The sequence below is a fragment of the Metarhizium acridum genome, assembly GCF_019434415.1.
Source record: "Metarhizium acridum strain ARSEF 324 chromosome Unknown scaffold_31, whole genome shotgun sequence".
NCBI lineage: Eukaryota > Fungi > Ascomycota > Sordariomycetes > Hypocreales > Clavicipitaceae > Metarhizium > Metarhizium acridum.
The window spans coordinates 69,456-320,479 of record NW_027094018.1 but is presented as its reverse complement, the minus strand read 5'-3'; the positions used below and the strand labels follow the sequence as shown (position 1 = coordinate 320,479).

General features: G+C 45.4%; 67 protein-coding genes and 1 non-coding gene across 71 annotated transcripts; 29 read left to right on the top strand and 39 right to left on the bottom strand.

Moving 5' to 3' along the window:
• Nucleotides 1-936: 936 nt before the first annotated feature.
• On the top strand, nt 937-5,314 carry J3458_004946 (uncharacterized protein; the record flags this gene model as incomplete). Its single annotated transcript, XM_066118513.1, has 12 exons — nt 937-1,353; nt 1,423-1,632; nt 1,684-1,781; nt 1,843-2,005; nt 2,061-2,128; nt 2,190-2,349; nt 2,416-3,178; nt 3,231-3,395; nt 3,452-3,505; nt 3,575-4,444; nt 4,496-4,654; nt 4,713-5,314. The coding sequence occupies 12 exons, from the start codon at nt 937-939 to the stop codon at nt 5,312-5,314; spliced, it is 3,729 nt and encodes a 1,242-aa protein (XP_065976033.1).
• A 12,939-nt stretch (nt 5,315-18,253) lies between these two features.
• On the top strand, nt 18,254-19,538 carry J3458_004945 (uncharacterized protein; the record flags this gene model as incomplete). The annotated part of the gene is made up of 2 exons (XM_007810444.2): nt 18,254-19,316; nt 19,371-19,538. The coding sequence occupies 2 exons, from the start codon at nt 18,254-18,256 to the stop codon at nt 19,505-19,507; spliced, it is 1,200 nt and encodes a 399-aa protein (XP_007808635.2). The 3' UTR covers nt 19,508-19,538.
• A 5,709-nt stretch (nt 19,539-25,247) lies between these two features.
• On the bottom strand, nt 25,248-25,577 carry J3458_004944 (uncharacterized protein; the record flags this gene model as incomplete). Its single annotated transcript, XM_066118512.1, has 1 exon — nt 25,248-25,577. One exon carries the CDS (start codon nt 25,575-25,577, stop codon nt 25,248-25,250), a length of 330 nt encoding a protein of 109 aa, XP_065976032.1.
• Nucleotides 25,578-26,006: 429 nt separating this feature from the next.
• Nucleotides 26,007-26,668, bottom strand: RTS1_2 (serine/threonine-protein phosphatase 2A 56 kDa regulatory subunit delta isoform; the record flags this gene model as incomplete). Its single annotated transcript, XM_066118511.1, has 2 exons — nt 26,007-26,044; nt 26,140-26,668. 2 exons carry the CDS (start codon nt 26,666-26,668, stop codon nt 26,007-26,009), a joined length of 567 nt encoding a protein of 188 aa, XP_065976031.1.
• Nucleotides 26,669-27,154: 486 nt separating this feature from the next.
• On the top strand, nt 27,155-28,348 carry SKS1_3 (Serine/threonine protein kinase). The gene is made up of 2 exons (XM_066118510.1): nt 27,155-27,930; nt 28,002-28,348. The coding sequence occupies exons 1-2, from the start codon at nt 27,378-27,380 to the stop codon at nt 28,337-28,339; spliced, it is 891 nt and encodes a 296-aa protein (XP_065976030.1). The 5' UTR covers nt 27,155-27,377; the 3' UTR covers nt 28,340-28,348.
• Nucleotides 28,349-29,133: 785 nt separating this feature from the next.
• J3458_004941 (uncharacterized protein) lies at nt 29,134-31,427 on the top strand. 2 transcript variants are annotated; one of them, XM_007810441.2, is made up of 2 exons: nt 29,134-29,916; nt 30,008-31,427. In XM_007810441.2, the coding sequence occupies exons 1-2, from the start codon at nt 29,781-29,783 to the stop codon at nt 31,369-31,371; spliced, it is 1,500 nt and encodes a 499-aa protein (XP_007808632.2). In that variant the 5' UTR covers nt 29,134-29,780; the 3' UTR covers nt 31,372-31,427. The 2 variants fall into 2 exon arrangements, with proteins under 2 accessions (XP_007808632.2, XP_065976029.1); XM_066118509.1 differs by having other exon boundaries at nt 29,454-31,425.
• A 53-nt stretch (nt 31,428-31,480) lies between these two features.
• J3458_004940 (uncharacterized protein) lies at nt 31,481-32,662 on the bottom strand. Its single transcript, XM_066118508.1, has 2 exons — nt 32,464-32,662; nt 31,481-32,364 (listed from the first exon to the last, which is right to left on the bottom strand). Exons 1-2 carry the CDS (start codon nt 32,567-32,569, stop codon nt 31,892-31,894), a joined length of 579 nt encoding a protein of 192 aa, XP_065976028.1. The 5' UTR covers nt 32,570-32,662; the 3' UTR covers nt 31,481-31,891.
• Nucleotides 32,663-34,859: 2,197 nt separating this feature from the next.
• J3458_004939 (uncharacterized protein) lies at nt 34,860-35,631 on the top strand. The gene is made up of 3 exons (XM_007810439.2): nt 34,860-35,081; nt 35,153-35,216; nt 35,271-35,631. The coding sequence occupies exons 1-3, from the start codon at nt 34,940-34,942 to the stop codon at nt 35,362-35,364; spliced, it is 300 nt and encodes a 99-aa protein (XP_007808630.1). The 5' UTR covers nt 34,860-34,939; the 3' UTR covers nt 35,365-35,631.
• A 38,661-nt stretch (nt 35,632-74,292) lies between these two features.
• J3458_004938 (uncharacterized protein) lies at nt 74,293-75,846 on the bottom strand (the record flags this gene model as incomplete). Its single annotated transcript, XM_066118507.1, has 2 exons — nt 75,025-75,846; nt 74,293-74,778 (listed from the first exon to the last, which is right to left on the bottom strand). The coding sequence occupies exons 1-2, from the start codon at nt 75,784-75,786 to the stop codon at nt 74,293-74,295; spliced, it is 1,248 nt and encodes a 415-aa protein (XP_065976027.1). The 5' UTR covers nt 75,787-75,846.
• Nucleotides 75,847-76,188: 342 nt separating this feature from the next.
• On the bottom strand, nt 76,189-76,728 carry J3458_004937 (uncharacterized protein; the record flags this gene model as incomplete). The annotated part of the gene is made up of 1 exon (XM_066118506.1): nt 76,189-76,728. The coding sequence occupies one exon, from the start codon at nt 76,726-76,728 to the stop codon at nt 76,189-76,191; it is 540 nt and encodes a 179-aa protein (XP_065976026.1).
• Nucleotides 76,729-77,703: 975 nt separating this feature from the next.
• On the bottom strand, nt 77,704-80,873 carry J3458_004936 (uncharacterized protein). Its single transcript, XM_007810438.2, has 2 exons — nt 80,500-80,873; nt 77,704-80,418 (listed from the first exon to the last, which is right to left on the bottom strand). Exon 2 carries the CDS (start codon nt 80,367-80,369, stop codon nt 78,822-78,824), a length of 1,548 nt encoding a protein of 515 aa, XP_007808629.1. The 5' UTR covers nt 80,370-80,418; nt 80,500-80,873; the 3' UTR covers nt 77,704-78,821.
• Nucleotides 80,874-82,903: 2,030 nt separating this feature from the next.
• Nucleotides 82,904-84,139, bottom strand: J3458_004935 (uncharacterized protein; the record flags this gene model as incomplete). The annotated part of the gene is made up of 4 exons (XM_066118505.1): nt 82,904-83,412; nt 83,480-83,548; nt 83,606-83,943; nt 83,982-84,139. The coding sequence occupies 4 exons, from the start codon at nt 84,137-84,139 to the stop codon at nt 82,904-82,906; spliced, it is 1,074 nt and encodes a 357-aa protein (XP_065976025.1).
• Nucleotides 84,140-85,653: 1,514 nt separating this feature from the next.
• Nucleotides 85,654-86,250, bottom strand: J3458_004934 (uncharacterized protein; the record flags this gene model as incomplete). The annotated part of the gene is made up of 2 exons (XM_066118504.1): nt 85,654-85,923; nt 85,990-86,250. 2 exons carry the CDS (start codon nt 86,248-86,250, stop codon nt 85,654-85,656), a joined length of 531 nt encoding a protein of 176 aa, XP_065976024.1.
• A 1,090-nt stretch (nt 86,251-87,340) lies between these two features.
• On the bottom strand, nt 87,341-88,552 carry J3458_004933 (uncharacterized protein; the record flags this gene model as incomplete). The annotated part of the gene is made up of 1 exon (XM_007810435.2): nt 87,341-88,552. The coding sequence occupies one exon, from the start codon at nt 88,550-88,552 to the stop codon at nt 87,341-87,343; it is 1,212 nt and encodes a 403-aa protein (XP_007808626.2).
• Nucleotides 88,553-89,853: 1,301 nt separating this feature from the next.
• On the bottom strand, nt 89,854-90,754 carry J3458_004932 (uncharacterized protein; the record flags this gene model as incomplete). The annotated part of the gene is made up of 3 exons (XM_007810434.2): nt 89,854-90,068; nt 90,135-90,232; nt 90,291-90,754. The coding sequence occupies 3 exons, from the start codon at nt 90,752-90,754 to the stop codon at nt 89,854-89,856; spliced, it is 777 nt and encodes a 258-aa protein (XP_007808625.2).
• A 2,579-nt stretch (nt 90,755-93,333) lies between these two features.
• Nucleotides 93,334-95,279, top strand: J3458_004931 (uncharacterized protein; the record flags this gene model as incomplete). Its single annotated transcript, XM_007810433.2, has 3 exons — nt 93,334-93,804; nt 93,867-94,991; nt 95,052-95,279. 3 exons carry the CDS (start codon nt 93,334-93,336, stop codon nt 95,277-95,279), a joined length of 1,824 nt encoding a protein of 607 aa, XP_007808624.2.
• A 1,778-nt stretch (nt 95,280-97,057) lies between these two features.
• Nucleotides 97,058-98,367, top strand: J3458_004930 (uncharacterized protein; the record flags this gene model as incomplete). The annotated part of the gene is made up of 2 exons (XM_007810432.2): nt 97,058-97,547; nt 97,601-98,367. The coding sequence occupies exons 1-2, from the start codon at nt 97,409-97,411 to the stop codon at nt 98,365-98,367; spliced, it is 906 nt and encodes a 301-aa protein (XP_007808623.2). The 5' UTR covers nt 97,058-97,408.
• A 700-nt stretch (nt 98,368-99,067) lies between these two features.
• PGI1_1 (glucose-6-phosphate isomerase) lies at nt 99,068-99,383 on the top strand (the record flags this gene model as incomplete). Its single annotated transcript, XM_066118503.1, has 2 exons — nt 99,068-99,094; nt 99,180-99,383. The coding sequence occupies 2 exons, from the start codon at nt 99,068-99,070 to the stop codon at nt 99,381-99,383; spliced, it is 231 nt and encodes a 76-aa protein (XP_065976023.1).
• A 1,644-nt stretch (nt 99,384-101,027) lies between these two features.
• Nucleotides 101,028-102,423, bottom strand: GIT2_1 (glycerophosphoinositol permease). Its single transcript, XM_066118502.1, has 2 exons — nt 101,892-102,423; nt 101,028-101,806 (listed from the first exon to the last, which is right to left on the bottom strand). Exons 1-2 carry the CDS (start codon nt 102,203-102,205, stop codon nt 101,704-101,706), a joined length of 417 nt encoding a protein of 138 aa, XP_065976022.1. The 5' UTR covers nt 102,206-102,423; the 3' UTR covers nt 101,028-101,703.
• A 14,179-nt stretch (nt 102,424-116,602) lies between these two features.
• J3458_004927 (uncharacterized protein) lies at nt 116,603-116,935 on the top strand (the record flags this gene model as incomplete). The annotated part of the gene is made up of 1 exon (XM_066118501.1): nt 116,603-116,935. The coding sequence occupies one exon, from the start codon at nt 116,603-116,605 to the stop codon at nt 116,933-116,935; it is 333 nt and encodes a 110-aa protein (XP_065976021.1).
• Nucleotides 116,880-120,484, bottom strand: SKS1_2 (Serine/threonine protein kinase). Its single transcript, XM_066118500.1, has 2 exons — nt 119,224-120,484; nt 116,880-119,161 (listed from the first exon to the last, which is right to left on the bottom strand). Exons 1-2 carry the CDS (start codon nt 119,906-119,908, stop codon nt 118,338-118,340), a joined length of 1,509 nt encoding a protein of 502 aa, XP_065976020.1. The 5' UTR covers nt 119,909-120,484; the 3' UTR covers nt 116,880-118,337.
• A 368-nt stretch (nt 120,485-120,852) lies between these two features.
• SKS1_1 (Serine/threonine protein kinase) lies at nt 120,853-122,337 on the bottom strand (the record flags this gene model as incomplete). Its single annotated transcript, XM_066118499.1, has 1 exon — nt 120,853-122,337. Exon 1 carries the CDS (start codon nt 121,180-121,182, stop codon nt 120,853-120,855), a length of 330 nt encoding a protein of 109 aa, XP_065976019.1. The 5' UTR covers nt 121,183-122,337.
• A 3,242-nt stretch (nt 122,338-125,579) lies between these two features.
• Nucleotides 125,580-125,885, bottom strand: J3458_004924 (uncharacterized protein; the record flags this gene model as incomplete). Its single annotated transcript, XM_066118498.1, has 1 exon — nt 125,580-125,885. The coding sequence occupies one exon, from the start codon at nt 125,883-125,885 to the stop codon at nt 125,580-125,582; it is 306 nt and encodes a 101-aa protein (XP_065976018.1).
• Nucleotides 125,886-130,310: 4,425 nt separating this feature from the next.
• On the bottom strand, nt 130,311-135,229 carry PRP4_1 (U4/U6 small nuclear ribonucleoprotein prp4). Of its 2 annotated transcripts, none has more exons than XM_066118496.1 (2): nt 132,706-135,229; nt 130,311-132,202 (listed from the first exon to the last, which is right to left on the bottom strand). In XM_066118496.1, the coding sequence occupies exons 1-2, from the start codon at nt 134,935-134,937 to the stop codon at nt 131,975-131,977; spliced, it is 2,460 nt and encodes an 819-aa protein (XP_065976016.1). In that variant the 5' UTR covers nt 134,938-135,229; the 3' UTR covers nt 130,311-131,974. The 2 variants fall into 2 exon arrangements, with proteins under 2 accessions (XP_065976016.1, XP_065976017.1); XM_066118497.1 differs by having other exon boundaries at nt 130,311-133,955; nt 134,007-135,229.
• Nucleotides 135,230-136,919: 1,690 nt separating this feature from the next.
• On the bottom strand, nt 136,920-137,276 carry TMA7_1 (Translation machinery-associated protein 7; the record flags this gene model as incomplete). The annotated part of the gene is made up of 3 exons (XM_007810429.1): nt 136,920-137,014; nt 137,083-137,172; nt 137,255-137,276. 3 exons carry the CDS (start codon nt 137,274-137,276, stop codon nt 136,920-136,922), a joined length of 207 nt encoding a protein of 68 aa, XP_007808620.1.
• Nucleotides 137,277-138,328: 1,052 nt separating this feature from the next.
• Nucleotides 138,329-139,176, bottom strand: J3458_004921 (uncharacterized protein; the record flags this gene model as incomplete). Its single annotated transcript, XM_066118495.1, has 3 exons — nt 138,329-138,715; nt 138,768-138,865; nt 138,915-139,176. The coding sequence occupies 3 exons, from the start codon at nt 139,174-139,176 to the stop codon at nt 138,329-138,331; spliced, it is 747 nt and encodes a 248-aa protein (XP_065976015.1).
• Nucleotides 139,177-139,373: 197 nt separating this feature from the next.
• Nucleotides 139,374-139,670, bottom strand: J3458_004920 (uncharacterized protein; the record flags this gene model as incomplete). The annotated part of the gene is made up of 2 exons (XM_066118494.1): nt 139,374-139,456; nt 139,505-139,670. The coding sequence occupies 2 exons, from the start codon at nt 139,668-139,670 to the stop codon at nt 139,374-139,376; spliced, it is 249 nt and encodes an 82-aa protein (XP_065976014.1).
• Nucleotides 139,671-139,726: 56 nt separating this feature from the next.
• On the bottom strand, nt 139,727-140,467 carry J3458_004919 (uncharacterized protein; the record flags this gene model as incomplete). Its single annotated transcript, XM_066118493.1, has 2 exons — nt 139,727-140,254; nt 140,339-140,467. 2 exons carry the CDS (start codon nt 140,465-140,467, stop codon nt 139,727-139,729), a joined length of 657 nt encoding a protein of 218 aa, XP_065976013.1.
• Nucleotides 140,468-140,599: 132 nt separating this feature from the next.
• Nucleotides 140,600-141,078, top strand: J3458_004918 (uncharacterized protein; the record flags this gene model as incomplete). The annotated part of the gene is made up of 2 exons (XM_066118492.1): nt 140,600-140,740; nt 140,842-141,078. The coding sequence occupies 2 exons, from the start codon at nt 140,600-140,602 to the stop codon at nt 141,076-141,078; spliced, it is 378 nt and encodes a 125-aa protein (XP_065976012.1).
• Nucleotides 141,079-141,218: 140 nt separating this feature from the next.
• Nucleotides 141,219-141,818, top strand: J3458_004917 (uncharacterized protein; the record flags this gene model as incomplete). Its single annotated transcript, XM_066118491.1, has 1 exon — nt 141,219-141,818. One exon carries the CDS (start codon nt 141,219-141,221, stop codon nt 141,816-141,818), a length of 600 nt encoding a protein of 199 aa, XP_065976011.1.
• A 563-nt stretch (nt 141,819-142,381) lies between these two features.
• J3458_004916 (uncharacterized protein) lies at nt 142,382-142,729 on the top strand (the record flags this gene model as incomplete). Its single annotated transcript, XM_066118490.1, has 1 exon — nt 142,382-142,729. The coding sequence occupies one exon, from the start codon at nt 142,382-142,384 to the stop codon at nt 142,727-142,729; it is 348 nt and encodes a 115-aa protein (XP_065976010.1).
• A 1,048-nt stretch (nt 142,730-143,777) lies between these two features.
• Nucleotides 143,778-144,835, top strand: J3458_004915 (uncharacterized protein; the record flags this gene model as incomplete). Its single annotated transcript, XM_007810426.2, has 3 exons — nt 143,778-144,314; nt 144,380-144,610; nt 144,671-144,835. The coding sequence occupies 3 exons, from the start codon at nt 143,778-143,780 to the stop codon at nt 144,833-144,835; spliced, it is 933 nt and encodes a 310-aa protein (XP_007808617.1).
• A 28-nt stretch (nt 144,836-144,863) lies between these two features.
• Nucleotides 144,864-147,074, bottom strand: J3458_004914 (uncharacterized protein; the record flags this gene model as incomplete). Its single annotated transcript, XM_066118489.1, has 2 exons — nt 144,864-145,783; nt 145,874-147,074. 2 exons carry the CDS (start codon nt 147,072-147,074, stop codon nt 144,864-144,866), a joined length of 2,121 nt encoding a protein of 706 aa, XP_065976009.1.
• A 295-nt stretch (nt 147,075-147,369) lies between these two features.
• J3458_004913 (uncharacterized protein) lies at nt 147,370-148,447 on the bottom strand (the record flags this gene model as incomplete). The annotated part of the gene is made up of 3 exons (XM_066118488.1): nt 147,370-148,096; nt 148,161-148,289; nt 148,373-148,447. 3 exons carry the CDS (start codon nt 148,445-148,447, stop codon nt 147,482-147,484), a joined length of 819 nt encoding a protein of 272 aa, XP_065976008.1. The 3' UTR covers nt 147,370-147,481.
• A 606-nt stretch (nt 148,448-149,053) lies between these two features.
• On the bottom strand, nt 149,054-151,626 carry J3458_004912 (uncharacterized protein; the record flags this gene model as incomplete). Its single annotated transcript, XM_007810423.2, has 1 exon — nt 149,054-151,626. Exon 1 carries the CDS (start codon nt 151,340-151,342, stop codon nt 149,054-149,056), a length of 2,289 nt encoding a protein of 762 aa, XP_007808614.2. The 5' UTR covers nt 151,343-151,626.
• Nucleotides 151,627-153,132: 1,506 nt separating this feature from the next.
• Nucleotides 153,133-154,716, top strand: J3458_004911 (uncharacterized protein; the record flags this gene model as incomplete). Its single annotated transcript, XM_007810422.2, has 1 exon — nt 153,133-154,716. One exon carries the CDS (start codon nt 153,133-153,135, stop codon nt 154,714-154,716), a length of 1,584 nt encoding a protein of 527 aa, XP_007808613.2.
• A 995-nt stretch (nt 154,717-155,711) lies between these two features.
• Nucleotides 155,712-159,220, bottom strand: J3458_004910 (uncharacterized protein). The gene has a single exon (XM_066118487.1). The coding sequence runs from the start codon at nt 157,528-157,530 to the stop codon at nt 155,914-155,916; it is 1,617 nt and encodes a 538-aa protein (XP_065976007.1). The 5' UTR covers nt 157,531-159,220; the 3' UTR covers nt 155,712-155,913.
• A 541-nt stretch (nt 159,221-159,761) lies between these two features.
• J3458_004909 (uncharacterized protein) lies at nt 159,762-161,041 on the bottom strand. Its single transcript, XM_007810420.2, has 2 exons — nt 160,954-161,041; nt 159,762-160,896 (listed from the first exon to the last, which is right to left on the bottom strand). Exon 2 carries the CDS (start codon nt 160,722-160,724, stop codon nt 160,116-160,118), a length of 609 nt encoding a protein of 202 aa, XP_007808611.2. The 5' UTR covers nt 160,725-160,896; nt 160,954-161,041; the 3' UTR covers nt 159,762-160,115.
• Nucleotides 161,042-164,258, top strand: J3458_004908 (uncharacterized protein). The gene is made up of 5 exons (XM_066118486.1): nt 161,042-161,393; nt 161,450-161,588; nt 161,735-161,780; nt 161,834-162,842; nt 162,896-164,258. Exons 2-5 carry the CDS (start codon nt 161,459-161,461, stop codon nt 163,085-163,087), a joined length of 1,377 nt encoding a protein of 458 aa, XP_065976006.1. The 5' UTR covers nt 161,042-161,393; nt 161,450-161,458; the 3' UTR covers nt 163,088-164,258.
• Nucleotides 164,259-164,556: 298 nt separating this feature from the next.
• J3458_004907 lies at nt 164,557-164,637 on the bottom strand. Its single transcript has one exon. It is a non-coding gene; the product is annotated as a tRNA-Ser (tRNA).
• Nucleotides 164,638-166,887: 2,250 nt separating this feature from the next.
• J3458_004906 (uncharacterized protein) lies at nt 166,888-168,265 on the top strand. Its single transcript, XM_007810418.2, has 2 exons — nt 166,888-167,274; nt 167,342-168,265. Exon 2 carries the CDS (start codon nt 167,413-167,415, stop codon nt 168,055-168,057), a length of 645 nt encoding a protein of 214 aa, XP_007808609.2. The 5' UTR covers nt 166,888-167,274; nt 167,342-167,412; the 3' UTR covers nt 168,058-168,265.
• On the bottom strand, nt 168,249-169,372 carry DPM1 (dolichol-P-mannose synthesis). The gene is made up of 2 exons (XM_066118485.1): nt 169,098-169,372; nt 168,249-169,034 (listed from the first exon to the last, which is right to left on the bottom strand). Exons 1-2 carry the CDS (start codon nt 169,208-169,210, stop codon nt 168,416-168,418), a joined length of 732 nt encoding a protein of 243 aa, XP_065976005.1. The 5' UTR covers nt 169,211-169,372; the 3' UTR covers nt 168,249-168,415.
• Nucleotides 169,373-171,287: 1,915 nt separating this feature from the next.
• Nucleotides 171,288-172,236, top strand: J3458_004904 (uncharacterized protein; the record flags this gene model as incomplete). The annotated part of the gene is made up of 2 exons (XM_007810416.2): nt 171,288-171,321; nt 171,539-172,236. 2 exons carry the CDS (start codon nt 171,288-171,290, stop codon nt 172,234-172,236), a joined length of 732 nt encoding a protein of 243 aa, XP_007808607.2.
• A 1,108-nt stretch (nt 172,237-173,344) lies between these two features.
• J3458_004903 (uncharacterized protein) lies at nt 173,345-174,116 on the bottom strand. The gene is made up of 2 exons (XM_007810415.2): nt 173,881-174,116; nt 173,345-173,812 (listed from the first exon to the last, which is right to left on the bottom strand). Exons 1-2 carry the CDS (start codon nt 174,007-174,009, stop codon nt 173,621-173,623), a joined length of 321 nt encoding a protein of 106 aa, XP_007808606.1. The 5' UTR covers nt 174,010-174,116; the 3' UTR covers nt 173,345-173,620.
• Nucleotides 174,117-176,740: 2,624 nt separating this feature from the next.
• J3458_004902 (uncharacterized protein) lies at nt 176,741-181,126 on the top strand. The gene is made up of 2 exons (XM_007810414.2): nt 176,741-177,630; nt 177,691-181,126. Exon 2 carries the CDS (start codon nt 177,902-177,904, stop codon nt 180,659-180,661), a length of 2,760 nt encoding a protein of 919 aa, XP_007808605.2. The 5' UTR covers nt 176,741-177,630; nt 177,691-177,901; the 3' UTR covers nt 180,662-181,126.
• Nucleotides 180,839-183,106, bottom strand: ATF1_2 (Alcohol acetyltransferase). Of its 2 annotated transcripts, XM_066118484.1 has the most exons (2): nt 182,659-183,106; nt 180,839-182,571 (listed from the first exon to the last, which is right to left on the bottom strand). In XM_066118484.1, exons 1-2 carry the CDS (start codon nt 182,706-182,708, stop codon nt 181,140-181,142), a joined length of 1,482 nt encoding a protein of 493 aa, XP_065976004.1. In that variant the 5' UTR covers nt 182,709-183,106; the 3' UTR covers nt 180,839-181,139. The 2 variants fall into 2 exon arrangements, with proteins under 2 accessions (XP_065976004.1, XP_007808604.2); XM_007810413.2 differs by having other exon boundaries at nt 181,087-183,100.
• Nucleotides 183,107-183,390: 284 nt separating this feature from the next.
• J3458_004900 (uncharacterized protein) lies at nt 183,391-187,493 on the top strand. The gene has a single exon (XM_066118483.1). The coding sequence runs from the start codon at nt 183,906-183,908 to the stop codon at nt 187,260-187,262; it is 3,357 nt and encodes a 1,118-aa protein (XP_065976003.1). The 5' UTR covers nt 183,391-183,905; the 3' UTR covers nt 187,263-187,493.
• An 84-nt stretch (nt 187,494-187,577) lies between these two features.
• J3458_004899 (uncharacterized protein) lies at nt 187,578-188,419 on the bottom strand (the record flags this gene model as incomplete). Its single annotated transcript, XM_007810411.2, has 2 exons — nt 187,578-188,290; nt 188,368-188,419. 2 exons carry the CDS (start codon nt 188,417-188,419, stop codon nt 187,578-187,580), a joined length of 765 nt encoding a protein of 254 aa, XP_007808602.2.
• Nucleotides 188,420-188,576: 157 nt separating this feature from the next.
• On the top strand, nt 188,577-189,679 carry J3458_004898 (uncharacterized protein; the record flags this gene model as incomplete). The annotated part of the gene is made up of 4 exons (XM_066118482.1): nt 188,577-188,855; nt 188,995-189,355; nt 189,443-189,538; nt 189,609-189,679. Exons 1-4 carry the CDS (start codon nt 188,850-188,852, stop codon nt 189,677-189,679), a joined length of 534 nt encoding a protein of 177 aa, XP_065976002.1. The 5' UTR covers nt 188,577-188,849.
• J3458_004897 (uncharacterized protein) lies at nt 189,365-191,127 on the top strand. The gene is made up of 3 exons (XM_066118481.1): nt 189,365-189,538; nt 189,609-190,188; nt 190,272-191,127. Exons 2-3 carry the CDS (start codon nt 189,827-189,829, stop codon nt 190,732-190,734), a joined length of 825 nt encoding a protein of 274 aa, XP_065976001.1. The 5' UTR covers nt 189,365-189,538; nt 189,609-189,826; the 3' UTR covers nt 190,735-191,127.
• On the bottom strand, nt 191,120-196,257 carry J3458_004896 (uncharacterized protein). The gene has a single exon (XM_007810409.2). The coding sequence runs from the start codon at nt 194,618-194,620 to the stop codon at nt 191,813-191,815; it is 2,808 nt and encodes a 935-aa protein (XP_007808600.2). The 5' UTR covers nt 194,621-196,257; the 3' UTR covers nt 191,120-191,812.
• A 1,106-nt stretch (nt 196,258-197,363) lies between these two features.
• J3458_004895 (uncharacterized protein) lies at nt 197,364-197,681 on the top strand (the record flags this gene model as incomplete). The annotated part of the gene is made up of 1 exon (XM_066118480.1): nt 197,364-197,681. One exon carries the CDS (start codon nt 197,364-197,366, stop codon nt 197,679-197,681), a length of 318 nt encoding a protein of 105 aa, XP_065976000.1.
• Nucleotides 197,682-201,125: 3,444 nt separating this feature from the next.
• J3458_004894 (uncharacterized protein) lies at nt 201,126-201,964 on the bottom strand (the record flags this gene model as incomplete). Its single annotated transcript, XM_066118479.1, has 3 exons — nt 201,126-201,355; nt 201,433-201,617; nt 201,879-201,964. The coding sequence occupies 3 exons, from the start codon at nt 201,962-201,964 to the stop codon at nt 201,126-201,128; spliced, it is 501 nt and encodes a 166-aa protein (XP_065975999.1).
• Nucleotides 201,965-204,190: 2,226 nt separating this feature from the next.
• On the top strand, nt 204,191-204,739 carry J3458_004893 (uncharacterized protein; the record flags this gene model as incomplete). The annotated part of the gene is made up of 1 exon (XM_007810407.2): nt 204,191-204,739. One exon carries the CDS (start codon nt 204,191-204,193, stop codon nt 204,737-204,739), a length of 549 nt encoding a protein of 182 aa, XP_007808598.2.
• Nucleotides 204,740-205,000: 261 nt separating this feature from the next.
• Nucleotides 205,001-205,900, top strand: J3458_004892 (uncharacterized protein; the record flags this gene model as incomplete). Its single annotated transcript, XM_066118478.1, has 1 exon — nt 205,001-205,900. The coding sequence occupies one exon, from the start codon at nt 205,001-205,003 to the stop codon at nt 205,898-205,900; it is 900 nt and encodes a 299-aa protein (XP_065975998.1).
• Nucleotides 205,901-206,531: 631 nt separating this feature from the next.
• J3458_004891 (uncharacterized protein) lies at nt 206,532-208,621 on the bottom strand. The gene is made up of 3 exons (XM_066118477.1): nt 208,082-208,621; nt 207,531-208,014; nt 206,532-207,421 (listed from the first exon to the last, which is right to left on the bottom strand). Exons 1-3 carry the CDS (start codon nt 208,096-208,098, stop codon nt 207,032-207,034), a joined length of 891 nt encoding a protein of 296 aa, XP_065975997.1. The 5' UTR covers nt 208,099-208,621; the 3' UTR covers nt 206,532-207,031.
• Nucleotides 208,622-209,159: 538 nt separating this feature from the next.
• Nucleotides 209,160-209,546, bottom strand: J3458_004890 (uncharacterized protein; the record flags this gene model as incomplete). Its single annotated transcript, XM_066118476.1, has 1 exon — nt 209,160-209,546. One exon carries the CDS (start codon nt 209,544-209,546, stop codon nt 209,160-209,162), a length of 387 nt encoding a protein of 128 aa, XP_065975996.1.
• Nucleotides 209,547-209,648: 102 nt separating this feature from the next.
• On the bottom strand, nt 209,649-210,604 carry J3458_004889 (uncharacterized protein; the record flags this gene model as incomplete). Its single annotated transcript, XM_066118475.1, has 2 exons — nt 209,649-210,438; nt 210,504-210,604. The coding sequence occupies 2 exons, from the start codon at nt 210,602-210,604 to the stop codon at nt 209,649-209,651; spliced, it is 891 nt and encodes a 296-aa protein (XP_065975995.1).
• Nucleotides 210,605-210,649: 45 nt separating this feature from the next.
• On the bottom strand, nt 210,650-211,247 carry J3458_004888 (uncharacterized protein; the record flags this gene model as incomplete). Its single annotated transcript, XM_066118474.1, has 2 exons — nt 210,650-211,135; nt 211,236-211,247. 2 exons carry the CDS (start codon nt 211,245-211,247, stop codon nt 210,650-210,652), a joined length of 498 nt encoding a protein of 165 aa, XP_065975994.1.
• Nucleotides 211,248-213,295: 2,048 nt separating this feature from the next.
• Nucleotides 213,296-213,619, bottom strand: J3458_004887 (uncharacterized protein; the record flags this gene model as incomplete). Its single annotated transcript, XM_066118473.1, has 1 exon — nt 213,296-213,619. The coding sequence occupies one exon, from the start codon at nt 213,617-213,619 to the stop codon at nt 213,296-213,298; it is 324 nt and encodes a 107-aa protein (XP_065975993.1).
• A 381-nt stretch (nt 213,620-214,000) lies between these two features.
• On the bottom strand, nt 214,001-214,579 carry J3458_004886 (uncharacterized protein; the record flags this gene model as incomplete). Its single annotated transcript, XM_066118472.1, has 1 exon — nt 214,001-214,579. One exon carries the CDS (start codon nt 214,577-214,579, stop codon nt 214,001-214,003), a length of 579 nt encoding a protein of 192 aa, XP_065975992.1.
• A 118-nt stretch (nt 214,580-214,697) lies between these two features.
• J3458_004885 (uncharacterized protein) lies at nt 214,698-215,977 on the bottom strand (the record flags this gene model as incomplete). The annotated part of the gene is made up of 3 exons (XM_066118471.1): nt 215,630-215,977; nt 215,199-215,577; nt 214,698-215,148 (listed from the first exon to the last, which is right to left on the bottom strand). The coding sequence occupies exons 1-3, from the start codon at nt 215,718-215,720 to the stop codon at nt 214,698-214,700; spliced, it is 921 nt and encodes a 306-aa protein (XP_065975991.1). The 5' UTR covers nt 215,721-215,977.
• Nucleotides 215,978-218,131: 2,154 nt separating this feature from the next.
• J3458_004884 (uncharacterized protein) lies at nt 218,132-219,551 on the top strand. Its single transcript, XM_066118470.1, has 3 exons — nt 218,132-218,842; nt 218,905-218,950; nt 219,039-219,551. The coding sequence occupies exons 1-3, from the start codon at nt 218,761-218,763 to the stop codon at nt 219,310-219,312; spliced, it is 402 nt and encodes a 133-aa protein (XP_065975990.1). The 5' UTR covers nt 218,132-218,760; the 3' UTR covers nt 219,313-219,551.
• A 9,921-nt stretch (nt 219,552-229,472) lies between these two features.
• J3458_004883 (uncharacterized protein) lies at nt 229,473-231,778 on the bottom strand (the record flags this gene model as incomplete). The annotated part of the gene is made up of 16 exons (XM_066118469.1): nt 229,473-229,668; nt 229,728-229,754; nt 229,806-229,908; nt 229,966-230,127; nt 230,189-230,204; nt 230,257-230,368; nt 230,423-230,575; nt 230,627-230,666; nt 230,726-230,791; nt 230,848-230,959; nt 231,009-231,090; nt 231,145-231,164; nt 231,224-231,392; nt 231,440-231,455; nt 231,526-231,538; nt 231,596-231,778. 16 exons carry the CDS (start codon nt 231,776-231,778, stop codon nt 229,473-229,475), a joined length of 1,470 nt encoding a protein of 489 aa, XP_065975989.1.
• Nucleotides 231,779-232,194: 416 nt separating this feature from the next.
• Nucleotides 232,195-235,132, top strand: J3458_004882 (uncharacterized protein; the record flags this gene model as incomplete). The annotated part of the gene is made up of 11 exons (XM_066118468.1): nt 232,195-232,336; nt 232,405-232,459; nt 232,511-232,576; nt 232,637-232,875; nt 232,933-233,186; nt 233,237-233,920; nt 233,978-234,222; nt 234,271-234,369; nt 234,424-234,717; nt 234,768-234,883; nt 234,942-235,132. 11 exons carry the CDS (start codon nt 232,195-232,197, stop codon nt 235,130-235,132), a joined length of 2,385 nt encoding a protein of 794 aa, XP_065975988.1.
• Nucleotides 235,133-235,728: 596 nt separating this feature from the next.
• Nucleotides 235,729-237,042, top strand: J3458_004881 (uncharacterized protein; the record flags this gene model as incomplete). The annotated part of the gene is made up of 8 exons (XM_066118467.1): nt 235,729-235,789; nt 235,842-235,940; nt 235,997-236,066; nt 236,131-236,229; nt 236,281-236,494; nt 236,545-236,641; nt 236,698-236,948; nt 237,007-237,042. The coding sequence occupies 8 exons, from the start codon at nt 235,729-235,731 to the stop codon at nt 237,040-237,042; spliced, it is 927 nt and encodes a 308-aa protein (XP_065975987.1).
• Nucleotides 237,043-238,134: 1,092 nt separating this feature from the next.
• Nucleotides 238,135-238,290, top strand: J3458_004880 (uncharacterized protein; the record flags this gene model as incomplete). The annotated part of the gene is made up of 1 exon (XM_066118466.1): nt 238,135-238,290. One exon carries the CDS (start codon nt 238,135-238,137, stop codon nt 238,288-238,290), a length of 156 nt encoding a protein of 51 aa, XP_065975986.1.
• Nucleotides 238,291-241,310: 3,020 nt separating this feature from the next.
• Nucleotides 241,311-242,084, top strand: J3458_004879 (uncharacterized protein; the record flags this gene model as incomplete). The annotated part of the gene is made up of 1 exon (XM_066118465.1): nt 241,311-242,084. One exon carries the CDS (start codon nt 241,311-241,313, stop codon nt 242,082-242,084), a length of 774 nt encoding a protein of 257 aa, XP_065975985.1.
• Nucleotides 242,085-251,024: the final 8,940 nt, after the last annotated feature.

Sequence of the window (251,024 nt, the reverse complement as noted above, 5' to 3'; positions counted from 1 at the left end):
TACTCCGAGGCTTCTGTAGGAAGAAATTTCCGCAGCAGTCAATGCCGGGCAATGCTTCCTAAAACATACCGTCCAAATGACTCGATACCGTGCGCGATATAATTTACCGCCGCTATGTATGGGGCTTTGGCGTCTTGAAGGATTTCACGACTGACACTCGTTGCGAAGCCCGTGTTCTCGTGCTACACCAGCCGTGGTCTGGGCTGGTCGATAATGCATATAAGTGGCTCCCAAATGGATATATGGACGCGGAAATTGTACAGCGTATCCACTGAATGGAAAGTTGCGTGTGTCTCATCATTCCTCATTATATAAACCTTGCCGCTGTTAGCCTTGGCATGAGTTTCGGTTAGAAAAATTAGAGATTTTGGCTTGGCTGTATGGAGTTTTCATAGCATTCCTCCGTACATACGTAGGATTCAAGCGTTGTATCCACTGCTACTACTCAATTTTTGCATGAACGGAATTCGGCTATTTCCAAAATTGAGCTACTTACCGTAGCTGCAGTCATGGAGCATCCCAAGTTTCGCCGCACCGAGTCTCTCCGAGTATGAGGACTGAATAACTAGTCTAATGTACTTCCCATTGTATATAGATTATGTCGCCTTCTTCGTTTCGTTACAAAACATAACTAGTCTCGCACTACCCTAGTGCCTTTCGTGGCATTATTGCTTTGTGTGAGTTCACGTCACTTTGCCAGTCGAAATGGCTACCAGTTCCTCGTTTACGCGTTTTTTTCTTCCACTCATACTTTTCTTTTCTGTGTTTCACATCCAACTTACTCGGGCCGTGAGTCATAATGACCATGCGTCGTCCAATCTGCATCTCCATGGAGGCCTGAGAGATTTGAGCAAGAGCTCAGGACCCGATATTAACACAGCAAAAAATACTACCAAGGGAGACGCCGCATCACTCGTTGAACAAGGCTTGGAGGCTATGCGAACAGCCAACAAGCATCGCCTGGACAATCCACGCTTCAACAAGTGGGAATTTCCTCCAGCCGCGGTTGGAAATACAACTAACCGAGTTTCGATTCTTGACGCCAAACATTCCAAGCGTGACGGAAATTCCACGGTGGAAGATTATTTTGTGTCCCCTGAGCTTGTCAAGGCTGCGGAGACTGTTGCTCAGACCACGAAACATGAGGTGGCTAGTACAGAGCAGGAGAAAACAAGAGTTCAGTCACTCAAGGCCAAGTATTGGGCAACATCCAATGATACCAATACTCCCGAGCCATCTCCTCTTCCTGGCGTTGTCTCGGACACGAACATTGAGAAGAGATCCGGAAGCGGATTTTGGATGGAATCGATGCTAATGAATGGCAAAGCAAATCTCGCAGAAGAGAATTACATGGTATGGCCTAGGAACCTTTGGACATTTTTGTCCGAGTTTATGTGATGGCAAACTAAACCTTTGCCGTAGGTCTATCGTAATGTTCGCGACTACGGTGCGAAGGGTGATGGGGTAACTGATGACACCGCCGCCATAAATCGTGCTATTAGTGATGGGAACCGATGCGGTTATGGGTGCGGCTCAAGCACAGAGAAGCCGGCTATCATCTACTTCCCGAGTGGCACCTACCTAGTGAGCTCGTCGATCATTCAGTACTACAATACGCAATTTCTAGGAAATGTGAGGGCCCGAGAGCTCCCCATGCGATCAAGATGTACTAATTGCGAATAGCCAATAGACCGACCTGTCATTCTCGCAGCTAAGAGTTTTATTGGCTTAGGAGTCTTGTCGTCTAATGTCTATCTCGAGGGTGGGAACGGTGCCGAATGGTGAGCTTATGCAAAGAAAGGCGATGGTATTGATCATGTCATGACTCTAACATCGCCCCAGGTATATACCGCAGAATAATTTCCAAAGATCTATCCGCAATTTTATCATTGATATTACCAACACGAACCCCGATGCCTACGTATGCGGCATACATTGGCAAGTGGCGCAAGCTACTGACCTTACCAGGGTCGACTTTTACATGAAGCCGGGGACTACTCAACAAGTACGTGGAAATGATTGTAAGATGTATAGTGAGCTACTACTAACAAGTGAAATAGGGCATCTTCATGGAAAATGGAAGTGGCGGCTCAATGTCTGAACTCTACTTCCAAGGAGGCAATTTTGGGTAAGACCTCAAGTTGGAGACAGACCCCCCGGGCCAATGTTAACGCACCTCCCTTTTACAGCGCATACTTTGGCAATCAACAGTTTACCAGCCGAAACCTGATATTCTTCAATTGCAAGACAGCATTCCAAATCCACTGGGATTGGGCATGGGCAATGCACAATATTGTAATTATTGGATCAAGGGACCAATCACAAACCGGAATTGTGATTGTTGGTGGTGTAAGTTGCGATGAGGGCTTATAATCTCATCATGAAAGATACTAATCGTCTAATTTTTCTTCCTAGGCTGGTGGTCCGGGCAGCACTGGTCAGGGAGTCGGTTCCTTCGTCTTGTTTGATTCCATGTTGGTTGACTTGGATGTTGGCATTTCCACAAGTCTTTTACACGAAAATTCGACATCCATGCTGGTCCAGAATTGCAGGTTTCAAAGAACAAAAACTGTCCTGAGGGATGTTGCCAAGAATGTCGACCTGCTGCCTGGTGGGAGCGATGAAGTAGTAGAGTCATGGGGATTCGGTAAAATGGTTCAGGGGGATGCAGGGCTATCGGAATTTCAGAACGGAAATAACATCCCTGCCGCAAGTCGAACGGCAGGACTAACTGTGTCACCGTTCGGAAACATATTTTCAAGGAGTGCCCCGACCTATCAAGATGTTCCTGGCTCTAATTTCATCAATATAAAAGCCATGGGTGCCAAAGGCGATCGCAAGTCTGATGACACAGCAATTATCAATCAGATATTAGAGTACGCGGCAAACACCAGTTCCGTCGTCTTCTTCCCATACGGCGAATATCTCGTTTCCGACACTGTCAACATCCCGGTAGGCTCGAGAATCGTAGGTCAAGTCTGGCCTCAGATTATTGGAGCCGGCAAGGCGTTCCAAGACGAGCGGCTTCCGAGACCAGTCGTTCGCGTAGGTCAACCAGGTGATGCGGGAATCATTGAAATCTCCGACATGCTCTTCACTACATACGCTGGCTCAGCTGGAGCTGTCGTGGTGGAATGGAACGTTCAGCAAAGCACTCAAGGCTCAGCTTGCATGTGGAGTATGTAGAAAGGTCTTTGCTTGAGTTCTTTACAGCTAACCTGGGCTTTTAGACTCCCCGATCAGGGTTGGTGGTGCCTCTCAGAGCGGTTTACAAGCACGAGAATGCCCCAAGAAGACGGGAAACGTGAATAAGAGCTGTATTGGAGCAGCACTTCTCCTACATCTCACGCCTTCTTCCAGCGCATACTTGGAGAATATTTGGGCTTGGACCGCTGGTAAGTCCTGAAGAGTGATTTCGAGTGAAGAGTAAAAGGCACTTACAAGGTTATAGATCACGACCTCGATACTCCTGATCAAACTCAAATTGACATCTACGTTGGGCGAGGTAAGAAGCCCGCCAATTTTTCAGCTTTCCGTTACAGCGCTCGTATAATAACTGACTGAAAAACACTAGGTATTCTGATCGAGAGCCAAAAGCCAACCTGGCTATGGGGTACTGCTTCAGAGCATAATGTCTTGTACCAATACCAACTTTCAGACGCGAAGGAGGTGTTTCTAAGCATGATACAGACAGAAACGCCATATTATCAGCCCTCCCCCCATGCGCCAGCTCCATTTACTCCTGGTATTTTCCCCAACGATCCTACATTTAAGGACTGTTCGGCATCCTCCACAAAATGCGCTATGGCATGGGCCCTCCGCCTCATTCACTCAACCGATGTATTTATATACTGTGCTGGGCTTTACAGTTTCTTCTCAGACTACTCGCAAACATGTCTTGCTACCGAGGACTGTCAAGCTGCCAGCGTTCAAATTGAGCAGAGTTTCGGCGTATGGATATACTCACTTGCCACCAAGGCTACGGTCGAAATGGTTAGTCCAATGAACTATCCAGCCACTCTGGCTGCTGAAAATCAAAATGGATTCCTTTCTTCTATTCTGGCTTGGCTAGCAGGAGCCGAGAAAACAATAGGCGTCACTTTTGTCGGGTGGCCTATTTTCGAACAAGGCTCGCTGCGGCAAACCACTGTTAGCCCTGCGTGCGAGGCGGCTCTGTATCAATCAATCAAATGCCACGATGCGACTAAAAGACTTATGGATTCCCCTTACATCAGTCCAATCAACAACCCGACACTTCTACAGTCCATGTGTGAAAGCAGTTGCAATGCTTCCATCAACTATGTTCACGACAGCGTCAGTGCCGCTTGTGAATACACTCCGGATCTGGCCGAAGGCATTCCTGCCATTGGAATGTTTGATTTGTTCCGGGACAGATGGGAAGAATTGTGCTTCAAGGATCCATCAACTGGAGATTACTGCAATGGTATGAAGTCAACCGCACAACTTTCGTCATAAGCTAAACATGGACATGTAGAAGTCATCGCGAATTTCGCACCCGTTAAAGACCTGGACTCCATGAAGGAATCAGAACTTTGCTCGCACTGCAACATTGAGAGACTAGCTATGATGCAAAAGTCTCCTTATTCAGCTTACGATGCTCTCGTGCGGGAGCAGTATGAGTTTGTAGCAAAGAGTGTGTTTCCCCCACTTCCCGTCTCTGGAAAGAAATGTCAAATTCTAATTGAGAGCAGCTTGTGGCAAGAAGGATGCGGTATTTGATCCGGCAACCGGCGGAATGCACGTAAACATCGACGAACCCGGCAGCATCTGTGCTTCTAACACAACATATACTGCAAAAGACGGCGACACTTGTGATTCCATTTCTGTGGCTTCTAACGTGTCGTCTGTTTCCCTATATTGGATCAACTCCGAGATTCAAGATTGCCAAAAAATTCCCGTAGACACCGAGTTGTGCCTGCCCATGCCATGTGAATCACTTTGGCATGTCAAACAGGAAGATACCTGTTTCGACATCTCTGTCGCCAGCTCGATCTCGGAAAGGCAGCTCCGTGATTGGAATCAAGGATTGGAGACGGATTGCATGAACCTGCACGATGTGAAATGGGGCAGCAGTCTTTGTGTGAAGCCACAAACTCCAGTCTTCAATATCACAAATGACAATTCGTTGGACCCTTGGGGCCATGCAACCGAACGACGAGATGCTTCAGACCCGGGTAGCAACCCTCGATGCATCTCTTTTGCGACGTTTAGCAAGGGCGATACTTGCCAGAGCTTTGCCGAGGCTTGGAATATTGGCACTGCAGACTTGATTAAATTGGTGAGCGTCGGTTAGACATAGCGGTATCCCCCACCCCTACTGACGGGCAAATTTAGAATCCTTTCCTAAGACAAGACTGTAGCAACATCAAGGCGGGTCGCTCGTACTGCGTCGCTGTAAATGAAGGTGAGATCCGGAATACAATTAGTATCCCGTAACAGTTACATTGCTTATTAACAACTCTAGCTTGGCCATCTCCTACTCAAAATGGCATCATCGAATCTTGCGAGAGCTTTTACCAAGCTAAGCCCGGCGACACATGCCAACGAATTGTGGACAAACATGCAGGATTAAGTCTAGGCGACTTGTAAGTCCACAACCAATCTTCGAGACATATACACGCCCCCTAACTTCGAGCAAAGCTACAAGTGGAATCCCCCCGCGAAGAATGGTCAGTTTTCCCCTTATCTGAACATGACGTCCTTGATCATGTAGGATAGTACTAATGAGTGACCAAGTTAGACTGCAGTGGGCTCTTGGGTGGTTACTACTACTGCGTGGGCACTCCTGCAAAGTTCCAGGTCGAGGCCTTTTACCACGCTGATTGCACCGGTGCGCTCCATAATAACTTCACTTTATCCAATGACAGCGTTAATGAAGGCGTATGTATCGACACCAACTGTCAAGTAGCTTCTCTCAACATAGCTGCTGCAGGTAGCTGCCCAGACGGTCAGGTGCAAGTAAGCTACTGGGAGCAGCCCCGATGCCAAGGCAAATGGTTTGGCTATGGCTACACTAGTCGAGGTGTGTGTCGTACGCTTTGGACAGAAGGCTGGAAGTTTAAATCTCTTCATTTTCGCTGCGCGCCTGAACATGATGACTGTGTCAGCCAAAACACTTGCAATTATGACCCCGAGCCTTCTTGGGGTGTTTGCTTCTAGACATAGTATTTCGGCCTCTAATAGATATTGGAGTACAGAATAGCTTCCCAGCTATCAGTGCTGCTGAAAGAGTGTTTCGATAGTGTGGGCATATGAAAATACACTTTAGACAGAACTGATTATGAGATTCGGCGGCGTGGTTTAGCTTATGCGGGAAGGAGAGTCGCAGCTTTATGGTATTCTTCAGAATTACATTCATACATGTCGGCTAGTGTGTCTGACGCATCGCGATTCGTGTACTTATGATGTATTGCGTGGTCAGTTACGGTTCCTCGGCCTAGGTACGGCCAAAATTCTCAGATGCCGTGCATCCAGCCCCCCTTTTCTTTTTTTTAATCACCAGATGTGCAGTTTAAGATTCTGTCTATGCTGCTATTAAGAATATAAAATCAGCCGCATAACTCTTAAAAAGATATGAGAACGATTGATAGTCTTAACTTGAAGTCTGCCAAATAAAATTAGATGGATGTCTTTGTACACGTAGAGACACCTAGGGTGAAGAACGCGAACAGTGCTGAAAAGAAGGCTACCAGTCGGGGAAATAAGCGACAGCTAGGCCCGCGAGCCGATTACAACCCGAATTATATATTCAATTGAGCTAATATTTAGTATATGGAGCCTTGAATTCTTCCTAGAGTTTAATAATTTTCTTGTCATAAGCGGGCTCATAGGTAACCAGGCCCACGCTGTGACAAGGGCTTGATATCAAGAGCTTGGAGTGGAATGACTCTGTTCAATAATAATCTTGTAGGATGTTAGAGGTCCTTGATTTTCTAAAAGGAAGGAAGGGATTAGTGACTACTATATATACATGAAAGAAACAGCTATGCCTAAGGCTCCCAGCGGGTCATGTGTTCAGTATGTGTAACCTCTAGGTCCTGTATCGGCGATGCCCCTTTGTTGGGCGGTGAGGATGTTGAGCTTTGACCATGTGACACACGCCCTAACGATATGGTCGACGCCTCAGGTTTCCACGACGCAAAGGCACTCTCAAACGAAGAGAGCCTCGCAGATATGCTTCGAGGTCACAGAATTATCAATGAGGATGGAACTTCTTGGTACTGGTTAGAATGTCGTAGATAGCTTGGTGAGCGTGGGCATTCGAAGACGGATATAGCCAAGGTGTACCTTGAATATAGACGCTGGAGGTTTGCGCGTATTACATCTTCCATGCTGTATGCGGATGGAGAAGAGTATAGGGTAACATCGAGACAGTCGCTACCGAAACGACAGAAAAGGAGTATAGGGCCGACCTAATTAGTTCGCCATGTGTTGGTGTGTAAGTTTGCAATATGCCCTGCCCCAGCCCACTCATCCCATCTGCTCTGTCCGATACTTAATCCCCCCAATCCGGCGAGTCTGGCCTGTTCCCAAGAAAACGAGTTGTCTTACAGAGTACATTCAGGTACAGTTTCGTTTTGTTCCTTTACCTCTTTGGGCCAAGAAGTCTTTGCAGCTTGTGCAGTGGGCAGGATAACGCCTCTCTGCATGTTGTGGACCCCTTTGGCATCGCGTGGACTTCCATCCCGCAAGAGTCGACCAGCTGCTCAGCCTTCCTGAGTGAGTATGTCGAGATATTTGAGAGAGGCGTCGGTGGCATCACGGAGCCCCGCCATCCCCTTGAATCTGCTGTCGTAGGGGCTGCCGTACCGGATGAACATGCCAGCCATTCTTGCGACCGCATGAACTTCATGTCAAAATCGGATAGTCCTCCAACTAGGTAAGGGAATATCGGCTAGAATTCGCGCCTCAGGACTCAGAGTTATTAAATATTTCCATCAGCTGGCATTCATGCTGCCATGAGTATCATCAAGCGCAAGAAGAGTGAAAACCGAAGGGTAGTATGCTCGCCTCCGCCCCTTCCATGATTCCTGTGATATTGAAATAGTGTTGTCCTAGTTCCTGGCATTGGAAATAACTTACCGGAGAACTGGCCGTTTGCTAGTCGAGAGTGGCTCGCCACCCTACCAGCGCACGCGTCCTAGCGTTCGAATAGTCCTCGTCCTTTGCCGGCTGCAAGCCCTTGTAGAAGTGAATTCTGACCCTAGGTTATTACTTTCTGGAGGTTTTAATTGATTAAGATCCAGTGAGTGAAGTAGCGAATCTTTGTCCTGACGCTGCTCATGTCTTTGCTGATATTGTTTCCCCAGTCTACGAAGCCAATTCTGAAAGTCTGCCACAGCTTGGGTGGAATTATTCTTAAACGAGATCTTTGCGTTGCCAACCGAAAGTTTACTCACTATGGACCGGTTGTCAACGTTATAGCTGGCGTCGTCTTCGTAAGTAATCCACATCGATACCACGATGCAACAACGAGCTTCACGCGATTTCGAGATATCTTGGAAGCAACAACGGGAAAAATACATCAAGTTTCCAAGCGACCACCTAGAGCAGGAAGGTAATATCCTACCAAGCCTCGCAAATATATTCGAGGGGATCTCGTTCCGTACCCCCGTACTATCAGTCTATGAGCTGAGAGAATGGGAGAAAGCATTAAAACTATTGCGCCCAAAACACCAGCTCTTCTTTGGAGTAATTCAAACTAACTTGGTTTCAAGTTGGTCAGCCGTGGAGCTTGTTCAACACATGCTCCAATGGAAACAGTTATTGGACTCAATCTCAGTCACCATGACACATGTCTTTTCACCAGGAGCATTGGCGGCGAAAGCTTACCCGAGTTGAACAAGTTTATTTTCGAAAACTTCCATGACTCTTTGCAATTGGTTGCACTTCACCTTGATGATGGTAAGATGCAAAGGCATCCTACTGCTGTGAAAAGGTGCTAATGGCGGCAGAGGAGTATCAATACACAACGATAGCGGTTATTCGCCGACCATGACTGAGCTACCATATAAAGGCCTCTCATACTTCGTTAGCAATTCGTTGATTGACAGAGTGATCATGTCTTCGGAGTCGATGAGCAACCCGTCCATATCGAAAATGCACGCACGTATAGGGCCCAAGCCGGAGGAGCTAGTGGCAGACTGTGTCAGAATCGGAGTATGTACTGGACTGTTCCATTCGAATGAAGCCATTGTGCCATTTGACAGCTAAAAACCATCGGCATATGTTTGCTCGGAAGGCACTTACTCTGTTCCAAGGGAAGCCATGTGAATAATGTGCAAGTCAGCTTTGATTGGACAGTAGTGGACGAGAATTTGGAGAGGAGGACTGAGTAAACATCGAGTTGCCTCGTTCAATCCTGGTACAGTTTGTTTCTAGAGATTCACAATAACGACATTAAGACATATTCATCAATCCTTGACTTGAACGCATTTTGGAGAAGTGGGGGATCCGACCAATAGGAGGCTACCAGACGTGTCGACGATGGATCACCGTGTAGTCCGTGCCTGTCTGAAGCGCAACTAACCTGCATTGCCCGTCGTGAACTGAAAATCGGGCTTTGTTCTGGCAAGGCAGTTTAAGTCAGCAAGTTATTCTCTGATTCATGCCGTATTGGAATAATGGTGTGATCCATTTGTCGTTGAGAGAGTCGCTCAATGGCAACCTTGCATCAAATTTGCGCAGATTCGATGACATACACCTTGTGAGAGAGACGAATCATACTTCCCGCTTCCGATCTTTGTGCCCATGCCGCGATATCCTTTCCAAATATTACCCAATACCGCCTTAAAGCTTGAATGTCCCATAGATAGACCATGTAAGCAAATAGAGAGATTGGAAAATATACGATAAAATACTACGCCACCCCTTGCACGTTAGAGCTGTGGGTGCAAGGGGTACGATCATCCGAAGGCTGGGAGTCCTTGGGCCAAGCAACTATTAAGCCATTACATTTAGCTAGCTATCTAGTTATGCAGAGCCGTGGTCTGACCTATATGGATTCCGTGTAAGGACCTGTCGTCTTCTATGCCGCTCATCCCTCATCTTCATCTTCATACCCTCTGGTGGAGACTCGTAAAACAGGTGACCACGATCAAAGGGCGCATCCAGCATCAAGCCCTGGAGCGTTTTTACGCGAGAGACAGCTACGTAGCTTAAACCAGTCTGAAAGTCCCGACAGGAGAGATCTGTCACGATGACATCTTCAGTGATGCTCTGCGACTTGTGAACCGTAATGGCGTAGCATACGATCAGGGGAAACTGCGTGCGAGTGCAGAGAGTGCTTCCGATGAGGAAGTCCCTGTCTACTGGGAGAATCGGGACAATCTTTCTGCCATCAGCGGTGGTCAGGAACACAGGTCCACTGTACTTGTCAAACTCCATCATGATAACACAGGGAGGGTCTTGGACTGGGTCAGCCCCCGGTGCCCAGCCGATATCGTAAACGGTACCGCGAGCGCCGTTGCAGAGACCAACTGGCTGCCAAAGGTTAGATGTCAGCATCAGACGGGCGCCAATGCATATAGGGATCTGCTTCGCAAGGTTGCCCGCCTTGTCATCAGGCGCCGCAGCCGCGCCAAGGCCGACATTCTTAGCCTTGACCTGAATGACTGGCCGGCCGAGGCGGTCGAGGTGGTAGTGGTTATATTCGTTCACCCTATCTTTCGTGGCGTATACTCGCAAGGCGTTGGCGAACCTGGCGACCTCCAGATCATCTAGCTTCGCCTGTACTCGACCGGAAAGGAGTTTCCAGGACTCGACTGACAGTTGGAGGAGCCGCAATTCCTCGAGAGCTGTGCGAAACGCCTTCTGATCGTCGCCCCGTTGCCGTTGGACAACCTTCAAGAAGACTGATTTATCGAAGCGTCTATATGCGTTCCTGCCTTTGATCTCCACTCCCTGCACCTCTTTATCGTAATAGAGCGGCTTCTGTAGCACGGGTGGAAGCTGGAAGAAGTCGCCAACCAGAAGGATGTTAAGACTACCAAAGAACTCCTCATTCCTACTCGGGAACGCCTCGCGCAGGCGGTCATCGATCCAAGAAAGCTGTCGCAGTCCCAGCATGCTCTTCTCATCGATGATCAGGTAGTTGATGTCCTTCAGCTTCTTCTGGAGCTGGGCCATGTCAGTGGGCGAGAGGGGCTTGAAGTCCTTGTTGATTGGAAGGTGTAACAGGGAGTGCAAAGTAGTGCCCGATATCTGATTTCCCGCGACGCCAGTGGGCGCGGCACGCCAAACAGGTGTCCCTCTCCCGGCAGCAGCGGCTTGGAGGTGCGCGGAGAGCAAATTAATGAGGTATGACTTCCCGGTACCACCTCCACCATCCACATGGAGCAGCAACTGAGAGGGTTCCTGATTCAGGAAGTGGTCCATCACGGTATCGTATACTAAGCGCTGATCCCGGTTTAGGGAATCTCGAGCTTCCAAGGGCTGATGATCCACATCAAGGTCAAGGCGGTTTGCCGCCTTGCGTTGCTTCCAGTAGTCGCCCTTGAGAATACCGTCATCAGTATACCGTCCAACGTGAGGGGTCCAATCATAATTGATGTCGATGTCTCGGCGGCCGAGCATGTCGATATCCTCTTCCTCCAGCGGGCGGTCGGGAAGCATGCGGGCGAGTTCATGCCAGTCTTCATCCACAATGGGCTCTTCATGGACCTCAAGCTCAAATTCGTCGTCCTCAGCCCTCAATTCATTTGTATCTGGCTCCCCATAATGATCGTCCGCATGGGTGTCACGGTGCTGCTCTCTGCAAAACCTGTACGCAGCCGCGAAGGAATCGAACCGCTGCCCGCCCACGGTGAGCAACTCCTCTGGAGAGCGATGCGGATGAGCCATCATCAATTTAACACGGCAGAAGTCACCAAACTGGGGAGATGCCTCCACGGACCTGTATCGAGGAAAGTAAGACAGGACTCTCTTCTTCGCGTTGGCAGCGAGTCTCCTCCACGTCTTGAGATTATACGATTGCAGGTACTCGAGGTAAGTTGCATCCTCGTGCTGGTCATTTCTCTCGAGATACCTCCTGTAGCTGCCGACGGTCTCGTTGACATCTTCATCCACGCGATACGAACGTGCATGTTGCTCCAAAGGACGGCAGTCGACAGAGACCACCATCCGCGTGCCTTCCTGCAGAGGAATGTTAAGGAGAAGATGGGAAATCTCCTGCGCCGAGTAATCTCTCTCGGCAATCAGCTTATTCATCAGGCGAGAGGAGAAGGATAATAGCGGCTGAAGGTGTGCCGTGTGCGGCAAAACCTGGTCTGCAAGCTTACAGTAAGGCTCAGTCTTCTTCTCAGATTTGCTGCAATACTTGGCAGCGTACGTAATAACCGCCTGTAGGCTGGTGCAAGGAGATATGTCGATATTGGCTAGCCAGCCTAGTATAATGGCGGGATTGAAGTGATTCATGAGGTTGTCATTCCGCGCCGCCTCGAAGACATAGTACGACTTGCCTTCCTTCCTGATCACTGCGGCCAGCTCCCGCAAGGCACGAGGAAAGTCAAAACGACACTCCCGCTCTGGATTGGCCGCATTGGCCGCCTCGATATCTGCAGCAGCGCCTTCCATATCCCTCGCCAGATCAACGGTTCTCTTCCTTACGCGTAAGCAGTATGTGGTATTGCATCTGTGGCGCTGGCAGCGGTTGACGATTTGTGAGAGACGCAGGAATGTCAGTTCTGTACTCAGTGGATCTACGCTCAGGGGGTTACCCTCACCCTGGGGCATAGTCCTAGTCGGCTCAGGATTAATGGCAGTGATGTGGAATCCCCACGTGCGTGCAAAAACATCACGAGCGGCTTCATCCACCATGTCGACTCTTGGGCAATTCTCCATCCAGTACAGGCCATGGTTGTGCGGACTGCCACGCCCTTGCCATTCATACCGATCCCAGTAATCCGTAATGTTGAACTTCTTGCTTAACACGATATCTCGAAAGAAACAGTATCGGCGGTAGAAATGGAAAGCAGCAATGTGAGGATTCTGACGCAAAAGTTGGCGCGAGAGACCCATCCTCTCGGACTCGGACGCAGCCAGCCATTCATCATATCGGGGCATGTGCTGGTAGAGACTCCGCCAGTGTAAATCTGCCGGGCTGAATGTGATGAATGCACCAGGACATCCAAGGTTGTAGGCATAGGCCTCGAGGTCCTGCCTCTTCCTGTTCCAGAAGGGGCGCGTGCCGCGAATAGGTACCGCATGTCTTGTGATTGAGTTGATTAGCACCTGCGCCTCAGGGTCCTCGCTGTGCTCCAGTGCCTGAACAAGCTGCTCCCGTGTGAGCGGTTCATGACTACCATCGTGTTGCTTCACGAAGAATTTGGACCGTGCACGGGCCTGTGACCGCATCAGAGTATTGAAGGCGACGAAGCGGAAGGTCGGGTGGCGTGCAAAACGCCCGTCATGCCAGCGCATCGCGTGCTCGATGTAGTCCTTGTAGTCGATTGACCGTAGCCGAGGCTCAACAAAGTCGGCTCTCCCGTCAGGAAAGAGGCAGGGAAAAGCTAAGGAGAGTAGGGCATGAGAGCGATTGAACTCATTAATGGGTGTGCGCCGTATATTCGGAAGCTGCAGCTCGTGCTGCACCTGCTCCTGGAAGCTTGTGGAAAGCCTTGGTTCAGCTTCTGGTTCTCCGGCAAGAATAGACCGCAGAGCATCGAGCTCCGTGTCCTTGGCCAAAAGGTCCGGCACCGCAGCCTCGTCCTCCAGGTCCGGTTCTGCCTCCTCATCTTCCTCGGGTCCAACTTCGGCAGCCTCCACCTGGCTCTGGGGGATGTCGTCCAGGACATTGCCATCTTGAGGCAATTGACTCAGCCGCTCTTCGTCGATGACGATGCATCGATAGCCAGGATGATGGCGCCGGAGGTAGTTAAGCCATATGGCAACTGGCTGGCGGCGTACACGGAACTGGCGGGTGAATTGCCGGCTAAGGTTTGCATGGGACGACGTATTGGAAGGACGGAGTAATACAGTGTTCAACTCCCGCGGCAAAAGCGGGAGTTGGTTGTACACCAAGCCAACCTCGCGGAGAAAGTGAACAACATGTCCCCGATATTTGTACTGCTGGCCCCGCACAAGCATAATATTCACGTGGACGTGAACACGGCCTATTAAAGACTCTTCAGTAGGTGTAAGCTGAGGCAATTGAGTCGGTACGGAGCCAAAATCCAACTGGTTGTCCACAGAGAAGAAGTACGGCTCTTCAGGGCCGCGTTTATCATCCTTTCGACAGCAACGCGCACAAATGCCATCAGAATCGATCTTCATCTGGAACCAACGCTCTTGACATCGACCACAAAATTGCATTTGGTCATTGTCCAGCTTTGTCCAGAACTCACGGAGGATTGCTTTATCACGACAGGTCAAGGCGCAAGCGTCCAGGTCCCCATTCCACACCGGATCTTGTGCGTGAAATACGGCCGATTCTTCAGGTGGAATCATCACTGGACTCCGGTACCGTCGTGGCGGCCCCGACGATCGAGTTTGCCTTTGAGATTTTTTTGGCCGCCCTCCTGTACCAGGGGCAGGACCACGGCGAGCACGGCGACGAGGCCCTGACTTTCTGGAAGGCTGCCGCGAGCAATAGCGAAGAGGGCTTTCGTCCAAGGCATTGCTATTATCGTTCCCGTCTTCGTCCCCTAGATCGGAATCAGACTCTACCCCTAGGTGTTCGAGGTACTTCCGTGGTCGAGCAGGTGAAAGCAGCAAGTTGAAATAGTCCTCGACGTCAACATCAGATTCAGAGAACTGTCCCCTGTCATCCGCTTCCTTGGTCATTCCATCCCCATCTGGGAGCTCATTTGCCTGTAGTCGATCTTGACTCCCAGCTACGTTCCGTGGTTAGCTTGAACAAACTGCCGGGACCACAGCACAAGGATACCTTCTCCAGGACCATCAGAACCTTCAAAGACGCCGAGTTGAGAGATTGTGGGAGTTAGTGACACAGCCTCCCCTGCACGGCGTCGTGAACGATGGTCGCGCCGAATAGTGGCCTGCTTGGCCCTGGCGCCGGCCTTGGAGGCATCATCTTGCGAGTCCTTCCCGCCCTTGTGGAACCTAACAGCCAGGTAAGAGTAGTCCACACCAGTCGTGCTGCTTCGGACAGTAGATGGATCAGAATGTGAGGCGACAGGATCGGTCGAGGGCGGCACAGGCGGTGAGGGAGCTAGAGCCCGGAAGAGCCGCGAGCTCGCTTGGGTTGGTGGGATCGGCGTCCCCAGCACTATCTGCGGCTGGCTGCCTGGCTCTCCGAACAAACTCCTAGCTGTATGTTGTTGCCGTAGCTTCTCTGGCGATGTAGGTTGGGTTCCAGATCTCTGGTTAGGAGGCGATAGGCCAGCGTCTCTGTCGGTTCTTTTCGGGGCAGATCTCTCAGCTGAGGTAGGACGGACAGCCAGCTTTCTCAATGCAAGGACGGCACCTTTGGACCTGGCACGCTTGATCAGGTTAGGGAGGCATATATAGTATATCAATGGTGTCAGTTACCTCGGAATTGCGGTGGTCCCGGCATTCCAGACAGGTTGTAGTTGGATTGGCAGATTTCCTCCTGCTAACGAAATTACTTGGTGATTTTGTTCGGTCGCAAGACGGGCAATGGACTGCCAATTCAGATCTAGGACTAATATTACCCCTAGAATCATAATCCATACCCAACCATGCGGTACATCTGTTTCAATAATGGAAGAAAGGCTGCTGGCCAAGCAAACGAACAGATCGCTGGGCAAATTTAGCGATTGTAAACGATTGTAAACGATTGTAAACGATTGTAAACAGAGAAGTAAACAAAGAAGCACCGACAGACGGTGGCTGTCCTTTACCCACTTTTCTAGAGCCACCAACCAATCCAGCCTTCTTTCGCGATTTCCCATACAAAATTTGGACCAATAGAAACTTATTTGTCAAGCCTGCACCAAACCCTCATTATTCGGAAAACTTATGGATTAATGTAGAGTCAGCCTTCGGCTGAAAAAAAATCACCTAACCACTACCTTTTTTGCCTAAGAAGATCAATATATGCCGCTCAATGGCTTTAATGGCTTTCCGGGATTGCCCAATCGCGGACTTATTCATCGGCAGAGTGATCCCATGGGTGCATATCTTTAACACATCGATGCAACGAACATGGCGTTGCTGATAGTCTTCTAATAGGGCATCTTGTGTAAACGTATTATTGAGGGAACTATAACCAACATTTCTGGCCATTACACTTCAGAGCAAGCGACATGCGAAGACAATAGCATACACATGCACAGCGGATCTTCAGTTACACGAAGGGCCAAATTGACATAGGCAAGTAACGGGTCGTACTGCAGCGGCAAAAGGGCCGTGCTAATCACCGTTCTGGAGGAGAGAAAGATGAAGGGTCACATAACAGAAAATCGACTTATAGCAGCCAGTTCATAGGTTTTTGAAATGCAGGATACGAATATGAGAGCCCAGGTAGAAGTAGTCAAAGTTCAAGAATCGGACGGAGGTGCAATTCAAAAGTGCTGCCTAGCCGGCTACACAATTCACTAGGGGTCACACAAAGCCCTTGTGCTCTCACTCAAAGTGGCGTTCTAACCTCAAGGTAACCGTTACACTAAATTACACTGCAAATTAACCGATTGCATGGCTAATCTCCTTTTCAAGCCTTCCTCTCCAAAAGGTCTCGCTTTTTTGCAACCCTCTCTAAAGCCCGATTTCCAAACACGAGGTTCATGGACCAACAACAAGCGTCTGTCTGGCGCCGATCAAATGCGTTGCCCTTGCTCAGACAGGGCCCTGTGCAAAGGAGATTGACAATGAGAAAAAAATGAGGCCATGACCAACGGCTATGTGATGCAGCTCAAGTTAGTGGAGCGTGTCACCCCCCCCCCCCCCCTTTCTCTTCTTGTTCACGTTAACCTCTTTGGTGGCCACAAATCCCGTATTTTTGCATCCTTCGTCTGTCGGATTGCAGACGCACAATCCATAATGGACTCTTCTCTAGCTGTCTTTGGTGTAGAATTAAAGAAACCGTACCCCCTTTTTCGCTTATTGCTTCCCGCTATACCTTTTTCTATCCTCGCCGTCCGCGGAGGAGGCGATGAGCAGGTGTGGCGAGAGGGTAGTTTAGCAATGAGCGTCAAGGGTTTAACATCAGCTTAGCAATGGCGAAGGCCGTTTCAGACCTTCAGCTCTAGACTTTCTGTATTACTAGCATCGTATTAGCCGTTAAAACTAGGTAGAGTATCGGTGAACTCGGGGGCATCATACCGACGCCGTTCCGTGACGTAGTCTAGTACAATACTACCATAATATAATGCCCGGTCTCAAACAACATCATTCTCCTCCAGATAGAGATAGAGTTGTGACAGAAACTACTATACGGCTAAAATACAGTGTTACTAGATGTCCTGCATTTAGCCCTCTTTTTTTTTTTTTTTTTTTTAATTTAGAGAAAATAGCACTGCTGTTATTGTATGTAGCTTATTCAGGTACTCAAACCCGGTCTTATCAGATCAACTTCTGAACCAGTAGAGTACTGATATTCTACTTAAATATAGTAACCTCTTGCCGTGAGTGTCAAACTCTAGCAATGCAAGGAGGCCCACCACGGCCAATCTAGGCATAGGCCCGAATACCGCAGCGAAACTGGCTTTGACTCTCACGATTGAAACATGGCTTGCGGGGTCAGCCATCGGCGATAGATGGGTGATATGCCGCACCACACCCCGACCTTCACCGAGTTAAATATCCCGTAGTGACCATCCATTATTATCACTATTGGACTCAGAGCGTGGGATTGAAAAAGAACAGCCTGGTACTTACTCTTGAAGCATGCAGACCGAGACACTCGTACTGTTGGCTGCCGCCATAGTCCTTTTCATACTTTACACGCTTGTGTTGCAGCCGGCACTCTTCAGCCCGCTTGCAAGGATCCCTACCGCACACTGGTCCTGTTCTTTGTCCAACTACTGGATACTGCGTGCCAGAAAGCAAGCGAAAGAAAATGAGACGCTCCTCAAAGCTCACTTGAGGCATGGGCCAATTGTTCGAGTCGCGCCCAACACGTTGAGCGTAGACGGGGTAGATGCCATGCGGGCGATATATCAGGGAGGTTATGAGAAGTCCGACTGGTACAGAGTCTTTGATAACTATGGGTGCGTCAATTACCGAGCCTTAGGAGTGCCATTTATTAACACGACCCAGCGTTCCACACGTGTTCTCAACTTTGGGGTCCAAGGAACACTCGCGCAGAAAACGGATGATATCCAACGTCTACTCCAAGTCCTATATCCACGCGTCAGCCCCGGCTAGAGCTCAGAGCAGAGCCATTTTGCTGGGGAGGCTCGTCCCGCTGCTCAGACGAGAAGCTGCAAAGCCCGACGCCAAAGGCACAGAAGTACAGTCTATATTCATGGCGACAACGATGGACCTTATTTCATCGTATATTTTCGGAATGCGAAACAGCACCAATTTTATCGAGGACACGTCGTATCGAGACCGCTGGCTGCAACTGTATCTCTCGCGGCACCGTCATCACTTCTGGCCCCAAGAACTTCCCGGCCTGACAAGGTTATGTAGAAAGCTAGGCATTCGACTGTACCCATCATTTGTCGATGACGCCAATGAAGAAATACGGGTGTGGAACAAAAACATGTGTGACAGGACTGAACAAACGATGGACAATGATGTCGAGGGGCTACATCTACCTGCTGATGAAGCGGTTGTCTTCAAGGCGATGCACGCAGGCATTGACAAGGAAGAGAAGACGGAGGGGCAGGCCTCGTTGCTTTATAGCACTTCTATTCAGCAGAAGAGTTTGGCAGTGGCCAGTGAGGTTCTGGATCAACTGCTGGCTGGTCATGAGACTGCCGGTATTGTGCTGACTTACATCGCTTGGCGACTGTCTCGGTCGCCCGACGTCCAGGAACAGCTTCGAACAGAGCTTGTGTCAATGGAACCACCTGTACATGAAGGCAGTGAGTTACCGGACCCAAAACAGCTGGATACCTTGCCGGTCTTGAATGCGATTGTGATGGAGACGCTTCGTCTGCATGCGCCTATTCCGGGGCCACAACCACGGTCTACCCCGTATCCAGGTTGTCGAATTGGGGGATATGATATCCCGGGCGGTGTCCGGATTGCGTCTCTAGCGCACACGCTTCATCTAGACGAGAGGGTATACCCGGATGCGCGAACATGGGACCATACACGATGGCTTGCGCAAGAGGTGGACGACGACAACAGGACGCAGATGAATCGGCAATTTTGGGCGTTTGGCAGTGGTGGACGCATGTGTATTGGCTCGAATTTCGCACTGACAGGTACGTGCATTAGTGTTATGGTGGAAAGTTCGCAATTAACTTTTTTAATTTTAGGTATTAAAAACATTATTGCGGCAATTTACACCAATTTCACGACATCCGTTGTCGACGATGACGGTATGGAACAGACGGATGGGTATTCATCCAGACCGGCGGGGGACAAGCTGTACCTGAGGTTCACCGCTGTGTGAATAGCATAATTTTCGCAAAAGCTTTTCCACTTATTAGTAGGGCTTGGCTCTTCTGTCTGTTCATCTGTAGTCTTTTCGTAGTGTAATGGTGCACCGGATGTGGCGGGGTCCGCGGATCGGGCCAACCAACACTGCCTCGGTGAATGCTTCGCCTCAACAACGCATCATCGTGTTCTCTTTTTTTCAACTTACCTTGACTTGAACGTCGGTCCGATGAGCCTGCGCACCTATGGCATATTTTCAAGGTTGTGAAATTACGCAGCACCCCACGCGTTTTGACGAGGGCAGTGAATGTACTTGGCTGACTGGTATTCATCCAACAACCACCCGCGAAATGCAAAGCAGAGACCAGTATTCTCAACCATGTCATTTGACGGGGCGGCAATGTCCTTACGGCAAGTGCACTGCATCTATTAAAACGTTAGGAAACAAGCTAATCAACAGCAGGCTGCTGCAGTTGCCACATTTGACGTGATGATTCATCCGATGGACACCATCATCACCAGAGTTCAGTCACCAACCTACAAGACACAGCATCGGCAGCTCAATGGCTTGTTCCACCGCAATCTTTTACTCGGACTATATCAAGGCTTTGGGCCTACCTTGCTAACTGGAATACCGGCGTCCGCAGCGTTCTTCTCAGTCTACGAGGGCCCCAAGGCGCTGTTTGACAGAGCCCAGAGGTCCCTTGGTATCTATTCCTCTCCAGATTGTGCACGCGATAAGCGGTGCGACCGCTGATCTCGTGGAGTGTGCCATCATCTATCCCGCAGAGGTGCTTAAGCAAAACGCCCAAGTTTCCACGACAGAGGGTCTGCTACCCTACCAACAGTCGCATGTTTTGAAGATTCTACGGCAACTCATGAGGCACCCAACGCGTCTGTGGACGGGGTATACCATGTTAGTGGCGAGTTCCTTGCCTGGGACGAGCTTGACATTTAGCCTGTACGAATGGTTCAAGCAAAGTATGGCTCGAGATAACGAGGAGCTGGCGCGTAGTATTCCGTACCAGATGAAAGTCAGCGCCGTGAGCGCCGCTGTTGCCGCCGGTTGCGCGTCATGTATATTGGTTCCGGTGGACGTTTTGAAGCCAAGAATGAGATTGGCCGCCCCGACTAGCAAGGCGCAGGCCACCAGACCGGGCCCGATGGCTGTCGCAAGAGACGTTTTGCGGGTGGAAGGGGTAAGAGGTCTATTCAGAGGATCGTCCTTGACATTCCTTGCGAATAGGGTTGGCGCTGGCTTATATTTGGGCAGTTATGAAGGTTGTAAGTTATATTTGAGACATGAGGAGGACGGCAATGTTGGGGTTTGACGCGGTAAGAGCACACTGGTTTGGGACATATATCAACGCGTATCACGGGTACGCTCCAACGGGGACGGCACAGAATCGACGGTGGAATACCACGCCGGTCCGATTCCTCGGTACCTGCGGAATAGACACTATTCCACCCATTCCATCTCCAGTTCCGCTGTCGGGGCGTGGAACCAAGCTACGTGCTCCGATATTAACCGTCGAGAAAGCACCTATAGTAGCAGCTGCGGTAACAAACGTTGTGTCAGAACTAAAACTTGCGACTCTGTTGACTTGGCGAGACACTCGTGCGGGAGAGGCTGTTACCAGGGTGCTGAGTGATGAGGAGCGGCACAGAATGTCATATAATCTGGGCGATAACGAAGATAGATAATGGGGCCTGGAAACGAGTTGTCTTTTCTATTCGCTTCTATAGGAGATCATACTAGCTGACTTGACTTCTTGAGCTGCAATCTAGATACGCTTTCTCCAGAATGAAATCAACCGGCTTTGGAAGGATATAAACCAGCGCGGCAATACCCAGCTAATTAATCCCATAGCTAATGATTCCAGTATTTTAGTCAAAGTAAGCAGTAACACTTTATCCCATATGATAAAGGGCTTATATTTGCGGCGTTGACCTTGAGGTACGTTACGGCAAGGAGACGAAGGGAGAATATTAGGCTGTTTAAAAGACTGCGGCGTTGTTCCATCTTCGATCAACGAGAGATCTGGCATACTCGGGCCATCCGATTATATTTGCAACTTGACGAAAAAGATAAAATACCATTAGCAGGGTCTTTAAGGGAGATGTAGCTTCCTACAATGGCTGAAAGACAATCCAGGCTTTTTAAGCGAGCACCCTCTCTTTGGACCAGACCCTGGTTACTCACTTTGATTGGTTTCTCGAAATACGAGAATCCGATGGCTATCTAAAAATCTAGAAAGCTGGCAAAGTGGAATATGATCCGTCAATCAAGTACCTTTGCTTGCTAGGCCAGGCATTGCCTGTTGAGATGGACGTTTGCGCTCGCTTAACACGACGACCTAGGCTCCGCGGCCGAGGTTACCATCGCCCTGTATGAGAGCATTTTCCGGAGAGTGCTAAGTTAGGGCTTCCATATTATACCCCGAATATTCAACCTCCGTTCTGAAAGAGGCACAATGACTGATTCTGGGTGGCGCAACACTTGCACTCGTCTTCGTGACATAGACTTGATCAAACTTGGCGCATTCCTTAGTGACGGCTGCAGTTATGTCAACCACAGGTGCAGAACCTAGGCCATAGGATGATGGTTTGATGTCAATGATGAGAAGAAGATGGAGACGAAGCAAATAAAAAGGTTCAAGCTCTAGACGGTGGTGGAAGCTTGAGCAAAAAAACCAATTAAATGGTAACAAGGTTGTGATCCTAGTAAGCCGGCTGTGACAAGGGCTCAAGGAGGGCTTGGAGCTAATAGCTCAATTCATCTAATAACAGTCTTTGGTATCAAAGGTCCTTGGTTTTCCTCAAGGCCTTGAGGGACCAAAGGTGTCTATAAATACAAGAAGTCGGTGTGCCCTAGGTCTCGTGACCGTAGCCCTTGTGTAACCAGCCATTTCCGTGTAACACCGGCATTGTATATTAGTGTTCCCTGAGGGCGACGAGAAGAATGTAGTTCAGGAGCGTGCCGTCATGCTACGACTCTCCGTACAGCAACCTATCCAGCCCGTACCACAGTGGCAGTTTATGGTCTGCTCACGTTGGAACTGCCGGCAGGTGCCTCGCCAGCTCTGAAGTTGACTAATAACAACATCGAGTAGAAAGGACAAGCCAATCGCTCCCTAACATTTGCGAGGAAGCAGCGGGTCAATGTATTTCAGTCAACAGCCAAGATGACAGAGCAAAAATATTACATGTTCCCAAATCCACTTATAAAGCGCAGGGGGACTTGGTCACAGCAGAGAAAGCACAGCGGAAGATGCCTAATACGTCACATTGGTCAAGGTTGACGCCTACCCCTGTACGCAGGCAACTCTCAAGCTGGCAGTGAGAACATTGAGTTGCAGAGGGAAATTTATTGGGGCGGGCCGCGGGGCATGTTCATCCATGTCTACCTGGTTTTCCGTCCAGACCCTGGTCCCCATAGTTTGCGGGTCGTCTTCCATCCACCTCATCGATTATGTGGCCTGATATGTACATACCTCGCACGCAGTGCCACGCACATGATTGGATAGGTCAAGACATTCGAGGTGCAGCCAACACAGATGGAGTTGACAGTAGAGTGTAAAAACGGGTACCCGTGGGCACCCGTGGGTATCCAAGTTTTTCTTGGGTTATTCGTGGGCTACCCATTTTATCATGTAGGTGGTTTGGGTATACCACGGGTAACCTAATATAAAGATGGGTATCCCATAGATACCTATAAACGTATAATAATATAATATAATAATGTAAATTAAACAAATAAATTAATTATAGTATTTATTATAATAATTAACGTTAACCCTTTAATATTTAATCGTATTTATAATAAGTCTTAAGTTTTTAAAGCATAAAGTAAGTTATATTAACTTATATAGGTCTTATCTAGGTACCCAAAAATACCTAATATTTCTAATAGATAGTCATGGGTACCCCATTTTCCCCCATGGATCCATTTGGGTCTTTTTTTCCTACCCATACCTACCCAACGCCCACGGGTAAGCAACCCACACGGGTACCCGTGGACCTTTTACACCCTAGTTGACAGCATCCATCATCGGAAAACACCTCCTTTTAATACCAGCGTCTTCCCATGTCGAATGGCCCCGAGGTCTCGCATTGGTAAGCCGGGCCAGATAGATGCCGGACTCCGACAGAGACTAAGCAAGTTTAGGACCAGCAGCGCATCGACCGCCATAGAGAGTTGCTGGATACCTCTCTTGATTAAACAAGAAGACTTGACATGATTTCTACAAGTCATAAGATCATGATTATATTGGAAGACTTGGAGACTTTTGCCAACTAAAGTAGATGACATGAACTTGTCTGTCAGGTCAGATGGAGGGCTTGTGCACCACAAAACAAGATTCACTCGTGACTCGTAACGTTACAAGAACACTACCTCATAATGCTTGAACTTGTGTTTGAGACAAGAGAATACGTACCCCAATTCAGGTCATTTTCTCTCTCCAAAGAGTATAGAGCATCCAAGGGTGGTTGGAGTAAACAGTATTGTTGTGTTATGAGACTCATTATTCACTTATCTTGTCAAGAACATGCAGAGCTCACGGATCGTTTCAACAACGCCAAGTTCTGGACCCTTCTGCCATCTGACGCAATATCTCCCACCTCTTTTCCCGCTTCGCCTCCTGGGCAACTACTTTGCCGCATTCTTCTGCGTAGCTATACCGGCAGTCGTCAAACAGCTGCGGACTCGTACTTATAAAGAACTCCATCAGGTCATTAATCTTGCTCCGTAGAGGCCTGTATCGAAAATTAGCAACGGAGCAACTGGGTATGCAGGGAGAGATTGGTACTTATTCTAGTGACAATTGAAGCTCTCGTAGACGGATGGGAACATGATTGGAAGAATAGTAGCAATATTGGCCCTTGCACGGCTACAGAATCTTTCATCGCTCCAAAAATGAAATGCACGTGTTGCAACTAGCGAGTATGAGCTAGCTATAGACTTGGCCAATTTATGGTAAACTTTATCCTGTATCTGAGAAAATGCCTCATCATCAATAAGGTCTAGTTTTTCTTGCATCTCATCGAGAAATGGTCCCTCTTTTGCGCTATTCGCTTTTGGCCAGGACCGCAATATCCTAGGCACCACCTGGTTTCTTTATTAGCACTACCGTTGTAAAAAAAAAAAAACCCCCGAGACTGTACATGACATACCGTTTGTGCAAGAGAATGATTCTTTGCTAGTAACTGGGTAATGCAGTATACGAGCCAAGCATGGTATTTGCCCAAAGGGGACTTGTACAAAGGTATCAAGACCCGCATCATGGTATCTTTGTATTCGTCTTCAAAGGACGGCATAGACCACTGAAGATGGAGCCGAGAACTTCAAGGACTTCGGCTATGCCGAATGGTGTTTCTGGTTTAAAAAGCAAACAGGAGAAGAACGCCGTTGATAGACTGGCGGATGAAGGTGCGGAGGTTGCGGAATTCGCGGTCTATGCCGTGTAGTTGTCGTCTTGAGGAGCCCTCGTTCTCGAGCATCTTGACATCTAAATCGGACTAGAAGTCACAGCACGAATCTACCAATGTAGGATTCAGCCATGCTTGTGACCAAGAAGAATTTGTTCTGCATGACGACATTAACGAGCTCATAAACAGGCTCAACGTGAGCTCAGGCCACTTCCAAAAAAAATGTCGCCCTCGTTATCTTTAAAGTTAAACACCTCTAGTTGGCTGTTCTCGCTTTGCAACACGGGTCGGAAGACATTCTTGGCAAACATGTCGGCCACCAGCTGCTACATGGGCTCTTGCATAAAGAAGCCATTAATCGTGACATGGTCTTGTAGTTCTTTGAGCGCAAGGGTCTTGACGGATTTTGAAGATGGATTGCTGGCGCTCTCAAAGTCAAATATGACATTACACTGCTCGACCCTCCCCAAGAATAGGTCTTGCCGTCGTGTTGCAGAGACATCGCTAGAACAAGGCAGCCTTGCCAACTCGAGCTGTTTGGCGTATTGAAAGGGCTCCAAGTCTAACTCGTCGGCATCAGATGCGCTCGGACACACCTCAACCTTGGTTGTAGTTGGAAAGGGGACAATGGCATGAGCTACCAATGCACTGAGCATGACGATATTTGTTCTCGTGGTCCCACGAATTTGAATGTATACTGGGGAATTTACTTGAATGGCCCTTGTCTTTATGCGACTGACGTGCAAAGATGTGTATGCCTTGGCCGATACAAATTGATCGAAGTGGTAGCCAGAGAGTAGCGTCCAAGGCGTGCGTCATGCTGGATAAAATCCTCGCCCACCAGACCAGTTTCTCTTTTTTTTTTTCAAGTTCCATTTCTGTGGGCCTGTGAGCTACAGGGCGCGTGAATAGCTATCCGTTGAATGAATCTGATGAATATCGGGGACAAGACATCAAGTGTGGCCGAGGGTTACCTGCCACGGTACAGTACCAAGAAGCGGTAAGCAGGCATCTCGACATCTGGAGGTAAACTTGACAACTGCCCGTTTACCTGCGGAGCTGTTCATAGCATGGAACATCTCTGGTCAACTGTAACTGGCTCTTTCATCATTGTGCTTATAGCCTATAAGTGTTCCGAGTCTTGGGTTCGTGTATGGTCCCAGAAAGTAGCACATCATTTCGCGTGCGTATAACCCAAGGTAGGAACCAACTACTTACACCGCTTCAAACAGGCTCCAAACAGATGACAAAGCCACCCATCTTGATGCTCGTCTGTCGCTGCAGCCTGCAATTGTGGTTGCTGGTCGGGCGGCGACCGAGTCTCCTCTGAGTCCTGCATCGGCTCCGACGTCCTGAAAAACGCGGTCAATGAGTCATTCAGGAGATCATATGCGCATCGACAAGCTTCGTGAAGCTCGGATGGACTGGGTGGAGGTTCGGGTGGGAGATGCAGTAGATGCTCTCGCTCCTTTTCAGCTATGTTGAGTTGTCGCTGGCCAGTGGGAAGGATGTAGAGCTTTATTAGATTTTGCCACAGCTTAGCGACCGAGTTACTACTGCTGGATGACGCAGAGTTGATTCTGACAAGGCCTTCGTAGCATGCAGCATAATGCTGGGTGTCGAGAATGAACTGAAGAGCCTCGAGACAGCAGTGCCGGTTGAGATGAGCCGTGAAGGCGTGCAAAGTCCATGGCGGTGAGGCAGTGTTCAATAGGATATCACCAAGCGTAGGTAGTTCAGTTTCCATCGATACAGTGAAGTAGGCAGGATAGGCAGATTATCATGGCGACGAATTGCCAAAGTCCAAAGTCAGTCGAGGCAAGATTGAAGCCGGGCTGGCTATCGATTGATAGGATTCAATCTTGATGTAAGCCGGCTGGGGTTCAAATAATGGTGAGTGTTGAAGTGGCTGGCGTGAAATAGAGTTGGGAATCTTGGGATGCGGCGCCGTGCTGTCCGACTCTGGTCTGGTGTCTCAGTGCTGGTAGATTGACTCCCGGTATGTACACGCCTAGTATGTAGGCAGTTGTCAACGTTACAAGAAAAGGGACATGAATCTTGTCAGCCACTTCTCGTGCTTGCTCCCTACAGCCTTCTTGTCCTGCGCTGCTGAAAGGGTTGCATTATGGTCCAATGGGGTCTGGTCATGCCCATATCACACCACATGGGCTGGCTATGTCGGGCAGGCATTCGTCAAGTGTCAACGACTCGTACTACGCTCGCCTTTTTTTCCATTAAGCTTTCAATAGGGGCCTGAGTCATGTCTGCTTGTGGCTGCCGCCGATTCTCTTGTCGATGGGTGTTGCGCGCAAAGCGCTGATCACGTCCCCGTGTCGCATGCCCGCTATACCCGACCTACATATTACTAGCTTCTCTTTCCTCGAGCTTTTTGCTCTATTTTTCATGATCCTCGGCGTCTGAATACAACTCCCTGTTCCTTGACTCGATTTGGTTTCATGGAGAGGCTAGGACAAATGCTCGCAGGGTCCCTTGAATTGAAAAGTATATTAGGGACCGGCTCCTACGGCGTGGTGTACTTGGCTACCGATGTTAATACTGGTACGCGTTATGCTGTCAAGTGTCTCAATAAATTCTATGCCGATGGGTCTCGTCTAGATGCTTCGCAGCTCTTAAACTATCACCGGGAGATTCAACTTCACCGCCAAGCCTCCGCACATCCCAACGTGGTGGATATACACAAGTTTCTTGACAGAACCGAGGGCATTTATGTTGTCATCGAATATTGTGAAGAGGGAGATCTTTTCCTAAATATAACCCAACGCGGCCTGTACGTTGGCAACGATGTGCTATCTAAAAGTATTTTCCTTCAAATCATTGATGCTCTAGAATACTGTCATAAATGCAACATCTACCATCACGACCTTAAGCCGGAAAACATCCTAGTTTTCAACAACGGACAAACAGTCAAATTGGCAGACTTTGGCTTCGCTACAACTAATGCAACATCTGACAACGGTACCCGTGGGTCTATGGCCTACATGAGCCCTGGTGCGTGCCCTAAAGCTCTTTTCTTTACACTACGTTTGCTTGCCTCTTACTGACTCATATTTCGTTGGCAGAGTGTCTGGATTGTGGAACAAGGGAGGTACACCATCACATGTCGGCCCCCAGCGACATCTGGAGCTTGGGAATCATCCTGGTCAACCTGACGTGCGGACTCAGCCCGTGGGGACAGGCATCCATTGAAGACCTTACCTATCGGGCATACACCGCAAATTACCACCTTCTTACGTCGATCCTCCCATTGTCCGATGACCTTAACAATATCTTGAGGCGGATCTTCAACCCTAACCCGAGATATAGGATAACCTTGCCTGAGCTCCGAGACAGGATTGTGGCTTGTCCCAGCTTCACCAAGCCAAAAGAAAAGTATGATAGAGCTCTGCTAGCTGCATAACACAAGAGATATTAAGTTAGACCCTCTAGAGTAGTGACTGCTAGACGTCTGATCTCCGTGTTGCTGGTAGCAGGCGCGACAATGGCAAAAAAGCCGGAAAACGATGCACCTTGTCCGCGAAAAAAAAGAGGAAACCGATTCCCGGCAAAGGATTTCAAAAGCCGAAACGATGCTGCTGCAACTGTAAGCGCCGCTGGGTCAAGTGTTCAGAAGTCAAGCCAGAATGCTTCGGATGGGATGAATCTGCGTGTACCCCGAGAACCCTCCGCCCACGGCAGATTCATCCCATGATTCCCCATTGACGCGTACACATACAAAGGCAAGCGTAAACCTTGATCATTTGCCCTTCTTCCGCCACTTCCTACAAGAGTGTCAAAGGATTTGGTCCAAACGCTGCCAGAACGGCTATTACATTTCACAATGAGATGTGCAAGCTTGAGGGTGAGCTTCAGCTTTTACTCCCGTCTCTAATATAGCGCCATACGATTGAAGGGCAGCTCCAAAGTCCATGACACGCTACGGGTCTGCAAGATCTGCTTCTCGAATCGATCCTTGGTCCGCTTTCCGAGCACGGACATGACAGACTCCCCAGCCTGTTCCTGTCAATATCCGTCCCTTGTCATCAGACGACGGGGTCCTGTGGATCCAATCTGACCACACTCGAAGTTTAGGTTCCACGGTTTGTTTAGGAAGTGGCGATAAATGGCTCGTCCATGGCAGGATTTGTGCAAACGGCGAGGCGATGTTTAATGTCGCTGCTGCGGTTGGTCAATGCAACAATAGCATTGTTCCCTGTCAATACTACCACGCAGTACAACGCAACTTATATCCGTACCTTACCCCAGCGGCATAGCGTCCCAAGCCATCAATCGATTACTTCTCTTCAAATTCCGTCGGGAACTAGTGTCTGCCCGGCTCCACTCCATCAAGGAACGAGAGCCGGGGAGGATCATGCGCTCTCACGTCCAAGCTCGTCCTCATGCCGACTCTTCCAGGATCTCTCCTGCCATTTTCATACATGAGAATGATGAGATGATTCTCCGGGACCTAACTTGAACTGCTGACCGAAAAGGGCGGGTAGCAGCCATTGTTGGGCGCGAACCGAAGCCAAGGGAGGGGGGCTTACGACTTGACGAGACGGTCTACTACAGCCGAAGATGCAGATCTCGCCAATCACGGTTCATGGACACGCCACGAGAGAACACGCTAACCATGACAATTGGGTAGCTTCCAACTCAGTCTAATGGCGAACAAGACAATCACGTCCGTCGAAGCTTCGACAGCTAAGTCGGAAGGGCCTAGTGTAGACACCGACGCACCTATATATACACACACCAGACACTTCCCGGAGAGACAACAAATGGCTTCCAGAAAACTGAATCAAGCGTGTTGTTGAGTCTCATTGCGCCGGCAAAGCTCCGTTAGCTGCCACAGACACAGAATGATGTCTTTACTTACTTGCGCCCAGAGCGCTGTGATTCTCGCCATCGGTGTTGCCGCCAAGGCTCATCTGCCTCCGATTCCATCTGATTTCACAACTCCAGTTCAACAGCGAATTGCCGTCAACGGACCAAACAGTTAGTCTCAACACTCACCATGTAGAGACAATCGCGTGCCACAGACCACAGGCCAAAGACACCAGCTAATCCACCACCGTCATTGAAATAGGCATCACTGTGAGTTGGAATACATACAAACAGCTGGACAAGGCATGTGTCAAGTACGGCGCATCTGAAGGCTCCTTGACGGAGCAAGTCTGTTCCATCACGTCTGCTGCCACGTACCCATCCTCGCGCACTTGGTTCAACACAGTCACCGTCACTGGTTTGAGCCCAGCCACCAAATACTACTACCAAATTGTGTCGACCAACTCGACCACGGCATCCTTCCTCAGTCCCCGATTGGCTGGTGACAAGACCCCATTCTCAATCAATGCCATCATCGATCTCGGCGTCTATGGCGAGGACGGCTACACCATCAAGATGGACCAGACAAAGAGAGACGGTATCCCCAATGTCCCTCCTTCGCTCAACCACACCACCATTAAGCGTCTCGCCGACACCATCAACGATTACGAATTTGTCATTCACCCCGGTGACCTTGCATACGCCGACGACTGGATACTCCGAGGCCACAATGCTTTCGATAGCAAGGACGCCTTCCAGGCCATCCTGGAGCAGTTTTACGACCAACTTGCTCCCATTTCCTCGCGCAAGCCCTACATGGCCAGTCCCGGCAACCACGAAGCTGCCTGCGAGGAGATCCCTCACACCACGGGCCTTTGCCCCAGCGGCCAGAAGAACTTTACCGACTTCATGACCAGGTTTGGCAGCAGCATGCCCACCTCGTTTGCGTCAACGTCACGGGATGCCACGGCAAAGGTGAATGCCAACAAGGCCAAACAACTAGCCAAGCCTCCATTCTGGTTCTCCTTCGAGTACGGCATGGCCCACATCGTCATGATTGACACCGAGACCGACTTCGCAGGCGCCCCCGACGGCCCAGACGGCTCTGCAGGCCTCAACAGCGGACCATTCGGCAGCCCCAACCAGCAGCTCCAGTTCCTCGAAGCGGACCTCGCCTCGGTCGACCGCACAGTCACTCCCTGGGTCATCGTTGCCGGCCACCGGCCATGGTACACGACCGGCGGCGAGGCTTGCAAGCCCTGCCAGGCTGCTTTCGAGGGACTCTTGTACAAGTACGGCGTCGACCTCGGTGTCTTTGGGCACGTACACAACTCGCAGCGATTCGTGCCCGTGGTCAATGGGACCGCTGACCCTGCGGGCCTGAACAACCCCAAGGCGCCCGTGTATATCGTCGCGGGTGGCGCGGGCAACATCGAGGGTCTGAGTGCTGTCGGGACGAAGCCTGCCTATACTGCTTTTGCCTACGCCGACGACTTTAGCTATGCTGCTATTAGCTTTGTGGATGCCCAGAACTTGAAGATTGACTTTTATAGATCGTCTACTGGGGAGCTGCTGGATACATCTACCCTGCACAAGTTGCACGACAAGCAGTTTGTAGAGCAGTAGAAGACTTTTAAATGAGGGGAAATGGTAATACTTGTGTGCATAATGGTATAAAGGAACAGAATATAACATTCTTGTCTATCTGCAGTGTGAATTTGATTGCGAAGTGGCAATTTATTACAGAAACCGACTGGCTCTGCGCTGCCCTGATACTAATTGCCCGACCGATGTGTGCTGGCCATGGGATTATCACAATTTTGAAACCCACAAATCGGTTCACAAAACATTGCGGCCGGACCGACCCCCGGAACCTGACGATAGCTGCACAAGAGCTCGGGACCTAGTTGGGCTTAGGCTTACGGGCCCGTAGGCTAATCGCTGCTTTTGTGGTAAATTCGAAAACGGAGGATTAGGCATTATACGCCTTGCTTCTGCATAGATACGCCAAACGATAGTCCTCTTCTCTACATTCACAAATCCACACGCAACACTATATTTTGGTTCACGTTTGCGTCCGTTTGGTTAGCCCAGAATGCTACATCAGTCCTGTTTCTATACTCTACTATGAAATTAGTTGAATTGCCTATGTCGAGCGAGCCGTCCAGAGAAACAGCCGCAGTGCATCATCTCCGTCAACACCACCCAGGGCTTGAAACCCAGCCCTCTCGTACAGGATTCTGGCAGCGGTATTATTCTTCTTCACTAGCGCCGTGATGAGGCAAGGTTTGCCTTCGGAATCAGCAGCGCCTCGCGCCTCTTTGACCGCTGCCTCTATCACTTTTCTTCCCAGGCCCCTTCGTCGAGCTGCTGGGGCGGTGTACACTGCGTTCACCTCCCAATGCAACACTTGCTCGCTAGCCTTGTGTTCTGCCTCAAGGCCAAGTTGGGCCTGCACTTTTGATGGTGCAGATACGTGGCGGACAATCGTTACAGAGGATAGAATGTCGCCGACTTGCTTCTGCATGGCTACAAAGGTTTTGGCATTCGGGTTTAATACCCGACCACGCCAAAAATCATCTGCCATAGACGCTTCGCGAGTGTAGGTTGATCCGAAGACTGTTTGCGCACATATCACCAGTCAGGTGTCTGTTGTCTTGGAAATTATCCATAAGACTCCTTACGTGCTTGGGAGGTGAGCATGGTTCGGTTGCTTACAGGACGGGTCATTTTGTAAAGCTCCAAGGCGGAATGGCTTGTAGCGGGTCAGGAACAGGTCAACTCCGGCCTCATCTGGTTGAATGAGTTGCACCGAGTACTCCATCGACGTTTGCGGTCGGATGATGCTGTTGGAAATGGCGTCTCATCGAGTGTTCACCGCAGCCAGGCGGCTATGACAGATATTCGGTTCTCTGAGGTGTCGCGGTATGACTCAGAGTGAATGGGGACGTTATGTCCCAAATGCCACCAGACTCCAAGGCTAATTATAGTGGCTGTGTCCCATGAGCCAATACCCAGCACCTGGGAGGAGATGCGCTTAGGGTTAGGGTAGTGGCGTCTGCTTTAGCCTTTGTTCGAACTTCGCAGTTCCCCGCATCATCCTTGTCCCCGTCTGTTCGTCCTCAGTCCCTCGCTGATTCTGGTGGCGATGACGGAATGATTGTTGAAAACAATGCCAACACCTGTACCGCCATCTGCACCGGCAATGGGCCGGAATAGAGACGACTCGGGTGCAGCGTCAGGAGGATATTTGGCTATATGTACATGGAAGGAACTGGCTAAATTTGCCACACAATCACATCAACTCTGGGTCGTAAAGGATTCGATGCACAAGTTGGCAGGTCCAGCTCATGCATAGTAGCAAGTGGCATCGCCGAAGCCGAACAGGGAGCATGACTGCACATGTGGGATTATGCGAGAGGAACCACAACTAAGCTTCACCATACCAGCCTGTCGTTCAACTATGTGGAGTCGCCCTGAGACCACGTTGGGATATAAGCAGTGGGTAGAGAATAGTTGGACACACTTTCACTTTATGTAAAGTGAGTGTACTCAAGCCGTCGCCGGAGCGAGGGCGATTCTACCACGGGACTGTGCAAGTCCATATTAGTATTACTCTTATTGTTTACATACGCTCCCGCTTCCTACAATGGCTGCTTGAGCTCAAGGCCTTGACACTATCTCCCGCACCCACATATGATCCTTCTTGCTCATGTTCGAGAAAGGTCCATTGGAGTCAATGTACATAGTTGGTAGAGACTGCTTCAACGACCAAATTCCAGACAGTTAAACGACAAGAGGGCGATTTACTTGAAAATCTCACGCTACGCATATATGACTTCAGGCTTGGCTTGTCGTATCCCGGAAGCCAGAAAGACATAATGGGATGTCGTCTGATTTATGGCATGCTAAGCTCTGCTAAGCTCAAAGTTCCGTGCCTCAAGTCAAGGATCGAAAGGGAAGGGTAAATACTGAATATTATTATCTGGCATCCATTATGTATGACCTATTTTGGTCTCGGGTTAGGTTAGTATTGTTGCTGGTATGCCCTACCTCGGCTCATCCACCACATGAAACATCGCCCAACCCTCACGAGACGCACCAACTTACCATCGTAATGGAGATACGCCGGGTCTAGGGTCGATACCAAGCTGATATATTGCATTTGCCTGCGTTTTACTCTCGTATTAATGTTGAGAGTGTGAGCCAATCGGGTTTTCAAAGTCATCACTGAAATCAAAGACGGAAAGAATTGGCCAAACTAATATCCTGGCCCAGGAGCGAATGGAGTTCGCTTAACTGAGTTGCTACGCCGTTCCACTTTTCATGTCGGCCATCTAGCTGAAGGGGGGGACATATGCAACGCTGCAGTCTTTCGCAAAAGGGAAGAACAGCTCCGGCTTGTCCAGTTCAAACAACAGCCCTGACCGTCGGTGGCCGAGAGCAGAGCGACGGTGGCATTGGCGGCGACGGTCGAATCAACCTGTCCCGAGACGTGAGCGCATTGTACATCTACGAGGTTTCCTTTAGCTTCCGGAAGTTTCGGACGAGGCTATTTATAGACTCCAGCATAAGTAACCCCGTGTTCGACTAGCTCTCAATCCATAGTTTGGGCAATTGCACAGAACCATCAGCATAGCCTGTCTCATCGTAATGAAATTCGTCTCTCTGATCAGTTCACCATGCATCAGAGATGGTGGCGTCCTTCCATCTGCGATGCCAATGTCTCAGTTAAGACTACGGAAACGAGACGCTAAGTGCGGAGCGTGCATATCGGTTATGCATGATGAGCCCGAGTGAATAGACGGCTCTCCACAAAATGACGGGTTGGGTATGAACAAAAGAAACACCAAGTCGGAACTCGGGCGATCCTTGCGGTGGGGTTTTGATGCGAGGTCGCGGACTTCTCGGCAACTGTACACAGCGTGAATGTATAGTTGCGAGAGCGAATGTAACATTTTATGATGAGACGGTCAACGGTTGAGGGAGTAAATATCTGTGTTGAGGGCATGAAATTCTCTATCCCCATATAAAAAGAAAAAAAATGAAAGGGATATTCAGGTATAAATACGGTCACGTCTACATACCAACGACTCTCATCTCATTACGCTACAGTAATTTCAAGACTACAACATCCCTCCATCTTGACCAGCCCTTATATATCATTGAAACTCAATCTTTGAAGCTCTCCAAAATGAAGTTTTCCGCCTCCATCATTGCCATCGTTTCTCTTGCTGCCTCTTCTATGGCTACCCCAATTACCACCAAACTCACACTATGCCGGCAGCCTAACCTCCAGGACTGCGACGACCACTTTGTGCCTATTGACAGTTGCTGTAAGACTATTTAATATTCGCTAAATACGCTCAGATCACCGATGAAGACACTGACAATGAATCAAATATAGACAAGGTCCCAGAATGCAAGGTTCAGTCTTTGAACGCTGAAGGTCATGTTTGTGACTTCTACTCGTGAGATTTCTGCTCCTTGTCGCGCAATTAAACGTATGGCTAATAAGTTTCTAGTCATGATGGATGTTCTGGAAACAAGTATCAGCATGCTGGCATTCAGGAGAACATGCCCCCGGGAACCACCATCCGATCAGTGTTCTGCTGGTAATTCTAGCAAGACCACTGAAGATAGTGGAAGACAGCAATTCACCCCGGATTGGCAGTATTTCACTCGTCGTTACATTTCATCTCTTCATACACTGTCATAATGAACACATCTGATCGAAGTTGTCCATGGTTTCGTACCGTTTTCTGTTTCGTTGTCACAGTGACATTTGGGTCTAGAAGGCAATCATTATGGTGTGATGCGATTTCAATAATCAGAATGCAGTGTACATTTTTATATAGAGATATTATGTTGATTTCACGCTTTTTCTGAGTCAATGTGACGTGAACCGATTTGCTGTATTTGGCCTACCCTACTACGCGGTCCTCAGCATCATAAAACTTGGGTCTACATGTTAGTTCGCAGCTCTTATCAAGTCAGATTGAAGTAGATAAATCCACTGGAGAATCAGCTATCTAGGTACTTACGAACTTAGCTGCGTTGTACTCCCAATGTGAGCTCTCATTCAAGACTCCAGTCATAAATAATTACGACATAGTTTTACATGCTGGTTTCTTAAATAGTAGAAACACTTTTTATCCCATTCCAAAACTCGATTGTGAATGAGATTTGTGGAAATAGCCATTATATGAATAGACCTTTCACACATACCCGCACACGGCTCTAGGATATGAAAGACAAGAAAGCACATCATCTTGGCGACATCCTGCCGTGTGTTGCCGCATTCTCCTTCGCCTAGTAACCTGAGAATTTTTGATCAGAGAGGGAGGAATATCTTGAATCCTCCATTCGTATTTGTGGCCAGAGAATACGGAAAAATACATGGATATTTACAATTATCATCTCCTGGGTATGCCTTGATCACCAGGCACAACTAGCACTTTCTGTTGGTACCACGAATACTGACATACCTCATCCTGGTAGGTAAGTAAGAGCTTTCTGCTTGCGAGGCAAAATTAGTATTCCAAATGACCAGAGATCTATGCCCCGTGTGCGGGTTCAGGGAATCTGTGATGCACGCGATTGGAAAATACACCATCTTCTCCTGCCGGTATCTTACTTTGCATTCTGATTATTAAGTCTCTTGCCTCGATTTCAATACCATATGAATTCATGTTTCGCCTTGAACTACCACACTTCCCCCCCCCATTGTCTGAAACCCCCAAAAAATTATCATCCTTACATACATAACAAGGATGAGCCATCGTTTCCCTCTTCACTCCCAAGCCGGTCTTAGAAGCACGTATGGGACTGTCGGGTACCCCGCACTTATATCAAAAAGCTATTCATCACATTTCCGAGTTGCTTCAGTTGATTTATATCTTCCATCATGGTGAAGTGATCAGCCAAATCTATGCCGACCCTTTCGGACCGAGTCCATCTATTCGCCGCTGTATGTATGAGCGCTGTATGCATACGACTAACCCGATTTAATTAGGGACCCTATATCTTATACCTCTTAGTGTGTTTTACACATAAAAAAATAACTATATAATATATTATTTAAAATGCGCTTAATAATAGGTTTAAAATTTAATAATATTAAGTAATAATAATATTAAAAGAGCTTAATTTATTTAAAAACGTAATTTTTAATATTTTATTTAAAATATATATATTTTATTAGGCTAATTATTAATTTAAGTTATTTAAAGAGTTATTATAATAATAATTTTTTTCTTTATAATTAATACTTATAATAAGTTACTTTCAATAACTTATACGTTTATTAATTTTATTACCTTATTAATTAAAATATTTTTAAAATAAATTAATAATTATAAGTTACCTTTATTATTACTTTATATTTTTAGCTATAATTACCCTTTAATTTTAACCTATATAAGAGTTCTTTAAATACTAAAATTAAGTTATTATAAGCCTTATTAATTTAAGCGTTATAATTATAATTATAAAGGTAATTTAATTAATTAAAATACTTAAGTTAATTAACGTAGTAAAGTTAATTAAGGTAATTAAGTTACTTATAATAATTAAATTACTATTAAATTATATTATTAAGAGTTAATTTAATTATTTTAAGCTTTACGTATATAGCTAACCTTAATAGAGTTTAAAATTTAAAGGGTTAAGTTACTAATATAATAATAATATCTTAAAGGTTAATATTAGGTATAATTTTTATGTTATTTTCTTTTAAATTTAATTAATAACTAATGAAAGGCTTTTAAAGCTATTAATAAGAATAAATAATAGTTTTATTAAGCACTTAATTATTATTTTAAAAATTAAGAATAATATAAGTATATAATAAGCTAAATTTTTATTAAAATATATAAGGTTTCTTATAAAAATAAAGCTATATTATACCTTTTTAAGCTACTTTAATAAGTTAATATTATTAATTAATTAAATTTATAGCTTAAAAGAATATTTAATAGGAAAGCTTATTAAAGCACTCTCTTTTAATATATTTAATTTATTACTTAACCTTTAATTAAGCTATTTTTTTAGAATAATTTTAATGTAAAGCTATTATTATTTATTAAAGCTCTTAAAGTATTATATAAAGGTTACTTATACCTATAATTAAATAGCTTTTAATATTATAATATAATAATTCTATTAGATTATTAGTTAATTAACTAAAATATTAATAATTTAAAAGAAAGTAAAGAGCCTATTACTCTCTTTAATTAAACTATTATTAAAATATATATTAAATAATAGTATCTTAATACTTATAATACGTATTATTTATTCTCTTTTAAATATTAATAAAGTTATTATATTTATTTATTTATTTATTTAAGTACCCTAGAGCTATTATAGCTATTCTAATACTTTTATATGTAGTTTAAGTGGGAAAACCCTTTATATAGAAAGAAAAACCCCCTTACTTTTATTCTAGGTTATCCTTACCTTACTATAACCTATAATTATATAAAGCGTATTTTAAATTATATAGGTTAAAGGTACCTATTAGGCTAGCTATTCTAATAGCAGTTTATTAAAGCATGTATAATAAAGGTTTAAGCTAAGTTTAAGTTAACCTTAATATATTAATTAGGTAGCTATTCTAGTATTTAAGTGTTTAAGGCTATTATATAGTTTTCTTTAAGTGTTATATTATATTATACTATTTTAAGCCTAGTATAACGCTATATTCTAGATATTCCTAGTATAATTAGTATATTATAGTAAACTTTACTTTTTTCTTACTTTTAAAGCTACCTAGCTAGGCTTAACTAGCTATTACTAGCTATTTAAGGCCTATTATAGCCTTTATAAGAGCTTTAAATTAAGCTATTAATTTTCCTTTCTTTCGTTCTTCTTTAAACCCTTAATTTTTATACGTATAACCTCTTTTTATAGCCTTTAATATTAAGCTAGCCTTATAATAGCTTTTAGCTCTCTTTATAAGCTTATTAAAGTTATGTTTATATTAGCTTATTTTTTAAGCGTTTTTTAGGCGAATTTAATTAACACGCGCTATTTTTTTAGGCTTTTCTTATCTCTTATAGCTTTTATAAGCTTTTTTTAATTTAAGGTAAGTTCTTACCTAATATTAACCTAGCGCTAAGCGTCTCTCTCTCTTATTTTATTCATTATTTTTAATCGTATATTAGTTTATTTTACTTTATATATTTACTTAACTTTAACTTAATTTTAATGTCTTTTTATTAATATTTTATAGAAGCTTATTATTTTTAAAATAGTTATACTTAATATTACCCTTAAAATACGTTTTAATTAATTAATTAACTTTAATTTAATAATAGTATTAACTTAACTATAAAAGAATAACCCTTTTAAGGGTAAGATACTTACGTTTACCTAAAAGAAAAAAGCTATTAAGTAAAAGGTTATTATAAGTACCTTTATTTTACTTTAACCTAGTATTATATTAACGTTTATATAAGTTAACGCTTAATATTAAATTCTATGCTTATCTTATATAACTTAAGTTATTATTAGTATAAAGAAGAGCTAAGCTTATCTTTATTATATTATTTCTAATAAGATTATTTTTATACTTTAGCTTTAACCTAGCTTTATTAACTCTTATAAAATCTAATACTATTACTTACTTTAATTACTAGGTTTATAACTATTCTTACCTAAAGGTAAGTTAAGTTTAATTTAGCTTTAGCTTATAATCTTATTATTTTTATACGTTAATTAATACTTTATAGGTTTTTATTAATACTAAGACTCGTTTAATTTTACCTTAACTTTAAGATAAGCTTATTAAGCTTATTAGTACTTTTAAGCCTTAAGTATTTTATTGGCCTAAACGCGATATACACACACACTAGTAACTCTATACGCGGTATTACGATCTAGTTACTTTTTAATTCTTATAACTTACTTCTTAAGGCTAATAAGGTTCTTAAATAAGTAGTAAATTAATTTAAATAGAGTAATTAAATGCTTTTAAAATACTTATAGTTCTAATTACACGTATTATAAGCTATAGCTTAATATAAGTGTAAATAAGTAATTAAATAACTTAAATAATATAACTATATAATATAAGCTTATATAAGGTTAATTAAATAACTTAATAAAATATTAATAAAAGATCTTATAAACTTAATTATAAAGGTGAAACTTATTAAATTAAAGACTTATACGTATACTTATTCTCTTATATTAATAACGTAATTATAATTAAATGTATTATTTAACTTTCTTTAACTTATAAGTATAAATACTATTATATAAATTCTTCTTAAACGAGTAAAGCTTATTACTTTTATAAGTTAATAATAAGTAATAATAATTAAGTAAATCTATTATATAATCTCTTAATTTATAAATTAATTATTTAATTATAATCTTAGCCTCTTTATCTTTTTACTTAACTTTAAAGTCTTTAATATTACTAGCTTAATCTTCTCTTCTTTTTTCTTTATAACGTTAAAACGTTTTAGTCTTTTAAAGGCTCTTATAAAGTAATATCTTATAGATTTAATAGTTACCTCTTAGAATAGTTAATAGCGTTTAATAATATTATATTAGAACTCTTTTTATATTAGTTCTTTTAAAATTAAGTTTATAAAGCTTATACTTATAAGTAATTTATTATATATTAGTTATTCTTATACGTGCTCTCGTAAAAGATCTATTATATTATACGTAACCTCTTAAGTTAAAGGGAGGTAATAGTGTCTTACTTAATTTACGAGAGCCTTACTTTAATTAAAGGTTATTATATTTAAAATTACTCTTTAAATATTTTCCTTATAATTAAAGTATTTATTTTTATAGCTAATAATATAACGTTAATTTTTACTTCTTTCTTAGCCTTTTTAGTTTCTTTAAGGTCTTTTAAGTAATTAAAGAGTTATTTAATAATTAAAAGCTAATTTAATATTACTATTTTCTCTTCTTTAATAAAGCTTTTACGAGATAATAATAAAGAAAAAAACGAATTAATATTAAATAATAGAAGTTAATTTATTAGTTTCTTTAATATTAATCTTAAAGGCTTTAAAGTTATAAGACCTTAAATATTATTCTCTTTATTATTACCCTCTTAGTTAAAGTTATTAAAACTCTATTATTAAGGCGTTTTTTTTAAGTTTAATATAATAATATTCTTCTTAACCTTTTTTAAGACTTTTATAAGATTAATAACTTTCTTATTTATTTAATCTCTTATAACCTTAAAGTATTTAATAGTTATATTAACCTTATATTTAATAATTAATTACTATAAGTTATTATAAGTAATTAAATATTCTCTTAAAATCTTAAGCTACGTTCTTTTTATATAATATTATATCTTAAATATAGCTATATTCTTATTAGTAATAATTTATTTAATTAATCTTAAATAATTATATTTTTACTAGTTAATATAAGTGTTTTCTAGAATAAAGCTCTTAATTAACGTAATAATATTCTTCTTTATTATAAGTATATATAGTTTACCTTTACTTTTATAAAGACTTTAATCTAAGAATTTAAGGTTATTATCTTTCTCTCTTATTACTTTAAGATATACTTTAAGCTTATTTATAGTTATATCTTATAAAATTTATAAAACCTTATTTACTCTTTTATTATTTATAACGTAGCTTTTCTTTAATAAATATAAGTAATCTCTTAAGTATAATTTATAATTACTTTTAATTAAGGTCTTCTCTTTAAGTATTATTATTTCTTAAATATAAATATTCTTTAATTTAACTTATTTTTCTATTATTTTATTTAAGTAATAACTTATAAGTCCTTTAAAGTAATTAATTAAGAATACTAGGTACGCGTAATTATATTTTTAGTTTTTAGTTTATAATATATATAATACTAAAATATAATTAAACTTATAGGGGTAATTTAATAGTTAAAGTACTTATTATTATCTCTTAATAAACTACTTAAAACGTTAGTTTTTATCTCTTATAAGAGAGTTAAATACGTATAATATCTTATACTTATAATTAAATTTAAAGTATATTTAATAGCTTAAAAAGTATATAAACTTTATAAAGAATCGTGTTTTCTTTTAATATATATAAATATTCTATAAATTATATTTAACGCTATATATAATATTTATTAGAGTATTATTAAGTCTTTTAACCTTATTATTAATTAATTTATATAGTTTTTACTTAATAAGTTATTTAGCTTATATAGTAAATAAGTGTAACGTAATATTAAGAACCTTTTTAATTTCTCTTCTTATAATATAACCTATTATTATTAATTTAAATTAATTTAATTAATAGTTTAACCTTTTCTTAGCGTAGCTTTTAGCTATAAATCTATGAATTTCTATTAAATAATTATTTTATAACTCTTTAAATATTATTATAAATATAAGTAGTAATTCTTTATAATACTTATTAAAGATTTTTAAGTTCTTATAAACTTTACGTTTATAATTTTATTACTTTTAGGGTTAATATAATAGTAATTAAAAGAGGTAAAGGTTAATAAGATTTTACTTAATAAGTAATTTCTCTCTTTTTATATAAAACTTACTAGTATATATAAATTACGTTCTTTTATATATAATAATAATTACGTTCTTAGTCTTTAAAAATAAGTATACCTAATTCTTTTTTAGTTTAATAACGTTAACTTATACTTATATTTAAGTAATTCTAATTAAATACTTTATAAGTTTAGTTTCTTTAAAGGTATCTTTTTTAATTAAAAATACTTAAAGAGCTTAAATACTTAATTTAATTAATACTTAAAGATCTTCTTATAAGGTTTTTTACACCTTATAAGTAAGACTTAAAGGGTAAGTAAGCTAAAAGATTTAATTTTTAGTAGCTTAAACCTAGTATTATATAAAATAATAGGTAAAAAAGCTTTATAATACTCTTAATAATAATAATATTAAGGGTTATAAAGCTTTAAAAAGAAAAGATATAAAGGTTATATTATATTAAAGAGAAGAAAAGATATTAATATATATAAAAGGTAAGAAGATTAAATGCTTAAAAGGTATAAAGAGCACTTTTTTATATTTATAATATATAAAGCTATAGCTTTAAGTGCTTTATTTAAACTTTATAATAAATTATTATATAGTTTTTTACTTAATATTACTTAATTATTAGTTTCTCTCTTTTATAACTCTTTTCCTTTAATATCTCTCTTTTTTATCTCTTAATTATTTAATTATAAGTAATTAAGTTTATTATATTTATAAGAATCTTTTAAACGTTATTTTAATTATCTTAAAGATAATCTTTAAAGATAAATTTATATTCTTTATTACTATTAAAATTTAATAAGATTATAATAGTAAGCTTTAAGTTAATTCTCTTATTATTTATTAGGTACTTTACTTCTCTTTATTTAATTAAGGTTTCTTTTAGGTATATACTAATTTTCTTTAACTTAAATATACCTTTTACTTTTAAGTTTATAGTAAGTATAACCTTAAATAAGGTAACGCTTTTATATATACTAAGATAGCTATTTATATAAAGCCTTTAAAGGGTACTCTCTTAAATAAAACTAACTATTAGGGTAAGATAAGGCCCTTTAATTATTTTTATTAGTTTATTTTTAATAAGCTTAAAGATAATAATCTTTTATACTAGAAAACACTTTATTATTAATCTTATAACGCAATTCTTATTCCCGTTAAAATAGCCTATTTAAATGATTAATTTCTCTTAATTATAATTAATTACCTTAAGCGCGTTTATACTTTACTTATTTTATTATATAAAAGATTAAATTATATTTATACTTTAATTACTTTAACTTCTTTAAGAAAACTATTATTATATTTAAAGAATACGTTATAACTTCTTTTTATAATTATATATTCTTTAAGATATATTTATATAAGTCTTATAATAATTATATTTAAAATAGCTCTTATATTACTTTCTATAAATAGCGTTTATATTTAGCTTATAAGCCTTATAATTTTAATTATAATTCTTTATTTAAGCCTTTTCTTAGAAAGAATTACTTATCTTTAACTATTAGGGTATATATTAATTTAAATATCTCTTCTTATATTACTTTAAAGAATACTTTACGTATTATAATTAATTACTCTTATTCTTATAATAATAAGAGACTTATTAAAGCTATTACTTATAAGCAGAGTATTGGAAGTAGTGTAGTTTTGTAGTTTTTAGTGAATTTTAGTGTAGTGTAGTGTAGTGTAGTTTTACTACACTACATTACATTTTAAAAATTAGTGTAATGTGTAGTGTTAATTAATTTATAAGCTATTATTAGCTAATATAATTAGTAAGCTAAAATAGAGCTACATTTGCTTACTAATATTAATATTAGTACTAATATTAATATTAGTAAGCAGGGATTAGCTAGCTTAAATAAGCTAAAAACAGGGATTAAAAACTAATAAAAATAAAATAAAAATAAAATAAAACGGAATTATAAGGGAATTATATTAAGTAAGCAAGTATTATTTTATATTATTATTATAAGTAGAATATATTTAATATAATAAATTTAAAAATTTGAATTATTTATATATAAATATCTTATAAAATAATAATATTTATAATATTACCCTATAACTTAAATATAAAATATTAAATATTAAAGTCATAAGAAATATATTAAAGTTATAAATAATATATTTAAATACCTTAAAATTTTTCATATAAAATAATATTTTATACTTTCTTTTTATATATATTATTTCTTATATTATAATAGATTTTATATTTCTTACTTAACTTTTTTATTTTTAAATTTTATTATAAAAAAGTTTTACTAAAAAAAAGCTTATATAAGCATATTATATATTAAAATAAAGCTAAAAATCACGTGATTTTAAATCTTTAAAAATTAACCTTAAAATGTGGATATTAAGCGAGATATTAAGCTTTTAGTCTCTTATTTTAAAAAAGTGGATCTTAATTTTTAGCTAAGATTTAACCTATTATAACTCGCTTAATTTATAAGCTATACGTATAAAAATTAGTGCATTATAAAGAGCTAAATTAGCTTTATTAAGGTATAATAAATATAACCTTATAAGTCTTATAATTAACGTTATATTTATAATTAAAAATTTCTCTCTATAATTACACATTACACTACAAATGTAGTTGTAGTGTAGTTAAACTACACTAAAACTAGAAAAACTACACTACACTAAAAACTACACTAAAAAACTACATGTAGTGTAGTTTTTTTGTTAATACTCTGCTTATAAGGTAATTAAGAAACTTAATAAGAAGATAAAGAAGAACGCTAAATTTAAGGTATAAGCGAAATAAAGCTATATTTTATTAATACTGTAGCTTTACTTTATATAATTAATTAATTTATATCTTATTTTATTAACTTTTATCTCTCTTTTAAGTGCCTATATTATTTTTTCTTAATATTAATACCTTTTACTTCTCTTAGTTTACCTAATATACTTTATAATACCTCTTATTAATTATAATTTATAAAAGGTTTAAGTAATATTAGGCTTTTTAATAAGAAGTTTTATCTTAAAGTAATAGGGCTTATTTACTTTTCTCTTTATAGTTAATATAGTAAATTAATTTAATAGTTACCTTTTTAGCTTATAATTATTCTTATAATATACTAGACTATTTAATCTCTTTATACTCTTAATTATCTTAGCTTTAAGTACTTATAATTAAGGTTAATTATTAAATAATTAGGTCTATTAATAGTTAATATTATTAATTATAAATAGTAATAAAATAGCTTTTATTTTTAAGTTAAAACGTAATACTCTTAGGCCTTATTTAATTATAAAGAATTAAAATTACCTATATTAAGATTATACTTATATAAGTCTTATATAATAATTATATAATTTTTAAAGTAAAATTATATATTTCTTATTAAACTTTTATAATTTTTAATATTAATTTATATAAGTTAAAATAAAGGTAAATTCTTAGATTTTTAAGCTATTTTAATAGTTCTTTTATTAGCTTACTTATATTTAGTATAAGTATTATCTCTTATCTCTTATTTTAAGCGTTTATTTCTCCTTTAATTAACGTTTTCTTACTTTTTAAGAGTACTTAAATATTATTAATATATTTATTAATCTTTCTCCTTTTAGCTTTTATCTTTTACTTTAATTATAGTCTTTTCTTTAAGATAAAATAATTAAGAATAATAGTTTTATCTTTAAAATAAGTATTCTTAACTTTAATTAATTAATATATTTATTTAGATAAACTTATCTCTTTTCTTAGCTATAATAAAAGGTAATTTAATTTTAAGGTATTATTATAGGTATTATTTAAGTAAAAGCGTAACCTTTATCTTCTTATCTTTAAGCTTCTTTACTTAATTCTTATTTAAGTTAACCTTATCTTTAATTTTAATTATTTAATTACTTATATTATAGGTAAATTAGCTTAAGTAAAGTCTTTTAATCTTCTTATTACTCTTTATAGCATTTAAGTTTATCTCTTTTTATTCTCTTAATAATTAATTATTTATTATAAAGAATTATTAATTATTTTTATTAGGCGTAAACTTCTTTAAATAATTATTTAAGATTATTTTACTTAATATAACCTTATCTAGTATTTTAATTTAATAAGCCTTTAAAATAATAGTATAGCTAATAATTTTAAATAAGCTATTTTATCTTATAATAAGTTTTTTAGTTATAAATATATTAATACTTCTTTAAACGTTATAAATAAGAATAAGATTATTTAAATTTAATTAATCTTTATTTCTTTTAATTAACCTAGCTTATAAGTAATTAGTTTATTTAGTTAGTTTTCTCTTAAACTTATATACCTTTTCCTTAGCTTTTATAATATCTTTCGCTTTTTATTATAATAAGCGTACCCTTACTTTAAAGAGATTTTATTTTAATTTTATTTTATTTTATTTAATTAGCCTTTAAATAAAAAACTTAACTTTTAAAGGTAATATAAGCTTTTATTTATAAATAAGATAAAACGTTAATTTCTTATAAAAAGCTTAAATAGCTATTCTATTTACTAGTAATACTCTTATTAAATATTAGTGCTATTTTCTAGTTAATTCTCTTATCTTAAATATAGCTAAGGCTAAAGCTTAATGCCTAGCTTTTATAATTATATTAGCTTTTAGGTTATATTTAAATATTTAAATTCTATAAGCTTTAATATTCTTAAGAGCTTCCCTTAAATTATCTTATATTTTTAAGCTATTATTATAAATAATATACTTATAAACTTTAAATCTAATAAGTATTTTATTTAAAAACTTTCTTATTATTAATATATTTACTTTATAAATTAGTTTTACTTTAACCTAGTTAATAAGGTTATACTTAGCTTTAAGTAAATAATTAAAGCTATAATTAAATAATAGATATTAAGTGTTAATATATATTTTACTTATAGACTTTCTAGGGGCTACTAGTATTAATATCTCTTATAGTTATTATAGTATAAATTACTAGTAAGTCTTATAATATACTATTATTTCTTTAATTATATTTTATATTATTTGCTATTAATACTATTACCTAGCTACTTAATAGATTATCTTAGCGCTTTTATAGCTTATAGTTTTATAGATCTTTTTAATTATTAGTTATTAATAGTTTACTTTATTAATTACTAATATTAATTCTTTTATTATTCTAGTTAGTCTCTTTTAAAGCTAATTATTTTCTATAAAGAATTACTTAGCTCTTATTCTTAGCTTTTTATATTTATTATTCTTAAGATTAATTAATCTTTTTAAGGTTAAGAGAAATTTTATAATTTAAAGGTACTTTAATAAGTAATCTTTATACTTCTTTAACTTAAATACTAATATATTTAAATAAAGGTTAATAAAATCCTTTATATTCCCTTTAACTTTTTAATTTATTTAATTCAATAAACTAAGCTCTTTTCTTAAGAGTTTATTTATAATTCTATTAATAGCTTTAAGAATATATTTAGCTATAAAATTAAATAATAAAATATAGCTGATTTATTTAATAATTAATAAGCTTAATACGTTATTAATTACTTTATTAATTTAATAAACTAAAACTTAAAAGTTAATCTTTAAAATAAAGTAAATATTATATAAATATATTTTAAGCCTTCTTAGAGTATAAATAATAGCCTTATACTTTTATTTTATAGTATTATACTTCTTTTTAAATTTCGTTTATATTTTACTTTTATATTTTATTAAATAGTATTTCCCTTTAATAATTTATAATAAAGTGTATTCTTATTTTATACTATTAATATTAACTATTAATATAATCTCTTTATAGTTCTTTAAGAGATTAAGTATTATAAGAATAAGAGCTTTTATTATTATATCTTTTAAGGTTTTTATTATTATTTATTAAGCTTTACCTTATTTTTATTTTATATTCTTTCTTAATAGTTTAATAATTAAGCTTATTATTTAAGTGTATCTTTTAATTTATACCTTATAATAGTTTATTAACTCTTAGAAGAACCTTATATTCTTTTAATCTTTACACGTTTTTTATTTTAAAATCTTAAGTATTCTTACTTTAATAGGCTTTTATTTATACGTTTTATAAACGAATTCTATTATAATAGCTATTTAATAATAGAACTTTAATTTTAATATTTATATAATATAATCTATTAGCTTAAAGTTTATAAGTACTTTATTAATATTAATTAAATATTCTAATATAAATTTTCTTACTTTTAGAGTCCTAGTAGTATCTTTTTATTATTATAGGTAATTATAGGTTCTCTTACTATTATATTATTTATAAAGAGAGCGTATATATCTAATATAAGGTTATATAAAATTCTTTTTATAATTCTTAGAAATTAAGCTATTAAGTTTATAGTTTCTTATAATAGCATATATAATTATAATAAACCTATTAACGTAAAGATTATAATTATATCTTTACTTACTTTTATAAGAGCTATTTAATTATAGCTTAAAAGTAAGTTTATAATAGAAAGAATCTTATATATATTAAATCTTTTATTAAATTTATTTACTTTTAATAAGATATAAGTATTTTATATTATAATCTTATTATAATTAATTATTAAGAGAATAAGATATACTTCTTTATTCTTTTTTCTTATTAAAAAGTAAGGGTTTTAATATAACTTATAGCTTTCTTTTAAATACTTATACTTTATCTTTTTCTTTAATAATTTAATCAATTTAACTTAAAGTTTTAATAATATAAAAATTAATTTTACTCTTTATACTTTATACTTAATTATCTTAATAACTTAAGAGAGTATAATAATAGAATTTACTTTACTATAATAGAATAAGTTTTACGTAAAAGTTAATTTATAATTTTTAAGAATAGTCTTAAAAATATAAGCTTTCTTTAGTTATAAGAAGTTCTTAATTCCTTTAAGCACTTAATTAAATATCTTTTAGCTTACTTTAAATCCCCTTAATTATTTAAAGAATCTTCTTATAATATATTTTAAGTACTTATTATCTTTTTTAATTTAATCTTTAACTTATTTTTATTTCTTAGTTTTTAAATTATAATTACCTTTTAAAGTTAAATTATTTAATAGAATATTATCTTTTAATTATACTTTATTAGCTTTTCTCTTATATATAATATTTACTTAAAGATTAATTACTTATACCTTTTAAAGCTTCTTTATTATTACCTTTATTTACTTACTTTATTTTTAATATACTTTTTTAACTATTAAGGTTAATATTTTCTTCTTTTTCTTAATAAATAAAGAAATAAACTCTTCTTTAAGTTCTTCTCTTAATAGCTTATAGAACTTATTATAGGTATTAAATTCTTTATTAAAGGTTAAAGACACGTAAATAGCTTTCTTTTCTCTCTCTCTTAATACCTTTTTTAGTATTATTATACTATTTCTTTTACTATAAATTCTTATTTTCTTAGTCTTTTTAATTAAGTTATTAATTAAGATTTTAATAACGTTAGGTTTATAATTATAATAATTAACTTATATATTTACGTGTATAAAATTATAAGATACGTTTAATAGCTTAACTTTACTTTTATAAAGTCTTAAATTTAAGAATTAGTTTACCTTATTATTTATAGTTTATATAATAGTATTAATTACTTATAAATTAATTAATATAAACCCTTTTTTATATATTTTAAGTTTATCTTAGCTATTAAAAGCCTTATAAGTTAACTTATCTCTAATATATTTAGCTACTATTAGGTTTATTTTAGCTTATATTATAGCTATTTAATTACTATTTAACACTTATTTTAACGTGTTTAATTTACTTAAATTAAATAAAGCTAGTATCTTATTATATATTTCTTATATTTAGCGTAATATACGTAATATTTAGTTACGTTTAACCCTATTTAACACTCTAATATTAAGTAAATAGCGGTTTTTTACCTATATATTCTCTTACCTTCTTAATATCTTTTAATTATTAGAATTAAATAGTTTAAAAAATTTTAATATTTCTATTATAAGCGAGTAAGTTTTTAGCTATATTTTATTAGCTATATTTAATACTTCTTATATAATTAATTTTATTACTTAAGATATAATACGTATAATATTAAATTTATATTAAATAAGTAACTCTTTACTCTCTTTATTATAATTAAATAGTATTTAAGTAAGTCTTATAAATAATATACCTAAAATTAATAGAATATAAATAATATTTAACGTAATATATAAACGAATTAAAGTTTATATATTTTTAAGGTAAAGGTAAGTTCTTACCTTCTTATATATATATATAATTTTATTAGAAAATAAGGTTATAAATGTATTTTTTATAGGTGTATATATCTTTAAATTTACTTAAAGGGTAAACTTTATACTAATAATATTTCCCTATAAGCTATTATTTACTAAGATACGTATAAAAGAAGCTCTCTTATAATTAAGTTATACTTATAGGTATAATAACTTTTACGTATACTTAAAAATCCCTTTAAACTATAAAATTAAGTTTATTTAAAAGTTAATTTAATAATTAATTAATTTAAGTATACCTTAAAGCCTTTTTATAAGTAATACTTAAAGTTTCGCGTTTATAGCTATTAAAAGTATATTATTTTCTTTATTTAAGGTTCTTATTATATTTTAATTATTTTTAATATAATTCTTTATAATTAATATTATATTAAATATTAAAATTATTTAATTTAATTTTAAAGTATTTTTATTCGTAAATTTAATAGATTTCTTTAAAAGGGTTATTAATTTTTTATTATATTACTTAACGTTATTAATATTATTAGTATAATTATTAATTTTATTTTTTATTAAAGTTATAAAGCTTAAAAGTAACTAATATAAGTCTCTTAGTAAAACGTTAACTTTTTTAAAGAGCGTTTCTTCGTATAATTATACTATAATTCTCTTAATTAAATAGTTTCTCTTTAATTATATTATTTACGCTTATCTATTAGTCTTATCTTTAATAAGTTTAATTATTTTTAGCTTAACTTTATTATTTTAAGCTATAATTTTACTCTTTTTATTTTTATTCTTAATATTATTTTAATTATTTTTAAGCTTTACTTACTTACGCGTATTTACGTTTATTAAAAGGTTAACTTTAAATTTAAAATTATAAGTTTAAGCGCTTTTTATTATATATATTTTAAATATTATAATTATTATAATAAATAAGGGTTTAATTAAAGGTAAATTATAAGAATTACTCTTTTTTAGCGCTTACTTAAATATATTAATTTACTTTAACTTCTTTTATAGTATTTTAATTTCTTTTTATAACGTATTTTACTTTTCTATTAAAGTATTCTTAAAGTATTTCACTTAATTTAAGTATATATAAACGTATATATTTAAAAATAGTTTAACTTAAAGTATAATAAGCTTTTTTACGTAGCTTTTAATAATAAGAAATTAAAATAAAAGTTATAATAATATAATATATTTTTATACTTTAATACTAATTATAAGAACACGCGCGTTTACGTTATATTAGGTAAAGCTAAGCATTTAATTATACTTTAAGTAAGGGTATTTATTAGGGAAATACCTTATATTATTATAATAATAGTATTAAATCTCTTATTATTCTTTTATATAAATATAATTAATTTTAAAGTAATTATTAATACTATTATTATTTAATTCTTTATTCTTAAATTAAATATAATTTAATTAAATTAATCTTTAATTACTTTAATTAAGCTTATTACTTTCTTAAAATAAGGTCTTTTAATATTACTTAAGTTATTCTTTTAGGTTAATTTACCTTTTAGCTTACTTAATTAACGCGATTTTTATCTTTTTAAGTTACTTTATAATTTTATTTATTTAATTAAAAGAAAAACTAATAATAAAGTTAAGTTTTTTACTCTCTTTTTAGTTTCTATTTACTTCTTAAAATATAAATTTATTTTAGTATAAGCTTTACTTCTTATAATTATTTAAGTTACTCTTAAAAATACCTCTTATTAGTTTATAAATAGTCTTTAAAGTATACTTTTAATTTTAAAGTAAGTGCCTTAATTTTAATATAATTAAGTTATAATTTATAAGCTTAAGCTTAGCTTATATATACTTATTTAGCTTACTTTAAAGTATAATATACTTCTTTAAGATAATCTTACTTTATAAATACTCTTTCTTATTTATAAAGCTTATAATTAAATAATTAAGTAAAGCTTTATATAAAATATTTAATTAAGAGATAGATTTTATTTACGTAAAAGATTTAGCTTTACTTTATAAGCTTTAATAAAGGTATAGCTAATAAAGAGTCTTAAAAATCTCTCTTAAATACTAGGTATTAAGACTTTTTAGCTTATTTATTATAGTTTTTATTTAATTTTAATTAATTATATTATATTATAAAAGAAGTTTCTTCTTAGCTTTATTCTAATTACTAGTAATTATAAGAGTTTTAACGCGTATTCTTTTAGGAGAAGTAATATTATATTTTAATATTTTTATTTACTTTTTCTTTAAAATAATTAAGGTAATTATCTTCTTCTTAAATTTCTTTAAGAAGTTAAAGATATTTTCTTTATTAAAGGGTTTAACTTTAAAGGCTTTTTAAAATATAATTAAAATTTCTTATTTACTTAAGGCTTCTTTAAGAATTTTAATAAATCCCTTAAAGTTAAAGCTTATATTAGTAAATAAAGTAAGATTTTATTAGCTTATAGCTTTAAATAAGTTTTTATTATAAGTTATAATAAAATTAATTAATCTTAAAACGTTTAACTTTTTAACTATAAGCTTTTCTTTCTTTAAGTTAAATTTTTAAAGAGGGTATTATTAATAAAAATATAAGTTCTTCTTAATAACTTCTTATTAATTAATAATAAATAAATTAATAAAATCTTTTCTTTTAAATTCTTTTTAATTATTTAATTTATTATATTTAAGAAATATTTATATTAATTTACTTAACTTAAGAATAACCTTTTATATCTCTTTTAAAGATAGTTTTATTATAAAGATAATCTTATAAACTAAAATAGTAAATATTATAATATTATTTCTTATAATTAGCTATAAGATTATAATTACTAGAGATATTATAAGAAATATTATATTCTTTTAATTAATTAATTAATTCTTTCCCTTTTTAGTTCTTTTTTATCTAGTTTAAGCTATTTTAATAAAAGTCTTCTTTTTAACTATAAGTCTATTAATATTTAAAGGGTAAGTGTATTCTTATTTTAATGAAAGACCTTTAAAATAACTCTTTATTTTTAGCCTAATTATAATAATTTTTATCTTATTATAATTTCTCTTTACTTAATTAAATAGTTTAAATTATTTTTATAATTTACTTGTAATTTCTTTCTTAGTTTTAATTTATTTTATTATAATTATAATTCTTTTATATTCTTTTAAACGTAAATATTATTAGGCCTTTATACCTATTTAAATTCGTTCTTATAGTAGCTAAAAAGTGCCTTTTATAAGAGATTAAATAATTCTTTTTTAATAGAAATATTACTTAAGCGAAACTATTATTTTTATTAGCTTAAACGCGATATATATATATATTAATAACTTTATACGTGGTATTATAATCTAATTACTTTTTAATTCTTATAACTTACTTCTTAAGGCTAATAAGATTCTTAAATAAGTAATAAATTAATTTAAATAGAGTAATTAAATACTTTTAAAATACTTATAGTTTTAATTATATACATTATAAGCTATAGCTTAATATAAGTGTAAATAAGTAATTAAATAACTTAAATAATTTAATTATATAATGTAAGCTTATATAAGGCTAATTAAATAACTTCATAAAATATTAATAAAAGATCTTATAAACTTAATTATAAAGGTAAAACTTATTAAGTTAAAGACTTATACGTGTGCTTATTCTCTTATACTAATAACGTAGCTATAATTAAATGTACTATTTGACTTCCTTTAACTTATAAGCATAAATGCCGCTATATAGTATATACCCCTATTATACCTTTAACTTTAGCTTTAATTTAGTTCTAGTTTTTAGCTTAATTAAAGGCTAATATAACTATTCTTTAAAAACTATATAATAAGCTTAAGGGTAAGGCTATTACTAGCCTAGCCTTAGCTATTTATAGTAGTAGTAATTAAAAAGAGTTATTAGCTATTATAAAGCACGTTATTAAGTTAATATTAGCTTTAAGTATTACCTAAAAGAAGATAAATAATTTATTATAGTAATTATTAATTATTATAAAGAAGACTATTACATTTAATAGTAGTATTAGCTTATCTTTAATACGTTTTTCTTATTATTTTCCTATATTATTATTTATAATTTTATTTAAATTAATACTTACTTAAGAATTATAATTTAAGCGTAAGCGATTTAATAAAAGTATTAAGTAATAAGTAAGGTATTATTTACTTATCTTTAAGCTTAAATCTATTATTTAAGGGAGAGAATACTTTAAAGGAGAATAATATAGCCTAATATTATTAATTAAATTCTTTTATTATCGCGTTATTAAGCTAGGTTTAGCTTTAAGTTATAATTTACTATTATAATAGATTAAGTTTCTTTTATTTAATTATTTTTTATATGTTAAACCCTAATATTACCTTAACTTAAGTTTAACTTTAACCTACTCTTAGTATTATTATTAGCTTATATAACTTATCTTTTTATAAGTAATATAATAAGGTAATAATAGGGAAGCTTACTTATATTTAATAGCTATTAAGTTAAGATTTATATTAGGCTAGTATTTCTTAAGGCCTAATAGAATTTCTTATAATCTTTAAGCTAGTTTTATAGTTAACTATTATTATATAATAGGTATTTAATAATAATATAGTATACGTTCTTTACGTTTATTTCGTATTAATATAAGTGGAACTTTACTTTAAGAACACGCTACTTATAAAGGAATTTATTAAGACTTATATAGCTAATATATAGCTATATTAGGGTTATTATTTTATATTTTAATAGGTTTAAGTGTATTCTTTTACTTTACTTAATAGGTTTAAGTTAAAATATATTCTTTATTACTTTAACGTTTTTTTATAGGTAATAATTTCTAGCCTTATAATACTAATAATAGAATCTATATTATTAGTTTACTTATAGCGCCTCTCGCGTAATATTACTTTAGCTTTAAGTTTATAGCTATTATATAATTTCTTTATTAGGTTTTCTTTATAAGCTATGCTTTTATTTAAGTACTCTTATTATAAATATATATATTATATAAATTTAGCCTAATATTCTTAAGTCTTTAAGCTACTATTTAAAGCGCCTTTTTATATAATTTAAATAAAGGTCTAGTAATAAAATAGCTACTTTTACTTAAGTTAAGGGATTAAAGTAGCTTTAAACGCTTTAATAATAGCTTAAAGGTATTTTAATTATTTACTAGTAAGTTATCGCGTAATACCTTTTAGCTTATTATATATCTTTATTAGTTTATAGTATACGCTTACTTTATAAGCAATAATAAATTAAATTACTTAACTATATAAGTGTTTAGCTTCTTTATAAGAGTATTCTTAAGCGAATACTATAAGAGAGGTAAAAGTAAGCTATTATTAGGTTAATTTATTCTTAATTTTTATTTAATATTTATTTTAGGTAAGCTTTTAATTAAGCTATACGCTTAAAAAGTATACTTTTATAATTATTAGTAATATCTTCGCGTTTTTAAAGTAAACGCGTATTATTATTAGCATTTATATATAATTAAAGTATATAAGCTTACTCTTTATTAGGTTAAAGTAAACTTTAATATTTATTATTTAATTTACGCACGTATTTTAAGTAGTTTTAAGATATTATTACGTTTAATTTAATATCTTATTAAAGGTTAAAATATTTATATTATTAATAAAACCTATAATAAGAATACTTAATACTTCTTAAAGTTACTTATAAAGTAAAGTAATATAAAGTAAAAATAATATTAATAAGAGTAATAAACCTTATAAAATACCTATTAATATTTAATAAACCTAAAATATTTATTTATTAAAGTATAAGTAGCTTGTTCTTAACTTAATTATAGCTTAAATAAACGCGATTATTTAATAGAAAAGCCTTATCTTTAAAAGCGTTTAAATAAGTTTAAAGTAAGTAAGTTAAGTAACTAATTATATTAAAGGTACTACTAATATTTAGCTAAAGAAGTAAGGTAATATTACGCTAGCTTTAAGCTATTTTAATTACTTTTATTATAATCTTAAGCGCGGTTTTAATAAACTTATCCCTTTTATTTTCTATTTATAGGTTTAAGAGTATTACCTTTACCTTAATAACTTATATAATTCGTCTTATAATTATAGCCTTTATAACTTTATTTACTACGTTTAAAAGTAATATTAGCCTTTAATTACCCGCTTACTTATAGTTCTTTAGCTTCTTTATTAGCTTTTATAATATAATTACTTTAATAGTATAAAACTAGGCTAAAAAGTAAGCGTATTTAAGTGAGCTATTAAGAAGATAAGTAATTACTTTAATAAAAGGTCCCTTATAAGCCTTTAAAAGGTCTACTAGTATCTCGTTATCTTTAAGAGCCTTTTAGCTTATTATAAATATTAAGGCTATTTTTATCTTAATAAAGTTAACGTAGTCTTCTTTTAAAATATAAATAGTATTAAGTTAAGGGAAAATTAGGTTTAAAATAGTATTAAGATTAGCTATAAACTTAAGAAAGAATTTCTTAATAAGAATATTAGCCTTTTTAATATACTTTATAGTTAATTACCAGACCTCTAAATGTATTGTATTTTTTGTAGTTTTTACTATACTGTATTGTATTGTATTGTATTGTAATATATTACAATACATTACAAGATAAGAATACCTATAAATGTATTATAAGAGTATAAAATATCTAATATTATAAATAAATGCTTACATAAGCATATTATATATTAAAATAAAGCTAAAAATCACGTGATTTTGAATCTTTAAAAATTAACCTTAAAATGTGGGTATTAAGCGAGATATTAAGCTTTAAAGTTATGTCTTAAAATAAAAAGTAAGTAAAGCGGGGCGAATTTTCAATTGCTTATAACTTTTTAAGATAATAACTTATAGTAATAAAAAGTGGAGCATTTTAAAGAGCTAATTTAGCTCTTTTTAATGATATAAAATTTTACCTTATAACCCTTATAATTAGCCTTATAATCTTAAGTTTAAAAAAACAGGGGTTTTTTTTACTTATAATACATTTATAGGTATTTTAGTTATGTAATGTAATGTATTTAAATACAATACACAAAAATACAATACAATACAAAATACAATACACAATACACTTGTATTTACTATATTCGTAAGAGCTCTGTTAATTACTTTATAGAATCGTTTAAATTACCTTAATATAATAGTAGAAGGTTAGCTTACTTTAAGGGGGTATAGCTTTAAAGTCTCGCTTATCTTTTTAATTTTTAAAGGCCTTTTTTAGCTAATAATACCTCTCTTAAGGTATTTTATTACGTGCTTCTTCTTTCTTTAGCTATAATTTAAGTTTAAGCCTTCTTTACCTTATAATAAAGTTATTAGTTTAGCTTTATATATCTTTTAAATTAAGCTCTCTTTACTTTACGCGTAACTACTATTACCTTAACTATATAATTAATTTACTAGAATTCCCCTTTAAGTTTACTCTTTCTCTTCTTTAAGGCTATTAATTAAGTGATTTCTTATAATTACTTAATAAGCTAATTTATATATTTATTAATCTTTTAATAGTTTTAAATTAATATTAAAGCTATTTTTAAGTTAAAGTAATATTATATCTTTATAGCTATTAGATTATCTTTTATTTTCTTTTATATATACCTTAATAGTAAGGTATTTAATATAAGCTTCTTCTTTTTAAGGTTAATACTAATTAGCTATAAAATATAATTAAATTTAATTATATTAAACGCGCTTAAGTATATTACTTTAAGGCTTCTTATAGCTTACATTAAGTTTATAATATTATTCTTATTATCGTAATATTATTAAATAAGTTTCTTATATAGCGTAATAAGTATAAGTTACTATTACTTTATTATTTATAAAAGTCTCTTTACTCTATTAAATATTCTATTATAAGCGTTTTATAATAAGTGTTTTTAGTTAAAATTATTAATAAAGATACTCTAATTTAAAGGCTTTATTATCTTTAATTCTACTAATAATATTTATTAATTAAGGCCTAATAGCTTTAAATAAAGTGAAAAAATATTAATACCTTTAAGTGTTACGTAGCTTTAATTCTTTTCTTTTTAAGCCTTTTACGTATTAAGGTTATATCTTTTATTAATATATATAGCGTTTCTTTCTTTATAATATATTAGGTAATATTTACTAAGTCTTAAGTTAAGAGACTAGTTATACCTTATTATTTCCTATTTTTATATTATTATTAGGTTAATATTAAAGCTATATTATAGTATTATATATATAAGTGTATTCTTTTTATTAATATTCTAATAAAGGATTTTTATTATTATTAGGTAAAGGGTTAAATAACTATAATTAACACTTCTATTAAAAGGGTATTAGCTAGAAAGTAACTAGTATATTATAGTATTTCGTTTAATTAAAAGTTAATAATATTATAGTAATTATAGCTTTCTAATAAGCACTCTCTTTTCTTTATAAAAGGTTAATATTTTACTAAGAATAAGTTACTCTTAGCCTTTAATCTTAGGTAATATCTATTATTATAATATAACTTAATAAACCTTATTAGGCGTTTTATATATACTTCTTTAGCTTTATTTTAGTATTTCTTTAATATGAGGTAAAAGTAAAACTAAATTAAATATATTTTAAAGTAAAGAATACACTTTTCTTTAATGTTTAATATAATAATAAGATAGCTTTTTTCTTTATCTTTATATTAAGTAATAGTATACTACTTATATCTTAATATTACCTTATAGTATTTAATAATATAGCTTATCTTATAGTAATTATAATATTAATATAAATTAAGGGTTTTATTATAGGGTTTAATATTAAATATCTTAGCCTTATATATAAGTCTAGTTTAATATAGCTTATTTGCTTACTTTATCCCTTTAACTCTTAGAATTAAAACTATTTATATTATAGCGTTACTTTAAGAGTAATATATTATAACACGTATAATCTTCGCGTTATTTTCTCTATTAAGATTAGCTATAAGGTCTTTTTTTTTAGTATATTAAATAAGAAAGGCCTTTATTATAATACTAAGAATTCTTATATAAATTATCGCTTTTAGCTTAAAGGTAGCTTAGGTTTAGTTTATATTTTTCTTAAAGAAAAAGGCATTATCTTAGAATATAATAACTATATCTTTATTAGGTAGCTTACACGTAGCTATTATTATCAAAGCATTAACTGTAGTGTAGTTTTATAGTTTTATAGTTTTTGTAGTTTCGGATATAAAAAATTATATTAAATCTAATAAAATACTTATAAGATTATAAGTTTTACGAATAAATAGTATAAATCTTCTACTATAAGCTAACATAAAAAAGTGGGTCCTTGTAAGCTCTTATAAGCCTAGAACTGTAAAAACTACATTTTGTAGTTTTTATAGTGTAGTGTAGTGTAGTGTGTTTTTCGAAAATTACATAATCTAGTTTTTAAGCTTATAATAAGCTGGAAGGACCCACTTTTTTATGTGAGCTAAATGGTTATAATATTAGCTAATTTATGTATTTATTATTATAATTCAAGTATTTTATTAGATTTATTATTAATTATTTAAGCTTTTTTGAAAATTAAAAATGTAGTTTTCTTGTTAATGCTCTGAAATTTATTATATTACTTCTTAAAGCTTAATTTATAGCCTTTACTATATCTTTAACGGTTTAGTTTTAAAGTGCTTTTACAATTATAATACCTTTAATAATAATTTTATAATATTAGTAGTTAAGAATAGCTAAGAGAAAAGGTTTTTAGGTTTACGCCTTAGCTAAGCTAGCTATAACGCTTACTTAGGTTCTTTATTAAATAGTATTATAAAGTGCTTCTTATACTATAATTATAACTATATTATAAAGCTATGCTTTTATAATTAAGGTATTATTAATAATAGCTATAGCTTTAACGTAATATTATATTACTTTCTAGGTAATATACTTCTTAAATAGTTTCTATATACGCTCTAGTAAAGCTATTAAAATAAGATTAGCTAGTTTATTATAAATAACGCGTTTTTTATTATTAAGTTTATCTTAAATTACATTTAACTTAAGGTTACGTAATACTTATTTCGTAAACTATTCTTTACTTACGTTTAAATAATAATAGCTTTATATAAGCTCCCTTTCTTCTTTATCTATTACTATTAGTATTATATCCTTTATACTACTCTTATTATAGCCTTAATATAGTATTATAATAAGAGGTAATTAAGTGTAAGAAATTTAAATCTTAGGTTATTTTCCGTTTTAAAGGCGATTTTAAGCTAGCGTTATAATATAAGAGTAAGAGTAAAAGTTTTTTTTTTAAAGTTATTATATTAATTAATAGCTATAAGCTACTTAAATACCTTAAATAAGCTTATAAAGTTATTTTTAAAGGCGTTATATTTCTTATTATTTATAATTTATAGCCTATTACCTTATTAATCCCATTTAATTTAAGCTTAAATAATAGTAAATAAATAAAAATAATAAAGCTATTATTAATAGTTTAAGAAAATAGCTTTTATTACGTTTTTTAATATAACTTTTATATTAATAATAATAATTAAAGGGGTATAAATATTATTTTACTCTTCTTAAATCTTATTAAATAATATAAGTATTTAATAGTAATTACCTTTAATCTCTAATTGTTACGAACGACACTGCATAAGACACGGGACGGGACCGCACCGGCTAGGACAGGCATGACCCGTAGGCATAAGAAGAAGGCAGGGGCACGTGACTAGCCACGTGACCTAAGAGGCGATTAAAGAGGTTAATGTTTAAACACATTAACTAGGGAGAATTAAACTAACTAAACCTTAAGCTAATTAATTAAGGTTTAAAGGGATTAATAGTTAAGCTAATTAATTTAGGATTATAATAAAGAGATAAACGAGTACTTAAGGAGAAGGTATTTCTATAGCTAAATAATTTAGATTTTTATTAATTAATTTAAGTAATAGTTTTATTATTAAGAGTTATACTCTTAATAGCCTTATTATAATACTACTTAAAAGCTACTTTATAGCATTTAACCTAACTTACTTTCTAAGAAATAAACCTATTATACCTTAGAATCTAAGCTATTATTACATTTTAATTAATTTTATTTAGTAAGTTACCTTAAAACTTTAAGTAATAATAACTTCTAAGATATTTACTTTAAGCGAAAAGACTATTAACCCTAGGAAGATAATAAAGTACCTTTATAATAAGATTATTAAGCTTAAGAAGTAGAATTAATAGCTTCTTAACTAATAGAATAATCTTTACGAAAAACTTAAGGTATAAGAAGAGAAACTTATAATAGTTTAAAATCTTACACTTATATTCTCTATTAATAATAATAATATACTAAAATTCCTTAAGCCTAAATTATATAATAGTTATAAGGGTAATATAAGAAACTTTCTTATATAAGCCTAAGCTTATTTATAAGTTAACGAAAAAATCTATATAACACTTAAGTTATAGATTCTTTATATTAGTAACCTCTTAACTAGGAAAGTAATAAAGTAGTAAAAGCTAACCCTTTACGTATATCTTAAGTATAGCGTTAAAGCTAAAGTAAAAGTTATTTATATCTTCTTTAATTATAAAACCTTTAAAGAATAACTTCTTATTACATTTAAAAATTCTAATAAGTATAAGAAAGCTACACGATAACTTACTTAACTTAAGTAAACTAGATTTATAGCTTATTATATTAGGGAGTTTAAACGTATTATAGTAAAACTTAATTAAAATACTAAACTTAAAATAAAAGTCTTTTATTAAGGACTTAAAGAAGAAGTAAAGAATAATATTTATTAAGAAAATTATTCTAAGTTATTTAATAACTTTATTAAAATAATTATTAAGGTAAATAATCGTTTATATAAGTAATATTACGAAAAAGGTTATAGAAAATTTAAATTATATGCTAGGTTTAATAAACCTAATAGTAGTAAGCTATACTAAATATTAATAGTATATGGGTACTACACTAGACTTATAAAACTTAACGCTATAAATAAGGAAAGAGAGAAGACTTATTATAATTATAGTAAGATTAAATACTTTACAAATAAATATAAAGCTTTAAAAAAGCTATAAAAGCTAATTCCTAAAGGTAAGAAGCTTTATACTATAAACTAAGAAGACTTACCCACGTGAAATCTTAGTATAATAAGTAATAAAGAAAGCCTTATATTAGTAAATAATATTAGTTTAAATAAAGATTAGAAATTTAAAACCTAACTAATACCTAATAACTTTTAGGAATACTAGATACTCTTATTAAAAAGTAAACCTTTACTAGAATAAATCTAAGAAGAAGAGAATTATTTAACTAAGAAAGATAAACTTAAAATGGAATATAAACTCCTTAATTAAACCTTTTATTATAATAATAATTACTACACGTACCTTAGTAGTAAGTAAGGTAATAAATAGTTTCTATAAGAATAAAAAGGAAGAAGAATAACCCTTATAATATAACTAAAATTATAATAAACTAATTCTAAGATATTAAATGAAAAATTATATTATATTAAGAATAACGTATATACTACTTAAATTATAACCTTATAATATAGGGATAAAAGAAATTATATAATTACAAGTAACTCGCTTAGCTTAAGTTTAATTAATATAAATAATAGGTTAAGCGATTACTAAGAAAGCTTTAATAATACGTTAAAGAATAATTACTAATAATAGCGCTTAAAATAACGCGTTAAAGAATAATATAAGGATAAGATTAATAAATTAGGAAATAATAGCTATTATTATAATTAAGATTAATTCCTTAACGGAGATCTAATAGGTCTTTATATACTATAAATATTAGTAGTATAACACACCTTATAATTAATATAATTATAATAGAATAAAGGATCTAGGTAATAATTAATAGTAGAGTATAAGGAAATTTTATCTCGCTAAATCTTATTAATAGATTATAATTACCTTAAACACTTAAAGATAAGCCCTATTAACTTATAATTATAGAAGAAACTATGGTAAAGTATAGCTAAGGAGTAATTAATATAAAAGTTACGTAGCTTTTAATTAATATATAAGGCACGAAACATTAAGTTATACTAGATATTATAGTAATCTTAAAACATAATATTATATTAGGGATACCTTAATTATAAGTAAGTAATTTATAAGTTAATTAAAGAACTAGCTAACTTTAATAGAATTTACTAGAATGCGATTATAAAGCTAAGAGCAGCCTATAAAGAGCACCTTATTTAGACTATAATAGGCCTTTAAGAATATACGTAATTACTAGAGAGCTAAAAGCTAAGATAACGGAGATTCCTAAGGAATACTTAAAGTATAGTAAGCTATTTAATAAAGAGCTAAAAATAGGACTACTAGAGTATTTACGCTAAGACTATAAGATTAGACTCTAGCTTAGTATTAAATTAATATTTAATAAAATTTATTCTTAGAACCTTAAGTAAGATAAGGCGCTTAAGAAGTATCTAAAAAATATACTATAAAAGGGATATATAAGACTATTAAAGTCTTTAATAGAATACCTAATTCTATAGGTATTAAAGAAGAATAGGAAACTATAATTATATATTAATTATTAACACTTAAATAAGATTATAATTAAGAATTAATACCTATTACCGCTTATAACGGAAATTAGAGATAAAGTTAAAAAAGCTAAATAGTTTACTATACGTAACTTAAAAGGAGCTTATAACCTTATACGAATAAAAGAAGGCTATAAGTAAATAATAGTATTCTAAACTAATAAAGAATACTATAAATATTTAGTAATACCTTTTAAGCTTATTAACGTATTAGTAACCTTTTAAAGAATAATTAATATAATCTTACGAAAACAATTAGAAGTGTTTATAGTTATATACCTTAATAATATTCTTATTTATTTAAATACCCTTAAGAAATATAAATAATATATATATAAGGTACTATAAACTCTATAAGATAATAAACTCTTAATTAAAGCCTTAAAATACTAGTTCTACTAGAATATTATACACTTTTTAGGGTATATACTTATATATAAAGAAATATAAATAAGCCTAGATAAGATTAAAACTATTAAGGAATAGCTTACACTAAGAAATCTAAAAGAAGTTAAAGGATTTATAGTATTTATAAACTTTTACCGTAAGTTCTTAAGCGAATATAAAGATATTTTATAATCTCTTATAAACCTAATAAAGAAAGAAGTTAGCTTTTAATAAAATAAACTAAAAGTTATAGTATTTTAAAAGATAAAAGATTTAATTACGTTAAAACCTATATTAAAAGCACTTAATTAAAATAAACCTTATAAGCTTAAAATAAACGCCTTAAACTTTATACTAGGCGAATAGCTTAAATAACGAGATAATTAAGGAAGATTACACCTAGTTATATTCTTCTTAAAGAAACTCTATAAACCTAAACTTAATTATAGAATTTATAATAAAGAACTTATAGCTATTATTAAGTGCTTTAAAGAATAAAGATACTATCTTATAAGAGTAAAGCATTAAATTAAGGTTTATATTAACTATAAGAATCTTATATTATTCTTAACTATAAAGAATTTAAATAAATAATAGATTAAATGGTATAAAACCCTTATAAATTATAACTTTAAAATTATATATTATAAAGGATCTAAAAATAAAAGAGTAAACGCGCTTAGCTAAAAAGAGAACTTAAAATCGAATAAGTAAGTAAGTAATACACCCTTATTACGCGCTATTAAGGATAAAAACCTTATACTAGGCACCTAAGAAATTAATATAACCTAGTAAGTTAAGCTAAATAAAATATAAATATAATGAATTATATTATATATTAAGAATAATAGTTACTTAAATAATTAAGAAACGAAAACGCATTTATTTAAGAAAGGTAAAACCTTCTTATATAATAAATAATAGTATATTTTTAATACACTTTAAGAATAACTTATTAAGGAAATATATAAGTACCTACTACACGAATATTAAGGTGTAGGGAAAACGATTAGTAGGCTAAGAAGATCGTATAACTTCCTAGAAAGTAGAAAAATAGTATAAGAAGTTATTAAGAAATGTAATACGTGTAATAAAGTAAAATTAACGCGACACGTATTATACGAAGAATTATAATTAATATTACTATCTAAAAGAGTATAGTAAACTATTATAATAGACTTTATCGTTAAACTATTAAAGTTAAAAGAACCTATAATAGAAGTAGCTTATAATAGTATTCTAGTTATTATAAATAAACTTATAAAATACGCTTATTACATTCTATATAAGAAATTAAGCAATACTAAGAACTTAGCGTATATATTCTTTAAAATAGTTATTATATAATATAGATTACTAATAAAGCTTATATTAGATTACGATAAATTATTTACCTTAAACTTTTAGAAATACCTTATAGAAACTATAAAGATTAAATAAAGCTTATTAACGGTATTCTACTTATAATTAAATGGATAAATAGAAATCTTAAACTAAATACTCGAATAATATCTACGAAGCTATATTAACTATTAATAGAATAATTAGGTAAAATGGCTACTACTAGTATAATAGGCTTATAATAGCTTTAAAATTAATAATATAAAGATATTACTATTTAGGGTAAATTACGGATTTAACTCTATTTTTAAAACATATGTAATATAAAATATAAACGCGCTAGTAGCTATAACGTATATAATAATTATAATAAAAATATAGAAACACTTATAATAGAAATAGATATTTTTATAGAATTAAATAAAATACTACGCGAATAAAAAGAGATTATTAGCGCTAATCTTAAAGAAGGGATATAAAGTATACCTTATTCGTAAAAATATTAAAACTAAGCGACCTAATAATCAGACCTCTAAATGTATTGTATTTTTTGTTCTTTTTACTATGCTGTATTGTATTGTATTGTATTGTAATATAATACAATACAATACATAAATGAAATACCTATAAATGTATTATTAGGATATATAATAATAAATTTTAAAAAATATATAATAATAATAGATTTTTTTCTCGTTATAATAATATAAAAATTATACTTAAAAGTCTACGTATTAATGAAATATTTTACTTTAAAAATAGAATAAATACAAAATATTATATAACTTTTTATATAAAATAAATGAAAAAATAAGGTTTTTTTTAAGCTTTATAAAGACGTTATATTATATAAATTAAGTAAATATTTTTAAATAATTTTTTTTACTTATATTATATATAAAAAACTAAAAAAATATATAATATATATTAATTATTTTAAAAATAATATTAAATAATAAATAAAAATATATATATAATATAAGATAATTATATAATAATATATTCTTAATAATATATATTTTTTTTATTTTTCTCTTATTTATTACTAATTTAAATTATTTATTATACTTTATATTTTAAATATTTTTATTAATATAATATAAATTATATATAAATTATATATTATAAAATTCTTTAGCTTTTTTTATATTTATTCATATATTTTATAATTATAAAATATTTACATATACTTATATATATTATAATATATATATATATACATTAAAAATAAATTCTATGACTTTTATTATACTATATATTTCATCTATTATAACTCTACGAAAAAAACGAATTTTATTATAAAATTAGTATCATTTAAAAGCTTATAATCTTAGCTATTTAAAAATATTATTTTTATTTACTTTTAATTAATAATTATAGAGATATTATATGCGGTATCTAGTGGTGTTAAGAAAGTGGAGTATTTAAGTTACCCCGCTTTAGGAAAAACGCCACATTCTATAAACTAAAATATCTCTACTAATAATAGACTAAAATAGATAAAAATAGAACTAATCGATAGCTCTTAAAAAGCTTTATCTTTATATACTAGGTGCATCTTTATACGTCTAATATTCCTAAAGTTATATTAACTTAAAGTTTAAAAATGTAAATACTTCTTGTAGTATACATATGTATGTTTCAGGTGAAAAAACGCCTTAACGTAACATAACAGAAAGCCCTCTATGCATTGTAATCACACCGGTATATTCTACTGTTTCATAATAGTTGTATTTTGTCTTGCAAATTTTTCACCGATTTCTGTACGAATATGCACGTTTTAGGGGTAAGTTAGGCATTAAAAAAATGCCTGAAATTTAAGGTTTTCATAACATCTTTCATTGTATTTAAACTCTATATATTGACTGTGTTATCCCTCTTTGAAGTTTAGAATTCTCTTTTTCTACACTAACACTTAAACACCTATAACTTAACCAATATCTTACTTTCAATAAAACTTTTTTTTTCACTAAATAACCCTACTTTTAGGGTATATAGTGACTACTTTTTTTACCTTAAAACCCTATCTTATTTATCATTAAAAATAGCTGAAAATCCCTTTATTTCTAAACCCGATTTATCTACGAATAATAACTCTACTACGAGTCTTCCAACGCTAAATTGATATCAAAATACCCTGAAAATGATGAGGGCTATCAATTTAGTTCAAAATCATATATCTTTCAACATAATCTCTTTGATTTTCGATTATTAGAGATTAATTTTAATAAAGAAAGACTAATTCATTGTTTTTGCACTCAACTAGACTGTTTATTTACTTTTTATAGTAAAGCAAAGCGTTTTCAGTCTTCTAATGGTGTTACACACTATAAAAAAAACATTCTTCTATTGTAACCTTAAAAAACGAAGAAAATTCTAAATTAACGTGTAAGTTATTATCTTTAAACTATTCTTTTAACATATTAATATAATATTATAATATTTTAAAGATATTAATTACTAATTTATTAATATATAGTGCCTATTATTACGGAATCACCTTTATTATCCGAAATATTAGCTCAATCTAGTATATCTAGCAGTAAAAGAGGCAATAAAAGACCTAGAAATAATACTATTATTAGTGAATTTTCTAAGGATACTGCTCTTATGCTAGCTATTGAGTTTATGCTTTAAAATAACCTATCTTTTACTACTATTACTAGTAAAAGCTTTAAAAAGCTAATAAGCTATTATAATAAGTAAGTTTATAATATTATATTATATATTTAATAATATAATATATATTTAATAATATAATATATATTTAATAATATAATATATATTTAATAATATTAACTTATTTTAGTTAAGATACGAGCTTTTTTCACTATTAAAATATACTTTCTCATATAGATATTTTATATCTAAAAATGAAGAAGAATATACTTAATATAATTCAAAATCAAGTTAATAAATTAGGTTATATATCTATTTAACTTAATATTTAGACTTCTATTAATTCTAAATCTTATTTAGGAGTTATAGCTAACTGGCTAAACTCTAAATTTGATTTAGAATACTATTTAATTGGTTAGTTTATTATTTTTATTATATATTATATTATTATTTAACTTTTTAAACTAATTATATTTAGGATTTAAATATTTACCTAATACTTACACTGGAAGTTCTATTAATCTTTGTTTTAATCAATTATTATTAGAATATAATATAAAACTAGAAAAAATATTAAGGTAAGTTAATTATAAGGTTATTTTATGATACTTTATGATATTTTATGATATTTTATTAACTTATTTTAAATTATAGTTTTACTAGAGATAACGGCTCTAATAATAACACTTTTCTTACCTCTTTTTTAAACTTTTATACGGAAAAAAACCTAAAACCTTTCGATATTCGTTGTACAGCTCATATTTTAAATATTATTGCTAAAGATATTATATCTACGTTTATTACCGAATTAATAACATCTGAAAATATCGAAAAATACAAAAATAGCGAGCTTTTATACTTTTCAACAGAAGAATTTAACCAATTATCTTCTGAAAAACAAAAACAATTTTCTAATTTACTTCCAGGTATTTTAAGTTTTTTTTCATTATATTTATATATATTTTAAGCTAATTATTATATAGGAATTATTGGAAAAGTTAAAAAAGTAGCAATTCTTCTTAAAAATAACCAACAACTTTATTCTCAATGGATTAAAGCTTTAAAAGAAGCTAAATCTAAGGGCTTTATAGCTAAAAATAATAATATTACAAAAATACCATTAGGTAAGTTATATAATATATTTAATAGCTTTTATTTCTATTAAAACCTTAAAAATCTATTTAAAACTATTAATAATTATTACTAATTATTTTTACTTAACTTAGCAAACGCAACAAGATGGAATTCAACTTTTAGAATGATAAATACGACTATTATGCTTAAAAAAGCTATTATATTATTACAAAACGTTACAAATATAGCAGCTTTTAAAGATGCTAATTTAACAACGCAAGAATAGCTTAATTTAGAGACTTTATCAAGCATTTTAGAGGTTTTTAATGAGCCTATAAAGAAATTACAAAGCCAGGCTTATAATACTATAAGCTTAGTATCTTTTTATATCTTTAAAATATACTTTCTTCTTGAAAATATATTAAAAGATTAAGAAAGTTAGCTTAAAAACGTAAGTTTTTTATATTTTTAAACTTTTTATATTAAAATAATAACTATTCTAACTTATTTATAGAAAACCGCTTATAATCCGTTAGCTAGAGCTTTTATTTCAGCTTTAAATATAGGTTTAAAGAAACTAAATTACTATTTTCCAAAAGATATTAATAGTAATTATAGTTTTTGGAAGCCTTATTTATTTGCTGCTATATTAGACCCTAGATTTAATATTGAAACGGTTAAAACTCGATTTAATATAAATTCAACTACTTTACATTTATTATTAAATGATTTAAAAACAGAATATCAAGAGTAAGTATAAATAATTATTAGAAATAACCTTTTTTTTAATATTTTATAACTAATTATATCTTAGAACATATGAATTATATATAAAAGACCCTAAAAATAAGCTTATTCTAAATATAGAAATAGAAGAAGATTCTTCTTCTAGTTCTAATTTAAATAATCGAGTAATAATTGATTTACAACAACCAGCTAAGAAATTAACATCTTATAAAGATCCTAGGCCTAAATTAAAGCCTAGTTTATTTAATGACTTATTTCCTAAGCAAAAAAATAAAGCTATTAAAGAAACTAGAAAAAACGAGATTTCTAGTTATTATAAGCTTAATTTAGAAGATGATGAGGTATTTTTAACATTTATAAGCTTAATTATATAAAAATAAACACTAACTTTTAATAGGAAGATATATTTATTTGGTGGGCTAATTCTATTAAAGCCTTTCCGATTCTTTCAATAATAGCACGAAAATATTTAGCTATTCCAGCTACTTTAGGAGCTATAGAAGGGAATTTTAACCAAGGAGGTAACGTGATTAGTAAGCGAAGAACCTCTTTAATGCATTCTAATATTCGAAAAATTTTATTATTAAAAAACTGGGCTAAAAATAAGGAAAAACAAGTTAAAACAAAGAAATATTATAATTTATTCTCTTATTCTAGCTTAGATTCAGAAAAATCTGAATCAGATGAAAATTCAGCTTTTTCTGGTAGTGATAAAGCTATTTCTAAAGTTAAATTTGTAAATAGTACTAAGAATAGGGAAGAAGAGAAAGATAGTGATATTTATGATGCATAATAGCTTTATATTAGTATAAAATAAAGCTTTTAATATTTTTTTTGAATTTTATAATAATAAGAAGAACTTTAGCTTTATAAAGATATTTATATTAATATTATAAGTTATATATTTAAAAAGTTACTTGCATTTATATTTTTTTAAATTTAACATTTACTCTTAAGTCTTTTTATAGTATATTTTTAGATATATTATTAAGAATTAATTATATAAAAAATAGTATTATATTAATATAATTTTAAGGTTTATAATAATATATTATTTACTATTATATTTTTAATAATTATTAAGATATTAAATAATAAAGCTTAAAAATTTAAGTTTAATACTATATAAATTAAGAAAAAAGGACTTAAAAATAATAATAATTAAGTAGTATAATTAATTAACGCGTTAATAGCTTTAAAGTATTTAATTTTATAAAATTTATATATTTAAAGTTTAAACTTTATATTTTAAATTTTTAATAATATATTTTAAATAATAAAAATATAAATAACTCTCTTATTATATAACTTATAATAATATAAATTAATGCATTTTAAAGGACTAAAATAGCTCTATTTAACAATATAAAAATATTTCTTATAAGCCTTATAATTAGCCTTATATATACAAGTAAAAAATTTACTAGCGTTTTTCCCTAATAATACATTTATAGGTATTTTAAGAATGTAATGTATTGTATTTAAATACAATACACGAAAATACAATACAATACAAAATACAATACACAATACACTTGTATTTACTATATCCGTAAGAGCTCTGCTAATAATAAACTTAACTAAAAGAAGATTAAATTATTTCTTATTAAACGAAAAATCTTAAATACTAACTATAAACTATTATTATTAAATAAAATAAGAATTCATCTTATATTTCATATATTACTACTAGAGAAAGTACTAGATAAATTTATAATTACTATAAATATTATAATAAAAGATACTAATAAATATAAAGTTAAATAAATACTTAAAGCACGAGAAGATATAAAGAATTATTATTATCTTATTAAATAAAAGAGATTTTTAAACTCTAAAAACACCTAAAAATTAGCTAAAAATCTTACGAATTACTTAACGTTACTTAAATAGTTTTATTCCTAAGAAACGCATTTTAATTAATCTTTTAAGTATTATCTAATAACTTAATATTAAATTTAGTATTTAAGAAATAAACTAAAATAGGATTTAAATTCTTAAAAGAAGTAAAAAGAACCCTTATAGTCTTTTAAAGCTATTCTACTTTCTTATATTTCACACGTTTTAACTCTTTAACGTTATTAATATTACGTGTAATTACACGTATTATTTTCTTAAATTATAATTTCTTTTATTTTTATAAACGTAAGACCTTTTAATTCTTAGTTAAGGCACGCTTCTTAGCTTCTTTAAGCTCCCTCTTAAGCTTATAATATTAATTTATAATACTATAAAGCTATTAAGGGGTTACCCCTATAATATTATAATTCCCTTACTTATCTATTATACACTTTATATAATAACTTAAATTAGAAATAAAGGCTTTATATTAAGAAAGTCCTATATAAGCGTAGTAAGCGTAAGCTTTTATAAAGAATAAAAACGAATTATTAATTATCGTAAAAAGAAGGTTATTTTAGCGAAGAGAAGAAGTAAATAAAGCTTTAAACCGCTATTTTAAGACATAATTAATTAATATAATAGTATATAATAATAAAGAAAGAAAACGCATAACACTTAAGCCGGCCTATTTTAATAGCCTTAAGAATAAGACTAATAAAGGAGAGGTATAATATTATAAATAATACTATATAAGACACGGGACAGGACCGTACTAGCTAAAATAGGCATAACCTATAGGTATAAGAAGAAGGTAAGAGCACGTGACTAGCCACGTAACTTAAGAGGTAATTAAAGAGATTAATATTTAAATACATTAATTAAGAAGAATTAAACTAATTAAACCTTAAGCTAGTTAATTAAGGTTTAAAGGGATTAATAATTAAGCTAATTAATCTAGGATTATAATAGAGAGATAAACGAGTACTTAAGGAGAAGGTATTCCTATAGCTAGATAATCTAGATCTCTATTAATTAATCTAAGTAATAGTTTTACTATTAAGAGTTATACTCTTAATAGCCTTATTATAATACTACTTAAAAGCTACTTTATAGCATTTAACCTAACTTACTTCCTAAGAAACAGACCTACTATGCCTTAGAACCTAAGCCACCGTTACACTAATAATAAAAGAGTAAATATAATATTTATAATTATATTTTAATGAAAAATAGCTATTATTTACGTAAGATAAAAACTATAATAATTAATCTTATAAGTGTTATTTATTCTTAAAATATTAGGAAAATACTTTTATCTCTTAAAATATTTATTAAAGGTTTAAATTATAGCTTAAAGTTAGCTCCTATAATATTTAAACCTATAAGCTAGATTTTTAGCTTTAAGAGTTATAATAAAGGCTTATAAGCTATTATAACCTTTAAGAAGCTCTTAATAAAGTTAAAAATAATTATTAATAATATTTTAAGGTATAAAATAAAAGGGTTTTAAGCTTTAAAAACGTAAAAAGTTAAAGGCTTTATAAGTAATTATAGTATTAAATTATATAATTTTTAATAATAGGCTTAACTATTATAACGTGTAATAATAATAGATTAAATATACTTATAGCCTTAAAGATTAATTATAATTATACGTTAAATTAATAACCTAATAAGTTTAAGTATAATTTATATTTATATAATAAAAGACTTATAATTAAAATAAGTAATTAACTTACCTTATTAAAATCCCTTATTAAAGCTTTAATAAAGCTAATAGCTTTTAAGAGCCTTAATTATAAATAAATAAGATATACGTAAATTAATAGCCTTTATTAAGTATCTTATAATAATTACTATTAAATCTTATAATATTTATTTCGTTTTTATAGGTAAATTATTATAAAAAGGTATAAACCTTATAAAAGGTTTAATAGGTCTTAAATAATAAAAAAGGCCTAATATTAGCGCCTTTATAATAGCTTTCTTTAAAGGTATTATAACTATTATTAATTAATATAATAAAATAATTATAATAATAGATAAAAGGGATAAATATAATTATTTTAATAATTAAAAAATAATAGAAATAGCTTTAATAAAAGTATTTAAGAGCTTAATTAATTATATTAATAAATTTAATAATATTATTAAAGAGGAGAAAAATTTATTATAATTATCTTATTATACGCTATTAAAAACCTTATATATTATAATACCTTTAATTAAGTTATAACTTAACGTGGAAAAAACGTGAAAATAATAATAGATTATGATTTCCATTTAATTACACGTAAATTACATACAAGGGTATAGCAGCCTAGATATGTGTGTATTATCTTATGGAGCGATGTGGGTTACAGCGCTCATGCATACAGCGGCGAATAGATGGACTCTTTCGGACCCCACCAGGCGCTTCCAACCGTTTCCAGTGAAGTCAGTGCGATCTCTTCACGGGCGATTGTCTCCCACAACACGCTTCGGATCGCATCGCCGTCTGATGTCTCTGAACTGCATAACACGCTGGTGGCTGAAATACCACTCTCATCTGCACTGGTGCCCTCGCTGCCATTGGAGTAGTTGTCGAAATCTGTCGAGGACGAATAGGCCACACTACACTCGCTGCCCGTTAGGTGTTGTAATTGGCCTACCAGCTCACACTCAAGAAGTTCTGTTGAAGAAATGTTTAGACCAAGCTCTTGTCGAATGCGAGAAGTGATGCTTAGAGAAAGCAGCGAGTCAATGCCCAAGTCGGCAAGTTGGGACTCGGGGTCCAGATCGCAAGACGGGACTCCAATTTCTTGACAAATAATCTCCATCACAGGCCCAAACCCAGAAGCAGTAATGGATGGCTTATTGGGGTCGGTGTGAGTTCATGAGAAACACTTGTCTTAGTATTGCTACCGGAATGGTGAAGGCCGGAATCGTGCCGAACAGCCCCCTTTGCGACTGGCTTTGGGTCTCTCGCTCTGTTTTTAGTAGGCAATAGATGATCGAGAACCCGACGTTGCATTCCGACAAATTGTAATGTGTCAAGGGCAAAGACAGAGACAGGTGGACCAAAGTGCGATGGAAACGGTTGGCGAGGCTTGACATACCTTGATTCCTTCGTACATAGCTACTATTCGATCCACATCAAGGACAAACACATCGCCGATAAAAGTTGTCTTCTCTTCAGGTTGCATTCTGCAATAGGCTCGATACGTCTTTGATGCCATGAGCTTCTCGGTATGACGAAGCCTTTTCCATCCGTGGTTGATATCATTGGCATTCATGTTGAAGCCCGAAATATGGCCCAAGCTATCAATCCATCTGGCATCAATGCTGAATCTGCTCTCCGGGGAATCGATTTGGAATTGCACTGTCGAAACTGCTTCCAACTCATCAGTGTCTAACAGAACTGCAGACATGCCCTTGAAAGCGTCACTGTAGTCGACCACTGCGGCAAACAACTTGTAAGCCATGCGCCGTCGGAGCTTCTGACTATTGTTGCTTAGTTCAAGCGCCTGGACTCTAGACATGACAAGATGTGAGTTGCGCTTCCAATCTGTGAGCCAGCGTTGATTGAGAACAACTCGGACATTGAGGGTAGAATGGGAAATGGCTTGCTCCCCGGACGCAGCAACACTGGAAATTGCCAAGCTGAGTATGTTGGAGCTCCAATCCGCTTCTATTGTGGGCCGAAAGATGCGGGTTGTTTCATTGTCCTTTGCAATAAGAGGCTGGTCGATAGGGAGATTGAAAAACTCCAAACCTGTACTTTCTCGGCATAGCTTGCGTTCTTGTACGAGTAACCACCAAGAGTAACGGCAATCTCCGCATACAGTGACTACCGATAACAGTACTTGGTGAGCCGGCATAATACAGATTTAGTAAATAGTATTACCGAAGGGCACAGAAATGAACCATTGATTGCATGGCCTTGTAGAACTGGTAATAGCTTCTGATGGAATATGTCTGATTCCACAACCATGGAAGACTTTCTCTGCGTGTGGATTTCCTCCATGACCTTCTGCGCCACAGGGGATATATACTTGTACATTTTGGCTTCAGCCTCGAGTTTCGTGCCTTGCGCCTTCCCCAAACGAATATTCTTTTTCACGCAAAAGTCATCTTTGTAGTCAATCCAGTAGTTCTTGAGGTCCCATGAGTAGCGAGGAAGTTCTAGAACTCGGTGCGCTGCCGGGAACTCGAGATGGTATTCATTCCAGTCTGTGTCCAAACCTGCAAGATATAGTGCCTGTACCGACTTGGCCATGGTTTTACAGCCTCCCAAGTTCTCTCTCAACGTTCAGAACCTGTTCTTCGGTGCTAAGAGTCTGTTTAATCATGGAAGTACAAAGAGGGTGAGCTCCTACTTCCAACCAAATCACACCATTGCCAGACAAGCCGTGGACCTGTGCCACAGTCAAGGCCGTACTGAAGTCGACGAGACAGCGACTGGCCTGAACAAGATACGATATGTTGAGAGTACTTTCTTCGCCTTTTGACACGACTCTCCCCAGCAACGGTGAGATGAAGGGTACCTTGGGAGAGCTGAAAATGACGCCGGCTTGCGCGGTCGACGCTTCAAATTCTGACAGGATCGGCTCTACCTGGCTGGAGTGGAAGGCAAACGGGACATCCAACTCGAGGGTTGCCAATCCAGCTTTTTGGGCTTCAATGATTATAGCAGGCATTTGATCCTTGGGACCTGCCACAACATGAGCGGTAGGGTGGTTGGCACAAGCTACTTCGAAGTCGTTTTCTGCCACCCTTAGTAGACGCTCTGTTTCTTGACGAGAGGCCTTCACGACCAGCATGCCGTGTGTCCCCTTTCTGCAGTGCTGATTCAAAGACGAGGCCCGCTTTCCGACTAAGTAAATAGCGTCACCGGCGCTGATCACACTCGCCGCGTATAATGCGGCGTATTCGCCGAGGCTACGGCCGATGACGGCACTGGGCTCAATTCTACATCTGCTAAGAAGCTTGACAAGTGCCAGTTGGATGCATAGAAGAGCTAGGTAAGAGATAATCACACTGACGCTGTGAATCTCAACGCTGATCGGCCCATCTGGTCATCTTTATCATTTCAGTTCAGTAGGATAACCACTTAAAAGTATCAGCATGTTAATGCCTGAGCAGTATTGCACAAATGCCAAGTTGGTCCGCATTCCTCTCTGTCTCCGGAGTTGGAGACGATTTCACCGGAGCGGATGGATTTACGATTTATACATCGAATGTTCATCTACAACATCTGCCTTTTTTTAAAAAAGTCTCTGATGACAGCAATGCGAACAAGCCCTGGCCGGTCGCCGAGGTTTGTTTACCAAGGCCATTTGTCATCACGGTGATCATACAATTCAACCCCTGACTTATGGTCTCTTTCGTCTTGTGCCATGTAAGCTCGGGCTTCTTTATTCGCACGCACCAGCGGCTTGGCAACCTATGCCGTTGCCGATAGCCTAATGTGGGACAGATGAATGTCCTTTTGTGGCACATCATCATGGAACCCCCAGGTGTTTATTGCAAGGTAGTCTAATGACAACATACATGTATCAGCATTGCAGTTCGGGTGTCTCGCAGTTCTGTCTCAGCGACTCCACAGACAATGTTCTCTGAACTGCTACGGGCACTACTTCATCTTAAGATGGGCTTTGGTTTTGTGACAGACAGAACCAACAACGCCGCACGGCCAAGGCAGCACGGACAGTTACGTATTCAGCAGCCATTTCACAACTTGTACCCAGCTACTAGACCAAAATGAGATAAGATATCCGTACGGGAAATCATATGCAGCCTTTTCGAAATAAAGAAATTATTGTCGCGATAGTACAGCTGTTGATTTAAAGCATGGTGTTATAGTTGTCATGCTGCGGCAACTATTTGGCTTGTGGTCTTATAACCGAACAGAATAAACGTCGTAAAGGGGAGCCTACCCTGTTCGAGCATGGATGCAGGTGTATCTACACAGCTGAATTCGCATGTGTCACCTTTGTCTGAAAAGCACGGGTTAATTTCAGCCATCAACTTACAGGGCTACTCTCACCTCGTCACAAATCATGTGCAACCAAGCCATGAACCAACAAGCCGGGTCACCACTGAGGTGCAGTGGTCATTTGATGAGATGGTCAGGGCTTTTATTCAGCCATGGACTGGAGCAATGTGGGCTCGATACGGCTTCTTTTGGGCATTTAAAATGCATTCTTCATTGGCTTCAGCCCCGCGCATGGGTGTAACCGTCCACAACGCTTCCTGCCACGGCACCAACTTGGCATACTTGGTAACTATGTTGAACAAGTTTCTGCTGTGGAAGGACGGAAGGCTTATGGGAGGGTTTCTCCCAATCTGCGACTCGCCGTCCCAACTTTCAGAAAACTGAGCACCCGCGCATCGTGTAACAGTGATAGCAGGGACTTTCAGCTGCCGGATTTTACTCTATTGCCAGGATGAGGCTTAATTGCCGTTAGATAAGGCCATTGCTGACTTTAATCGGGCCGTTGTTTCGTTCGCGGTGTACTTGATTCTGGGTGTCACAACCTGCAAAACGGCCAGTTGTTGGATAAGCAATTGACGTGTCTCAGCTTTTTTTCCTTTTTGTCAACTACTACAAATGATGGTTGATAGCTTGCAGCCGGTGAAAGTAAACCCCGACTAACTGCATCACTGAAGCGCGAGTCCGTGACAGCAGATACACTCGGCTGGCACGACTTCGACCTTGCGACACCAATCAGTCAGATGGAAGCCTCCTACTTATGAATCCTCTTCAACTCCTAAACTAAAATCCCGGTACCGTTTCGCTCCCTGTGAGTCCATGCGGTCCCGGGAAAACAAGAATGGAACAATGGGAATAGGTCCTTGAGACAAGACATCCCTTTGGCTCATCGGCGCATGCCGTCTAGCCACCGCAACATGTCTACTCCAAAGCAACAGTATCCGGGGTCTTGTCGGAGGCCGCGTCTTCGCTGCTCTCCAAATGATCAACAAACGACAACATCCTCAGTCGCCACAAGTACATGTTGTGAAGGTCAGCTCGCCACGCAGCCTCGGAAAGGTTGTGTCCCGTGATGAGAATCATCATGAAGAATGTTTCAATGAGGCTAGGCGGGATGTTGCAAAGCAGCTGCCCCGTAGTAGTCCATTTCATCGCGCTCGCACCGATAATGAGTCCAATGACGACTACGACGCCCAGAATGACGGTGAACTCGTGCGCACAGATGATGCCCATGGAGTTGGAGAGCCGATAGTTGATGGAGTTGAGGTCAACGACGGCCTTTTCCGGCGGAGGTACGCCCATCTCATCGGAAATGGCTACATCTTCGAGCTTGGCGCTCTCGAGTGCAACTTCTTCATACTGGTGCAGCCGCTGTTGGACGTTCCGGAGGACAAATCCATCCACCAGCCCGACCAGGCCCGCGTAGGTGCCGATGAGAAGCCACCAGTTGTCGCTCCATTTCATAGCAGGGCCAATGCAGATCCACACGATCATGACAATGATGAGTAGCGCAATTCCAACCAGTGTTCCGATGACATCCGCGTAGTAGAAGATGGCACGCTGGATCCCATTGACCCGAGGCGCGGGAATGACCACGACAGGGTTCTCCTCGGCATCACCGGTGAGGACGCGAAGCTTCAGTTCCACCTCGGAATCGACCTCAAATATAGAATTGAGGCACCGTTCGATGTACACCGTGTGCCGTTCGCGGATATTTGCCAGGAAAGCAAAGATCAAAACCATGAGTGCCGAGGTGGCCGAGTTGATGTACAGCTGCCATCGGTCACTCCAGCCACAGTAATGCCCAAAGGCAAGCCAGATGGCGATGCAGACCCAGTACATGCAAATGGTAGCAAAGTGGCCAAGAAACGCGGCGAAATAGTTGGAAGCCCGTCCAGCCCAGTTCTCCGTGGGAAGCTCTGGTCCAAACTTTGACGACTCTGCGGTTTGAAAATCCCCGAGACGGGCGCGTTTATATCGACCACTGGCCAAGATTTGCCGCATCATTTTCTTTTGGCTCTGGACGCGAGATGTCAGACTGGCTGCGGCTCGTACCTGGCGCTCGTATCCATTCAGCTGTTGACGCATGAGCAGGGAGTCAAACAGGTAGCTGATGATGGCTTGAATGTCGGAAATCAGAGCGGCCCAATTGTCTTCCTCGCCGTAGCGAATACCGGTAAAGGCCCAAACCAAAAGACCGGCAACGATGATGAGGAAAACGGGCTCTGAACCGGAGGCAGTGACAAGGACGTCGAGCCATCGGTCAAGTCTGCCGGTCTTTGCCTGGGTCACATACCCGGTGATGTTCACAAGAGATTCGGAATCCGACTCTTTAGAGTCAATAACCACAGCAATATTCTTCCCATCGGTGACGCCAGACTTGAGCCGAACATGTTGTGTCGGGGCCCTGTCTTCGATCGCGCCCTTCATTCCAGGGGTGGAAAGCCAGTTGATGATTTGCCTCAACATGTTGAAACAGTTCGAGGCAGGCGCCAACTTGGAGAAAAGCAGCTACAAACTGCTCGCATTAGTTCAAATCCTATCATTTTCCTTCTCTCCTTGGTCAGTTCGATGGACCTAGGGGAGCCGCCCAACATACAAATTACAAACTAGTTATAAGCTTGGACGACCAGGTGGGAGGTGTGTCGTCGTCGTCAATACCCTACATCCAGGGTAAAATAGCTGCAACGCTCAAAGCGCGGGTTCCATCAAGCCTGATCTAATCAAGCTAAGGCGGCCAGTACTCTTCCGATACGTCGATTAGAGTCATGCCCAAGTGAACATGCCTCGAGTTTGTCGTGGAGATCGCCAGCGTTGAGATGTCGCGGCACGATTACGGCCACGATCCTTGGAGTCTTAAGAATTGAGTATGGATTTGAGGGCTAGAAAGAATAGCCACGATACACCTAGTTAGTTGATGGGCTCCGCGAGAGCAGACACATGAATAAAGGGCGGTGCAGACTAACAGCGTGGGGGATCTCGGATTTTGACAAGAACAATGTAGGCGACGGATGGCCATGTGTCACGGCACATGGAACCCTATTGTTTATCTGGAAAATGACGTTTTTCTTCAGCCCCGTCCAACGGGTATCCGGCAAGTCTGCAACACAACGAAAGTCGTCCGGCCCATAAAAACGTATTTCCATTTCAGGCAATATCTCGTAACTACCTTATGAGGGATTTTCCCCATGTACGTGAATGAAACGCGTTTGGCGCGGCTGACTGTGGCTGTGCCGATCAAGAAATTTTTTCTTCAATGAACCTGGACCAACTCCGCGAGGTTGGGCAAGCACGAGTATCACCACGGTAGAATCCTCCCGCCTTGCTCGCCCCATTTCTTGGCCACCCTTGACCGATCCAGAGTCGGCCAGTCAATCTGAAAAAGAAAAAAGGCGGGCCCAGACCGACGCAAAAGGGCATGGATGACTCTTCTGCCATGTACGGAGTATATCCCGGTGGCTTTCGGCTTTCGGCACAGAACACTGGGTCCTTGAAAAACTTTTTATGCCAGGCTGGAGCTTCATCAAACCTCAAGGATCGATATACAGGGCAAAGGGTTCAACGGGCCGGTTCATCCCAGTAGGGCGACCTGGTGGGCAATTTCTGGTGCAAACCCGACACATCGGTGACATCTGGCCCAATACACAAGCTTTTGCCAAGGTTCCTACCAGGACATCCTTGCGATCGGCAAACTTCCGAAAACATGGCTGCCTCATAAAGTCATAATGACTCTACCGACGCTGTGTGCCCGCCGTCTGGTGTCATGCCTTGTGCCGCTTCTAGTGGCAGGAAAGGCATGGAGCGGCAGTCATGGTGCCTTGGCCCAGGAACCTTGGAATCATGTTATTGCCGTCTTGATCTACGGCGATACGCTTGTTGGAGCATGTTTTCGCATCTTGGGCGCGAAACGCTGTCATAGAATTAGATGACGCTTATACCTTGGGTGGCAGGGGACACCACACAACGTACACCAAAGTACCGGTCATTTAGTCCAAGGGTCCAATCATCATGGCTATTATTACCTTTTCACAACGTGGTGTCTCGATGTGTCTCACGCCAACATAAACTGCCAACTCCTGTCAGAGTGCAAATTTAAGCTACCTGAGAATAACACCCCCTCCGTGTTTACCATGCAACTTTGTAGATGCGGCTGGAACAAAATTGAATACATGCATAAATCGACGTATCAATTGACTCAGCCCTGTAGCACCACGGCTGCAAGAGCTGAAGTCTGGCCATTTTGTCAGGTTCTGGCCCCATCAGATAACACAAGGAGTAGGTGGTCCCCGTCATCTCGGGTCAAAGTGGTGGGCTGTGGACTGTGTGCTCTTCAGTGCCTATGGTTGCCCGTAGTATGGTTTCCTATACTCCGTAATAGCGCAGAGATATGTCTCGGGGGCATGCTGAATTAAAATGCGCTTGGTTTGACGCACCTGAGCACCCTTGGTTCCTGCAATACGACGAGGTAGCGTGACATTGCATGAGTATATCCAACGCTCGGCTGCAGAATAGACCCCAACCTACTCCGTACTCGGCAGCAAGATTTGCACTATCAAAGCTGTCACTTCCAATTTCTGTTTCCCTGGACAATCTTCTTACAGTATGCTGGTTGTGTCGATGGCCATGCAAGACAGGTGGCACCCGGTCTGGGGAGGTCTGGACCAACGACCGGCAATATTTCAGTAAGTGGCGTCTTGCTGTCGTTATTTCCACAGACACCCCTGAGAGCTGTCGGTAATCTCCATATTTGACGAATCAAGTCTCGAACGCGGGGCAGTTGAACAATGCTCACTCATACAGATCGCCATAGTCATCCTCCGAGCTACTCTTTCCCGCCTGCGGGTTTGTAACCTTGATGCCGCTCTCCATTCTCTCCAATGTCATGACATAACCCTTGTGATGACACCAACTCCTTGCCATCTCTGGCCCATTCAACTCCCATAAGCTCAGCACCTGTATGTCCTGGTGGTCTATGAACTTCAAGGAATCCGTATTTTCTTCTGTCATCTCATCGGCAAGAAGCGCCGCCATTCCTTCTCCCTGGCCTCTTTGCTCAGAGCCGGGAAGAGCAGGTGCAGACGGACTCGGCTGCGGAAAGCAGTGTCAATAGTCTCGTACAGATTGGTTGTCAGGAAGATGATGCCCTGGAAATACTCGAGTTCTGAGAGAAAAATGCTAACGAGCTCGTTGCGAACAATGTCGCCTGGATTTCTGCATGTCATAAAGACACCTGCCTCGTCTAGAAGAATCACGGCGTTCCGGTCCGTGGCCATTTTAAAGACCCTTTTGAGCTTCTCGCCCAGACTTGCAGCGCTGGTTCCGAAATCCTCCGCTTGCAGGTGGAAAAGAGGACGATGGGTATGGTCCGCGACGGCTTCTGCTGTCAGCGTCTTACCCGTACCAGGAGGCCCTGATAGGAGAACAATAAGACCTTGTCCCTTTCCAACAATAACATTGCCTACTAAAAGCGGCGAGGCGGTTACACTTGTGCCAGATATGGAGCTGGAGCTATCTAGTGTGGGTGTGCGGCCGTGACTCTCAACGAAAGTCAGCACCAAGTCTTTCTGCTGGGGTCGTACCAGACACCAAGTGCTCGTAGGCTTTGTCATTCCATACCGTAGGCTCTATGTCTTCGAGATAAAAGTTCACTGTGTAATAGGTTAGCTTCTTGAGCTTACTGTGGTTCATTGGTTCATTGCACTCACTCCAAAGCTTATTCTTTAGTGCATATCCGCCAGTCAGTCCGGATACGTACGCCAGGTCCTCGTGCTTCTCGAGCACAAAGCTCTTATTCTCCAGTATCTCGGCATCAGTAAGCCGTCGCCTCTTAACGGCAGTCGTCTGCTCATCCGGCACCGCTTCTTGGCTATTTCCATGGTCATGTACGTTGAAGTTGACATCCTCACCGGCAGCCCTGGCACTGCGCCTCGCAGCCTTTGCCCGCTCAATGCTTGGATCCTCATACTCTCGTAGACCTTTTGTGGAGTGATACTTGTGATATCCGACAACATCGACTAGGATGCGCCCTTGAACATTAGGCTTGCTGATGTCTTATGGAAGCTCAACGGGTAGAATTGCAACTCGGAAATCGGCTTCCCGTCTTTGAATGCGGGAATTCCCAGGCTGATGGTCTGCCAGGCAAACTCGAAGCCGTTGAAGTTGAGGATCTTGGCCGTAGCAACAAGGTTCTGAACCTGCTTCACAGTCTTGCATTCCACACTCTCGACCTTGCAGAGCATGTCGGCGTTGAGTGCGAAGCTGTAAACTGGACAATTTCGCGGAAACAGCGTCCATGCGCTTTTGAAGTCTACCAAGCAGCCTTCTGGATCTTTTTGTACACGAACCTGAGCTCAGCGAACATTTCATTCATAATGGTTAATAGGAGCTGCAGGTACGGCTTCAAGGCGTCCGCATTCTCCGCAGCCATTGCGAGGTTGGCAATCTCCTCTTGACAAAACCATAAATCTGGGAGTGGCTCGGTGAATGTGAGCTTGTACTCTGTGTCCAGCCAGGACCCCATCATGTCTCTCAAGATTCGCTTCAGCGGTTCGACAAGTGCTGGATTCTGAACGTCGACGGAACGGTACTTTAACGGATAAATTCCCCCAATACATGGCACCTGGGCTTTCCCCGGTCGTTGATTATGGAGACCATAATTGCCACAGCGTCACACTCCCTTGCCACAGAGCTGGACAGTTGCTTCGGTGGCTTGTTCACCCGGATGTAGGATCCAGGGACCGGTTTGGGACCTTCAAAGAAGGTTTTCACGGCGGCGTCGGGGGGCGGTGCCTGAGAATCATGGGCTTGATTGCTGCTTGACTTGGAATAAAGCGGTACAACCCGTGTTGCGGAAAGCCTGTCGCGTAGCCCCATGATGGCCGAATTTCACAAGTTATCCCAGGTTAGATGGCGGCACTTGAAGAGAAAGAAAATTATCCAATGTACCGAACGAGCTGCTTAGTGTGAAGCAAATACTCTTCTCCATCACGACTTTGCCAAGGTCCTTGATATAATGCGCAATCCCAGGCCAGTCTAGCCGCTGCCGTACTACGATACCATATGTTCGTACCATGTAGGACTTTCTACCCTGTTCTTTGACATAGATCTCATACCTCGTCACTTCTCCCCAGACTTCCCAGGACGACGATCTTCGAGCAAGGTGGTCCACTAAACCGTAGCTTGGCAGGCATTCATCGGGAGACAGAAGCCGCAGTTTGAGGCCGTTTTGGCCCATTTCCAAGCCACCATCAGGTGGATGAGAGGCCTAGGCAGACTGATGGCGCCTCAGCTGGACCAAACACTCGCAAGGCAGCCAAAGTCCCAGGTCAAGGTGTTTTTCTACTTTCCATCATTTCCAGTGGGCAATAAATTGCTGTTGCCTGGACGGCTTGCCCATAGATCTTGGGAGTGAGTCTTTCAGCCTCACCATGACTGGTTGAACGAGCGGCCTTCGATGTACTTCAAGTCACCTGCAGTACGATCTTCTACTGTATATTGAGACAAAGGTCTGTTCACTTGCCTATTGCATTTGCGGCATGTCAATCCCCCCATTTGCTCCATGCCGGATGCTGGTCTGCCTTGAAACCTGCCAAATGTGGCAGCCTGTTCTTCCCCTCGGGCATCTGTCCCCCCATTCCATTCGGCATCGTAAATATACAAGCCCATCAAGCGGAGCCGCTCGAACCCAGAGTTTCGTCTGCCTGAGAAATGGTATCAATGCCGGTCCTCCAGTCCCGCAAAGCCCTCGCCATCATCATTGCCGAGGCCCTTGTCTGTGTTCTCGTGTCCTTTTTTGACCGTTGACGGCTTGTCCTGCTGCCTGTCGCGCAGGGTGGACGGTAGACTTGGAGACAACAGCCTTGCGCTTGACACACCAGAGATGGAGCTGGTTCATAGAGTTGTCATGTGCATCGACCAATTCTTGGTTCTGCCGGATGTTTAGGACAAACCCCCGAAGCGACGTCAACTTCGACACGAGATTCAGAAACCCCCCATTTTGTCGTGGCATATAGGCCCGCATCTCCTGCAACGCACGTCAGCTGCATGCACATGGTTGAAGATGGCGGCTGACTTCAAAGACATTACTTACTGGGACGAAGGTCTCCTTTGCGCCTTTGGGCTTCTCGTGCTCTACGCCCAGCACAAGGTCCAAAAACTGGAACAGGGCGCTCTGTCTTGCCGTTGCCGCGATACATTTGACTCGCAGCTCAGATCTATCGCTCTTTGGAAGGCGATTGCGAGGCAAACCCGTATCTTCATTGCCGCTTCCGGCACCGAAAAACGGCCGGAGCCCATGATAGAAGCTGTTGGCATCTAGCACCGAGTACAGCTTGGGTAGATGAGCTCCCATGCGCACAAAGGTATCTGCAGCATCGTTCAAGGCCTTGATCACAAACGAAGGATTTGCATCCTCAGCTGCCAAGACTTTGACACTATCGGACCGCCTTCTGCTTTAACCAGTACGGGGACGTGGTAAGACGCATCCTCGCCTCGTGTCCCTGCGAACACTAGTCATTGACTTCATCTGTGTAAGATGGGGAAACGGATCGAGTGCATTTTCATTATGGCCAGTTGCTGCCCAGTTCCACAGGCAGAGTCCCGCATAGCTCAATACAGGTTGTAGACCCAGGTGATCACAGACAGCCAGGAAACAGCTATGTAAGTCGTGATGGAATCTTGTCCAACGGCTTTCCATCCGAAGATCCGCCCCATGTATACCCGTGGATCATGAATGTCAATACCACGTATGGTCACCGATATTTTAACTCTGCCACCAGCTCGGAGCTTTTTAAAATTGGTAAGCGGCATATTCTCCGTTATTTTGTGCGATTTTACATCATCCGGTAATGTGGCAGTAATCTTATCCCAGGGATCAAAGTAAAGGTTGGAAAATCGTTTTAGAGGTGGCTCATCAGAAAGAAGACCCAGCGACTTGGGGATCCCAAACTTCTCCAAATTTGGTATTTTGGTAACCATTCTATGATAATGCGGAAAAGAATAGCAGAGTGTTTAAAGTTCTGTCTGTTGACATCTTGTCCTTCTGAACCAGTTCTGAGGGTCTGCCAATCGTTTGCGAGCTAATCATATACAACAACAATGGAAAGAATACTGTCGACTCCTGGCCGTCCTGGTATAACGCCTGATGCGTGATCAACGGCGCCCTTACCAAGCCACCCACGGCTGCTTTGGAAAACCCTCATCACCACCAGCTTAAGCCCCCGGGACAAGAAACATCATGTCTTGAACCAATTCATTCTCAGCTCTTTTATCCCCAATACTCCTATGCTTCGGAAATTTAAGTGAGGTCCGGGGCGTTCCAGCCGTTCAACACAGGTGGTTGGACAAGAACCCCTCCTCCCAGGATGAGCCCCCTTGAACTCCTAGCCATATGCTTCATTTTTCTAGGGCTATGTCCTCCACTTTTATCGAATTCGTCCATACTACTTCCGTCTGTTTGACATCCTGGCGCGGGTTGGTGGCCGGCCTCTTCGCTTTGGTAGACCCGATGATCTGCCCCGTCGAGAACCAGGTTCAACTACACCCTTCCTAGTTGGCTCAACGCCGCCAGAAGTGGTTGTATGTTTGGCCGAGTCGAGATTACCGGCATTCGTTCTCTGACTTCGTCTCACCCCGATAACGCCAACCCTGTCACCGATGACTCTGCGCTTCGCATTCTTAGGTCTGCCACTTGAAGTGTTCTTGGATATAACGGCGTTCTTCTTCTCAACCTGGCTGGTAGCCTGAGTTTGTGTGCTTGACAAAACGCTTCGTCGACCTGTTCCATGATGACCACCTCTTCTTGGCTGTTCGGCGGCACTCTTGCTCATGCCATCGACATCTTTATATGCAGCGAGCCAAGTCCTTCGTTTAGGCCGTAGCACCACCTCAAGCCGGTCTTTGGGGGCCACAGTCCAGTTCGCGGTGGATAAGGTGCTTTGAATCCCAGATCGTGTGCGCTTTTGCTGCGGGTTTGAAGAGGCCTTGCTTGCCACTTGTGGTTTCTTTTCGTCGTGGGACACATCATTCATGTCCGAGGTGAGCTTATTCTTGCGCGGGTCCCAATCGCCCAAGATCGAGGCAGCCTCCTGCTCGAGCAACTGGTACGCAGGCTTTCGGGGCCGCCTAGGGAATCTATCGGACACATTCCGTGCCTCGCTTGGCGATGTACTACGGCTTGTCAGCAGACGACGTCGAGAATGGAGCTGAATCGGAGATGCCAGATGCCTGTCAGCAATTTGAGATTCTCGTGCGATCTGTGTTCCGGGCGTGGCCGGGCTTGGAATGGCAGTTGGGGTTTTTCTTGGGTTCAAAAACCCCTCCGATTGCTTAGGTATTCCCAAAGAGAGCCGCAGAGCTTCGTAGTCATCTTCATCCATCTCGAACCCTGTATCAACGGTGCTTCTTGGGATGGGGTCGATGGGAGTAGTGGCATGACCAGGCTCAATTTGTTGCATCTCCGGTGTCGTATTTTCGCCATCCAGTTCTGAGGAAAGGATTTCTGCCTGGTTGTCATAGTCGGGCTCGGTTTGGCAATCTTCCACGAGTCCCAGCTTGAACATCAAGTCCGACTCCTGCATCTCGTTGCCGTCGCTTAAACTGGAAGGAGCATCTGGGCAGTCCGGGTCTCCTGCCTCAGTCGTCACACGAACCATAGTTGTGTCTTCCATGTTAAAAAACCGAGAAAAGCAGGCGCTTTCGTTGGTAGTTGTTCAAGCACTTAAGCAGGCAGCAGAATGTAAATTATTCGTAGGTGGTCGCTGGGTTATTGGCTTGTGTGGACGGGAAATTAGAGGATAGGTTCAGGGGAACGTAATAGAAGGCAATTTTTTCAATTTTTCACATTGGCAGCAAGACTGTCACCGCAAGCAGGGCATGCATGAATTGTTCACAGATTCCGTTTGTCTAGTCACCAGCTGCGCAAATTCGTAGACGGCTGGCATACACTTGGCAGCTAGTAACGCGTGACATTGTGTGAGAATGCACTCTCATTCTCTTCTGACGTGTACCTAAGTAGTTCACAGGGCCTCTCAACGTCTGTCATCCATTTCGCCATCCAGAAATATCTCATGTCCGTTTCCATCGTGCATCCCCAACGCCGTCAAACATGCAAATATCGATACGGCAGCTGTTCCCCACCAACCCCAGGCGACCATTCCAATGTCCAGCCCAAATCCATACCACCGCCCTCCGACCACGGGTCCTACGGTTCTGAAGCCGGCCGAGACGCTTTGTCCCAGGCCGTGGATGGTCCCCAGGACGCTAGGATGCGGACTGCAATTGTTCAATAAGATAATGCTGGCCGGCAAAGTGAATGAACGTGCCGTGGTGTGCAGAAGCAGAACCACGGTCAGACCCGCCCATACATACGCGCCACTGGAAGGCTCTGGTGGCTCCGTTGACGACGGAAGAATCGATATATATGGAGTTATAAAGTAAGCTACTGGAAACAGGAAAAGAAACCACCGAAATGACCGCAGTGTTCCCAGGCGAGTTTGAATGGGTGGGTAGCAAAATATCTGGATGACCATCCCCAGAACGCCCAGAATCGAGGTGGCCAACCCCACTGTTGCTGCTGACATACCCAGGCCCCCAGTGAATAGGAGAGGCAACGATCGTTTTTGAATCGAGTGGCTCGACGTTTGATATCTAGGAGTTGACAGAAACAAGGACCAAATATTGGCAAAGGAACCGAGGTGAAAATCGTATAGGGCACTCGTGAGCAGGGTAAATACAACATTTCGAGTCCAGAGTTGGTTAAATGACAATTTTCCCATTGTCTTCTGTCTGCTGTACATTTCTACACGTTGTGTAGCTATGGACATGTCCTCGCCTTGCCGCAGGGGATGATAAAACTGCTTTCTGGCATGCTCGAAGATCTTTGACTTGATCATGTTGCCTAGATACAAGCCAAAATCGAGCTGTCTGCTCCTGTTGCTCAAAGTCTTCACGTCTGTTAGCTCCCATAAATATCGCCGGACTCCAATATACGGTCACTCGCCTCTTCGAGAAATAGATATGTTACAATGGCTGACATGGCCAAAAGAAGGGCGTTAACAATACTAGGCAAGGCATACGGATTCTGATACATCCACTGCGATTCAAATATCGCTGCTTCGCCAAATAACCGAGGAAAGGTCTCAATCGGATTTGCGAGCAGACCCCCAAGGACTGCCACATGTATCAGTAACCACTTCAATGCTACACATCTAGGTGTTCCCAAGGATGCATTCTTACTTGGGCCGATAATGCCTGCTACATTGAAGCTCATTGGTAAGATCAGAAATGCCAGGGATCGGTATCTCTTCTCTACGGTTATTTCTGCGATCATGGTCCTACTAATCTTGCAGAAATAAGCAGACTGCCTGGATAGATCAAGACCACAGTACTTACGTGATGCCGACAGTACCATTGATGGCGCCGCCCAAGGCTCTCCACAATGCTGCTTCATAAAATGAAGTTGAGAATCCATATCCTACGCATGATACAGCTGTACCAGCAAGGCCGATGAGAAGCACGCGCTTACGGCCACACCAACTGGCGTCCGCGGCCTTCCCCCAGAGGACTGCAGTGAGAACTTGAGCACCAGTAAAACAACCCTGCAGTATGCCGGCCTGTTTCGATATCTCTGCGTCTGAGAGCCGGTCGTCAAAGTGTTTGAGCTGGAAGAAGATGTATGCCTGTAATGAAGCCACCTGGAAGAAGTCGACGAAACGAGATATGAAGAGAATAAGAAGCTGGTCTTTTCGTGGCACGGCACGCCAGCTAATCACCTCCTTCGGCTGGTCCTGTTCCCTCTCTTTATAGGAGGCAGACGGGGCGGTAGGATATGCCCGAATCTTCTCAACGTCTACCATGTTTGCAGACGTGCCCCAGGCTTGAGGAAATTGTTTGTCGCAGGTCCTTGCCTTGGTGGTTTAGTCTGACCAACGTAACCATCTGTGTCGGCCCACCGTAACCTAGTACATTGGTTTTTGCAATGCCAATTTAGCCAAGGTATGTTTATATCCTCACGAAATTTTGTTATTGGGATATGAAAGGGTATAGGCCTTAGATCATTCAAGGAGGTAATACGGAAGTAGGTTGATGACCAAAAAGGGGGGGAAAGGGGGGGGGGGTGATAAAGTTAGATTTTCATCAACCATCCGGTCATTCAGATTGAGGCTTCAACGTCGGGGGTCCGTTCGAGGTCAAGTTCGCGCCCAACTGTTCTCGCAGGCTTTGATTCAACCGCCTTGATTTTGGAAACGGATCCCGGAGGCTCGCCGAATCGGCACCACACTGTAGCTTCCAGACGCTAAAAAAAGAGGGCCTAAAGGAAATTCATCGGAAGGCATATACTTTACAACGAGAAAATTGAATCCGTCCGATGCGCACGGCTATTGAGGCCTCGTCGTCAGCCGCAAGTCGGAAGCCTCGGAGTGTTGGTGTCTTGGCAGTAAGAGGAGGTCGAAGGCACAACACTGCCGAAATGAAAGGAGCGTTTGACGTATAGGCTTGCTTGCGCGTCTAATCGGTTACAAAATAAAATAGAGGTGTTGACATATCAAGGTATGAGGGATGGCGAGCCGGAAGAGCTGGTTGATAAGCTGAGCACCAGCGCATGTGTGAGCCGCGGCCAGTGGCTCCTTTCGACTACGTCAGCAACGGAGGCAAGTTATTGCACAAGGGCAATGTTGAATGTGGTGTACGCGCCAAGGATATAACTAACTACCAAGGCCAAAAGCGCACGCAAAATGCGATGCTGCGCCTTATTGGTCGGTACCAGAAAGAAGCTTGTGCGAGCAGGAATACCCCAGAAACTTGACGGCTGTTGACATGACGCGGACACGATAGCTTAGCCCCTCTGCACGACGCGAACGCATTGGAATCAAGGCCGCTGTGAAGGAGCCTAAAATAGATTTTACCAAAGGGTTTCACTTGGTGGTTACGTATGCTTCTTTCGATTGCCAGCCACCGCCGAATTGGGGACCATGGAGCCTCTGCTGGTGTTTTACGTAGCACGAGACCAAGGGTTGTCAGTGGCGCGTTCGATTTGAGCCTCTTGCAGGGGAAGGGAGGTGTGAAGTGAACACATCAGGATAGATCAAGATGTGCTGGTCTAAATGGAGCTCTATCCGAGAAGAGCAAATGTCCACTCACAGCTTCTCATTCGAAGGGTCGGCTCCTGCTGCCCTGGGTCCCTTGCTATTAGCCACCACGTGGCTTCGCCAGTCGGGGGTAGGGTGTAAAAGGTCCACGGGTACCCGTGTGGGTTGCTTACCCCTGGGCTTTAAGTAGGTATAGGTAAGAAAAAAGACTTAAATAAATTTATAAGAGAAAATAAAGTACTTATAATTATTTATTAAGAATATTAAGTGTTTTTAAGTACTTAAATAAAACTTATATAACTTACTTTATACTTTAAACTTAAAACTTATTATAAATATAATTAAATATTAAAGAGTTAATATTAATTATTATTATTAATTATTATAATTAATTCAAAAAAATTAATTTATATTATTATATTATATTATTATACGTTTATAGGTATTTATAAGGTACTTATCTTTATATTAGATTACTCGTAGTATACTTAAATTACCTACATAATAAAACGGGTAGCCCACGAATAACCCAAGAAAAACTTAGATACCTACGGGTGCCCACGGGTACCCGTTTTTACACTCTAGTCGGGGGCCTAAACGACATCGGGTGGCATCTACCAATTGATCCGCAGTTATTCGGCTTACAGAAACTAAGTGCCTCCGTACTTGACCAGGAATATACACTAGTGTTTGAGAGCGAATCTCGTGTATGCTTGGTCCATCTCCTATCCGGCCCCTTCGCATGAGAAAGAAGACCATATCGATTTCAACACAGGTCGATGGTAATGACCAAGACCAAACTACGGCTTGCTCGTGGAGACGTTGGACTTGGCGAACACGGACGTGGCGATCGGCAGCCCGTTTTCGCACACCCTGTCCCCACCTTTTTGTGGCCGCTTCACATTCAATCCTTACCGGTTCTTGAACGCCGGCTTCTGTGGCTGGCTTTAGTTGACACGATAGTTGGCAGATACGTACAGCCGAGGTACCTTCTTGTACATTGGAGTCTGGACAAGGCTGACGTGGTGAGCATCTTGCGCGTACTGCACATGATCCATTGTACCTGTTGATTCTCCAAATTCATCTCCCATGGCAAGCTACTGCTCTTTGCTTGCCTGGCTTTTCCGGGAGAGCAGCATCAATCACGTTTCCCTCTCCATATTACAGTCCTAGGTGTCCATCATCAATGAATCTGGGGATCCATTCTCTTACTCTTAGCCTTTTCTTCCTTTGGTCATGATCCCGTGGTAGTTTCGAAAATTGCGACCGTAAACCTTCTTCCCTCCAGCCTCTAGACGCATCAGGTGTTACAAGTTATTCCTTCCTCAAGTGCCCTCAACTCTAGGATGTGGTTCTGCAAGAAGACAAGTTCGTGCGATGTAGCAGGCTTTGCCACCACCGTGGCCACCATCTTTCCGGTCCTCAACCTTGTGATATCCCTTCACGCCTGTGCCGCCAACGCCGAGCAACCAGTATACGTCTCGTCTGGGAGCTATGATGAAGGTAACCTTGGCAAATACCCCGTCCAAGAGTTCAAGTCTATCCAGCTTATTGCCCCTCGGCCAAACATTGTTCGCCAGGACAGCCGATGCACGAAAAACTTGTTGACATTTTTCTCGCCTCGTGGCTATGCTGAGCAAGCACAGCATGCTCAAGCAACGATTCTCGATCACAATGGGCATTTGGTCTGGACTTCCGGGTGGGACAATAAGCAGATCTACAACCTGATGGCGCAAGAGTACAAAGGTCACAAGTATATAACCTTTTGGGCAGGCAACGATGCTGTAGGAGGCCACGGCGCCGGTTCCTACTACATGGTTGGTTACCTTGCGCAATATTACTGTAGCTTTCTGGAGCCCAGTGCTAATGCTCCCAGCAGCTGGATGAAACGTACAATATGACGCGCCGCTTGCATGCAGCCAACGGCATGAAGGGCGACTTGCACGAGTTTCGATTCACACCACAAGGTACTGCTCTGATTACAGTCTACGATGTTCAAGAAGTGGACTTGTCCAGCCTCGGTAAAAACACGGGCCCCATCTGGGACTGTCTTATCCAAGAGATTGATATCGAGACTGGCGACCTGGTGTTTGAGTGGCGGGCGAGTAAGCATCTGAATATTGCAGACACATTCCGCGATATTGGCGGAGAGGGCGAACCTGGCGGCGCCCCATTTGACTGGTTCCATATCAACAGCATCGACAAGGACGCCCAGGGCAACTACCTCATCTCGAGCCGATACTTGAACAGCATCTTCTATATCGACGGCAAGACGGGAAGCATCATTTGGACCATGGGAGGCAAGGGGAACGTATTCAAGGATTTGTCGGGTGGCAAGGCGACCAATTTTGCTTTCCAACATGACGCACGGTGGGACAATGACTACAAGGAAATCACCCTCTTCGACAATAGCCACGACGGTGGACCGTTGGAGAATGCTCACCCCAGAGGCATTCGACTCGGTGTCGACCAACTCTTCATGACGGTCAGGCTCGTCACCGAGTACAAGAACCCAACTCACGTCCCCGCTGCGTCACAGGGCTCCATGCAAAACCTCCCCAACGGCAACGTCCTTGTTGGATACGGCTTCAGCGGCCTATTCACAGAGTTCACGCGCGACGGCAAAGTCTTGTGCGAGACGCACTTTGGTCCACAGAGCGGATTCGGCACCGGCGACGTTCAGTCATATCGCGTACTCAAGTTCGACTGGCAGTCATTCCCCGAGACGAATCCCGACTTGGCTATTTCCCAGGACGACGGCATGGTGTGGAGGGCATACGTGAGCTGGAACGGCGCGACAGATGTCTCGGCCTGGGTCCTCCAGGGGACCGATAATCCAAACGCTGGAAAATGGAGGGTGATTGAAAAGAAGACCAAGTCCGGATTCGAAACAAACTTTTTGCTGGAAGCCGCCCATCCAGACTACGTTAGGGCCGTGGCTTTGGACGCGAGAGGCAATATTCTCGGGTCGAGCGAGCCTGCCAACGCTACCAGGGTGAAGATTGTATGCCTATAGTCCAATCTTACGAGGTGCCTTCACGCGTGTGCTAACGAATATATCTAGACGTACAAGATTGACAGGCCCAAAGCATCGACTGACCACGACAGGGCGCGGACTTGGCTTATGGGAGCCGGTGCGGGTTTCAGTCTAGTAGTGGTCTTTGCTCTGATTTTCCGACCACTCATGAAGGCCTGTTTTACGTGTCGTCGACTGGCTGTTCAGTACAGAATACTACCAACGGATGAGGACAGAACGGCCGCTTCAAAGGGACTTCATTGGACGCAGCTTTGAAATATGGGGGGCGGTATACAGTGTATGGAGCGTGACTTGGCTCATTTGTCAGTCTGAAAGTTTTGCATTGAGCGATATATTTGGCTGTAAATTCGTGTTTTCTCTCTTGCGTACAGATATCTGGAGTTGGACGCCACGGGAATTGATATTTTTCTGTTTGTTATGAGCTCTATTTCCTACGAGGCGAGTAACGTGAATGCATTGTTGTGCCGGCCTGTGTACTCGGTGGGGCTTGTGTCTACTCTGGTAAGACGTGATATCCATGAGAAACCGGCACCAGACGCCAACAACTGCGTTACAAATGTCACGCTACAGAGCAATCACGAGCATTATTCAACTCTCGCCTCGTCGATCTCGATGGACAATGTGCTACGGCAATGTCTTTGCTGGGGTGGGTAGAGGGTAGTTTCAATGTTGCAGTCCTGTGGACCTGCTTCAGGTTCATGGCTGGTCAGAATTACTTGCAGGCAACGGGTAGTAGATGGATGTATGTCGCGGTCAAAGCCAATTCGGTGGAGGCAGCGGAATGTGGGAGGACGCAGGGCACAGAGGGACATCTGGACTCGGGGCACCGTGGGATTACTTGTGGTCTCGTATTCAGGTTAGGGTTCTTGGGGTGGACATGGCAGGCGTCAGTCGTCATCACCGAGGGCGGCATGTCGGAGGGTTGAGCCGAGGCAATATCGAACATGCATGGAATAGGAGTTGATGGACTACCATGCAATTGATTTAAGATGCGGCTAGACTTGGTGAAAAATTGATGATGAATCGTGACAAGATCAGATTTACATGGTGAACGGCGAAACACGCGTCACGGTGGGCTCGGCCGCCCACAACCCGGCGCTTGTTTGGGTGGCGGAGCACTGAATACTTTGTGCGTGGTGGGGATACAGCCGCCCTTGCAAGCGCCGGCAATAACGACGGACGGGACTGGACACAAGGTGCACCGTCGTGGCAAAAGAGAAGGCGAGTTGGCCAAAGACGGGGGATTAGGGCTGAGCATCAACTGAACTGCCAGCATGTGTCAGGGTGACATCTTGGGCTGCGAGGCATCACACGTCAACTCGCCAGACTCTAACCCTAACCCCATCACCAGCAAACACCTCAAGCCCCGCTCAGCTGGACTCTGCCGTTCAACCTCCACAGTGCCAGCCGATGAAGGCTCAGAAGCTCAGAAGCCGCGTCATCAGGCCTCCTTGCGCTCTCTATCCAAATCGAGCCGCCGAAACTGCTGAGCCGTTTATCCGTTCTTTTAGCATAGTTTTTGATTTGCCAAGACAGCCGCCAAGGCTGATTGTCATTGCACCCAGCAATCATCAATGTCACCAACAAGTCACTGTGCTGTACTTGCGCTTCACAGCCCCTGAGAGCCCCAAGGGCAAGCAATTGACGCCTCGAGGCACCAGACAGCACTTGGCATCGTTATCGGCGACAAGCCTACCGGGTTGATCCATTCGGGGAGGGGCGTGTGATGCCCCGGCGGGCATGTCTCCGTGGCGGAGAGACAACACTTGCAACCCAAGCATCAGTTCTCGCGGCCGAGTGATGACGAGTCCTCCGACATTGCGTCCTTGCCGAGTTATAGTTGCTGAGAAACTTGGGGCCCGTCTAAAATTAGCCCTCATGACGCAAAATAAAGGCAAAAACACGCCCTGGCATCCTGCCGTCTGGCGAGAATGATAGCTGCACGCCTTCAATATTCCCACCATCTAATCCGTCCCGCCGGGGAGACGAGGGTATCAAACTGTACCTGCCGCTTACGACTATCTAATCCATCTCTCTCCTTGTTTTACATCATGATGATCCGGGTCGTCGGCGGTTGTACGTCTTGGCATTTCTTGGGTCACGGAATATCGGCGCGTCGACACTGACCATGACGACGACGCCACTTTTGATCCGGCTTCAGGAAATCTCCATCTTCATTCCGTAGTCGACACAACGTCGATCAAATGATTCTATTTCTTTCAGTTTCAAGAGCATAGTGTGTCCCTTGCCATCCCTCACTTGTCATTATTCTCTGCTCCTTCTCGAATCTCACAAAACGCTCCTTTTTCCTAGACCATCCCCCACTGGATGAAACCCTCCAGTCCTACTACACAAAAAGACTTGCAAATACAAAAAGAAAAAAAATGGAATATTCTTCCAAATACAAGCCCAAGCCCTTCACCGACATCTTCACCCACGACACCGACATCAACCGGAGCAAATGCGTCCGCACCGTCCCCATGAAGGTCCTCATCCTGGGACTGGGACGCACCGGCACCGCATGTAAGCCGCCCATCAAACCGTCGTGTGCTCGCCGACCACTGACAAAAAGGCAGCTCTCCGCGCGGCCATGAAGCAGCTCGGCTACGTCGACACGTACCACATGATGAACTGCTCCGTTGAGAACCCCCCCGACGCACTGCTCTGGATGGACGCCCTCTGCGCCAAGTACGACGGCGCCGGCAAGCCCTTTGCCCGCCGCGACTGGGACAAGCTCCTCGGGAACTGCCAGGCCGTCTGCGACTGGCCAGCCGTCGCGTTTGCCAAGGAGCTCATCGCGGCGTATTCCGAGGCCAAGGTCGTCCTGACCAACCGCGACGTCGACTCGTGGCACGCCTCGACCCTCAAGACGGTGTACCGGCGCGTTACCGACCCCGAGCTCAGGTACCTCTCGTACGTTGACTGGGCGGCCGGCATGTACTACCCCATGCTGAACAAGTTCTTTGACACCTTCTTCGAGGGGGACTTTCCCAACCGGGGAAAGGACATCTTCCGGCGTCACTACCAAGAGGTCCGCAGCCTCGTGCCGGCGGAGCGGCTGCTCGAGTACAAAATCACGGACGGCTGGGGCCCGCTGTGCAAGTTTCTGGGGGAGCCGGTCCCGGAATGCGTCGCCTTTCCAAATGTCAATGACGGCTCGGACTTTGTCTGCCGGACGCGTCGGCGCAACCGCAACCAGATGAAGAATGTGGCGTTTCGGGTGCTGGTGTGGCTGCTGGCGATTCTTTTTGCTCTCGGGCTGGTGTGTAGGGTGTTTAATGTCGGGAGGGTTGTGTATACGCTGGCTGTGCCGCTGGGATACGAGGTTCCTTTGGATCAATAGGAAGTCTTTCTAGCAAGGGCTTCCGACGGCCTTGTGACGTGGAATGCCTAGTGCTGGGTTTCTGTGCGTGGTTCCACTTATAGAGCTCGATGTACGGATAGATGTGTAGTATATTTCCTTGAGAAGGGTTTATTACAAGTCTCGTCGCCACACCTTGCCCCGTGCTATTATTCATGGTTGCATCAAGACCAAATTGTAGCAAGTCGCCCGCTTAGCTCCAGGGTAGCCACCTCCCCGCCTCAATGTCTAGTCACCAGTGACGTTAACAATGGCTTTTTCACTCGGCGTGGTAGTCGTTTCTATCCAATATGCTTTAGAGTTTAACCCACGAGCCATGTTCTCAATCTCAATTCGAATGTTGGCTTTGCGTGCAATCAACAAAGCTCGGGCATCTTCCGCGCCCCCCCCCCCCACGCTCCCGACTTCCCCTTTGGGATGGGCGTGTGCGAGATGGTTGGTCGAATGTCGCATGGTGGCGGGTAGTGTTTCCGGGTTTTGGATATCTGGACCTTTGTCGGCGTTTGCTGAAAGCGCCTCTGGATGCGCCCGCGGCTGCGGTCTCTTTGTACTAGGATTGCATATCTCATGCGCATCTAACTTGACATTCTAAATTTACTTGCGCTGTTCTTACTTGGTTCCCGAATGCCACCGTGGTCCACCCATGCGCTTGAATCCAGAAAATTGGCCCGTACCGTGGGGAATGGCAGCACCGCCGGCCGGAAAACAGGTGCGCTTGCTTTAGGCGCAAAATGCTCGCAAGCATGATGCTTGACTACTTGGATCATGACGGCATCAAACTTTTATGAATCAAGAAACCAAGGCAGAACTACGAGCACCTTGCTTTCACCGAAGATGCCATCTGGGACGTCAACAGCTTTGATCAGTGGGGTGTCGAGCTGGGCAAGGTGTTGGCCGAGAAGATCTTGAAGGAACTTGATGAGGCTGGCAATGGTGGGGGACACGACAGTTCCACCGGTGGTCCTATTGGAGCCTTCAAGAAGTACTCCAAGATTTAAGCCCAGGGTGTACTAATTATTTTGATTTTGACGGATGGACGTAATGTGAACGGGGACAACTAAAATGATTGTGACTAACCAAGGCAATAAAATATGGTTCAAGCACATCTGCGGCGAGAAACTAACCACGTGAAAGGAGTAGCCAGGTGTTCCTGGCGACGTACAATGTCGCAACGTACAATGTCGCAACCCATGAATGATATTTTGGGGCAGAATTAGCAGTTCAAGGGCCAAAGGGTACACCCTTGAGGAACGGCGTTTGGCATTCCCGTACCAAGCATACCTGCGTCTCCTCCTCAATCTAGAAAGCCACGCCCGTCCCTTTTCTCGTTAATGTCATAAATGGAGACGCCGTGTGAGTATACTCAGGTATCCTATTTAGGCGCTCCATCGTACCACTCCCACCTCGGAACGTGTGCGTATGCAGGGACTGGATGCAGTGTCTAGATGATTTGGTCCACATTCTGATATAGTTGTCTGCTTTGGCATACTAAATGTTATTAGAGCGGAGACCTGGCTCGTGCATTGATATCCTCGTTACCACATTGAGATATTGCTTCTGCTAGTATGCGGACGGAATATAATGGGTCTGAGTGTATTAATCTGCTCATTGGTATATGGTACGGTAGTCTATGGTAACTGTTGGCGTGTCGGTGGAGATACTGGCATTGTGACGAGGAAGTTCATGAGACCACGCGGATTTCTTGTGAAGGCCAGCAACCATCATGTCTGTCTGTCGTTCGTGCTCAAGACATCAAGACTCAATGTCACACGGATTGGGTCAAGCAAGGATCAGAAGCCCTTTGTTACACAAGGAGATCACGAGAACTATGGAGCACACTAGGCACCGGCCGTTCCTTTCATGTATATAAGATGGTCCCCCCTCGCCTTACTGCTTGGGAAAACCAAGGACCTTTGACATCCTACAAGATTATCATTGAATTGGGCCCTTTTGCTTTAAGCCCTCTAATGAGCCCTTGTCACACTCAAACACTGTAAGCAGGGCAAGTATCTGGGTCATTTCCACTCTGTGCGTATGATGACGTTGCATGTGGACATTCATGGCTTTCCAAATGGCCATGACTGGAATAAAATTGCGTGAAGACGCGAGTTTATGTAATGGCTAGTGTTACTTTTCCATGAAGATGGTGAATTGTCAACGATGAGTAGGTCCCTGGCTCGAGAAACCAGCAAACTCTGGTATTGTGCTTGTATCTAAGATTGATATCTTCATCAACCTCATCTTAACGTGGCCTTTTCCAAACACACAGAAATCGAGAAAAGTAGTTTAGGTAGGGCGACGCAACGACGGACACAGTCTTGACAATAGTCTACACTGGGCGTACCCCCTTTGGAAACAAGATCCTACTAAATGTTTTGTTTTGAACACAAAGGATCCTCCTGCTTACTGTTACGGAACCTTACCTGATACAATATACACTCAACACATCACATCGTCAGTTCAAAAAGAGCAGCTGCTGTCATCCCAGCCATCTAACAGTCAACACCACTCACCAATTCACATCCAATACACCGATTCCTCATGCGCACATGCAACCCATTTCAACCCCCATTTAAATTAATACCTAGGCTCAGTGGTACATCGAACTCATGCACTCCGGCCGACATCTCCCGACCCATGCATACGGCGCTACGACGGCGTAACCTTGTCTCCCGCCACGGCCCGTGATATTAGTGCGTGATATATGGCTGGGTAGACTCTTGTCTTGCGAGGAAATGGAAATTTGCGTTTCTATTCTCGGGAAAAGGACGGGGTTCGGGGGTGGGTTCTCTGGATGGCTGGAGATACTTTCGACTTGGGGCCTTAAGTGCTGGGATAACTAGTGATGCGACATTATATATCGCGCAGTGTCGACTTCCTTGGATTGGTATATTATGTGCAGAAAAAAGCATGCCGTGAAACAATGTCGGTTATGAAGGGGCTGTGTGTGGATTTGGGGTGTCTGGCGCTGGAGGCGACATATTGGTACATATTTGCTGATTCTGGTGCCGTTCTTTGCTTGTACTGGGGTCAAGCTAATATGCTTATGCCATGTACTTCTCAGCATTCATAAGCCAAGTATAAGCACCAGGGGAGCTAATGACGGCCAGATACGGCGACAATGTCCGAAGATATAACTTTTAGTCTGGGGCTCTTGTGAAGGTCACAAAACCACGGTGAAATAGAACAAGTTAGCGAATCTTGAATGACAGCCTCACATGTCCGTCAAGTCACGATAGCAGAGTACGGAGTAGGTTCATACGGAGTTCATCTTGCTCGGCTCCACTGCTGCATCGAGAGATTACAACTCTGGCCTGATTATTCACAGCAGTCCCAGCAGAGCTGGGAAAATCCGCCCGGGACGGGGTGTAGACGGTCTTGTACTGGAGCTTGAGCACACAGTGTTGACTGACCCAATGACCTATAGGATCTCCGATATTAGCAATCCCGATTCGGTCTTCTGCTTTGCAAGGCGCAGCAATTACTGCTCCTTCAGCGATGCATACGTTATTAATGCAGCCGTCAGAGAACAGTCCTGCGCCGCAAGCAAAACAGGCAGAGCGGCCTGGAAGAAGGATTTGCGCTCAAGAGCTGTCCTAATAGCAGGCTTTTGGCCATTCTCTTGGCCTCTGCTGTCCTCAATCTTCTCCCCGTTGAGATTCGACATGGTGGATTTGCTGTGGTGAGGTGACTGTCGCAATCGAAAGAGGCCACTACAAGACCCTGGCACCCTTGTCGCCCCAGAGACATTGTTGTTGTAACTGCATATAAGTGAAAATTCGGAGTACCAACTCGCCGTTTGTCGATTTGTGTCATTCATGATGCCGCATGTTGTTGGACACTGGGGTTACTCTTTGTTAATAGCTGATGATGGCGTCGAGGCCCCTGACCGGCGCAGGGCGGTCGGAGCCGCGGTGGCGTCAAGTCGACTCCAGGACGAGTCTCCCCAAACCACTGGACCCTTGTGCTATCCACCATGAGCTCCGCGTGCAGACTTGGATGACCGGAGTGCTGTGTTCGTCAATCTCTTGAATCGCACCGCAATACGGGGAGGTGAAGAGAGGAGAATATGGAGAAGCGGGCCCTCGGCTGGGGTTTCGCAAAAAGGAAGGAGCGGCCGCAACGAGAAACGGCGAACGAGAAGGCGGGGCCCAGAATGCATACTCTGCGGGCTGGACAGCAGGTCGTTTCTTTTTTGGTTCTCATTACGGCTTCGTCGATGCAATGAATCTTTGACGGAATGCGACACGGCAGATGGTATCACATCACAGTGTGAACACCCCGATCACCCTTTTAAAATGCAGCAGCGCGCGACAAGGTAGTGCGCATTTCCTATCTTTGTCAGGTTTAGCTGGATGGACCAATAGGTGGCCGGATTCTGAGTGTCGGTATGATTTCCATGCCCGTCTGTCCATGTCGCCACATGGCACAAAAAGTATTGATACAACGGTTTATTGTGCCCCGAGAGCAGCGTCAGAGTATACTTTTAGACAATACTTTTAGAAGTACTATTTGAAGAAATAGGCGCAAGTTGATTCTCCATTTCGGATGGAAGAGAGTAATCAGAGGGCTGACTGTTTCTTCTTTAGCGTTAATGTAGTGTTGGGATGTTGGTATAACTTGATATCTCCAATAAATCCTGAACGACATGCGCGCCACGGCGTCACACCCTATGACTCAGACAAGACCTTCAATTCTGTCTAATAAAGCATGTAGACACTGCCTATCAGATATATTTTGCTCAACGCCGCAGGCCGCATAGAGGGCTAGCGCGGTCGCGATAGTTGGATTCGAATATCTCTTGTTTGCCTGCTCTTACTATACCCGCTTCTGCGCAGGCAATATGCAGATGATATACGTGTCGAGAACCAGAGGACGTCTTAGTGGCAAAAATGCCCCCCCCCCCCCCCCCCCCCCCCCCCCCCGGGATCACGACCTCTGACATTCCTCCCACTCCGGAGTCTCCAACGAATGGGTCTAGCATCCCGTCCAAGCACTCCAACGCTTGCAAGGACTATCATATCCTTTGGCCACATCTATTCGTGAAGAAACATTAAAACAATTTAGCCACAGATATACCTATTACTAGCGAAGCTAGCTCAGTCCAGCGTCGAGAGGTCCTTGCATCACCGTCCCATCGCTGCCTAAATCCACTGCAGAGGCGCAAGCTACCGTTCCTCCTCCAATACCCGACTATTTCTCCTTCTAGTGGCTACGACATGCGGCATGGACGTGTGATGCTCCTTGTCACCCTGTACGCATACATTCATTGCCGCACGTAAGAAAATAACCATCTCGACCATCCAGATCAGGCTGGCCCCGTATTTGTGTTAGGAAATGTGCAAAGACGCTCTGGAACATATGGTATGCAAAGGAGGGCACGGTCTGAGTAAGAGCAAGTACATATTTTTCCCATTAGCACGCCAGGTCAACACGACGCAGTTGTAGAGGCTCTGCTAATCATGTTGTGCACAGGAGGAATGCACCCCATTGAACATCCTCCCTAACGGATTTTTATTGGCCAAATTCCGGTGATTTAACGGAAAGTATGTCTAGCCGGGGTTAAAAAACGCCGAGTTGGCATCGATATATCTATGGTGCTGTGAGTTGGCGTCGACATATCCATAGTGCCGCCATAAGCAAGGTAGTCGGTATTACTAGCAGCTGTCTTACCACTGTACTTTATAGAAACAAATCCAGGTTTCCACAAGTGATCCGGAGGAAACTATGGGAACAAGTTCACCATCTGCTCCGAAAGTTTTCTAACCTCTGGTGACGTGGCAGAGTACGGATATCATTCACCCTAGTATTCTGACTAGTGTAGATTATTCCGTCTAGCCAACGGGTTTAATGCGCAGCCACTTGAACTATTGGCCGCCTGCGGGTTTGTAACACAATGTCCGGACCAAGGTTATTCGGCACGCATATTTATTTGTCTATGTATAAAAATGGCTCGAGTAAGCTCAAGGCTTGTCTCGGGCTCGGGAAAATGTAGTTGCTACGCGGCAACGTCGACGAAGTAAAGCCAGCACAATAAGTCGAGGCGGAATCGCGCTCCGTCCAGCACGCCGTACATGGTGCGCGGCTATTCCGACTTTCTCACCATGCACCGCTCCATCATGTCTGGAATAATGGGTCCATCCTTGGACAGCTCATTGATGCAGTCGAACTTGTAGTGCTCGCAAGTAAGCTTTTCTTGCCCCTTGCTCTCGCACACCTCGTTCACAATCCGATTAATTTGTTCAAGGAATACCTCGCGGGCTGCAGCCTAGATTCCCCCATGGCGTTAGTATGGCTAGACATATAAAAGGGCCCAGGTCGTGGGTGTTTCAACTATTTACTTACAGTGTTTTTTGCTTCGGGTTTAGGGTTACAGACGAAGTCGGCCTAAGACGCGGCGTCAACAGGTATCCCAGGCTGCCTTGCTAGGGGGCTACTAACGACTCGGCCACCAATTCTCTTCCCAATCCTTTCGGAGAATTCCCACGCGCAATTAATGCACTGCGAGGCGTCGCGCCGTATTAGTCCAAGTCTTGTGCCTGTTTTTCCAGGGAATTGCGGCTGGGGTACTTACACCACCCAGTTTGTTACAGATCTCTGAAGCCTGGTCTATCCCCTAGAATATACTAAGTATCAGTCGGTAAAGAATGAGTCTTCAAAAGAGGTCGTACTTTGTTGCCCTGTACACCAAGTTAGGAAAGCTAGTATTGTAATGATGAGTAGTAAAAACCTTGCTTACCTTATTAACCTGGCAGAGTAAGTAGTCATCTTCCTCCTATTAAGATGGGAATATTAGTACGCTTGTAGTATATTCTTATGTGACTTGTATACTCTTCTTACCCCGCCTTGGTAAAGGTAACAAGAGACATCATTGCCCTTGACCAGATCGTTCTCCAACATGTCTTTTTCAGTCTATGTCTCTACAGTTTAGTTTACTGTTAGCCCAAGCGTGCACTAGGAGCTACTTACACAAACGTTGTTAACCTCTGCACAAGGTCCGTCAACCAACAGTGACGCTTGCGGAACAGCCGCAGCAAGTCCGGACAAAGTAACAGTAGTAGCTAAGAACTTCATGGCGATATCTTGGTAAAATAGTGCCTTTGTGAAATTTGTATGGTTATGAGAGAGGGTGAAATTCAACTGTGAGTTGTACACCTAGTTGGTGGAATTTCCTCTACTTATATGTAGAAAGAAACCTAGAAAGAAAACACCAGAAAGAATATAGAGTAGTGGATAGTCGGCCAAAATAGGCACAAGTATATGCATAAAGATGCAATCTAAGTAAAATTCTTTACAGATTCGCCCCTCCCCCCACAAAAATCAGGCCAGCCAGCGGGAGCATCTGACTCGAGAACAGGTAGAGCGATAAAACACAAAGGAATGGTTCGATGCCATGTGGCTAGCAGAATAAACAGCGCGTTACGAGCCAGTTCATCACGAGCCCACAGTCCCCTCTGCGGCAAAACAAGGCACAGGCCGGAGCATTGACAATGTCTAGATATTTAGGAAGCGAGGACAACGGCCAATCTTCCGTCATTAGTTTCGCGGTCCGCCGAGAATTTGCTTAATGCGAACCCAGGGGCTCTACCCAGGTGTCCTGGGCTTTATTTCCATCACACGGTAGCAGGCACCTCAGCTGGACGCCAATACGAGGAATTTGTACAAATGCAGGCCCTTGATTAGGCTACAACGGAGAGGATGGCCATCGCCCTTGATGTAAGGGACGCGTGGCTTTGACGCAATTTATGCGCATTATGCGGTGGGATGAGCATACGTATGTATAGGGACGAAAATGCGGACAACTGCGCTTATTGGCTATAAACGAGTAGGGGATTTCAAGGTGATGGGCCGGATCCGCTGATGGGCCGGGTTCTAACCAGCCTACGCATTGTACTTTATATTAATGTGGCCGGAGGACCCGTCGGTAATGACGACGGTTACGTGCCTTGCTTTGGTCAAGCGACCAAAAGCGCCTATAAGCCACTCTTTACCGAGGTCGTAAATGTGACGGGGGCTCGATGAGGGCTTGGAGTAGTGACTCCATTCATCTAATAACCTTGAGTCTTGGTATTAAAGGTCCTTGGCTTTCCTTCAAGGCCTAGATTACCAAAGAGCTCTATTTGTACAAGAGGTCGATGAGAGAGCCCTTGTCCTAGGTCCCGGGATCGTAGCGCTCGTTTAAACGTGTGACAGTAAATCATTAGCCGAAGCAGATAAAAAAGGTGGCCGAGTGAGTGAATACGGATCGTGGGCAAGCTTCCGCTTTACCTCTTTAATCTAATATATAATACAGGTATCCCTAAGCCTTTAGATAATAAAAAAATACATATATTCAGATAGATTTTTAATAATCAGTCAATAGAAAAATAGGGATTATAACGTGTTTATGGTGTTGTGTTTATAGTATCGCGTTTATTGCTGATGCTACCAAGCCGGCCACAGGCCAGAGCTCCCGCAGGAGGCCCCCCAAGGATAAAATTAAAAATGAAGCTCTAAAAGGCTCGAATTCAGCGGCTTCAACAGGCTCGAATTTAACAAGCAGATTTAAAAGGCTCGAATCAACAGATTCAACGTGCGTCCGAAGGACCCCTTAAAGGGATAAATTACAGGCTCTAGCTCTCTCCGCTTTGCCTATCCCTAGGGCAACTTGCTCGCTGACATCGGGGTCTGGTTGAAAAGAACAAGACGCAACATGGTGTAGATCCTTCAACTTTGACCTCTCTACCGGCGTACATTGACAACCACCACGTGGGGTAGCTTAGATGCTGGTTGAAAGTGTTCCATTGCTACATCCAGGTATCCCTTGGGTCGCTATCGGATTTTTCAAAGCAGCGGGATCAGCTTGGATCCGTTGAACGTCGGTGCGTTGCCAGCGGCGATGCGATGCTGGCCAACAAGCCTGGTGCTGCCCTTTGCTTCAGCGTATTTCAACCATCGCACCTATAACGACACTCCCCTCTTTGCCTCTTCTTTTCATCGCCGCCTTTTGTGCACGCTTGAGTGGCGTTGGGGGTAAATTTTCCCATGGCGTGAGTATAGTGAGGCATACAAAAGGTACTCGAGGGGCTACGATGACGAGACCCGTTGCACAAGGCTCTCATGGACTTCGTAAAATAGAGCCCTTTGGTCATCTAGGCCTTGAGAAAAAAACCAACGGCCTTGAATAATAAAGGCTGTTATTATAGATGAGTTGAGCTATGAGCTCCAAGCCGACTTTGAGACCTGGTCACAACATTACTGCCCCCCAGCCCGGCAGCAGCCCTCTTCTCTCTTCTTTTCATCGCCGCCTTTTGCGCACGCTTGAGCGGTATTGGGGGCAATGGGGCCCGGGCAATTGCTTCAAACACCGGCACCCATGCTTGAACCTCCTTTAACTCCCGTCGTATGTCGCTCACGGCAATCATGAGCAAAACTCTGAGTATAAAGTGGGCGTCGTTGCCTGCAACGTGGAGATGTTCGCCAGTAAAAGGAATGTTGAACTCTTTAAGAAGCGTTCTGGAGTGGTTAGCGAGCAGCTTTTGTCGTGTCAATCGTGAAGATGGGGTTGACGTTAATATTAAGTTTTTGTAGGAGGGTTATTTCCCGATGGCCTCCGTGCGGCGTGAACGATGAGAATCAATGGAGAGCATCTTCCAAGAAGGTCTTTTAAGCACTTGTCCAAGTCAGAAAGTGGAATACACCGATGTCTCCCGAAGCAAAAAGGGTTATCGTGCGTTGAAAGATAATCGTCATCTTCGACAACCCAGTGGTAGGATCGTATGATGTATGGTTTAGAATCTGCGTGTGACAGAGGCAAGTGGCATTTGTCATGCAGATCCTGGGTGCGCAGGACTGAGATGCCAATGTGGAATTGTACGGGAAACCCGTCTTGCTCCCTGAGCTCGTCGATGGCCTCTCTAAATCGCGTTTTTGGCTTTTGCGGTACCCAGGTGGACAGTGTGTGTGGCCAGCGTGGTGGGCACGCACTGGTCCAGCCATGTAAGCGTCGTTGGTCGTAGTATCCGAGCAGCCAACGTAGGACGACAGTTCCCTCTCTCAAAAAGACGTGACGTTCGGGTTGAGCTGAAGTCCGTTCCCCTTCCATGATTGCCAGAGGATGGTGATGGATAATCTGTCGAGGACAACTTACAAGCATGGGTCAGGTGAAGTGGAGCACACTATCCAGACAACGAATCACACGTACGCGCAGACGTGGGGCAGAAAACGGGCAACAGTGGGGACAACATTGATGTCTGGTTGAATTGTGCGCGCAGCTAAAGTGACAGCCCTGCAAACATTTAAAGTATAAACGACTTGCTCTCCCTCGCTGTGCCCTCTCCCAATGTTTCATACCACCCCTATCCAAGCAGCGTGGATGAATACAAGTTGCGCCGTGACCTGAAGTGCCAAGGCTATGTCGCCAAAGAGTGGCCCTCGCATCTTGAGGCGGTATCGCGCGAGAAATGGCCAACCAAAACCGCGCTCCTGGCCAAGAGAGCTCTCGTCGGACAAGGGCAAGGCGAATAAAAAGAACACTCGGTGGCGCCGTCGTGCCATGAGCGCAGGGAAATAGCGAAGCTTGTCAATGCAGTGGGTGTCCATTTTGGCAATGTCCCCAGACTACAAGACACATCAAGTCAAGAAAGAACACATGTCTCGCCTGGTGATTTTGTCCAAGGTAGGTACTAGCTACCCAGAATACGACCGAATAAGATGCCCAATTCTAGATTCGCCTATCCTGGCCAAGTTCATCAGAGTCTAGTTTCCAGGTCCGGTTACACAATGCGTCCATATTTCCGTGATCCTGTCTGGTCGCAAAAAACTCATTGAACCACGTTACACAATCTCAACTTCACGCACTAAGCTCACCACTACACTATATTCACGGCGTTGACCATCCTTGAACTACATTCTCTTTCGGGTCGAGGTAGAGAAACTAGGCACTCTGCCATGTTCTGACTGTACACACTTACTTCCAAGTCTTGAACAACAGGGTGGCAGGTTTGACAAGTATACTAGAGGTCCCGGACCTACAGCCGCCGACAGGGATGCCGTCATGGACACCATATCTAATTCTATCAAGAAGCAAAAATACCCGTCGTCCGTGTTCCAATCCATCAGTGAAAGAGTGTTCAGAATCTACGCCTTTCCCATTACATCTCAGGTATCCCTGATGTCGAATAAACGTTATATATGCCTTGTAATTTCTCGCTCAAAAAAAGAAACCTTGCAACCGCTATAATTCAGCTTCATGAACTTGGCTCATGCCCCCCAGTAAGCGAGCCACGGTTCCCTTGCGTCAGCTGGAAAATGATTTGTGCATTGGAAAGATCCGTGAGATTTGGAAAATCGACATGAATCGAGCCGAAACCGCCATGTGGTGGTAGCTGGCGCTCATCTGCAAGGAAATCACATACCTTTGTCATAACCACACAGCGTATAGCAGTTTACTCATTAGAATTCCGCCAGCAAGTGTTGCGCAATTTCCTGAAATCTCATTGTATTGTCGTCAGATCCCTGGGGCAAGAGAGAGCACCTGGGTTGCAGTAGAGCCGAGTGTTCCTAGTTTCGTAGATGAGCAGCAAAACTCGAACAAAAGAACAAAATATTATGAGCCATTCAGTCTATATACTTTTGATGCAGTACAGAACATCTGAATATGGATGATGAGCAATGGATAGCCGATGTGGCCTATTCTCACTCTCCCTTAAACAATTCCATACTGCGTTCATAGACTGCGTCTTGAGGTGCCTGGCTGAAACAACCGTCGGCAACGGCGAATCACTAATTTATGGCACGATGCTGTCGGTCCTGCAGCGCGTGGTTCTCTGCTGCCGCCTCTATTTAGGCCGTACTACCTTAATTGTTACACCCGGAAGAAACCCACGTTATACGCTATCCTAAACGTCCTCCGGGAGACTGTCCGATACAGCCTGGTCGCTCTTCGTGGGACGATAATCTAGGTTGTTGTCATGATTTGCCAAGTTGCGCATCGGATCAGAAATTACAAAAGTACTCATATACAGCCATGAAAACAAAGCAAGCTCTAGAGATATCTAAGCCTCCTACCTGAGAACCATTCATGTGCCGCGACATACAAACGAAACAGCTCATCCTTTACCTTGACATGTAGTCAGCCTAGGACTCCATGTCCACACCAAGATTTTGTCTTTCAACGATTCTGGCCTGTTTTTTTATCTTGGCATCCCCAAGCCCAAAAGAATATTCACATATACCGGCATCACATAACAAACACGAGGTTTTGACTGGTTCAGCCGTCACCATGTACCGTGCAAAGGTTTGGAACCAAAACCCCAGTCTGTTTCAAAGATGCCCCGGCGGTCTCACAACGACGATCCGGCCCGTGTTCAAGCTTTGCTTGCTGCAAGAAAATGACTTGCTCAATGCGAGTTCTGGCTAGACGGATTCGGCAAGACTGTGTTACCAACGTCTTATCTAACCATGAGATACCCTGTCGAGTGAGGTCGGTTGAATCAGACGGTAGGCAATCCTTGGGACACAGTTGTTCTTCTTGATGAGAAAATCTGAAGTTGCAACCTTCAACATGAGACCGTCTTGTACACGTCTCTGCTTCTGCCGCCGACCAAGTCTCTCGACTCTGTGGTTGAGCCTTGAGGAGGCCTACTCCGAGAAATACACCTGGTCCATGACGCCCACAAACTCAGTTACGCATGTTACTATTCACACGTCCGAGGGAGACGCGGTCCAGACGGAGCAGTCTATGAAAGAGCCGCGTTGGAACTTTGCTAGTTTTCATTATGAGAGTATCAGTAACTATCTCAGCCAGAGCTAATCTCGTCATGTCAAAAATGGATGCTATTCCCTGCAATACTGATAGATCAGGGAGGGCAAGCCGACAGGTCGTGTCCCGCCAAGAGCATTTATATTCTCAGCTTCAGACCTTGACCTAATAAGGGTGAATGCAAAAGGTGTTTCTGAAAGGGAAACTAAGGGATGGAACGCATAGAACACAAGAAACCAAACTCGTTGTATCCATTATTTCACATACCTGATAACTTGCTTGAGAGGATATAGGGATCCTTGGAGAGAGTCGAAGAAGGAATTGAGTAGCGTAATCTCATTATTCATCCCCCTTTGACTGAATAAAGGGCTATTAACTGCTTCATACCGGTTGACTAGTCCCTGTTGGTGACGTTGTCACTGGCAGCTTCCATGCGACGTGGTACGAGCCCCAAACGAGGTCAAAGCAAGATACTGTTTGATAGCGACCCCTTGAAGGGGTCTATTAGCACCTTGTCTGGCAAATTCCGTGATATATTAGAGCCATGTCTTGTAGGTGGCTTCATGTTATATACCTGATGAAGTATAATGTCTGTCATGTGCGTTTGGCTACGTCCACGTCTGTGAATACCGATTGTAGCCGCTCCGTCGCCAAACAGCTTCATGTATGGTAATGACAGCTTTTCCATGAACGGCCATATCTAAACGCTAAACGCAAGTCTAGCAACACTAATCTGTATAACATACTGGCATGGTTGTCATTGCGTGCTAGTCATGGAGTCGCTTTTCGAACCGCTACGCTTCTTATACAGCATTGCCTGCAAGGTCACCCAGTCTTATAAATGATCCCTATATTCCGGTGTAGAAACGATCCCAACTATAGTCTTCAAGGGACGGAGTCTGGACACAGTCTTGGGTCCAAATGCGCAGGATATTGAACCAGTCACCACACCAGAGAACCATGAGAAAATCCCGTTATTGATCATAGAAGATTGTCAATTTCACGTCCAAAGCCTTTAATCATCACAGGCTCTCTACATCGTTATATTTGGTCTCACGGCACTTTGCTTGAAATGAAAGCTAGTAAGCTTGTATGAGAAGTACAAGGGGCTCTTCACTAGCGATGCGTTGTTTGCAAACGACTGACCCCTTGTAAACTTTTGATCTGGCCAACCCTTCGTACCTATCTGGCAAAGTAAGAGCGTGTTGCTGAAAAAAAAGGGGGGGTTGTGTTTTGAATGCCCATATCTAGGTGTTCATCCGCTTTTCTTCTACAGCATCATAACAGTTACACTATTGCTTCACTTACCAACATGAGAAACGCACATCTAGTCACGCTATGCTCCGACTCTGTGGAAGTAGAACACTTACTTTCCGCTTATAAGCTGCTTACATATACTCACTTGACTAGGCTCTCACAAAAACTCTTTGGACTCAATACCAGGCTGGTTCTCTCCTTTTACAGCCATATCTTGCGCTGGACAACCAAACGCACTCACCTAGCTATTCCAGCCCAAACACACACCCTCTCAAAGCACGAGTGCGCACTTGCAGTGTCACACTGAGCCAAGTTGCAATCAGCCTCACAATCTTCACCCTAGACCACACCTCCAAACCGCTCTCACGCACTCGGCAGAGTGAGGCTTGCAGTCGCTGCACCTGCAAAATGCAAACTAGTAAACGGCCATGGTCGCCGTTTGAAGAATCCCACACGCTCCATCTCACACGAGGCACTACTACCCGGGTCCAGATGGCGAAAAGGGGGCAGCTCGACCACAAATCATCACCACAGGCAGCGCCGAGGTCCTACAAGCACCACATGCAATTGAGTTTCAACCAACTGAACCATGCTGCAACGTCAGCACCCTCACCGTGTAATTTTCCAACCCAAGCCAAGACGCAGCGCATTTCCGGACACAAAACACCCATGCCCAACACAGTAACCCATCTGCTTTGCCAACTACCGGCGTCTGGGGCTCCAAGTCATTCGCCATGACAGTCTGTGCAACAGAGCCGTCACGCGCCTCGTCGCCCGTGCGTAACCACCAGATCTCATTGCCGAAAACAGTGAGAATTTAAAAAAAAAACAGTCACGCACCTCCTTTCAACGGCTTGGTCAACTTCCCCCCGGATAAACGCCCGTGGAGCGTGGTATTGGTGGTGACTTGGTTCACCGTGGCAATTGAGTGTCGGTGCTCAACTCGTCCGTTGGTCTCAGGACGCTCCGTTTAATAATGGCCCATGTCCAATCTCAATCTAGTATGTACGGCTTCCCACCCCGCGTGTCAAACGCCACAGTTTGTCATCAAGTTGACGAACCCTCTCGGCCATGGCTAACGCTGCCTCATGACTCAAGCTGCTGTCCGGCAACTTGGCAGTTTACCCCGTCGTCCAATTTAAGTTCAGGTTTACTTTGCCGAATCGGGCTGTACGGAACTATGTCGTTGCGTAATGGGCAGGCGGTGGCGTCTGACCCTCACGTTGGTCTATTTTTTCGCAACAGGGCAAAAGGGATGGAATGTAAAAAGTCCACGAATATCCTTGATAGGTCCTCTAAGCGGCTTCTCTAATTGTGCAGAAATAGGGCCGTCCTGGGAGAATATCGGGTGTGTTCTAGCCGGAGCCAAGCAACGGGATCTAGTAAACTGACACCAAAGACGCTTTTCTGGTGTTGGCGAGCCCCGTCGCCACACTAATGAGAAGGGATACAGAGTTTATTCTTTTTGACTTTGGGCGGATCTCCCCCAGTCTAAAACTCGGAGACGGGCTATTGGTCGCAGGAGCTGATAGTTGCCTAGTTCCTTGGTTGTCTTCTACGATAGGAATGGACGGCAAAGTTAGTCTCGACGGGTGGCCCAGTTTTCGTCGCGCGAGTTTTCCCAAAATTCACGACGGCTTGCCGACGGAATTCGGTAGGTTTCCCTAGTGTCCCTTTGCAATGGATACATTCCTCAGGAATATGGGGTCATGGGGTCCCTGCCCAAACGCGGTATAGAAACGAATTTCTCCTGGCAAAGTCCAACCTTGGTCAGACTAACCTAGGGAACCAACCCACTGCATAGAGTTCCCTTGACAAGACACCGTTGGTCCGATGCTCAATAGCGCGTCTTGACATCGTCACATCTGGCAGTTCCCTAGTCCGTCTTGGAGAAGACACAGAAAAGTGGCCTCAACCTTTCCGGATATCAAGTCAACTCGTACGGAGTAGAATCCTACCCAACCATCCAAGTCCACTTTTACACAAGCACAGACAGTCAGTCGTTGCGGCGCCAATCCCGCCGCTCCCAAATGATCCGTTTACGAGATTTGGGAAACCTTCAAGGCCACCATTGGCCTCGTTTGGTGATGTTGCAAAGGCTTTCAGACAGAGTTTCCACCCGAACCATTCAGAGCCAAGCTAGTCCCAGGACGAGGGATGCGATAGTCTCCATTCCGATCCCACTCTTTTGGCATGTCAACCGCCTCGAGTATGCGATAGGGCTCCCATCTTGGCAATATGTGGACTGGCGGATTTGGAAAGGGCATTTTGTCGATGTTCCGCCCAGGAAGGCAAGCAGCGGCTTCCATTCAGATCCAGTGGAACCAAGTTGTGAGAAGAATCCCACCCATCTAGTGGGACACATACACACGACGTAGCTTTCCCGTGTCAGCGTCGCAGCAAACAAAAGCCAAGATGAGAGGGCTCTGGCAGCGGTGGCGGTGGCGGCGGGCGGCGGCGGAAATAATCGTCGTCGTCGCCGTCCCTTCGAAAGGGCTCTCCAAAACACTGTTGCTGACGGCGGAATTCCAACTCGTCCCCATGAGCGCGGCAGCCGCCTCCGTAACCCGCCGGGGGGTTGTGGATGATGCATCATGGCACCGTGTGCGTGGAGCGATGGGAAACATTGGCATCTGTCAGGACGCCGACATGCTCTGACGGCCGGGGCCCGGCAGTTGGTGTTATTCCAGCGTCAGCCAATGCGGCTAGGGTCCATTCCAGCGCGTCTCGACGAACCATTGTACGTTTGTTGTCGACTGCGTGGTGCCTTTCGAGAAGGGGGCCCGGGGCCGGAACGCAGCAGACGGGCGAGAGGAGCTGGTAAATCGGTTCTCACGTTGAAGCATGTCCCGACAAGACACTTGCTGGCATAGGCCAAGTGCCCCCCCTTGTCTGATGCGTTGTTCGAGCCAACCTGTACAGGTACTCAGCTGGGATGGGAGACGGACAGAACACGACGCCAGTCGGGTGTCACTGCGGGCGCCGTGTCACGTCGTCCCTGTGATACCCCCAGTCCGGAGCACTCTGCACTCTGCACTCTCTGCGCCGTCTGGTCCAATGTTGGTTGAGGAGAGTGGTAAAAGGGGGGGTGTCGGCACGACAGGAGGAATTAGAGACGACGGCGCAGTGTCTGGAAGAGTTGTGCAGCCTCAGCCGCCGCTCCATGTGGCCCACGGACCCAGCCGACCTGCTGTGCCTTGATAAGAATGCAGGTATGTACGGAGTACGTCGTTTGTTTGTTTGTTGCCCCAACCCGCGTCAAACATATACGATGGAGAAGACGTACGTGGGCGTATCGTTGGTCGGCTCCGATTCAGTCCCAAGTCACGCGCAGACGTGCAAAGTACAGAAAGAATCCCATTCGGTCATGTTTTTTACTAGTACTGCGCTCGTACGGGTACCGGCGTAGTTGTCAGCAATGCGGTTCCATGCAAGGAAATACCACGGATGCAAAGTTCACGCCCGTTCCCATCCGGCGGTGAGCGACATCAGACAAAAACGCCCAAGTACCCCAGAAGAAGAAGGGAATACCACGTACCACGTGGGCAAATTTCATTCATGTGCCGTTGAACAAATCATCTCTCTCTCGCAAGCAGTTCCACGTAAGCAGTTCTGTAGGGGACCCCTGGGTTACGCATCTCCATCCCTTCCATATGCTTTTGGGATCAGAAAAGAAGAAGAAAAAAATGACAAGAGAAAACGCCCGCAAAACGTGCGCCCCGTAGGCAAACAAACATGCATACTATTTGGACAAGATACGGAGCAGAAGATGGGTAAAATGCAGGCCGGGGCAGCGCCACCCCCGAGAGTCACGACGCACAACAGCCTTCCTTTTTCTCCCCCCATCCCTGCTCCCCACGGGCGATGAATCAGAAAAAAAAAGGCATCTTGGCAGTCTGACAAACGTGTGCGTGTTCCAAGAATGCACGGGCTGGCGGGCGCCCATAATATGCTGTCTTGTCATGGACGGGCTTGTCATCCTGCCCGTCACGAGGGAATAGCTCGGTACAGACGGGCTGCAGGGAAAGAAATGCAAGCCCGGCCGCATCCAACTTGTCGGACGGCGTCGTCAGTCATGTTCCTGATAAGATGACTCCAGAACGGGCGGCACGCCTTGTCGACGAGTCGGGGACGGTGCGTCAGGGAAAGAAGGGGAAAATTGGCCCGTACCACCCTTGTGCTTGATGAACCGCCCGTATGCTGTAGGTTGCTGATTAGATGGGACGGATCGCGGTGATGCTTGGCTCCAGGGATCATGGCAAGGCCAGCAAGTCTAGCAGAAAAGCCGAGGGCACAAGCGGCCAGGCTGAGGAACCGCATCTCGAGCCGCCATCGCCAGACGCAGCGCAGGCTCCAACGTCCAGAACTCCAGAAGCCAAGGCCAATCTCGGCACGGCTACTTGGCAGCGTTGTCGTTGCACCGACATGACATGGGATTTTCGCCCGTCCCAGTCCGACCTTGTGGCGTCTGCCATCTGTAGTGCAACCCCGTCTTGCACCTCTTTCGCTCCGTTGTTTCAATCCCGCAATAATAATAATAAAATAAAATAAAATAAAATAAAAAAATGCCGACGGCGCTAGCCCATGTACGGAGTAGATGGGCACGAAATCCATCCTCTGCTTCCGTCATGAAAAAGTCTTGGCTGGTAGCTTTTTTTGTTTCCCTCCTTGCAGAACTTACATCCGGACTAGGAAGGAGCGTTCCTACGCTGCTATACAACCCCAACCCCAGTTCGTCAATACGTACCCAGAAAGGGGACTAGGCCTCCCCAGATTGCCGAGATTCAGCCTTGGGGTGGTGGTGGCCCAATGTGACAGCTGCTGATGCTAGTCGGCGTCCATGCTGGGAAACGAAATGAGGCGCTTGCGCCCGGCTCGTACCACGAGATGAAGAAGAGGCTCCTCCGACGACTCCGACCGCCTTCTACGGAGGGGAGGAGCTTCCATATCCGCTTCGAATCTCTGTGGCACCAAACATCGTCAGAACCCCCCGTTTGGCTGCCGGGGTTCCTCGAGCAAAGAATACCAGTCAAACTTTGCCAATGTCGGTCTGTATTGGTCAGAGGCTTCACAGCAGTCACAAGACGGCATCAACAAATCTTGTAGCATCACATGTGTTTGTGTTGTTATTTCTTCGTCTCCTGGACGCGCTAGTCAAGTGTCTTCAAAAAACACAAGCCCCCATCGGCTTCCCTTTCCATGGCTATGCATGTATGCTACCGCCTTCATTCCGAGGCGTACGGCGGGCTTCGGAGCCCATCCATCTCTATATTGTTTCCGCAATCAAATAACTCCCCATTTGTTCAAAACTCCCAAGCAGGTCCCTTTTGCGCTCCTATGCCAACCCTAATCGTACCCAGTAGCGTGCCCAGAGTGAAATATAAAATAAAAATAAAAAAAATACCAAGACAAGCGGCTTCTGAATCCGTCTGCCAAGTGAATGCCACAATGCCATCAACTCTTCGCTGTCAACAGGCAGTGATTAAAAATATCTTTCGTCGTAAATCTCGCGGCCGTGTCCTTCCTCGTACCACAGTGGGAGAAAATCGCTGCTCTTTGCGAACATGCTACCACAGAAACAAAGAAAAAAAATTGGGTGTAAGAAAATAAGAATGATGCCACCCGGACAATGTTGTTTTGAAACACCTAGAGGTGTGTCGAGATATTTCCAAATTTCAAATACCGAGCCCCATCCTTGGAATGAAGTTCCAACTCCACGCTGATTCAAATAGGAAAAAAAAATCCGTATAAAAAAAGGCCAGAGTAGCGAGGTGCAAAGAGTAAAAAAATACAACCGAGAAGAGTATGGCGCCAACAATTTTTGATGATCCGATATTAGAATTGGAAGTCATTAAAACAAACTTTTTGTGGTTTTATGCCTTCCGTGACCGTATTGTGGATTACGTGTATAACTTGTGAGCCAGATAAGGTATAGTGTGAACGTGGTACTTGCTTAATAGCAACCCTGGAACGATGGGATGAAAGGGACCTGCTGGAACGCAACGGGGTGTTGCATCATGGGAACCTGTTGAACGTATCTGACTACTTCCCATAGTGGGAAGAAGGATTTTGGCTGGCAAGGGGCTTGCACAGGCACTGGGGCCTGGATGGGAACTGGTGCTTGCTGACAGACCACAGGTTGAGGGACCTGAATGGGAATAGGTACTGTCGCCGGGTCGTGAAAGGTTTGTGGAATGCCTTGGTCCTGGTACATCCCTAGGGCTCCCGTATCCTCTGCTTCATAGGTTGCTGGTGCAAAGGCAACGGGAACGTCATGTTGCTCCCGGGCGAAGTCGTCGTCGTCCAGGTCATCAATGGTAGATCCGCTAGAGGTGAGCGATCCCTCATCGGATGCGGTGTTGGCGGGCGACGGAGGAGAGTCGTATTCATAGTCATCGACAATAGCGTCCTCATCGGCAACGTATTCTGGAGTGTGTGGTGAGACTGACTGCTGCTGAACAGACATGGGCTGGGCAGCCGGCACGGTGAATTGGGAGCAAGCCATGATGCGAGATCGCAACTCAGACAAGGTGATTCTCAGCTCCGGGTTGGGATTGAAAATTCTACCCAGAATGTCATTCAAATCATCAGTCAGGGGAAGTATGGTCTTGAGGAAGTCCTGAGATCGAGTGTAGGCTCGATATGTAGAATCCTGGCAGGAAGCCTGTTTCCATGGGTTGCGACCACAAGTCAGGTTTACCAAGATGACTCCTAATGACCAGACGTCATTGGGGGCGCACATGTAGTAAGGCTTTCGGCTTGATGGATTTAGGCATTCTAGGACATGGTCAGAAAGGTCTGTACGGTCAAATATCGACCAAAGGCTAAGCACGACATACCAGGGCTCATGTAAAAGGTCGAACCACACCCGTAGTCCTCGGAGCGATCATCCGCTGTGGCAAGGCCAAAGTCGGCCAATTTGACCGTGTTTCCATTGTCCGTTACCAAAATGTTCTCGGGCTTCAGGTCTCTGTGGAAGATACCCAGCTTGTGACAGTGCTCAACGGCATCCACAATTTGGAGGAAAACCTTCTTGGAGAGCTGATCCTTGCCTACATACTGACCGAGCTCGGTGATGTTGAGGAACAAGTCACCCTCAGGGCAGTACTCCAAAATGACGTAGATGCAGTCAGGATCGTCTACAATCTTGAGCAGCGACACGATATTTGGATGTGCGGAAGCTAGGTAATGGAGTCGGATTTCTCGTTGTTGATAGGCAACCTGTCGCCGTTCCAAGGGGGTACCATCGGCATTATATTTGCTCAGACACTTGACAGCGTAACGGACACCAGTCTTGATATCAATGGCAGAGTACACCACGCCATAGGCTCCAGTTCCAAGAACCTCGGTCAGTTGCAGCTTCCCCTCGAGGAATCTACCTAATCTCTGCTCTGGAGCAAGCGGGATGCATCTGGACTGGAAAGTCGTCTGCGAGAAGGCCTGCTGGTTGTTGCCGCACTTGAAATTATCGTAGGCCGGGGATGCTGGAGGTGTAGGATATCCGAATGGCGCATGGTGCTGCATGTTATGGAGTCAAGAGAACAGAGACGCCTTCAATATATCAATGTTCTCCAGTGAGGGACGGCGAAGAAAACCGTCTCGTGCCAACTCAACGGATCCAATGGGGAACAAAAAGAAAATTTTCTATACCCAGCCCAGGACATATATATATATGTACGAAGTAGTTGGAGGTGTAGCTTGTATGAGTTTCCAAGGCCGCAATATAATCAAGTCAGCTTGACAACCGAATCAACGGGTCAAGATATATTGGTCAGACGACGGGAGGCTGTCGACCAAAAACTAGTACAAAAGGTCCCCTTGATTAAAGGAAAGCATCAATGTTGCAGGTGGCCCTTGGAACAGACAATCCGGTGGCAAGATGGCTGGTTTGAAGGAGGTTGAAGGAGAGTCGTGAAGTAGGTTGCTGAAGCTTGTAAGTGATGTATGCACCAAGACTAAGGCGGGCATCAACAGGTAGATAACGATGAAGGCTGGTCCACACTGGACCACATTGGACCATGCTGGACCCTCCATTACCACTCCAAGCTCTCATGCCTCTCCCATGCTCTTTCAACAACCCTGGGGCGGACAGCAGATACGTACCGACTGCGTGGAGCATCCACAACATCCACGCCAGACCACGGTGGGCCCACAAGCCTCATCACAGAACAACCTGACCTGGGTGGGAAGATTAATGACATGGATGCTCCATACACTATCTTGTCTTAGCCGGCAGGGGTGGGGAGGCCATCAGCAGAGCGCTACTGCAGCAGCTATTCTTAACTGCGCCGTAAGGTTCGGCCGCGTCCAAAGGGAAGGGGGGTGAGGGTCCGAGGCTAGCGAAGGCAGGGATCTGTGTCGTGTGGTGACGCTGAGCAATATACGAGAGGCGAGGATAGTCTGACACACCAAAATAAAGTGGCTCCGTTGTGTCATGGGTCACCGCCCAGCCCATTTTGCCTTCTGGACTAGTAATGCCAGACATGGACCCACGCCACCAGGTAGTCAAAGGCCAAAGAATGTTCAGAAACAGACCAAGAGACGGATTGCAAGGTGTCCAGAGTGCCAGAATCCAACCAGTCCCTGCTGGACCACTCATCGCCATGATCCATGACAATCGGGCGAAACGTAGGCACGGCTTGCAGCATCCTCCAGCATCCTCTAGCATCCTCTCCCCCCAGCGTGGATAAACCCGACTCCCACAGGCGTTTGCCTGTTCCTCCACGGCCGATGACACCTCCAAAGAAGCCTGAGGGCCTCAACTGGTGGGCCATCTTCAACCTCTGCTCGTGACGCATACGAAGTCTCTTCCATGGTGTGCCTTGACCTTGTCCCGTTCGAAAGGGCTAGGCTGCCAGTGCTGCCCTGGCAAATTGGTCCCTTCACTCTAACCGCATACCATCATCATAGAAGGCGAACCGGGAAGGGATGAGACAGAGTAGGATCCTCTTGGACAGGTTGATACTACAACAGACAAATAACTTATCTGCCCAGGTGAACCACCACTGGGTCCGCGTCCATAATGTCTGGCATGAAGCGCAAACCTTCCCGGATCAGGCACCGCCAGTTTGGCCAGATGATGATAATAAAAATTCTCACTCAACAAGCGCTGTGGAGTAATCAACTGTCTTTCCAGAAGTAAGGATGCGCCGGAATGCAGGGGATCACGGCGTATGTATTCTGGTAGTACTCTGTTGGCGTCAACGGCTCTCTCACGCCGACAACAGCGAAACCACCTCGTTTTACTCTGTAAGCCGTGCCCTCCACACGTACTCCGCGGTATCGGGATGGGAGAGAACCCTACACCGAGTACTCCGTAAGTTGTCGTACAATTAATTCCTCATCACTCCGGTACATACCTCCATCTTCGTTTGCCGTGACAGCTGCCTTGTTTCAACCAACTGGCCTCCGTATCAGGGGTGCCTCGATACCTGGGATAGCTTACTCCATACAGAGTATGCATGCCTTCTGTGTGTACAAGTTATGCAAGAGACGGCACTGGAGAGATCGCCACGCTTGACGCGTCTAAGTGGCTGGGCCCACAATGTAAGAATCATAAGAACTATGTGCAACGCCACCACTAGGCACAGTGTACGGAGTATACCATGGGCTATGGCGAATAAGATGCGCTGAGGGATCTCGAGTTGGCTACCAGACTTGCATAGTGCTCCCGTATGAGATTGAGACGCTAATCGGACAGAGTCCAGTAAAGACCTGGCCTGTTGTTTCGGACAATATGCAGAGGTTGTTGTTGGAGTTTGCAGTGTGGATCGAGTTTCCCAATGTATTCTCGCAAGGGCAGACTGGGCTCAGCGCTTTCCAGTATGATCGACCGTGGCTTATCGGGGTCGAGTAAGCGTCAATATAGATCAACGTTGGACGATGCCAATCGCCATCTTCCAGTGTCCGATGCCAGCAGCACGGGGGCTTTGTGGCTTCCAACTATTTCTGTCATCATTACGGAGAACGGAGTGTTGTCCTTGCTTCATTGACGCCTGGCCCGCTTCCCGTCATGACCATCAAATTTGGGCATATCACCTGCACTCTCCAGCGGCAAGGCCCCAATATGTGTGATGCACGGACATGCGCTCAAAACAGAGACTTGCATCAGGATACGTGGTTTGATTGGGAGACTAAAGCCGGATCCCGGGAGCTCAACATAACCCTCCTCTTCGCTAGTGGCCCCATGGCTGCAAGCAGCCTCGCCCAGGTCGCCGTCACCAGCCAGTAGGATGTGATTGAATAGGCAGAATTCATAATGGTGGAGGCCTTGGCCCCGTCGCCTCCGGACAGTGAGGCGGTTGCGTTGATCATTCTCTGAGGCATGGGACTGCAAAGGTCGGAGTGCATTGTCTTCTGTGACGGAGGCGTCCAATACGTTGCCTCTAAGGCCCCACCTATAATTGTGTGCCAGCCAGGTCACCCGTCAAGAAAATTGCCATCTTTTTATTTTCCTGCCTGCTTTTCCTGAGTATCGAACTGTTTGCTGATAGTGGGCCACTCTGCGTGAAGTGAGACAAGGCATGGATGCCACCTCGCAGTCAGCACCCTATCGCCTGTCACATCCAGATGGCGATGCTGGCGAGGTTTTGGAGTTGATTTTTTGATGCTTCCTCATGGAGACCGTGTCCACAAGCTGTGCAAATGGAAACCGTATGCCAGAAGCTCGTGGCCGTCGTAGTTCCATCCTCCCTTCCAACAAAAATGGCTTTGGCCCCGGTTTGTGCCAAGGCCAGTGTGTCTGTGCCCTCAGCGTGTCGCTTCTTATTTCTCTATACGGAGGACACGTATTGCAACCAAGTATATGTACGGAGTACCGGGGTCAAAGTGCCGAAATATGCTCAATTTTAGGGGACTAGTGACGATCGGCCCTGGAGATACAACAAGCTGGTCCACATCTGTCGAGGTAGGAGACATGTTTCATGGCGGAACGGTGAGAGTAACGGTTTGTAAGAAACCTCGTTTGATGAGCCTGGCCTGGTCAACCAAACCATGCATCTCGCACACTACAATGAGCAGCGTAGGGATTTGCGCTCGTGTCCCTTCGCTTCCAGCCGCATGTACTCCGTAAGTGCTGGGGGAATATGGTAAATTTGTTGTACCAAGTAGAGGACAGCTCGCACCAACTTGGCTTGCGTGGTTGATGGTTGGCTGCACCGACTCGTGCTGCGTGTGCGTGGGTTTGGGTGCACCATGTGGTGCTAAGACGTACAATCCCGGCACAATATTGGACAGCACGAGTACGTATCATACAGTATGATTCAGGCGTGTGTACTTAGAGCGTGTCCTCGCTTGACAAGATGTCAACGTGCAGAACAGCGTCAAGGTGTGCTTCAAGGCAAAGGCAGATTGGATGGGGAAGGGGATTTGACAGGACGGAGCGCACGGAAGACGACGTGAGATTGGGAAGAGCGGTCTAGTCGCTAGTCTACGGCTGTGTCGCGCCTTCCCAATGGCTCCCGTCGCAAGGTCGCAAGTGGGCACGGAACAGTGCAGCCAGCGCTAAATCACGGGACTCTGCACTAGTCCCAAACTGTAAATGGCGCCAGATCTACTGTTCCTTCTCCCCATCGTAAATCCGCAAAATCCAGCATCAATCAAAAACACCCGCCTGGTCTGTGCCGTCTCTTGCGCCTGTGGCTCGATCAACCACCAGCCTGTCTCGAGTCGACCCGGTCGTCATGGTGAGATCCCTTCCCGTCTCGATAATCTTATTGGGCAGTTACCGTTGTCAAGCACAATCACTGTGTCCTCCTGCTCTTCCTTACCGTTCGAGGCTGAGCTTCATCTAAACCTCAAACGTACCGACATAGATGATCTTAGACGACCTTGGTTGTGCGAGGCCTTAGGCTTTGCCAGTGCCTTGTCTGGAGCCTTCGTACTTAATCGCGGGGAGCGACGGCAATAGTAATCAACAGAGGGCCCTAGCTTTAATTTCACTACTCTGTAGCACACGAAGCGATAGTGCGATCCGCGGCCATGGATCTGAGCCATGCGCCGTGGTACGGTATCTTCGTACGTATGTGCTCCGTACAGGGCCGGAGTAGTATGTGCACAGAGGACTCCAGAGCGCCATTGCCTATCAAGATGATACTATTGTTCTGGCCGTTCAGAACACAAAGACGCCGCCGCACAGATGAATAAGCACATGAGATCCCGATCTCCCAGTTCTGCAAATATTGGCAATGCGTGCAATTAGATGAGTCATATTGTTGCGAGGCGGCTTGAAGTCACCCGCTACTAGCGACACATAGAATACTCACCACCCGCTCCAGCTCGCCCTGATAGAATTGCTTCTTCTCGCATGGTGCCGAGATGTTTGATTCCCTAGCCACGAAACGTGGGGAGGTTGTCTAAGTCAACAAGCCCCTGGACCTTGACACACCATTTCAATAAATCCACGTGTCTGTCTTGGCGGCATCATAGCAAGCAAGCCGTCGCTTGGCCCTTCGTTCACTATCGGCCGAACACCGAAGAAGTGCTGATGTGTCTTATGGACTATTGGAACAGGCGACTAGGTTTGAAGGCTGGCCAATGTTGTTTCATATCAATTGGTTCGTCGTTTTCAGTATGGTAAAGACGGTGCATGCAGGAATTCGTGGCTTTCCGCCAAGTTCTCAATTAAACTGCGCCTTCGCTATTGTCGTCAAACAAAGACGTGCCTCACTATGAGCACAAAACCAGATTTGCGAGCCATGCCGGTCACTAGTCGACCAGACCGCCGGATCACACGTTTGTGTAGAGACTAATTTAGGAGATGACACACAATACAGAGAGTGTATGGCACCGCGAAGCAGATGAAGCAATAATGGCTTTCAAAAAAGACAAGACTAGAGTCAAGAAGGGCTGCAGCACTCGACTTCATGGTATATCGCCTTTCATCAACTTTGATGCATCCATCGGCAATTTTGGAATCCCTTCTCCAAATAACTGCCCGGGCAGGGGTTTTGTGGATTAAGTGGTTACGACCTCTGTACGGAGTACTATCTCAACGATAAGCCTCCCGTCGAGACCAGAGAGAGTGACCGCAGGGCGTGGGCCGTGGCGATGCTTCGGGTAGTAATCACTGCGATATTTGCCGCAGAGTGGCTGGTTCCAATGCGCCAGAAAAGGTGGTCATATTCAAGATCAAGTCATATTTGAGATTTGGCTCCCCCTCACAAGCACCGGCATCTCAACTGCACAAGATCAACGTTTAGAGGGGACGCCATGTCAACCACCCAGCCAAGCCAGGCCAGCCAACCACCATGTTGGTCACATTGCGCATGGCAACATGGCTTGGACGAAGCGTGCATGGTGCAGCTTGCAGGATGCCCAGCCCTGTCCTAACACTCGTCGGCTGGAGGGTGGGTGGGAATGATGGCCAAACTCTCTCTGTTGATTGATTTGTGAGCATGTTCCCAGGAAATAGATCTGGCTGAGTTAGTTCCCGTACCCACGAACTCGGTGTCAGCATGATGGTGGAATAGTAGCCGGAAGCCACGCGCCAATTCGGCGTCATGCTAAAATCTAGACTTTCCACGGCAGTCTCCAAACGCCAGGCTCTACCACCAGCTATGCCCTCCTTACCTAGTTCCCTCCGGGCTGTCTGGCCTATGTGGCATCCACCCGCGGAACTTTGGCACCGCAGGATTGTTTGACGCCTTCTGGCTTAGCCAACCACTAGATTGGGTCAGCCTATCACGGCCCAGTCATGAACCATCGAACGACCCGTGTTGCCGGTCGGACCATCTACGGGCTAGTACGATAGCTGAGCAAAGAAACTACTCTGGTACTCCGGTGGCAGTGACTCTTGATATTCGATTGTCGGACACTTTCCCGTCTTGCACTCTCTCTCGCTGTTGGCCGGTTTCTTACTTTTGCTCTTCGTCTGGTTTGTCATCGGCACAGACCGGGTGACGGGGCACACCGAGCCCGGGTACAGGTGGGATCACGACGGTTATGCCTCCAGTCTTGTTGTAGATCAGCCCAACCGGACATCCCAAAACGGAGAACAACATACATAGTGCACCGGGTAGTCGGGTAGCCACCGGTGGACCTGGTCATGTTGGTGGCGCTTCGGTTTCCCTTTGTGAAGGCGCAGCCGATTGCGTAAGGCACTATTACGGAGTTTGTACTATCACATATCCAACCTTCTAGCTATCCGGGACTACCGGACGGCCGGCCGCGATCCGGTGGCTGGCCAGATGCGATGACCCACATCGGGTCCGGGCCATCAGACAACCACCATGATGAATTCCATGATGGTTGGCCTGTGTGTCGGGGTCGATGGAGTTTTAGGTACCATGCTTTTGCGTGTATGCCATACCTACCAAAATATTGAGATGGTCTAGAGACAGAGCGCAGAGAAGCTCGACTCGGTCACCCTTACGTCGCATGAACCTTTCATGATGTGATGATTGCAATATCACAGCCCGCTGTGGGCGGTGGTCCACTGACGATCACACAGCAGCAAGTAGGTCATCGACTACTCTAGGCCACAGTGTTAAAATGTTTCTAAGAGGTTACAACAGAGCACCAGCGGGGGGGAGCGATGGTACGGCTCCCCAGTCAACGTCGTAATATAGGAAGAGAGATGGATTCCACCGGCATAGGCGGAGATGGGCATTAACAGCCTCGCAACCTCGTTACTCTGGCCCTTTTTTGATACTACGAATTGCTCCCGGAAGTCTACATACAGCGCCTCGTACAAGACGCTATATTGCAACGCCGCGTGTCGCAAGGCCCCATCGACAGTCTACACAGCATTAGCATAGAATAGACAAGGCACACGGAGTTACAGTTGGACCCCTGCGACCAAGGAAACACACACGCGGGCTCCGTCAGCCCGGCCAGCCGTCTACTCCGTAGGCGTATCGGTCCTTGTCTTGTCGAGGGCAACCGGAAACAAGCTGCGACAGATTCAGGGTCTGAGACAAACCCGACTATGGCTTTTACATCAAACTGGAAAGTGCAGGCGGACACGACCCTCGCCCCAGCCTCTATGCTGGCTAAGCGGCTGACTTCCAAGGAGGAAAGCGCCCAAGGCTTCCTCGCAAGGCACACATGTGGCACGCAGGGAGGTTACTCCTGTCCACCGGGTCTCGCCTGGTGCACGGCAGAAAGAAAAGAAAAAACCAGAAGGAAGGCGACGATCAGTCAAAATGGACAGCGAGTTGTGCAAGTTATGTGTGTTGTGTCTTTTCTTTTTGGGCGGCTGCATTGTATACAAAAGCCCCCCACAAGGGTCCATAGAGGTCTGATCACTCGAAACATTCCCAAGATGTGACAGTGCGGTCCGGCTGCTAACAACTGGGCAGGACAAGGCTGCGTAATTTCTATAGAGGTCCGGTGGCTTCAACGTCATAAACAGCGTCATCAACACTCCCTGCAGCATCATGCATCACCACCACGGCGCATTCCATAATTGCCGCGTGATGAAGAAGGATTGGCCCCAAGACGGTCCGATGACTGTCTCATCAAAAAGGGGGCAGGGAGTGAGTGTAATCTAATCATCTCAGCTGCCGTCTCTCCACCGAATGATGTGCCTGCACAACAAATATTCGGGGTGCGTTGGTCGCTACCGGGGACCTGGAGTTACGGAGAGTCTGGGCCCGGCGGTCGGCATTTCGGTAGGCCAATCCAAAAAAAGCTCGGGCCACGAGATATTCAATAATGCCGGGAAGAGCAATCGTCAATGCGCAGTTTGATTCAATTTTTTTGATCATGCCCGGGAGTTGGATGTTGGTGGCGCAGCACAGCGTACAGCGAACAGACAGCACGTCAACTCGGCAGTGGCTTGCTGCATCTTGTGAGTGCCGTTAGAGACTCAACGACCATTACCATGGTTCCGCAAACTCCCTATCATTTACGGAGTTATCATGCGCTCATTCAGGGCCAGGGCTCTTAGACCTCAACCCGGACATATTGAGGGCCTGAATCCGCGTCTTGACACGAGTTGGGCGCAACCAACCTGGCTAGCAAGAACCGGCAGCACTAGCATCGCCAGATAGCGCTCCCCAGACATGTTCTACTCAAAAGGGATCAAGCATTCAGCTCCCCAGGACCAGGGGCGGAAGGTTATGTTGCACAGGACGTATGGCATGACTCTCACAAGACAAGCCGTGTCCAAGTCAAACTTCATTCCAGCGTCCCTTGCATTAAGCGCTGGCTGTGCGGAGAATATAAACAGACTTGGCGCTGTCTTTATGAAACCAAATCCATGACGCCAGAGTGCGTAATTGGACAGCAATGATGAATTTGTCCACCGCTGATTCGTCGTTATTTTTTTAAATGTACAAACTTTACTTTTTCGCACGTGTCTGGATCCATGGTTCGTTTATTTGTGCATTGTACGGAGTACTAGTACTACTCCATATATCCCTTGCATTGGTTCCACTTCTTCGAGACACCATGCCCAGGCAAAGGGCAGCAAGGGCATGAGCGGCCGGTCAGTTACCGACTCTGCTGAAAATGCCGCCAGAAAAGAAATACTTGACCGCTATACGGTGTAGTTTTACCATTACCGATTCAAGCGTCGCGTGGGTTGCTGCACGCCGATGCAAGCTTGGCATTTCACGCCTATATTTTTTCCCACATTATCACATATCTCGACAGACCCTGTCCCTATAACAAGAATATTGACGAAGAGCCTCGGACGCAATCAAAATTGGGCTACGTACGGCGCGGGCTCAGACGCAGAATTTGGCTTTCCCACCCCTGGCAAAAAGTAGTCCCCGTGGCGGATTGGGCTTTAACTGCCGACAACAATGAGAGCGCATTGACTTCATCTGGTGTCTTCCCTCCATTCCGGGGGTTGGACATTACAACGTCATAAAGGGGGGCAAATGGCCACACTGCCCGGGAACTGGACTTGATTCCAAGAATAGCCCAAGACAGCTTTGTTTCGCACGGGAATGGGAAGGGAAGCACCGCCACGCCAAAGACGCCAAACCCGCCGAAAGGGCACGTTTCGTGGCCGGCCAGGATGGGAATTATTACATGTGGTGTTTGTTGGTCGGGGACCAGAAAGTTTCCCGTCATGCGGCCAACTCTGCGACCCCCCCCGGCCTTACAGACGGGCGCTTCCAGATATAATTTCGACACGTTTACAGGGTGGCCCCCCGTAGGCAAAAAATGCTGCTAAGAGCGATAGCCGGCAACTTACATTGGGGGGCTCGAGCCACTCGGGGCCCTGTGCGTGATGTTTGCCCGCGAACTATTGAAGGGGCCAAGTTAATGGCCCATGACACCATTTCAACGGCCACTCGACCGTTCAAGTTGCGTCCTTTGTTAAATCTTTCTTCTCTTGTTTGACAGGAAGACACGAGTCCGAGCGGGAACGTATCTGACCCAAAAAGACAAAAGAAGAATCCTAAAGGATGAAGAATGGCCCCAGCAGTTTTGACTCGTCGGTCGCGCGCCCCATCGTCATATGCCCTTCACGAGGGCAATCTCGTCGTGTCAAAGGACCAGCTGGCCCCCAATGGACCACCAATGTCCGTGCCTCGCAAATATCGTCATGTGGAACAACCCGGGGGGTAGGGGGGAGGGTTCCCAGCATCAAGAGCTCCCATCTCCTTTGAAATTGAACAAAAAAGAGAGGTTGCTGGTCCCGCCCCAAACTATCGCGGTCGAACCAGATAGCTGCGCTCCATGGCTGCGGAGGTGATTGTCCAGAGAGCCATGACATCAACCAGACATTTCAGGTCAAAGGGGCCGTGCATTTCCGGACAATGAAACGTGGGGGGGGTCGAATCCGCTGCGCTAGAAAATGCTTAGCATCGACGCCTCCAGATCCAAACGGTTTAGCTAAGCGGTGCGCCTGGTTGGAAGGCTGCAGTGTGCGTGGCAAACGCCCTAGGTGGGAGGGGAGATGGAACAAGTTCAACCGGTGGCGCACACCCACATCGGTGGACAAAGATGGAAAAAAACTGGAATTTGCACCCGACTTGCAAAAGCTCTTTCCCACCAACTAGGCCATATCTCGATCCTCTGCATCGAACCAGAGGCGTTTCGATCGGGGAAGAGGTCTAGAAAGGACGCCAACGTCGGCAACTGGCCACATCGGGTGAAGATCACACCACATCGGGGGGGAAGAGTCTCAACTCGATACTCGACTTGATGTCAGAAAGATGATCGCTTGGCTTCTGTTCTTGGAAACCTCTGTCTTGCCGTCAAACCATCATCTCGATGCACAAGGCCGTTTACAAGCCACACAGTTCGTGACGTGTGAATAGTTGCTTCCCGTCTCCCTGGCCCTGACATCACAGCCGACATTGTCAAAAAAAAAAAAAAAAGTCACACCACCCTCCCCATCTGCCGATCAGCACCCTCCCAGCGTAGAACACAGCCGGCGTCCCAATCTGAACAAGACCAAACGACCTGCTTCATCCATCGCGCAGGCCGGGTTATCAATCTGCCACTCCATAGCCAGGATGGCTGGCAACGTCACCACCACCATCAAAGCATCGATTCGCCCCAAACCACCAGCATCAGGCTTTCCTCAGCCGCACCATCCAGTTCCGCGGCGCCTACCGAAACCACCCCATCAGCCTCACTGCCCACTCGCCTCTCCACATTCATGCACATTACCCAGCCCTCCCTGCCAAGTAGAAAATTCATGCCCACGATCTCGCTCAATACAGGCCCTTTTTTTTTTTTTTTTTTCAAATAAAAAAAAATTGCATGATCAATATAAAAAATGCGAAACAGGTGTGACCGCGCCTCTTGCCACCTGCCCAATCACCACAGAAGCATAACGCCAAGGTCAAGATGCAAAATATAATCACCAGGCATTTTGATTCCGCATAGCGCCGTAAGTGACTCGAGACTTACATACGTTACGTGTGTACGGTATAGGGTAGCTTCAGGCAAGAAATGAAGGGGCGCGAGTCAGCACCCATCACGAGATGTCTTTCCGAAACAAAAGGCAATAAATAGATTGGACAGCCCGCCCTCCGCCGCGACGAGTCTGCGCCCGGGGAGTCCAGACTGATTCGCGTCCTTGGCCCCCTCTACAAGAAACAAGAAACAATTCACGTCCGACGTTGCTGCGCTGCGTACCCCGTACAAAGGGCCATGTGTTTCGACGCCTTTGGGCGCACCGAGTACAGAGTCCGCATAAACAACTAGTATTGCGGGGTGGTACAGGTTACACCATCAAGCATCAAGGGGTGGGCAGTTTTGTACGACAGAATGGACAGAATGGCCTCACTGTTAAAAAAAATGGACTCAAAGAAAAAAAGGCCGGTAATGCAACTCCGTACTCCGTACATATACCATCACAACCACTCGTGGACAGTCAACACTCATTGGACAAGGCCCGGACCACTGCTCATGCCGTGCAACATGACTCTTCATCTTGTACAACCGCTGATGGCCCATTCCGGTCGTGGCTGCGTCTTGATTCACCATCTTGTGACGGTTACTCTAAAACTCTTTCCGCCGTCGCCTACAAAGTAACTTCTATGCTGTTTGCCCTCAAACTGCCTCCTCCTCCTCTGACACGCCGCCTTCCCGTCGGTATGCGCTTCTTGCTTGCGAAGCCTCTTAATTTACATCCTTGCATGACCACACCGAAACGCCGCCAGTGACAAATCACCCGTAATCTTACCGCCTTCCGTTGCTTGCCGCCGTCTTGGAAGCGAAGAAGGGATGCTTCAGCGCCTCACTTGGAGTTAACCTCTTGTCCGGGTTCAGCGCGAGGCATTGCTCCAATAGGTCGATGAAGTGATTGAGATGCCTGGCTTCGGCGTCGTTCATCCCTGTCGATGCAGCGTTTAACCGGGTTCGCAAATCTCGCGTTGGCTTCACCACGGCCAATGTTCTGACCGCCGTCTGCAAATGCACATGTCAGCATTCCCGTCATCAATATTTACAAAACAAGATAAAGGATCTAGCCCAACAAAGAAACCGCCCCAGTCGCGCGGCGTATTTAGTCGTGGTCAAGTGTATTCTGCCGGGTCTGCAGCCCAATATGCGGCCGTGAGGCTGGCGCTCTATTACCCGCCCAACGTCGTGTCATCCAGTCCGGCACTGACAAACGTAGACCAAGCATCGCAAGCGACAGCTCTAACTGTTGCCAGTATGCCCGCAATCCGAGCTGTGTTTGCCTTGCGACGCAGTGCATCTAGAAAGGATTCTGGCGCTTACACAGGACAAACTGTTGCCAATCAATCCATCTCCACTAGATGGGGCAACGAAAAAAGGAAGAATCAAGGAGTAATGTTGCGCGATGTGTGGGTGTAAATCTGTTCCCAACTCCACGCTAGAATCAATCGATGAAACGAGAACAGAGAAGACGTGGGCGTAAACAGTAGAAATTTGTGAAAAAAACATACCTTTCCCAAGACCTTGTCACGCTCAACACTCACAAACTGACCCTGTTCATCGAAATGTGCCGCCGCAAGCTGCCCCCGACGAAACAGCTTTGGTGTGAAGCGGCCGCGTATCTCCATGATTGCCTTGAGCATCTGATTATTGCTGTCGCCCGTGAATAAAATTTTGCCCGTATACAGCTCATACAGAGTACATCCGATGGACCACATGTCAACTCCGTAATCGTAAGGCATGCCTAGGATAATCTCTGGCGCCCGATAAAACCGACTGACCAGGTACGGCGTAAGTTGATTGTGTACCGTTGCGGCATCAGACCTATCAATTGCAGTGCCCAAGTCACAGATTTTGAGGACATTACGCTGTTCGTTGACAAGAATGTTGTCTGGTTTGAGATCGGCATGGATGATGCTGCATTTTCGCATGTGGGCCAGAGCAACGAATATTTGATAGGCGTAAGTTCGTGTCGCTCCCAGGTTGATGCCAACGTTGTTGCCAAACTTGCGCAGAACCTCACGCAGATTCATACTCAGGTTCTCAAATGCCATACATAGGTGCCCGCGGTAGTCAAAGTGCCGCTCGAACTTGACAATGTGTTTGCGGTTCTCTGGGTCTGCATCATTAAGTTTCTGTAAGATGGCAATCTCGGTGTATCCGCCCTTCCGTAGCGCGTCATTATTTCTCATCATCTTGATAGCGACGACCTGTTTGGTTGTGACGTCAACTGCACGAACAACACCAGAAAACATGCCTCTGCCGAGAGTAGCCTGGACTTGGTATCGACCATCAAGAATCTCACCGATTCTTATCTTGTAATATCCATCTTTATCGTCGCCTTCCAGAATACCACCTTTGTCGTCGGCTTGCGATGCTTGGGCTGGGCCATCTGCACCAGCCGTGGCAGCAGCGGCTTTGGTCTGCTTGCTGGCATAGTTGTCAACGTCAATGTCGTCAGCAAACATGTCAAAGTCATCGTCATCGGCATTTTCCAATGCGCTGGCGGCGTCATCCTTGGCGTTGTCATTTTTCGTTTCAATGGTTTCAGCTACGCTCTCACCGTGTAGGACTGTGTAACCATGTCTGAGCTCGTCTCGACGCTCATCTTCTTTCATATCGGCTGTCGGGTCGTAATCAGCTGCTGAAGGTCCATCCTGGTCATCCGCTTTCGCATTGCTGTGAGTGTTCATGAGTTCCTTGTCACTGAGTAAGTTGATTCCACCCGGTGACGGTTCGGGCGAACGAGGGGATGCGAAGTCTGACGAGTTAGTCTTTGACGGCCACAAATCCATTCTAGTTAGGCACGTACCGGATCGAGGTGTACGAGGGGTTTCGCCCTCAAATGATGATATTTGCGGCGTGTCCGGCTGTGTGGATGCAGGGGAGGCTCCTCGAGCGTTCTTGTCTGCAGATGCACCGACAGCATGTAGAAGAAGAGGAGTGGCCGAGCTAGATTTTGCCAACAGTTCCTCTCGACGCCGCCGGCGACGCTCGATTTCAGCGTCCTCGTCCATCGGTTCCGGCTCTTCGTAGTCATCAGGCTCGGCAAACGTGCTGCTGGGTTTTAGAATGCCCTTTGGTGGCTTCGTGTGCTGTTCAACAACATTATTATAGGCATGTGGGTGCTCCTTTACTGCAGCCCGTTGAGGCAGGTCTCTGTCCACTCGAGAACGCCGGTCATCACCATAGTGCAAAGCCTCGGTCGAGTCACGATCGTAGTTCCGGCCCTCCTGTGCAAAGCTTCTGTTATCCGACCTACCCAATCGTTGTGATGCATGGGGCGATCGACTCCGAGAGCGGCCCGCTCTGTCGGAAAACTGGCCACGACCACGACCTCGGTCGCGGTCCCTTTCGCGGTCCCTTTCACCATCATAGCGCCGGTCGTAGTGGTGGCTTGATGTTGCGCTCGGTCGATCCAGATCTTCGTAAGAGATGCGCGATCTGCGATAATCACCTCTTATGGAATCATCGAAACGAGCGCGGACATGCCTGGATTCTCGGTCACGTCCTCGGGTGTACTGGTCTCCATCATCGCGAATGCGTTTGTATCCGCGAGGCGAGCGGCTTCGGCGGGAGGAGCCGCTGTATCTGGAAGGACCTTCGTGATCTGGAGACGATTGTCTACTTCGGGGTCTGTCTTGGCGGTCAATACCGTTTCCTGAATGGCGTGCAAGTGAAGTTGCCTTCAAATCCCGATGTCCCTCCTCAATGATTTCACCCTCATCAGAGCTGGATGCCATTGTATGCGTACGGGATCCTGGAAAGGACCTTGATGAAAAGCAAAATGAACAGTGTCAGCAAATGCGATCAGGAATGGCCAACGCGTAAACGGGAGAAAGAGTCCAACCGGATCAGCGTTGACTCGTGCCAGGCTCAGGTCATTCGAATGTTGTTCTTGCACGACGAGAGCGGGGGGGCTGAAGGAGAAAGAAGAAGAGTCCCAGAGGCTAGAGAGTTATTCTCAAATCTGCAAAAGAGATGATGCTGATGGAGAGATAACGAAGGGAGAAAATACAGAGGGTTTTGGCAAACCGAGGCTGTGTAGACTGACTGCAATCACGACGGTAGGCGCCAGACTTGACGTAGTTGCTGCCGGAGTGTGGAGAATTTTGACTCGATTTCTGCTACGATTACGTAATGAAGCCCAGTGCTTGGTACCACATCTGCCATCCAACTCATTCATTCGTTGTCAACTAAGAACTTTGACCCGATAATTGTCAAGTGAAGCTGCGGCGAAGGCCAACGATGCGCGAGACGTAATCAGTGGTATAAAGGTATTTCTATAGATCTTCAAATGCTCCAAAACGCCCGAATTCATCGGCGGCAGCAGCAGCAGTTTGAGGGGCTCAAATTCAGCGGCCGAGCAGTTAGTTTTGCTTGCGAGGGCTCGTGTTGGCATCGGACTTAGTAAATGCTACTGTGCGACGGCCATGAGACTTTGCTGATCAAGTATTCATAGCCTCATCATGCCGTATAGATGGGAAATATAATATCTTGACTCAGTCCACATGCCTTCTGCCCTATGTGCGACTAGGAGCACATCCGACCAAGGTATACTTGATTGCCATTCAAGGTTCCACTGGTAAGCAATATTGCAAAAGCGTGAGCCGGCTTGACACACTTCTCCAGCCCCCGAGTGATTCAATGCAATCATTGATGCTTTGCGATTCCAAGGCGGCTGCTGCCTGTCACCCTTCTTGGCCTGCAGCAGCAACCCACTCGTCTTTGAACCGGAAAATTGAAGGTTGTATGGAGACTTGTATGCGGGACCTAGTAGCAGTGTTACAGCGACATGGATAAATAATAATGTGACTGATTGTACGTCTGCGCGGTCGATAATTGGGGTGGAATCATTTTCAAGGAGTGTAATATCAGCGATGTGAACGATTTGACCGCGGATCCCCTAGGGGTAGTCAAGTTCTACCCAGAATGACAAAGGAAATCGCTATGGATGCAATTGACGATGCCGATGCAGAGTTGTTCCCAACCATTACTTTCCAGCCAGTCTTGCACTGGGAGTCTTGAAATCATTCTCACTCACCCCAGAAACCAGGGACAAGAGCGGAAGCCTCAATCGAGTTGTCCAGCCTGCTACATGCAAATAGGCTCACGCCCAACCGGTCGTTCCAGAGTAACCAAGGAAATGGATCATCGAAAGACACTATCTGCAACTTGTGTGCAAAGCAGAGCCTTCTTCTGAGGCCAGACATGCGTAGAGTAGCCCATGGCACTTGTTTGGGTATCGATGCTTTCCGAGCACAGAATGCAAGCCATGATGTCGGAGAGCGGAAAAAGTGGCAAGACGAAGCAAAGACTTATATGCGCGACACATTGTTGAACAGAGACCAAAGAGCACGCCTCCATTGTGGCCACAATCAGTCGCGCCCACGGCAGATTTCAAGCAAGCCGGCACTGGCAATGACAATGTAACCCAGAGGAGCAGTCAAACCATGGCCGCGGGAAATTGGCTGGCATGGTGCGGTATCTAACACATCGGGCGGACAGGAAAACGGACTTGTGGAAGTGAGAATTCGATACCACGCCTCGTTTCATATGATGTAGCAACCCGAGTTGGCTATTTTGACGAGAGAAAAACAAAAAAAAAAAAAAAGAAAAAAAAAAAAAAATCCTACGCGCCTATCAAAAAAAGTATTTCGACCCATTTCCGTAATCGCTTCGACATCTCAGAAAACCATGCCAGTCTCGAAGCTGAGGCCGTGGCTTATTTCTTGCCGCTCTTCTTGATGCCCTGGGTTCCGGTATTAAGAGGCCCCTTTCCACCAGCCTTTGACTTCATCGCATCCAACTCTTTCTGCTCTATTCAACAGGTTAGCATGCTGCTTCATCGACCCGTTGTGGACGAGTGTTATTTGGATGTCACGAACGCTGCTTCTTTTTCTCAAGGAAAGCCAGGTCGTCCTCGTCTAGCTCCTTCTGGGCCTTCTTCGGGGCCTTGTCCGGCTTCTTCTTGCCACCTATTCGAACCGACGTGTTAGTCTCCCGTTGAAGGCGGCAATTGGTGCGGCGGCCACACTGGAGCGGGTTGCTGTTACGCACCTTCTCTGCCCTGGCCACCCATGGCTGATGGAATGCAGCGGATATTCGAGGAAAAAGGGAGATGCGATTCTTGCACGGCGACGCTCGCTTCCCGGCACGGCTGCTGGTTGGTTCTGTTGGTTGTGCAGGAGAATGGGACGCGAGGAAAATATCGCGACTTTCTGGTGGGGGTTCGAGAGGCGGAACGCAGATTTGGATTCTACGAAGGGCAGGTGGGGGGATTCTGTTTTGGGCTTAGCTTGGAATTGCATTAAACCCTTGAGACGTTTTACTACGAATGCTGTCGGGGCGATGGACTTCTATTAATTTCTGGCCTGTACGCCAAGTGAAGGTGGTTCCTTATAATATTTTTCTATAATACGTTGTAGGAGTCCGCTGGCTGAATAACCTCCAAACTATCAACTGTGCAGCGAGCCGGAGCATCGACGACGGAATTCAATGGCCAGGGTAAGGATCTTTAATACTCGGGACTCGGCGATGTTCAACACAACCAGGTCAATTCATTTGAGGTTAGCTGTGCAAGCCTGCCGCAAAGAGCAGGCACCAGACGTCAATTGATGTCAGCTGGTCAGATTTGTCGGTGCAGTCTGATACAACCTGAGTCTGGTAGGTTTGTCACCGACAGTGTGAGTCACTTCATCTGCCCCGTCGTCAGTTACAAGTGTCGAGGGCTGCTCATTTCGTGTCTCAGTCTGTAAGCTGCAACTACCTTTCCGTCAAACTCAGAAAATGACCCCATCTCAATATCCCCTGCTTATTCACCTTGTTTTCTGTTTTGCCGCACTAGACTGCGTATGCATGTCTTCGCAGATGACCGCAACATAGTCCTCTGACAAATACTAGCGCACTAACGCAACTGCGGCCATAAATGAATGTTCTTTACGATGTGGTTCGACTAGTGACGTATTCCTTTTAGTCGAAACCCAAGTAAGGGTGAGAAGGCCGATATGTTGGGAGACCTACTCTGTAATGTGCGAGGAATAACGAGAATCTGGGCCAACACATCAAGCAACCAAGCAAGCCGCAAGTTTCATCTCAAAGAAAAGCGCATCCCTTTCCTCGACGACCTAATCCTTAAACCGCCCTCTCTGCCCATGACTGGATAATCCCCTCGTTACTCTCCTCATAAACCTTTAGCTCTACCGCGCCCCCTTTGACAAAAGTATTCGGTTGCACAAACTTCCATCTTGGATTCGGCTTCGAACACACAATCTGTCGCCACTGCTCGTGCTCGCCGTCGACTGCACACAGAAGCTCGTAGAGCTCTTTGCAAGAGGAAACATCGGCGGTGCAGCGCCAGATGTGCAGCCGACAGAGGTAGCGGCCCAGCGCGGGCTTGCCGCAGGATATGATCTTGCTGCGGTCGACATGGACGGTTAGGCTGGAGGTGGTGCGATCGTGGGAGATACGGATGACATCCCCGCCGTCTTGGAGGAGGTGCCTGAGGATGGAGAAATGGGCCTGGTTCGGGTTAGACTTGCACAGAAATCACGACACAGGCGAGGTTGTGTACCTGGTGGTGAACTTGGCCCCACGCCTGATTTTCATAGTTGTAGTGTTGGAGGGCTTGAAGGCCGTCGACTCCAATGTTGAGATACGTGGTGTAAAGAACTTGACAACGTTAGCAAGTTGTGCACACGCCAGTCGTGGTGCAACGTACGGTCTTCTGCTGTGATTTCACTATCACCAGTGTACCCAAAAATCGACAACACTTGTTTATTGTCCATGGGATATTCCGAAATCAGAATGGCTCGACACTCCTCCACTGTTCCCGCCAGCTTGCCAAAGACACTATTCCACGTCTGACCAGGCAGGTAGTGCGAATCTATGGCTTTCCCGCTGATGGGGTTGATCGGCAGGTTCTGGTGGTTAAAGTTATAAATTCCCGGGGAGGTTTCGCTTAGGAGTTTTGCCAGTTCCATGTCCAAGTAGCTCGTGGATAGCTGTCGTGATGAATCTGACAATGTGCGTGCTCTTCCTGAAGCTCTGGAGCTCGGATGGATTGACCCAATGGCACGGCAGCTTGGGGTTGTTGTTGGCGCTGAGACGATTCGCGAGAACCATGTTTTTGAAACCGTGCGTTTCCCGAATGTTATCGTACTGAGCCAGCCATTAGCTTCTATCCACTAGAGCAGTCCTTCTTGTAACTTTCATTGGGCAGATTGGCGGCTTCGAAGACGATGCTACCGCATACGGCGAATGCTGAGAGAATTAGCGAAACTCAATGCCTCCTACGTTGGGGCAGCTAACCGCGAACACTGGTGAACTCTGGAGCCTCAAACAGACTCTTCTCAAATGGTCCTTTGCCGTCATTCACACTCTCAACTGCCCACGGAAGTTGTCGGATAATGGCAGTTGAGCTTTCAACCAAGAGCTTCAACCTCGATACCTCGTCGCGGTCGGCTATTCCTACCATGGCCTCCCACTCCGACCTGATTCCTGCTGGGTCGCGGTAGGGTTCGATGAACCCGATCAAGTGTTCCACTGTTGCTGAGACATCGTCACCCATACCTTTTGCGACGCCTGGAATGCCTCCAAGCTACCAGTGCGAAAACTTTCGATGTAATGCTCCAAGAATTGGATTTTCTTGCTGTTGCTAGCGTACGCTTTTGCCCTTTTCAAAGCCGAGCAGACCTTGGATAGTTCTTGGGAGTGATCGCCTTTCATAAGGAAGAGGTCATTATCGAGTTGATGTGGATTGCTGCTGGAAGCATCAGTCTCTGCCGAAGCCTGCAACAGCCGGTAGACGGGCTTGCCATTCTTGAAAAGCTTCCGCAGTCGAGTATTTTCCGGCCAGAGGGAGTGTCGTCCCACGGACGCCGACACCTGGGCGATCTCTTCCTGGGAAAGGGCTTCGGTGCCTGGGTAATGGGCCGACTGCACGTCCCTGCTGGGACATCCAAGGCTGAATGGCGGGACTGCTAATAATGGACCGATGGTATTCTCCAGCCCGTCCATGGTCATTTGGGAAAATATCTGCAATCTTTCGCAGTGTTTCGACTGTTAAACCAGGGACGAACTTTTAGTCTCCTTCGCCCTGGTGAAGGTCAGCGCCTGGTACGAACGACGATCCTTGAAACTCACGTAAGAATTGCCCAAGTTGCAGAGAAACATGCCGGCATACTCGAGAAAGGAGTCGAGCTCTTCAGTGGTGAGGTGGCATTGCGTCACCAGGGTGTCCCATCGTCCACCGCAAGCATGGTGGAGGTCCATGATGAAGTCGAAGATGTCAGCTCTCTCCGGGTGCTAAAGGTCAGCTTCATGTGCTTGCCCCCTAGAGCCGGTTTGTTGACAGCACAGTAGCTCACTGCCCAAGCTCCACGAGCACTCTCCAGGATCCCCCGAATGCTCAAGTCTCTTGGCTACAAGGCGGAGGCTTTGCAAAGGTACTATGCTGTTTGTCTGGAGAATGCAGACGACGTAAAAGAGGCATGCTTCGACATTCAGATTCAGCTCGTTGGCTTCCTCACCAGTGCCGTCACCTGCGTGCGTGGCGAGAAAGACGAAACAAAGTACAGTAGCTATCAACGGAATTGAAGCTACCATGCTAGTATACTAACTGACCACTGATGGTCTAGACAGGCTAGACGAAGAAGAGGACCCGTGTCTGCTGCTTCACCGCCGGTTCACTGCTACAAACCAGGAACTCACCGAAACGCTGGCGCGGGTTGAGAAGATGGCTGCCATACGACCCTCTGGGGCAGGTCCGAGCCGTAGCTTTGTTTGGCCTGGGCGATATCGGTAAGAGCTCCATCGTGGCGAGGTATCTTGAGAGGAAATTCGAGGATAACGAGTATGGCGCCGTGTTTTGGATTCATGGATAGAAGACGGCTTCTTTACGACAGAGCTCCACGAATATAGCGATGCGCTTACGACTAGACGAAGCAAAACTTCATCTACATGATGATAACCTAATTCTTGTCCGGAATTGGCTCCAATTGACTGGTACATTAATCCCAGAAAGATGTTTTTTGAGATTTTTCGGCGTACTAAGCCTTCATATAACAAAGAATGCAAATGGCTACATGCGTATGATAGTGTCGAGTCTGCTGATATATCAAGGCCGTACTGGCCGGAAGCGAGCCATGGAAACGCAATCATCACCACGCGTAACCATTCCTTGGCGTACGAGCCCGCAACCTCCGTTCTGGAGATAACCTCGTGGGATGAAAAAACTGGCTCAGAGTTTCTTCCATTCCTGTTGAAGCGCAACATCGGCAGCGATATTCAAATCGAGGGAGAGTCGGCAGCCGAACTCTCCAAGAAGCCAAGTGGCCATGCCTCGGCCATCTCACAAATGGCTGGGCTGATTCACCGACGGTCCTGGTCCATTGCTGAATTCATGCGCATCTACCCAAACAACCCCGGGCGAGCTCACGAGACTGAGCTGCAGGCGGTGTGGGATTTCTCCTTTTCCACCCTGGGTAAGGACAGCCGGACATTTCTGGTAATTGCTTCATTCTTAGTACCGCAACATATTCCACAACTGCTCTTTCAATTTAAAGAAGACGGCGACATTCCTGAAGACCTCGAATTTCGCGCCGATGAGTTTAGGTACAGGTGAACTCTCGGAAGAGAGACCTCGGCTGACTTTAAACGTAGCTTTTCGGAGGCGATGAAGCCTTTTTAAACCCTTGCCCTCATAAACCGAGGCACGGATGGTGGGTGTTTTTCTTGCCACCGAATGGTGAAGATGCAATTTCGATATTCTCTCTCTCTCGCGGTGAGCGACGAAAGGCGTTTAATAACGCCGTTGCGGTGGTTTACCATGCGTTTGCCAAACAGTCAGATGGAACTAACAAGAACCAGCTATACCAACACTGGAACCAGTATAACCGCTACCTCATCAGGTTCTTAGTTTAAAGGATATTTCAAGGAATAGCAACGGTTTACAAGGAACTTCGAGCCACCCATGTTTTGAGCCTTTGAGAGATTGTCAGAGGTAGGTAGTGCCTCCAGGACATTACCACGGCTTGCCTACTGACCTACGCCAAGATATCTCTGTGAAATCAACGCACTCAAAGACCTCGAAGACGTGTGGAGGTAAATCTCGTAGTCGTTGAAACACTAGATAATAAAGAACTAGCCCACGACATCGCGGCTTGGACACTCTCACACCAGGCAAGCATGTATGAGAGCACCGGCAATGTACAAAAGGCAATCGAGCTTGATAGGAAGGGCTATGAAATGAGAACAGCGGAGCATCCGTTCAAGGGGGAACTTGTCGGGGGCTTCGAGCAGAACCTAAATGAGCACGAGATGGCGCCAGCATGGTTTGAGAAGTCAAGAGAGACGCGGATTGCCGAGATTTCCAAGCAGGGGAGGGGGAGAGATTGGCCAGCGGTGACGACGACGAACATGGCAAGATGTCTTGTGTATCTCGGCCAATACGACAAGGCACAGGAACTGCTATATATTGCAATTGCCGAGTTTAAACGGGACAAGTCCCTCGATTGGGCCATGCTTACCGAGTAAGTGTTCTTCTTGTGAGTGCGGTATGCAATAAGAACCGCCATCTATTCAGCGCATACTTTATCGAGGCGCAGAACCTGTGGATGAGGGGGGGACCAAACGAGACTGCATCCTTTCCAAGCGGCTCGCCTATACAAAATTGGGGTGGTGTCAATGGTGTCTTGAGCAAGGCAAGGTGGAGGCGGCTGTGTGAGTCTTGATTTTTTTTTCCCCCTCCGTACGTACACCTTACCTGACCTTGGCCTAGCAAACACCTCGGCGATTCCCTGAAGCTACAGAGTTCCGCTGCGGTGTCATGAAGCGCTGCTCCAGGATACGTATGATGACAGTGACGAGGCGGAGGTTTACCTGCTGAGGAGGGACTCGGAGGCGGCAGGGTTTGGGAGCGAGCTCGACTAGGATGTGCGGGTGCCCATCTTTTGGCGGCGATGGCGAGCTTTTTTGCCCTTTGCCAAGAATAGCCATCTGAAGGGCTGCTTTCGAAATAAAGGAGACAGCCCAAGTAGCTAGTCTCTACTAGAATCCTTTCGGGCACCGGTCATCAGATAGGTGGCAGGGGAGAGAACATCGGAGCAGTAGGTTACTGGGCGCCTTGCAGACATCAATTGAGCGCGCGAGACTTTTCCAGCGCCTAGGCAGCTCGTTCAGCACCCGCGATACCCGACATGGAGCTACAGGGCGCGCAGCCATCAACTACCAGACCGCTCCGTGTCTCTTTATCCCCCCCCCCCTGCCGTGGCCGTTGGTAGCCGCCTTCCATCAATTGATGTTCGCGTTGTAGATTGATAACTGCCGCATCGGCCCCATTTACTGACCATGGCAGTGGAGACGTGCGCCCGAAGCAAGCAACGGCCCCCAGCTGCGAGATTCAACATGACGGCATTTTACACGTGCTAGTCCCAACAATTTCGGGATAACCACCGCGACGCCCTTGACCATGAACCAGGCCGCATCCATCACCCACGTCACGTCCTTTTTATAAATGCCATCGCAGGCCTCAACCAACACGTCCTGCAATGATACACACCTCGCCCTCGCAAAAGCCGCCACCATGTCCAACCTCCGCCGCCGCCGGCCCTCAACCACAGAGTCCATCCTCACCACCCTGCAGACGCTCGAGAAAAAGGCCGAGTCCAAACTGCTCCTCCTCTGGGACGACCTGCCCCCCTGGCGCCGCGACAACGCCTTCATCCACTCGGGCTACCGCCAGATCCGCGCCTCGTACGCCCATTCCTTCCAGTCCCTGTTCTACCTGCACAATGAATCCGTCAACATCTGGACTCATCTGCTCGGGGCCTTGGCGGCCGCCGTCTCCTCCGTCTACGTATACTGCGTCCTTCACCCGCGCTACGAGGCCGCCACCTCGTCGGATGTGCTCGTCTTCTCGTGCTTCTTTGGCGGGGCCATTCTGTGTCTGGGCATGAGCGCCACCTTCCACGCCCTCGTGGACCACAGCGAGGCCGTGGCCAAATGGGGGAACAAGCTCGATTACACGGGCATCGTGGCCTTGATTGTGGGGAGCTACGTGCCGGCCTTGTATTATGGCTTCTTTTGCAGCCCGGCTTTGATGTCGGCGTACTTGTATCTCGTGAGTTTGTATTTTGTTCTCTCAGTGTTGCCATGTCTAGCACATGCAAACTAACTAGCGGCAAGATTTGCACTTTGGGCATCGGATGCGCAGTAGTATCCTGGGTAGAGCGCTTTCGCACACCCAAATGGCGAGTATACAGGGCATCCATGTTCGTCGGGCTAGGGCTTTCGGGCGTCGTTCCTGTTATTCACGGCATGTCGGTATACGGGTACGCGGGATTGGAGGAGCGCATGAGCATTAGCTGGGTTATTGCTCAGGGTGCCATGTACATTTTCGGCGCCGTCTTGTACGCGGTAAGTCGCTCTTCACCGCAACCATGATGTGCGCGAAACCTGACCCATGTGGTTGAAAAGGTCCGTTGGCCGGAGAGGAGTTTTCCAGGATCATTTGACATCTGGGGCAGCTCGCATCAGATATTCCACGTCTTCGTGCTCTTGGCTGCCGCAACGCACTTTTACGGCATGGCCAAGGCGTTTGATGCCCACCATGGCAATGAACCGACTTGTGGTTTGGAATAGATGTCGTGCCGACAACAAAAACACCGTGTCAACCGGCATTATCCAGCCCGAGATCCATGATCCTCACCAACCCTGATGCCATGGCCGCAGCTGCCCAGCATCCAAACCCCTCGTTTGGATTCCACTCTACGACGGTAACCCTTGACAAGGGCTCATACACAATGCCTCTCGTTGGATCCATCAGCCCGCCCGCCTCATCATCCTCGTTGCCCTCGCCTGCATCGAGTTCCGCCTTTTTCGGCCTTTTGGCCTTTTTGCCCTGCTGCGCCTTCACCTCTCCTTTTGGACTTCGTCCTTTTTCGATTGCGAATCCGTGAATGATGCGACATGCGCCCCTTGCAGGAGCCGGCGAGTCCGCAGGGAATAGCTCCTTGGGCCGGTGTTCATGCTGGAACAGGCGAAGCCGATCCGTGAGCTCTCGTCGACTAGTGAACAACTCAACTTGTGGGTTTATGCACCACAGTGACCCGTCGCTCGTGCCAATCAGCAGAAACGGATGCGTTTTGCCAGAACCAAGACAGGAGTTGTAGCTTTCGCCAATGTACACCCTCCGCACAATGGGAAAGTACCGCTGGTGCATGAACCCGACCATTGTGTTGAGCGCGTTGGCTGAAGGGTATACCGAGAAGAAACCCTGGATGTGGTCGCTATAGGTTAACATGTTGGGCTGCCAGCTTACCGCGTTGGTCTGCACTTCTGTTGACTCGTATGTCGGACAGGTCAGATCAATGAGCTTTGTCGTGCCGCCTACGGGTGTAGATGCTACGAGAAACGGATGAGAAGGGGACCCCGTTGCAAGGTCGACGACGAGACTGTGGTGCACGGCGTGCCGTGAGAGCAGGCAGTTTGGGTACAGGGACCATAGGGCGATGGATCCGTCCGAGTACCCGATGACGACTCTGTTGAAAGGTTGCCCATGCGAAAGATGTAGCTTTGATGGCGTATTCGCTGTCAAGTGTGAATGATGCGAGAGGGTGTTCGACCTTTTCTATAGCCACTATTAGCATAGAAATAATAGAGCTTCATAGATGGACGCACCAAACGTGCCGATTCTATCATCAACCTCGACAACATGTACACTTCCATCACCACATAGTATAGCAAGATGGTCGCACGCAGGACTCCATCGCACCCTTCTCGCGCGGCCATAATCAAGACAAATCGTCCTTCGCAGAGACGGCTTCTGCGCCGACGGCCTGCGCACACCATCCGTGTCGTCGCCTTTAAACCCCCACAGCTGCACGGCGCCGTACTTCTGGAAATCAGGCCTCTGGTGCTCCGCCTCGTAATCGTATTCCTCCTGGTCAGAATGCGGTATAACCGCCAAGGCAAGCACCTGCTCGCCCTCCCGCCGCGGCGCCCAATCCATACCCGTCACAATGCCACCAACGTCCAACATCCACCCCGTGGGTATCTTGTTCTCCGTGTCGTCGGCATCATACGGGACCCAGCCCTGCGACAGCGCATACGCATCACCGGGCTCGACGCCAATCTCCCTCTGCGCCTCATACGGCCCCATGATCAACCTCAATTCCCTCCTCGGCATCGCATACAGCTCCGCCTCATCACCACCCAGCTCCCGATACTGAGTCCCCTGTACGCCGCCATCATTCGCAAGTCGCACGCTCCACCTCTCGGCGAAATATGCCTCCTTCTCCTTATACCCCCCAGCCGCCCATGGGGCTACATTCGAAATGCCATGCTCGGCTACAACATGCCGTGGCGGCAGCACCGTCCACGCAATCCAGCGGTCCAGGAGTCGTTGCGCAAGATGAATGCTCGCTGTCCGCGGCCCATACCACGTACTCACCAGCGTTTGTCCGCGCATACTCCTGTCAAAGGGGCCTGTGTACCCCTTGAGATGGGTATCTGTGGTCACGGACTCGAGGTCTAGATATCCCGCGCCGGTTACGGTCTTCTTGATCTTTTTCACGCGCTTGCGGGTGGGCGCGGTAGCGGCGGAAGGTCGGATTTCTGATTCGGCGGCTTCACTTTCGGAGACGTCCTCTTCTTCTCCTTCCTCCTCCTCCGAGGGTAGATTGTCGTCGTCGTCGCCGGGCGACTCGTTCAACGCTGATGTGTCAAAGTTTTCATCAGCCTCGTCTGGGTCGCGGCGCCGGCGCGTGGGCTTAGATGGGGCTTTGAGGACTACATTTTGCTCGGTTTCGGAGGACGAGCTTTCAAAGTCATATTTTGCGACGGCGTAGCTCTTTGTGCGGTTTGATCTGCGGGTTCTCATGGTGCATTGTGGTTGAGGGTGAGCTTGGTGGCGAGCGAGGTTGAGGTGTTGGATAATTGGATCATGAAATATGAAATATGGAATGTCTGGTGAAGTGAGAGTGACTGATTAGTTACTGCTTTAGGCTTTAGTGGGGCTGCAGATGTGGCAGGAGCTGACATTCCGTGGGCTCCTGTGGAACAAGCTGTGGAAGCTAAAACTTCAATTGTTTCTACCAATGCTTTGTCGGCCGTCAAGTTGACGAGACTATTGCCACTTTTTTTTTTTTTTTTTTTTTTTTTTTTTTTTTTTTTTTGACGATTGGCATCATATTCTGTGTTGAAGCCCCAAGAAGGCGCGGGTTCTACCAGTCCTGTCTCATATTCCTGCCCACCGCTCATTTGCATATAATTCGAAAACTTCTTCCCTCAATATCCTCGCCGGAACTTGTCAAAGTCATCCAAATATCCTTTGAGCCGATGCAAATTCTTCCCAGTAGTAGCCACAGCAAGTCCCTGATCCCAGCACCGTTTCACAGCGATATCACTCTCCTCAACGCCATACTTCTTCGCTAACTGTCCCAACTTGCCATCCACAGGGCCGGGATTTCCCCTCATAATCGGTGCAAGAGAGCTATAGCACGAGGCCACCATACCCTGGTTCTTCATCCAGGAAACAAGGTCCTCATGCTGCGCGTACGCATGATACTCGAATTGATTCACCGAAGGCCGAATGGTAGCCACTTCCGGAATAGGTTGTAGCTGCGCCTTGGTAAAGTTGGAAACGCCGATTGACCTTGCGCGACCGCTTCTGTAGGCCGCCTCCATCTCTTTCCATTTATCCTGCAGCTCTCCATCGTTCTTTGCACAGCGCGGGTTGTGAATGAGGTAGAGGTCGAAGTAGTCGAGGCCAAGTCTGGAAAGTTGCTGCGAAAGAGCTTCGTCAACGGTGAGCCCGTTGGTGCAGAGAGCTTTAGAGGTGATGAAGAGGTCTTGGCGCGAGAGTTTGGTCTGCTTGAGTGCAGAAGCAACTTCGGCGTCTTTCTGGTACTCTGTATTGCGGTCAGCTGTGCTTCTGGAAGTTGATGCATGCCGGTCGGACGCTCACGTTCGGCAGTGTCAATGTGGCGGTGTCCATGTTGAGAGCCTCTACGATAAGTTGCACGCTGTCAAATTCGGGGAGACCAAAGACCTGTCTGAATGCGGAGAGATGCGCGGTTCCGACGCCATATGCGATCTGTTTCGTGTTAGTGAGAGCTTTTTGACCGTTGTGGATGGTGCCTACCGCAGCATTTGGGAGCCATTGTTCAGAGTGATCACCTTCGATGTCATGCTGCTGACTCTCACTGTAGAGATGATAGACATGTGGTGCTTGAGGAAGCGAGGATCGTCCATATGGTAAGCCCAAACTTCCTTATATAACTTACAATCCTTACAATCCTTTCGATAGTATTGGAATAGCGGACTCTCCCCACAACTCTGGCGACGCCACCAAATCTCATAGTCGGGATGGTGCTTATACTCGTTTAACCGACCAGTGGCCATCAACTATCTACGAGTCATCGCAATGGCGGCCTTTGCTAGAACCCGGCCTGAGAAGAGGAAAGCCCGGCGACATGTACACAGCTGACTGAATGAGACGAATCCCGGCAAGCTTCATCATTCAATCACTTGCGCCGCAGCACGTCAGCGAGCATCCGATGGCGTGGCTACACAAGTGAATTGTAGCTAGCAATTCCCTTACTTTACGAGTTTTCAACTAAGGAGGACGAATCCCCGCTTTGTCTGTATCTATCCATACTTGGTTGAGTAACTGATGCTGTATGAGATTGCCTGGTAGCAATCAGACAAACCGCCGGTCTAGGCCTTGAAAGACAACAGCATGAGCTGCATCTCGATGGCAAGATGTCGGATGGTGGACAAGCTCGGCGACTTCAACTTGATTTATAAGCACTAGAATCATCTGATGGACAAAAAAGCACTCTGTTCTTCCCCTTCCAATCACCAACTAAAACTCTCAATTGCCAACTTGACCAGAATAGGCTCATTACCCCCGGAATGTCTCGCCAGTGCAGACACGATATACCGCACATCGTCCGCCATACTCGTTGGCCCACACACAACCACCGTTGTACCACCTCTCTGAACACGCAGCTCTTTCTCCAAGACATGTCGAAGATTGAACCGCTGCCCTACCGAGAGAGTCACCTCTAGATTTCCCCACCTCCTCTCCAAGCCACGACCACAGTCGTAGCCCAACATGCTCTCGACCGCATGTACCAGAGGCATCGTCCGCACACCCCAAAGCAACTTGCGAGTACCGCATGGTTTCGCCGTGTTGTTAAAGTGATCCAGCGCGGAGAGAACGCCCGTAATGCCCACACCACCAGCAATGCAAATGAGATTTGGATAGTCGTGAGTAGGCGTCGGGTGCTGGTCCTGTAGGAACGTCGAGCCAATATCGTACGAACCTTCAACCAGAACAGGGACGCCCTTTTCCCGCGCGCGTCTCTTGGCTAGAAGCGCCGTCATGCCGGCGTGCTTGCGGACGAATAGCACAACACCCGAGCTCTCCGGCTGCTCTGCCTGCGTCTGCTCTGATTCAGACGCGGCAGAGCTGCTACCTCGGCTTGTATTGATGGTTGACTCGTTCTTTGCCATTTCTTTAGTCTCAACCATCTGCACCGTACTCTCCAGTTTCGACTTGCGATACGACACTGTGGCCACAGAGAAGGGGTGATTCTCCCAAACTCGCCAACTACTAATAGTCGGAAAATGCAAATACACATGTCCCGACGCCGACAGATTCGGAATGTCCAACCGGTAATACTCATCGTCAATGGGCGACAAGTACGCCCTCTTGACTCCATGCCGGAGCGACCTCGCGAGCCTCATCGCTCTGTCAAACGCCCACACCGCCAGGGCCATGATCAGCCAGTTCTCGTAGCCATAGTCAGAGGTGTACTTGAGATTGATGTGGAAGAAGGCCCCCGCGAGCGCAACCACAGCCAGCAAGATGTGCAGCACCAGGAACAACTCATACGCCTTGCGACGCACAATCTGGACTGATATCAGGCATAGAATGACCATGGCCAGTAGCGAAGCTGCGCCGAGTTGCCAGTACCTCTGGGCACTTTGCTCGGCATACGACCGCCCGTGGTACTTCAACAGGGCGATGTCGAGGTACAGCGCGCCGTGAACCACGGCATGCAGCATGCACAGGACCGCCGTCCAGCGATGAATCAGAAGAAACGTAGCGTGCGACCAGTTTGTCAGCCAGAGGAGGAGATTGTTGCGTCCGGCATACAGCATGACCAGCGGGAACAGGGCACAGCTCATTACGCCGGTCCGGTTGGCCACGTATATCTTGTAGGCCTCGGCGGGTGTCGAGTACCGTGACGAAGGGAAGGCGTAGTCGATTCCTTGGACAGTGGCCACGACGTTGATTACCCACATGTACAGCAGCAAGATGGCCTGTCCGCGCGTTGGGACGACGCCTAGCCCCCATACGGGCGTGTCGTGCTTTGTGCCGACCAGCGGCGGGTCAATGATGAAGGCGTGGAACTTGGTGAGCCAGCGTTGCGGCCAGGGGAGGAAGCGCAGCATCGAGACGCCGATGGGGATGATTGCTCCCGATACAAATACCACCATGGCGTACCAGGAGCCTCTCTTCTCCGACTTGGCGTAGGTGTACATGGTGTTGTAGTAGATATTGTACGTCTCATCGGGGATGTACGCTGTATAGTCGAGTATGACGGAGGCGTTCAAGGGCTGTGTAGGGACGCTTGTAACGGTCGCGACGAGAGTCGAGTAGCTGTGGTATTCCGGTGCGAGCGCCGACTTATTCGGACCGGGGAACTGCTTCTCATAAAAGGCTTCTAGTTCCTGGAGAGGCAGGCTGCTGCACCTTGTCTGGAGACAGTATGCCGCCGTCTTCATAAAGTACTCGTTTCGTGATTGACACTGCCGGGTCGGCTCTGCGGTTACCTGCCAACCTGTTCCCGAGGGGTACACGGGTTCGCCTGCATCCGCCGCCTCTCTCCTCTGCAGCACGTCGTCCGGCACAGATCTCTCCGATCTCTTCTCCCGCGCAGTGTTGGCAAGGTCCTCGTCGGTACAGTTGATCGGGGAGGTGATGGCGTATAAACAGGGCCATGCGCAAAAGGGCTCGTACAGTGTTATCCCGTAGCCAATGAAGCCTTTGGCGCCGTCATGGGTGTTGGTGACGCCAAAACAGGACGCCCCCGATGTGAGAGCCGCCAGTGCGACTAGCCACCGTAACTGATGCATGTTGGCAAAGGTGGTCAAGGGACCAAATTGTCTGAGAGGGCACGGCGAATGCTATGCCGGCACTTGCAGCGGGTAAGATGCCTGCCAATTCGAACCGGGGATATAGACTCTTGGGCCTTGGCAACTTAGATGCCAAGAATAATGTCCAGATCTTGCCAAGATTAAACGCGGGACACCAGCGCCAAAATTGTAACGGGACTCACAAGACAACACAGGTGGACTTGGGTGAAGGATATAAGACACTATATGCAACTCTTCAACGAACCGGAGAGGGATGGCTGATCCCTTTTCTACGGAGCATAATGCCTCATTTGACTGAGCCGTTCCGAATACCACGCCGTGCCTTGCTTCCCCCCCCACACTATTCCATTCTTGCGCAAGTCCAGCCGTGATTTACATCCGCCTGGGGACCGATATCAAGCCATCTGGGCCTGACTGGCCATCCCTTGGGGGCAGGAAAATCTTCAACCAAAAGGGGGAAAGCCGAGGACCGGGTCTTCGGTACAATGTCCTCACGGCATGTTGACCGAAACGTCACGACTTTGCGTTTTTCATTCTCCAACATGAGCAGAGCAAATGCCAACAGCCGCCAGCCCATGTGGAACGCTGCTTGTGCATCAATTCTTAAAACCGCGCTCTTCTACCCCTCCAATCAGACCCCTACTTGTTATAAATGCCGTGTTACCGTTGAAACCTCAGCCGCAGAGGTCGAGTGCCCTGCCGACGGTTGAGTTGCCCAACGTGGCGAAAAGTGGAGACGAGATTGATAAGATGATCAGATAATAAATTTGCAAAATTTTTCTCTTGGCTTCGAAAAGACCAGCTAGCGCAACGGTGTACTTGTCCATCCAAGCGGCCAACTCCCGAATACGGAATACCGTTCCGACGATCGAAAGCCATCATTCCCTCCCTCTTTCTGTTTGTTCCCAGGTGAGAGTCTGTTCTGCCCGCGGCATGTCCGGCTATCGACAAAAGCACCCCTCCGCAGCGCCGGGTTCTTTGCTCTGCAGGCACAATGCAGTGTCACACACGGTCGAACACGGCCTAGTTTCATCGCTGCCTTGGCTGTCCCCGTCCTGCGCTGCGTTTAAAACGGGCTGGCAACATGTTTTGGGACAAAACGTCGGAGCTTGCCCGCGATTTGTCAGACCAGCGTGTTCTGCCTATCGTGGCAATTTTCCCTTTTTGGACTGCAATACGTCAAAGCACCGCGCGATGAATAGGTATGGCGGTTTATTGTCCTGCACCCCAGTGTTTGCACACCATGTAGAATTGTCGGGCGTTTTTGCTATTGTTCTCTACGATTTGGACCAAGTTATTGGAGGCACGTCCCCGTGGGTGGTTCGTGCTTCCACCACCACACCACTGCGCAGCCATTGAGGCTTGATCTAGGCAAACGATGGCTTGGTTTGAGGAAGAATAAAGTCGAAATCAATATACAGCGTTGCGCTATTTTCTCCACTAGTTCTTGTTGGCCGTCTTGGCATGCGATGCCATCGTGTCCGTTGGCCCGGCTTGTCTCCAAAGGAGGATTGTGCTGTTGCTCGCTGGATTAAAAGAACCCCATACCCCCCCAGGCTCGTGTAAGAAGCTGTAGCTCAGATCGCGAAGCTGGGTGAAGCCTCGTGGGGTGTTTTGTGTCATCTACTGCCCAGATATTTGTCCCAGGCGTATATACTGCTCGTCCGGATCCTTCCTGAACCTCAACCCTGCCGCGTAAGGAAGAAGGTTCCCCCCCCAGAAAACCCCCCTGAAGCGTCTCGCTGTAGGCTCAGGATCGAGCTTGGAGGATGGGTCGCAAGAGGTTTCCAGATTTCCCGCCGGAGGGATTCAAGGGCAGGACCCTCCGCCCGGGGGACCCGGGGTACACGGAGGCGCGGCAGATCCCCAACGCGCGGTACGGCAACGAGCCGGCCCTGATAGCGCAGTGCCTCGACGCCGACGACATCGTAGCCGCCGTGAAGTACTGTGACGCCCACGGGGAGCCGATTGCCATCCGTAGCGGCGGGCACGCCATTGACGGGCACGCGATGCCGCAGGACGCCTTTGTCATTGACACGACGCCCATGAAGAACATCGCCGTCGACCCCGAGACGGGCGTCACCACCATCGACGCCGGCGTCCTCCTGGGCGAGATGGACGCCGCCACCCAGGAGCACGGCTACGTCGTGCCGTCGGGCACCGTCTCGGGCACGGGGGCCGCGGGGCTCACGCTCGGCGGCGGAATGGGATACCTGACGCGGCGGTTCGGCATGACGGTCGACAGCCTGCTGTCGGTGGACGTGGTGACGGTCAAGGGCGAGCGGCTGGTCGCGTCGAGGGACCAGAACCCCGAGCTTTTCTGGGGCCTCTGCGGCGCCGGGCACAACCTCGCCGTCGCCACCTCCTTCACGTACCAGGCGCACAAGGTCGGGCCCGGCGTCGTCAGCGGGCTCATCATCTACGCCATCGACGATGCCGCCGGCGTGCTCGCCCAGCTCGACGCCGTCATGCGCCGCGCCCCGCGCGAGCTGACCATTTACCCGGTGGCTCTGCCGGCGCCGCCGCTGCCCGGCCTGCCGGGGCACATGGTCGGCGTGCCCATCCTGGTGCTCATCGTCGTGTACACGGGCGCGCCGGACGGGTACGAGGCCGCCATGGCCGGGGTGCGCTCGCTGGCCGCGCCGCTGGCCGACATGGTCCGCCCGGCCAGCTGGCTGGAGACAAACTCCATCCTGGACGTGCTCGCGCCGCCGGGCCGCCGACAGCACTGCCGCGGCGGCTACCTGGGCGGAATCACGGCCGAGGTGGCCGGCGTCATCGTGGCCGGCGTCAGGGCGGCCCCGGCGGCGACGAGCCCCGGCCCCAGCGTCGCCATCGCCCTCCCGTGCCTCGGCGGCGCCAACTTCGACTTCCCCGAGGACTCGACGGCCTACTCGCGCCGCGGGGCCAACTGGATGTGGGAGGTGCTGGGCATGTGGGACACGCCGGACAGGGACGCCGAGTTTGAGCGCTGGGTCGACGGCGTCATGGCCGCCATGACGCCCTTCTCCCTGCGCAACGGCTACGTGAACCTGTCCATCGACCGGGGGCCCGAGTGGCTGAGGAATCTGTACGGCTCCGAGGAGAAGTGGGCGCGCATCTGCGCGCTCAAGAAGGCCTTTGATCCGCACAACCGCCTCCGGTACAACAAGAACGTTGCGAGGGCCGCGCTGGGGGCAGCCCCTCCCCGGTCCTGGATGTCGTCGTGGGTGCCATCCTCGTGGATGGGCAGTGCCGCGTGGGCGCTCTCGTTTCTCGTCGTCTGCAGAGTCGGCGTGTATGTGCAGCCCAACTGGGGGCTGGCGTTGTATCTGGTGAGGCGGTTCGGCTCGAGCGGTAACGGGGCGTCGTGAAGCAGGCCCCCTTTTTTTGTAATGTAATGCGCGTGGGCTGCATGTCGTGCTTGGCGCTTGATGCCACAAACTGTAAAGTAGTCTTGATAATACGTAAACTGATTTCTGTTCGAGCCGCAAGGCCGTGGCTGCATCGGCCCTTCTTGGATTCCTGCATTTGGCACTGAGAGAAACATTGAACTTCAGACTGCTTGTATATGAAAGTGGTAAAAATGTATGTGCGGCAATGACATGTTGGAAAGCGTTGGCACGTGTGTGTGTGGTAAGCACTCGTTTACACAACGTCGCCGTCAGTCTTCATTCCATAATAAACGGTATCCAAAAGAGCAAGTAAGCAATCATACAAATGTCGCCCCGTATAAAAAGGCACCCATGGCCAAAGGTCCCATCCGATTCATCAAGGTGTCGCCGTCCAGGTTAAAGCAGCACCAATATCACACGGGCTCGATCTCCGCCATGAAACCAATCCCTGTAAAAATGAAGCCTGCTTCCTTAGCCCGAGCTAAGCGCTTGTAAAAAAAAAAAAAAAGAAAAAGAAAAAAGAAAACGGCCCACGCCTGCTCCATCAATTACCAAGCCTCGGAGTTTGTCGTAGAGCCGCCGAGATGGAAGCATAGCATGTGGCTTTATGTGCCAAGAATGTAGGTTTGATGTGCCATCGCGCAGCAGGTCTGCCGTGAATGCCGTCTGGATTACCGCATTCGGGCGGCTGGCCGCTCTACACGTTGCTTGTGTTGCCGTGGCGGGCCACTGCGTGCCTGGATAATTGTCATCAATGCGTCTGTTCGGACGAGCACCATTCGCTGGTTATAATGGAGTGCAAACGGGTTTGATGCTCAGGTTGCCCATGGCACTCTTTTCCGCGTTTATCGGCGACGCTTGCCGAGTGTTGAAATCTACCTTGCCGTGTTTCGTCTGGAACCCCCGTCATGGGATTCGATACTCTCTAAATTCTTCGTCCGCTTACACGGACACCAATGTGAAGCGACTGGCTGTGGAAAGACAAGTTACAAGAGTGACGGGTCGGAAAAACTTTCATGATACCAGTCCTGAAGTCGGCAACAGGGTATATATTCTATCGAGATACAAAGCGAAAAACTGGAAGAGGCTCATTAACATCCATGTTATTCAACAGCGCTTTGCCATGCAGTACAGCCATTTACCTCATATAGCCCAATCATCATATCGTCACACCAACTACTGCACTTTGAGAAACAACTCGGGCCAACTCCGCTGCAGGCCAGGCAGCACGGCCCTGAAATCCTGCGGCTTGGACTGCTCGACCGCGTGCTCGCCAGCCTGCCATTCCGCCTCAAAAGCCTCCAATTCGCGCGTCAAGGCACCCTCGTCCAAGGAACCGGAGTTGCTCGCCGCCACGAGCGCATCGACAAAGATGGACCAGCGGCCCTTGTAGTAGGATCCCACAAGACCGCCCCAGGCCTTGGCGGCGTAGTCGTTGAGATTCGTCGCGTCCACCTGCCACACCGTGACCTGGCTGCGGGCGTTGAATGTGAAAAGGTCCTCGTTGCCCGCGGCCTTGCCCCAGGAGCCGGCGGCGTCCACCCAGCTCTGCAGCGTAAAATGCCGGCTGGTGAGGAGGGTGAGGTCAAGCGTGGACAGCAGGGAGAGGAGCCTGGCGCCGGCGGCCTCGACGTCGCAGCTTGGCGCGCTGGAGCGCAGTTCGCGGCTCCCGCCGGCGGCGCTGCACTTGTATGCGTTGACGAGATCGGCGTAGAGCACGTCGAACTGGTTGCTGAGCATCTGCCGCGAGACGTCGACAAAGTCCAGTTGGAACGCGGGCACCTTCCACAGCGAGCCCTGCCGCGTCATGGCCTCCAGCATAAGCTTCCACGCCTCCTGGAGGACGAGGGGGTCGTAGTGCAGGGCCGTGGGATGGGGGAAGTGGCCGGTCCGGTTGGCGATGCCGGACAGCGCCGGCCGGAGCTGGTACGTGGCGACGGGAACCTGCGGGATGTCGGTGCGCGTGTTGCTGTAGACGTCGGTGCGGAGCATCTCCCACGCCCGGTACAGCTCCGAGGGGATGCTGGAGACGCCGGCGTAGCGCTTCGTCACCCACGACGCGAAGTACGTTTGGGTGTCGAGCGGCGTCGCCGACCAGGCCTGGTCCAGGAGGATGTCGTAGACGACCTCGTTGCCCTCGTACGCCTCGGGCGTCAGGCCAAACCCCACGAGGGACTCTGACTGCGCGAGCGCGTCGATCGGGGCCGACGTCAGCGTCTGGACGCGGCCCTCGAGGGCCATGTTTCCCCCAAAGTCGTGCAGTTGGCACCAAATCCACGGCTTTCCAGAGTAGCTGTTTGTGCGCTGCCACTGCGGGTTCGCCTCGGAGTACAGGTCGAGGACCAGCATGCCCTGGTCGTCCTCGACGCCGCCCAGGTAGGCGTCGATGCGAGGCTGCGTCCAGAAGCGGCGGCTCGAGAAGAACAGCCATCCCTGGAGAAGCCACACGGCGGCAGGGTTGGCGGCCGTGAGCCCGGCGTAGGTGTTGCGTGCGATGCCACGGAGGTAGGCCGTGTCCCCGGACGCGGGGGACAGTTCGTTGAACTGGTCGAGCGTGTAAATGTTGGTGACGTTGCCAAAGGCGTCCATTTGCTTGGAGACGAAGAGCCTCTGCAGCTCCGCGTACGTGTCGTCCAGGGGGTCGAGGAACAGGTCCCTCGTGTACTTGTCAGGGGCCGGGGCGAACCAGTTGGGCGAGACGGTGAGATTCACGTCGGGCCGAACCTTTTTGATGCTCTCCGGCACGAAGCCCGGGAACGCGGGCAGCACGGGCGTGATGCCGAGCTCGACCATGCGCGCGACAATCTTCTTTTGCAGCTCAAACTGCAGCTCGATAAAGGCCAGCGGCAAGTCTCCCTTCCCGCCCCAGGAACGCTGAATGTTGCCGAACCGATTCCACGCCTGAAACGCCGGCCCGCTGAAGAAGGGCAAGATGTCCTCATCGGAGAGACCTAGCTCTCGCAAACTGTCGAGGAAGATCTTCTCGTAGCCGACCCAGGCGAGCTGGAGGTTGACGCCGCGCAGGGCCGCCCAGTCGAGGAGCTTCTCCCAGTCCTCCCACTGATACCAGGGAAAAGTATATGAGAATGTGACTTTATTTTAGTTAGCAAGCGTTTCTTTTTGTCTCCTTGAATTTTTGTCTTTCTTTCTCTTCTTTTCTTTTCTTCCTTTTTTTTTTTTTTTTTTTTGCTGGAAATGCAAGAAGGTTTGGCAACTCACCCGTGTTGAGATTATATCTCCATGGCACAACACTGGCCCCGGACAAGGGCTCTTTCGGGGCAGGCAGACGCTCGGGAGCCGTCTTGTACGTATCAATGAACCAAAATTCGTCCATTTGCAAGACACTATTAGCATAGTGTCGCAGGCTGTATACATGGTTGTCAGCATTAGCGTACACGACAGAGAAAGACAAAACAGCCGGATCAGGCACCCCTCCATGATAGACACGGCGAAGCGGCACCAAAATCATGCACATAATTCACACACAAAAACACTCACCCCCTGGCCAGCGCATTCAGCGTCGTTCCCTCGACACGGATCTTTCCACTGGCACGCTGGACCGTGTAGTTGTCGTTGACGGGCGGATTCCAACGCGACCAGTCGTCGTGGCGAGTGGTGAGGACAAACTCAAACGCGCTTCCCTGGCCATTGAATAGCCGATCTGCCAATTTGGAGATGCCGCTTGTTGTTGTTGCTGCTGCTGCCGCGTCTGCGATTGGCAGCGATAGCACCGCGGCGAGCGCAAGGCGTCGCAAGCAGACCATCTCGACAGGGCTTCTTCTGTAAAGGCCCAAGATGTATAGAATGTTAGATAGACGAGGGAAGCGAAAGACGGAAAGCTAGATGTGCGACAGCTTGAAATCCAGTCATGCTCTCGCCGATCCACGCGTCGCTGATGAGAAAAAAAGGCCCGAGGCACTTGGCGCAAGACCATCCATGTATTTGTATTCTTTTCCCCTTTACTTTTTGAACGAGTTGCAAAACGCAATCGGTGCTCTTGGCAGGACAAGGATAATTGCTGTACGTTGAGAGAGAGCAGCCAGATGGGGGGGGGGGGGGGGCAGAAGCAAAAAGGGGTGGAATGCAGGGGAGCGGAGACGAGCGCGGAGAGTCAAAATACACAGAGATGAACTAAATCCTGGTGTAGCGTCAACGCAAAAGATACTAAGAGTATTGGATACATACGAGGCGTAGGCGGTGTCGTTGGCGTGTTGTGCCGTGATGGACCGGAACTCACGATTGTACGGCACCGTATCTGCGAGGCTTGCCAAGTGCCGGTGTTTCGGGGTTTAGTCGTAAAGCATATTGCAAAGGCCATGTCAAGGCGTGGGATGGTGTGTTGCATTCAGCAGCGGAAAAAACCATATGCTCGTCCTCTCGTCGTGAGCGGAATCATGTGGAATCATGCAGCATGACCAAGTTGGCCAACGCACGGCGCTTGCAGACACCACATGACGGCATTCAAACAGGCCATAGTTGGGACTGTTGTCCGCCGTTTGTTATTTCTTGAGCACAATGCGACGCAATGTCATCAGCGTCTATCCATGAAAGGCCTGAACCCCTGGCGGTAACATCCAACTCACCAAGTGCGGGCTCCCCTATTTTTACACTCGGCGGGAACCTCCAATGACAGCGCAAGGTTGCCTCGTAAGGGGAAATCGGCATGCTAACGATTCAGGGGTGCCACCGGCCGCTCTGTTGGTTGGGCCGGACATCTCTTGGGAAAAGGAAAATGAGTTGGTGGCTTGCATCGTGCGTGGGCGAGACAGTGCGAGAACAGTGTGAAAGAGCCTCCGGATACGGAGCGCGGAATAGCATCTTGCCGTGACGTTGAGTGATTTCATTGTTGGAAAACGGCCTTGGTGCAGCGATGCTGTTGCGCACTGCTGGTGAATGATGGCGATACCTACTCTGAATTAGATGGCAGGAGTCGAAGCGTGCCACCCTTTGACTCAGATTCTACCATCACGTTCCATGTCCAGGGTAGCCAAGCACCAGATGCAACTCTGTGTCGGCAAAACGCATTGATTAAAATGCATACGGAGTAGTCCCGTGGGACTAATGCAGAGAGCCCAAGTCTTTTCCTATTGCCGTACGTGATTTGTGATTATTGTGCCGAGTAATGCGTATTGTTGTGCTCAACCACAGCTGTGTCAGGCAGCCCACGCGCGAAGACAACCCAGCAAGATATGCAAATATTCTTCGTTGCCCATGAAATAGAGCACTTACACAACCACACAACCATAATCTCCTTCCTCGACATCAGTCTTTGCCATTCTATATGTAGCACCCTCACAACAACGTGCATCCCAAGCAGCATTCTACCCTTACAAAAGTTACAATTCTACCCACCCGCCAACTCTACCGTACGCAAATCATCAATCTATATATCCCAGCGCCCTAAACGCATTATCCAAAATCTCCAGCACCACCTTCTCCTTCCTCGCGGTATACTCCATCATCGACTCGCCCTTCTCCCTCGACTCCCTGGCCGACACCCTCTTGATCTCAGCATACCTCTCCCTGTCGCCCGCATTACCCGTCAGCCACTCTTTAAAGATCCTATGCCTCTCGACCTCCGGGCAATCCGGTCCAAAGACATGCAAATTCACCGGCGTCGGGTCCCATCCCATCCCGAACAGTCTGTGCTCGTGCCACCTCTCGCGCAGCAGGAATACGAACCCCGCGGACTCGAGCTGGGGCACGTACGAATCCTCATCGCCAATGTCCCTCACCGTGAGATCAATGTCGATGATGTTCTTGGCAGGCAGTCCGGGGACGCTGGTGGAACCGGTGTGTGCAACGGCGAGTGCGGTGTCGCCCAGAGCATCCTTGATGCGCGCCTTGAGCTGTTCGAACTGCTGCGGCCAGGTGGGATCTGGCTCCACGATTTCAAGTATGTTTGCAAGCTTGCGCGTGGCGATGCGCTCTACGCCGTTGGGGTCCTCTTCGATGCGGGTGACGATTTGCTGCGGCGTGAGGGGCATTTTTGAGCAACAGGTTGAGAATCAGATGGTGACGTTTTCCCCCCCTTCCTCTCACGCACTTGCGGGAGTGCGAAATAGTCCAATTTGTATTCCCATGGCTCGGTTGGATCCTGACCGTCCTTTACTCGCGCCGGCTCGTAATTCGTTATTTTTGAGCCTCGCACCATCCGTTCTACGTCAAGCGGTGTTAGTGAGAGCCACTTCCGCTGCGTGGCGCTGTCAGACTTGCCGGTGAGTCATTTTGCCGGGCGACCGATCCATAAACGACCACTAGTGATGCCTGCCAGCTGGCACTTGGTGCCAGGCCTGCTCAGCCAACCAAAATGATATTCTGTCAGCAGCACAAGTGAAATGCCCTCGCTGTCATTTTAAGCACAAGGATCTATGATTTACATGCAGAAAAGTCCAGCCTTGTGCATAAAATGCTGAGAAAGCATAAGCGTCTGCAGAAGATCGGGGGAGGCTTGGAGTTTACCCATCGGTCGTACGGTTGCTCACGATGCAGATAGACCCACGTAAGCAAGGCAACACATACAGCACAACAATCACGAGAATCAAGATACTTGGAATATTTCAGATATCGATTTTTTTTAAAAAAAAAAGAAAAGAGAAGAAAGGAAAAGAAAAAAAAATACAAATGAAAGAGACTCCTACCTCCAATGCCGTCGTGTAAGTGATTTGCTGTGTTCTCCACTTTGCCGGCGATTATCCGCTCATGAACCCAGACGTCGCTCATGGCTTTGACGACAATTCACACTCAAGCTTATCATCGGACTTTGCGCATATTTGGCCAAAGCATCATGAGCCAACCTGAAAAGGGCCTCCAAAGGGGGCATAGCAAGAACAAGTCGTCTGTTTCGCGCTGTGAGTCCCAGCTGCACCCTCCACTCAGCAGTCTGCGTCATCCGCTTCAACACCAACACCACGCAACCATCATGTCTTCTTCATCACGCCCTCATCACAGCTTATCGACCCAGCGTCAATCACACACCAAAACTAACAACCAACAGCTTCGCGACCGCGATCCTCTACTAAGGGGCCCCTCGATTCAGACGAGCAAGCTCATCCCACCCCGCCTCCCAACCATCACCAGCTAACCACCCTCCAAGCAGTTCTCCATTAAGCTCACCACCAAGACCACAGCCTGAACTCCTCAAAGCCCAGCTCCCCCAACGCACAAAATCCCAGAACCGTCAATCAACCAGCTCCCCTATCCCTCAAGTAGGCGAATCCCGCCCCAAGGACTTCTCATTCCTTCTCCGCCCCGAGATCTACCATCCTCTCACGCCGCTCAACGTCCCAGTCGCATTCCGCAATTCCCCAAAGCAGCCTGATCCTGCGACGCCCCTAGAACAACTTCTCGCAAGGGGACACTTTCGCGCCGCAGCCATCGCGTCCGTCCAGGAACTAACTGGCTCTGGGGCCCGCGGAGCCGTAGACCCGACTGATTCACAGCGCATCTTCACCCTCCTCTACACCCGGCTTGTTTGCCTGACGCTTATCGACGCCACCCCGCTGGCAGCTCAAGAAGTGAAAGCGCTGGAAGATTTAAGCAATGTACGGACCTACGTCGATGACAAGATGGGCGAACACCTCGTTCCCTGGGAACTGCGGGTGCTTAACGTGCGATTGCAGGCTCTTGGATTCGGGGACCCACGACGGGCCGTCATGAGTTATCACGACTTGGCGAGAGAGGCGCGTGAGAACATTGGCAGAGCTATGGCAAAGCACGATAATTCCTCAAGTGAGCTGTGGAAAGCCCGTCTTCATGAATTGGGAGTCAAGGTTGCGGGTGCGCTCATCGACATGGATGATCTTTCCGGGGCCGCTCACCATCTGAAGAGTCTGAGAGACAAAGGCGACGGCAAGAACGCGCTGTCAAAGGCCCTTCTGTGGCTGCACATCGGTGATGTGGACAAGGCGCGAGACTGCGCGGCACAGTGTTCCAGCAATGCAGCCGAGACAGAGAAGCTCATCCTGGCCCTATGCGAAATGGCAGACGGCGATTATGAATCTGCCTTGACGAGATGGCAGGGCCTGCGGGAAGACATGCCTGACGACGAGATGGTTGGCGTCAACACGGCAGTTTGTCTGTTATATATTGGCCGGATGCAAGAGGCACGTATGCATCCAAGGCGCATCGTCGAAAAATTCTGTGCTAACTGTATCAGGGGCGCGATATCCTCGAAGGCCTGATCGAGTCGGGCTTCTCATCACACACCCTGCTGTTCAACCTGTCCACCATGTACGAACTATGCACTGAAAAGCACCGCAATCTCAAGATGAAGCTCGCAGAGCGGGTGGCAGGGATGGACGAGTCGCCGGCAGGATGGGAAAAGTTGAACACCGACTTTAAGCTATAAGTGATGTAAATACCGCCAACCGTCGCAACATGCCGGCAAGTGTGCTCTTGTTGCGCAAATTCTACGGCCTCAAGTTATCTCGAATCTGCCGCACATCGTCCTCACCAAAGCCCAGCCTCTCCCCCAAATACCCCTCGGCACCATCATACCGTGCCTTCAATCCCTCCACAAAATCCACCATGATCTCAGCACGGCTGCCCAGTATCTCCCGCACCCCGGGGACCTTCAACCCATCCTGCACCGTGGAACCCTCACCACCGTCCTCCAGTGCAATACCCGCAAAGCCCAAAATAGCAGCAGGTAGTTAGCATCTTTGCCCTAAACGGCTCGGTTCCGACACGCGTAAGAGCATACTCCTCAGCAATGACGGGCACGGGCGCACCCATAAGGTCCAAAACGAGAGCGCTCATGACGCCGGTCCGATCTTTGCCCCCCTGCAGGCCGGTCTGTTTTGCAAATCACTTGCCAATGTAACCCGAGCGCACCACTCACCCATGCAGTGGAAAAGAACGGCGTGATTCCTGTCCGCGCTCTTCAACGCCTCAAACACCTTCCTGTAGCCCGCCGTGTACCCTTCCACAATAACGCTGTATGTACATATCCCTATACCGCAGCTGACAACTTCTCCGTCCCGGGGCACAAACGCTGCTAAATCGACATCGACGTTGTCTACTTGGCCGTCCTTGAACGGACACGAAACTACTTGTTTGCCGTTGACGTCGCAGAGCCCTCTCTTGACTTCATCTCTGCGTCGAAAGTCAAAGACGGTCGAGTCGCCGAGCTGGCTGCGGAACAAGCTGCGGGAGGCTTCCGGGATAAAGTCCAGGGTGCTGGAGCGCTAGACGAGACCCAGTCTGATGTATCCCGGTGCGTAGGTGCCTACGTCACGGATGTTCAAGGATCTGGGAAGAATGATGAACGGGGGTTTGGCAAGGAGTTTGGGGTCTGTCATTTTTCGCTGGGGTCCGGATTTTTTTTTTTTTTAAACTGTGACGGATAACTGAGCTTGTTGTATGTTTTCTCACAAGAAGAGTACTGAACATATTTTATCCCAGGACATTTGTACTCGTAGAGGGAGCGTGGAGAGGCTTGTTCATCAGCACGGCGACAATACCGCGAAAGCGACGTCCCCGCCGCACGGGCTCAACATCATCAGCAGCCCATAGCCCCCATCTTGGAATTCTGTTCCTGAGTTAGGCGTCCAAGTCTTGTTCTACCGTGATTTGCTTGTGGTGCCCGCTACGACTCTATCTCCTTGGCGAGCATGACGGCCATCGTCGTGTGCTGCCAACGGACTCGCGGCTAGTCACCCGTACTGGAGTGCCGAATCGGGGTGTCAAGACCCCAAAGGCGGAGATGCTGTCATTCTGTACCTCAGCAAAAAAAAAAAAAAATAACCATTTCAAAATGTAGGTGTAAGCATTGCAGTTCAACAAGAAATGCTTTTAAATTGAAAATCAAAAATATGTCGACAAGAGTGTGATTCGAACACACGCGGGCGAACCCAAAAGCTTTCGAGGCTTTCGCCTTAACCACTCGGCCATCTTGCCCTACCGGTTCGCCCGCCTAATGAGCATTACAAAACTGAGTGCGGGTGCTAAGCCGTCGGGGGACCAAATTCCCACATTGAGGCGGCGTATCGACTTCTACATTCATCAAGACTACCTACGTGACAAAGGATAAGTCGAGGCGGTATGCCTTGAATTGTCTCAAATATGGTACTACTGCGATGCTGGCTGATAGTCAGGTGGAAATGCTCGGTGAGCCAGCCGTCTGGGGGACACAAGAAACGGATTGGATCCCCAGCGATGCATTTATATGGAAAGTTGTTAATGAGCAGCTTTTCGCAAACTGGCTCCGCATTGCAGGGGGGTTGTCAACATCTGCTGCTCTCAATTTGACGTGCCACCAAAAACAGCGAATATCCCATGTCATGTAAGTCTGAAGGGATTAATCTACCAGGTCTTGCTACTGCAATTCTCTCTCTCTCTCTATAATATTTTTTGTTGACCCACCAGTCAAACAGAATCCTCGAGTAGTTCCACTCCCAAAAGAAGCCGCGTAGGTACAGTGGGAGGCAAAAAGTATTCGACTAGGTGAGGTACCTATCAATCGCGCCCGATACTATAATACACTACAGTATATTAGTGTATACTTCTTGGTTGGCAAATATATTCCGCCACAGGTTGAGGTACTTGACTGGGGGAGCTTCAACTCAGGCCAGGAACATGAAATGTTGGCTGAAAAACCTCCAGTCTGGGGTATAAAATACATTTAACCCCCCCTTGCAGGTGCTTAAGCGACGGACACTATTTCCTCCAAGGCCGTACATTGATACACATTTGGAAATATTGGCAGGAGGAGTGCGTCTGTCCCGTAATGACTACGGAAAATGAACGGAGACAAGAATCTCGCAAGAACTAGGTCCAATATGCAAAAAGCGGAATAGTACGAATGCCCAGACTAGGTAGACGGTACCGACGCAGAAGACGTGTAGTAAGGAACAAATTTGAAGCCCCAGTTCGTCCCGTTTAAAAATCGTTGCCAGGGTCCCTTCATCGCGAGAATTAACCCTCTTTGCAAAGCCATGATCGGAACCAGCGTCTATTCTCACACGCTTAAACTAGTAATTATGGTCTCTGCTTTATTTCGCCTCTGCCTCGCGGCCCTCGCGCCTCTTGCGACGGGCCATCTGCCTCTATTAAAGCACCTCGAGGCCAGAGGCGATCCTTATCCGTGTTTTTTGCACGCCGGCCATTAACGCGAATTGCGTCATTGGCGGCCGGTATCTCGTGCCCATCATTGAATTTCTCCAACCACGCGGCCGGGGCGACTGCGCGTATAACAAATACCTCCCCAACTATTCCATACACGCTCAACAAGTGAAACCACGGGCAGTGGCCGCAAGTCTGCAACAAATGGGCCGTCTACGCCGATCGATTCCAAGCAGCAGACCTTATCGTCTACAACGTCACGTGCCCCCGATCAATGCGGTAGTTCGCCGTGGGTGATGTGCTTCCGCAGAAAGCCCGGCCGGCCCATCGACCAAGTGGCCAAGGCGAGAGGCATTGCTGTCGCAAAAGTAGTGAATTTGGTGGTGAGGCGGTAGCTGTGGTGTAGACACCACGGGGAGGCGGTGGGTGTACTCGGTTATCCCGCGACCCTCATTTTGTACTTGAGATTACAGCGAACCCCTACTAATATGGCGGTGTTTTACACGGACAAATTTGTTTACCGCCATCTGTTTGTGGGCGTCTACAGTTGGTGGGCGCCGCCGACTCATGCTGTCTGTAGGTTGCGAGCCGGACATGATCTGCATGTCGTCGTCTCATGGGCATCGATTCGCACCAATAGTCCATCGCAAAGCGTTCTCACATTTATCCAAGTGTGAAAATAGGCCACGTTGCCCAAGTAAATTTAGCCGCTGTATCCAGTCACGAGCAAGGCGTCAAAGGGGGCCAGCACTCGACATCACTCGTAAAACCCGTTGGGCCATACAACTGACCAAAGACCAACAAACAGCCACTTCAATTTACGCAGCTCACCCCAACTTGCATTACTTGGACTATCATAAAAGCTATTTACGTGGTCTGTTGCGGTTCTCTGGCTTGGGTGCGGCGGCCACATTGTGTCACCTGATGTAGTGCTGGCACTATCATTTGTATAAGAACAAAAATAATAAACGATAAAGGTAAAAACTAAAAATTGGACCCAGTAACCATAAAAGCCATCATGGTGATAAACGTGATACCAATATATAGACCCGTCGGCAGAGCCGGCTACCACCGCCATCGGACCCTGGCCCCGTCCAAAGCCGGTGCGGGGCCGCCGGCTTCGTTCGACCTCGGCACTTACATCGAACCTCGCTCCATGCGCGCGCTTCATAAAGCCCATCCACACTCCCATCTCGTCCTCCAAGTGTTGCCAACTGCAGCTCGTATCCCTCCCATTTCAACCCCAAAAGTAAATATATAGAACGTAACCCCAGCGCGCGTCACACCCCCTTCAAAAAAAAAAATTATGACGGACCGCGTCGCCCAAATCTCCCAACACCTCAACTAACCCGCGCGGCCTGCTCGCCAACCAAGTTGCCATCGTCACCGGCAGCGGCCAAGGCATCGGCGCCGAAACAGCCAGACTGTTCGCCAACGAAGGCGCCAAGGTTGTCGTCACCGACATTGACGCCGGTATGTCTTCCACACTCCCCCCCCGCCTCATCATCACCCCTACCTAACAGGCACTCCAAAAAAAAAGCCAAGAGTGATGCCGTAGCCGACGCCATCAACAAGTCAGGCGGGCAGGCCATCTCCGTCCCAGGAGACATCATGTCGCCGGCCTACATCCAGAGCCTCGTGTCCAAGGCGGCCTCGTTCGGCAACGGCAAGATCCACATCATCGTCAACAACGCCGGGTACACGTGGGACGGGGTCATCCACAAGATGACGGACAAGCAGTGGGACACCATCATCGCGCTGCACTGCACCGCGCCCTTCAACCTGGTGCGCGCCGCGGCGCCCTACTTCCGCGTCCGGGACGGCGAGCCGCGGTCCATCGTCAACGTCTCGTCGACGAGCGGCGTGCACGGCAACGCCGGCCAGATCAACTACGCGCTCGCAAAGGCCGGCATCACGGGCTTCACCAAGACCATCGCCAAGGAGTGGGGGCCGCAGTTTGGCGTGCGCGCAAACGCCGTCGCCTTTGGCCACATTGCCACGCGGTTGACGGCGGCCAAGGAGGAGGGCGCGTTTGTCACGGGCCCGGACGGGCAGAAGATTGCGCTGGGGATTCCGCAGAAGCAAAAGGGCGCCAAGGCCGCCGCCGGCGCGGACGGTGCTGCGTATGCCGACATTCCGCTGCGGAGGCCCGGCACGGCTACCGAGGCCGCCGCGAGCATCCTGGCCGTCGCGAGCCCCTTGTTTTCGTACGTTTCTGGCCAGACCATCATGGTGACGGGTGGGAGGAACATGTAGACGCCGCTCTGGGGAATATCGTCGAATGCCCTTGCGTGTATTGTACATAGATGAGACGGAGCTGAGCCATCGTGGTCTTCGTGGGCCTGCGAGAATGAAATCAGTACGGGAAACAATCAATATCTTCCAGTTAGCAGCCATGCTTTGACGTTTTTGTTGACTGTACCGTGCAGTTACCACAATCGAAATGACCCGTGCTTGAAATGGGCATGCATTTTCTGATCCCACTTCAGTGTATCTGTAGTCGAGCTTCGTTGGTTCTAGTAAAAAAAAGTATATATATTACAAGTAACGTAGCTCCCTCATTATTACTTTACGTTCCCGCCTCGGCCCACGCATGTGACGTCGTTCCATCCGTCTATACCTTCAACCACAATGAAAACACACCCTTGGCATATTCGACAATTTCTGAACCGCCGAGCTTACTCTCGCCGTACAACCTGTCCACAAACGAAATGGGCACCTCGGCCACCGTGCACCCCATGGCCTTGGCGCGAACCATCATTTCCATCTGGAAGCTGTACCCCTTGCTTTCCGTGCTGCTAATCACCTTCTCCAGCACGCTCTTCTTGTACAGCCGGAAACTGCCCGTCAGATCGCTCACGCCAGGACGCAGCACCGTGTCCGCAAACAAGTTGGCGCCACGGCTGACAAACTTGCGCTTCAGGTCCCAGCCGTAGACGCCGCCGTTGCCAGCGTACCGCGTGCCCGTGACAATGTCGTAGTTGCCCGACTCCTGGAGCGCAACCATCTGTGGGATGAACTTTGGGTGGTGCGAGAAGTCGGCATCCATGATGATGACAAAGTTGCCGGTGACGAACTGCAGGCCGTGGACGTAGGCGGTTCCGAGACCGAGCTTGCCGGAGCGAGTCTTGAGGACGACGTGAGGAGAGTAGGCTTTGACCAGCTGGTTGGCAACTTCTTGGGTGCCATCGGGCGAGCCGTCGTCGACAATGATGAGTTCCCAATCGAGTTTGCTGTTGCCAATTGGGGTCAGTCTTGAACTGTGCATGCTGCACACGAGTCAGAGGAGGGGATACCTCTCGGAAAAGGTGCGGTTCAGCAACCACGTCATGATGGGCAAGTTTCGACGCTCATTGTACGTTGGCAAAATCACCGAGTACTTGTTCTTGGAGGCTTTGGCGGGAGCCATTGTGAGAGAAGCTGACGAGTGAAGAAATCACAAAAAAATGAAGCATGTGCTGCGCGAATGGAAAGACGGCAAGGTGCTTCGGCGACGAAATAAGGAGCGTAGTCAAGTTGGGCTGGTGTATCGCGTAAAAAACAGAAAGCTTCAAGTGTCTTTCTGAACGTGTCGCAACCCCGTGCTTCTTTGGCCAGCATGTCACGATGTGCCTGTGGTGTCAGGTCCACATTTTGTATGACTAAGCAAGCATGTGCGGCCTGGCGCTCGGGACCCAAGTACATTTGCGCCCCTGAAATGGATGGATGGATGGTGAGCCTTGGCGAATCGAATCGATGTTGAACACAATCATGGGACGACGAAATGATTCCATCATCTGGTAATGTTTACACTCCGCCACTTTTGCGAAATTGACTTCTGGATAGCCGTCTGGATGCGCTGCCGCAGCTTGTCTTGAACAAGCCATCTATCTACTCGATGCCCCCCTCCGGAGAGACGCATCGAAGTTGGGTGTAGGCACGAGATCACAAGCGATATTCTCCATTGCTCCAATGCCTCATTACCGACAGGTTCGACGGTCCAGCGCCCAGTGCTGTCTGGTGCCTATGTATCCCATGCGTGCAGCGGGAGGGTAGCTGCACCATTGACCTTCCACAACAAACGAAGGCCTAAACTCACCAGCCACTCAGACGCTTCCCACGTTCTCGAGCAACCGGCTCGAGAGCATCAACTGACCAAATCCAACAGACAGCCACTCACTCCTCCATCATGCCCTGTTCAGATTGCTGGCCGTTCGCTTCAAAGCAACAGCGGTCCCTTGTATTACCGCTCGACTTCAGTTCGAGCAGAGAGTACCGAGAAGGCCTTGTCTGGTTCTTCCAAGGTCTTCACCTCACTGCCAACTGCGGCGAAGGGATCTGCTTTTCGATGCTACGATTGGACGCAGCTGGCTGTTGAGCCATGGCCCATGTTCAAAAATCGGTGGCTTGCGCGATGGTGGATGTTTGCGGCCCACCATCTTCTGCATTTCTCCTCCCCGAAGCCTGTAGCTCGTGTCTCTGGTGTTTGCTGCCGCAGCCTATCAAGCGCTGGAGACTGAGCCCGAAGCACGCCTAAGCTTTCCCTTCTCCGCAAATGGAGCGCAGCATCCTGGAGTGAAGGTCCTGGAGTAATCCTGGAGCGTCGCCGTGGTACCGTGGTCTGGCCGTTTCGATTGTTTGGATCCGCACCGTCTATGGGCATGCGAATACCGTCGGAGATCACCTTCAGCCTTGGGCCCCCTTGTGTTGTGTGCTCGGTAACCTGTGACTGCCAGAGGCGAGTACCATTTTTTTTTTTCAACTCTGGCTTGGTCATGCTGCCCAGCCAATGCACCCAGGTCTCAGATACGACCGGGCTCGCTTTTGGATGGCTAGTCCATCCACGAGGTTGGCACGCAATGTGGACTGTGTGGGCGGCATTGGGGGTAGCTAGCTTGGTCGTGTCGCCTTCTACTAAACGTACATGTAGATATCTGAACCTGGTACACACTGTCAGTGGCGTGTGTGTACGGAGCAGCAGTGACGCAGGCATCGGGGTACTTGGCTCAAACTCGCATCCAAGGTATCTCACCACCCGAATGTGCGGGTGAGGAACACACCGCGTTCGCCATTCCGAAGCTATATTTGACTGTTTCCTGCTTGTGGAACCGGCCGCGCCCTCTTTAACTCTTCACGGAGGCATGCATTGGCCAGTGCCGAAAAGGCCAGCCTTTGCCTTCGTTCCCCCGTTTCGCAGCTCCCTCCGGTTTACCGGCTTCAGCTTGCCTCTCTCTGCCTCATCTCTACCTCATCTCCCTCTCAACTCACTCTGCGCTGCTTTCGCCTCTTGTCCATAGGAGTACGGCATCGTCATCAAATATCTCCCTGCCGCATGAAAACTGACATTCTTGGATTCCTCATCGTCCACCAATCTCCTCACCTGTTCGTTCTTATAGACCTCCCTCAGCCGCAGAGGCAAGCTTGATCACTCGCTACAGAGCCTCTCGCGGTACTCCGTACCACCCACCTTACGTCATCCGAGCTCACCACCCACGTCTGCCACCACAATGACCGACACCAACGTCCCGGCAGTTGAGAAAGGTGAGAATCGCGAAATATTGGTCGCGTAATATTGTTGTGTGAGGATATTGGGTCGCTTGAATTCGCTGATGCTCACAATGCCCGCGAATTGTATCGATTGATGTATTTGCGAGTAATTGGTTGTTGCCCATGCCTCTCAGTGCGAACTGACCAACAAAGTGCTGCCGAATGACTGGACCTTTGTCATCATTGCAAGCTGACTCGTCATTATATATAGTCTCTGGTCTTGGTCCAGATGATGCGAAGCCGCCGGTTGGAGCTCCTCCTCCAGAAGGACAGCCATTTCTCGCCGTCTGTCCTCCCGCACCAGCTCACAAGAATGAGAAAGACGACGCCGGACTCACGGACAAGACGGTTGACAAGCCGGGCGAAAAATTGGTCCAGCCGGCCGGAGAGAACAAGATAAACGGTGGCACCGGCCATGGTTCTACTCTCCCAAAGCCTGTCGAGGTTATGTCTGTTCCAGAGACGCCTGTCAATGGATCGACACCCGCTGGAGGAACGCCCCGACCAGAGCTCACAATCTCGGAGGACCCAGCACCGCCAGCACCCGAGCCTCCCAGTGAGCCGATCATCGAACCCGTCGAGATGACGGGAGTTGAGAAACCAAAGCCCACCCCTGGGACTTCTGTGCCTGACGAGAAGCATACTCCTTCTTCTTCGGATGTGCCTGCACCTCGTGAAGAGCCGGTGCAACAGTCATCAGTCGCCAAGGCTCCCGAGCCGCCCATGAATGATTCTCCTGCCAGTGGAGCCATGGATGTCGACAAGCCTGAGGAGAAGCAGCCCGCGCCAGTGACGCACACTGGGCCCGAATCAGAGCCTGTTCCTGCCCCGGCCCCTGCCCCAGCGGAACTTCCAGACGCGCCCCCCATCACCACTGTCCGAGCAGCCTGCGCCTATCCCAACCGCTGAGCCTAACGACAATGCTGTCGGCGGGAAACGCAAGCTTGACAATGTCGTTCCGCCAGTCGATGGCTCATCCGCGACAGCCAAGCCTCCTACCCAAGATCCAGCTGCTTCGGATCCTCTTCCACTGGAGAAGAAGCCAAAGCTCGATAAAGACGCAGCCGCCAATGGACAGGCAGCTAAAGCCGCCACAGCATCAGATCCTGCTTCTAATGCTGACCCAGCCTCTGAGCCAGCACCGGCGCAAACCGCCAAAGAACCCCCCCAAACGTTCCCCAAGAATGGTAAACCAAAGAAGGAGAAGAAGCTTCCACCCGTGGGCAGAACGGCACGCAAAACCAGAAGCCAGGGGCCGGCGGACGCTTAATCGAGCAATGGATTGGGGATCGGATACATGCACGTAGGAGGAGTTACATACAATGAAATGACTTTTGATCCAGGTTTCGGAGGGCGGGATGGAGGCAACATGGTGTTTTGGGCTCATGAGACGAGGTCTGACATTGATTGAGCTGGACGTTTTGTGCAGCGTCACCCGAACAAATGGCGTTAGGGGTGAATGTTATTTATCATTGAAGTTTGGTGTATCAGATGTCGTTCAATACACGTTGACTTGGTAACCGCAACGGGCACTCCTTCCTTCCTTGGTATTCGTTTTGCGCCCCAAGAGGAGTCTTGATTGGTAACTGACACGGCTTGCATAATTACATTCAACGTCTCTTGTTGACTCCTTTTCTCTAAGGGCAGAGGGGGAGGCATTCACTTTTACAATATTACACACCCGGAATCATTTGTTCTTTGCCGAAACGGACATTCCTACTTTGTGCGACGCCGCGGGAAGCAGAACGAACCTTGTATCACGATGGATGGCCCGATGCCAGGAATGCATCTCCCCGATCAGCCGTGGTGCCATAGATGGGAATCTGCCGCCTAGCACTTGGCCTGTGTGTATGATGACATGGAAGGGCTTCATGGCCACATTCTTGCCTTGACTTCATTTAGGTGTTGACCAAGACCGAAGGACTAATACTGTGCGACTTTTAGTTGTGTGTCGTATGCTTGACGAAGAAGGGGTTTGTAGTGAAAACAACAGCATAGGGTGTTCGGGACCTGAGCGTATAAATCGTGTATTCATTTGACAGATTTGAAAAGGATTTCTGACAGACCAAGAACGCGGCATCGACCTTGACAATGCACGGAGCACAGTCAAGTCACGAGCCGCCGCAAAACAAACACCCAACGTGCGTAGGATTAGAATATCGGATGGAACACCAAAAAAGAAGAAGAAGACGAAAAGATTGCATCTGCCACGCTTAGCCACCCTGCCCTACCTCTATGGCGTCTGCTCACACCGTGCCCAGCCATCAGCAATAAAGAGAAGCCGCCGGATTTTTCAAATTGACTTCTCGAGCCTGTCGCACGCCTGCATTGCCATGTTCTTGATCTTGATGCACTCGTCCATGGTGCAACGGGCCCAGAGGCACGGCTTCGACATCTTGGTTATGACCCTCTTGTGGATGCAGCCGCACTTGGTGTCGGAATGGGCACACCCGGCCTCGTCGAAGCTACGCTTCAGACAATCGATCTAGGATTTCACAGTCAGCGGGCCATGTACTCCAGCAGCTATGACGCTTGACTGAGTGCATTTCTTACAGAACACCCGGGATAGTGGTTGAATGGGCCAGTCGTGTGAGGGTCAAGCAAGGTTGAGCGGGCGGGCGCGACGGCGGCAGCGGAGGCGGCGGCAGCGCAGATGGCGATGAGAACAGCGGTAGGCTTCATGCTGATGATTCTTGTAATTTTTCTTGTGCAAATCCTTTGAAGTTTTTGTTTTATGTTCTTTTGGAGTTTTGTAGGATGCGCAAGAGCGGGTTAAATGTGAAGAGGATGGGGGAAATGTTCGGCACGATGGAAAGGATAGTGATTTATTTATGCCCGGGTCGGAGTCTTGAGAAGCAGGCTATTTGGAAAGTTTATTTAGAGCTACATAGGGTAATGTTTGTTTCGGTCTGTACGCCGATGCTTTTTTGTAGAGATTCGTTTCCTAGACTCGTAGCCTGAACTTACGTGCTTAGTGTAAATGTAAAGTAGTAAGGTACGCAGCATCGTCTTTTCAAAGGCTAATTCTCGAATGAAAAAGTAAACGAATATTGAAATAGTTTACATGCTGTATTTGATAGTCAACTTGTCGACTTTTTTCTGGACATGGAGACAGGTATCAAGTGTTGATCAAGTTGTTCTCATCAACGTCTCTGTTCGAATGTACAGAAATCATGAGGAGGCGTCTAGTTGTTGCCAATATGGTAACACAACTTTGTAGGCGTAGTCTGTCTGGCATTTGTTCTGCTTTGGCTTGGGTGCTTACACAAAGTCCCGTGCCGTCTCTGGTAAACTACCTAGGAGCATACGACTGTATATCGGTCACAGTCCAGGACCATTTTCGTCCCCACTATTCACCTCTCCGTCGGGAGCCAAGGTTCTAGACTGGAACTTTAAAGCTTAGCCCGGGACTCGATCGACGCCCGGTACACGCGTCGTGGTCACTTGTCCTCGGCGTTTGTTGCGAACTTGCCTATACTGTTGACATACAGTCTGTAGCAGAATATTTGCCCATTGAGAAGTATATCCTAGTATACTACACTATACTGTAGTATAGAGCGCGATAGCCAGGGACCTGATTTGGTCAAATATTTTTTGCTGTAAGGGACCTATTTGAGGTGTTGATTTTACATAAAGCGTATACAGCAATAGGCTGGCTTGGTAGATATGGGACGGTCTGAGTGAAACTTCATGTCATGCGTGGCGACAAAGAGAAATTTTTCGTCTCGTCGTTCTCGTGGCTTGCAGTCCTGCATGCGCCAAGTGCATATTCTTGTATTTCAGGCATTTGAAACGCGCAGCCACAGCGTGGTTGGTTTTTGGGGCGTAGGACAGCATTCGACGGTGTGTACCCCGTACGAAGCATCCCGTGGGGAGTTCTTGTTCGTGGACGCCGGGCCATCGTCTCGGGCGGGCCTGCAATTAGTATAATTCAGAACTGGAATGTGGCAGGACACAATGCGTACGTCTCATCTCCTTGCTGTAGAAGAATGGGAATAGAGAAAGCAACAGTGCGTGCTAAACCCACACTCATACCGTGCGTCATGAAATGCATCTCTCTGAACCGGACCCTAACCGCCCGCATTCTATTACCTTCGGCTCCTCAGGAGAACATTCCTACCCGCCTCGTATTCTTCATCCACTAGCAGGAATTCAGTGCTCTCCATGCATGACAGTGGGAACCCAATAAGGCGCTAGTAGAGAAGCCTGGCACATCAGGGGAGGCGCAGTCAAAAATAGCATACAACCGCCCGTCAACAATGGCATGGCGTACGGGCTGTGGTTTTGGAAACAGTCCTGGCTTCTTCCAGAGGGCCACCGTGGGATCACTGCAGATCAAACACAGCGAAAAGTTGGCGGTGAATCAGGCGACCGGCTGCAACTCTAAGACCAAGAGCCAAGCAACTTTTGAATGCCATCTTGCCGATGTCTAAGGCAGACCAATCCCTGGACGGCCTTTGCTCCCATGAAAAACCACGCATCAAAAGGTACCGTACAATACCCAGTACCGCCGCACTGGTTGCTACTGCGTGATGATTCATCGAGGTATTTCCCACGGTGGTACGTTTGACCCACACGCCTTCAGGAACTTGTCCATGAATCCTCCATATTGTCCTCGCGGGCTGCCCCCTAAGGGTCCACTGTGGCTATTGGCTTGTAGGGGTACGGACACCTAAAAGTTTCAGTGTTGACTTCTATAGAAATTCAGGTTGACTCTCGTTATAACTTGGAGATTAAGCGTGTGGTGTTTGTAGAGACGGGTCCAAGAGTGGCGAGCGTGCTGTATTCCGCTGTGGTTTGGCCTCGGAAAATTATTAGCACCCAGAGGCGATGGCGCCTGTCGATTCAAAGCATTCTTGGTTGTCACCCAGTTCCAGCTGGAATTAGTTCCAGGCTGAGCCTGGCTGGCATCAAGAACACCAGACACTCTGCATGTCGGGTCAATGTTTTCCGCCACCCTATGCTCCGTGCTCCGTGCCCTGTGCTCGGTATCAATCGTCAACTGATTGCCTGGCGCCTGTGCCGGCGCTGTGCTACCAAGCAACCTGCTGGGCTGCTGTACAGGATGCAGCACATCGGAATGTGTGACCCGATCCAGGCGCCCTGGTCACTGATGGACTCGCATGGTTGGTGGATGGGAGCCGTGGACATGGGCATGGACGTGGACGTGGACGTGGACGTTGGAGCCCATGTGGATGGATGGAGATGGATGGAGACGGATGGAGACTCATGTCAGGGCCCAAGTTGACGTTGCGTTTTCTGCGGATCCAAGACCTCGACGGGTACTGGATACTTGTATGCATACCACCAGAGCGCATTGGCAAATGTACCATCTACTCCATCTATTGTCTCTGTTCAACTCCAATCCAAAAAGCGCAAACCTCCTTTGACGAAAGAACCAGACGGTTAGAATGCAAGGTGGACAAGACCCTGGTCTTCCACCCATGCCTTCGTTCTCCTCTTTGTATTTTTTGTTCTTCATTCGCCCGCTATTCGCTGCTCTCCTTGTTCTCTTTGCCCTCGTCTGGCTTTTGTTCCATTTCTTTCATCCCTCGATTACCAACCTACGCCCCGTCCTTGCTTCTGCCGCCCTCCTTTTCCCAACCCTCAGTTTTCGTCTTTCTTTTCCTGTGGCAGAAGTAGCCTCTCGTTAATCTAGTAAACCCATCTCATCTACTGCTCACCTTGCAGATCCCGAGCGTCGTCTCCGATTCCACCGCTGCCTCGAAAAAGCTCCTGTGGACTCGTCTCCCGTCGCGTAAAACTGGTGGTGGTGTTCCTCGACATTGCATTTTTATAGCGAGCCAGTCATTCTTCTTTCTTCCGCTTCTATTTCTTCCTCTTTCTTCTTTTGTTCTTGGTTTGCCCTTGAGATTTTTCATCTCCTTGGATCTCGCAAAAGAATACGCATAATTCACCTACGACTCCGCCGATCCTCTCCAATTGCTCTGAAACACGGGGCGTCAATCATCACGAGCTTTGCCGCCCAAGATCGACCACAGCGCGATTCGAGCTGGAGTGGACCACGCACACAAACTTATTGGTGACGGACACATTTTTTCTCTGGAATTCTCGTGTGTTATACAATAGTAGTTTTGCGCTCCCATCAAAACCACCTGGATCCAGAGTCTCGCAACTTGTAACCCGCCGATTCGGCGACGGGTGCCACGTCGACGACTTACGCGCGCCATGACACTTCGTCCCACAGCTCTCGGAGCCTTGCTCTCCCGAGATGCTGGTGACCAGAAAGATGCTGGCCAGGAGCTTATCGACCTTCTGAAGAACCCGTTTGTGGCTGACAAGGTAGAATTTCTCCAAGGGAAATCGCACATGTTGCTGATCGCTAACCATCTCATTCTGTAGCTTGCCACGACTTCCGTATACTCTGCCTTGGCCACATCCCTTGGTGTAACAGCATTTATCGCCATATGCTTCTCCTTCATTCCGTCCATATCACCAAGCTATTTACGCTCCGAAATCAAAGCACGCAGACGAGAAACATGCGCCGCCGCCTATCGGAAAGGAACCATGGGCTTGGATCACGCCTCTTCTGAATACGAAAGAAGTTACCCTTATGAATCAGATTGGCATGGACGCGACTATATTCCTGCGCTTTATCCGCATGTGCAGAAATATGTTCTTGATTTTGGCTCTCATTGGTGTTGGCATTCTCGTTCCTGTCAATTTGACCAACTTCAAAGACTTTTCAACCTCCTCGCAACCTGACACAACCGAGTGGATGTTGAGAATCACGCCCCGCAACGTTTTTGGCACGCCTCACTGGGCTTTGGTGGTGGTTGGCTACTTGTTCAACATTGTTGTCATATCTTTCCTGTGGTGGAACTACCGCAAAATTCTTCACCTTCGCAGAATGTACTTTGAATCCGAGGAGTACCAAGGCAGCCTCCATGCCCGTACCCTGATGCTTTTTGACATCCCCCGCCAGGGATGCTCTGATGAAGGAATCGCGCGCATCATCGACTCTGTCGTGCCCAATTCATCCTTTGCAAGAACTGTGGTGGCCCGAAATGTCAAGGACCTTCCTGAACTGATAGAAGAGCACGAAAAAACCGTACGCAAGTTGGAAAAGGTTCTCGCTAAGTACTTGAAGGATCCGCAGAACTTGCCAGCAGCACGGCCAACTTGTAAGGCCTCCAAAAAGGACCGATCTTTTGATACCTACCCGTCGGGACAGCGACTGGATGCCATTGACTACCTCACACAGCGCATCCGAGACCTCGAAATTGAGATCAAAGAAGTTCGAGTTAGTGTGGACAGGCGCAGCACCCAGCCCTATGGTTTTGCCAGTTACTCGGAGATTGCAGAAGCGCACAGTATTGCGTATGCCTGTCGAAAAAAGAAGCCTCATGGAGCGACTGTGAGGCTGGCTCCCCGACCAACCGATATCATCTGGCGCAATATGCCTCTATCTAGTGCCACCCGTAGTCGAAGACGGTGGATCAACAATCTATGGATTGCCGCTCTGACTATTCTGTGGGTTGCGCCCAACGCCATGATTGCCATCTTCCTCGTCAACTTGAGTAATTTGGGCAAGGTATGGAAAGGTTTTCAGAGGTCGCTTGAGGCGCATTATGATATTTGGGGTGTTGTCCAAGGTATCGCCTCACCCGCCTTGACTTCGTTGGTTTACCTGGTTTTGCCCATGATCTTCCGTCGACTTTCTAGCAAGGCCGGTGACCAAACAAAGACTGGCAGAGAACGGCACGTGTTGGGCAAGCTATACGCTTTCTTTGTTTTCAACAACCTGGTTGTCTTTTCTTTTTTCGGTGTTTTATGGTCCTTCGTTGCTGGAGTAATCAAGGCCACTGAGGGCCAAGGCGATTCAAAGAAAGATGCGTGGTCTGCCATTCTCGACGGACATCTCGCCCAGAACATCGTCATTTCGTTTTGCAACAACAGCATTTTCTGGGTCACATATTTGCTTCAGCGGCAACTGGGTGCAGCTATCGACCTCGCCCAAATTTGGCCGCTCATTGTCGCCTTCTTCCAGAAAAAATTCTCGAGCCCAACGCCCAGAGAACTCATCGAGCTGACCGCTCCGCCCCCGTTTGAATATGCCAACTACTACACATATTTCCTCTTCTACTCGACGGTCACGCTTTGTTTCGGTACCATTCAACCGCTTTGTCTCCTCGCAACCGCCATGTACTTTTCCATCGACTGCTACCTCAAGAAATATCTGATTCTCTATCGATTCGTCACCAAGACAGAATCCGGCGGCTTATTCTGGCGAGTTGTTTTCAATCGCATGATACTTGGAGCTATCCTCGCTAACGGCGTGGTACTGCTCACAACATGGGCCCGTGGCGATGGCACGCACATGCAGTTTTATGCCGTGTGCCCATTGCCATTCATGATGATTGCATTCAAGATCTACTGCTCAAAGACCTTTGACGACAAGATGCGTTACTACAGTACCCGATACTCGGCACAGCACCCCGAAAGTGGGATGCAAGGCGATTCGCGAAACCGTAGCGACAAGTTGGCGAGTCGCTTCGGCCATCCTGCGCTCTACAAACCTCTCATTACTCCAATGGTGCACCAGAAGGCACAAAATCTCCTGCCTTCGGTGTACCGCGGTCGGCTGACAGATGGACGCGACAACGATGGTGGCGATCTGGCGACTGTCAGTGGTTACTCGGATATGTACGCATTGGATAGCATGAAAGGCGGCAAGCCGGGAAAGACGGCAAACGCTGTGCCCGGATTTGAATATGTCTCGGATGCACAAATGGATTTTCAGTATTATAAAAACCGAGCGGAATTTGCGGACGAACATGGTGGAGGCGAAATGTACGGCAAGGGAAGCGACATTATGCGAATGGGAACGCCAAGCTCGTTGGATGATGTGGGTAGTATCCGTTCCGTCTCACGTCCTGCCTCTCCCATGATGAGCGGTGTTGGCGGCCCCGGCCAGCCTCGTCGCGTCATGACAAACATGTCCATGTCCGACACGGCATACCCATCCTACAGGCCGTCCAACGCGGCATACGGACCGCCCTCGGACCCCGTCTCCCGCGGAGGCACACCATTATACTCCCACGACAACGGCAGCTCCTCCGGCCTGGTCCGCAACGCCGCCGCCATGGCTGCTCCGCCTGTCTTTAACTCCCGTGAGGGGTTCCATGGAACGCGGTCGCATGACTCCACCAAGAGTACACTCGCCTGTCCCTCAGAGAGTTGGCTCTCCTCAAGTATCGCGCAGTCCTGCCCCAGGCCCTTCAATTGGTGCCATGGGCGGGGGTCCTCAGGGCTACAGTGGTCTTCAGCAGCTGGAGGAGGCGGACCCGTACGCGGACCCCATGCAGTATAATTACTTCAGAGGCGGAAGCGGGAATAAACCTGCTCGGCAGCCAGGAGAAGGGTGGTAGGAGATGGACATGAACTTGTTGTGAGATATTACTTGGCGTCGCGGTGTTACTGTGATAGATGCGTGGCGTTTTTGGGATAGACCCTTTGTATATCTGGAATAAACGATGGGAAACGGGCTACCGCTTGCAGGACCGAGTAGAGTACAACATGTATGACGATATTTGACGTGGGCGGTAAATATTAGATGAAAAGAAGCTGTTTTAATTACCTCTGTGATGGTGCAAGCCTCACAGAGTCTATTTCTTCTTCTTTATTACTCATTACACATTAGACATTATTAAGTAGAAATCTAATGTGGGCTGGCCACATATCTTGCTTGTCGCGCCCTGTCATCATCCCATGTTGCGCATATTGCCCGTCGTCTTCCCCCCCCCCCCCCACCCTTGGTGAGATTCATACCCTTTCCGTCCCAAACACAGCTAATGTTGGAGCCCAAACTTGCCCGTCTCATCAAACCTCGTCACAAACTCTGTCAAATCACCCGCCAACCCATCCACAAACTCCTGACCAACCACGCTCTCCTGCCACGAGATGCCGACGCTCAACAAGCCCCCGGCCACGCTGCCCAGTCCCAGCGCCACGGGCGAGCCCGTCACCATGGCCCCGTTGGTAAAGTACACCCTCGACACTGCGAACCCGGTCTCCTCGGAGGCATTCTTAAAGACGCCAATGTTGCTGACCTCCCAGGAGTCGGGGCGCGGCTGGCCGTCCTTCTTCTTGAAGAAGCCGATCCAGTCAGAGTTGTACTTCATCAGGCCGTTGATGTCGTCTCTGGGCATGCTGGCCACCTTTCTATTGAGTTCGTTCTTGACCCGCTGCGCGATTTCCCAGATACTTTGGTCGGTGTCTTTGGAGCCGCGCAGGTGGGCGACGAGAGGGGCGGGGAATTCGTGCTCGTGTGAGGAGACCAGGACGCGGAGTGACTGTTTGAACTCTGGGTTGGCGGCTGGTCCCAAGAACGGCCGCAGACTGATGGGAGTGGTGGCCGCAAAGAAGGGCGCTTCGCTTGCGGGGAGGCGCGAGGCAAAGGAGGCTGCTGCGAGGGCGTGGAAGAGGCCCGTGATGGTGGTGCCGTGTTGCCTGCACACCGCGAGGAGCTTTGCGACGACGGGACCCTGGAAGTCGACGGCCTTGGTGAGGGTGACGTAGGGGATGGAGAAGCCGCTGGGTTTGCTGTGCCAGGGGACGTGTTTTTTGGCGCGGAGTACGGAGGGGCCGAGCTCGTCCCAGAGGGTTTTGACGAGGTACAGGGGTGAGTTTTGGAAGGCGATGATTTGGTCTTGGGCTTCCGGGAGTTGGGGGGCATCGGGGAACCGGAGTGAAGACGTCGTGGTGGAGTTTGCTGCCTCTTGTCCGAGTTGGTGGTTGAGCTCCCTGAGGAGGTTCTCGTGAAAAAGCTTTCCGCTGTTGCCATCTAGCAGGGCGTGGTGGAAGGAGAAGATGATATCTTGGACGCCGGATAGTTCCCCTGCGGCGGCTGGGCTTGGTTTGACGACGGCTATTCGCCATGGGGGAACGTCTTGGATGTTCAACCAGGTCTGGCTGTGGTGCCAGCCTTGCTGGGCCGCAATATGGTCGTTGTACTGGTCTACCGTCCCGCAGGCATCCAAGGTCTTGAAAGAGACGTGGTTGGCCAGGTTAACGGATTTGATGTGGCAAAAGGCCGCCTTGCTGGTATCTTCCCCGAGGATGCCAACCCTGAGCATGGGCTGTGCAGAAACGACTCTTGCCAGGGCGGGATATAGCAGCGCCTCGTCGATGCCCTGACCAGACGTGGTTGCGTTGTAGCGACATGTTACTGTTACGCTGAGGTATAAGCGCATGTAGTGGCGGGCAGAAGAAAACAGCTCGCTGTTACAAAGTCAGTACGACACATGTTGCCAATAAAAGGGGGTGATGAGTTGTGAAGGTGAAATGGAATGGAGTAGTCACGCTCACATTGGTCCGAGTCGGCGCAGGGCCATTGGACTCTCAGCCTGGCTTCCCATGATGCCCAGAGGTAGTAGGAGATGTGTGAGCGTGAGGGACGAAGAGCCTGAGCGGTGATGTTTGCCATTGACATTAAACTACGCCCGTGCGAATCTGCCTACACCCAACACAGACCAAGTCCACGGAGAGCGGGACTGGTACCCCTATATTTATAAGATGATTGGATTTTCCGTAGCTTTAATGAACAACTCCGAGTTTATTCATTACAGGCCGATTCTGCAAGTCTCGACGGGAAACAAGAGTACGCGCATCTAAAGCCATGGAGAGTCCGAGAACAATCACGATGAACAATCTTGATGGCAAGACGCCTTCGTTAAGCATATGCAAATTGGTGGCCGGTGGGTACCCAATGAGTAGAGCTGTGGCGGCGCCACTGTGACGATGAGCAGCGTCTCAGGATATGGTGAGTGAAGAATGATGAAAGTTGGTTGGTATTGCCGAGTCTGCATTTGACAACTCGCAGATATAATGTCTGCTCTGGGTGCCTGGCTAAACGTACTCAGTACCTCGATTTACTTGGTAAGTAGCCCTCTTGATCCAGTACTGTATACCTAGGTACCTACTTGCTGTATTTCTGCTGCGCACTGCCGGTTAAGTCGCGGCAATGGAAGGAGCGATAGGTCGTGAGACATGAGGCACATGAGGCACTTGGTAACTCAAGCTCGAGCTCGAGCCTTGTCTGCGAGCGACCCATGGCCAAAAACACGCGCCACCGGACTGGGCCACATATAGAGACTTGCAGACTGAACCATCCCATCGTCGTCGGCAATCCAAACAAAGGCAACGCGGCCTACATTCGCCGCTCGACAATAACACAGCTCGATTGACTGACCCTTCAACCTCACTATTGTGGCGCTTCACGTAAACGCACCTACGGCACTCAACGCTGTTATCGCCAGTCATTGGCTAAAGCTATTGTTGTTGCAAATACTCCGTACGCACATCCGAAGCTGCAACGGCACACACACCTGATCGCGTCCCAAGTCGTAGCGCCATACCGATCAATTACCACGAGCCACTGCGTCCAATGCTATGCCGACAATCGCGACTCCCAACGCTATCAACACGTAGTAGCACTCACCCAGCGCCCACGACAAATATGCAACCGCGTGCTGCCGCTGCTTGAGGCGCGCGTCACTGAGCACATCGCATCCAAGCCCGCGGGCCGCAGACGGACTCACGCATCACACTTGCTCATGGACCGTGGCGGCGACACGGCGCCATCACGGCCGAATGGACGAGCGCAGCCGAATCAACTACATGTAAACCACGAGACCAGGAGGCCGCTGTTCTCCAACAATGCCCCGCGAAACACGGGCAATGGCCCTCAATCCACATCCGCTTCGGTCGGCCCTGGTGCAAGGCCCGGAGCTCTTGGGACAGTAGGTCATGCTGGGCCCGCGCGGCGAGCAAAATCAGATCCGCAGAGCATGGCGTCCGGCATCAGAAAAGCTCAAGAACACGTCGATCCGAATGCTAGCACCGCCAGCATACTCTCTCCGGGAGGCAGCCGAATACCCCGACCCAACATCTCAGGGCTTCAGCATCGGCGGCCGATTTCGTTGGCGGAAGCTTTTAAGCTAGCCCAAGAGGAGGAGGAGGAGGCTGAGCAAGAGCGACAACAAGGGGGCTCGCCGAGTCCAGCGCCACGAGTATGGCGAGCGCGGCCCGGACAGCCCCCGGACGAGACTCAAGCGCGAGAAATGATGGCCGAAGATCCTTTGCACAGCAGAGCACGAGCACGACAATATACAGAAGCCGGGGCGTCGGGTGTGCAGTCACTTAACGCGAAACCGCAAGCTACGGAGCTGGGAACAGACATATCTAAGAGAGGCAACGGCCCCAGCTTACAGGACCGCATAAACGAATGGAGAACAAAGTCGCGACCGAGCTCCGACTGGGCTGAGAAGTCTCCGGAATCCCTGGGAGATGCCAGTGGCGAGGCGCACCTTCCTGGATTGGTGCCCGGAATCGAAGATGTTCCCTTCCAGTCCGTAGAATCCCCGGGTCGCAATGGTGCAATCTCGTCTGCATCAAAAGATTTTACATGGCAGGTGGACCATGATTTTACGGCTGGAGATTTGCAGGTGTCTGATAGCCCGCGAATAAAAGTAGGGAGTAACAGCAATAAGCCGTTTGCGAATCGCCCATCGATGTTGGATAGAATTGATATCAGGTCGCCTGCGCGGATTACTAGTCCTCGGACGAAAAATACCAAGCTGGACGAAATCCGAGGACGAGAACTCAATGTTGAAGGGGGCAGCCTCGCAGGACAATCAACTTTAACACCGCAGCATTCTCGAAGATATACCAAATTGGAAGAGATTCGGGCGAGAGAAACTGCGGCCGAAAAGCAGATACCTATACCTGATCGAAATCAACCACGGCCCAAGAACACCAGGTTGGATGAAATACGACTGCGCGAAGCAGAAGGCTTGTCAAGACGCGCCCTTGCCGCGGCCCGACTAGAGGAAATCAAGGAAAAGAACGCTATGACGAGGCCATTGTCGCCAGAAAAGGGCAAACCACGGATTGAAAATCGTCCCGAGATGCGACCACCTGCTCGCCCCAGATCAGCTCACTATGAGGGAGGAGAACATATTCCAGACACCCCAGTCACAGTGTTTAAGAGCCATCGCCCTAAGCAGGAGAATATCAACCCTGAGGAAACGGGGCCTACGCATGGCAGGGGTGTCGCTGCAGTGAAGCCGGATGTTAATGAACGTGACTTGCTGCGACGGCTGGCCCGCGCTGCCAGCTCGAGTCCGGCACCCGAACCAGTGAATAAACGTGCTCCTCTCACAGAGCGCCAGAAGCCAAACGAAAGTGAGAAGGTTGTGACAAAACCGACACTGGCGGGACGTTCCACAAACAATGGACGAAAATCAGCCCTCAGCTCTCACAATAAGGATGGTGAATCCTCACGACCAACTGTCGAATTTGCTGGCTTAAAACGCATCCCATCAACCGAATCAGCCAAGAGCAAACCATCAAGTATGCATTCAGAGTCGGATCCAACTGCTCGGATAGAGGCCGAGGCGAAGCTGTTTGCGCCGCGTGACGATTACTCCGAGCCGGGATCCGTACGAGCGCCGTCACCCGTGCCGGACAGTGATGAAGAGAAAGACGACGTGGCGGAGGCTACTCCCAAGCCACAAAAGCACGAGTTTCTGCATATGGAGACACCCCGGGTCACGGGTGCCTATGTTGAAACACCTGTCACGGCCAAAATGGGGAAAGTCAAGGAGGAGGAAGCGCAGGATATCAAGCCGTTGGAAGAGAAACTGAATGATCAAAGACAAGCACCGTCAAAGCCAGATGCCACCACATTATTTCGTGATAAGAAAACGAGTCTCGCGTGGCGGAATAAGGACGAAGACACGGCCTCTGAGCCTGGTGCAAGAGGGGAAATTGCAGGTGATTATGCTGCGGCATCTGCAGCACCTGCAGCAGGCAAAAAGCCTCGATCACGATCGTTACCTCGCAGTCGACCATCAGTGAGAAACTCAGCCAAACCGCCATCGGTCAAGGACGATCTACGCGAACTGCAGCGCAAGCACAACATTGAAGACTCAACCATGGATGACTTGGAAGACATATTGACTGGTCGAAAGCATGCATCACCAAAGCTGAAGGAGCTGCTAGAAGAATTACCTGTCAAGGCAGCAGACGAAATCGATGACGAGTTGAGAGCTGTGGAGGCAGAGATTCAGAAGCTGAAGCGAGAGAATTCAGAAGACAAGGATATGTCAGCGGGCGAAATGTCTTTGTATGACAAAATGAGCAAGAATCTCCGCACGGGACTCTCCAATATACATACTGCTAAGCTTGGCATCGGCAAACTCTACGACCAGGTTGCCCAAGCCGAAAAAGGGTCAACCACAGATGAGAACGAGCCAGGACCGTTGCAGCGTCAGAAACACCAACAGGCAAAGGACCAAAAGAATTTGCCCGATGTGTTGTGTCCAGAGTGCACGGCCAATCCAGAGCCAACCAGCTTGGCCTATCTTCGTTTCCCAATCCCTCGGCTCTTCTATACCAGTCCTCGATTTCGTCTTAGCTGGCTGGGCCTCGTCGTCGCAATTGTTTCACTTTGGTACGTGGTCGAGTCGGCTGTGTGTGGGAAGTACTGCCGACCCGCAGCGTGTACATCTACGCCGTGCGTGTATTCCTACGACGACCCAACGTTTGGCAATGCACTTCCTGTGAAAATAGACCAGTGGACGACGGGAGGAAACGGTCGGAAACTGGCAGCGTGGCTGCTGGAGGAAGTTGAAGACTGGGCGGCAGACATGGGAGACGCTCTATACGGACGGTCATTGGAAAACATATCAGTGGACCATCTGAGCGCGGCAAAAAGACGGCAGCACCGACGCAGACTACGGAAAAGAGGCCTCGTTAAGTCGCCGACAAAGGCCCCGCCAGACCAGACGGCGAAATGGGAGGCGTGGAGACGGTCGAGGCTAGAAAAGGAGCGATCACGCGACATGGGCGAGGACCCAGGCGATGGCTGGCTTGAAGAGAGCCTGGGAGGAGACGAACGGGTATGGTGAGAGATGTTGTGGCCCATTTTTCCCCCGTGAGCGAGGGCATGAATGAATAAAAATTAGCTTTGCTAATTGGCGTTGGGATCTGTTGCCGTTGCGTATACCGGTAGGAACGGGCGTTTTTTGGGGAGGGGGGGCACAAAAGTATATATGTACATATATCCGTCTATGATGAACGAAGTAGCTTTTTTTGCCTTGTTCCAAACGCCAAAAACACCAAACCTCGCCATAGTCTGGAAAAGCAAAAAAAAAAAAAAAAAAAAAAAAAAAAAAAAAAAAAAAGGGAAAAAAGACGAAGAGGCGAAAATCCACGCCCAAATATCAATCCTCAAAACCGCCCCAGTCCTCGTCCTCCTCTCCCCCTTGTTCCTTCTCGTCACCGCTCTCCCTCGTTCCCCAAGGCAGCCTCTCGTCAGCATAGCTCTCAGAGGCCCTATTCCGCACGCTCTTGACAGGACTCGCCCTCAACGCATCCACCATGTCGCCCACCCTGCGCACCCATTCCTCCCTCGCCGCGGCGTCGTCGTCGTCGTCGTCGTCACCGTCGCCCGCTGCGCCCAGGGCCTTCTCCCTCTCCAGCTCGTCCACCCACAGATCCAGCACATGCAGCCTCAGCCCCAGCGACACGCCGTCCTCGTCGTCGGCATCAAAGGCCAGGCGCCTCCACACGTCGAGCATCTGCTCTACCTGCTCGCCGGCCCAGCCCCTGCCGCGCGCGAAGCGCACCTGCGCGGCGAACGCGCGCCGCACCAGCAGCAGGAACTTGTCCATGCGCAGGGCGTCAATCGACGCCCACTGCCGCGACAGCACGCCCCAGAAGCCGCTGGCAAAGGGGACGGCGCACGCCGCCGGCACGTCCAGCACCAGGTTGGCGAGGTCCGCCGCGAGCGCCTGCTGCGGCCGCGGCCGGTCCGTCATCCACAGCGCGTAGTACAGTCCTGTCCAGAGCTTGAGCGCGTCCGCGGCCGGCAGGCCCGTCCTCGACGACAGGTACGTCTGCAGCGCGGCGAGCGATTGCGTGCGCAGCTTGCGGTCTGTGAAGGGGGGGTTTTGCTACCAAGTCAGCGGATGGTCGTGACGGGGAGGGGCGAGCGCGACGGGGGAGGTTTACCGCTCGAGGCGAGGTTTTTGATAAACGGCATCTGGGATTCTGCGGCGGCCATGGTGACGCTGTCGTCGTCGTTGTCGACGGAATGTCGTAGTTTTTTTTCTTTCTTTTGTTTTTTGGCAATGGCGATGCTGTGACGTCTTTTGAAGCTGTAAATTGTATGGAAGAAAAAAAAAGATTATTGTTGCACCCGCGCCCCACTTCCCAGGTTGGGCTTATCTTATCGGAGCTGCTTGAGCTGGACTTGCACATGCGAGCTAGCAAAAGTGAATGAAATTACCTTTTGTGTTGGGCCGTCGTGTAGCGCCGCCGCCAGCCTCGACTCGAAATAGCCGAGGCCACGAGCTCGAGTGTATCACGCAGAGGGGCCGGCGGGTGTACATGGCTTTGCTGGATACGACTGCGAGTCCGCGGCGTCGGAAGAGCCTCGGTGTTGCCGCTGTGCCAGACGGGCCAAGGGGACGAGGCCTCCGCGAACAACTTGTATGACGGTATGATTCCATATCGTCTACACCCACCCTGTTTTTGCGGGACGGCATGTTGTTTGTAAAAAGATGTCCCCGCCGTCCCCCTCCGCCTCTCTTCCCTGCCTCCCATCAACTACGTTTTGCCTGACCGTGGCGGGAACAGAAGGAACCAAGTTCAGCCTTGCGAGAAAACGTGCGCCTGTTGCACATGGCGTTCCCCCTTGCGACCTCATCTTCGCCTGTATTCGAGGACTTGCCGTCTCCCAAGTACATGCCGTCTCCTCCGAGCTCGCCAGCCACTTCGCGCAATGAAGGGGACGAGCAGGGCAAGCAAGGTGGCGAGGACGGACGCCTGCTGCCGCACCAGAACCCATCGTATCAGGAGAATCTACGGATTCGCCAGCGCAACCTGCTTAGCACGCTGGATCATCTAGACGCCAAGCTGGAGCCGTTGCTGGATGTCGATACTGGCAAGGCGATTCCTGGGTTCCCCCAGACGCTGAGGGATATTGACAAGCTGGGGTGTACGTATTGTATTTATTGGATCGTTGTCCTCTTCTTGCTCTCTTTTTCTTCTCGTTTGTGAAACTGACCGGGTTGGCGTGATGTAGACGACGAGGGGGTGAGAATTTTAAAGGCAGTGGGCGAATCGGATGTTCATGGCGATGAGTACGACGTTCTGTACCGTGTGCGAAGATGGGCTGCGAGTAAGTTGTTTTATGTTCCTTTGTGGATGTTTCCTGTGTCGACCGCTGGTGCTGACTTTGGCGTGGGCAGCGAGGCCGACTGAGAACGAGATGCCGTGCGAGGGGGAGGACGCTCGGGAGGACAAGAAGACCACGGCGTAGTTGGCACATTGGGAAGCACAAGTACGTACTTTTTGGGTGCGTGTAGTTTTGCAATCTTGGGCGTGTCGTCGAGAATGTGCGGCAATGAGGCTTGGATTGCCAAGATGGATACACGGAAGCACGAGAGGGAACGGGCAGCGGATGTGAATGATACAACACCACATCCTTGCATCATCTCCGCCATCCCCGTGCCTCATAGTCTTAAAACTGAGCCCGCGAAAAGATACCTGTATCACAGTTTGCAAATCGAACTCGACCTTTGTCATTCCACGGCACGGGAACCCAAAAGCCACCATCGACGGCATGCCGGCAGTTGGCCCCACATGCAGCCAGGCCCAAGACGCTCGCTCATGCACTCCACCCCTCCCCTCCCGCAGAAGCCGCCCCGCGGCAAGCCTGCCCCACCATCGTCACTTCCAACCGCTTCATCTCCAACCATCTACCTCTAACCTCCATCCAGCATCACCCCCAAAACCAAAGCAGCCATGTCCACCAAGCGCATCAGCAAAGTAAATATGCCCCCCAAGCCGTGTCCTCCTTCCACGCTTGCCCTCTCGCCCAAAAAAAAAAAAAAAAACTGACCCCTCAACAGGAATACGCCGAAATCTCGCAATTCCCCCCAGAGGGCTTCACCATCTCCCTCCCGCCCAACGAATCCATCCACACGTGGCAAATCACGCTCGTCCCGCCGCCCGCGTCGCCCTTCTACCCGGGCAAGTACGGCATCCTGCTTCACCCTCCCCGTCGAGTACCCCTTCAAGCCGCCGGCCGTGCGCTTCACCACGCGCATCTACCACCCCAACGTGACCAACGACTCCCTGGGCAACATCTGCCTGGGCATCCTCAAGCCCGAGAACTGGAAGCCCTCGACCAAGGTCGCCGCCGTGCTCGACGCCCTGCGCAACCTGCTCGTCGAGCCCCAGCCCGACGATCCGCTCGAGGAGAGGATCGCCGACGAGTACCGCAACGACCGGCCCGCCTGGGAGAGGAACGTCCGCCTGCACGTCGACAAGTACGCCCGCGGGGAGCCCGTCTTCCCCCCCGTCACCAAGTAGCCCGAGCCCGAGGGCCCGTAAACATGCGCTGCTGCTGCGAGAAGCGAGCGCAGCGAGGACACCAATAGAGCGAAACAGAGGATGCCTGTCACGAGAAAAACGAGCGGAGCGAGGACACAAGAGAGGACGTACTGTACATTGAGCTAGAACACCTGTATCAAATTGTTTGCCGCATCTAACCCCCCTGCTTGCTCCTTCATCTCAGACGGCCCGCTCCGTGAGCACGTTTCTTGCACACCGCAACCGCCTTTGCCGTTCCTACGTCAACTAGCCATTTAGATACCTTGGGGATAGGGGATACGAATCGCAAAGCCCCGTGCTTTACGGGCAATCACATCAACACAAAACACTCCGCGTCGAATCCTCTGCTATTTTTCATCATCATCGGTGTCAATTAGCCCCGTTCTACCTATATAATATATATGCTGCCTTGACGCCCAGTTTGCTACCGTGCCAGATTCCTTTCTCTATCCAGAAACTGACAAAAGAAAAGGAAAAAAAAAAAAGGAAAAACTTTGATACATTGCCCCGGTACCCATCTATGCACGCACGCCACAAGTACACCTTCCATGCGCTTCGCCTCAAAAGCAAGCCGCACAGATATGCATTTCAACATCACTCCATTATGCCAATAGCCACTGGCCACTAGCATGGCAACATTCCAACCCCAGCCTCACACTTTGATGCAGACGTAAACGTCATGAGTTATCAAACATAACCCACTTGGCTTTCGTGGTGTCTCCCCCAGCAGAGACAACTACTTGCGAAAGGGCCGGTGGTGAAGTAACGAACTTAAAAAAAAAGAGGTATGCATGTCATCCAGGAAAGAAATCACAACGCTTCATGAAAGTACCAACTCTCCTCGGCCAAGATCCGGGAAGAGAGATGTGTAAATCGGTACGGCCTCGAAAGACCCAAGAAGAAGAGAAAAGAACAGAACAAAAGAGGGGTATAAGTTGAAAATTTGTGATGCTCAATCACGTATTTAACCACGTTTGGAGCAGAAGAACAAGTCAAAAAAGAATGAGATAGTCGGGTGCGGCCCAGTTCAGTGTTGAGTCTGCGCTTCACAGCACAGTTAAACCTCTGCAGCTCTCAAGTTGGCACTCATTTTCCTCCCAAAAAGAGTGCCTTTGCGTGATACGGAACCCGACTCCACTTCAGTCAAGTTGCCGCTGAGGTCCGTCTTGTCGCGCTGCTGCAGGCTCTGTTCGAGCTCTTGCTTGGCCTTTTGACGCCTTTCCTGTCGGCGTTCGTCAATGGCTCCCTGACTAAGATGACCAAATCCGTTTCGTCGCTTAAAGCAAGCTTCCATGAGAGCATTGGCGTCCAACATTCGCCGAGGGATTGCCTGGACAACTCCAAACATTTCCATCGGATCCTTGACCGCCTTGATTTCGCTCTCGCCGGTCTTAAAAATCGCCAGTGCAATGCGGAAGAGTGTCTTGGAGCCCTCGTAGAAGAAGACATCCCAGACTCTCAGTGTTGTCTCGATGGGCAACGTACCAATATAGCAACTCATGAACCAAGCCGTCATGCACAACGTGATCGGAGGTAGACGATCTGTAGACAACCTTGGCTGTTCCCGTCGTCGCAAAATGGGCCTAGTTCTGCGTATAGATTTACTCGTGCTGGGCCTGCCCGTGGGAAGGTTTTCCAGTTCGCCACCAATCTTGTCCCATACCGCGGGCATCGTGTCACGCAGCTCCGTCATGAGCACGCCCAAGTCCACCTTTGACCCTTCCAGGCTCATGTCGTGTGTCCCCGGCAGGTAGATAATGGTGATGACATTCAACAACCAAAAACATTGCTCTTCTGTCTCCACGAACAGCAGCAAGAGTCCAGCCAGAAAATTTAAGCTCTGGCAGTAACCAATACGCGGATTATAAATGGAGAAGGCATGCAAGACACGGCGAAGAGATGTGATAATCGGTGGCTCATTCGAAGCAGCGGGAGGCGGCCCCGGGGCGCTTTCATCCCCAGAGGAACCCGTCATTGTCGATTGGCTGCTTCGCTCGCTGTTGGGCACAGACTGGAAATTTGCTGACGGCTTGAACTGAATATTGTCCGGGAACGTCCTGTGCAGGTCCCGTTCAATTGCCTCGACATCCACCTGTTTGGCCGACTTATGCAAGAGCCTTTCGTACAAGCCAGCGTGTTTAGCCAATATTGCCGGCCCACCGGCATAGTAGAACCACGCTGCTCCACGCCAATCGGGCGGTATCCCCTTCCTCACAAATCTCTTCGTCTTTGCATTTGGCGAGGGGAATCGAATGGGACGATCCGTCATCAGGGCACAGTCTTTGAGGTAGGCCACCCACTTCCGTCGTCTCCGAGCAATGTACACCGAGTATTCTGCGTTCCAAGCATCGTACTGTTCTCTAGTAATAGATTGATTGGCCTTCTTAAAGCCATATCGGTCACGTGAGCCAGGGTCCTCAGGCTGAACTGGCATCGACGTGGGCGTTGGGAGTGCAGGCTCTGGGGCTGGAGATGACAAGTTCACGGTCGTTTGAACTTCCTTTGCGGGGGCAGAGTCTGATGTTGTTGATGGCTCAGAATCAAGCGACTTCGCCGAGTCCCGTTTTTCCGGCATGTCTACGTCGGCCTTCCCAGCTATGGCCGCCACAGATGCTGTGAAAGCTGGGCTGGTAAAGATCATCTTTGATTGACGGATTTCGGTGTCTAGTGTGGAGCGAGCGGTTGGTAGCTGTGGTTCGAGGCTCCTCTCAGCAACAGGGAGGGTGAAGGGAATACTCGGAACAGCTGGAACTGATGGACCATCGGGTTCTGATACAGCAGTCATAGGTCTCGAATTCATGTTGCCTTCGCTTTCGGGATCATCGAAGTCACTTTCGTTTTCATCCTCATCATCCGCAAAGCCCTTTTCGTACATGCCCATAACATCTTCCAAGCTAGGCTCATCGGGGTTTTCGAGGGAGGTGACAGAGCTGTCTTTTGTAAGAACACTACTGCGCTCTGTGACAGCTGTACCAGGGGTTGTTGAGGCAGTGAGCTGGGATCTGAAACTAGAGCGCAATTCATCCCCGCTCGGCCAGGGAGCGGTCCCACCCGCGCCTGGGCTTGTTAGAGGTGTTGAAACGGGATACTCGGGGCGGCCAAGGACAGCAGGAGTCCGAGCGGCTGTAAGAGCTGGTGGACCAGTGACATTTCTTGCACGATGCCTTGGCTCAATGCACTCGCTATTTGCGTATGGCAATGGAGAGGCGTAGGTGGAAGATGACTTGACAGAGGAGGCAGAGGGACGTCTAGGCCGTTGCCACGGAGGTGTTTGTGGCAAGGGGTTCGCGAGGTCCAGGAAGCGGTCTGTGGGATTTGGCATGTTGGCCAATCGTGGCCTGACAGGGTCTGGACTATGAAGGCTTTCCGGTGGTCCAGCTTGACGTATTATGCTCTGCTTTCGGGGTCTTGAAAAGTTCTCGACCAGAGGGATGCCCTCTAATGAACGCATATCTGCCAAGGATGTTTTAGCTTTAATCGACCGACATGGTGATTCATTTCGAGGCTCTGGAGTGCCTATCCTTAGGCTGCGAGGGCTTCGCAAAGATGGAGATACAGCCGGTGCAGCTAGAGGGGGAAACGGCTGGGGTAGCATAGCCTCAGGCTGCACTGTCGGTGACACCCTAGAACCAGAGATTGGACTCTGATTTAGTAAATGTAGCCCATGAGAAAGCGAGTCCCATCGGGGCGAGACGGGCAGTGGAGGGATCTCAGGTAGCTGTGGCACTTTTTCTCGAGCAGATGTATCGACAGTCAGCGGCTTGATTCTTGAGGCGTACAAGGAGCATTTCCGATTGCGAACGGTGTGTTGGCCAGGAGGAATTGGGCCTTCTTCATCGGACTGAGGCACCGCCATGGAGTCCATTGTGGCAGTCCAGTGCCTAGGACCGCGGAAGAAGCTTGCGGAGTCTCGTCACTTGAGTATTATGGTTGAATGTAGATGAGCTGTTCCCACAAGTGTTTTCGGGGTGAATTCGAGTAGTGAGAGTGATCGGTCTGTGTTGCATGGATGCGAGACTAGGTGCAGGAAGAACAAATAAAACGCCACTGTCTCAACACTCGACTATCGTTGAATCAAGGAACATACAATTCGCCATAGCCGGGAAGGTGCGCTCGCTCGGTGCTAGGCGGGAGACGATGAGTCTGGCTGAAAAGCGTGTGCCGTAGTAGATGAAGCCGGTATACTAATCGAATTGTCGAATAAGTCCGGAGGGAGAGCAAGAAGAGGAAAAGCGTAGTTGGTCAAAGGAGCGTTCGGCAGCAGTGGTCAGTCGAGCCTTGGTATGTTGAACAGCCTACAAAGTTAGGAAAGAGTGGAAGCTAGAGATTGCTTTTGTCGTATCTCTGCGAAAGCCGCGATGGCTGGTTGTAGAAAGGAAGGAGAGACGGGGAATCGAGGAGACGTTTCGACAAAAGAAGCGAAGACAGCGTTGGCGACTGAAGTGGGTTGCGACAAAGAGTGGCACCAGAATAGGACCAGCGAAATGCTGTGCCTTGGTATGTCGGAATGCGATACGTTCAATATTAAGCTTTGCCCTAAATTGAGGCTGTTGGGCAACCTGTAGTCGAGATTGGATGAAACGTTGAGCAGAGTAAAATTTGGTTGGGCAGACGAAAAGCCGCCGGTGCAAAGTTTCCTGCGGCAGCTAGTGAGGCTTATGGCCACAAAATCCCCATCACAAACCCAGGACCAAAGTCAAAGACGGGAGTTGAAAGAACGAGAGTGGCGGAACTCGGTAAAAGAGGACTCGGTCAGGGATGGTGAATATGCTGCGAAGCTCGAAGTGTTTGAAGTTTGGTGTTGCGGTGCCAGGCTGCGGCTGTGATGGGATATTCTTGCTCGACCCGGATGTCACGAGTGTCGATTCAAGACTATGGGCTGTAAATCAACAACAGCAGCAGCAGCAGCAACACCTGAACAGGTCAAAGGCACGACTAGCGTGTTGTCCACGGCGACGCTCTTGCAGCAATGTGGCTGAAGGAGACGGTTGCAAGAGGCAAGACTCGAGAGTTGACAAACATACAGGATGGGATGCGGAGGAAGAAGTCTGCACGTCGAATCAAGCTCGATTCCTCCATCACTCGTCGGTGCTACAGACAAGGCATCAAGGGCACTAGTTCACGTTCGCTGCACGAGCGCACGAGATGATCAAATGCACCGTCAGCGCTGACATTTGGGGTCGGGTCTTGTTTATTTTGCCCAAACCGGAGAAGCAAAACTCAGCACTCAGCTAAGACAACAAGGGACAACTGTGGGCACGACGATGGAGGCACTGGAGACTGTGGACGATGTTTGGACGGATCAATTTCCAACTTCTCCATAGTACCGAGGACAAGATGGACGAGATGCTAGCTCCTGGGGCCAGGGCCATGACAAGCATGGACCGGATGCGTGGATCCCGCGGCACACAATCAAACGGTTCAAGTCATGGTCGACAAGGTCCAAGGAAAAAGCAATAACGGTCAATAACACACTCGGGCAGGATCTGTGGGAGTACCGAGGGCTCCGTACCCTGTCGCCCGATGCCAATGTCGAGCTGGAGAGACAAGAAAATTGGCAACCTGCAGCTGGCTTCTGTAAGGGCGAGCCGGCCGTGTGTCCTCGGCTTCCATCCAGCCAGAGGATGAAGACGTCTTCGAATAGAATCTGCCTGAAGAGTGTTGTATATTCATTTCGGTGCCTGAGCAAGGACCGGGGGGGCGGATGCTCAGTACTCGATACACCAGTCTTCCATGGAACCTTAGTGTGAGACTCAGGTACCGCATACCTCACCTCAAATAACGAGCCCTGTCGCGCTAGATGCGCGGCCGTGACCCGATCGCGCCGCGAAAAGAACCAAAAAGGCAAGCACGTCCCAGAATATTTCACAGTCACGTTGTTTACCCGGGACGCCGTCTCCTTGGGGCTCTGTGTCGCATGACGCGACGTGGAAAGTTGCGTAACAGTATTTGAGGTTGTAGGCAGACTTGGCGTTCTGCAGAGTTCCCAAGTGTCTAGGGGCATCTCTAAGCCTGTCTGTACCTATTGCAGGTAGTAGTTCTCCGGTAATACTTGACATGTTCTAAGTAAAGCGCCCAGGAACCTGTGGGCGAGCCGGGGGCCGTTGTCCAAGTTGTGAGTGACATGGACGGCCAAGACTGACAGGCCGAGAGGAAGGAAGGCCTGCACATGTGGCGCTTGGTAGAGCGTGCCCCGTGCAATTTACACTGGCAGCACTACGATGGGCGAAAGCCGAGGGATCCAATCATCCCGTGCCAGCAAAAATTTGGGGGAGGAAGGCGCGACCAGTTAGTTGGTCAATTGACCCATTCACTGTTGGCGCATTTGATGTCTTGCTAAACTCTACGGCGAGCTGCCAGGCCAGCAGAGCTGCAGAGGCTAACAACTTCCATGCATTCTGTCAAAGAGCAGGCTTGACTCTTCCGAGATGCATGTCGACGCTACTGCGGCCCTGAGGACGACCCTTGCAGCTTTCAAAAAGACTTTTGTCGTCCGTGAGCTGTTGCCAACCATGGCCCTGTCGTCTAATTTCACCTAGAATGGGGCCAGTTGTTTCAATGTTTGGCACCATGGCAAATCTTGTCCAAAACACAGGCAATGATGTTCGATGACGCTCGATGACGCTTCAACACATCACTCCATGATAATGGCCAAAGTCGCCATCGGTCCAAGGGACTGCATCCATTCGGCTTCACTGTCAGACACCCACGGCCCCGGCAACATCATCCTGCCCAGGGGCCCTCCTCCTTCAATCACCCAAGGGTTGCTTTTCCCGTCCCGAAGTATACACTCAAAGACACACCAAAAAAAGAAAGAACACAGAATTGGTTTCAAAGCAGGCAAGCAGCAATTGGCTTCGTCACTTTCGAAAGATACTAATTGGCACCATGCTAGAACTACTGAATTAGCTCCGTCCACACATTGAACAAGTAATACTCGACGGTCATTCAGCTCTCGTCTCGTTGCCGATTCATCCAGCTTCGGTGAGGTTGGCTCGCCATCCTCCAACGCTTCGCTAAGCTTGTTACCCGTCAAAGCTCTGGCTGACGAAGTACGGGCATCCTAGGCAGATCGCCGCCATAACAAGGGCCGGCGTCTGTTCTCTGACTTGGCAAAGAGCGTGTTTTTTTGCGTGTTTCAGACCCTTCCAATTCCTCAATCGCCATCAGTTGACGCCACTTCGTCAGCCATGTCTTTCAAAGATCTTAAGCGAGCGGCATCGCTACTGTTGAATTTGTCGGCCCATGAATTAGAAGACCAGCTATTGCCTCAGCCACTTCTGCATCTGTATAGTGAATGCCCTTAACAGACGATGTCCATGTACATACAGTACAACCTACTCCGCATGTCTGTGGAGAATAGCCCCTCGAGGAGCTCTACTTGCTGCTCATCCACTCATGCAAGGGACAGAGTCGGTTGCCGCTAAGTCTTGAGCTACGCAGATGGGCAGTTACTACAGGCTTGAAATACGCACAATATAGCTCATGAGCTTCAGTCCGATGGCTTGGTCTCTGAAAGGGCTGGGCTTCTCAAACCCATCATTATTCAAATCCTCCTCACAAGACACCAATAACATGGATCTACAAGTTATCTGACGGCAATGCAAGGAGTGAGTTGAATCTCAGGGGTCGCGTTACACCCTCGGAGCTGCCTTCACCCATGGGGGAAATCATCGCCAGGCGCCACCACACCCATTTGCTCTTCCCCATCAAGCCAGAGGTCTTCTAGCGCAGCCAAATAATTTGCTTTGTCAATTCTTCAGCTCAACAAGGAACACGGGTATTTTGACTTTTCTGACAGCTCAGATAACGCCCGAAAAAAAAAATACCACAGCAAACCTAAACATCTAGGTGATTTCCCTTACACGATTCAAATTCAATAGAACATGTGAATAAACATAGTAGCCCTCTTCAGGTGAAACAAGACCCTGGCAAGTGGATGGATTGGGCGAGTAGGCTGCTGCAAAGCAAGATTTCGTTCGGGTTTGGAGAACATAGTTATTTCCCGGCTGATTCGGCAAATATTCTCAAAAATCGCATTTTCTTGCGACGTCTCATCCACAGGGAGGACGATTGAACAACACCATCCTACTCTTACATTGAATGGATCCTATTGCTTCAGCAACTCACGCAGAGTACAATATGCGACTCTTCTCATTACATTCCATGCTGTGCCTTCCTACTTGCATAAGTTTCATGCAAGGCACAACTTCTGTCTCACTCACGATGAACTCAGATATGTAAGGCGATCAAGAAACAGGTATGATTATCAGTTCCCGCTTGTCTTGGCTCGTTAAGGATAACGCAAGTGTTGATGAATGCAGTCCCTTGCTTTGGGCCGCTCGGCCTTGTGCAAGCAAATTTATCCAGCTTGAAACTCTAGTCGTGATTCCGGGCTCATTGCTTCTAGTGAGGTGCCAAGCTAAGAGGAACATCAAATTCCCTTGCTTCAACTCAAATGCTACGAATATGCTTGGCATCAGCCCTGTTGCATAGAGCCTAACTCAGGCCGCATTGGCAAATATCGACTAAAACGGTTACAGCTCATGACCCTACGGCCTAATTGCAAATGGCGTACCCATGGATGAGACAATGTTACCTTTCTGGCTTGTTTTAGGTGCCAGCAACAGATCGAAATTGTGATTGCCAGTATTCTATTGATTACATTCCCCGCGAAGCACGTATGACTCATACATGGTATAGGTTAGCTTGTCGTTCATTGTGTTAACTTCGTTAGCTAGGCGAATTTCCCACTGATCACATCACAAAGCCTAACGTCTGATAGATCATGGAAGAAACAAAGGATCATCGTATCAAAACCCAAGATTCTCATCTATTGGAACTTGAGATTGATACTACATTTGGTTTGAATTACAACGAGCCCAACTACGCTAGAGCACCTCCAGCTCTGCGCTGCAAAGATTTACATACTATAGTAATCTGGTCTGAATCCGCCTGTTTCGTTGCGACCAGCCCGGCAATCTCTTCTGACCACCGGCAAGACCTAACCGATCAAGTCTCCACGGAGAGGTTTCTACCATGTTGTGCACCACGAGCTTGAGAACATCTTGGTGTCAAGCTGGGTTTGTCACAGTAAACATCCTACGTTTATCATTCCGAGCAACGTACATCAGCCAGTCCCATCAGCCATTGATGGTTCATCCCTATTCATCATCTCATCTGTGTCAGAGAGCGAAGTCCGTACGGCCCGACACAAGTTGCATCGACGGTCTAATTGGGAGTCGGATGATTGGAAAGCACTGATCGAAGGCCGGATTGGTCCCTGGGCCATGGCAATTATCCGTACAAACTGATTAGTCGATGGGGTTGACAACGTCGGCCTAGAAGCCGTTTGCATTTGCTTCTCAGCAAGACGTGTTCTTCGAGCGGCAGAGGCTGGGATTTGGACTCGAGAGGACCATCGGGGCAAGCGACTTGCGCCAGCCGTTCTAACAACCTGGGCTGCCGCAGAACGGTTGCACAGGGACATCTTATTCTACAGCACAAGCAGCGACAATCTAGCCTCGCAGTCTGTTGCACGACAACTAGGGGTGCAGCCGTTGGGTTGGGTATGGAAACTTCACGTGTAGAAGCTGGATAGACGCTGTACATGAGAATTACAGCGTCTATCCAATGTATCCACTCGAGGAGCATCGAATAGTTTCAGCATATCCCCTTTGACTTGATCTCATTATTGTAAACCAAGATGGTGTTGATTGAAAAGTCTTCGGAATTGGCAGATTGCGCGATTTGAGCAGAGGTTATCACGCTCATTGTTCGGTTGCAATCCAGAAGAGGCCGACCTCCGGGAGAGGAGGCATTGGCGTGGCCTATTTCGTGATCCGGGCACCGATTGTGCTAACTCGACAACTTGGCAATTTCGGCCTAGCATATGGTAGGATGGCACCGCACGCCAATGATTGTGATTTGTGGTGGATGATGGAGCGCGTGCACGCATAATGCATGCACAAATGAGATACAGGATTCGGTCACACTGCACGAATTCTCCGATTCGTTGACGAAACAGTCCAGCACCCGTCAGAAATAGTCAAAAGCAGGCGACGCGCGGTAGTCATCTGTCCGTTAACCCTAGGGACTCTATTACAATAGCCAGTCTACAAATACATCAAACATCCTTTCTCAAGATTGAGTCATCTCGCAAGCATGTTGGAATTGCGACTCATGCCGCTGCAGACCGTCCGTGTCCCCGTTTCTGTCGTCACAAAAGCACGGTGACGTGCCATATACGATGACCACCGCCAGGGTGACAAGAGGGCAACACGGAAGTTATCCAGCGATTGCAGATAGGCCAGTGGGGGGGAAAGAGCGAGAGAGATAGGGGGGAGAGATTTGACGATTGGAATGGGCCACTACTCATCGCCTCCTGCTGCAACGGCCTCGGGTTCTGCCTCTGTATGGGTTGCCGGAGGTTCAGTCGCCTTGACGGCTTCCATGGTAGGTGCTTCGTCTTCGGCGCCGGCGCCGGCAGCATCGCCATCAGCATCTTTCTTGGAGTCGTCGCCGTTGGCAGTCTCGCCATTGGTGACTTCCTCGGTAGGCGCCTCCGCCGTCTTGCGCTTCTTCACAGGGGGTTGGTCGTCTTTATTGTACAGAAAGTAAGCAATTAGAGATGCGCTGATGTCGCGGCCAGTGTTCTGGTGACGGTACGCGACTTACCATGTACGCCATTCTTTTCGGCCTTGGCATCTTCCGTGCCGTCACCTCCTTCATCAGCTTCGGCTTCAGCTTCAGCCTCAGCCTCGGCCTCATCTTCATCCTCTACTTCTGCTTCTTCGTCATCCTCCTCCTCCTCCTCCTCTTCGGCGTCGTCGTCTTCTTCCTCGTCTGCGGTGGAGACATACCTATTAGTGGGTGGTTAGTCCATGTTGCCCGAGTTCGTGTGTAAGTACCAGATGCGCCGAGCGGAATGCGCCGAAATATTGTTGCCTGGTCCCGGACCGGAAAAGGCTAGAGATGCTCTGGTTCATCACAATTGATTCCTCAATTGAGCCAGAAATCTTGTCCCAGGGCGGATCTGATTGACAATGGCGCGATCAAGGCTGGGTGGCTGAGGATCTGGGTTGAAGCTCCGGGTATGAGCTCGTATTTGGAAGCAGACTTACTCCTCTTCCTCCTCACCATCATCCTCCTCGGGGAGAGAGACGAGCTCCTCCTCTTCCTCGTCCTGCTTTCTCTTTCGGGAAGACATTACTCGGTATTGGGTTGGAAAAGAATAAGGACCGGCTACGTGGATGAGGCGATTGGGGATGTAAGTGGGTGCCTGCCGAGGGAATTGGAATGGCAACAGATGGGATTAGGTAAACACAGCACGACACAGGAGAGAGGAGAATAGAGGAGGAGGATGGCTAGGGAAAGTTGGGAGGGAGAAGGCTACTTGTACGTTTGGCTTGCACTGGTACGGAGTACTTGGCTACAGAGCGAGGCCCAGAGGGTAGAGGAGGGAGGGGACGAGGAGCAACGAGGAGCAACACGAGCAAGCATGGAAGTGACCTAGTCAGCGAGTGAGCAGCACACAAAGGCAGAGAAAGGTAGGGGGGTGCGATCAAGAGCTCCGTGGTGCTAAATGCCGTCGTTTCATTAACGCCACGCCCACTTCTGCTCCTGGAGCCGTGGACAGGAACTCTTGGCCGTCCAACTACCTTACCTAGGTAGGTACCCAGTAGGCAATACATAATAGGTACGCAGCACTCCGTCCGTACGGAGCACACTCGCTGGGATCAAACTGGGCCAGGCTGGAGTCCCGACGGGTACCAAGACAGCCAGCACAAAAAGTATGGACACCAAAAGTATACACAGCACCCGCCTGGAGATCGCTCCGGCTCTGCACATGACATACGGAGTACTCATTTTGGTTCTAGACCGAAACCAGCTCGCTCTTGTTTTTTGCCTCAGTCTTTGAGGGGCAGAAGCTGAGGTGCCGGTAACGTCAGCCGGTCCTTGGTAGTTACCGTACCTGCGTTACTGAGGTAAGGGGGGAATAACTGACCGCAGCGCGTCTGACGTGCGGTTCTCTAGTCACCACAGCCTCGTGTCCAATTCACCGTCAAACCAACTTGAGGACGAGAGCGAGATACTATTGCCTGGACACTTGGTCGGCTCGCCCAGGGCGACGGGTAACGGGTAACGTGTAGCGGAAAGCAAGCCCAATATTGTTGCGGAGAAAAAAAAAAAAGCATGGTATATCATGTCAGTCAGAGCCAGGCTGTCAATTAGGGTATGCAATTCCACAGAGTTGTGCGTACATACGGGGAGATGGCAAGGAGAGAACACTTGAGAGCTGGTCAAGCAACTTGGGTCGACGAATAGGCTGGGGGGCAAAGAACAAGAAGGAAGAGTAGGATGGCTGGTTGGCGGGGTGGAGGATGCCTGGATGCGGCGCCTCTCTCCCTCTCTCCCTCTCTCCCTCCCTCTCTCTCTCTCTGCTCGTCACGTCGTCACCAATTGCGGAGCTTGGGGCGTTTTGGGGCATAATCTGGAGACAGAGACGGAGTCAGCAAGATGGAGGATTTGGCCACCATGGTCACTATGGCGCAACCCCCCAAGCTCTCCCCTGTTGAGGGTTTGAGTCGGAGCAACGACGGGTGTCTGCCCGGCTGTTTGTTTGTTTCGCCGCGGGGCGTGGGATCGGAGTCCCATTCTAGGTCTGTGCAACACGGTGTGTCTGTAACGGCTCGGGTTCGACGTCGCTCTCGCAGTCTTGCGCTCTCTCTGTCTTTCTTCCTTTGTCTCTTTGTTTCTCCGTCTTTCCGGCCTGTCTTGCTCCGACCTTGCGCTACGGCTATGGCACGTACGGGTAGCTGCCTCTACGCCGCAGGCTGAATGGCTGGATGGTTGGATTTCCCTCTGAGCAAACGTCTAGTATTTGGGGACCATTGTTTCGTTCTTTTCGTTCTTCTCACGAGCCCCGCGACCGAGAACGGCCGTTGAGGCTGCTTCTAGGCTGACACGCTGCATCGCGGCGCACCTCACTCCGACCTCTGCTTCGCGGAAGGGCTGAGGGAATCCGTCCAAGTCTCACAAGTTGCGGCGCGCGTGTACGTGCAAAGGCTTGAGGCTGGAGTCGACCTTGTCAGTTCGTCCAGCCACCCAGACCACCATTTGAGAACGGGGTCGATCAGCCCACGCCACCATTCACCAGCTCACGGTTATTTGGTCAAGGTGTAGGGGACACTCGCCAGACGCGGCGACAACCCACGTACTGCTTAATTGAAGAATGTCGCCTGCAAAGGCGTGTCTCGCCATTGATCTGTAAGAGTTGTGGCAGGGTAACCACCGCCCTCTTGCCGCGCGCAACGGACTGCTATTAAAGGATTATATTGCTTCGTGGTGCCAATTGAGAATGTAATCACCTCGTAGTTTTTGTCACCCAATCCTGGGCCGAGAAGCGTAGCCTATAAGGGAAAGAATTCACATCATGACGGCTAGATTGGCCGGCCTTTATTTCATACTTGTACCGCCGACTATTGTCAACTGCGCCTTTAACACAACTTTCTCTGCCGGCGCACCCAATCCTCACAGATTGAGCATCCATCGCAGCATACATACATACAAGATGAGCAAGCCTCTTGCGCCCGTCAAGGACATAGACCACCTGGTGCTTACTTGCAGCGACATGCAAGCCACCATCACCTTCTACACCAAATACCTCGGCATGACACCCGAGACATTCACCTCGGAGGCGACGCCGTCTATTCAGCGGACCGCGTTGAAGTTTGGCAGGCACAAGATCAATCTGCACCAGAGGGGCAGGGAGTTTGAACCCAAGGCGCAGACGGCGCTGCCGGGGACGGCGGACCTGTGTTTTCTAGTAGCCGACGGCGTTGATTTGGATAGTGTTGTGGAGGGTTTTGAGAGCGATGGTGTCGAGGTGCTTGAGGCGGGCAAGGTAGTGGGCAGGACGGGAGCAATGGGAGCGATGAGGAGCGTGTATGTTAGGGATCCGGATGGGAATTTGATAGAGTGAGTGTTTTTCGATGTGGAGGATGATGGGGATCACTGCTAACGCTTACAGGCTGTCAAAATATCTCTAATGACGGACTGGATGCGGTTTGTTGGGTATGGAGGAATGGAAGACGAGCGAGCTGGTGTATTGAAGCGAAATCGGAGGCCATGATGTGTGGGGGATGTCGGGACGGAGACTGGGTGTGGTTATTGTATCATCATGGAGATTATCTCAAGCACGTAGGTTAGACGTCTGGGCAAGAAGCCAATGGTGTTTTTGACCATGTCGCGGCCGTGGCCATCTGTACGCGGAGCCGGCGCCGGCGCCAGCCAACCCGCGAGGCGCGCCGTCAGGAGCCCGACGCCAGACATCAACCTCGGCTCAAAAATGCACATTCTCCAAACTCCAAGCTCCCCATCCGCAAACTCCAGGCACGCTCTCGCCAGCGCGCGGCCATATCCAGTCGGACCATTGATTGCCAGCGCAGCCAGGCCAGAACATCCTGCTTCACCCACCAACATCGGTGCCCGTCAACGCCGACTTGTTGGGCCGCGCAACGGAGCTCCAAGCTCCATCACCACTTCCGCCTCCTCCTCATCACCACCGCCCCTCCGAATCATGTCCGACCCATCGCCCCCGACATCAGGCTGCCCCTTTTGCGCCATCGCCGCCGCCCACGAGCCCTACGACCCCCTCCACCCGCCGTCCTCGATACCGGCCGACCTCACCAGCCCGCCGTCCTTCATGGTGCTCTCGACGCCCCTCGTCGTCGCCTTCCTCGACATCATGCCCCTGTCCAAGGGCCACCTGCTCCTCTGCCCGCGCGCCCACCGGCCCAAGCTGACCGACACGACGGGCCGGGAGTCGCGCGAGCTGGGCCACCACGTGCGCGTGCTCTCGGCCGCGCTCGCCGCCGCGACCGGCGTGCACGACTGGAACGTGGTGCAGAACAACGGCGCCGCCGCCGCCCAGGTCGTGCCCCATGTGCACTACCACGTCATCCCGCGCCCGGAGATTCGCGCCAGCGGCAAGATGAGCGAGAGCTTCACCATGTTTGGGAGGGGGCGGCGCGCCGAGCTGGACGACGACGAGGCTGCCTCTTTGGCGGCGGATATCCGTGCCCAGGTTGCGAGGGTGCTGGCTGACGAGGATGGGGGTGGTCAAGACAAGGCCAAGCTGTAGCTTTGTGTGGGCGCTTGGAGTTGGATACCCCGTCTTTTTGGAGGGCGAGCGTGTTTTGGTTTTGTAGGTTGCCAAGTAGATGCATTGTATATTGATGGGGGTGCATGATAGATTAGGCGGTTTTGGATAGAAATAGATTTGGTGGTTCAGATTACTGCCCTGGCTGTGGGCTTTGATGTTGTATATAAGTTGGCTGCTTCGACCCGTGGCCGGTCTGAGCTTGATCAACTTGATCAACTTGGCTTTTATATTTGGTGGGAACGCTACGAACGATATAGTTGCTTAAAAGAGGAGCGTAGTTTTGTATGATTCATTCAGGCGTGCCGTAATATTACTTGATAGTTTGTGGGAACGCTACGAATGCTATTGTTGTGTTCAAATAGGAGTTATAGGTGCGGTTGATTGCGTGGGCAACTTTTAATTTTATATTCAACAGTTGGTAGGGGAACGAACTACTGACATTGCTGCGTCTGCAATTCAGAAGCAAGCTTTGGCTGATTCGTCTAGGCATAACTTAATTCTAGTTTTTACTAGTTGGTAGGAACTACAGGTGATTTCGGTTTGGAAGTATAGGTTTGGTTGGTTCCGTTTAGACATGTTTTTTAATTCCACATTCAATAGCGGTAGGTAGGCAACTACGAATGATATTACTGTTTACAATAGGAGCATAGTTTTGGTTAATTCGTCCAAGTAGACTTTAATCATGGCTATTTATACCCATCTCTACCACACGTATCAGTATACACTGAGACGACCACGATTATATTTCCCCTTTATCGGGGAGAGAGCTTCGCCTGCGCTTTCCGTCTGATGAAAACGCAGGCAAGCCAGTCACACGTTAAGCTACAGCTTCCAGCTTATGATGTCGTGAATACAAAAGACCATCAGCCACTACTTCATGAAAAAGGAGCTCGAGCTCACGAGAAATGCACCGTAGACCTCGTAGTGTTATTGACGCCAAAGCCGGCCGCAGGCCAGAGCTCGCCGCAGGCGGCCCCCGGCAGGGGAATATATAAAAGAGGGCTAGAAAACGACCAAATTCAGCAGCTTAAAGGCTCAAATTCAGCAAGTCCGGCCCTCTCCGCTTTCCCTATCCCAGGTCAACAATTCGTTGGCATCAGCGCTCTGGCGTCACTCGTCGTCGCCGAAAAACACCCTGACGGGCAGCCAGGCGTCCCCGCAGACCTTGAAGCGCTCCTCGACGGCGTCGAGGCTCCGGACCTCGTCGTCGGTCAGGCACCACCCGTCCAGGGCAAAGTTGGCCTCGATGCGCGCGGGCGTGACGCTCTTGGGGATGACGCTCCAGCCCTTTTGCAGCCCCCACATGAGGAGCACCTGCTGCGGCGTCCGGCCCTTGGCGCGGGCGAGCTCGAGCAGCGTCCGGTTCGTGTGCAGCGGCGAGTCGGTCGAGCCCAGGCACGAGTAGCCCGTGCTGTGGATGCCCTTGGCCGCGTTGTAGGCCACGAGCTTGGGCGAGGGGTTGCAGGGATGCAGCTCGATCTGGTTGACGGCGGGGACGATCTGGGGGCGGTTAGACGTGGTGTTTTCTTCTCTTCTCTCTTTTTTGGAGTCGGTGGTTGGAAAGGGAGGGGGACGCTGGTGGTATCGCAGTGGCCGTCGCCGTACGTACCTTGCAGCTCTCGTCGGCCAGCAGCTTCTCCAGGTTGGCGATGCCAAAGTTGGACACGCCAATGTTGCGCGCCTTGCCCGTGGCCGCGAGCTTCTGCATCTCGCGCCACGTGTCGACAAAGTCCCAGCCCGGCACGAGCTTGGTGTTGTCGTCCGGGTCCGTCGCCGCCGGCCAGTGCACGAGGTACAGGTCGACGTAGTCGGTGCCCAGGTTCGCGAGGCTCTCGTCCAGCGCGGCGGCGGCGCGCGTCTGGTCAGGGTTGTCGAGCTTGGTCGTGAGCCAGATGGAGGAGCGCGGCACGCCCGACGCCTTGATGCCCGCGCCCACTTGCTTCTCGTTGCCGTATGCTGCCGCCGTGTCGATGTGTCGGTAGCCGACGCCGAGGGCGGCCTCCACGGCCGCTTGGACTTGGCTGGGCTTGGATTGCCATGTTCCCAGGCCGATGGCGGGGATCTTGGCTCCCGTGTTGAGCGTGTACGTGCGGCTGCGGGTTGACGGCTCAAGGTCAGTTGATGTTGTTGGAGGGTTCGAGGTTGGCTGGGCTGACTCACGAGGTTTGGTTGGCCATGGTTTAGAATGCGGTGCCTGGATGGTGATGGGGACGACCGAAGTAGGGGAGCAGAGTTGAACCCCTCTTTTTGGATGCAAAGACCGCTCGCTTGACTAGAAAATAACCCAGCGCTCTGATGCGTCCATTGTGCCCAGTTCGCGGTTTGCTGCTCCCCCTCTTCTTGTATTACACGAAAACACATGCGTGACCAGGCCTGACACACAGTTGTCCCCGCGGCGAGTGTCTCCACATTGACTCTATTGGCGCGGATATAGACAGCGGCGTTTCAACTCGGCTGTCGCGACTCGTGGCAGCACGTCTCTTTCAAAGCTGGAAAGACCAAGGTAGCATCCCGCTAGTTTACGAGGTTGCAAGGTCATATTGTATTGTTGTGCGTCGTCGATCTTGTGGTGATGACGGAAGTTTGCGGTTCCTTGGCTAGAAATGCGACCGGGTATTACATGTCAGTAAAACAGGTGGTTCGTCATCTAGTAGTGAAGTTGTGAAAAGAGTACTTGAAATTGCGAGAAGGTAGATGCGCGAGGCGTGAAGGGCGAGGTGTAGGGTAGGATGGTTGTTGTGTCGATTTCGAGATGCAGACAGCGAGACGTTCCCAGCTCCGAGAAACATGTCTTACTAGCTCGTCAGACATATTTGTGCATCAGTGCTGCCAAGTCTGAGCAAGTATGGGGGACATGGTTATGGCCTGTCGAGACTATGTGCAGATTAACCAGAGATTGGCAGCGCTTGGCTGCATCAGAGTTTTGGCATGGGGTGGCAAAGATTCGTCAATATCTGTCAACAGAAGAAAGTAATCACTGGCCACCCAGTACCCAGGTTCGCTTTCATTTCGTTGATGACACCTATTGAAAATTCAACTATTCTTCCTATCCCGCGTCGGTCATCATGGCGACCCGATCCTTACCGTCTTGAATTATAACCCCGTCTCGGAAGTCGACTGCACCGGCAGAAACGATCCTAAGCACCCATGATGCACTACTACCACTCAACCACGACATTGTCTTGTCCCCGTGCCGTGTACTTGACGGCTTGTGAACTACGAGTCCACAAACTGCTTGTTAGGACGCGCGGACACAGTTGCCATACTCCTTCAACATCCTGCCAACAATGACAAGTCCCAGATAGCAGGAACGAAGCATGCGAAGAAGACTGTGGTTTGGAAAGGATCCCCGACGGCAAAGGGATATCGCAAAAGCGTCAACAACATCAGCGGCAGGGTGTTGGCATGAATCCAAAGTCTGTACATCAAACGAATCATCCGGTGCTGCAGGCTCCCATGTATCCTGCTGTGAAAGCCGAGCCGACGAAACAACTCCGGAGTCAGCAGCCGATTGCTGTTGGACCAAAACTGTCGAAGCATCGGCGCGGGAACTGCGACCCTGCCCTGGGCTAGGAATAGCTTGGTTGCTATGAGCACTCCCAGCACTTGTTGGTAGCCAGTCCATATCAACTGCACCGTCGCCCGCGTGGCTGTTGTGTTTCGCCCAAGCTCCATCTTGGATATGATGGAGATGATTGCAAAAGGCGAAAGACCGACGAGCGTGATACTATTCTTTGTTAGATGTCGAGTCACAGCAAAGGAAAGCCACGTAAGCATTGCCGGACTGCAGGGTACCTTGTAACTTGGAGGTACTTGTCCCTCCGGCGACCCAGGCGCTCAGTCTCTTGGGTTGCACTGATTGTGATGCATACATCTGGTAGGACGCCGTTCGATATGGCTTCGTCCGGAGTAAGCACCCGCAGCCGCGCGTCTTGCTGGAATCCGGGAATCCCAGAAACCCACTTGACTTCAGGCCTTCGTCCGCCTCGCCCGGCGGATGCAATGTTACAGCCTCGCCCTTTTCCGTCTGTCGAAGTTTGCCAGCCACGCCGTCAAACTGAAAGCCGTGCTGTGACCTCATTTCTTGCATGACGTCGTTCTCGACAAGGAACAAGCAGTCGTACTGCGGGACAAACGCGTTGGCAAGCAGGTTGACGGCAGCCATGACGGCGTAGGGGGCGACACTGAGAGAAAAAGCCGCCACGCCATACAAGGCGACCTGGTCCCCTCGGGCCCGAGCAAGGACGAAAACAGAGAAGCAGAGCTGCAGGAGCGCAACCAAGCTTTTGGTTGCGTTTCGTCTTTTGGTCAGCAAGCCCAGAGTCCTCAGCCCGGGGCAGGGTTCTGCAACAGGATCTACAATCGAGTCGACCGGCATGTAGGCCAGCACGTATCCTGCAACAGGCGGGGGTTCGACGTATATTTCAGAGTCTGGGTTGACTAGATTAGACGCCCGCGTGGTGAAAATGACGGCCGTTTCGGTCGGCTGCTGGCTCCCGCCTTGCCCAACAGCCGTACTTGCAGATGAAGCTTATGAGCAACGACAAACCTATTTGGCAACTGGAGGGTTCCCGAGGCATACCTGTCCGACAACGATACATCTTCAGGTACCGGCTGCATTTCTTCCGACTGTTGCTCGTCGTCGTCGTCGTCGTCGTCGTTGTTGTTGTCAACTGCCTTCATCAGGCAGAACACATGGCGGGCTGTCAGGTCAAACGAAATACTAAATTACAAGCGACAAAGTGCCGGCACTGACCAAACGAGCGGGCCTCCCCGCTTGGAGACTCCGTCAAACAGACGCCACGATGGATTGTTCAGTCGCTTCCCGGAAAAAGGCGAGGTGTCGACCGTCGCGTTGACCTGCAAGAGCCGGCTGCTGGAGCACGGCTTGCTGTACCAGTCATCGGCCCTCACGTACATGCAGAGCGCGCGTTCCAGAGTGGCCTTTCGCAGCCCGGACTCTCCGTGGCCCTTTCTGGCTTGGTAGAAGGCCGACATGCCGAAGACGAGGCCCGTTGAGGGCACGAGGAGCGCCCCCAGCATGATCCATGCGGTTGCAAAGGGCGAGCTTGCCGGCGGCGTCTTGACGGTTGCTGCGTGAGCAAGATAGTTGCCTATCATGAAAACAGCAATGCTGTTCCACGTCGCGGGGAAACAGAGCAGATGAGGATCGCCATGGTTGGTTGTCCCCTCGGGAAGCGTGAAGTTGAGATTCTGGCCCTCCTGTTAGCAGGAGGAGCCCGCGTGGTGAACTGCCCAAAGCCGTTCCGAAGCTTCAGGAGCAGAAATGTCTTTTCAATGACCTGTGACAAACCTCTAGTTTCATGATTCTGACTAGGGGAGCTCGGCACAGGAGTCCCGTAACCTGCTGAGCTGTGTAGTAGGAGACTGTATGCGACTCGCGCAGCGCCGTGGCAAGACATGTCTCCCCGGAGTAGATGTCGTGTATTTCTATAACTTTGCTCGCAGAAGCATTATAACAGTCCCGACCGGAACATGATCGCAATACAACACATTTTGATTGAGGGGTAGACAGCGGCACACGACATATATGTCGTCCTCAATGTCTCATGTCCATCATACTTGGCCTACGTACCGCCACCCCAGACCGACGGGTATAAATGCAGCCGCTGATCACGGAAGCACATATGTAAAGCACCTCGGGACGGCAGTAACCTCGGTGTAGACGGCAGAAGCACCTACTGGCTGGACTTGTCTTGCCTCGAGGACGGGTGACTGGTTTTTGTGCCATATTTAGAAACGCCCAGGGAATTTCTCGGCGTTGACTGCCCTCAAGCTTTTACCTGCCATGCGTTAGAGTCATGTCGTGGTTTGTTGGGCTTCAACTTCCGGTATTGTCGCGGAGTGGGAGTCGGGTGGCTCGCCCATACCAAGTCAAATTGCTTGTGGTAACACCACATCAGCGGATGTTGGCCAAAACACCCCCGACAGGCATGGGTATTTGCTCAGCTTCCTGTTGTCTTCAACAAAATGGTCAGTTGTGGAAAGATGGACGTTGACAACATGGTGTAGTGCAGTTGGAACGCGGTAGGCTGATCTCGTTCGCTCATATGGCGGCGATTTGCCTCCACAGAGACCGCTCCATGAATGTGTGCAGGATTAAGAGGAAATATACTTCACCGCTCTGTACCGAGGCTCTCCCGCTGGAGGTAGCACAACAGGACGTATTACGTGATACACAAGTTGCCGCAAAGGACCTTTGAGAAGGGTTGGGTAAATTGTCCGATGGAAGATGGATCGCCCGAGGGTGGAAGGTTGCGATCAGCTCCATCAAGCTTAAGCGAGGGGAAGAAACGGAATGTCTGTTGCTGCCAGACAATGACTGGTTACTAGTGTCCTCATTGTCGGTTACGAATCTCGCGCCACAAGATTAGGAAAGCCGGGAAGATAATGGTGCGAATGAATTGTTCGTGTTCAACAGCGCGCGGTGTGATGACAAAGGCAAGTGATGACGACTCAAGAGGTTTTTGGACATGTGTCGTTGGCCGACGCTACGTAGTTACTTGAAGAGAAATGATACGTTTTTACATTTTCACATCGGCCTTTGTATTAGCTCGAAAGTATCCAACGTCCGTGACAAACCCGGTCGAGTCTCTTTTCGACCAGTGCTGTACACAGGTCAAATTAGACAGGGCTATGTGAGACAGGGCCACGCGCCATCGGGCTGTATCACAGGCCGGCCCAAGAGAATAGCCCAACGTCCATTGTTTCTTGCTCGTAGTTTCACGCAGTAGTAGGCCAACGTGACACATTCCGCGCCGGGATACGCGTGTTGGTGTTCCTCGTCGTGCCGACCGACTGACAATGACAGTTCAAGGTGTCCAGACTTGCTCGCCAGCCGCGACATATTAATCTCGGACCAAGACTCCAAACTCATGTACCCTCGGGCTTGGTTTCCAAAAGAGCCTCTGTTGTCCACTTCTTGCCCGTCGTCACCCCACTGGAGACATCTACGCCGTCTGTCGAGGCCTCCCATTCGTCTGTCCGCCAGATGAAAGCACGCCATTTCCCGGCCCTTATTCGCTCCATTTCATCGGCCCGCATCTAAAATTCAGCCGTTCTAGAGGCCGTGATGAAACGAAACGTGGTCACGCATACGATCCCTTTCTCTCGGATATTTCTAGCGGACTTGGAGTTGTCTCCTCCCCCGCTGCCGTCCAAGAGGCTGTATATAGAATACAAACGTTCTGCCATGTTTCCCACCTCGGTGTTCCAAAAGACGAGATCACAGTGAGGCCTAGCGTTATTAATGGCGGGGAACGGAGGAAAAGTGATACTATACTGATGTATCGTTTTGAGCGGAACTAGACTTCCGCTGAGTGAAGAGTCAATCCTAAACGGTAGCAGGCGACGCTATATGCTGAGCAAAGTGGTGAACTCGGTAACCCAGGGCTGTATAGAAATTTCCTTGGCTGGAGGAGTTGCGTTGACTTGCGCGGGATTGTAGACTCGCTTCTCGGGCGGCCGGGCCGAGGTCGTAATAACGCTGGTGCAGATACACGACAGGATCCTGACTAGCCAATGCGCCGGGTATCCGACCTTGAACATGCCGATGACGAGATGGATGAGAGCGGTGAGGTTAAGCGGCGCGTACACGGGCCGGTTACTAAAGACTAGCCGCGGATGCGGTAGGCAAATCTTTAATAAATGGCTGTATACCCATTTCTTAAACTCCATCTTGGATAGGAGTTTCTGGAAAGGCATGGCGCTCCTTAGTACTCTGTCCCATATCATATATTTCTCGAATGTAAACGGATTATGGAGCATACTAATTATGGGTGGCAAGTCCTCCTTCCTAACCTTGCCTAGACGCTTCGTAAGCATAAAGTGCTAGCGGATGCGCTTATTATCGTATATGAGTAGATACTTAGACTAAAGGCCTTATGATCTTTAAACTTGAGAGGGTTAAGAAGGTTAGAAAACCGCAAGCTAGATGGCTGGTCTTCCTTGAGAAGCGGCCGGCCCGTTAAGAAGGATGTTAGATGGCCGCCGATGTAGTCTCTGGGTTCATCTGTCAGACTTTGCATGTGCTCGAGTAGCGGCAAGGAGGTACAAATCTTACGGGATATTGCTCATGTGTATGTAGTCAAAGGTCCGAGGAAACAGAGTCGGATCGGGCGCATAACTATTCTTCGGGGGTGACAAGCGGTGGTCCAGCAAATTGTAGCGCATGCGGTCTATAATGTCGGCCATCTCCCCTACAATCACTTCCACGACCAACCGTTTGCCAGGGTCAAGCATCTCTGCATAGACGGTGAAGGCGCGGAATATGTCTGCAAGTTTCTCGATGCAGCTGGTTTTAGCCTTTCCCGCGGAGTCTAGAACACGCATCGACTCCATTACTTTCAGAGGGTGACACTTAAACGGCTGGGGTACGTTATTCCCCTGCTCTCGTCTTCTAGTCGTATAGTTGTAGTCGATGAGTGTATTATTGAATCTCCAGTTTAAATCGATGTATTGAGATAGTTTCTTGCCCTTGCCTGACGATCGGTACTTTACTAATAGCTCGACTAGCTTGGGCTCGCGGCGCTTCATAACCGCTATAAGTGGCAATAATGTTTGAAATCTCTTAAACTCCTCTCTCTCTTCTCTGGGACCAGGCTTTAGGGCGTGGCCTATAAGGGAAGCTGTTTGCATATCGATCTGCCGTTGTTTTTTGCTCTATACGTCTACGCATGTCGGCGACATTGGAAAAGCCGTCGCACGGTTGCTACCACTAACGAAGGACTCGAAGAAGAGGCTCCAGATCGTACTCTCAGACCGAGGTAAACCGAAGAGGGGTAGCTTTACCCTCAAGCCTTTCAATGAGCTCTTTGATGTTGCTCTGGAGCTTGGCCTCGACGAACGGTGGGATAATTTGACAGCTGAAGACGTAGGCCATGGTCAGATAACCGTCCATGGCACCAGGCACTAGTCCTGAAATTGTCGTGTTAACTTGCTCCATCATATTGAAAAAGATAAGTAACCTGGCTAGTGCCGCTGGCTTTAGATCTAGTACAGTGAAATGAAGCTTCCTTAAGGAAGGGCGGCGCGATTCTGCGTTCTTGTAAGCTATGGAGAGGATAGCGGAAAAGAGGTTACGTCCGTCTCCGCAGCCGGCGAAGAGGATTGAGATGTCTCGTCTCCTCGTGCCTATCATTCCAAGTGGCTCAGTCAATTCCTCTATGTGGTCATAGCCTACGCAGTAATACTCGGGCATGTCCTGCCTTGACCTTAAGTTAGCAGGCGAATGACGTTGGAAAGGGGGACAACATACATGGACGGCTTATACCGTGGTATCTGGTCGAGGACTTGTCTCCTGAGAATGGATTCGTCTGGAGCCTTGACCCATAAAGCCTTGATTGATCCGACAGTTTCGTCTAGTTCGGCTCGGAGCTGACTGTTGCTAATGCAGGACACGGTGTCCTTAGCAGAGTTAAGGTCAAGGACGTATAAGAAGCATTTGACCAGGCGGCTGTATAACTTATCATTCTTAGCGCTATTATCGGTCTCAGGGTCGTTCAGTGATATCGCCTCTCTTATGTGAGCAATGGCACCTTTGTAGTCACCCATCTCATATCTCACAGCCGACAGATTAGAGACGGGTGACGGGTCGTCGGGAGCCAGGGATGCAGCTGTTTTGTATGCTTTTTCGGCTTGAAAAGACGTCAGACGGCGGCGCAATGACGCGTATAGAGATGTATTTACCTTGTGGGAGATTGCCTGCTCGGTACAACTCGTTGCCCAAAGCTCTAGCTTTGGCGGCAGCATCCGTGGCTCTTTGAGCTGAAGTCGACATTGCGCTCCGGGGATCAGCTCAGAGTGAGCTATGTATTGCTGATATAGGCGCGTACGTGCGATTGATGGTATCTAGTCGCCTAATCCAAACGGTCAACTTGCTATTCCGGTAGAAAAAGGAGCGAAACTGGGTGGCACGTGGGTCTCGAGCAAAAACCAGCGGTGACGCGAGAACGAGTCTGGTGTATTGTAAACATCTGGCCCCCCCATTGAAAGGCGAGAATGCCTACCTGACCTGACCCGACCATTGTAATTGACCTGACCCGACCATTGTAGTTGACCTGACCTGACCACTGGTCTTACCCAATTCGCCATTATATCCCCTGACTAACCCTAACCCCAATACCTCACCTAACTAACCCTAACAGCTAAACTCCTGGAGGGATATCCACTATGCTCCACTATAACTCCACTATATTCCACCCAAAATAGTAATAGCAATGGTCAGGTCAGGTCAATTACAATGGTCGGGTCAGGTCAGGTAGGCGAGCAATGGTCGGGTCATCTACACTCTCTTGAAAAGGCCATTGTGGATCAATTATAATGGGGAATTCTTGGCCCCCTACCAGCAGATATCAGCCCCCTACCAGGAATGGATTTAAAACAAATTCTAAGTCGATTCCCAGTAGGGAGTAAGGTTAACATCAAGGTTAGGGTTCAAAAGGTTACATATCTAGGTTGGGGTTACTTAGGGGGGCGAGAATTGCCAGGGTATCAGTTGATGACGAGTTTTGCTAAGAAGGGACCGACATCTGCTATGAGGGGGACCAGGAATTCCCCCAGCCGGCTTGACTCGTGAGTTAAAGAGAGACCTCTGGTACATCAGACCCATGCTGTTGGATTAAATCAGACATGTTCATCGGTGAGCAAGTTTGCACAGCGGAATTGGAAAAGAATGCATACCCGACCCGACTCGACCATTGCTATTGCCGAATTAGGTCATCCAGCACCCATGAGTCATGACCAACCCTTATCGCAACCCTGACTCTTATCATGCCACAGTCATCTAACAGACCCCTGACTACCGAGTACGCGGTAGTACTCCTTAACTCCTTAGACTACTGGTTCTAATTGGGGAAGATAGATCATTCGATCGAAAGGATCGGTTTGTAAACGTTTCACCAGAAATAACACAGGATATATGCAGAATCCAGGACTGAGCTCTTTAGTAGTAAACTGAATGAATAATTTCCTAAAAACGATCAACTGCAGCTGGAGCCAAGTTGAGTTAGTCTATTTACATTCAATATGTTCATGTCGTTTTCTGACTACGGTAGACCAAATGAGCCATAAAGAGAATGGGCGGACAAAACCCGCATTGCCCCGGGGAAGAGAGCAATTGACATTCCCTGACAGGTATGAATGAAATTTAGTATTTATTACATATATAGCTGTTTTTATTCTGTACCTGTCTCTGAAGAAAACTTTTCGCCGGTTGCCGCACCTCAATGCAGTAGACGATTGACTCTAGGCTCCTAACGACCCAATTTCTCCTTTGCGGCTTAGTTGGAATGACTAAATATTTGCTTCAAGTCATTGAGTTCAAAATTGCCCGAAAAGTACTAAATATGTAATTAGTCACGCATTCATAGCCTAGATAAGCTGCCGAGTGCCATCCAGACCGACTACTGGTCACTAGTACAAAAAGAGTCAATAAAGTGCAAATGTGGCGCCTTGTTCGGCTCCTCAACTGCGAGATCGGGGCCAATCTATACATGTTCTCTGTTGATCAAGTTGCCGCCCAGGGCGAAGATGTAAGCCGTGGTTGATTCCCAGTGGTGTTCGTAGTAATGCTGTGATTCCCGGAATTGGGGTCAAAAAATTGAGGTCAACTTTTTAACCCTGGTCAGTACATGCTCCACCAATTTAAAGTGGGAATATTACTTTGTACCGTCCCACAGTGATTTTTTTAGGCTTATGTGTCTTGAGTCTCCTTGTAAGGTAGGTAGGTCATTTAGTGTTTCGTGCCGTATCGCGAGCCTTAAATTATCATCGCCGTATCGCGAGCCTTAAATTATTATCGCCGTATCGCGAGCCTCAAATCATTATCGCCGTATCGCGAGCCTCAAATCATTATCGCCGTATCGCGAGCCTCAAATTATCATTGCCGTTATCCGATTAGTAAGCTCACTTTATTTAAAGAAGAATGTCGGTCACCCCAATTACAGAAATTGGCGTGAAGCTGCTACTGACCTTCCACTGACATTTTTTTTGAAAAGATTTCACGTAAATCTTGGCAACTAAGCCTTTTACAGGCATTAAAGCTGCCCCTGCTAGCTTGGTACATCGTGAGCAGGGATGGACGGAGGTTTGTGTAAAATATTAGGTCTCTGCTTAAATTTATGTGTTACATCCAGCTAATTTAAGTCTAGCGCCCATATTATGCTGAATTGTGCGTTGAAATTGAGGTCAAAAGATTGACCCCAATTCCGGGAATCACAGCCTAAGGCCGAAGGTGACTAGCCATGTCCTTGCTTGATCCTCGACATACTTGCACCCTTCTTAAGCCGAGTCAACTCCTCCTTTTATTTCAAATTTCTCTCATAAAGAAAGCTGTCAATAAACCGTAACGCCGCGGCACATCATCATGCCTGTTACTAAAGAAACTCAAGTCGACACAGCACCGACTGTTTCTCACCAGAGTGTTCCCATGGAGCCCAACGCCCATCTCGCTGATCCTGTACGATATGAACTTACATACCTTTGCCAAGAGAGGAGTGCAAAAAGAACCATCTACTGATTGTGTTAGTCTCCATTGGCCATGGGCGGCTTTGCCACGACCCTGCTAAGTGTCTCCTTGGCAATGATGAACTTCCGAGGGGTTTCAGTTCAGACCATGTTTGTCGGGGACCTCTGCTTCGTTGCTTGCATCGGATTGCTCATCAGTGGGCAATGGTCAATGGTGAAAGGGGACACGTTCTCCTAAACTGTTCTGACGGCTTTCGGTACCCAAGACGCCAGCCCGGATGTCAAAGCATGTGCCGTCTTGAGGTGACTGACATTATGAAATAGGGCTCTTTTACGGTGGATATGGCGCCCTCATGATCCCATCGTTTGGCGTTGTAGACGCGTACGGAGGTCTTACTCCCGAGTACTACAATGCTTTTGGATTCTTCATCTTGAGTGAGAATTACGCCCAATTTTGTGAATCAGAGAGTGCTGCTGACCCGAAGGATTTTTTCCAGTTTGGGCTGTCCTCAATATTTTCTTTCTCCTAGCTTCCATCAGGCTGTAAGTTTGGATGCGTCTACCGCAGACAGGGCAGCGAAACGTAGCCTTTCAATCCTCTTCCTTAGAAACAGGCTAACCTGGAAAACAGAAATCTCGTCTACGTCTCCATTTTTGCATGCATTGAATTATGTCTTATTTTAGACGGAGCGTCGCAGTTTGCCAAGGCGGACGGGCATCATGACACGTATTCGAGAATGCAGAAGGCGGCTGGTGCGTTTGGATTCGTGGCTGGCTTACTTGGGTACTATTGCACGGCGCATTATCTATGTGAGGAAGCATTGGGCTTCGCCGTTCCAATGGGGGATTTGTCCAAGAGATCTTTGCGGCAGAAGGGAAAATCTTGTGGAGAATGCGAGGCATAATAGGTGTCATGACGGTTATTGGGTTTGACGGTTGAGGCATGGGGCCAAAAGAGCCAGCAATACCCTCGATATCTAGCTTACAAGTGTGGCCCCTTGGCTTTCTCTGCTATCATTGGGCCTGATAATAGACATATAGGCATAGATCTTGAAGTCATTATCTTGGCACTTTAATAGGTTGCAAGGAGTCTATCTATTGGGAGCTGTATGTATAAGCGCTATAACCCACATCACCCCATAATATGATAGACACACATTTAGGCTGCTATACCCTCGTATGTAATTTACGTGTAATTAAATGGAAATTATAATATATTATTATTTCCGCGTTTTTTTCGCGTTAGGTTATAACCTAATTAAGGGTATTATAATATACGAGATTTTTAATAGTATATAATAAGGTAATTATAATAAATTTTTCTCTTCTTTAATATTATTAACTATATTATTAAATTTATTAATATAATTAATTAAGCTCTTAAATACCTTTATTATAGCTATTTTTACTATTTTTTAATTATTAAAATAGCTACTTTTATTTCTTTTATTAATTATTATAATAATTCTATTATATTAAGCGGTAAGGCTTATAATATTTAATAAGAAGCGTATTATAAGGGTTTACGTATTATATACCTTCTATTATTTATAACCTTTAACTTATTTTATAAGGTTTATACCTTTTTATAGTAATTTAGTATTAAAAATAGAATAAGCCTTATAAAAAAATCTAGTAATAATTATTATAAGCTGCCTAAAGGCTATTAGCTCTCGTACATTTTATTTATGTGTAATTAAGGCCCTTATAGGCCTTTAATATTATTAGGGCTTTAAAGAGGGATTTTAATAAGATAGGTTAATTGCTTATTTTAATTATAAGTATTCTATTACGTAAATATAAACTTTACTTAAACTTATTAGGTTATTAATTCCACGTATAATTATAGTTAATCTCTTAGGTTATAAGCACATTTAATTTATTATTATTACACGTTATAATAGCTAAGCCTATTATTAAAAATCACTTAATTTAATGCTATAATTACCTGTAAGGCTATTAACTTTTTATGCTTTTAAAGCTTAAAAACCTCTTATTTTATACCTTAAGATATTATTAATAACTGTTTTTAACTTTATTAAGAGCTTCTTAAAGGTTATAATAGCTTATAAGCCTTTATTATAGCTCTTAAAGCTAAAAATCTACCTTATAGGTTTAAATATTATAAGAGCTAGCTTTAAGTTATAGTTTAAACCTTTAATAAATACCTTAAGAAATAAAAGTATTTTCCTAATATTTTAAGAATAAATAACACTTATAAGATTAACTATTATAGTCTTTACCTTACGTAAATAATAGCTATTATTAATTAAAATATAAGTATAAATATTATATTTACTCTTTTATTATTAGAGATTAAAGATAACTATTATTAAATACTTATATTATTTAATAAGATTTAAGAAGAGTGAAATAATATTTACGCCTCTTTAATTATTATTATAAATATAAAGCTTATATTAAAAAACGCGATAAAGGCTATTTTCCTAAACTATTAATAGTAGCTCTATTATTTTCATTTATTTACTATTATTTAAGCTTAAATTAAACGGGATTAATAGGGTAATAAGCTATAAATTATAAATAATAAGAAATATAACGCCTTTAAAAATAACCTTATAGGCTTATTTAAGGTATTTAAGCAGCTTATAGCTATTAATTAATATAGTAACTTTATTAATATTTAAGAAAGAATAAAGAATATATATTATAAGTATTAAGACGCTATTATTTAATATATATTTTAATAATAGTTTAATTAAAGGGAGTAATAAGCCCTTTACTTTCTTTTAAATTATTAGTATTTCAATTAGCTAATTAATAATCTAATAGAATTATTATATTATAATACTAAAAGCTACTTAATTATAAGTATAAGTAACCTTTATATAATACTTTAAAAGCTTTAATAAATAGTAATAGTGTTACGAACCAAGGGTACTTAAAGCAGTTAGCCGGCGTTATAGGCCGCTAGCATGCAGATAAGAATAGGGCCTAACGGGATCGCAGGTCACGTAAGGGGATTAAATGGAATTAGTTTAATTTAACTTAATAGATTAAAGGGGATTAACCTAATCTAGTATAGGGGATTAAATAGGATTTATTTAATTTAGGATTATAATAAAGAGATAAACGAGTACTTAAGGAGAAGGTATTCCTATAATTAAATAGTTTAAATCTCTATTAATTAATTTAAGTAATAGTTTTACTATTAAGAGTTATACTTTTAATAGCCTTATTATAATATTACTTAAAAGCTACTTTATAGTATTTAACTTAACTTACTTTTTAAGAAATAAACCTATTATACCTTAAAACTTAAGCTATTATTATATTTTAATTAATTTTATTTAATAAGTTACCTTAAAACTTTAAGTAATAATAACTTTTATAATATTTACTTTAAGCGGAAAGACTATTAACCTTAAGAAGATAATAAAGTACCTTTATAATAAGATTATTAAGCTTAAGAAGTAAAATTAATAGCTTTTTAATTAATAGAATAATCTTTACGAAAAACTTAAGGTATAAGAAGAGAAACTTATAATAGTTTAAAATCTTATACTTATATTCTCTATTAATAATAATAATATATTAAAATTCCTTAAGCTTAAATTATACGATAGTTATAAGGGTAATATAAGGAACTTTCTTATATAAGCTTAAGCTTACCTATAAGTTAATAAAAAAATCTATATAATACTTAAGTTATAAATTCTTTATATTAGTAATCTCTTAACTAAAAAAGTAATAGAATAATAAAAGCTAACCCTTTACGTATATCTTAAGTATAGCGCTAAAGCTAAAGTAAAAGTTATTTATATTTTCTTTAATTATAAAACCTTTAAAGAATAACTTCTTATTATATTTAAAAATTCTAATAAGTATAAGAAAGCTATATAATAACTTACTTAACTTAAGTAAACCAAATTTATAGCTTATTATATTAAGAAGTTTAAACGTATTATAGTAAAACTTAACTAAAATATTAAACCTAAAATAAAAGTCTTTTATTAAGAACTTAAAGAAGAAGTAAAGAATAATATTTATTAAGAAGATTATTTTAAGTTATTTAATAACTTTATTAAAATAGTTATTAAGGTAAATAATCGTTTATATAAGTAATATTATAAAAAAAGTTATAGGAAATTTAAATTATATATTAGGTTTAATAAATCTAATAATAATAAGCCACGTTAAATATTAATAGTATATAGGTATTACGCTAGGCTTATAAAACTTAACGCTATAAATAAGGAAAAGGGAAAGACTTATTATAATTATAATAAGACTAAATACTTTATAAATAAATGTAAAGCCTTAAAAAAGCTATAAAAGCTAATCCCTAAAGGTAAGAAGCTTTATACTATAAATTAAAAAGACTTACCCACGCGAAATCTTAGTATAATAAGTAATAAAGAAAACTATACGTTAATAAATAATATTAGTTTAAATAAAGATTAGAAATTTAAAACCTAATTAATACCTAATAACTTTTAAGAATATTAAATACCCTTACTAAAAAGTAAACCTTTATTAGAATAAATCTAAGAAGAAGAGAATTATTTAATTAAGAAAAATAAACTTAAAATTAAATATAAACTTCTTAATTAAACCTTTTATTATAATAATAATTACTATATGCACCTTAATAATAAGTAAGGTAATAAATAGTTTCTACGAGAATAAAAGAGAAGGAAAATAACCCTTATAATATAATTAAAATTATAATAAATTAATTTAAAGATATTAAACGAGAAGTTATATTATATTAAGAATAACGTATATATTATTTAAGCTATAACCTTATAATATAAGGAGAAAGGGAACTATATAATTATAAGTAACTTACTTAGCTTAAGTTTAATTAATATAAATAGTAGATTAAGCAATTACTAAGAAAGCTTTAATAATACGTTAAAGGATAATTATTAATAATAGCGCTTAAAATAACGCGTTAAAGAATAATATAAGAATAGAATTAATAAATTAAAAAATAATAGTTGTTATTATAATTAAGACTAATTTCTTAACGAAGATCTAATAGGTCTTTATATACTATAAATATTAATAGTATAGTATACCTTATAATTAATATAATTATAATAGAACGAAAGATTTAGGTAATAATTAATAGTAGAGTATAAGGAAATTTTATCTTACTAGATCTCGTTAATGGATTATAATTGCCTTAAACACTTAAAGATAAGCCCTATTAACTTATAATTATAAAAGAAACTATAATAAAGTATAATTAAAAAGTAATTAATATAAAAGTTACGTAGCTTTTAGTTAATATATAAGGTATAAAACACTAAGTTATATTAAATATTATAGTAATCTTAAAATATAATATTATATTAAGAATACCCTAATTATAAGCGAGTAATCTACAAGTTAATTAAAGAACTAGCTAACTTTAATAGGATTTACTAGAATATAATTATAAAGTAAAGAGCGGCCTATAAAGGGTACCTTATTTAGACTATAATAGGCCTCTAGGAATATATATAATTACTAGAGAGCTTAAAGCTAAGATAATAGAGATTTCTAAGAAATACTTAAAGTATAGTAAGCTATTTAATAGAGAGTTAAAGATAAAACTATTAGAGTATTTATACTAGAACTATAAGATTAAACTTTAGCTTAATACTAAACTAATATTTAATAAGATTTATTCTTAGAACTTTAAGTAAAATAAAGCGCTTAAGAAGTATTTAAAGGATATATTATAAAAGGGATATATAAGACTATTAAAGTCTCTAGTAGAATATTTAATTTTATAGGTATTAAAGAAGAATAAAAAACTATAATTATATATTAATTACTAACACTTAAATAAGATTATAATTAAGAATTAATACCTATTATTACTTATAATGGAAATTAGAGATAAAGTTAAAAAAGCTAAATAGTTTACTATACTTAACTTAAAAGAAGCCTATAACCTTATATAAATAAAAGAAAGCTATAAGTAAATAATAGTATTTTAAACTAGTAAAGAACACTATAAATATCTAGTAATACCTTTTAGGCTTACTAATATACTAGTAACCTTTTAAAGAATAATTAATATAATCTTACGAAAATAACTAAAAGTATTTATAATTATATACCTTAATAATATTCTTATTTATTTAAATACCCTTAAGAAATATAAACGATATATATATAAGATATTATAAACTCTATAAAATAATAAACTCTTAGTTAAAGCCTTAAAATACTAGTTCTATTAAAATACTATACACTTTCTAGGGTACGTACTTATATATAAAGAAATATAAATAAGCTTAAATAAAATTAAAACTATTAAGAAATAGCTTATATTAAAGAATCTAAAGAAAGTTAAAGGATTTATAATATTTATAAACTTTTATTATAAATTCTTAAGCGAATATAAAGATATCTTATAACCTTTTATAAACCTAATAAAGAAAGAAGTTAGCTTTTAATAGAATAAACTAAAAGCTATAGTATTCTAGAAAATAAAAGATTTAATTACGTTAGAACTTATATTAAAAGCACTTAATTAAAATAAACCTTATAAGCTTAAAATAAACGCCTTAAACTTTATACTAGGCGAATAGCTTAAATAATAAGATAATTAAGGAAAATTACACCTAATTATATTCTTCTTAAAGAAACTCTATAAACCTAAACTTAATTATAGAATTTATAATGAAGAACTTATAGCTATTATTAAGTGCTTTAAAGAATAAAAATATTATCTTATAAGAGTAAAGTATTAAATAAAGGTTTATATTAATTATAAGAATCTTATATTATTTTTAATTATAAAGGATTTAAATAAACGATAAATTAAATAGTATAAAACCCTTATAAATTATAACTTTAAAATTATATATTATAAAGAATTTAAAAATAAAAGAGTAAACGCGCTTAGCTAAAAAGAAAACTTAAAATCAAATAAGTAAGTAAGTAATATACTCTTATTACGCGCTATTAAGAATAAGAACCTTATATTAGGTACCTAAGAAATTAATATAATCTAGTAAGTTAAGCTAAATGAAATATAAATGCATTAAATCGTATTATATATTAATAATAATAGTTATTTAAATAATTAGAAAACGAAAACGCATTTAAGGAAGGTAAAACCTTCTTATATAATAAACGATAGTATATTTTTAATACACTTTAAGAATAGCTTATTAAGAAAATATACGAGTACCTATTACACGAATATTAGGGTGTAAGGAAAACGATTAATAGGCTAAGAAGATTATATAACTTTCTAGAAAGTAGAAAAATAATATAAGAAGTTATTAAGAAATGTAACACGTATAATAAAGTAAAATTAGCGTAATACGTACTATATAAAGAATTACAACTAATATTACCACCTAAAAGAGTATAGTAAACTATTATAATAGACTTTATTATTAAACTACTAAAGTTAAAAGAACCTATAGTAGGAGTAGCTTATAATAGCATTTTAGTTATTATAAATAAACTTATAAAATACACCTACTATATTCTATATAAGAAATTAAGTAATACTAAGAACTTAGCGTATATATTCTTTAAAATAGTTATTATATAATATAAATTATTAATAAAGCTTATATTAGATTATAATAAATTATTTACCTTAAACTTTTAAAAATGCCTTATAGAAACTATAAAGATTAAATAAAGCTTATTAATAGTATTTTACCTATAATTAAATAAATAAATAAAAATCTTAAATTAAATACTTAAATAATATTTACGAAGCTATATTAACTACTCATAGAATAATTAAGTAAAATAGCTATTACTAGTATAATAGGCTTATAATAGCTCTAAGATTAATAATATAAAGATATTACTATTTAAGGTAAATTACGGATTTAACCCTATTATTAAAACACATGTAATATAGAATGTAAACGCGCTAGTAGTTATAACGTATATAGTAATTATAATAGAAATATAAAAACACTTATAATAGGAATAAATATTTTTATAAAACCAAATAAAATACTACGCGAATAAAAAGAGATTATTAGCGCTAATCCTAGAGAAGGGATATAAAGTATATCTTATTCGTAAAAATATTAAAATTAAGTAACCTAGTAATAAACTTAATTAAAAGAAGATTAAACTATTTCTTATTAAACGAAAAATCTTAAATATTAACTATAAACTATTATTATTAAATAAAATAAGAATCTATCCTATATTTTATATATTACTATTAAAGAAAGCACTAGATAAATTTATAAGCGCTATAAATATTATAATAAAAGATATTAATAAATATAAAGTTAAACGAATACTTAAAGTATAAGAAGATATAAAGAATTATTATTATCTTATTAAATAAAAGGGATATTTAAACTCTAAAAACACCTAAGAATTAGCTAAGAATCTTATAAACTACTTAACGTTGCTTAAATAGTTCTATTAGAGAATAAAAACTTATTAGAAATAAGAAAACCTAAGTCTACTAAAAACTTAGGTGTTTAATTAAGTATATTAGACTTTAACTCTAAACGCTTTTAAGCCTCTAACTCGTTTAGACTCTCTACACTATAAGTAATTATCTTTATAGCCTTTTATTACAGAAATTTCTCCTAATAATAAATCCTTTATAAATAAGCTATCGCCCGCTTTAAATTCTTCTTAGCTAAAGCACGTTCTTTATTAAAATAATCCTTTTTATAAAGGATATAATTATAAGTATTTAAAAACGTTTCGCTTAAATTACAGCTAGTATAACTACGTAAAGTATATTCGCTATACCTGTCTTTCCCTTTAATAATAATATACTCTTAATTGTTTTTTTAACACGAATTATAGAAAGGTATAATAAAGCTAAAGGCAAATATAAACTTAAAAAGACGTTTACGATTAATCTTTTAGTTAGGGCGAGATTATTATTTTAAAATACGGTTAAAAGATATTATAAAAAGAATAATAAAGAAAAGAAAAAAAAAAAAAAGGAAAAGAGAGAAAGAAAGAGAATACTTACTACATAAAACGAAATAGCCTTAAGGATAAGACTAATAAGAGAGAAGTATTATATTACGAACTAAGGGTACCTAAAGCAGTTAGCCAGCGTTATAGGCTACTAGCATGCAGACAAGAATAGGGCCTAACGGGATCGCAGGTCACGTGAGGGGATTAGATAGGATTAGTCTAATCTAGGACTATAATAGAGAGATAAACGAGTACTTAAGAAGGAGGTATTCCTATAGTTAGATAGTCTAGATCTCTATTAATTAATCTAAGTAATAGTTTTACTATTAAGAGTTATACTCTTGAAAGCCTTATTATAATACTACTTAAAAGCTACTCTATAGCATTTAACCTAACTTACTTCCTAAGAAACAGACCTACTATGCCTTAGAACCTAAGCCACCGTTACAAATAGCTTTATATTAAAATTATTCTAAAAAAATAGCTTAATTAAAGGTTAAGTAACGGATTAAATATATTAAAAGAGAGTGCTTTAATAGGCTTCCCTATTAAATATTCTTTTAAGCTATAAATTTAATTAATTAATAATATTAACTTACTTAAGTAGCTTAAAAAGGTATAATATAGCTTTATTTTTACGAATAACCCTATAAATATTAATAATAATATAGCCTCTCTTATACTTATATTATACTTAATTATTAAAGCTATAATTAAAAGCTTAATAAAACTATTATTTATTCTTATTAATAGCTTTAAAAGCCTCTAGTAAGTTATTAGTTAAATTTAAAAGGAAATAATATAAAAATTATACCTAATATTAACCTTTAAAATATTAATAATTTAACCCTTTAAATTCTAAACCCTATTAAGGTTAGCCGTGTACGCGAAGCTTAAAATAACTAAATTAGCTTTTAATAACACAATTTAACGATAATTTAACTATTATAAGTAACCTAATTACCTTAATTAATTAAATTACCTTTATAGCTATAATTATAGCGCTTAAATTAATAGGGCTTATAGTAGCTTAATTCTAGTATTTAAAGAACCCTTATATAGGCTAAAATTAAAGGGTAATTATAGCTAAGAATATAAAGTAATAATAAAGGTAGCTTATAGTTATTAATTCATTTTAAAAATACTATAATTAATAAAGTAATAAGATTAATAAACGTATTAATTATTAAAAGTAGCTTATTATAAGCGTTAATTATAAAGAAGAAAATTATTATTATAATAACCCCTTAAATAACTTAAATTAATAGCTAGCTTAATAAAATGTATATATTTTAAATAAAATATTAAAAATCGCGTTTTTAAATAAATTAAGCTCTTTTAATACTACTATTACTTAATACTATTAAATTTTAAACCTATTATTAAGCGCGTTTTTTAAAAATAACACGTTATTATTTTTTTATGTGTAAAACACACTAAGAGGTGTGGGTTATAGAGTCCCCGACTAAATCGGGCTAGTCATATGCATACAGCGCTCATGCATACAGCTCCCAATAGATAGACTCGTTGCAAGCCAGGTTGCTATTTGAAGTATTTGACAAATTCGGGGATATAGAAGCAGGGATGTGAGTGATGTTTGCATTGTCTGCCCTTCTCCATGCTCTTGATGCAGTCTATGGCAGAATATATTTGCTCATTGATAAGAACGTCTAACATATTTTTTATGGTAGCTATAGCGAGTGATGGTGTTGGAAAAATTCCAACCAAGCGAGAGGGCAAAAATTGTCGACGCCTACGAGTTATTACCGTAGCTACTAAGATATTACATATTTCTCCCAACAGGTAGCTAGGGGCATGTTGTGCTCAAATATTTTGCCTTCGACTGTCGTGTGGGAATGCTCGCAAGTGAAACACTGACCTGATGCAGGAGAGTTAAAGTGATGTACCAGCCGGGTATCAGACAAAAAGGCATGACGGCACTGAATTGACCAAAGAATCGGATCATTTGTTTCGGATAGCTTGTGCAGTCATCTAATTCTTGCCTCCTTTCTTATATAGTTCGCCCAAAAGCCACCAGCACAAACGCTGGCTTGGGCAACTCGGCTTGGAATCAGCGATCTCAGTGCTTGTGAGCGAACTTTTATTCAACTCGTGAACCACCGACATAATTGTCTGCCCTCAAAAACTGTCGTGTTGTCTCTGCATCTACAATTTTCTATACATGATGCGAAGAATTTTCGCTTGGAGCCTGGTCTCCCAGGTATCCATCTTTCGTATTTTCATAGGGATACTTCTTTGTCAGAATCATCAAGGCGAAAGCGGTAAGTAGCGTTCCGAACATGAGGCTAATGCTAACAGAGAAGCCGGCTATATATCGCGGTGCCGAGTTGGAGGGCCATATGTACGAGCCACTGAGAACGCGTGAGCTACCGTCTGGTTTCAAATTACAGATGGCTGTTAGGACACTTACTATACTGATGACAGATTGGCGAGAGCACTGTAACCTGTTAGCTCCTGACAAACACATGATGGCAGCTTGTTTCCATACTTAACAAGCCCAATCGCAACGGCGCGTTTCTCAGCCGGTCGACAAATCGTGTTAGACAGGTAACTTAGTGTCAGGGTGCTGCACCCCCAGATGCCAGACGCCCCTATAGCTTTTATCAGTCATGGCCGTTACCGCAATCTTGACAATGAATTTGACTTACCGAAGGCTAGAAATGTATAACGCGCTTTGTTATTTTCGACGGTAGCAGTGATGATGAGCGCAACAGTGGCCATGCCTGCCATGGCCATGATATGCTTGGGGCGCTCATTTAGCAAGTCTGACGAGAAGCTGCACACTAGGACGATAACAAGTGCCACCATGTCTGCCATACGGTTAGTGTTACTTCCTTACAGCGCAACTCTTACGACCAGAGGCCGTCTTACAAATGGGAATTGTCATCTGTGTCAGCGTTAGAAAAGTTGAATTTGCCAATTCTAGCACGAGGTCTTACATATTGTATCCCATGCCCTTCGTATCCCAGCGCCGCCATAAGAGTCGGGATAAAGTACGTGATGGTACCTGCACAAGTGCAAAGGCTCTGACATAGGACAAACATCCAAGTTCTAAGCTCGAAAACGTCAGCGTGATTTGGTTGACAAAGAAGGGCAGCTGCTTACCTCCAGTCGCGAACAGCGTGCAGAAAACTTTGCAGGTGGCTCAGATTGCCAGCCTGTGTCGAATTATGATCATTCTCGAGACGGCTAATGGCATATTCGCGCTCTTCGGCGGTGAGCCACCTTGTTGTAGCGGGGAAGTCGGGAAGAATAAATCTGGGTGTGTCAGTTCCGATGGCAAGGTGCATAGCTTGGGAAGCGGCTTACATGGCTATGGTGGCGAAGCCAACTGTCAGACAGCCCTCGACTGAGCCAAGTTAGTTACATCCATTCAGGATAGAGATCTTTGGTACCAAGAATACGTACTCAGGAACAGCCACTTCCATGCTGGTAGACCGTCACGATTCTGCATGTTATCTGTGATCAGACCAGCTATCCCCTGGTCAGTTCGCGCATGTACATTTGTGTCAACCCTTGGCTACACATACCAATGAGCCCACCAACAGCACCAGATACCAGTGAAGCACAGTAAAAGATGGAAAAACGTCGTGCAAGTTCGCTCTTCTTGTACCAGTTGCTCATGAACAAGAGCACTCCCGGCTAAGGGAATGTTAGTACGAAACGTTGACAACAAGATATGAGAACGTACAAAGTAGCCTGCTTCAAGAAGTCCAAGGCAAAAGCGTAAACCAAACAAATGCTCCTTTTTGTTAACGCCCACATATGCAATTCTGCCTTATCGTTAGGTATGATGTAGTCGGGCTGGGGCTTGCTTGAACACTTACACCAGGCATCCCCAAACAATCTACTCTGTGTCAACACCGGGAAATTGTGAGACAAGTTTGGAATACCGGGACGACTTACCATTAGGCATGGGAGATAGATACTGGGTCTTGTGCGGTTCAAAATCATATTGCTTGGAACCTCGAGCAAGAAATATCCAATAAAGAAGATTGATACCGCGAGGGAATAGTCAGATGAACTCATATGGAGAGATTCTGACATGCCTGCTTCCTTTGCATTTCCAATGCTGCTATATGGTTAGAATGCACCAGAAATGGAAAATCCCAAGTTGCTTACTTGTTTCGGTCGAGGTCTTTTGATTGAGACCGACATTATTAGCCCCGCAAGACAAGAATCCGCGCAATAGGCATGCGGCTACTTACAGTTCAGAATGTACTAGAATGAATGTTAGTAGCTGGTACTGTACTGTGCTTATAGGAACTTGGAACCCACCATGACGGAAAGCATCGGAATGAGGCGCATGTCAACCTTGCGAAGGATCCTGCCGACATTAGCATCATAGGCATGCGTTCGGAACTTTGCTACCAACCTCTTCTCCAAGGCTGGATCCTCCACGAATGGCCGCGTCTCGCGGTCTGAGAGGCTTTCATTATGTGATGAAAGGTCCTTGGACATGGTGAATTCCTTTTAAATGTAGGGATATAAATGATGGACTCAATGGGCTCATTGATCTCTTCCCCAGATCCCCAGATCCCCAGATATATAGAGATTCATGATTCCCATAACGTGGGGAAGTGGAGAGCTGGCTCCGGAGGCGTTGTGGGGAAGCAGTGCACGAAGACGGCTCGAATTCTCTCGTCGGTGGCGATTCGCGATTGAGCCCCAACTATGTGGGGCGGGCACGGTCCCTGGTCGGAACTCGGCAATATCAAAGTGGAGTTGGGGTTCATCCGTTCGCCGACCGGGCCCCGAGCAATTCACTTCTGACCCAATGATGCCACTTTTCCCACTCCCTTTCCGGTGACAAACTTTCCACCTCGACCCCGACACCGCGGACAGAGCATGCCATGAGCCAACATTGCCCGTCAGACATGCAGATGCCATCGGATGTCCTACCGGGAACGCCACCCCGAGGTACTCAGTCAAGCAAGGATGCCTCATTTTCGTGCAGTTGGCCAGGCTGTGGACGGATGTATCGAAAGCGCGAGCACCTTCAGCGTCACGAGCGAAGCCGTGAGTCGCCTCGCCTTCGCCTTGCCTTGCCCCTCGCGGCAGCTTCGGCTACTCTGACATACATGCAGATGCACGCGATTTCAAGTATGAGTGCCCAATCTGCAAAAAGCGGTTCGTCCGAAGGTATGAAGGAAATGGTCCCCTATTGTCTGCGCTGCTGACATTCGGCTTGAGGGATGTCATGACTAGACACCGTGCCCTACACGAAACTCGACCAAGAAAGTTGCGTAAAGTGGCCTGGTGAGAAAAGCGCGGCCCCTGTCCCTCGTTCTCAGTGATACACATTCTCATCTGTTGTAGTGTCTCATGTGTCTCGCTCAAGACACGGTGCGATAGACAGCCAGGAGCTAGGTGCAGTCGGTGTGTTGCATCCGGATGGGAATGTATCTTACGGAATAACGAAGGCAACCAGGAGAATGAGCCTACTCCGAATCACCATGATGGCTTGGAGGATGCCAACCAATCATCTCTCATGGCAAACCTCGCGCAGCCGGTGATTGGTAGTGCTCGTGAGTCATCAACAACAATTCCAACGCTCGGTACACAATGGTCATGTCCAACTGGCACATAAAGCATGGCTAACGAAAGTTACATAGTTGATCTTGCTCCAGTATCATTTGAACCTCTGTATGGTCTTGCTACGGACCCATCGGATAGCTTCTTCGGATGGGACATTGGTGAAGTCGAGTCTGAAAACGTTGATTTTCTCGACATGTCACCTCTCAACTGGTTCCGGTCTGCCAATGAAGCACCAGAAGACATCACAGAGCCGCCGTCGACGTCGAGAACTGTCGAGCTGTCGTCTTCATCAAGCCTCATTCGTGATGAACAGCCATCAGATACTCCATGGGTATGTCACGTCCTTCAGAGGAGCCTCGTAGCTAATATTGAGAAATGAAGCCACATGTCTATCGCCCTACCGAGATTGACAACCAGCTGAACCTCTTACCCGTTGATCAACATACGGCGACCATCTTTCAAGATACTAATCTCGACTGCATCGATGAATCGACTCGTCAGGCAATCATAACACTTGTCAATACGACCAACAACCATAATTGGCCTGTTGTGGATGTCGCACTCCTCCCGTCTACTCGAACCTTATCCACGTGCATTAACCTTTACTTTCGCCACTTTCATGACACTCTTCCTATACTTCCATACAATGGTTTACGCACCCCCAATACGCCACCACCCATCTTACTACTGGCTATGGCTGCCATCGGAGCAATGTACTCACGAGACAAGTATGGCGGCCTTGCCATCGCCCTCAACGAGCTGGTACGGAGGGTCATCATTTATACTCGCGAGAAGGATCAGCGAGCCATGTTCGACTTGAGATTTGCGCAAGCGTCCCTCCTACAGTCCGTCTTCGGCCTATTTTGTGGATCACGAATGCTGTACCAGCATGCCGAGATTAGCAGAGGCAGTTTGGTAACTGCGGCGAGAAGAATGCATCTCCTTAGGCCTAGTTTGTCATTCGTGAAAGAGCTTCAGAAGAATGGAAATGAATTCAGCGAAGAGGAATTAAAGAAGGCGCAAGCTGATGACGAGGAGAGGAGAAACCTGGGGTGGGGTATATACGTAGGTCACCACCCCATTTGCGAGCTAGAGAGCTTTGCACTGGCTAACATAATGCAGCTTTACGATATGCAGATATCCGCACTTCTCAATGTTGCCCCTCTTTTGTCTGTAGGCGAGATAAATGTTCCTCTGCCAACTGGTGATGAGGCTGGAAGGGGCCACCAGCCCTCGGCCTTGGACATGAATTTGGGACAAGACGGGCCCAATTTTCGAGAGGTGCTAGAGTCACTACTTTTGAAAGGAAAGCTATCGCAACCCTTGAGTTCTTTTGGGTTGTCCATTGTTGCATACACTCTTTACAGGTATGGTGAATCCATTGCCAGAAAGGCTTCGAGACTGATCGTGCGTAGACTATGCACAGATGCAGCCGTATTCGATTCGGTGTTGCCAGCGTCCAGGCCACCCCGAGAAAATCCCTATCGTCTTGCCTTCCCGCCTACGTTTAGATTGTAAGTGTCGCAACGTACAGCACATATACTTTGTTCCTGATACAATATATGCAGCAACTCGCAACAGCTCCTCGACCAACTTTCTGCATCGTGTCATTCCTTGCCCAATAAGCCCAACACACTCATACTAAGTGTAACTGCTCTTTCACACCTGGGCCACATTCAGTTCACATGGCCCAATTTTCTTCAAAACATCAAGGTAGCGGCGGGGAAATCTGGAACAGATGAGAGCAAGGCGGACGCTCGGGAATGGGTTCGAGCTCGCATTGAAGAGGACCCAGTTATCACGAGGGGTATACTCGTACAGGCAGGACAATTGAGCATCTTGCTGTCGAGGTTTATATTTGAGTACGAACCCCATCGGCTGATGTAGCGGACTAGGCTGACGAAAGTTAAAGTTCGCCGACTGAGACGATATTGACGTTTGATGTTGCTCTTACATTCTGGGCCATCACAAAGTTGTCGAGTAACCTTACTGAATCAGACCAGGACAGGCGGCCGGCCACGATAACGTGCAAGTCTCCTCGGACCTTCCTCCACTTGAACGGATGCTAACATGAAATATTGTGCAGGGTCTGACAATAGCGCTGCAAGTGACTGGATACAACATGGGGGCGAGATAGCATTTCAGGGCCTCGGAAGCATGTCTGAACTGACCATCTCTAAAGTTCTGTCAATCTTTATTGAGCGGTTGGAAAGCATGTCGTGGGGTATAGCTCAACGATTCAAACATGTATTACTAAGTCTACAAAGGGAAGAGTAGCTTCAAATAAGGGGGTTGTGCCATGTTGACGACCCATCGGAGTGAAAAGCTGAAGTTTGTTGATGATCAGCTGAAAACCAGTTCTGGCCCCTCGGCGTGAGTCGATTATAGGTTCTGGTCCAAGTTGTAACAAGAGCCTGGTTTTATCAATGAACCATCCCGAACCGTCGTCTTGGTGAAGAAGGAACAATACATGGACGTGATGGGCACCGTAGACGGTCTCGTGAGCTAGTAGTGCGTTCAATTCCTCCCATCATCAGCATGCAGCTGCTGAGTTGAACTAGCTAGCTGTTCCTAGTCCTGTCAAACATGAACCATCTTCACGAACGAACATGTGGCAGGAGCTAGACCCCCCTTGTGGAGCATCATTCAACCGCAGCTCCAAGGACCAACACCACGGCGTTGTGTCTAGCCAATGCTCATCGTCTCCGCTTCTCCACCAACAGTTCCGGTCACCCACAATGGTTCCGATGCCACAGGCGATTTCGGAATGAATGTCAGCCAAGTATAAAAGCCAACCATGTCCAATATTCATACCCAAGTTATGAAAATAGCTCCTGAATTACTTATATTGCCGTTGGAAGTGGTACACAATCATGGCACCCCCATCGAGCTTCAAACTCAACACTGGCGCCTCCATTCCTGCCGTTGGACTTGGTAAGACGCCCGAGTTTGTGAAGCGAGAGAAACGAAAACTGAACGAGCTTAGGAACATGGCAAGCAAATCCGGGCGAGGTCGGAAAGGCCGTGGAGCACGCTCTTAAGTCCGGCTACAGGCACATTGACTGTGCGCTCATTTACCGCAATGGTGTGCTACACCCCTCCAGCAAGCCCAAGGAGCATCACTTATTAACCTCCGCCTAGAGAAAGAAGTGGGAGACGCCATCAAGAGATCTGGGGTCCCTCGGAAGGAAATCTTCATCACTAGCAAACTGTCAGTTACTCTAAGCTCCCAGTCTCCCACACTTATTCAACAGAGTGACCTGACCGAAGAACAGCTGGAATACGCACCAGACTGACGTGGCCGCCGGTCTGGCCCAGACCTTGGAGGATCTTCAAACGGACTATCTCGACCTTTACCTTGTGCACTGGCCAGTGTAAGTGCATTCGTGCCATGGTACCACGTAATTGTTGCTGACCCCAGCCAGACGCCTTGTGCCCAACGAAACGTCTGACCTTCTTCCCGTGAACCCAGACGGCACGCGTTCTGTTGATCGCTCTTGGGACCAGCAAGACACTTGGAGGCAGATGGAGGAGGTCTACCGTTCCGGAAAGGCCAGGGCAATTGGCGTGTCGAACTGGAGTGTGCCGTATTTAGAGCACTTGAAGAAGACGTGGACTGTGACGCCAGCTGTGAACCAGGTAGGCCTTTCTGCCCATCCCACCCCGCTAGATGCTCATGTTGTCTCCAGGTCGAACTGCACCCGTTCAACCCGCAGCACAAGCTCAAGGAGTGGTGCGACAGTCACAACATTCTTCTAGAGGCATACTGCCCTCTGGGCTCTACGGGTATAGTACACCCTCCTAATGAAGCACCGTACGGGTGGATATTGACAGCTTCTCAGGCGCCCCGCTTCTTGAAGACGAGCAAATCGCCAGCATTGCAAAGAAGAACGGTATTTCGCCAGCTACGGTGCTAATCTCGTACCAAGTGAACCGGGGCTGCGTTGTCCTGCCCAAGTCCGTCACTGCGAACAGGATTGAGCAGAACCTCAAGGTGGTTGAGTTGTCAAAAGAGGATATGAAAGTATTGGACGGAATGGCTGCGAGTGGCAAGCAGAAGAGAGTCAATACCCCGGCCTGGGGTCATGATTTGGTATGTTGCCCGAGTTCTCATACTGTAAAAGGGATATGCATGCTGACGTGTGTGGCAGGGGTTTGAGGACTGGTATGGGCCGGTGCCGAATTAGTTGGGAGACTGAGTTTCTCATCTCGCCTCTTGCGGGGATTTGCATCTGGCTCAGATGAGAACACGAGTTCTGATATTTTCTTTGCAGTTGCGTGGGCGGTTGTTCTCTGTACCATTCTGGAATCTTTGTTGTAGAACGGATCAACAGGCTCTAGCGTTGCGTCGAGCGAGTTGGTCGTGGAGACGTCTTTGGTGCTCGGGTTTTCTTAGCTGTCCTACCGTTTGTGGCAGAATATGATTCGACTTTATATCTGAGCTACAGCCGTTTGAGTCTCCAAGATATTGTGGGCCCATCAAGCCATGTGATTGGCTCTATCACCAGCACTGTGGGGCATGCATGTCGCTTGTCCCGGGAATAAGCTCGAATCGCTCCGGGCCGCTAAAGCGATGCTATTCGCTGGCGGATTTGGTCTTGCATCCAGGAGGAGGCTACACGTGCAAACAAGTAACTGCGTAATTGATACGCACCGCGTGGTCCGAACACCTGGTGGGGTCAATTGCTCGGGGCGCTCATCCATTTTGCTCGGGGCGCTCAATACCCCACCACGCCCCAATTTTAGTCTAGCGGCCCCGATTCCAGACCCCATAGTACATTTTCAGTTCAAATGCATGGCAGTAAATGCCCTCAATTAAATGATAAGGTGCCTGTGTAATTTACATGATTTTTTTAAGCCGCTATACACTTTTAGGCCGAGGTGGTGTTAAAGAAGGAAAAACGCTGCTAGCCGCTGAAAAATTCACACGGCTGCACCTTTATTAAAAAATCCGTTAATTTTTAATAGAGCTTTTTAGTGTTAAGTAAAGCTACCATGCATTTATACTGAGAATGTACTATGGGGTCTGGCAGCGGGGTTGACCGCAGAAAAATTGGGGCGTCAGCGCCCCGAGTAAAATGGATGAGCGCCCCGAGCAATTGACACCCTGGTGGGTGCTCTGACACACACCTTTGACCAGCGCTCACATTGCGTCCACTTGCTTGGAGTCGGGCTCCGTCTGACCAGATCGGACTGCAGTTTTGCGCTTCCCCAGTAATGTTTTTATTTCTTGAACTTGAATCTCTTTAACCGTTATAGTCTCGCAAACCATCGTAACCATGGAGTCTCATATTTCCTGGATAGGCCAGGACCCTCTCTACGATTTTATGGACTGGCTTTATCCCAGTGACTTTGTCGAACCGCCTCGATCTCCTCCCTTTGTCGATTCCATCCCCGGGAATGAGAAAATCAGTGTGAACTGCACTGTGGTGTAGGGTTTTGAATCTAGCCCGACTTTTAGTGGGAAAACTCGAGGACGCTGACTCCTTTTGTTTACGCAACCTTTTTGGCGTTCATGACCTTGATGGAGACAGCATTGCCGACTCGCGGTTAACCCTTAGTCTCTCTGATTATGTCAAGACCATAGTCCATCGATTTCAACCCGAAGAGATTGACGCTATTGTTGGGAAATCTGTGGCAATAGATGGAATTGAAAATGCTGCCAAGAGGTTACTGGAGAAGGCCCAGGAAGCCATGTGCTCGGTAAACCCTGGTAGTCTTCAAACTGACCAACATGCGCCATAATCTGATACCCAGATAGTCTACTTCACAGAGAATCATTTTCTTGGCCTGTGGCCTTGGCGGGTCAGTTGAGAAGCAGGTGCGTCAAGTTTCAACCCAGCGTGCTTACACCAGTCCTACATTCTGATGCTTTTTATTGCTCGTATCAACGTATAGGCTCTTATCATACCAGCTGATAACCCTAAGTACTCATTGGTCTTGAATGCTACGGGTGCCTTGGTTCGTTACCCTGTATCGATTTTATCGGCATTGCCGGGGACTTCCGCCTGGCTTTATCAGGTCGCTCACCAAAGAGTAGATGTTTTTTGGCACTCCGCACAGAGCCCCTTGAACGGTTCACGAGACTCCACTCTCGCGAAATTGGTTCATAACCGGCTCCGCGGGTCTCGTCAGGGACCTTGGATACCTGATGGTATTCGCAATCTGGCCACCCGTCACGAGAATCTTGCGGCAGATTTCGACAGGATTGCACCTCGTTTCTCCATCACTAGCCTCTTCCAAGAAAGAACTGACACTGGGTCCCATGACGTGGTGAGCACTCTCAGCTACTTATACTGGGTATATACCATGGCATTGAGTTCCGGGCCGCTGACGTGTACTGTATATGTGTAGTTGATTGTAAGACACGCTGCCACCCTGGATCTGGACAAAGAGACCCGCACTGGTTTGCAAACAGGGCATGACCTTCTGGCCGAACAATAGAGATACTTGGAGAATGTGGTTGAGGATGCGTATATACGTAAGGTGCCTACTATTATGAGAATTTATGTCTCGTTTGACCTTACAAAGCGAATTGTACGAGCTAATTATGCTAATGTATCCTATCCGATTCTCCGAACAGATACACGAAACGAGTATACCACATGGATTAATCTGCTTTCATCACATACCACATATGTGTCATTTCACCGGGTCTCGGATCATCGCCTCAAACATCTGTGCGATTGGTTTCTTACCCAACATGGATTCGGCGACTGGATATGCTATGCAATTACCCGGAGAGGGCTATACAGCCGGCAGAGGAATGATACCGACCCATGCCAGGGAGGCACTCATCCTTGTCCCCCCAGTTTCCTGGAAGCTTCGGTACGCGTGCTGGCCGTAGGGGCCGCCCATAATTTCTCGACTGTCCTTACGAGCTCTCTCATGGCTGCCATCAAAGACAAAAGACAAAACCTCACAGATTTATTCATCACTCTGGTGCAGCCTGCAGGATGACTGTCTAGACCCTTGACGAAAGTGCAACTGCTGGCTGACGCATGTCAACAGGTTATCTTGTCCCGGCCCCGATTAGTGACCTGTATTCATCGTCTTTCAGAAGAAGCCCAGAAGGCTCTCGGCAGCCACAACACGGCATGGACAGAGAATGTGCTATGGAGACGTCTAAAATGTCTTGTTAATAATCAACATTCTGGCAAGGTTTTAGTCATAATCCATGAGCCGGACAAGTCCGGTCTCGCTGCGCCATTTATGGAGATGTGCACCAGCATTTGCAATCTGTTTCTAGCCACAGAAACAGCTTGCAAGCTCCTGATGTTGCAAAAGTCGGGCCACAACGATGGCAACCATTGCGAATACGGGAGGTGGGTTATCGACCTCCACGATCCGGACGCGACGGGTTGCCGCGATTCGACGAGACCATGAAATCGAGGTCACTACGACTGCGCAAAGAATGCATTCCGCCGTCTGTTGGAGGAACAACGGGTCGAATAGCATCTCTCATCAACTACAAAGTAGTAGCCCGCCAACCCGCTCCCTCCTTAGCTTCCTGGATCGGTGTCCACTTGATAGCCTTCTCTTTTCCTTGCACTCCGTGGGCCACTGCTTGATACATGGTGGTCAAGAGGCTATTCCTACACTCGTCGCTCGAGCATCTACATTCTTTCAGGCGATAATACGGAGAGGACTTTTCTGGGTCTTCAATGCCATTCGCTCACTCAGTTTGGAATAGCTCGGGGAAGTCTTGAGACTGGACCTAGAGGAAGCTGACGAACCTGCTCTCCAGGAAGTGCCTGCCATTGCTTTTGACGAATTCTTGCCTGGAATCATTGAAATCAAAGGCGGCTTTGTTTTTCCAAAGTGTGCCCTCCTTCCAAGCTGCTCGGTCACGATGGCCGGCGGATTCAAAGACGAGGATGACCATTATAGGAAAAACACATATTGCTCACCTCGAAATTGCTAAATTCTGCGCAAACCATCTCTTAAAGTACATGGAGGCGCCGAGTCCTACCAATCGGAGCGAGTCATACGATATAGTATCAAATAATACTGTATCGCACGCCACACCATATTCAACTACAATCACTGGATTTTTGGACCAGCGTAGATTTGACCTCACCAAAAGTCCAGAACGCGCCTCTCCTACGCTACGCAGTTCAACACTGGTTCGTCCACATGCAGCAACCCGGTGACGATTCAGCCGTCGACATGGAGCCGGTGTCAACTTTTCTCGATGCTGACTGGCGCGTGTTTCTCTGGCTGCAGCTGCGTAACTATTACAAATCCCAAGATTCGATGTACTGGCGTTATCCAAAATGCCCAAAACTTAGTGAAGTCAAGCAAGAACTCAACGTGTCGACGTCCAAGGCCGTAGACCTGCTCCTCAAGGCTAGCGAAGTCGAGAGGTGTTCACGGTGCATCGGCTGGTGTGCTCGGCTGGTGTGCTGTTGCACTGGCGGTTTGCCAGATTGGTGACATCGAGGTCCTATCCACAATGCATAGGAGGGGATATCTATCCCACGAGGCAACATTGCAGCAAATGTTCGAGACAGGATGCGGTGAAGCACTCTTGCAAGTTTGCCAAAGTCACAGTGACTTTGTTCAGGCTCATAGTCTTGATATTCTTCACAATGCCGTGCGTCGGGGAAGTACCTCGCTGGTAGAGCGCCTCACAAACAAAGTCGAATATCAGAGTGAAGCCGGTGTTGGGGACGATCAGATGCCTCTCCTTCTGATAGCGGCAAGCGGCTGGTTCGTGCGGCCACAGCCAATTCTAGACATCCAGAAGGAATACATCTGCCAAACGGACAAGATGCACAACGCTAGATGTGCTTTGCATTTGGCAGCTATATTAGGGAATGAAACTCTGGTCACATGGATCATTGCCTCCTGTACCGACGTGGCCAGAACCATCAACGCCCAAGACGCTTCATTAGCCACGCCCTTGCCGCTCGCTGCTAGGAATGGTCACTTTAAGATTGTTCGGCGGCTTCTTGATGCGGATGCCGCCATATCCATGGCTGACAACGAAGGCCAAACCGCGTTGCACGAAGCGGCCGCAAGTGGTCGATGTGAAACCGTCCAACTTCTCCTCTGGAAAGGGGCGCTCATCTGTTCTACAAACAAGAAGGGCCAGACACTGCTGCATGTTTCTCTGGAAAGTGGCCACCCTGAAATCGCACTTGTTCTCCTGAGCCACGCGAAGGCTGCGCACACAGAGCCAGCGGGAGATGAGAAGCAGGACAGAACAAAGCCGGATTTGATGTAAGTGTTAGAGATGTGGATAACCCCTCATCCAACTATCCATCGATAGTTGATGCTCTGCTCTATTAAGGGGCCCGCGTGGATTTAGTTGGTCCCTGGGGAACTGCTTACATATTGCCGCCAAGTTCGGCTTCGATGACATACTGGATCTGCTGATTAGCAATAAGGCAGGATTGAAGCTCGTGGATAAGGAGGGAAACAGCCCGATCCATCTTGCAGCTCGCCGAGGACAAGTACGCACTATCACAAAAACCGTCGAGGCACAATTCGGAGAACAATGTTAAAAAGCACAGGGGACTATCAGCTCTTGATTTGGCGTGCTTATTTGGCCAGAAAGCCGCGGCAATGGCTCTGATGAGTGGGCAAGCTTGGTGCGAGCTTAACTCGGCCTTTATACAAGCATCGATTGCTGAGTTCGTTGATATTGCTAAGATGCTTCTAGATAAAGGAGCAAATAAAGATGCAACAAATGCTGAGGGGTGTACGGCATTTTATTTTGCAACGCGCCATCATGACACTCGACTTCTAGATCTACTATTGGCCCGAAGAGCCAAAGTACAAGCTCGAGACGGCAATGAAAAATAAACCACTACACTGGGCAGCGGAGCACAAAGCGCTTGCTGCTATGAAAAAGCTCATCAATGCTGGAGCCTGGGTAAATGTTGAGGACAAGCTTAGACGATCGCCCTTGTGCTATGCTGCTGCAGCTAACTATCCTGAGATGGTCGGCATGCTCCTCAAAGCCGGTGCTTCCACGGAAAGTATATCGGTGACATATGTCGGTCCCTTGCATCGTGCCTTTACAGATGTGTTCCGAGTGATTGCAGAACACGAGGTGATTGGCAGTGCACGAGGATCTCGTTCGATCCGAGCATGGTCCTTGACGTCCTAGACCGCGAAAGCCACAGGCGCGGGGAAGTTGTTGAACTTCTTATCGACCGCAGATTAATAAACGGAAAGGAATAAAACAATGCAGGCAGAACATTGCTACATCTGCTGCAGGACGGAACATGCTGGACGTGGTCACGCTCCTGATCGAGTCTGAGTCTTAAGGTGCCGACTGGGACGACGTATACGAATCTCATGATGATGAAGTTGACCAAGGCACGCCAACCCAAATAGCTGCTCTCGGAGGCGCACATGAGATAGTCAGGCGGCTGCTGGACAAAGGGGCCGACGCCACCAAAGGTTACGGGATTTACGGGAGTCCGCTGAATGCTGCAGTGAGAGGAGTGACGCGAAGGGTTGGAAACTTGGATGCGTATCTGAAAACTGTCCGAGTCATTCTAGAGAGGGACAAGGACGGCGACATACTCAATCATGAAGCTGGTAAATACGGCACTGCTCTCCAAGCGGCGGCCTCTGGTGGTGTCGGACAGATGATTGACCTACTACTTGACTGCAAACCGGAGCTTGATGTCCTTTCAGGCCAGTTCGGAACACCGCTTCATGCCGCTGTATATCATCGAAATATCGAGGCGATAGACCGGCTGATGAAGAGAGAGAAAGAAAACTTTTTCTATGGGACAGTCGACCACGAGGGCCGCCTACCCTTTCATATCGCCGCAAGCAGAGGCGGGAGACTGATACGGTGACATCGCCAGCAGCGCGGACCATGTCCTTGACCGGGATTTCCAAGGACGACATACTATGCACTTTGCGGCAGCATCCGGATCTTACTTGGTCTGCGAAATGAGCATTGCTAAATATAAAGAGGCGCTGAAAGATAATGATTGCGATGGTTGGACGCCGCTTAATTGGGCGTGCCGACAGGGTAAACTCGAGATTATCGAACTTCTCATCCAGCGCCGCGCAGACAGGAACAAACCCAGCCTCCGGATGTGGAAGCCCATTGACGTGGCAACCTATTTCAAGACATGTTCAGCCTGAAAGACTTCCACTCAGTAAAGAGGTGGCTCGATTAGGACGGACAAACAGGAGTAGGGAAAGACCAAAGTGAGATCCGGTAATCTGGTAATGACGTGGACAAGAATGAGGACCGGAGTCGAAGCCAAGACAGAGAGCATGTTGCCAAGCTGACGCCCAACGACAAACTGTCTGAGGCGACACCGCCAGATCCGGAAGAGGACGAGGAGGTTCTCCCGATTCAAAACGTCCCGAAAATTCCTGACGATATGCCGGAATGTGCCTCGTGCTATTGTGTAAGTTCCAGCACTTTCTTCGAATTCTTTCCAGGGAGTTGGGAACCCCGCATTAAGCAGTGACGCTGACGTGTATGTAGATAATACTCGAACCGCGGTACCACTGTTCCATGTGCCACGAAATTGATCTTTGTTTCAAGTGCTTTCGCTATGTACTGCGGTGCCACCGCGAAGGACACGATTTTCTCAAGTATTGCGAGGGAGATGAACAGCCTATCGTGATGAAGCCTTGGAAGCTGAAGAGTTGGGATTGGGGAAATCCAGTACTACATGTGATAATGTGTAGTTTTAGCATCTAGATACTTGTTGAAATCCGAAAAGAATTCCCGCCAAAAAGATGTCGAGATTTATCATAGCTACTAGTAGGATCATGAATGGCAGTTTGACCATGGAGTCCCTAATGATGTATACATGGATGACTAGGGCTCAATGCTCCGGTGACAACTAAAGCTGTGGGGCCTACTGTATAATTAGTGATGTATTGAATAGCCCGTGTCATATTCTCCAATGGGATTAGTAATTTTATCGGTATGAACACTTTTAACTTAATCTTGCGCCTTGTGTATGAAGCATTGTATGGCTGGCTATTTTCTACTGATGCGGCTGCTACGCAACTGCACATTCAGGGCTTGCTCGAAGCCGTCCAGATTGAACCTAGAACAGCTGTAGTGTATATAGAATAAGAAAAGCTGATAGCGAATTGCCAACGCCCCCATGTTACCAAGATGCTTCGGTCTACGTTGCTCAAGTTCGGACAAGGGAACTAAATAGGACTTGAGAGTTCCATAGTCTGTTCAGACTATTGTTAATCCCATACATTATGGGATCCTCCCAGCTCTTAAAATACTATACATATCTACAGTCATCCTTCCATCTATTAAAAGTATTTGTATGACACTGTGGCAAGCGCTCGCTCAGTTAGGGCTTGGAGTTATAGCTTAATTTATTTATTGACAGTATCTGGCATTAAAGGTCCTTGGTTCTTCTTAAGGGCTAGATGACTAAAGAGTTTTTTATACAAGAAGTCGGCGAGTGTTGTGTCCTAGGTCCCGTGATCTTAGCCCTCGTGTAACCGTGTGACATATAACATCATTTAAAAGTCATAGTACGATAATGCTTTGTTAGCGCTCTTAAGATTTGCAAGTTCGAAAGCTGTGATCCAATGTCAATTCAGTCAGCTAGCCCAGGCATGGTTTCAATGAGCAACATGAGCATTTTGCACACTAGAGAATCAAATCCCTTGCTTCCAAATCAACCGGCGGGAAATCAGCCTCATGACCAACAAGTCCTGCAGGATGTGACTGCTGGCAGTGTTGGACGCTTGATTGCCGATTGTCTCGAGACGTGCCCTGTTGACAGCTCAGCTGAAAATACGACCTGTCAGAACAACTCCCCGCCTTCTATACGGTCCAACCCCTGTTTGATTAACCACCCGTAACATAACAGGGTTGATAGAGCAACTGTATCAGCGATGTAGGTATTTTAAGTGCGATATTGTTAAGCAATTGGCGGGGATATTAGCGAACCCTAATAAAGAACATAATCACCTGTACTTTTTCTCTTATAAAATCATGTACTTACTCCCCCCACCTCCTCTCTATGACTTATTAACGGTTTCTGATTGGTTATATCCCCCCCTATAAAGTCACGGGCGGTTAGTCAAACAGGGGTTAGAGTGTAGTTCCTTCAGCTTCCCGCCGATAATGTAATTGGGGGATTGGTCGAGTTACAGTTGCACGCACTCCCCGCATGTGTGTGAGTCGGCCAATCTTGTCGGTGTCGAGCACTAGTACGATGGGTCGACCTACTCCGCACTCTCCTACCCTTGAGAGTATTGTTCCAGATATCTTTTGACTTGGAGACAAAATAGCAGGACTATAAGCAGCTTTTTAATACATCGGGTGGGCGCTGAGGACCGGTCACTGGGAAAGCGAGGGTCTGGAGCTTTGCCGAGCCGAGACACAAGATAACGACTCAGAAACACTTGATTACACGTAGAGTGAAGTGAAGATATAAATCTAAAGCCAAAAAAGTCCAAAAAAGGGCATGGTAAAGAACTATACATGATTTTAAGACGTTTCATGAAATTTGGTCCAAAACCGGACACGACAGCAAGAGTAGCAATGGCAATCCCCACTACAATCAATGTTGAAAGCTAAGTCTCTTCGACTAATTTTCCGCGCCCCTTGGATTTCAGGAGTTCTTCCCCGTCCCCAGAAACCTGGAAATCACCCCATTCAACTGTCGCGGTGCGATGCTGATATTCAACAACAGTGCCACACTAGTTATTTGTGACCAGACCATCGGCAGTCTTGTATTAAATGAAAAAGAGTATAAATGGCTCTATACTTTGTAAAGCCGTAAAGTTAGTTTTATGGATGTTGCATGTAGCAAAATGAGCCTGGTCGGGTCTTCTTACCATCGCAGTAATACCTAGGATACTTGTTGTTATTCCAAGTACCGCCGATTTGACTACCTTTTTCCATAATGACAAAGTCTTGACTGCTATTACGGCGGATTAAATCAATAGCTGCGTAAAGTTCTATTTATGATTTAGTTAGTCCGGGACTTGAACCGTAGAAGTAAAGCGGGATAAACTGGAAACTCCAGCACTAATAATCACCATTGCGCTGTTATTTGGGCTTGAGGTGATAGCTATGACGTTTCGTGGCGTGACTAGGCCGTGTAATCGGTGAAGAATCAAATGTAGAAGAGTCTTGGTTAAATGCTGCTTTATGCTGTCAAGTGGGTTCGGACCCTTACTTCTACGGTTATAACTAGCCTAAGGGGATAGGATAGAACTAAGGTCTTATTTAGGAGCGAGTTAACTCCGCACTATTGGACCCTGTATAACCTTCACAAGGAGCGGTACTCCGTACCTCGGCTTTGAGTAGGAGGCCGGACACAATATGATAGGTCAACTGAGTCGGTGTTACACGGAGGTCACGTTGTATTGAAGGCATGGGCCGACCCTTGAACCTGACGATAGTTATACAAGGGCTTGAGATGTTGTTAAAACCTCAGGCTTTCAGGCTTTATTGCTGACTACCGCTTTATATAGATAAGGTTACTGGCCCCTTAAGGGCTTAAGTAAACTGAGGACCTTTAATATTGAAGCGAATTATTAGCTAAATTGAATATTGCTCTAAGTACTTATAAATGAGCCCCTGGCACGGTAGGCGCCTTGGCTGGCAGTTTGCTTGCCCCCCCCGTTTGGGGCTACATATAGATTCGCGTCCCCCAAAACGTATATTACGGTTAGAGTTGAGGTTAAAGTTGGTAGCGGTGGTGGATCGAAGAAAGGGCTAGTGTTGGGGATGTGAGTGAGTAGGTTTAATATGTGGAGCTGTTAGAGCCTAGGTTGCATTTCAATATAAGGCTAATATCCGATGAGTGGCCTGGGCTAATATCGTATTGCATACGGAGTGCTCCGTACGTCCTTGCATTACATTGTGCGTTCTACGGAAATCGGGGTGCCACATCCAGCTTGACCCAGGCCTAGTGCGAGTCGCAGATAAATGCCGTGGGCATTTGTTGGGTGAACAATTGACACACTCTCTGTTGCACGAGACAAACAGTGCCTGAATAGGAGGATTCTCTTTGTTGAGCCGAGGCATGTGGTAGCTGCTTTCTTTTCACTGGGAGAGGAAGAGAGGCAGAGACTTGTAGAATAAAGCCGATGGGCGATGAACTGAGACCGGACCCGCCGAAACAGTGATATGAGGTAAACTCATACTCTTGGTGAACAAAGTCGACGAGCTAGGGGTTCTGATGTGCTGGAGGTTCACCGGTCTCTGTTGGTGCGCTGACAACTTGTGCGGACTGGTATTCGTAGATATTGTGCGACTGGTAAACCTGCTGTGATAACGTTTAGCTCTAGGACCAGTGCTATTTATGCGCTGTTCCTGTCTATTAATTCTCTATAAAAACTGGGCCTTGCGCTTGTCTTATAAAATTTGACTTCCACCCTCTAACAGCTGAACAGGTACCCTTCATAGCAATAGAAGCAGCTCAAAAGCACGACATGTCGGGCATTATTAGTGGAGTAAATGCTTGCCTGGAGCTCTTTCGGGGGTTACTTAACTATTGCGATGTGGCCAGAACTCTGATGCTTGATAAATTGCGGTCTATCTGAAACGAAGTCAAGCCCGGTGAGATTTGAATCCTCTAAGATCATGCTAAAAATTTCTCACCGATAACTGTTTCTATTAGTCGCTTATCTTTGGAGAAGTAGATTAGGAGAGATGTAATATCCGCCCTCGAAGCCCTTGGATCGCATCGGAAACAACAAGAAACATGAGGATGATACCTTGAATTCTCGGGAAGGAGTCCTGAAGAATATAGTAATTAACTACTTTGCCAGGAATTATCCAGGCGTCTGGTGCCGCCCTTGGACGCAACAGGCAGTCCCAGACAGGCATGGGACTGCCACGACTTGTTTAGGCAATCGCATCGCACGCTCCATACTCAACCGGCACCACAGACTCAAGTCCAGAAGGAGCGCCCGGTTAGAGTCGCTTCCCAGTCCGGAGTTACTTGCCGGGGAGCGGGTAGCGATACCAGACGCGCATGCTTCGGGGAATGGGTGCGAGCCCATAGGATCTGAGATTGTTAGAGTACAGCATGATGAAGAAATTTCATCCAATTCTTTCTTGGGAAGCAGTATGTTTTTTCTCGATGATGTGGAAAGCTTCCCTGACCCCCCCGAAATGATTGGATTGACTTGTCCGTGTTGCCTATACTGTGCAGACCCCCTCTAGCAGTTAGAACTCGAGTGGATAACTTGGTGGTATGATTTTCTTTAAGTTAAATCCCAAACGCTATGGCGCTAACAGAGCTAGCCATCATGTTCTTGAGGACGTCTAGCCCCTCGTCTGCCTTTCTGACACATGTTAAGGAGTACCCCCTTCTTTCGAAGACTTTAAATCGTGGGCCGAGCACATGACAACGGTCCATTCGGAGAGGTGGGCGCAGGAAGTCTGTCCGCCCATACCCTGGATATGCTATAATTGCGGCCTTGAGACGAAATTCGAAGAGGAAGCTGATTTTACGAAGTATCTTAACGTGGAGCACAGCAAGTGCAAAGAGGATGAGAAAGCTTCTCTTTTATTTATGAGATGAGTAAAGCCATGAGAGAAAGCCGCCAGGAACAGCACATATGCCCCTTTTGCGGTGACTGCATGGAAGAAAAGACGGCTGCTGAGTGCCGAGCCACCGACGAGCTAGAGGACATGACCTGTTCTGTGCTGTGTGATAGGCTGGGCCAACACGTTGCCTGCCACCTATGTAGTCTGGCATTTGACATGGCTAAGACGCTTAATGAAGAAGACTATACTCTTCTGGTCCTAAGCTCGCTGGCATTAAGATCTTCACAAGATTCGTTGGCCCTGCGGAGGCCGGAGGTTGAGCTTGCTGCATGAGGCACCCTGCTGGCTGCGAGTCACAAAGACGAACGCTAGCTATATGCACCAGAGTTAGGGAATAAGACGCTTGATCCTCAATCATTTTGAGAGTCTCTTGGATAACGAGCTATGTTGGCACCATTTTAACTTTCTTTATAAAAAGGCTGTTATACAGCATTCATCATCACAATTATTATGCGAGTTCAACCTCACATTTTGATTTGTTCTTTTGGTTATACCAGTACGGTCTACAATCCATCACTGGACACAGCACCCAACCGCTCGGACTGGGCGTCCCCCTATTTTTGCCATCATGAAGCATACCATAATCATCCCTTGGGAGCCCAGCTCTTTTTACATTCGTTGAAGCTGTCCGCTTCCAGGCTAAATTTTGCCCGTATACATAGTGTTTTCCGGCAGCAGAAGCTAGTCTCGATAACAATTATCTTATCATTCTTTAAACTTGATGTTTAGGCCTAACGCTTTCCGAATAATAGATGAGTAAGTTGAACTAGGCAAACTATAAGTGAAATATAAGATGTAAGCCAGGAATTAAAAAGCACAAACAAGTACCTGCGCCGTTTACTCCATATGGTGCAGTCCAAGGTCAACCCCACACACGTCAACTGGTTAGCAGCTCGGATAAAATAGCGCTAGGAGCGGGACGGGCCGAATACCAATCTAGAGCTGTAGTCGGCCTGGCTTTTACAAACACCGAGCCACTTAGTCGCTAACGGAAAACACCCGGGTGCTACCGCGACTTCTGGTTATCTGTTCTTTAGTGCAGGTCTTCCAGAAAAGCAAGAGCCACTAGTGTAGAGCTCGTGAACCCATGGGCACAACATGTCAATCCATTCATGAATTTCATGAAACCACCACGGCGATCATGCCACTGGACTACACATCCCGTGAAATGGTGGGCAGTAAGAATGACCTTTTTGATAGGGTGTGGTGCCGTGAAGCACTACATAAGTAACTGCCGTGTTGTCATCGGGCTGACAGAACCTGAGAGAATACACGCGCAGTAAGGTTAAGGAGAAACGACCTGGGACAGCTGACCTGCCCTTTTTTCACCGTTCGCCATGTGGGGACGACGAGCTCGTCTCACAAATTAATAATTTGCCACGTATTTATCCCTCCTATGGCTGGCTTCTCGCTGTTTAGCCACCTGGTCTCTTGCCCTCTTGCCCTTCCCTCACCCCCCCATAAAGTACGTGAGGGTTTTCCTCCTCGCCACAGAGTTACGGACCTCCTTCAGCTCGAGAACTCACAAGGAAACAGATCACCGTGAAATTTCTTCGCTACGTATCAGCCGCAAACCGAAGTCGCCGGACAAGCGAGACTTTTGTGAACTGTGAACGGCACAGAGCACACAGCACA

Bases quoted from the DNA above. Each gene is read 5' to 3' on its own strand.
- SKS1_3 (XM_066118510.1), top strand. From the start codon at position 27,378: ATGGAGAGGCTAGGACAAATGCTCGCAGGGTCCCTTGAATTGAAAAGT. The intron at 27,931-28,001 runs GTGCGTGCCCTA...TTTCGTTGGCAG, and splicing joins TATGGCCTACATGAGCCCTG to AGTGTCTGGATTGTGGAACA.
- J3458_004941 (XM_007810441.2), top strand. From the start codon at position 29,781: ATGATGTCTTTACTTACTTGCGCCCAGAGCGCTGTGATTCTCGCCATC. The intron at 29,917-30,007 runs GTTAGTCTCAAC...TCATTGAAATAG, and splicing joins TGCCGTCAACGGACCAAACA to GCATCACTGTGAGTTGGAAT.
- J3458_004940 (XM_066118508.1), bottom strand. From the start codon at position 32,569: ATGGAGTACTCGGTGCAACTCATTCAACCAGATGAGGCCGGAGTTGAC. The intron at 32,365-32,463 runs GTAAGCAACCGA...GTGCGCAAACAG, and splicing joins TTTACAAAATGACCCGTCCT to TCTTCGGATCAACCTACACT.
- J3458_004939 (XM_007810439.2), top strand. From the start codon at position 34,940: ATGAAGTTTTCCGCCTCCATCATTGCCATCGTTTCTCTTGCTGCCTCT. The intron at 35,082-35,152 runs GTAAGACTATTT...AATCAAATATAG, and splicing joins TGTGCCTATTGACAGTTGCT to ACAAGGTCCCAGAATGCAAG. The intron at 35,217-35,270 runs GTGAGATTTCTG...ATAAGTTTCTAG, and splicing joins CATGTTTGTGACTTCTACTC to TCATGATGGATGTTCTGGAA.
- J3458_004936 (XM_007810438.2), bottom strand. From the start codon at position 80,369: ATGTTGAGGCAAATCATCAACTGGCTTTCCACCCCTGGAATGAAGGGC.
- GIT2_1 (XM_066118502.1), bottom strand. From the start codon at position 102,205: ATGAATGACACAAATCGACAAACGGCGAGTTGGTACTCCGAATTTTCA. The intron at 101,807-101,891 runs GTATGCATCGCT...GAGATCCTATAG, and splicing joins CTGACGGCTGCATTAATAAC to GTCATTGGGTCAGTCAACAC.
- SKS1_2 (XM_066118500.1), bottom strand. From the start codon at position 119,908: ATGCAGCACCATGCGCCATTCGGATATCCTACACCTCCAGCATCCCCG. The intron at 119,162-119,223 runs GTATGTCGTGCT...ACCATGTCCTAG, and splicing joins GACCTTTTACATGAGCCCTG to AATGCCTAAATCCATCAAGC.
- PRP4_1 (XM_066118496.1), bottom strand. From the start codon at position 134,937: ATGGCATCCAGCTCTGATGAGGGTGAAATCATTGAGGAGGGACATCGG. The intron at 132,203-132,705 runs GTATGTTTTTTT...GTGCATTTGCAG, and splicing joins GTGACAAGGTCTTGGGAAAG to ACGGCGGTCAGAACATTGGC.
- J3458_004910 (XM_066118487.1), bottom strand. From the start codon at position 157,530: ATGGTCGAGCTCGGCATCACGCCCGTGCTGCCCGCGTTCCCGGGCTTC.
- J3458_004909 (XM_007810420.2), bottom strand. From the start codon at position 160,724: ATGCCCCTCACGCCGCAGCAAATCGTCACCCGCATCGAAGAGGACCCC.
- J3458_004908 (XM_066118486.1), top strand. From the start codon at position 161,459: ATGGCTTTGACGACAATTCACACTCAAGCTTATCATCGGACTTTGCGC. The intron at 161,589-161,734 runs GTGAGTCCCAGC...AACAACCAACAG, and splicing joins CAAGTCGTCTGTTTCGCGCT to CTTCGCGACCGCGATCCTCT. The intron at 161,781-161,833 runs GCAAGCTCATCC...CCACCCTCCAAG, and splicing joins GGGCCCCTCGATTCAGACGA to CAGTTCTCCATTAAGCTCAC.
- J3458_004906 (XM_007810418.2), top strand. From the start codon at position 167,413: ATGTCGCCGGCCTACATCCAGAGCCTCGTGTCCAAGGCGGCCTCGTTC.
- DPM1 (XM_066118485.1), bottom strand. From the start codon at position 169,210: ATGGCTCCCGCCAAAGCCTCCAAGAACAAGTACTCGGTGATTTTGCCA. The intron at 169,035-169,097 runs GTATCCCCTCCT...AATTGGCAACAG, and splicing joins AACCGCACCTTTTCCGAGAG to CAAACTCGATTGGGAACTCA.
- J3458_004903 (XM_007810415.2), bottom strand. From the start codon at position 174,009: ATGAAGCCTACCGCTGTTCTCATCGCCATCTGCGCTGCCGCCGCCTCC. The intron at 173,813-173,880 runs GTAAGAAATGCA...GTGAAATCCTAG, and splicing joins ACCACTATCCCGGGTGTTCT to ATCGATTGTCTGAAGCGTAG.
- J3458_004902 (XM_007810414.2), top strand. From the start codon at position 177,902: ATGAATCAGATTGGCATGGACGCGACTATATTCCTGCGCTTTATCCGC.
- ATF1_2 (XM_066118484.1), bottom strand. From the start codon at position 182,708: ATGGGAAGCCAGGCTGAGAGTCCAATGGCCCTGCGCCGACTCGGACCA. The intron at 182,572-182,658 runs GTGAGCGTGACT...ACTTTGTAACAG, and splicing joins CTGCGCCGACTCGGACCAAT to CGAGCTGTTTTCTTCTGCCC.
- J3458_004900 (XM_066118483.1), top strand. From the start codon at position 183,906: ATGGACCGTGGCGGCGACACGGCGCCATCACGGCCGAATGGACGAGCG.
- J3458_004897 (XM_066118481.1), top strand. From the start codon at position 189,827: ATGATACAACACCACATCCTTGCATCATCTCCGCCATCCCCGTGCCTC. The intron at 190,189-190,271 runs GTAAATATGCCC...ACCCCTCAACAG, and splicing joins CCACCAAGCGCATCAGCAAA to GAATACGCCGAAATCTCGCA.
- J3458_004896 (XM_007810409.2), bottom strand. From the start codon at position 194,620: ATGGACTCCATGGCGGTGCCTCAGTCCGATGAAGAAGGCCCAATTCCT.
- J3458_004891 (XM_066118477.1), bottom strand. The intron at 207,422-207,530 runs GTACGTACGGCG...AACCGCCCCCAG, and splicing joins TGGCCGACGAGAGCTGCAAG to ATCGTCCCCGCCGTCAACCA.
- J3458_004884 (XM_066118470.1), top strand. From the start codon at position 218,761: ATGATCCCATCGTTTGGCGTTGTAGACGCGTACGGAGGTCTTACTCCC. The intron at 218,843-218,904 runs GTGAGAATTACG...GATTTTTTCCAG, and splicing joins TTTTGGATTCTTCATCTTGA to TTTGGGCTGTCCTCAATATT. The intron at 218,951-219,038 runs GTAAGTTTGGAT...CCTGGAAAACAG, and splicing joins CTCCTAGCTTCCATCAGGCT to AAATCTCGTCTACGTCTCCA.